Below are 288,358 nucleotides of genomic sequence, written 5' to 3' on the forward strand. Positions count from 1 at the left end.
CATTACTTTTCCAGTTATATGTTTCCATATGTGATTACTGGATAAGATATAATATAGATCATTTAGTAAAATAATTTAGAAAATTCCTAAATAAATTATATTTGATTAAAAACACAATAAAACAGTAATATTGTGAAATATTATTACAATTTAAAACCCTATATTTTAATATATTTTAAGATGTAACTTATTGTATTCCTGTGATGACAAAGTTGAATTTATTTTAAGCAGCCATTTTTCCAAGTCAAGTCAAGTCACCTTTATTTCTATAGCGCTTTATACAAAACACGTTGTTTTTAAAGCAGTTTTACTGTGATGAACAGGAAGATAATGATGCAAACAGAATTCAATTCTGAAGTTAAGTATCTCTAAAAAGACAACAGTCAGTTCAACGTTGATTCGGTTCAGTTCAATAACTCTGCAAACTTCATCAAATATCAAAGAAGTTCAATTCATCTGTAAAGCAGCTCTGGAGAAAGTATTGATGTCATCATCCAGCTCATTTCAGTTCTCATCCAATAGTGTCAGTACAGTCAAATCCCTAATATTGCTGAATATTAGGCCTAAGTGTCCCCAACCAAGCAAGCCAGTGGCAGAGAACCCAAACTCAATCAGTGACAGAAATGGAGAAAAAACCCTTGGGAGAAACCAGGCTCATGGGGCCAGTCCTCCACTGGCCAAACGAACGAACGAACACAGAGTTATTATGATTCAAGGCTGCATTACGAGTGAGACTGTGGTTTGATATCATTCAGAATATTTCAACCATTTCCTGCTTGAAAATTGGGATTCTTCACGCCGGCATATGGAGGAAGGGGAAGTTGAAGCTGGCCATAGGGCTTCTGTGCAGAGGAATTGGTCCTCAATGTCTTTGCCGAAGACTCCAGTCTTCAGTGTCACATGATCCTTCAGAAATCATTCTACAGCCATGGTCAAAAGTAGGGCCGGCGCCACAAGGCAATTTGTCCCCCCTCCACCCCCGAAACTGGGTTGATTTAACCTTTTGAGTAGTACGATCACACCAGTGTGACTATTAAAATCAAATGTGCTTTTCATATATGACTTAACTTGACTTGACTTGATATATCACAAACTATTCAGTGTTTTCAGCAGGGTTTTTTTTTTTTTTTTTTGAGATTTCAGATATTTAAATAGACATTTAAATGAAGTACTATATAAAAACCGGGATTTATAGTTTGTTAAATTCAAATTACATACACTGATGTCTATGGAAGCTGCAATATTAATCCTTTCATTTATAATTAAGCGTTTTATTCACATCAGACACACATTGTGTATGAAACAATAACGTTTATTCTTCTCCCAGTTCACCAGCCACTTACTTTTATGTATTTATGGAAAAATGCATGAATTTACGTGATGTAAATCCAACAGATCCTCTAAATTGCAAGTGGTGCTCACTGCAGAGTCAAATGACGTCCAGCTCTGCCTCTCTGGACAGATAACGGTCGCCTTAAAAAAAACTCACGCTGGGGGTTCAGCTAGAATATAGAGCCCCTATAGATACACCCTAGATAGACCGACCGAGAGGGCCCATGTAGCCTCTGACGGGAGCAGCTCACAGCGTTGGGTGAGTGGGTCATATCAGCCGACGGCAGGGTGAAAGAAATTTGAAACGCCTGGCCAGGAGAGCTCTCACGGCATCTGAGGGGTGATCAAGACTCATGGTATCTGACGGGTAAGCCTCGTTGGACGGAGAAGAGAAAAAAGATGGACACAGACTGGGAGGGCTCTTGCAGCATCCGACGGGAGATCAAGACTCACGACATCGGACGGGTAAGCCTCGCAGGATGGAGAAAGAGAAAAGATAGAATTATTTTTAGGGTTTTTTTGCCGTTTGATGGGCTTTTTTGATGTGGAACCGGTCGGTTCTGATGTAGCTTTGGAAAGCGTCTGAAGACCATCTTCCGAGAGCTTGGATCTGCTGCTGGGAGAGGCATTTTTGGGCTGCTGAGGTTGCTGCCCCGATGCGGAAAGAGTGGCTGGAAAAAGGTGTTTTTGGAACCAAAAGCGTGTGACGGGTTTGTTGGAGTCATCTATGAAAGGAGGTTCGAAAGGAGATTTAGCCTGAGAGGTTCTAAGTTGAAGGGACGCAAGGACAGTTTGGTATGGTTGACGAGAGATTGAAAATATAGATAAAATAGCCTTTTTTTAGCTTGGTCTGTCTTGCTTTGTTTGATCAAGTATGAGGTTGTTTCGCAATGGGGTGGGGTGGATTTTTGGGTTGAATTTGAAGGTGATAGCGATTTCTGAGCATTTAAGAAAACCAAAAAAGTCTAAAATAAACATGGTGTCGAGTGTACGAGTGGTATTGAGGGGCTGGTAACCTGTGCGAAGGGTATGAATCACTGATCTATATAATAACTGAATAGCTCATGACGTCATAAACAGTGAAGCCACCGCGCTGCCATATTGGTATTCCCTAGTGAGCTCACGCTTTCAATAGGAAAGTTTATGATTTGACTGAGAAAACATTGCCTAACGAGACACCGTTTTTAAATCTAAAGTCTGCCTGTACATTCTTACAATGCAAACTAAGCATTTAAATGGGTATTTGTTTAAAGTTGGAAATATTTCCAGCTTATTAAAAATGGCATTGATACTGCGGAGAGGAGCTTGGAGAGTGTCTGTCTAGGCTAACAGCAGGTGGCAGTAATAAAGTGTTTTATTTTGTGATTTGCCCTTTGAATGAAGAAGAAGAAGCAGCTTACCTCCTCTTTAAAATACGTGTTTAAAATATAATATTTAAGTGTCCAGTGTTTGTTATTCACTTATGGGACTTTTTAGATCAGTGGTATAGCTAGTTAAAACCCCAAAACATTAACTAAAACGGCAATTTCTTTGCGTACCTCAGCACGTTTTACTAATTTGTTCCCTCGTTTTACTATATTGTGGCCACGTTGTGGTAATTAGTTAAATCAAAATGAGGGAGGGAATTAGTTCAATCTGTCCACGATTTATTAAAACAAGGGAACAAATAAGTCGTCGTAACAACAAATTATGATATTGTTATAAAAACAAATTGATCATTAGAATACCTAAATTACTTTGCTTGTAAAAGAGTTTTTTCCTCAGTCAGTTGAAGGGATGGTACAATGTGTGCACATGATCAGGATGACATGGCACCAGCTCTGTCAGAAAAAACAATGGCAATGCAGATACTTTTCCTAACATTACAGTAGACTGGTTGTAAAACTGCAGTGCTTTATATAGTAAAAATTTACTTAGACTTGTTTGTTTTTGACCTTTTAAAAATAGATTATTTTTAAATGGATATAACTACATTTAAAATAGAGAGAGAGAGAGAGAGAGAGAGAGAGAGAGAGAGAGAGAGAGAGAGAGAGAGAGAGAGAGAGACATGGTCAAGGTTTAAAATTAAAGGTTTAATTGTTTTTAATTTTCTGTGAATTCATGCAGGCAAGGATTGCTGGAAATTGAAACTTCTTTATCTTACTGATTTTTGTGCAGAACAAACTTGCCCAGAGTTTTGCGCAACCGTTTGCTGTGTGATGCAGCAGATGTTTCCTTTGCAAGGAAGTGGAGCCTGATGTTGGTGTGGCTGTCTGCGATGTACTTAATGTGGAGGAAAATATGATTGTTGTATGGTTCTAGGTTGAACATGTGTGCCTCAAGTTCTTTAAATGCAGAGCCACCATGGAGTTCCAGAACCTGTGTGGATAGCCTGGTTTTAAATTTGCTGTCCAATTCTGAGATGTTCCTTGTGAGTAAGTGCTGTTGAATACACCTCTCAGCTGTTCTGCAGATTTTTAGGACACTGTCTGATGGTCTGATAAGTCCACCTCGGGACTTCATGTTGATGAGGGTGTGTCCAAACTCATCTTGGAAAGAGCTCTCTACACTGAGTCCTGATTAACAGGTAGGGCAGTGAATCTTCTTTGTAGCTGTTCTGACTACGAAGCCAGCTATGTATCCGACAACACCCTCTTTAAACATGGACAGACTGGGAAGGCTTGCGGTGATATTTGTTTCCGTGTTCTCTTCTGCTTCAGGTTGCATGTCGCTTCGCCGAAATGACAACATATCAGAAGGTGTTGCCTCCAGTACCACTGTGCTGTCCAGTGGAGAGCAGTTGCCACTGGCTTTGATGGCATGTCTCACTCCCATTCTTTTGAATGCTGACTTGAACTGCCTCGCTGTGGGATTGTTGTTGCATCCATTAGCTGAGCGAATGGCAGCGAAAAACAACTCAAGGTGGTCCTGGATAAGTTTGTAGGTCAGTAGATATTTTAACTGCGATGTCGGTGGTCTCACATACATGTCATATAATTGTTTAAAACTTTTTATTGCCACCAGGAAGCCAATGAAGGCAGTTTTCTTGCCTGTTTCAACAAGGGGTCGTCCATTAATGCCTGGCTCTTTCAATCCACTAATGTAATTGTAAGCTTCCATTAAGAAGGCAATGTTGGTGTTTTCATTAACAGGCCTCGGGGGACTTTTAAATCCCCTGGCGATAGGATTTCTGGAATTCATCAGATCAAAAAGGCGGTCGAATGTCTCCAGGAATTTACATGTTGGCTCACAGCCAGCAAACTGGGGGAGCTGCAGGTGTCGCTCGCAGAACCGGAGGGCATCTGCCACACTGGCGCGTAGGGTCTGTGCAGCAAGGTTTACCTTCATTTTTTGACTTTGCCAATCTATATGAGCTGATCTCAGTTTGTTGCCTAGATGTAGCCCTTCATCCTTTTGCAGTCGGTGTAAAGACTTGATGTATTCCCATTTTATGCTCTTTCCAAAAGGATCTACAATAATGCCACAGGACCCCAAGGTGTTGCGCACCAGCTTTAGCATATGACAGACATCTAAGATGGCATGGATGCTTCTGTGACTGTGTGATGGATCTGGGAAACTGGGGTTCAGGTTTGTGAAATGCAAGTCTGCTCCAAGGTCCTTGAGCATGAAAAAATGTGTTGATGGAGCATCACACGTCAGGGATACCACCCTCACTCCCACATCTGACAATTTATGGATGCATTGCCGCACCAGAGTAGCCCTCTCTGACCTCGTCATTCCATGTGTTAAAAATATGCCACTGGAGCTTTCCAGTGGTCATGGATGCAGGCAGCCATCAATACAAGTACCTCTGTTGCCATTGGTATGCCTTAATTTGTTATTTTTGTGCCAATGTCTACATAACCAGTCATTATTTTGCCATCCCATTCAATGTGCTTCATAATGGACATTTCATCCATCATTAGTGCACAGAGCGTCTCCTGTCCCTTGGCCTGTGCTGCTGATGATTTAGCTTGGAGAGAGGTTAGTACCTCTTCACTGAATCCAGGATCTCCTCCAGTGCTGTTGTACCACCTTCTTATTGTTGATGGGTGAGGTAAACCCAAGTTGAAGGTCTCCCTGACATGCTTGTAGGCCTTAGCTGAATAGAATTGCAGTGTAAGTACAAATGACTTAAGGACTGGGTGGTATTTTGTGTTACCACATGTTTCTCTCTTCAGGATTTCTAATGGCACATCAGAACAGTTTTCAAGCATGAATGCTCCAATAACTGCGATTCCCTGAGAGACTGAATGATATTCTGTAGGTTTGAAAAAAAAATTGTGCTTCTCCTGATTTATTTCTTTAGTTTTATTGTACATTCTGGATTTCTTTTTGTGATATTTGATTGTTTTAATTGCTTTAATCAGCCTTCTGGTGAGGGTCTTTGGACTGGTAAAGCAGTAGCTGTGCTCATTTGTTGTGGGAGCCTGAAGAGGATTATCAGTTGTGGTGTCAGAGGTGTCCTCACTGCTGTCCAACACTGCCTGTGTGTCCCTTAATACAGGGGCCTCTCTGTTGGTCTGTTCCTAGAAAACAAGGTTTGTGTTCCTCTTATATTAGAATTTATATTGACAATAAGCTTTCTAATCTACTTTACTAAGCAATTATCTGTCTACCTTTTGCAGATGTGGAGGGAAACTGAATATTGATGGTACAGCATCTGAGAAAAGCCTCACTGTCTGTCCTGTCCTATCAAAACATAGGCGGGAGTGAGCAGATGGCCTGAAGTTTTGCCTCCTGAGCTTTACAACCCATTCTCTCCTCCTGACAGGATCTTTTGGAAATCTACAAAGTTGGACACAAACAGCCAAATAAAGTTTTTATTTACACAACATTAAGCACATGGTTTGACAGTTTTTGAACATCACTTGATTAGAGCTGTTAAACTTCAAATGGCAGATAAACAATTTTAACAGTCAAATAAAACAATGAAAGATTTGTCACTGAATAAAAAATTCTTGCATATGTGTAAGCTACTTAAAATATAGCTCTTTCTGATTGTGTTTTATAGATCAGTAGTTTGTTCAAATAAAGTGTTTGATTAGTTAGCAAGTACATGTTCAGGAAATGCATAATACAAATTGTATGGGTCAGTGCAAGTAACGGTAAACGGACTCTGCACGAAGCTCTTTTGAAGCTGTCAAATGGTGTCGCTATTGGACACTTAATTGTGATTATTGCTGCTCTGAGGTTTCTTATAGGCTACTGTTGACTGTTGCTTTTTTTTTGAAGAAGAAGAATCATTACTCTTGCCGGAGAAACCAACATGGGAATAGCGACAATTGTGCATATAAATTACTACTTATAGGGCTTGAATTACAACCTGTGGGCAGTTTTTCTACATCATTTTGTGAACGTCGTTTTACACTTGTATGCTGCACAGCGGGTCATCTTAAAAGTGCCGTCGGAGCTACCAATCTCTGTATAACTGCCGTTGGAGCCCTCTGCTGGTAGGGAATCGTAAGATGGCCGCTTGAACACTTCCGGTGGCTTCACTGCCTCCTGGCAGTTTATAACGTCATGAGCTATCCAGTCATTAAATAGATCAGTGGTATGAATATGTCTAGCGTTATGGGTTGTCTGGTGTCAGGGCGGATGGACTGGGATAGTAGAATCCCTTTGATCATGTTTGTGAATTATTTATCTCTGGGGAGGGAGCGCCGTAAATCAATTTGTGGAAAAATTGGACGCCGCTCATGTAACCTTTGATGGACCCGACTTGGAGGCCCTTAACACTGTTCAGAAGATAAATGAGGTGGTTGAAAGGAGAGAAAAATCGTGAAACTACATGTTATATAAGAAGTGGAATGCTTTGAAACATCTCCATGCTGTCACATAGGATTGGAGGGTTCTGGGGGAGACTGCTTGGAGGATGGTGTCGAGTGATGCGTCGAGAAGGGGTTTTAATGGGTGGGTTACGGGAATATCAGTTCTGATTCTGAATAGTGAGGTACTGGATTTGGGAATTGGTCAGCCTCTGGAGCCACCATCCTGAATTTCTGCCAGGATCTGTGCTCGGACAGGGTTAGATGGGATGGGCATCGGTGTTGCTGTGAAGAGAGAGTATTGTGTATTGCAGGAGAGAGCTGAAAGGGACATAAGCCGGGGCTGCGATTGTTGGCAGTAAACCTGCATAGGCTCGCTAGGAGGTGCAGCTGGAGTGGCTGATGGCATGAATGGAGAGGATTGCAGCGGTGATGCTTTCAGTTGGCATGCAGTAATGCATTGGGCTACACGAATGGATCACTGAATCAGATAATCTAGTCCCATAGCGTCATGTTGGGTGTTCATGTTTTCATTGTTTTCAACAATAATACTGTACCTTTAGCGCTCACCTCACATATTATGAAGACGTTTGAGAGACAGGTCCTCTCTTACATCAAGGCTAGCATGTCAACTCAAATGGATCCACTGTAGTTTGCATATCAGCCCAACATGGGTGTAGATGATGCCATCATTTACATGCTACAGAGGATACATGCACACCTGGACACTCCTGATGCATCTGTGAGGTTCACATTCTTTGACTTCTCAAGCACCTTCAATACAATCCAGCCTCGTCTGCTGTGTGAGAAGATGAGGAGAAGTATATCCTGCATACCACAGTATGTGCGTCTGCAGAATAGTGTCTCCAATACTATCCTAAGTAATACGGGGACGTCACAAGGAACCGTTCTGGCCCTGTTTCTGTTACCATCTACGGTTGGTTGTTGTCGGCCTAATTAAGGGAGGAGAGGAGGAGGAATACAGGAGAACAATTAAGGACTTTGTGGTCCGGAATGCAGAATCCCTGACAACTTTCAAAAGACAGCTGAAAACCCATCTCTTCCGTGAGCACTTAACCTCATTAAAAAAATAGCTTATGCTACTCTGAACAATGCCTGAACTTCGTATTTTGAGCACTTCTTGCGTTGTTTCTTGCCTCTTCACGATGACTTGCTTAATGAAGTCCTAATTTGTAAGTCGCTTTGGACAAAAGTGTCTGCTAAATGCCTAAATGTAAAATGTAAATGTCTGGAGCGACCACAACCATCTGCACTTTAACATCTCAAAAACCATGGAGATGGTTGTGGATTTTTGGAGGAAGAGAAAACAATCAATTCCGATCAGCACCCGGTGCATCGAGGTGGAGATGGTATCCGGCCACAGATACCTTGGTGTGTAGCTCAACAACAACCTGGACTGGAACAGCCACATGAGGGGCTTTCGCACCGGATAGTTCTAGGAACTAGCCACCAGGATGGTTCCCCAAGAACATTTTCCTGGTTGAATTCGCACCGCCAGTAGGAACTCTGAAGTGACGTAAGCCGTGCTTGTTGTTGTGACTTTTATTTTGACGGCGCGGCGATCCTTTATTTCACGGTGCGGAGAATGCCAGAGCCTTAGAACACAGTGCTCGTGTTCATTAGTTTACGATCTGTCAAACAGTCCTGTCTAATACGTTATTAGATAAAACGGTTATAGAAAGACAGTATATGAAAAGGTATTAGCATATGCCATGTGGTTGATGTCCAGTGTTGCTAGCTAAGCAGAAATACATAATAATGTTTCTCTTGGTCCACACAAAAGTTGTGTTGAATTTTCTCCTCAGTGTAAAGGTTAAGAGGACCATCTATCAGTAATTATAATTATATAGGCTTTAATGTGTGTTTACACAGCCTTTTTTTTTTTTTAAATGGCGGGTGCTGGTGCGTGCGTTCGGCCAATCAGCGTACACTAACGTCACGGATAGTTCCTATAGTGCTGAAGTAGTAGGAGTACTCTGAAGTAGGAGCTAAATTAGTTCCTCCAAAAGGAGTTCCTAGAACTAAAATCGTCCACGAAACCACAAACAGAGTCCACAAACTTATTAAAGGAGAACTCGGCAACTCTAGCGAACTCTAGTCACTTCTTCGCTGATTTTTCCCTTTGTTGTCGCATGTTTTCCCCACGAGCTCCGCCTACAGCTGTGGGGGGGTGTATATTTCACAACACGGTCGTAAAAAACTCACTTGCAGCGGCCTCCTCCCCCTCTCTACCGCTGCTCATGTGCGTTTGTTTTGATCGGAGCAAGCCAACTGTATCGTGTGGAGCTATGTCTACCGAGGTGGGTAATCTGGTAATACATCATACATGCGTGTGTGTTTATGTCGAATTGCCGTAAAGCAATTCGTGTTTCGCGCTCGTTCTCGCTTCTCACGAGACTTCCAATTTCTATCTTGCCGGGACGGTAGTCCACAAGTTGCAAGGTTGGTTTTCCACCTGGGAATGCTGGGGGGAGCGGGGAAAGTCACCAATATCACCAGAACAGGTTGTTTAACCATCCAAATGAATTCTAGACAGTTTTATTAAGTTAAAAAAGTTACCAAGTTCTCCTTTAAGAAGGCTGGCTTTTCTGTAGGGACTGAATTCGACATGGCCCAGCTGGTGAGAATGAACTCAAAGCTGAGATCGATAATGAACAATTCCTCACATCCACTCCACGCTCTTGGGGTGATTATCAGCAGCACCTTCATTCATGACTGATCGCACCAAAGTAGCAGGAAGGTCTTTCTATCGGCGGCTATCAGATTGTTCAATGTGTTGTGATGATAACGAATCATCACTGGTACTGTAGGCTATCTATAGTTCATATAGTATCATCATTTGCACTTTTTTTTTATCTTAGTACGTAGTACGTATAGCGCTCATTTCTTATTTCCTGTTCATTTGTATATAATATTTTTAAATGTTTTATATTGTAGATCGTACAGATTCGGAACTTGTTTGTTATGTGTGGTGCTGTGTTTTTGTGTGTTGAAGCTGCAGTGACAATGCAATTTCCTGTAAAGGATCAATAAAGAATTAACAATGTTTTGTGCGTATATACATCACAATTAAACTCAAAGTATAAAGAATGATAACAATGACCAGATGACATATTATTCCTTATAAGGCAACACTTTATAATAAATATACAGTAAAAAAGTATTTACAAAATAATTTGCAAACTATTAGTTTATAGTTAATTAATAGCTTATAGTTGATACATTAATAGACTATACAAACATTGGGCCTTATCATGTGCATAAAGTGTTACCCAATATAATTTATGTCCCTTTTTAGACACATGGTGGCAATATACTCCACATCAGAGATGCAGAGTTGCAGACAGTTGTGTTGGACCAATACATTAAATAAAAAGACCAGCAGGTATGAAATGATATGAGGCAGTTCTTATGACACTGAGATATACTCACGCCCAGGGAATATTTATCAGCCAACGGTAGACACTCTCGCAACACAAGATTCAAAAGGTTTCCTTTCTTTCTTAACCAATATGTAAATTCTGCTGCAATATAGCAACACCAAAGTGAACTTCCCCAGCAGCGATGGCAATATGGTATCTGTTCTTCTTTCAGTTTATGTTATAAATATCTGTGCTTCATAAGCATTGCCTTAAATGGCTTCAGGAGATGCTGACAGGTTTGAACAAGATTCTGACTGAAATGGAGAAAGTGAGACAAATGCTGGAGTAAAGTGGGAGCAAGGAATTCAGGTTCGGAAAAAAAAAGTCTCTGTTCCAGTATTTCTAAGCTGTAAAAAAGTTATATGATCAATCAATTATTACAATATGTGTTTATGTCGCTTTAACGCTTTAATTTCGCAATTTTCAACTTTTTTTAGTTAGAAGATTCAACTAATTTTTTTAAAAGTCAGTTTAATGTCATTTGAGTTTAAATGACTTAAACATCCAAGTTGATTGTACTTACAAATGTAAGGCAGGATTTTTTTTTTTTTTTTTTTTTACAGTGTGGAGCTCATAAATTAATCTGTGCACTACAAAGATAAGTGGATAGATAGATAGATAGATAGATAGATAGATAGATAGATATATAGATAGATAGATAGATAGATAGATATGGGATTTACAGTGGGAAAATATGTGAACTGAACTATGAAATCCTCACATCGCAGTGACATCATCGCTCTTGACCATCCAACCAATCACGTCCTTATCCTGTCGCATACAAAGCGTTCACAGCCCGCTCCGGAATCCCGCGACACCATTGGCCGAAAGACATGCCAATCACAGGATTATCCGCTTCATGGTAGGTTGGTACAGACGCGTTTAGAAACGCCCAAGCAGGAGTCCGCAATTACCGCGTTTTGTTTTATCATCACCCTACAGACGAACATTATGACGTCGTCATGAGAAGCGCACGGGTATTCCGTGGATTCCCTTGATAGACAGATCGCTTCAAATATTTTAAGATTTTTTTTTCTCCAGCAGCGGCTTTGTTGAAGAGATGCACTTGTGATTTTTGTCAGACTGCATCCGTTTCCGACTACAGCTATGTAGTTTCCACTTCTATGCCTTTTATTATTAGTTAAAGTTGCGGTTAAGTTGCATCTGCATTGCATTCCTCTCTTGTCCTGGACTGAGGAACTGGAGTAAGAATGGGATTGCCTGCGTTAGAGTTCAGCGACTGCTATTTGGACAGCCCGCAATTCCGAGAGAGGCTGAAGTCTCATGAAATGGAATTAGAGAAGACCAATAAGTTCATCAAGGAGCTGATAAAGGATGGGAAAGCTTTAATTCAAGCCCTGAAAAGTAAGATGTGTTTGCTTTGCTTATGAATGTTGGGGGCATGTACTTTGTTTAATCTGTAACAGATTGCTTATTACACAAGACAAGGAAACAATTTTCCATTAATATGAGTAAGTGATTGTTTTATGTCAAGACATAGTAGAGAGTTTGACATTTGTAAAACTACCTTTAAGTGTGTTTCTTTTGAATAATCATGAATTATTATCACATCCAGTTGCCCCAAAAAGTCACACTTAAAAATGTCTGAATGTCATTTAGCCTACATTAAACAAAATAGCAAACTAAAGGAAAAATTCCCAGGGCTATTTTTTTGTTGTTGCAATTATTTTAATTACAATTAAGTCATTTCCCTTCAGGTTTACACGGGTGTTCTTGCAGAATACTAGCAGAATTCATTAACTTTGAACAGGTTCAACTAACATTTCAGAAGTGCATCACACAGTCGCAGTGACCCACAGATACACACACCACTCCAGAAATTTCCACTCCACTCCCCATTACCTTTCAAAACAAACACACCAGTCTGACCTAGCAGAACAAGTGCTTACTAGAACTTACATCCAGTCCTAGCAGAATTAATACCAAACCGGCTCTCTGTGTTGACCCAAGAGACATGTCCTAAGAAGTAAGGTGTTGAATACAATACCGAGGCGTGTCACAGCTCCCAAGTTTGACAGCTTCAAATTCCTCAGGGTTTGTCATATAAAGTTGTATAGCTGGAAAAGCCTCCCCTTTGATGTGGTTTCTAATATTGGAATCATCAGTTTTAATGTCATTTGTCAGGGCAAGTCCTGAATAATCCCTGAAAATGAAGATGTTTGCTTGTTAAGTTTCTCTTGCTTCTCTATTACACTTTTTGCTGTTATACAAAATGTATGAATGACAAAATGTATGAGATTTCCACCAATTTGCCTAACATAAAATAATTACAACAAGTCACTGTGTTGGATTTCACACGAGACCAACCCCTCCAGTCCTCTTTATCCATTGCTGATGTTTTGCTCCGCTCAATAGCTTATGCGATGTGTGACCTGTCATGAGAGAGACTTGCTTCATAAATACTTAACACACTAACTTGTTATTTTGTGTCAACATAGAGCTTCTTCCCACAGTCTGAGACCTGAAATCATGTTTAATACCCCCCACGAACAATAATTACAGGTCTTGTACTCCACACAGATGTATTTTTGATATCCTAATTGTCATTAAAAGACAGAGAATGAGTTGAGGTAGGTTCAAAGGTTATAAGCATATGTTCTCAGCAACTCATGTTTTGGCAACACCCAAATTATGGCACGAGGAAGGACTGTTTTATAGGGGAAGCATGTCATTTTTTTGACATGCATGGTGTAGGGTAACAGTAATTGCTACGGTATTGTTATTTGTCTAGCTATTGTTTTTCCACTAGGATATTTTGGTCTTTATGGGTCAGATCCTATCTTCAATATAAGGATATGGGATTTAAATACAATTGCGAACCAAGTCTCTCTTTTTTAAACATAAAGTTAATGTGTATACCAATATCACTGCAGTCACATTACTTCTGAATGATTCTGGCTTGTTAAGTTGTGAATTGGAGTTTAATCACTATTGTTTGGTTGCTATGTCCAAAGGATAGACAATTCACACTTTTTGTAACTTTGTTACTCATTATTTCACAATGCCTGAATTCCCTATCGGTCTACCCTTCCTCTTTTTTTCTTCTTTTTTTTTACTTATGTAAACGTGTGTACGAGATTGCCTTGCTTTACTCATTTGTGATTTGCGTTGACTTTTCTCCTCCTGTCCTGAGGGCTGATCACCTCTGAACCTGTCGAACCGTGCGAATGGCTGCTCTATGTCACTCTCTCAGTTGGGCTTGATCTATGAGCCCAGATCTGCAGTACGGTTTGAGCTGTGACTGATTCACAGAAATCAGGACACCGTGACCTTCAATGGGCCTGTGCATTGCTGCAACACACTTTTTAGCATGAGAATGCAGCTTTTTCCTGGAATCATTTTTATGTTTTTTGTTGGTTTTTTGGAGTGACTAACATAATGTTGTGGTTCATGGATTGTTGGAAAGTCAGGGTGCAAATTTACTGAGGGGTCTGACCCCCCTAAATAATGTTTGAAGGAGTTATAAATAAAATCAAATACCCTGCAGTCAACAATTTTATCCCTTAAAACTCATCTTTGAGTAATCAAAATGACATATTTAAACGTTTTTTTCTTTACTGTAAAAATAATTTCTTCGTGCCTTAAAGGGATAGTTTGCCTAAAAATGAAAACTCTGATTACATTAATTACATGAATGAACATTAATTACTCATTCTCATGTCGTTCCAAACCCTTAAGACTTTATTCATCTTCGGAACACAAATGAAGATATTTTGAATGAAATCGGAGAGATTTCTGCCCTTCATTTTGACAGCTATACGCGATTATCACTTTGACGCTTCAAAAAGTTCAAAAAGATATCTTAAAACTAATCCATATAAATTGAGTGATTTAGTCTAATTTTTCTGAAGAGACTCGATCGATCACTTCATATGATGATCAGATTTAATTTAGGCTTTTATTCACATATAAAAAATCATTAACTGGAAGCTCAAGCATGTTCTCTTGACATGTGAGAACCAATGAGGTTCATTCTTGTGTTACGCAGCACGTTTGAGCTTCAGCAAGATCCAATGAGGTTCATTCTTGTGTTACGCAGCACGTTTGGGCATCAGCAAGAACCAATGAGGTTCATTCTCGTGTTACGCAGCACGTTTGAGCTTCAGCAAGAACCAATGAGGTTCATTCTCGTGTTACGCAGCACGTTTGAGCTTCAGCAAGATCCAATGAGGTTCATTCTTGTGTTACGCAGCACGTTTGAGCTTCTGCAAGAACCAATGAGGTTCATTCTTGTGTTACGCAGCACGTTTGAGCTTCTGCAAGAACCAATGAGGTTCATTATTGTGTTACGCAGCACGTTTGAGCTTCTGCAAGAACCAATGAGGTTCATTATTGTGTTACGCAGCACGTTTGAGCTTCTGCAAGAACCAATGAGGTTCATTATTGTGTTACGCAGCACGTTTGAGCTTCTGCAAGAACCAATGAGGTTCATTCTTGTGTTACGCAGCACGTTTGAGCTTCTGCAAGAACCAATGAGGTTCATTATTGTGTTACGCAGCACGTTTGAGCTTCTGCAAGAACCAATGAGGTTCATTCTTGTGTTACGCAGCACGTTTGAGCTTCTGCAAGATCCAATGAGGTTCATTCTCGCGTTACGCAGCACGTTTGAGCTTCAGCAAGAACCAATGAGGTTCATTCTTGTGTTACGCAGCACGTTTGAGCTTCAGCAAGAACCAATGAGGTTCATTCTTGTGTTACGCAGCACGTTTGAGCTTCTGCAAGATCCAATGAGGTTCATTCTCGCGTTACGCAGCACGTTTGAGCTTCAGCAAGAACCAATGAGGTTCATTCTTGTGTTACGCAGCACGTTTGAGCTTCAGCAAGATCCAATGAGGTTCATTCTCGCGTTACGCAGCACGTTTGAGCTTCAGCAAGAACCAATGAGGTTCATTCTTGTGTTATGCAGCACGTTTGAGCATTGTAGAACATTTAACATATATCATTTAACATATCTGAAATCCTAGCCCAGTTTCAGTTAAATTTAGGTTTGTCTAAATTAAAAGAAACAAGTTTTTAAAACTCAAAACAACAAAACAATTGAGATTACTTAAAATGTGTCAGTTTTGTGAACTCAAAAGAAGAGGAAAGTTCTAAATACTCATAAAAGTTCATTTGATTGAACTAATTTGTTTAATTTAAGTTAACTCGACTCAAACCAATTCATTATTTTGAGCATTAGGGTTTATAGTAATTGGTATGATTAGCCTTTGGCTCGACTACATTATCAAACAGCTAATAATGTGTTACTCAAACCATGTTCCCGTTCGCCATCTCCGAGTCAGAGAGCTGCCTTCTAAAAATCAGCATCTTTAGAAATAATGATAGGAAAAGCTCCGGCCCGCAAGTTGACGGGATTGGTTACAAATTTGTCACGGATGGGGAGAGGGGCGCTTTTGAGACTGCCTATGGTATACTGCAGTTTTAATGAGAAAATACTGCACATGTTTTGTCTTAAAGCATATTACATTACCACACATACATATAACAACATTAAAAACTTGATTTTCACCACAGGGGGCCTTTAGAAAGTTGAGTTCACACACTGCAGAGTGTTTCACAGGTTATGAACGGAAAGAGAACATGCTCCCAATGGATGAGGCTGTTTTCACACTGCACAGCTGTGAATGGGGAAAAGATACATTCGGTAGTGCTAAGTGAGGGCACATCCACACATTAATGCATGAGAGGAGAACAAAGAAACAGCGTGTGTGTTTTGCTTGGTTTGTGCTGTGTGAGGAGAGGGCTGGAGGGGAAATTAGGGCAGCCTCCGCTTGATAATTATTGTCGCTCTATAATCTCAGCCCTCTGTGTCTCGAGGCAACCTACTGTATCTGGCGTAGCTTCAGTCTGTCGCTTTGAGCATGAGTAAAGCAGGATTATCGTTTGTAGGATTATCACATATCCTCTTTAATAAAGAAACTCTGATATACTGTGAGATTGTAATTGCATGAGGTGTGCTCTTAAACCCAGGATTACTATCAATCAATAAATCAAGTGTCTTTGATGGAGGCTCTCTATTACTATAGTAAGTGATGGTGTTGCCTCCAGATGTATTAATAATGTATGGTTGGCATGTTCCCTCTCTTAAATTAATTTGTCCTCTGGCTGGTAATTGGAATACATAGCCAGTTGCCTTAAAGTATTATTACTGGAGAAATACTGTATATTATGAAATATAAGTTTGTAGCATGATTATTACTATTGCTCATATTAGGTCATATCGCTAAACATAAGTTTTAAACTTTTTTTTTTTTTTTTGTTACTCGTCATCCTGTGCCGTCCATCTATATTTGATATATTTTCATTCACATTTTCTTCAGTAAAGAAGATATATCGGATCCACATAAGTTATAGGCTGATAATAGATGGTTGATATTGGATTTACATGCTCATTTCTATATTTTTACATTTAGATTACAATTGCTGTCATCTAACACTCACATAAAGTTAATCTTTAAAAACACCTGCAATGTAATTGCTCTTTTAAATATAATCTCTTGCTCGTGTCAAAATGAAAATACATTTATATTTTTAATTTCAATTTTTCATACTGTTCATTATAATGTTGGGATTCCTAAATTCACTTGTAGTTAGGCCTATTTTAAATGAATTATTTTAGTTTTTAGTGTTTTATTTTTAGAAAAACACAGTATTGAATTTTAATATTGTCCATTCATTGTTTATTGGCCACAGCATGAAAATAATTATTGCCTTGTCCTATTGGCCAGAATTTTAACATTCGGTGCATCCTCAGAAAATATATAATTTTTTACTTCAAGTGTTATAAGCTTGTGTTGGTCTTTAGGTTTATAATAAAAAGTTTGAGGTTAAAGGGAAAAAAAGCAAGGGGAATCATTATGACCTTGTTGGGTTCATTTTAGACCATCATGCAGTGGAAAAGGGTATAGAGCACTACAGTTTTCAACATCCTCTTTCCAGGCAGGAAAAATAAACCATTCAAGACTCTTTAAGAATGTTCCAGGTTTTAAATGTGTGTGTGTTTTTTTTATATATGCTGTTGCTAAAGCTTAACTTGTATTGAAGCAGCAGCATTCCTGAATGTTTAAGGCCTGCTTCTTGGATGCAGAATTTAGCCTATAATCATTTTATTTTCTGTAGAGTAAAAAAATAAAACTGCTGCTCACAGCTTCTTTGAAGTGTCAAGAGGCATAACATTTGTGGAGAAGGGGCAATATATTGACTCATGGCTACTTGTTTGTGGTTTTAGGCCGTCTGCTCTGGGATATGCTGTGAAGTACAAGGCCTTTAGGTAATGGGCTGTGTTTCAGGAACGCTCCACACTTTTGATGCATTGGTCTTTGCGCACACATTCTCACTGGCTAAGACTTCCTGTTTAGTTCAGTGCTCCACAATTGAGTGGCCACTTTGACCAAAACATCCTTCATGAATTCACAGCATGTGTCACAATCTCTCCATGCTACAAATTGAGCAACCAATCTTGTCATCTCTGTCAGCCTCAACTGGGTCAAGTTTTAATTTGTACATTTTAACATTTAATTTTTTCTGCCTTACAAAATGAAATAGATCACACAAGCATAAAACAAAATCTTTTGTTATTTACTCACTCTCTTGTTGTTCCAGGCAGAAACCCAACCTGACTTTCTTTGTTCTGTCAAACACAAAAGGAGATATTTGGCAGAATGTTTAAGCTGTTAAAGGGATAGTTCACCCTGAAATGAACATTAAGCCATCATTTACTCACCCTGGTGTTGTTTTAATGCAGTATGTACGGTGGCCCAGTAGTGCACAACACAACGAAATTTAAAAAGCAAACATAAGTTCACAGCACAACGAAATTAAGCCACAACACAACGGAAATGAGCCACAACACAACGGAAAATCTACAACACAGCGGAAAATCTACAACACAACGAAATAAAGACGCAACACAACGGAAATGCTCCCGACCACTAGAGGGCTCTCGGAGCGCGATAAAGTTAGTTTTCCTTGCCATTGTTCATTAGAGAGTCAGCAGTCTATAAAAATATATCAACACCACGATTAGTTTTAACAGTATGTAGCTAACCATTGTATATCGACATTTATAAATTCAAAATCACCTACGTGCATTATAGCTGCATATTTATACTCTAGAATACTTTGACGCGCTACCACAGCGCATGATCCCTGAGGGAACGTCTGCCAATTCCTCCAAGTTGTTAAAACGTATAATTTGTATTAATTAAAATTACTTTTAACATTCAAAAACAACACATGTTCAAAATCCAAAGCTTGATTGTATTTGATAGTAGACTGATTTAATACAGGTGACTTTTTTCCAACACCCTTCATGTATTTACAGTAAACAATTATTTTTTTTAGGAAATTTCTGTAAAAGTTTTTTTTTCTTTTATCATGTTTCAAAGGTTGTAGTTCCTATTAACCAGACTGACTTACAACAGGTGAAATTGTGCCAATAGCTCCCTGTATGCACAGTACTTTTTTATACAAACATTAGGCCTAAATTATTTTTTTTGTATTTTTTTCATGTCACAAAGCTTGTGGTTCCTAGTGACCAGACTGACTTATTACAGGGGGAATTATCCCAATACCTTCCTATTTCACCAAATGGTTTATATTTTTATTTATCAAATTATATTATAATAAATTACACGTTTTAACCACTTGGTGGAATTGCCAGACGTTCCCTTATGGATCATGCGCTGTGGTAGCGCGTCCAAGCATTCTCGAGTATAAATACGGAGCTATAATTCATGTAGGTTATTTTGAAGTAATATTTTATGTCGATATACACTGTTAAAACTAATCGTGGTATTGATATATTAAGACTGCTGACTCTATAGAACAATGGCTAGGAAAACTAACTTTACCGGGCTCTGAGAGCCCTCTAGTGGTCGGGAGCATTTCCGTTGTGTTGTGGCTTTATTTCGTTGTGTTGTAGATTTTCCGTTGTGTTGTGGCTTGTTTCCGTTGTGTTGTGGCTTGTTTCCGTTGTGTTGTGGATTAATTTCGTTGTGTTGTGGCTTAATTTCGTTGTCTTGTGGCTTAATTTCGTTGTGTTGTGAACTTATGTTTGCTTTTTAAATTTCGTTGTGTTGTGCACTACTGGGCCACTGTAAGTATGCCATGGCGCTAATAGAGTCTCACAAATGTACAGTTGAGCGCAAAAGACCAAGGTCAGGATTTCTGTTAAATAGTACATTCGATTTTGGTTTGTTTTTCACTAAACCCTATCATATACCCACAGAACACTTGAAATATTGGGATAAAAAATAAATAAAAAAAAAACCTTGATGCTGCTCGCTATTCGCTGCTATTATATGGACGAGTACAAGCGGGAGATTTTTTAAATATTCTCCTTTTGTGATCTGAAAAAAAAAGAAGGGCATACGGCATCAGAACAACCCCAGGGTGTTTCTTAGAGGTTGAATTCATATCAAAATCTGCCAAACTTCCAATACTACTTCTGAATAGGATGTCTACTTCATAAATTGTATGAAAATTGTGGAAATAATGGTTCAGATCACTCAAACCACATATGGAAATGGAGGCGCCCTTATATGGGCAGTAATGGAGTCTGGTTGTCACCTAGTGAAAAAGTTTGGTACTGCGCCCAAACAAAATCTTACTGAAAGCTCATTTTTTGAGATATCAACCTAAAATTTGTTCAGATATTTGGCTTAGATTTTTTTGCAGTTTTAGAGTCCAACATGTTTTGAAAATATATATTTTATATACATATGAATAATACATTTTTTTACATTGTACATTCATTCATAAGCTCAAACTTATTCACTTTCTTAATTTATGTACACTTAAGGGGTTAAACCTTTGACAAAATCACACCAGAACATTTAAGTCTGAGTTGATTACAAATATTCAAATTTATAGTTTGCATATAAACACTGATGTCTACAGTAGCATTTACCTTTTGAAAATAACTTAGCGCTTCAAATAACGATTGTATTGATCACATTGTCAATGTCAATGTGATCAAAACATTGTCACATTCAGCCATTAAGTCACTGAATCATTCGTTCAAGAGATTCGTTCAAAAATGCTGATTCATTCAATAATGAAACAAGTGAAGTATTTATGAGTGTCATTGAATCATTCCTCCAATCCATTTTTTAAAAGTAATTCATTCTAAATAATTTAACCTTTTTAAATAAACTGCAGCAAATAATATTTTGTCAGAACCTTTAGTAAATTACATGTTATTTAGTTGTCTGTTCAGAATCATGGGAGTATCGTGCAGCAAACTCTATTTAAAAAAAAAATATATATTCTCAGTTTATCCAGAATTGTGCAGCTCTAACACATCTTATAACTCTGCTTATGCTCTTCATTATAATTTTTAATAAAGAGCAGCTTCAACATTCTTCAAAATTGATTCATTAAAGAAAGACCACCATACAGGTTTATAACAATATGAGAGTGGGTAAAGGATGACCGAATGTTTTTTTTTTTTTTTTTTTTTAACTAATCCTGTAATGTCGAAACAGAACCACCTCAAAAGTAAAACGATGCAGGAGCTCTAGATTTCTTGTCATGAACCTGACCTGTGGACTTGGATGAACTTTTGCTTGAACATGACCTGTGTTGACTCAGGCTTCGGCAGGTTTCATTGGTGAGCTTTGCCAGGGCTTTTTAATTAGAGAGCCACAGCAGTCAGGGCTTGAGGAACCATGTGTGGTTTGGAAGCCAGCTCAGCCTGTGTGAGATTTTGTGTGCGTGTGCCACATCTTAAGTTCTGTTACACATTAAATTGATCTTATTTTAACATTCTCCTGGTGTACCATAAAAGTTAATGAGTGGAGGGCAGAGAGAGGACACAGGAGATGTTTTCTTGGATTGCTTCATGACTGTGTCCTCATTGCTTTCCAGCTGGTTGTGAAATGCATTTAGGTACTGTACCTGCACAGGAAATTATTCCAGCAGTTCAGTGAGTTTAAAGGAATAAAAGAGCCAAAATAAACTTTTGAAGCCTTTATATTGGATATTCCTTTAAGAAAAAAAAAAAAAAACATTCTCATATTCTACTATAGAATTGTAGTACTGCTAATATAATAGTAATACTAAAACTTGAATTAGAACATGGATAGTCCCGGTCCTTGATTCTGAACCTTGTGATATGGACCTAAGGGTCTGGAATAAATAATGAATTAATAATAATACAAATAATAAGCACTGTGAAGCCAGAGTTTACAGTGAATTTAGTTGTGGGGCTTCTTGGGGCTTATTGCTTTATTAATCACATTTTTATTTTTAAAGCAACAATCAAATAAAAAAACAAAAAACTATAAGGCAGTTTTTACATCAACTTTTCAAATTATGTTTCCAAATTATGTTAAAGTCCCCCTGTGGTGTAAAATCCAGCTTTTAATGTTGTTTATGTCTATGTGGTGTTTTTAATGTGCTTTAAGACAAACCATGTGCAAATTCATAAGTCGACACCATTGCTGAGTATTTTCTCCTTAAACCTGCAGTGAACCAAAGACAGTCTCAAAAACATGCTTTAAAATCGCTGGTGTTTCTTACGTCACAAACGACCTTGTAACCAATCAGGTCAACGTGTGATCGTCAGCGAGTGGATCTCTGAGCTGGTGTGAGTGAGTGGAGGCGGGGCTCATTTGCATATTCATAGAACCGCGTATATTAAATGAGCTAAAGGTGTAGAGTTACATTCAAGCAATTTTAAGGCATGAAGAAATTGTTTTTTCAAGGAAATAACGTTTAAATATGTAATGTTGATGATCAAAGATGAGTTTTAAGGGATAAGATTATTGACTACAGGGGGACTTTAAAATACATTAAACAATGAAGACAAAAGGTTCAAAATACAATGCATATGTAATATATTGTGCACAAAATTATCAAAATGCTCCTCTCTAGAGTTATTTTTTTCTAACCAATTAACAAGCTTTGGACATTGAATGGCTTTCTTGAGGTAAATGTAATGTTGCGTCACTGTTTATTGATGCTCTATTGATGTCTTTCCACGGTTGAAACAGTGATTGAGCGTTTTAGAGTTGTACTGCTTTTTGCTTTTTTATCTTCTGAAGTTCATTCATGTTTATTGTTTGTGCTATAACTATAGGTTCACTTTGTGCTCCGTGCTGCCACTTAATCGGAGTCAAAAACAGCGATCTATCACACCAAATTAAGGAGTGCCAAAACCACATTTATTGTTTGAATTTCATTATAAAATTGACAGAATTTGAAAGATCAAACTTCGTTTCATATCAAAAGTAGCAAAGCACAAAGCTTATTGTGATTATTGGATGGTGACATGTTTACCTGTTGTAGCTTAGGGTATGTTTACACGTCAATGATGTACTAAAAACAGAAGATTTTTTACTTTGCATTTTTGTGCGTTCAGACGACAACGTTGTCAAAACGATCCTCATTCACACGGATCCACAAAATGACTAAAAACGTATTATGCTGCCAAGCCAGTAGTTGGCGATGCTACTTTGTAGTAAAAACACTATGCGCCTGAGTTTTGAACACATAATATGCATGACGTCACCGTTTTCTCAAATTTGCGAGGTTGTAGTTTACATGGAGACGAAAATGGTATCGTTTTCAAAAACTTGCACTTTGAAATCAGTTTTCAAAAGACGGACACTAACACAGTCAAAATGTGCCATAGAGCGGTGCAGGGATGACGCTTCTTCAAAGTTCGTGTTTTTGGTATGGGTGTGTGTACTTTATGTTGTAGAACAAAACTTCAAAGTATCATCAAGTTATGTTTACCACAGCACAGACCCTATTTTAGTCATAAATTGAAAACCCCCATTATAAAACCCCATAGGATAATCTCGAAGGAACCAGCGGCGAATTACTTTTCCGGGTTCTGACGCCATCTCTGCACAACTCTATAGGAGAAGCGCAATTAAACGTTTGACTGGCTTTCACAGACAAACAAATGTCACGTCATCCAAGATATTCATGTCTTTCTTTCTTCATTCGAAAAGAAATTAAGGTTTTTGAGGAAAACATGCCAGGATTTTTCAACGGTTATCAACGTCCAAATCAAAATTCAAAAGTCTAATTCAACCCGAAGGTCCAAATTGCAGTTTCAATGCAGCTTCAAAGGCTCTACACGATCCCAGCCGAGGGATAAGAGAAACAGAAAAGAGAAAAGATCGGGATTTTCCCAAAAAAATAACATTTATATACTTTTTAACCACACATTACGTAATCACGCTGAAATGTCACGCGTCACAAGTGTTTACAAAGCGAACGTGCAAAGACTAAGTCAAACGCCTTTTACAAAATATAAAATAATTAATAAAAGGTAAAACAACGATGTTGGACGATTTAGAAGTTCGAGGAGAAAATGAGATTGAGTTTTTCGCCTTACCCTACATTTTTGTGTTGAATTGTAGCATTGACCGCGTGACCTTTCCAACGTGATTATGTAATGCGTGAAGTCATGGATGTGCAAGACGAGCATTGGTTAAAAGTAGGGCTGTCAAACGATTAATCGCGATTAATCGCATCCAAAATAAAAGTTTGTGTTTACATAATATATGTGTGTGTATGGAGTATAATTATTTTCTATATATAAATACACACACATGCATATATATATATATAAGAAAATGTGTTATTTATATATAAAATATTTATATATAATATAAATTATATATAATATAAATATATATATACACAGTATATACATGCAAATATTTCTTAAATATATACATGCATGTGTGTGTATTTATATATAGAAAATAATTATACACCGTACACACACATGTATTATGTAAAAACAAACTTTTATTTTGGATGCGATTAATCGCGATTAATCGTTTGACAGCCCTAGTTAAAAGGTATATAAATGTTTTTGCTTTTTTTAGAAAATGACCCTTATTCCTCGGCTGGGATCGTGTAGAGCATTCGAAGCTGCATTGAAACTGCAATTTGGACCTTCAACCCGTTGGTTCCCGTTGAACTCCAATACATGGAAAAAAATCCTGCAATGTTTCCCTCAAAAATCTTAATTTCTTTTCGACTGAAGAAACAAAGTCATGAATATCTTGGATGACGTGGGGGTGAATAAATGATCAGGAAAATTGAATTCTTAACTAATCCTTAAACAAAAAATGGGATAAAACACATTTGCTGATACAGACAATATTTTAGCTGGCTTCTACATGTCTTTGAGCTCTTTTATTGTGACTCGTGTTTCACAGGACTAATACTTGATGTGCTGGTAAAGCGTTTTGAGGTCATGACATAGTATTTTTCAAAGAAAGGGTGAAAATAAGTCTTTATTTGATAATCTGCCCTGTAATCATAATTTGTTTTGAAAAGGAATAAAAGTTGTTTCCGTTTTGCTGCCTCTAGTGTTCATCTGAAAACTGCAGTGAATTGTATAGGTACGTCTTTGGAGTTCTGCAAACATGTTGGTAGAGGCTTGCTTTTCCAATGGACCTGGGTTGAGGAGAAGAGTGTTGAAAATAAGCTTACCTCAATGAACAGTTTACCAACAAAATGGAAATTCAAACCCAAGTTTTGGCCTCAAGCGGTACATATAATTCCATTCCATGAACTCTGACTTGTCTGACGATGAGTAACCACAGTAACTAATAGCATGGTATCATTATACCACAGGCTCTGTTTAAAATAACAAGTGTCCAAATGGTTAAATGTTCTCTTATATGTAGAAGTGCAGCAAGGCGTAGAACTTAAATTCAGTTGGCCGAAGCACTTCTGTGTTTTGCTCACAGCTAATTGCAACCCGCCGCACTTGGGCTTCATTAGCGTGTTGCTGAGACTTGCTGTAGGTGTCACGTTCAGCATTTTCCAGTATTTGCTGTCTCATTGGTGAGGAAAGCAAAACGCAGGTGTTTTTTTGACATGTAATTCAGACAGATGTTGTTAATAATGATTTTTCCCCATCATTGTGCCAAATATTGCCTGACTGCTCCACAGTCAGGCCTTTCACTGTCTGTTATACAGTAAAAACCTCTCTTTGGCTTGGTGACGGCACAGGAACAAAGTGGAAGTGGGCGTTCAGGCATGAGACAGTACTGATATTGCTAAGAACACAGGCCTTTGTTCCATCTGACAATCCCAGAAAATGCTGTAAGCGCTTTGGAATTTCGAAACGGATCTCTCTGAATTCTGCGTAACTGATGGATTTAGAGATGAACATTACTGTTTGTTCTGTGATTTTTGCCTGCATAATATGTATATTCTTTCTCTTACTCATCAGTAACGTGATCCACAGTCACTGTCCCAAATTCCTCTTTTCTAAAGCTGTCAAATGTGTGGGCTTTGGGTAAAGTCCCCTTGGGTTATTTAACTCTCTCTGTGTCTTTCTGAATGCTGACTATTGTGGCTCGAGGCTGCTCTCTCATGTCCTAACTCGATGAGTGTAGAACCAGTGAGTCCCCAGGAGGAGCGCAGTAAGACAATGGGCCAGTGTTAGCAGGGCCTGGCTGGGCCGGACAGAACCGTTGAGGTCCAGATTGCTTGGAGATGAGGCAGGAACTTGAAATGTCCTGCCAGTGATCGATTGGTGATTAAGTTCTTCTCATTAAATTTTCCAATGAATGCTTGATTTTGCTGCTTTAGGTTACAGTTTACACTTTAAACCAAAGACTGCAGGCTCAACCGCTAAAGTTAAATCTGAAAAGCTGCTGATGTTAGGAAGAACCGTTTCAGACAGGCTCTAAAATTATTAATTAGAGAGAAAAAAAAAGCACTGTTTTCAAGTAGTTTATTGTCCTCAACTTTTGATAGGTGCCTGAAATTAGGACATTTAAGTAGCTTTTATAAACGTGCCTTAGGAAAAAAAAAACAAAAAAACATTACTGGTGTGCATCTTAAGAAAAATCAATGGCATTGACATATGAAACAATGAACCAATCAGAAAGTGACACAAGGAACAAAGAACCAATGAAAACAAGACACATGAACAGGGGAAGCACATGACAGGGTCACATGATGGGGTCAAGGAAATCACATGACAAACCTGGAACGTGACACTGGGAAAACTTCAAAATAAAAGACATGGACATGAAACAAAACTAAAAAAACAGACATGACACATACTAAAGCACATGTAAAGTACTTGAGGTAACACTTTATTTTACAGTGTATTTGTTTCATATGTTACATGTACTTACATTGTAATAACAGCAAATTATGCATAATTACATGCAATTAATCAACCAGATCCTATCCCTTGCCTAACCCTATAGTAAGTACATGTTGTTAATTACTATTTAACTATTACTATTTAAATATATAGCCTAATTACACTGTAACAATGACACCTTAAAATAAAGTGTAACTGTACTTGATATTACATTTAAAGGCAACATTTTAAATATATTAAACTGTGACTTCATCATTACAATTGTGTAATTACAAATATACAAATACATGACAGACAAGTTTCAATAGAAATTACGTTTAAAATATAAAAAAAAAAAAAAAAAAAAAAAAGAAGTTTTTAACAGGTGCATTTAAAGATATACTTCAGTCTATAATAAAGTGTCCAAAAACATTACATTTAGTTTGTGCTTAAATATATTCTTTCTAAATATATTCTTTCTGTAATAAGTACTCTTTTTTTAATATGCTAACATGTACTTCATCACAAGGGTTCTCCTAGTCCCAGGTAAAAATGAATCCCATTTTCTAGTGAGGGAATTGATGATTTGCTGGACTGAGGCAGTGTGAAAGGAATTGACTCTGCAGGTCCTTCTGTGAGGGAAACGGATGAATAATTAACCAGGATCGTTGACTGGGCTGCAGAGAGTCTGTCATCGGCTCTTATCTTCTCTTACAGACTTTTACTGGCCGGGCCATCAGTTTTAACAAATACGCTGTGTCAGCAAGCAGTCACAAGGGGCGGCGATCAGATACCTGATCCCTTTCAGCCACAACGCAACTCTCATTACTGTACAGACTAAAAGAATTCTTGTATAGAATGTGAATTCATAGGGGAAGGGGAGCTTTTCTTGCTCAGAATCATGAGATTGAAGCTAGTGAATAGATTAATTGACTACATAATGTAGGATGCACTTAGCTGAAATGGACATAATATATATATACATTTTCAAGGGTAAAAGTAGTAATTGTATTGAATGTGCAATAGTAGTGTACGTCAAATCATATGAGAATATTTTTGAAGAAAAAAAATCTGTACTTGCATATAATATAATATTAATGAAATAAAAGGCCACTTAAGTGTAATGAAAGACAGAACAATTTAATGACCGAGTTTCTTAACTCACTTGAGTAGAATTGTAAAAAGTGCACTTTGTAATAATGTCAAATTAAGTTTTACTTTAAAGTACATTATAAATCATTTTTTAAAGAAGTACACTTATTTTGATGTGTTGACAGTGACATGTGTTGACACATACTAAAGTAATGTAAAGTACTTAATTAGAAATTACATTTTTAGAAATTCTATTTTACACTTTAACCATATTTCAAAGACAATATAATTATGAAATTGCATTTAATGTACTTATTTGAGTTATATAAAAAAAAGCACTCTTAAAGGGTTAGTTCACCCAAAAATAAAAAGTATCCCATAATTTACTCACCCTCAAGCTATCCTAGATGTATATGAGTTTCTTCTTTCAGCCAAACACAATCGGAGTTATATTAAAAAATATCCTGGCGCTTCCAAGCTGCCGCTACATCCTACGTCATGCGTCGGGTCAGAGGTCACGTGATTCGTGACTACTGTTACCGAAAGCCAGTGATTATAGTTTATAAAGTTATAAATATGGATATTTTTCTTACAAATGCCCATCACTTCGCTTCAGAAGGCCTTTATAACCCCCTGGAGCCGTATGGATTACTTTTATGATGGATGGATGCACTTTTTTGGACATCAAAATCTAGGGTAGCATTCACTTCCATTATAATAGAAGAAAGTCTGAAAAGAAGCTGAAAGAAGAAACTCATATACATCTAGGATAGCTTGAGGGTCAGTAAATTATGGGTTAATTTTTAGGTGAACTAACCCTTTAATTGAATGCTAATCGCATTTAATATAAACTTAAACTAGAATACATTTAGCCTAATTGTAAATAGCTTTCAATGATGTGTCCGAAAACATATTTTTTTATTATATTATTTCATAATATGTGAAGACTTCAGATGCAAAAGCCTCTAAGTGCCATCTGAAATTTTCTTCTAGAATGATCATTTTTATCAAGCTTGCATGTTTATGTTCAGTTATTTCACTTAAATGGCAATGAAAATGACCTATTAATTGTCAGTAAAGTGAAATTACTGAACTTAAATATACAAGCTTGATAAAAATGCTCATTTTAGAAGGAAATTTTACATGGCACTTAGAGGCTTTTGCATCTGAACTCTTCATGTACTCTTTTTTAAAAGTATGCTAAAGTGTACTTCTTTTTCCACAAGGGAAGATTATACCACACTTGTTTTTAAAGAATTTCATTTTTAATTAGGCTTTTTTCCTTCATTATCTTATCAGGGCAGCTAGTGTCACCCTGACATTTGGCTAAAAAGAGACTTCAAATAATTATGTGCATTAATGATCCACCTTGCTTTTTTAACGTCGCTCTAATGTAAAGGCAGAAATGATAGATGGGTCCCCCCCCCCACCACATGATCTCGGTGGTCTCTGGAGGAGGAAGGGCTAATGGCTGTGGACTGTGAGCAGGGATGGCTCTCCGCATGCCAACTCAAACAAACCACAACACACTGGCAATGAGAGGCATGCTCCGGGACCGTTTCCCTCTCGTACAGCTCCAAAAATAACCCCTGCTGACAGTTTTTAATCTCCACACAACCCCCTCTAGGCTCTAGGGGTTCGAGGAATACTGTTGGCCAGAGAGATTTCTAAAATTCAAGCCTTGTGCTTGTTTTTCAAAGAAACTGTGAAATCTGGGAGCGATTTGTAGACCAGCACAGAGTGATCTGGTGATTAGCACCTGTGCATGGATCCAAAACCTCAGCAGCCAAGACCTTGCTTAAGCTCAGTATTGACAGAGCTTTTCTTGATGCATAACCTTATTAAACAGTTTACAAGATGAGATGCATTCAATTCAAAATGAGTCAATTCACAGTATATATATAAAAAAAAAAAAAAAAAAGATATCCAAGGCCAGTGCATTGTATAAAAAATGTCAATCTTCCATGTATTATTGTCTCATAAACTTCATGGGATCATATGATTTTTGCCTTATATAATTTCAATGTGAATACAATGAACAAAGGTTCATATTATATTGACTTAGCCTACATGAGTTTGGGGAAGGACTACCTGATTGTTTGACTAATGTCAAGGATAAGTATTTGTGAGACACGTTTAAAACAAGTTTACTGACATCATTTAGTGGCACAGAAGTTACACTGTAAAAAGTGACAACCTGCAGGAGAGAGCTTTTCTACATGATCTAACCCATAAAAATGAGTTTTATTGAAACAGGGTGGATTCAGTGATGTTAAAGGGATAGTTCACACAAAAATGAAAATTAGCCCATGATTTACTCACCCTGAAGCCATCCTAGGTGTATATGACATTCTTCCATGACAAGTCCATTCAAGTGCATCTATCCATGATAAAAGTGTCCCAAACGGCCCCGGGGGACAGGGGCGATTCCAGGATTTTATAAATGGGGGGGCACAGGGGGGACCAAGAACCAGTGAGGGGGGGCCCATGGGAAATCAGAAAATTCAACTGGAAAAACTTCTCCTAAAGTAGAACAGTCTTTTTTTTTTCAATTAATGATTATGCAGTCTTTACTTACATACATCATTGTTTATTCTTTCAAGCAGATATATTTATTTATATGAATTAAATATAATTAATCTTTATTAAAGCTATTATTAAATAGCAGTGAATGCTTTTATCTTTTTATTTTGTTGTTTGAACAATATTAAGTGTACAGAAGGCATTAGGTTTATTACGCACTGTCACTTTAAGACCGAGTGTGCAGATCCAATTGCACTGCTAATGCACATCCGATATTCTCACAACTGTACGTTCTGTAAAGACATAACCGACTGTGTTTACGTGAATACTCTCAAAAACGGACATGTTGTGTGTATTTGTCCATTCAGACGCGAAAGAGAGCTCAATTCAGTCCTTTGCGCGCAGCGCGCGTAGCTGTCTATGTGCAGGGCTGCACTCTTCGGGTCGCGCGCGCGCGTGTGTGTGTTCGTACACAGAAAAACACACCGAATAAAGCTCTCTTTCGTCACTCTTATTCAGATCTGTCCATATGTCTGCCCTTCTCTTTCTCCCAGACGTTTACATTTTTGAACGATTTGTGAGACATGCAGCATCAAGCGCATTCCAACTCGTGTGCCGCTGGGTAGATCAGCACGTTACAATTCAAATGTGCGCATCTAACGTACCACAAACGCAAATCAGTTCTGACTGGATCTCTTCCCCAATCCCTCCCTAACATTTTCGTCTATTTTTTATTCGTTGACGAAAATGTCAATACATTTTCGTCATAGTTGTCGTCATTTAAAACTGTTTTTGATATAGTTATCGTCTCGTGTTCGTCTGTGAAAAAATGGCGTTGACGAAAATAATGGCGAACATTTTTCGTCAACGAAATTAACAATATAATATACTGTGATTGAATGTGTATACCATAAACAGTGACATGTCGAGGTGTCTCTCTCCTGACTCCTGTTTGAAAAACGCGGACCAGAGATTCTGCTCCTGCGAATCGCAAATCAAGCAGTGATTGACAGCGCTCTGATCCAATGGCGTTGGGCATTGTCATGTTGACAGTAAATCTAGCCCAATGATGTTGGGGGGGCACCAGGGGGGGCCAATCATATTCTAGGGGGGGCCGGTGCCACCCCGTGCCCCCCCTCTAGACACGCCCCTGGCATCAAGCGCATTCCAACTCGTGTGCCGCTGGGTAGATCAGCACGTTACAATTCAAATGTGCGCATCTAACGTACCACAAACGCAAATCAGTTCTGACTGGATCTCTTCCCCAATCCCTCCCTAACATTTTCGTCTATTTTTTATTCGTTGACGAAAATGTCAATACATTTTCGTCATAGTTGTCGTCATTTAAAACTGTTTTTGATATAGTTATCGTCTCGTGTTCGTCTGTGAAAAAATGGCGTTGACGAAAATAATGGCGAACATTTTTCGTCAACGAAATTAACAATATAATATACTGTGATTGAATGTGTATACCATAAACAGTGACATGTCGAGGTGTCTCTCTCCTGACTCCTGTTTGAAAAACGCGGACCAGAGATTCTGCTCCTGCGAATCGCAAATCAAGCAGTGATTGACAGCGCTCTGATCCAATGGCGTTGGGCATTGTCATGTTGACAGTAAATCTAGCCCAATGATGTTGGGGGGGCACCAGGGGGGGCCAATCATATTCTAGGGGGGGCCGGTGCCACCCCGTGCCCCCCCTCTAGACACGCCCCTGCCGGGGGATAATAAAGGCCCACTGATGCGAAGCGATGCATTCTTGTAAGAAAAATGTCCGTATTTAAAACTTTATCGACTAAAACCCTAGTGAAAAAAAGTATACTTTATTGTATTTGAAATATATTCCCTTTTTCAATAGTACATTGCAAATAACAAAAATTGTAATATCTTTAAAAGTGTATTAGCATCATGCTTTTACCTATTTTCACAATACAACTTTTAACACACTTTAAAATAATTTTACTTTATACTTTTATTTTCTAAAAATATATTTGAGAAAAATATACTTCACTGAAAAAAATGATTTGTTGAATTTAATAATTTTTTTTTATGGTAAGTGGTTGCACACAATTGATTTTAGCTACATTTAAACAAATGCATTAATTTGAACTTAATCAATTTTAGTTAAACTCAATGCATTTGGTTAAATGTAGCTAAAATCAATTGTGTGCAACCACTTACCATAACATTTTTTATTAAATTCAACAAATCTTTTTTTTTTCAGTGTTGAAGTGAAAATTCATTTTATTTTTTAAAAGTGTATTTATTTGCACTTTATTAAAAATATATTTTAGGTATATTTGAACTGTGTGCCGGAAATGATCATTGCATACAAGTATACTTTCAAAATACATTATAGTATACAATAGTATTTTGTACACTAGTACACAAAAGTACACTAAATACACTTAAATGTATGCGTTACTACAATTTAATTACAACTATAATATATTTAGTACAAAATTAGTTGTTTCAAATTAGCACATTTCACGTTAACTGATCATTAACACACTTGAAGTATACTGATATTTAGTCTGGCTGCAAGTATACTTAGCTTCTTTTTTTTTTTTTTACCAGGGAATAACTAGCTTCCGGCAGATGGCCGTACGCAAGTCGACTTACGCTAAAAGAGTAACGCTTGACGATGTATGACGTAGAATGTAGGAGTAGCATAAGCTTTGACGCCTCTCGCGGTTCAAACAAACAGGGCTGGGCAACCGTGTTCGTCATTACATTGTGCGTAATCGATGCGTACAGCCGTCTGTTGGAAGCTAGTTATTTTAGTTGATAAAGTTTTAAATATGGATATTATTCTTACATGAACGCATCGCTTCACTTCAGAAACCGCCAGAGTCATGAGGAGCACTTTTATCATGGATGGATGCGCTTTGATGGACTTCCAAAGACATACAGCCATTCACTGGCATTATAAAGCTTGGAAGAGCCAGGACATTTTTTTATATAACTCTGATTGTATTCGTCTGAAAGAAGAATGTCATAAGGGAAGAATGTCTAGGATGGCTTCATGGTGAGTAAATCAAATTATTTTTTGGGTGAACTATCCCTTTCATTTTTTTGACTTAAATAAAAACAGTCAATATAGATGTTACCAATTTTAGGTTACCTTTTTTTTTTTTTTTCAGTCACTTCAAGCACCTTTAAATGCACAGTAGCCAAAAACAGACTAACGGTCACGTGTGTAAAATGATTTTGGAAAATATGTCAATTTTAGGCACAAAAACGTTATTAACAATATATATACAGTATTAATATTATATTGTACAGTATAACAGTATAATTTAACAACATAAGTCTGCAGTTTCTACAGTTTTCTTTTTCTTAAGTTTGAATATCTCAATATAAAAATTAAGTATATTCATTATTTTGCTCTATAGCAAACATAATGATGGCCAATTATTTTTTAAAAAGTATCATTATTCTAACGTTTAGAGATGCTGCAGTCTACACTTTTCTTTTGCTTCATTTTAATAGCTCAGTATATAAAAAAAGTATATTCGTTTATTTGCTGCACTGTGAATTATTTGACAGTACATTCAGGCAACTAGTTACATTACTTTCACAGTAAGTTACTGTATCATTTTTACAGTAAATAATTGTAAAATGACCGCTGGCTGTATACTGTGACCTCACAGTAGTGATTCCATTGTATTACCGTGATTTAGCAGTATGCTCCTGTAGAATTTCTGTTTTTAACTGTGAAGTTACGGTTAATGCCATCAGATTACTGTGATTTAGCAGTATGCTGCTATAGAGTGTGTAAACTATAAAAGTAATGCAACTCAGTAGCCAGTAATGTGCTGTTAATTTACACTTCAAAACTATTGTAAAATACTGTAGAATTTTACAACAAACGTTTTTATCTGTTAACCCATCAATAACCTATAACATTTGAAAAGATATGTTAAATTCAAATAAACACAAAAACATGGTCAATTTTGTATTGCGGATTTATAATTATTGCCCAATCTTTTTATTATTATTCTAAAGTATTGAGAGATGCTTTCTAAAGCAATTTGGGACTCCATTGAGGCATGAAGACTACAGCTGACCTACTAAAGCCTGTCTTCATTCATTATGTCATAAATTGGCTTATTTGACCTGGAACAGAGAATGGTAAAAGTAGAAAAGAGCATAGATGCTTTTTGAAAAAGGCCAGTTATTTCCTTCATGAGACAGCAGCCTTTCCTGAAGGAGCCAGTGAAGTTACTGAAGCATGTGAGTTTGCTCTTCCGGCCTATTATTCCTGTGAATCCTGGAGTGCCAACAACAGCACATCACCAAGAGGATACAGTCCGTTTAGCTTTGAACTTGAGCACTTAGTCAGAAATTACTGTTTGTTCACGTGTATATAAATATAAATGGAGAAGTGTGGAGTATTGCAGTGATCTCAGAAAGGGGAAGAAGCAACTTAAAAGAGTTTCTATAGCTTCTAGTAGCTATTTGTTCAGTAACCTGACAGAAACTCAGCTGTTTCAAAATAGCATGCCGCAGAAACCAGCTGTTTTTTTTTTTCTAGTGAAGTAGTGGTGTAGCTGGATAAAATGTTGCAAATGTATGAAAACGCCACATATTAACTTGTCTCAAACCTGGTTTAGTTAAACGGCCATAGAGTCATCTGTATGACAGATAAAAAATAAGCTGCATTCTCGTCTTCTGCAGTGTTTTAGCTTAAGTATTATTTTGCTGCTCACCGTGTTTCTGCTACTGTTGTTATTAAAATAACCGCGTCGTCTTCAGCTCTTAATGCGCCGCTCTATATTTTTAGCGAGGGTGGGTGTTCTAAGCAATGCACACGGAGCAGAAAGGAGCTTGAATTAAGCACTTTTGACTCTATATAAAAATATTATAGATATAGCTCAGAAAGACCATTACCATAAACAACCCTGAGTGCTTGTGGTGTGAACGGCTCCGTTGTTTTGACGCGCTGCTCACTTTAATCTAATGGAATTGCAACGACGTTCTGGCGTTCTGTTGCGCATGCGCGACTTTAACTGCTACTTCGGGAGAACAGCTGATTTGCCGTTGTCGTTAATACGTGACAGATTAGATAAGTAAATGTTATATTTTATAGTTATGGGGTATTTTAATTGTATCTGTATATAATTTAATGCCAAAAGCAACCATTTTCTTTTTTTCCCCATATTTTGTCAAACAATTAAATGATCCATTATGCTGTCCTCTTTATTGTTGCTTTGTGATTTTTGCATTCTTTGGTTACGGCAGTTAACAGTTTACTTCCGGTCGCCGTTGCCGTTCCATCAGCAGCTGTTGCTTATCATCAGGGTTCTCAAGTTTTATCAAAAGCTTGGAGTGAGATCACATGCGGTTAGGGGAGGAGCCCTAATGGACGAGCTAGATGTTAGACGAGCTTTCTTCCAACTTACCTTCTCCTTCACGACGTGTGTTCGCGCGATGTTGATGGTTACCTAGTAACGAACGTACGGTGGCCGAGAATGTTCTGTCAACTTCCGTGTGTTCGCGCATCTATGTTGCCTAGTAACAAACACAATCTGGCCGAGATACGTGCTGGCGGCAGGAAACTTCACTTTATGTGCCTGCGCCTCGTATACAACGTTATATATAAAGCTTGCAGGACAACTTGGTTGGCATTGCCTTTTCAGCGTGAGAAATACACGGTGTGGCGTGTGAACTGGTTGAATTGCGTGTGTCTCACGGCCAATGCGTGAGACTTGAGAACCCTGCTTATCATGTCCTGCGGTCCGGATGGAACTGTAGACTGTAAAAAAAATATGGACGTAGTGTCCGTGATGTCACCCATAGGTTCTAAAGAGCATTTTTGAAGGCCAAAGTGGGCGGAGCCGGGCATCGCCATCTTGGTTGGCAGCGAGTCACTCCCGGATAAATGAAAATGGGCAAAAAGGCGGGATTAGCTGAGGTGACGTGACGCTAACAGACAAACGGCTAGTAGTGACAGCAGCGGCAATCCGGCAAAATTCACCCCCCCACACAGTTTTCATGAAGGGAAAAATTAGCTATATAGACCAAAACCACTTTTAGTACCAGGCTGTAAACACATTTTTTTCTGCTGTAAAGTTGGGCATTTTAACATGGGGGGGTATATGAGATTGGCTCTCTTTTGCAGCCTGTCTCTAGCGGCCAATCGATGAATTGCAGTTTAAGTCACTTCTATGTTGGTTTCAAGAGAGAGACGGCTATAGACGGCTAAGGTTGCCGCTTGGATGGAATCCAAGACGCCATTTGACTAACACTGATATAGGCTGTTGTAGGTGGTTGCTAGGGCATTGCCTTGCAGTTGCTAAGGTGGATGCTTACTGGCTCAAATCAAAATAGCCCACCATGAAGTCTTTATGAAAATCTAAGATTAATTAATTAATAAAAGAACGCTTGGAAAAGTAAAAGCATGCCTCTCCATTTTATAAGTTACTTGTAATTTACTATAGTTGTACTACAAGTAGCTTGGCAACAGTTTCAAAGCAGTTTCCCCAGGTCTCATATAGTCTTTCATTGCATTCTCCTCAAATTGACAGACATTTGGGTTTCATGAAACCCTCGTCCTTCACGGTTGGGGTGTCTGCTGTCTGTTTGGTACAGGCACCTTCCTCAAACCCTTCTGCCTCGTCCAGATAACAGCGATCACCCGCCGCCTGCTTACTAACTAGCAATCCATGCCAGCACGTCCGTTGGACAGCACCAAGAGTGGCAGGTGTTTATTTTACATTCTGACCGATGAAAAAGCAGCTTATGCGAGCATACATTCGGCCCCCGATAAACACAATTAAACACACTCTCTGCAAGAAGTGCTTGAACAGCACAAAAGCACACAAACACGAGTGAGCGCAAAAGCTCATGCATGTAGGCTTAAAGTTATCCATCATGGCTTGCCATAATAATGGGATTTCCCTGCTGACCTAGAATCCTCTTCCTGGCGAGCAGAAGCGGAGATCCCAACCAACCCGCCAGCACACACTCGTCTCGGGACGTGTGCTGCCCTCCCTTTCTCCTGCAAGCATAACACGCGCACATGTTCAGCATGTTGGCATGCCGATCTCATGAATAATATGAATGATTAATTTCTACTTGGGGAAAGCAAGCGATGCTGGAAGAAGTTCTCAGAGGATCAAAGTGAATATTGATTATCCACTCCAGATTTTTTGCATCCGACTTCTCCTTAGAGTCTAATTTGCAGTTGTATCAATTGAAAGACTACAGAAAGGGCCTGAGTGATCATTAACATAAACACTGTTTTCAAATTAATTAAAAATAACAAGCCAAACAATTACTTGCATTAAACTGTAAACATGTAAAAGTCAACATGAAATCAAAAGTTCCCTATTTTCTTGGGTTCTTCGGTCATTTTGAAAAACATTTTGGTTTCTTAGAATTTGTTACTTCATTGGAATAGTGTGAAACTTGGTAAAGGTTTGGGCACTTGCTATGTGAAAACACACACACACACACACACACACACACACACACACACACACACACACACACACACACACATACACAAAATCATGATTCGAAAAGGTTAAATGGTCCTGAACAAAAGAACATTTTCAAAAATGACCGCATCTAGTAGAAACGTTTAGTACTGCATCCCTTTTGAGATATCAACCTCAAATTTGGAACACAACTTGTTTAGATTCATGTATTTGATTTTCTGACAGTTTTAGAGTAAAACATGTTTTGGAAAATATATATATCATATAATTTTTAATATAATATTACATTTTAATATAAAATTGACCACAGTTTAAGTTGGAAATTTCATTTTCAGGTCTATGCTTAAAAAGTGAATAAATGTATTATAACTACAAACTATCAGAAATTTTTCAGCATATAAATGATATAATTTGCATATTTGCGCACAGTTTGAGGCTCTGAATAAAACTGAGTTTTTTTTTTCTCTCTCCTTGGGTATGATCTCCATATTCTCCTATATCATACTATATGAGCCATCGAAACATGGTGTATCAAATATGATACAAACACATGCAAACTTTTTCTTTTTTAACAATTTTATCTAAAGGTTCAATAAACTGTTAAAAAAATATTTATATTTATTCCTAATATTTCATATGTCAGACTTAACTTATTATGTTGACAGAGTAATTGTTAAATGGATAAACTAAAGAATGACATAACAGTGAATGATGTTAACACATGTTATTCCAATATTACCTAAAAGTATATCATCATATGCATTCAAAAAGGTGTAAAAGGTTACTTTTCCACAGTGCATTCATTGTTGACATGTAACGCCAACTACTAACCTACAGTACTCCATGCACATTTATGTGGAGCTCCTTTTCCCGAAGATTCGTCACAGTTTCCCCATTCATAATGGGAGCTGACGGAAAGAGGTCATGGAGTCACCCCGGTAACCTGTCAGCCGGAATAACGGATGCAGTTCTTTCAGGTCAAGTGTCATATAGATACAGCTAAAGCTGTGAGCCAGGTGCAGGAATGCTGTTTACACCCAATAATTTTATTGGATTAAATGACTCGTTTTAAATAGTTCATAATGACTCTTTTGTATTCCAGCTGGGCCAGAATACTGTCCTTCCCTATACTGCCAGACTATAATGAGGTTAAAGCACCGTTAGTTAGCAACATATGATGAGATTACACGCCTGCAGAAGCATAACTGATCTATATCACGTGTCATAGAAATTATACGATGGTTCATTTAGCACTTCATTCAACATTTCTCGACTGGGAAAACCAGCAGATTGCATGTTTGTTTGTTTGTATTATTTGTTTAAATCATTTAAGATATTTACTTGAATCCTACATTAGATATTTACCCATAAAGGTCTCCGGCCTTGTTGACTTAAATTGTCATTTTGTATTTTCCAATATAACTACAAGATGCATTACATAATTAAAGGGATAGTTCACCCAAACATTTTAATTCTGTCATTAATTACTCACCCTCATGTCGTTCCAAACCCATAAGACTTTTGTTCATCTTTGGAACACAAATTTTAATTAAATCTGAGAGATTTCAGTCCTTCCATTGACAGCTACGCAACTACCACTTTGACGCTTCAAAGGGTTCATAAAGAGGTCGTAAAACTAATCCATATGAATTGAGCGGTTTAGTCCACATGCGACTGCGAGAACCAATGAGGTTCATTCTCTTGTGTTACGTAGCACATCTGAGCTTTCGCAAGAACAAGTGAGGTTTGTTCTTGCGTGTCAAAGCAAGTACAATTGAGCTTCTGTTTATTTTTGCTGATCAATGTTTATATGTAAATAAAAGCCTAAATTAAATATGTTTATCATATAAAGCGATCATGTCTCTTCAGAAAATATGGAATTCATAACGATTGGTTTTAAGATTTTCTAATGAACTTTTTAAAGCGTCAAAGTGGTATTTGCGTAGCTGTCAATGGGGGGACAGATATCTTCATTTATGTTCCGAAGATGAACAAAAGTCTTACGGGTTTGAAACGACATGAGTGTGAGTAATTATTAATGATAGAATTTTCATTTTTGGGTGAACTATCCTCCCTTCATGCCCTCATTCTTAAGTTTTATTGTTCTGTGATGTTACATTCCCACAAGGCAAATTCCCCATGAACAGAATAGTCTAGTGGTTCAATTATCATTCTCCTGACAAAAACTTTTGCTATGTGTGATCAATCTTCGAGTGTGTGCTATATGTGAGAATGGTGCTTAACAACACTGTTGCCAACTATAGCTTTTAGAAACTGTAACTGTACCCTATGAATTAAACGTTGTACAATAGACGTTAATGATACCTAAAATCATGCAGCTTTTGGAGGAAAAGGTGTGAAATATCTACAAAACAATAAAAATTGGTAAACTTAAGCCCCTTTCACACAGAGATTCCGGAAAATACACGGATAATGTGTCCCGGGATTTGTCCCGGGATCGTTTGATTTTGGTTCATTCACACTGCCAGTGATTTTCCAGAATCTGAGTGCGTTCACACACATCCCGTAAAGATCCCGTAAAGACACGTGACGTCAGGATGTGATAACTCCTCTTCGTCATTTCTACCTGAAGACGAGTCCATACTCCCCAGTAACGGCACTGGGTTTGCCGAGTGGCTCGTTCCCCATATGCTGTAGCCTAGGTTGTAGAAAGGCCGCACATGCGTCTTCACTACGACACACCCCTTACGGCATTGGTCCTGGCTTTTGTTCACACAGTTTCAGGACTGATCTCGGCAATGTTACTAGGTCCCCATCCCTGCATCGATCCCGGCATCAATCCCGGGACGTGTTTGCGTTCACACAGAAGGCACTCTAGCAATTTTATGGCAATTTCCCAGTATCAACGCGCTGCGTGAAAGGGGCTTTACATTGAAGGAACAATACAGAGACCAGAATATCAAAGCGTTTTGACTTCTGACTACAAAACATTCAGCCAAAACACCCTAGAAACCACCCTAAATACCTTAGCATCGTGGCAACTTGTGCACAGGCATGTACCTAATGTACTGACATATATTACATATGAATATTACATATATATATATGACATATATATGGTAAACTAAAAAAAAAAGTGATTTCTATTTAAACGTGTATGCAATGTATTAAAATATATTTGTAATTACACATTTGTAATGATGAAGTAACAATTTAATATCTTTAAACATAAAAGCGAATAACACACTACAGTTCAAATTAGTATGCAGTGCACTTAAATAAGTGTACTTATTTTAACTTTTAATTTGACAATATTACAAAGTGCACTTTTTAAAAGTGTACTTAAGTGTGTTAAACATTGTGATGAAAGTGTACTGTCTTTAAGTACATTTAAGATAACTTGTATTTCATTAATATTATATTATCTGCAAGTGCAGTTTTTTTTTATTTACTTTAAAAATTTGAAGTACACTAAAAGTGCACATTCGATACAATTAAGTGAACTTTTTTCACAAGGGTTAAGATCATTTTATATAAACTTGAACATCTCTAAGGATTTTACTTTGGGTAAACCATAAGCAACAGTGCTGTCATGCTGTTTTGAGCACTTTATGGTTTTCCTGTTGCAGACCAGCATTCAGTTTCATTGTTGCAGGGTGTTAAAAATGGCAGAAATCAACACAGCCCGAAGTGAGGGGGAGCGTGCTGCGCAATCATACAGAACTTAGAAATGATTTCATTTAATTTTTTCAGTGTGACCTCCAAACCACTTTTATCTCTCTGGGTGCTGTGTCAGCATCAACCATGGCAAAAGCCTGAATCCCTAAAGTAGGATTCCGTCAGAGGGGGGAAACAAGGGAGAAAGAAATCTTCCTGACTTTGTTGGGAACCTCTTTGTCGGGGTTGCTAGGAGACTGGAGCTATGTGGCCGAACACTGCAGCGAGAACAGGATGGGGAGGGTGGAGGATAGATATGGGACAGGCCGAAGGACAGAAGAATAAAAAGAATAAAAAGATGGGGGAAGGCTTAAAAGAAGAGACTCCATTGAGTCAAACTCCTTATTTATTTGTTTTTGCATATTCACACTAAGGAAAGTCCTTTTAATGGCTCTTAAATGTCTTTGCTTCTAAAGACTAGACATGAATGCTTGAAGCATTAGGCTTCTGAGCCTTAGAAATGGCTCCAGTCTTAAAGTATGCTGTATGTACTTGCATGATATTAATGAAATACAAGGACGTTTAAGTGTACTTAAATACAGTACATAGGTATGACTATGTTTCTAATCACACTTAAGTGCACTTTAGAAAAGTGCATTTTAAATTGTTGTTTTAATAATCTTTTGTTCTGCTTTAAAGCAGGACCCTTATTTTAATGTGCTGACTAACATACTAAAACACATGAAAAGTACTTGATTATAATTTCAACTGTAGTGTTTTTCGATATTACATTTAAAGTTTATTTACACTCATTGGCCACTTTATTAGGTACACCTTGCTAGTACAGGGTTGGACCCAGGTTTCCCTTCTGAACTACCTTAATTCTTCGTGGCACCAGATTCAACAAGGTGCTGGAATCATTCCTCAGAGATTTTGAACATTGAATATTGACATGATCGCATCACGCAGTTGGTATTGATTTATCAGCTGTACATTCATGAAGCGAATATCCCGTTACAACACATCCCAAATGTGCTCTATTGGATTGAGATCGGATGACTGTGGAGGCCATTTGAGGAAAATGATGTTCAAGAAAGCAGTTTGAGATGATTTGAGCTTTGTGACATGGTGCGTTACCCTGCTGGAAGTAGCCATCAGAAGATGGGTGGTCACAAAGTGATGGACATGATCAGCAACAATACTCAGGTCGGCTGTGGAGTTTAAATGATGCGCAATTGTTACTAAGTGGCCCAAAGGGTACCAAGAAAATATCCCACCATTACTCCATTGTTTATGACATATTCCGACCCTACCATCTGAACGTTGCAGCAGAAATCAGACCAGGCATTGTTTTTCCAGTCTTGTACTTTCCAATGTTGGTGAGCCTGTGCGAAATGTAGTCTCAGTTTCCTCTTCTTAGCTGACAGGAGTGGCATCATTGTGTCTTCTGCTGCTGTAGCCCATCTGCTTGATGGTTGGATGTGTTTTGCATTCAGAGATGCTCTTCTGCAGACCTCGGTTGTAACGAGTGCTTATTTGAGTTACTGTTGCCTCTCAATCAGCTCGAACCAGTCTGGCCATTTTCCTCTGACCTCTGGCATCAAGAAGGCATTTTCACTCACAGAACTGCCGCTCACTGGATATTTTCACCTTTTCAGACCATTCTTGGAATAACTTCTGAACTAATACTTAATTGAAGCTCCTTTTGATTTTATTACAACTCTCAATCTGTTTGGATAGGAGTCTATCAGTTTGGTACATCTTGACTTATTGACTTGACTTTGTGGGAACATTTTCCCACTCTTTTTTTTGCAAAAACATTCCAGATCTTCTAAACTGTGAGGGCATCTCATGTCCTCTTCAGGTCCCCCCACAGATTGTCTATAGATTCAGGTCTGGGCTCTGGCTGGGCTATTCTAAAACGTTAATCTTTCTTTGTTGAAGCAATTCTTCTGTTGATTTAGATGTGTGTTTTGGATCATTGTCATGCTGAAAGGTGAAAACTCTATTCATCATGAGCTATTCATGATTCCCCCCGCCTTGACTGAAGCCCAAGTTCCAGTTGAAGAAAAGCATCCCCAAAACATGATGCTTCACCACCATGCTTCACCTTGGGTATATTGTTCTTTTGATATTGATAAATAAATAAATAAACACTTCAGCTTTAAAACTGTTTTTTGTGTGTGTAAAAGTCCATGGCAGTCATGGTAACAGTTAATGGGTTAGGTGATATTTTAACCTGTTCAATGTTGTTCACCAATACAATTTGCTTTCATTTTTTCATGCACACACAAACACACCTGCTCACTGCTTTTCATGCTGACACTTGCTGGTTGAATGAAAAGCAGCTTTAGCCGAGACAAAGGGTGTGTATCCAGCACATGTTCGACTGCTCTCTTTTGTACACCGCCAACGGATCCATGTCACGAGATCCCTCCTGTTAACCTATCCAGCACAACATGTAATGTTGTCTGCGTCCTCACTTATCACACTTTGAATACACAAAGCAACTACATGTTTTATATACTGTTTTGTTTTGATTCTTTATACTAATACGAAGAGCACAATTGCTGAATGTGGCCTTTGAGGTTGACACATTCTCTTTATCATACACATTTTTCCCATAAGTTCACTATGTTGAGACTGTTTTGTTTACTAGCCTTTACCTTTAAGACTAATAAATGTAAATGGTGGCTGTTATGATTGGCTAACTTATTTGAATGTGCAATGTGGTGCAGTTCATCAGTGGCTGAATTCTGAATAGCAATTGATTTATTAATGTGAACAGATGTTTGTTAATGTTCATGGTTCTAATGTCATAAAATGAATATTTTTGCAACTTAGTTCTAATAAACAGTCATTTTTGGCTTTATGATTATCATTTTGGAGTAACGACCGATATATAGACAATCGAGTTCTTTTATTCAAAAGAGCAAGAAAATCCTGTTTTTCGTGATATGCCGACTTTAATCTTGATCTTTGTTCCTTGTTTTGTCCATGCTTTTCACACCTCTCATCTCACAATTCTTTAAGCGACCAATTGACTATGTTTATACAAGTACAAGTATTTAACAGGATATTGAGAGGTATTGAGAGTGTTGGGGTGACATGTTCATTGTGTGGTCTGATGTTTATTTATTTACTTTTTTTGTTTCTGTGTTGATTTACTTTTTGGCCTTCAGGAAGCAGCTGCTGTACATAAACTGACATACTGCCCGCGTGCAATCCGGTGGGCCAATGTTTGGGTCTAAAAATCTCCAGCCATATTGATCCAACGCATATGACAAAACTTTACTTTGAAATGAGTAAGGGTTACTTATCAAATAGTAATGAGGTGGCAATGAATGTATTTTTTTTGGATTTTCCCCCTCTGGTAGCTTAACATGCAGAGAAAATTACAAGTAAGGCATTCATTGGCTGATTCCCCAGAAGTGTAAACTCGCTGGTGCTCTGTTTGAACATCCCAACCAGCCTGACGCAGCAAAATTGTCTTGAGCAGTGGCATGAGTTTGGAGCAGGTTTATCTGCCTGGAGGCAGGGGAGTGTTCAAGAAATCATTGAAAGTGGTTCAGAAATGACATGATTACATTTTAAAATTAGGAAGAGAAAAACTGGCAAATCAAATATAAATATTATGTGCTAGATATACATACTCATGGCTACAGAAAAAGTATAATGGATTTTTTTTGCATTTGACCATAATCAAAAAAGACATACTACAGTCATTTTTGACATAGATGAAGGTGGAGCCAGAGGAATGGAGGGTCAGAGTGACACCGTAGGCTTAGAAGACCAGTGTGGAGCCGGAGGATTAGAGGACCGAGGTGAAGCCGGTGGGAATGAGGACATGGAGGAGCTGGAGGGGATAAGGGCCCAAGTGCAGCCAAAGGCCCAGAAGTCCATGGTGGAGCCAGGGGGGCAACAGACCAAAGAGAGACAGTGGTACAAGGGAGACCAGTGGAACCAGAGGAAAGACAGACTACGGTGGAACCAAGGGATCAACAAGCAACGGTTGAGCTGCAGGATCGGAGGGCCGAGGAAAAATCATGGGCTCAGAGCGTCAAGGTGGAGCAGAAGGGTCAGATCTGTTTCCAGTTCCACAACTCCCAAGGCCATGGTGGCTGAGAAGAACTGGTAGAGCAGAAGGATGAGGAGGAGCCAGGGAACTGGATGGAACCAGGGAGTTCACATGGCTGGCAGAACCAGTGGAGGAGGAAGGGCCAAATTAGGACCAGCAATCCCATTATAGAGTCTAACAAGCCGGATGGGACCAGCAGAGGAGGACAACTTTAGGGGTGGTTTTCAGGGTAGGAACTAACTCCTGGTAGGACAGGTCAATGAGCACTGGCTCCAGGACAGACATGGCAGCTGGCTGAAGGTCCATGACACGTGTGGGCACTCAGGGTCTCAAATTCTCCTCCTCACCTACTGTGAAAGGGGATCCATATTGAAGGAATACCCAGTCACGAAAGATTCCTTGAGGACTATCCTTGGGCAGTCGTGCCTTTGTTGGTGGTTTGATTCTAGCACAAAAAAACACACACAGAGGCAATCACCGGGGTAGTCAACGATGTCATGCATGTGGTCCTCGTGGGAACAATCCCCCTGGGTGAGGAGGAGGATTTGTACCACTGCTAGATCCATTTTGGTTGGTTATTCTGTCACAAGTAGGCAAGAACAGTTGAGGCGAGGAATGCGGTCTTTAAAGGGGTCATGAATTGAGAAATGAAAGTTTCCTTGATCTTTTGACATGTAAGAGGTACTATAGAAATGTCCTGCAAGTTTCAGAATTCAAAACTTCCTCGTTAGTAACAGCTTTTATAAAAGCCAAGCTCCTAAAATGATGTAATACTGCAAAAAAAAAGACGCAAACACAGGATTAATGGAAAATTTGATTATTTCCGCTAATCCGCTCCGTTTTTCCACGCTCACTCCCCAGCATCACTCAGTCTGTGCTCTCTGGAGAGTGGATATGATGGTTACAGAATGTCGTCCCATTGACAGGTAGATTACATATTACAATCCACATTACAGACAGTGGTTGATCCGCGGAATTAGTAATCTGGTAGTTGTTTTTGTATTTCTGTCTGTAATGTTTGTCTCCTGGTCTTCTAATATTGCTAACAACTTGTGCAGAATATCCACATGGAAGATAATTAGAATTCTTGTCTAATAAAATTATTTTACCCAATCTGATCTATAAATAACACCAAATTTGTTGTTGTCGGCACACTTTGTAGACAAAAAAACAACAACAAAAAAAACAATGCCTTCACAAAAAAGAAGACAGAGAGAGAAAGAGAAAGAGAAAGTGTAAGAGCGAAGGGAGGCTGCTAAAGCCCGTTCAACATTGCATACATGGATTCAAAGCTCCAGCATGTCAGTGGGTAAATCATATAAAATATTTAGCAGAAAGTTGTAAGGTATATTTCCCATTATAATCAATTGTCTTAGTTGATACTAGTAATCTATTACATACATCATATTTATAATATTTTATTAAGACCATATCAATAGAATACATGATACATGATACATGAATACTAAAAAAGGTAATATACTATACATTTTCAAAAATGAGAAGTATCTTAGCAAAGTACAGTATATAATATAGATTTATGCTGTATAATGTTAAATTAATTGTCTCATACTTCCATTCAAGATGAGGCAGAGGCAGACTCGGAGAGTGAGGGAGAGCCCACTGACTGAGCATCAGCCAAATCAGACACTGGCTGACAGTAAAGGAATATGCTAGAGTGTGATAAGAAGAAAGATAAACATTGAATTATTTGAATGGAAGAGTAATTCCAACAACATAAATTGAATTAGCACTAAGCCTAATTGTATTTACAATATGATTTTTAAAAGGTTTGTTATTCATTTTCTATATTAAGATCCTTCTGCCTCAGTCAACTCAGGAGTCAAGAGTAATAATTTAAATATGTATTTTTTAGAAAATGCAATACTGTATTTATCACCTTGTAAATGTCATGCCAACCACTATTTCATGTGTAGACAGTACATTTGCAGAACATCTCTCCACAGAGAGTAAAGCAAGAGGGCAAAAGAATGACACAGAACCAATATGACCAAAGACAAACCAGAGACAGCGTTTGCTACAGGGCAACTTGCTCTTGCTTTGCTAATTGTGATAATAATATCCTTGTGTATAATTTTGACTTGTTTGATGTTTTGATCATATGCATATGCTAATGACTCTGCCTTATTACTGCCTTCTGAATATTATCTTATTACTGCCTTCTGGACAGTCATAATCTCTCCACTGAGTGCTCCGTGCTGATTACAGTTCCTCTTCAGTCGTTCAGTCGACGCCATGTCGAGACCGACGAATAGGAATCTCTCTAGAGAGGCCAATCTACTTCGAGTGTACGAGCAATTAATGAGCAGCAATTCAACTTTCAACTGTATCAATTTCAATTCAATTTCAACTTTCAATTCAACTGCATCGCATCTTCAACTTTTCGCTTCGGAGCCGAGTGGTTCGTTTGTTCTGTCTCTAATGCAAGCAGTGTTATCTAAAAGAGCCAGTTCTCAAGGAAGTTTCTCCTCATTTGTGTTGGTGTGATGATGCTATACAGTGGTGATCGAGTCCTCTCGCGTGTGTGTATGTGCGTTCAGTGAGCGCTAAAAAGCTGTTATTACAGCTGGTAAGAGCTGCACCTTCAATGAGAGGCCATTGTGGAGGCCATCCTCACTGGCGGCCACGATCACTGTCTCGCATGCCTGGGAAACATGTGAGACCGTGTTCATGGGTGGTTCATGTTTTCGCATGGGAACATGACCACGTCGGCATGCGGCTCGACTCTTCTTTTTCCGGAAAGCTCTGTTATTGGGTTCCGCAGCGTTCTCCTTCCTAACAGAAAGGGCACGCTTTCCCAGTGTTATCCATTAATCTCACTGTATGGGTTATCACGGAACAACAGTGACAGATATTCTCTGTGTAAGCCCTCTCCTATCGTCCTTCCAGGTAGGGCTGTCGCGATAACCGCAATATTGTAGTACCGCGCTACTGACAAGCCAACCGCAGAGGAATGCAAGTAACCGCAGCAACCGCGATATTCACGTGTTTTCTTTTTTCATAAGGCAATACCCTTCTTGTTTTGAACTTTGTGCATGTGTATTGAATGTTAAATAAGTTAATAATGATAACGAGACTGTTTTTATCATGGTGATTTGTACAGAGGCTTCGTGGATTTGCACTTAAGCCTAAACTGGCATGAGAGTGATCGACTGAGCGCTGCGATTACCTGCGTCTCTCTTTGAGGTCAAGTCAAATAGATTCGTGAAAAGGTTGCTGTGTCCAAGGAAAGCAAAATATGTCGTGTCATCCTTTTAACGTTTAAGGGCATTTACCATGAATGGCATCAGCGACAGCGCTGGTCAGCATTCCACAGCGCGAAAAGCCGCGGGAAACAAAAATCAGAGAGTCACGCATTGAATCGCATCAGCTTCAGCGTTACCCATGCGACGGATTGCTTGTCTGCTGAGCCTTGAAAAGTGGAGCTCAAAGTTAAAAATAATTAACACCTTGTTTTATTACTATCTTTTAATGAATCAGCGTTTTTGAACGTGTTCGTTGAATGAACGGTTATAATGACTCATTCAAAGACAGTCTGTTCCCACTGTAACTGCGCGCAGAGTGACAGCCTTTCAATGCGCAGAGACGCTGTTTAGTTTCGGTTACATTGGTTACTGAAAATGTACTCGTTTTTGTGCATGCTGACCACATCGTAACACTTATTTATATCGCAACAAATAAATATAAATAAATCAAACATAAATAAATAAATGGCGATAAAACCGCATATCGCGCCATTGAGCCACTCAAAATTACCGCAAGGGAAAATCCTTCACCGCGACAGCAATACTTCCAGGCAAGATGGGGCAAGAGGCTTGCACAGGGCGCTGGATGGGGTCAGCAGCTGTGGCCCTTTGGTAGGGATTCCTAGTCGTTGGTCTCGACGTGGCGTCAACTGAAGAGGAATGTCTCGGTTACATATGGTAACCCTCGTTCCCTGAATGAGGGAACGGAGACGCCACGTCCTGTCTCCACATCTGATGCACCCCGCTGGTGCAGCCAGGTCACCGGCTCGGCTCCTCAGCGAAAACCTGAAGATACGATGCACCTGCTGCTCTTCATATGTGCGTGCCGCAATGCAGCGCAGCTGATGCAATTATCGCATGCCAATGTGCATTGGCTCGGTTTAGTTACACTCGAAGTAGATTGGCCTCTGTAGCGAGATTCCTATTTGTCGGTCTCGACGTGGTGTCTCCGTTCCCTCCATCAGGGAACGAGGGTTACCATATGTGACCGAGACGTTTCAATTTAATACCACACATTATTAATGCAATTTTTTCCAATGAGCAATTTTCCATTTTAGCACTGACCTCACTCAAAGTCCCTTTAAGACAAGTCAAGTCAAGTCAAGTCAAGTCAACTTTATTTATATAGCGCTTTTCACAATGCAGATTGTATCAAAGCAGCTTCACAGTATTAAATAAAATAGTACATCAGTGTTTGTTTCTAGTGTAAAACGTCCACGTTTGGTAATGCTGATCAATAGTATTGTTGATTGATTAATTAAATTAAGTATCCCCAACTGAGCAAGCCAAAGGCAACAGTGGCAAGGAACCAAAAAACTCCATCAGGTGACAAGTCATTCCACTCGGCGGCCATCTTTGGAACGCCTCCTATCTCTTTGAATGGGGAACCGTTAAATTCTCCAAAACTGTTCGCCAAGCTTTCAGGTTGGATCAAGCTTATGCGCAGTGTCTGACTGTTTCTATAGGAATCGGAGCTTCTAACGGAAGCTGCAGTGATGTGATGACTTAACCAATCGCGATTCGCTCTTATTTAGAAGGCGGGAGTTATTCCGCCCTATTGAGCGTTGCACTTTTCCCCATTCAAAACAATAAGAGAGACGAGTATTATGTTATTCTATAGTCTTTGCCTCACTTTCTGCACGGACTGATACTACTTTTGAGATTTCTACATTTCTAGTGTAATTGTGTAGCATAATATTACTTATGGATGATTATGAGTTATGAAAAAATATTACTCATTCTTTTGTCTCATGTGTTCACAGCTCACTTGATCAGTGAGTAAATCAGAAAAGGGGTACAAAGGTATTTTCTTAAAGTTTTGTTATTCCTCGTTTATGAATAACTGCACTACCAGGTGAGCTACAAAATAGCCATATTTTGCACTTCACATGCTAAAAAACCAAACATATATATTATAGCAAACCCTGAAGAAACAACTATGCAATGTAGGGTAATGTTGGAGGCAGACAGACCAACAAAATAAGTTGTTTAGCAGTTGTTGACATCTCTTACCAAAATAGTGTTGGTTTGAGTCTATTTGTGGGACAGGCCCTTTAGTGAGTTTGTTGCAGTGATTCATGTGTATTTGCTGACATTGCAGGGATTAAGTATCCGGTTGTAACTCACTTCCTACCCTATTATTCATTTCCTTTTCCTGTGGCATACCACTGTCCTCCTCTCTGAAGGACGTGTGCATCAGTGTCGGAAATCCACTTTCATGGTCCATTGGTACTCCATCAAAATCCACTTCCTGTATGAATGTTACTACAGCAGAGAAAACACAAGATTTAATTCATTGGTATTTACATTTTCTGAGAATTTCACTGACATTTTTCAGTTTTTTTTTTTTTTTTGCCTTGAGGGCTGCAAATGGAGGAAATGAATTCCAGCGTCCGTTTCAGGAAGGTTAACAAGTCATTTCATGCTCATTGAGTTGCTAACACTGCTGTAACTGTACTTCTGCTGCAAGCGTCAGTCAGCACAGCGGCCACACAAATCCCACATGGCTGAAGCTTTCATCTTATCTTGCTGACTAAACTAAATGAGCAGAAATTGTAGTGCTCTGAAATTGACCCAAAAACAACAAGCGTCAATTCCACAGAGGTCAATTCGAGGATGTAGAGTGAAACTGCAGGCCTTCATTCTTTGAGCAACTGCTCATCTGTCTCCTTCGTGTTTGTTTACTGTGTTGTCGACAAAGGTGTTGATTTTCAAAATGCATAATTGTCCTGGTTTCAAAAAGATATCTCCTTTTGTGTGCTAAAACCATAAAAAATACAAAATATAAAACTGTATAAACTTTATGTGCACACTGAGTGGTGAAAGCTGTCAAGAAACATCAATATTTCATCCCAAAATCAAAAGAAAAATCCCCTTAATTCTCAATAGCCTTATGTAAAATAATGGCCCAGATGTTTCTAGTTGACATTCACCTTAGAGTATCAGTTAAATTGCAAAGTTACTAAACAATTGTTGTTGCAACAATTGTTGTTCATCTTGTGCAGTCGTTTTTTGTTTGTTTGTAGATTTGACATTGATCCTTAACAGTGTGATCTATCGCAATGGCATCATTTTAAGTATGACTTAATGTTTATTTCTCTTTTGTTTATGCAAATGAAAAACATGTTTGGTCTGCAACAACCCTGTTATGGTCCATTTGTCAGAATGTGTTTGTTTTGTTATGAATGAATGAACTTGAATACATATCTGCATCTTCTTCAAATTATATCTTAGGCTAATTGATTTGCTCCTATAAGTGTTCCAAGTAAAATATCTCACTGGACATTATAATGTATGTGTGTATGTGTCCAACAGTGATGTGGCTGTGTTTTGCTGAGTAGACTTTGGCTTCTGACTAGCTCTCACTGTGTGGCCCAGTACAGCTCCCTGCTGGTAAAGTGCTGTGTGTAATGGAAGCTCTGCCGTTTGGACCATCTGGAGAGATGTGTCTTCCAGGTCTTCACTGGCCTCCATTACCAAGGCCTTTATCAGATATACTGCTCTAGATTTGACTTTTCTTTCCTCTATGAGTATCAGAAAGAATGCAAATAGGTGGAAACAAAATTACCCACAGACTTGGTTATTGTTTATTTATGAAAAGATGTATTTAACTTGGCTGCCAAGTTAAGTATTTTTTAAGTCTTCTGTATTCATACAATAGCTTACAACATTTACATTATTCATTGATAATTTCCACTGTAGCTCTCAATTCAAATGAGAACGCTTGGGAAAAAGAATGTGCTTAATTGTTTTGAATGTAGCCTACACGTGTAATGTAGCCTACTTCAAATCTTAAAATGCATATTTAATAAATCTGTACTTGCAATCAGATAATATAGTATTATTGCAAGTTCATCATTACAAATACAAATATATTTAAATACATGACGTACAAATTTCAGTAGAAATTATGTAAGCAAATTATGTTTTAGTTTATCATAGACATAGACAAAAGAAGTATTTATGAAATTACTGTACATATAAAGGTCCTACTAACTTATAAAACTTAATAAAAACACTCTTAAGTTAAACTAACTGCATTGATATATTTGCATATAATTTTATACAATAATACATTTTTATTTAATTGTAAATAACATGCAGTTCGTTTTCGAAAACATTGCATTAATTTCTCACTTTCTCCGTAATAAGTAGTCTTTTTAAACCAATAACAATAACACATTGTGTAGTGTTACAACATGTAGACAGATCTCCCTCAGAAAGTTTGTGATTTTTAGGTTAGCATCTAGTTTCTGTATACATAACACACATATACATGTTTAACAGGGCAAGTGGGTTGTACAAAGTGACTGCTAAGTGTCTTCCGTAATGGTCTTGAGAAACAAATGACACTCCTTCACTTGGCTGAGGCTGAGTTATGTGCTCCTGGACCTCAACCAATGGCTCTGTTCATGACATCTTTCTGTTAGCATTCCAAAACACTTCCAGATTACGATGCAGACAGTTGCATTGCAGAAATTTTGGGTAGCATGAGAAACATTGTATGTTGGGAAGAAACTGCAGTTCACTAAGCTTCAAGATACTCATGATTTCATGTATTTAAACCACAAGATACCCATTTGATAAAGGAGCTACAGAAGCTGCACTACTAGCAGAAAGCTATCTACACTGAATCTAGTCTAGCGTAGCCAGACCTTCTGCCGTTAGTCTGACAGTTTGTTTTGTTCTGCATCATGTTTAGGAGCGTGAAAATGTAAAGTTGATGTCCCTACGATAACAGACCGGCTTGCATCTACTAAGATTACTGCAACAATGGTGCCTCAAACTTCCCATACTTGTGAAAATCCAGCATTGAGTTGATCCTGATAAGCGCTCATTGTCACAGTTGACACACACGACTTCCCAAAAATCCTGTAGAATTCAACCAATCAGATGACCAATCCCAAAGTGTTTCCCATTTTGCATTCCTTACGCATCAGACGTTCAGCCAACTGTCCGTGGGCATCACGTCTGAGGGGCTGTTTGTACGACGCCGTTTTCAACTAAAAACATCAACTTTTTATGTGTTTTGGCCGTTCATTTACACGGCAAAGCCGTTTTTGGTGCTTCAAAGTGCGAGTTTTTGAAAACGGTCTCTGTGTAAACAACAAAAACGTGAGTCTCTGAAGACGATGACATCATGCACATGTGTATTAAGTGTTTAGTGTTTCATCGCCATCTAATGGTCTGGCAGCAGAATACAGCGTTTTTTAGTCGTTTTCGCGGGTCCGTGTGAATGGGGATCGTTTTGACACTGGTGTCGTCTGTACAAAAAAAACTCAAAGGAAAAACTTCTCAGTTTTAACCATATCGTTGTCGTGTAAACGTACCCTGAGACCACACTGAAGCTAATTAATCGTGGGCAAAACAAACATTTGCACCTCCAGACACTACGGGAGAGAGATTCTAGGAAAGCGAGTAGATTCAGTTTTACATCTGTGGCATGTAGCAATGTAGGATTTTTCCATAAAAAGTTCTTACTTTTTATGCAGTCATTCATGCTGCTTAAAAATGTAGGTACTTTTGTACTGTTTTAGTTTTTAGTTTTGTACTGTTGTTGGTTTTAGTTAGAAACCTTAAGCTCATCTGTAAGTCTTTGTATGATTTATTTATCTCATTTGAGAGATTAAAAAAATGCACATGTTCAGGAACATCCGAAATAGTTGATGAAGGATTTGGGAGGGCCAATCCTCCCTCACATAAATGGGAGCTCCCTGCAGACAGCAGCTGGTATCCGTTCCACACCACCAGCGATCTGTCTCATCCCAGTGCAGGAAACTTTCGAAACAAGGCCAGATTACAACATTTTAAGTGTTTCCATTTTCTCACTTCACTGTCACTGTGGACATGTTCACACTTCAGGTTTTGGGGGTGGCAACCACATTCAAATGCATGTTATTGCTTTTGTTTTAAAAATTATTTTAGAATTTTTATGCAATTAAAAACCATTTTATTGTATTTTGAATACATTATAAGATAAAATGCTATTCATATGTACATTGAACTTGAATACAGCTCTGCTGTGATGAACATTTCTGAATTATATTTTATTTTAATAGTTTAGGGGAGTGTAAAGTCAGAAATGGCTGGGTTGCACAAGTGTGCTGATATATTTCAGTAAAAAAGCCACATTAAAAGAAAATAATTGTTTGAATAATTGTAGAAAAGCATTGTTTGGAGTAAACTATTATTATTATTTCTTAGGGGAAAAAAAAAAGTTTTTTTAAAGGGATAGTTCAGATAAAAATGTAAATTCTGTCATTTACTCACCCTCAAGTTGTTCCAAACCTGTATACATTTATTTTCTTCAGCTAAACACAAAAGAAGTAGCCTGGGAAAACCCAGATAACTTCCGGCAAATTCAGATTTGCTCGAGAAGTAGTCTGGCAAAGAGCTCATTCAAGCCCATTTCCATGGCCTAGAAATCGCGGCACCAATCAGAAACGTTGAGGCGGGCTTTACACGATGACGATCGCTCTGATTGGTTTTAGGTCTATCCAATTGCGCCCAGAGGCATTTGAGCGACCTCCGTTCAACTTTTAAATGCATTATTATATTCAAATTGCAAACACATGAGGACAGTCTCCATGAAAGACCCACTGGCAGATGAACGTGCTACTACATTTCTCTCCGAAACGGTAGGAAATTAAATGAGATTTAATAGAGGATTTTAACTGTGACACGATGATTGACAGGGCAGTTTAAGTGACAGGATGCACGCGACAGATCCGTCCGATAAAGATGATGAAGTAGTATGTCCCAAAGCTTGCCTACTTTTTTGCTACACATTCAAAAGTAAATACCTTTTCTTCACAAAAAGAGTACATACTTTTATGGCGTAGTGTAACTTAGGCGAATTGGGACGCAGCATATGGCTTTACACGATGCAGATCGCTCTGATTGGTTTTAGGTCTATCCAACTGCGCCCAGAGGCATTTGAGCGACGTCCGTTGGTGACGCCCCTTTGGAAATGATTTGTCTATGGAGCTTTGCCAGACCATAACTCAGTTACTACTGAGAATGGTCTGGTTTTAACCAGGCTACTAAAGAAGATATTTTGAAGAATGTCGGTAACCAAACAGTTGAACATTGACTTCCATAGTACTTTTTCCCCCCCTCCAAACTTTGGAAGTCAATGGGGTCCATCAATTGTTTGTTTTTTCCTCAAAACATCGTCTTTTGTGTTCAGCAGAAGAAAATACATTTATACAGGTTTGGAACGACTGGAGGGCGAGTAAATGATGACCGAATTTCAATTTATGGGTGAACTATCCCTTTAAAATATTTGAAAAACTTTTATGTGGTGTGACCAAAAGAAGCCATGTGGTGAACATGAAAATATGTAGGAAAAAAACTGAAAAAGGTTTCATTAAGAGGACTAAGAAGTCTCTTGTGAAAATTTTTATGACATGGCATGGTTAGTTTAGATTGAAAATGCCTCTAAAACGTAGAGGAAATTTGCAGTGCAAGCAAGCAGCATGTTAACTAAAGTTTCCGGGTGCACTGAGACTTCAGCGTCAGCAGCATTCCACTGGAGCCTTTGGAAACGAAAAATGCTGCATCTTTTTATTTGATTTCCTGTCTTGTTGGCTTGTATTTGCGAGTGTTTGTGCGTACATACACAACTGTACGTGTGCATTCTTTCCGGGCGCTTGGACGGCACCATTGTGTCGCTGGGCAGGGGGCAGGAAGGCAGGGCACACTGGAGGAGACAAATTGTGGGGAATTCTGTGTTCTTGGAGGACATGTGGAGGAAAAAGCTTGTGGATGTCAATAGAAGCTGATTATTTTTAGCGCCGGTTGCTACTTAACAATTCATTCTTGGATTCCCGAGTGCTAAAATAACTGTTCGTAGATACCAAGTGGAAGATTGTTGGAAAGTAGCGTTGTCACTTTACCTAAATATCAGCAGTCGATCCCAATACTAAAATGTAATTATTATTGATGCCAAAGCAAAAACGACTATGCTTTTGAATATACCCATGAGATGTCATAACTTCACTGGTAATTGGTGTGAATTTTGTTATTAGAGATTCATGCAGATTTAACAATTTTACAGTTTTGTTCATGCATTTTAAAACGTCTTGTAAACTTGTAGCCTTGTAAGCCAGAGTCGTATTTCTTTCCGTGAAAAACTGGGTCAATTTGTTTCACAAGATGTAAATGTATGTCCTAAAGAATTTGTATGCTGGCAAACTTCCAACTGAGTTGATCATTATTACGTATGTCATCTGTATTTGAGAGAGTGTACACACAGGGAATTAAGTTTGCCCAAAATGTGCTTTTGATTTTGACACTTTGAGTCATATACAGAATGTTTGGCTCATATCGCTGTGAGTGATCCATTCTTTTGAAAAGAGCTGCCAAGCCAAATCCTTTAGTGGAGTCTATGAATTTTACAAGTTTATTTATTTATTTATTTATTTATTATTTTTATTGGCTTGGAACCACAAGCAAGTTGTACATTTTCAAAACTTTTAGTATTAATCTGATAATAGTAATTAAAATGTACTTTTATTTTGTCAAACATTTCAGCATATTTTCAATTGTTTCAAAAGTATCCTTTCCACTTCATATAATATTTTTAATCTATATTAGCTTTTCATTAACAGCAACTGTCTTCCATTATGTTAATGCTATCAATCCATCATGTTAAAGCAGTGTCTTATCTAGTATGACTCACTAACAGTTAGTCAAGGGGAAACCAGTCTTACTTTTCGGTATCAGATAAGGCCAATCTACGTTTTCATGTAACTGATTTTAAAAAGTTATGAATGCTTTTAAAGCAAAAAAAAAAGAAAAGATTTTGTAGGTGATGAACTTGTAAGGTTTATGCAACCGGCAGCAGTTTAATACATTTGTCTATCATTTAATCCAAGTGATCTTAATGATTCATTTGGACCATCTATAGATTTCTATACTGTAGATATGATTCTATATAACTGGTTTGCACTTTCCAAAAGATAACCAAATATAATCAATTATTGTTTAAGTATATGTGATTTACCTCAAATGATAACTAAAAAGTGTTACAGAGGTTGACATCTAGCTTCTAGCTTCTAGCTTTTTCTTTTGTTTGCTATTTTGAAGAAGAATTTTTCCATAGTTATGACAATCTAAAACCAAGGGGCCTGTCTTCGATTTATAAGCTGATCTCAGCAGCCAAATTCTCATTCCATGACAAACAGTATTTATTTTTAGGGTCTTTTGGGCTCATTCTGTCTCTTCTTAGCTTTCTTTCTTGGACATTTTCCCCTTGTAGTCTCTTTTTCTAATTCCCTCACAGAACTCTCACTCACTCATGTCAGTCTTATGTCTTGAAAGACCCAGACAGCACAAAGTTTCCGAAGTCAAGTACATGTTTCTCGGTTTCTGACTGACAATTTGTGGTTTTGTCACCTCGAGTTATTCTTGTCTCGTATTCTTTTAACACATCTCTTTATCACATCTTTTGCAGATTTGTCCACAGCAAAGAGAAAGTTTGCAGAGTCGCTGAACGAGTTTAAATTCCAGTGCATTGGTGATGCAGAAACAGATGATGAGATATGCATTGGTAAGATCACAACATTGCTTCTTCTGAATGTTTGTTGTTTAGGTCAGTGTAATGAAGAAAAAAAAAACAACTTCAGCATGAAACCAAAGTATCATTAGCATTATACTTCAGTTTTAAACCCCAAAACTTGTTTCAATGTACTGTATGCTATCATTCATAGAACATTTGTAGAAAGCATATGTGATCTATGAACTCAACCTTAAAAGCACCAGCTTCATCATTGTTTCTCTAAAGAGAATCGGTTGAGCACAAATTGATCCATGGCCATCTGATTCCACTCCAGTTCTTACACAATATATTCATTACAAGCTTTTAACTCAAATAGACAGATTTTACTGAGTGCCATCCACATGACCATTTCATTCAGCCACGATTAAACCAAGCTCAACTTTTATGTATTTGCCATAATTTCACTTGACGGTGTGGCATCAAAGACTTAAGTGTTGGAACCTGTGGGAATTTTTGTGGCTTTCTGTAAGTCCTGGCACCTTACATGGAAACTTGCTGAAATCCTGCTTGGCTGAATCTGAAGAAGGAACAAGTATGGACTTGCCTTTCTTCTGATCTCATCTTCAATTGCAGCCTTGCAGTCCTGCAGTCTCTTACTTTCTGTTGACATTGTTCTTTATGAATTTGAACATTAAAACCATAGGCCACAGCAGAGCCCACTTTATTATATCTGGACTCTGGAGTTTTCTTAGTAAATGCATCCAGTGCATGTCTGAGGTTGAGTATCTTGAGAGATTTGATGAGTTAGCAGGCTTTAGTTTCGATATACTAGAGCCAAGCAATGAAAGGCAAGCATCAGTATTACTTCTGCCCATAGTTAGACATACATGTTTGCTGCAGACATGAATGTCATAATGCACCCGTTCTATATGGAGGTGTTTTACTAGTTTTATAACAATTTGATGTTTTTGCCTGGTGGACAATAAAACAGGCAAAACAAGAAAGAAAAGAAAAATCAACCAGACCTAATCAGTATCTAGGGACCAAAATATAATTTAGTGTTTTTTTTTGTTTTTTTTTGGCTTAGCATAGCAGCATGCAAATACCACCCTAAAACCTTAGTTACGCCCTGGCAACAGTCCACAACTTGCGAAAAAGAAGTGCACTTTATTGTATCGAATGTGCAAATAGTGTACTTTGAATCTTTTTCATATTAAAAGTTTGACTTTAAAGTACATTTTAAATCGTTATGTTCGTACACTTATTTTGATGTCTTGACTAACATACTAAAGCACATGCAAAGTAGCGGAGTATGATTTTAACTGTATTTGATATTACATTTATAGTTAATAGATTTTACATGTGCTAAATTGCTATGTCATCATTATAAATGTATAATTACAATATATTTAGATGCATGACATTAAGTATATTTTATTTGACCATAAATGTCTGTACATTCGGCTGTACACTTTAAAAGAAGTACTTAAATCCTTCTTAAGTGGGTAAAAAAGCACTCTCAAGCTACTAATTGCATTTAATATAAATGTAAATGATACATTTTCATTTAAATGCAAATGACAAGCATTTTGCAAGTTTCTGAAAACATTACATTCAGTTCACAATTAAACTTATTTTAAAGTATATATATTTCTGTAATAAGTACTTTAGCATTATGTTTTGCATGGGCAAGTACCTTACATTTTCTTCAGAAAGTTGTATTTGTATTTATTATTATTATTATTATTATTATTTTTGTTTTATTTTTTATTTTTGACCATCGGCACAGATACAAACATTTGGTTAATTTCAGGGAAAAAAAAAATTATCATTTTTTTTCTTTTTTTTTTTTTTTCTTTTGTCTTTTCAGAAATGTTGGTATTTGGCCACTGGTATTTTGTAAGAGCACTGAACACATGGTAGATCTGTGTTGTCACCTTCTCATGGTTGTCACACAGACACAAGACTGAACACAAACCTGATGTCCTAGTTTCTGTGGTGAATTATAAAATGACAAATGTCTGACTTCAGTGCTTGTAGATGCAAATTAGCATAATATGGCTAAGATGCTGTGTGTGTGTGTGGTCACCAGTCTCATATTTTTTCTTTCAAAGCTAAATCGCTACAGGAGTTTGCTGGAGTCTTACAGAACCTGGAAGATGAGAGGACACGAATGGTGAGCTGGTTTCTTCATCATCATCAGCTTCATTATCATTATGCTTATCACTAATATTTTAAAGGAATAGTTCATTCAAAAATGAAAATTACCCCCATGTCGTTCCAAACCAGTTCCGTTCAATAAAGAACGTTGGACAGTATGATTATATATATATATATAGAGAGAGAGAGAGAGAGAGAGAGAGAGAGAGAGAGAGAGAGAGAGAGAGAGAGAGAGAGAGATTCTGCTATAACGTTTATACCATGGTGCTACTGACAAAATCGGACACGAAGCAGATAAACAACTACTTTGTACCTTGCTGACTGTCACATTGTAGGTAGCTTTCACCCTTGACCTTGACGCACAACGTAATGACGGCAATTGACGCCTCTTGCGCCTCGTTCGTCATTATGTTGTGCGTCAGGTCAAGGGTTAGTCTTTCGCCGTAAATCGATGTGTACGGCCGTCTGCCGGAACCGGAAGCTAGTTATTTTAGTTGATAAAGTTTTAAATATGGATATTTTTCTTACACGAACACATCACTTCACTTCAGAAGACCTTTATTAACCCCCCAGAGCCACGAGGAGCACTTTTATCATGGATGGATGTGTTTTGATGGACTTCCAAAGACATACAGCCATTCACTGGCATTATAAAGCTTGGAAGAGCCAGGACATTTTTTAATATAACTCTGATTGTATTCGTCTGAAAGAAGAATGTCATATACACCTAGGATGACTTCACCCAGGCTTATTCATCCCACTTTTGGTGTAAAAGAGACTTCTTTGGCTGGATCCCAATTGGCACATTTCATGTGGCCTTAAATTGTGCGTAAATTATTATTTTTTTCGTTAGTAAAAAAAACAAAACAAGCAATTGACTAAAATTAATTACTAAAACAAACTATATGGCCATATAAGAACTGTGCTTTACCTGATGAAAATGATTGAGTGTGCATTTTCAGGCATATCACGTGATGATGTCATGATGGTGTGTAAATGTTGACTGAAATGTCAGTAATGAAAGGAACTCTGCGACTTGTGTCTCTTCAGATTGAAAATGCCAATGATGTGTTGATCTTGCCGCTGGAGCGCTTCAGGAAGGAGCAGATTGCAGCTGCAAAGGTGAGAGTAGAAGTTCCTGTTCAAACCACTTTATGCTGTGATGGTGTTCATAGGCTTATTGTGTTTCTGAACTCCCGCCATCACGTAACAGTTTAGTTATCAATGCCATTGAAGAAGTACCCTCTTCAAATACTTCAAGTACTACTGTTTGATCATTGATGTTACAGAGTCAACACGTGGAGATTCCATGTGGGCCGAGCAAATACAGCTCAAAGAGTTTCTAAGAAACGGCCTTAACGTTTTAAACAGCACTGCCATCTGTTGGTTATGTTGTGTAAGCACTTATTATAGTGTTCATGATGATTAATTAACATAATTTGACACATATAACAGGTTGTGCATTTCTCTTAAAAAAAAAAAAAAAATCCCTTAAAATTTAATGCCAAACTGTGTTGAAAGTACATTTATCAGAATACAAATGGAATACATTTAGGGCATAGTATAATTAGGCAAATTGGGACGCATCTATGGTTATTTTTGTCACTGTTTTGCCTATGTTTCTAATCTAGTTCATTAGTTGTCATGGTTTCTGATTAGTTACACACCTGTTTCTGTTGATCATTCCCTCTTTGTATTTAAGTTGAAGTTCCCTTCAGTTCTCTCAGTTTTGTGTTCTGCTTTAATGGTTTGTGAAGTGTTTTACGCAAGACTATTTCATTGTTCATGTGTCACTCTCTTGTGTATTTACTACACGCTCACCAGTGACAAAAGCATGAGTATTAAAACATAATGATTTAAAATGTACTTTAAGTAAACCTTTTAATTTTATACTATTAGAGAGTGCACTTTTTTCAAAAGATTTAGTCATGAAATTACTCTTTAAGCACTCTTTAGTGGTCTTTTATTTCAACAATTTTGTATAAAACTTTACTTTAAATATTTGAAGCACTCTACAAGTTCACAATCGTTACAAATTACGCGCACTTCTTTTTCACAAGGGTTAGGAGAACAGAGATATTTAGGTTATCTGTCTAATCACAGTCAAGAGACAATCGAAACAGCTTGAGAACTTCAGCGTCCACCCCAAACGCGCTACATGATATAGTTTAATTAAAGTGAATGCATGCACTTAAAACAGAAACAACTTAACTGCTTTCAAAATGTAAAATATATTCAATTTAAAATGAATATACATGTACACATACATGCAAGTCTCCTCATATAGGCTAACTTTATAGCTGTTGTCTGTTTGAGTTGACTCAAGAGTTTGCATTTTTATCCCATAGGAGGCCAAAAAGAAATATGATAAAGAGACAGAGAAGTATTGTACAGTGTTGGAGAAACATCTCAGCCTGTCTGCCAAGAAGAAGGAAGCACACCTTCATGAAGTATGTACTGCTCTCAATGCCAATCTATGTATACTGAAATGACCTTTTTGCATGCTCTTAAGGGACTAAAAGCTACAAACCCCCAATTTGATTTCATGTGGATTTGTTCAGTTGTGTATTCTGTCTGATTTTCTAAACACATTTCCCCACAGGCGGATAACCAGGTGGACCACGTGAGGCAGCACTTCTATGAGGTCTCGCTGGAATATGTCTTCAAAGTGCAGGAAGTTCAGGAACGAAAAATGTTTGATTTTGTGGAGCCGGTAAAACTTCTTCTCATTTTATTGCAGTGGTTCTTCAAAAATGCAATATTACTGCCAAAAACATGGTTCCCATCCCAGCAAACATTTGGACGTTTAATGACCATTGGAAAATACGTCCCTCCGGCACGTCCCGTCATGGTTGAAAAATAGTTCCAAAATGAAAGTTGAACGGACGTCTTTGACATTATCTGTTCTGTGTTACATATTTTTACCGATTTATGCCGTCCTACCGCGACTATTTATGGCCAGGGACACGACGTTGCCGTCGGACCAATGTTTGCTGGGATGGTTCTGTCTGGTACTTTTTTCTTAGTAAAGCTCTTATAATTTTGACTGAAATTAAATTTGCTTAATATAATTGCAGTTATACATCTTTAAATTATATTGTATTTCCTCTTCACGACAGCTGCTTTCCTCTTTGTTGTTGTGTGTAGTTGCTGGCTTTTCTACAGGGTCTATTTACATATTATCATCATGGGTACGAACTGGCCAAAGACTTCAACCATTTCAAGACAGACCTCACTATCAGCATTCAAAATGTGAGTCCATTTCTTACAACAGACCCTCACAGATGTTGATATTACACATTTAAAAAAAAAAAAAAGTAGAATTAGTTTGGTTTATAGCCTTAGTGCATTAAAGGGATAGTTCACCCAAAAATGAAAATTCTGTCATTAATTACTCACCCTCATGTCGTTCCAAACCTGTAAGACTTTTATTCATCTACGGATAGGGCTGTCAAACGATTAATCGCGATTAATTGCATCCAAAATAAAAGTTTGTTTTTACATAATACATGTGTGTGTGTACGGTGTATAATTATTTTCTATATATAAATACACACACATGCATGTATATATTTAAGAAATATTTGCATGTATATACTGTGTATATATATTTATATTATATATAATTTATATTATATATAAATATTTTATATATAAATAACACATTTTCTTAAATATATATATGCATGTGTGTGTATTTATATATAGAAAATAATTATACTCCGTACACAGACATAAATTATGTAAACACAAACTTTTATTTTGGATGCGATTAATCGCGATTAATCGTTTGACAGCCCTATCTACGGAACACAAATGAAGATATATTTAATGAAATCTGAGAGATTTCCATCCCTCCATTGACAGCTACGCAACTACTACTTTGACGCTTCAAAAAGTTTATAACGAGATCGTAAAACTAATCCATATGAATTGAGCGCTTTAGTCCAAATTTTCAACATTTGAACAGATTGTATTTAGGCTTTTATTCACATATAAACATTGATCAACTCACTCATCAGTTGTGGTAAACGGAAGCTCAAGCATGTTTGCTTGACATGTGAGAACCAATGAGGTTCATTCTCATGTTACGCATCACGTGTGAGCTTCTGCAAGAACCAATGAGGTTCATTCTCATGTTACGCATCACGTGTGAGCTTCTGCAAGAACCAATGAGGTTCATTCTCGTGTTACGCATCTCGTTTGAGCTTCTGCAAGAACCAATGAGGTTCATTCTCGTGTTACGCATCACATTTGAGCTTCTGCAAGAACCAATGAGGTTCATTCTCGTGTTACGCATCACATTTGAGCTTCTGCAAGAACCAATGAGGTTCATTCTCGTGTTACGCATCACATTTGAGCTTCTGCAAGAACCAATGAGGTTCATTCTTGTGTTACGCAGCACGTTTGAGCTTCTGCAAGAACCAATGAGGTTCATTCTCGTGTTACGCAGCACGTTTGAGCTTCTGCAAGAACCAATGAGGTTCATTCTCGTGTTACGCATCACGTTTGAGCTTCTGTAAGAACCAATGAGGTTCATTCTCGTGTTACGCATCTCGTTTGAGCTTCTGCAAGAACCAATGAGGTTCATTCTCGTGTTACGCATCACATTTGAGCTTCTGCAAGAACCAATGAGGTTCATTCTCGTGTTACGCATCACGTTTGAGCTTCTGCAAGAACCAATGAGGTTCATTCTCGTGTTACGCATCACGTGTGAGCTTCTGCAAGAACCAATGAGGTTCATTCTCGTGTTACGCATCACGTTTGAGCTTCTGTAAGAACCAATGAGGTTCATTCTCGTGTTACGCATCACGTTTGAGCTTCTGCAAGAACCAATGAGGTTCATTCTCGTGTTACGCATCACGTTTGAGCTTCTGCAAGAACCAATGAGGTTCATTCTCGTGTTACGCATCACGTTTGAGCTTCTGCAAGAACCAATGAGGTTCATTCTCACGTTACACAGCACGTTTGAGCTTCTGTAAGAACCAATGAGGTTCATTCTTGTTACGCATCACGTGTGAGCTTCTGCAAGAACCAATGAGGTTCATTCTCGTGTTACGCATCACGTGTGAGCTTCTGCAAGAACCAATGAGGTTCATTCTTGTGTTACGCATCACGTGTGAGCTTCTGCAAGAACCAATGAGGTTCATTCTCGCGTTATGCATCACGTTTGAGCTTCTGCAAGAACCAATGAGGTTAATTCTCGTGTTACGCATCACGTTTGAGCTTCTGCAAGAACCAATGAGGTTCATTCTCGTGTTACGCATCACGTGTGAGCTTCTGCAAGAACCAATGAGGTTCATTCTCGCGTTCCGCAGCACGTTTGAGCTTCTGCAAGAACCAATGAGGTTCATTCTCGCGTTACGCAGCACGTTTGAGCTTCTGCAAGAACCAATGAGGTTCATTCTCGCGTTACGCAGCACGTTTGAGCTTTTGTAAGAACCAATGAGGTTCATTCTCGTGTTACGCATCACGTGTGAGCTTCTGCAAGAACCAATGAGGTTCATTCTCGTGTTACGCAGCACGTTTGAGCTTCTGCAAGAACCAATGAGGTTCATTCTCGTGTTACGCATCACGTGTGAGATTCTGCAAGAACCAATGAGGTTCATTCTCGTGTTACGCATCACGTGTGAGCTTCTGCAAGAACCAATGAGGTTCATTCTTGCGTTACGCAGCACGTTTGAGCTTTTGTAAGAACCAATGAGGTTCATTCTCGTGTTACGCATCACGTTTGAGCTTCTGCAAGAACCAATGAGGTTCATTCTCGTGTTACGCATCACGTGTGAGCTTCTGCAAGAACCAATGAGGTTCATTCTCGTGTTACGCATCACGTTTGAGCTTCTGCAAGAACCAATGAGGTTCATTCTCGTGTTACGCATCACGTTTGAGCTTCTTCAAGAACCAATGAGGTTCATTCTCGTGTTACGCATCACGTTTGAGCTTCCGCAAGAACCAATGAGGTTCATTCTCGTGTTACGCATCACGTTTGAGCTTCTGTAAGAACCAATGAGGTTCATTCTCGTGTTACGCATCACGTTTGAGCTTCTGCAAGAACCAATGAGGTTCATTCTCGTGTTACGCATCACGTGTGAGCTTCTGCAAGAACCAATGAGGTTCATTCTCGTGTTACGCATCACGTTTGAGCTTCTGCAAGAACCAATGAGGTTCATTCTCGTGTTACGCATCACGTTTGAGCTTCTGCAAGAACCAATGAGGTTCATTCTCGTGTTACGCATCACGTTTGAGCTTCTGTAAGAACCAATGAGGTTCATTCTCGAGTTACGCAGCACGTTTGAGTTTCAGCAGGAACCAATGAGGTTCATTCTTGTCTTACGCATCACGTGTGAGCTTCTGCAAGAACCAATGAGGTTCATTCTCGTGTTACGCATCACGTGTGAGCTTCTGCAAGAACCAATGAGGTTCATTCTCGTGTTACGCATCACGTGTGAGCTTCTGCAAGAACCAATGAGGTTCATTCTCGTGTTACGCATCACGTTTGAGCTTCTGCAAGAACCAATGAGGTTCATTCTCGTGTTATGCATCACGTTTGAGCTTCTTCAAGAACCAATGAGGTTCATTCTCGTGTTACGCATCACGTTTGAGCTTCTGCAAGAACCATTGAGGTTCATTCTCGTGTTACGCATCACGTTTGAGCTTCCGCAAGAACCAATGAGGTTCATTCTCGTGTTACGCATCACGTTTGAGCTTCTGCAAGAACCAATGAGGTTCATTCTCGTGTTACGCATCACGTTTGAGCTTCTGCAAGAACCAATGAGGTTCATTCTCGTGTTACGCATCACGTTTGAGTTTCAGCAAGAACCAATGAGGTTCATTCTTGTCTTACGCATCACGTGTGAGCTTCTGCAAGAACCAATGAGGTTCATTCTCGTGTTACGCATCACGTGTGAGCTTCTGCAAGAACCAATGAGGTTCATTCTCGTGTTACGCATCACGTGTGAGCTTCTGCAAGAACCAATGAGGTTCATTCTCGTGTTACGCATCACGTGTGAGCTTCTGCAAGAACCAATGAGGTTCATTCTTGTGTTACGCATCACGTTTGAGCTTCTGTAAGAACCAATGAGGTTCATTCTTGTGTTACGCAGCACGTTTGAGCTTCTGCAAGAACCAATGAGGTTCATTCTCGTGTTACGCATCACGTGTGAGCTTTTGCAAGAACCAATGAGGTTCATTCTCGTGTTACGCATCACGTGTGAGCTTCTGCAAGAACCAATGAGGTTCATTCTCGTGTTACGCATCACGTTTGAGCTTCTGTAAGAACCAATGAGGTTCATTCTCGTGTTACGCATCACGTGTGAGCTTCTGCAAGAACCAATGAGGTTCATTCTCGTGTTACGCATCACGTTTGAGCTTCTGTAAGAACCAATGAGGTTCATTCTCGTGTTACGCATCACGTTTGAGCTTCTGTAAGAACCAATGAGGTTCATTCTCGTGTTACACAGCACGTTTGAGTTTCAGCAAGAACCAATGAGGTTCATTCTTGTCTTACGCAGCACGTTTGAGCTTCTGTAAGAACCAATGAGGTTCATTCTCGTGTTACGCAGCACGTTTGAGTTTCAGCAAGAACCAATGAGGTTCATTCTTGTCTTACGCAGCACGTTTGAGCTTCTGTAAGAACCAATGAGGTTCATTCTTGTGTTACGCAGCACGTTTGAGCTTCTGCAAGAACCAATGAGGTTCATTCTCGTGTTACGCATCATGTTTGAGCTTCTGCAAGAACCAATGAGGTTCATTCTCGTGTTACGCAGCACATTTGAGCTTCAGCAAGAGGTTCATTCTCGTGCGTTAAGCAGGTTTGGATGAGTTTCTGTTTATGTTCGCTGATCAATGTTTATATTTTAATAAAAGCCTAAATTCAATCTGTTCATCATATAATGCGATAGAGTCTCTTCAGAAAATTTGAACTAAAGCACTCATATGGATTAGGTTTACGATCTCCTTAAAATTGTTTTGGAGTATCAAAGTGTTAGTTGCGTAGCTGTCAGTGGAGGGACAGAAAGCTCTCATATCTTCATTTGTGTTCCGAAGATGAACGAAAGTCTTACGGGTTCACCATGAGAGTGAGTAATTAATGATGGAATTTTCATTTTTGGGTGAACCATCCCTTTAATAATTTGCAACTGAGAATCATCACCATGTCATATTCTGTTAAGTCCATTGGGATGAGTGTATGTTCACTGGACAGGATGTCAACTTGACTCCTGACCCCTGATGGGAGCAGTCAATGTCCTTTTGCCAAATATAAATGACAACTATGATACAACTGGCCACTTCACAATGAGCCTGGTCAGATATGTGTTATATTTAAGCAGTAGAGTAGTTTAATGTAAGAATTTTGGATTTTTAATGTAAGAACAAGCATTCTTGAATCTTCATACAGTATCTGTTGAAGCATTCACCTTCTTAAATTGTCTTTGTGGTCTTTCAGACTCGGAACCGGTTTGATAGTACACGTTCAGAGGTGGAATGTTTGATGAAGAAGATGAAGGAAAACCCACACGAACACAAGAGCATGAGTACACACACAATGCAGGGATATCTGTTTGTGCAGGAGAAACGTAAGTTGAAAAGTGTGGAGCTTCTCTCTTATTTCTAAGACACAACTGATCACACTGACTTGTGGCCTCTGTAGAAGTTTTCTTTATAATTGTGTTCCATTTCCAATTACTTATTAACTACACTACCAACAATACTAAATGGCGACCCAATATTCAGAAAAGTTTGCATGGACACAGAAATTGTGGCAAAACAGCTCTACCATGAAGCATTGCGAATGGCGTCATTGAACATCATTGATCTCCCTGCATTCTCAAACTACTTGTATATTTGTATATGTAGTATCTAAAATGTATTGTATTTATCACTGACTCTAAGTCAGTTGTTTTATATTATAGGCAACTGTTGTTATTTTATATGAGGATTCCCTATTCACAGAGTTTTGTTGCAACCCAGGCTTTTGTTGCAACCAAAATATGTGTCTGTGGTGTCATTTTTGCAAAGATATTACATTGTTTTTTGGTTCGTGGCAGTTTCAAAGTGAAAGCTTCCGAAACATATAAATGTAACTGTGCCAACATTTTATTAGATTGAAATGAAGTGTGCAGTGAGTGGTAATGCTTTGTCACGTAATAAAGTGCTTTGGGAAGTTTGCTTGTGTCTGTCTAAAAGCGAAGTGGAACACACTAGGGTTATTTTAGCATAATTTATATTCTATTATAGCAGTGGTTTTCATTCCTGGTCCTGGGGACCCTCTGCTCTGGATATTTTAGCAGCGTCCGAAAGCTTAAAGATGCTTCCTTCTGAGGACTCATTCCAACCCTAGTGAAAAAAACCTTTACCCAAATATATTTAAAATACATTTATTTCATTCTAAGTATACTACAAATCCATTAACATATTTACTGACATATTGCTTAAGACTTGTGATATAAATATCATTAAACATTATTAGGAGTATTTCTTTATTGCACAGTGCACATTTCTTGATATTAAGCCTTAAAATGTGTTTAATATCACTATTAGTAAGGATAGTGTGATCTCTGTATAATGTCGGTCTTTAAATGCAGGATATATAAAGTGTACCTAAAGTATATTGGTAAAACTTCCATTTCCTGTCTCCTTATATCCCTTCATCTGATCGATTTTTTGAAGGCAGCATAGTTGTATCTTTCGCTGCCTTAGATATCCACAATCCTGTGCTTTCCATTCTGTGACAGTTGAGCTAGAAAAAGAAAGATGGCATCTGAAAGTTGCAGATGGTGGTCAGTTTGTGTGTAAATGTATGTTTTTGACCAATGTTTTCCACTTTTGATGTCATTTCTAGTGAGAAATGTCTATTGTAGTGAATTGATATTCGAGTTTATTTGCTCTATTTAGAATCTCCATAGAGTTCCTATAGAGTGGCAATTATCACAAAATGCAGATTAATGTATTTTGTTTTCCACAAGAGGTCAGCAGAGACACACAATGACTGAATGCGAGATCTAATATGATGTTTTCATTAGAATTGGACTGGAATGATGTCTTTTCTTTTTTTGTGAAATAATGTAAAAAGCAAGAATTTAGAGGTAAATAAAATAAAAATCACACACATAAATATAAAAGATAATATTTTAGCATTATAGACTGTTAATAAGATTTCTGGACAAGAAAAAAAAAGTAGTGTAATAAGTGTCCGGGTCATTTTGACCCCCGAGGAGATGTTTTGTTACACTCCGGGGAGGAGAGCTTTGTGATCCACCGTACTGTATCTTGTGGTCTAACTGTACTTTGCTCATGTGGCTCTCTGCTTTGCACCAAATCAGGTTCCTTCGTGTCCACATGGGTGAAGTACTACTGCTCCTATCACCGAGAGCCCAAACGCATGACCTTGATGCCGTTCGATCAGAAGTCTGGGGGCAAAATTGTAAGTTCTCTCTCTCTCTCTCTCTCTCTCTCTCTCTCTCTCTCTCTCTCTCTCTCTCTCTCTCTCTCTCTCTCTCTCTCTCTCACTCACTCACTCACTCACTCACTCACACACACACACACACACACACACACACACACTCTCTCTCTCTCACATACAAACTCTCTCGCACCCTTTCACTCAGCAGCATGTGTAACCTTTGGAATGGAGAGTGGATTCTGGCACAGGCCACGTGCTTGTACCCCTGCTGGCACTGACACGACTCTTATCCTGCACAGAAAGCTGTGTATCGCATGGTTGAGCTGGCACTAGTGTCTGTACCTGGCTCTGTGCCCGTCCCACTCTCCACAGCCACACACACACACAGGGTCAATAGCACGAATCTCACTCCAGGGACTGCACGCGGCCTGATTACATTCTGACCACTTACAACCAAGCTAAACACACAAGCGTGCCAACCGCAAGAGAAAAGCAAACAGAAAATGTGTTTTATTATGATTATAAATTCAATTCAGAATCAAATTGTTTCTTTGTTTGTATGGTTTATGTTATTGCAGAATTAAAAAATTGCTTTCGATTCTTGAGTTGGAATTTGAATTGCTGTCACCCACTGGAGTTACAAGTGGAATGGCAGGAAGAGCAATTTACCGAATTGTAATTTTAAACTATTCAACAACAGAGGAATTGCATGAGTCCAACACGTATAGCTGCACAATTAATCGTTAAAACATAACGACCTCGTTTCTATCACCCACGTGACCTCGTTCCTTAACTATAGCTGTGTGAAAAATAATTAAAATGATCACAGAAGTACGGGGATAAAAGTTTATAGATTGGATATAAACACTGATTTCTACAGCAGAGATCAAAATAGAGTGACTCACCCTCTGAAAATATCTTTTATTTTCTGTTAAAAAATGTATTTGTCATTGAATCATTCATTCAAAAGATTCATTAAAAAATGATGATTCTTCGAGTAATGAAACAAGTGAAGTATTAATGAGTGAGTCATTGAATATTTTTTTCAAATTAATTCTTTCATGCTAACCGTGTTGAGCTATATAACAATGATTCATTTTCTGACGATAAACGTATCCGAACAGTTGCTCACTTAATAAAACACATAATATATTAAAGCGTCTTTGGTGTTTCCGAAGAGGGTAATGCGGATATCACTGACAGGCCGTTACACTGGTTAAAATAGCTGATTTCTCTGGATGTAAACACTGTTAGAAACATTTGGGTTAATGGAAGTACAACAAAATATATAACATTGTTCTAGTGCTGTAACATGCAGTTACTTTTTTTAAAAGTTTTATTCTATTTTAATTCTACTTTTCTCTAAAATCAAATTTGAATTAGAATCATGTTTGCGGTCTCGGTTCAATACAGCTCAAATTCAGTACACATTACAGAGGCTTGTGTTGCCTCCTCAATTAAATTATATTAAATATTCCTATATATATTCCAGGATTTTTTTCTAGTTTTTTAAACCTAATGTTTCACATCTGCGAAACCAGTTGACTGCCTGTCCGCTCATCTTCAACATATTTGGCATGATATTTTAGTGAGCTATATATGGATAATATTAATGAAAAATGTGTCAAATCTGGCAAAAAACTAAACAAAAAAACATATTTTGAATTAAACATGCAATGTGATGAGTTAAAAATATTACTTTACACAGACAAAGGTTGATAAGCAGAGGTTTTACTAAGGTGGTTACTAGGGAGTTGCTAGGTGTTCTGTGGCTGCTTACTGGTCCAAGTCAAGTATTTTCGTAATAAAAATTGTAAGTGTTATCAATTCCAGTAGTGATAGCACACTGCAGCTCAACAAGGCACACAATATGATAATTCATGTTTGCAGCACAAACGGTGTGGTTGAATTATGGACCAATAAATACTTCAGGTTAAGGGTTCAAATACTAATGCTTCCCATAGGAAACATTATTAAATAACCTAGAATATCCCTAAATGTGCACTTAAAGTCTTGCACACTTATTGTAGACTAGACTGCAGAGTGTCCCATTTGTCATTTTTAGTTTCAGATGAGTGCTAACATGAGCTCAGTTTGTTTAGTCTGCAATCGTTACGCTAGCTTTACCTTAACACCTTTTCTGGTATGAGAAGAGAGAAAGAAAACTAGAGAGAAGTCACTCAGTAGAGTGGATTGATAGAGACAATTAGACTCTGTAAGTGGAGAGGTCACTGAAAAAAGAGAATGCCAGCGCTCTGGTAATGAACTCCAGAGGCATGTGTGTAATGTGTTGTTAGTCGGTAAAGGAGTTGTGAAGTGTTGAAATAAAAATAGCCCACTGCATTTGAACACCCATTCCTTGGCCAGACTTTGCAAGAAGATATGGAGTAACCTGACACTTTATCACACATTTATATAATCATTTATGTGATGACAGTGTAGTCTGTAAATATAGAACATCTGGTCACATTTTCCCTTCAGCTGTCCAGGCTCACGTAAAAAATCAGTCAAATAGTGAGAATTTGGTGCCTATATTCATGCTTATGTTTCTCTTTCAGGGAGATGAGGAAAGCTTTACGCTCAAATCTTGCACCAGAAGGAAAACAGACTCCATTGAGAAGAGGTTCTGCTTTGACATTGAAGCCGTGGACCGGTGAGTTGACGTCCCGCATACCCGCCACCAGATGGCGCTTTAGTCCACATAACAATCCAGCAGGAGTCACACTTCCTGGCTGCTACTCAGGAAAGGGGGTGGAGATTTTAACTAGGTCTGCCAGGCATGAAAAGAGTACACTGCAGATAGCTTCAACCTGTCATAACTGTTGCTGTAACTAGGAATGGAGAGGGAAAGTGGCCATCTCATGGGTTGAGGGAAGGAGAAAGCAGGCGAATACTTTATACTTTAGGCCAAAATGTCCTCAGCCCTCCTCAGAATGATGCAATGTTGGACTGTTAGGTAGTAGCCCACACCACGCTTTGCACACTGCAAACATTTTGTTTTTTTTTGATACGTTAGTCTTGTTTCCCAGCAAAATTGTGTCAGATAATAAGATTTATTTCCATAGAATATATATCTTGAATTAAATCAGTTTTTCTTTCCCCACTAAGATTCAAGTATACCTTATTATATTTGCGTTTAAAGGCACAATATGTAATATTGACAGCTAGCGGTTGAAATGGGTAATGCAGTTCAAATTAAAAATATTTGAGATAGTTGTTGTTTTCCCCGCCTCCTCCTCAGACTCGACGCTTGCGCAACAGGAACGAGCGCAATTGACAATGGAAAGCGACGAGCCTGTATATTTACCTGGATTTTAATGTGTTTTAATATGTCTCTGGTCATAGAGCGGTAACACTCTACAATAAGGTTTCATTAGTTAACATTAGTTAACTACTTTAGTTAACATTAACTAAGAATGGACTGCACTTCTACAGCTTTTAATAATCTTGGTTAATGCTAATTTCAAAATAAAAATTTCTATTTGTTAACATTAGTTAATGCCCTGTGAACTAACATGAACAAACAATGATTATTAACTAACATTAAACATAAAACTGGGTCCAACCCTTGCAAAGTATACCTAATAAAATGGCCAGTGAGTTTATGTCTGAATTCACTAGTTTTTCTTACTGTGGCCATTAAGTAAGCAAAGAATTTCACACACAGTCTGCACATGAATGTTACAGTAATGCCTTTTCCGTTTATGTTACCTAATGATTCAGCACAGTGTCAATGTGTCATGATGAACATGATTTCCAGTTTTCCATCTTCTCTTTCACACACTGACTGCTATTCTCAGATGGAGGAAAAAGAAAATGTTATTTCTATAGCAACCGATGTAGCGGATCACGGATATTGACAACATTGTCTGGACAAACGGATCCGATTTCAGGATTTGCAAAATAAGAGTATGAACAGTCCTTTGACAGTCCAATCAGTGCTTTGATAAATAGCTATAGATAGATATAACTACGGAAGCGTGTGCGCTCGCGTTTTAGGTGTTTGCTGAGGAGCCGAGCACCGGCCGTTCAGCGGTGGTACAGCAACTGTGGCGACGGGACGTAACCTCTCCGTTCCCTCCTTCAGGGAACGAGGGTTACATACATAATCGAGACGTTCCCTTTCAGTCACATCTTGGGACTCAGCCGTGAAGCCAGTGCTGAGGCGGCCTCATATGAAGCAATCCGAGCGGCTGCAGATGCCATATGCCCCAGGAGCCTCTGAAAAAGTTTCAGTGGGGCCACTGTCATGCTCTTGAGTGAATTCAAGCAGTTCAACACCGACCGAGCACGTTCCTCTGTGAGGTGCGCTGTCTGGTTGACCGAGTCCAATTCCACAACGAGAAAAGAGATCCTCTGCACGGGGGAGAGTTTGCTCTTCTCCCAGTTAACCCGAAGTCTCAACTGGCTGAGGTGACTGAGCACCAGGTCCCTGTGTTCGCACAACTGCTCTTGTGACTGGGACAGTATGAGCCAGTCGTCGAGGTAGTTGAGGACGCGAACGCCGTGTTCTCTCATGGGAACAAGGGCTGCCTCCACGACCTTCGTGAAGACGTGAGGTGACAGCAACATCCCGAAGGGGAGAACTTTGTACTGATATGCCCGAGCCTTGAACGCAAAGTGAAGGATGCGTTTCTGCGCTAAAATTTTTAATGGGAGCTTGTGAAGGGCCCAACTCAAACCCGACTGAGGGGCAGCTCACGATGGCATGGCAGCACTTCACAGCAGGCTTTTGATTGCCCGAAAAGGCCACCTTGTGAGAGGGGAGAATCGAGAAAGCGCACTTTGTCGACATCTCGCACCCCTACAAGGTTTAGCCAGGGAACACTTCTGGACCACCAAGGCGGACATCGTCCGGCCGAGGGCCTCTGCTGCGACTATCACGGTCAGTCATCATGCGCAGTTCCTGCATCAACCGGCGGCTCGCCGGCACACGACGTGGTGAGGAGTGGGAGGTCCACAGGGATTTTGCCCAGCTTTCCGGAGAAAGAAGAGTCACGGTCATGCGAAAATATGAACCACCCATAGACGCCGTCTCAGCATGCTTGTGGCAAGGCATGTGAGACAGCGACCGTGGCCGTCAGATAAGGACAGGAACGAATGTATCCAGAAATGCACGGGTGAAATAACATCTTTAAAAAGACGCGGTGCAACACCCGTGTTTGCTCTTTTAGGGAAAAAAGCTCTGAAGCGCACAGGGGAAACGGCCGCAGAACAGCTTGCAGGAATTGGTGCAAGGAAAGCTCTTTTAGGGTGTCATTGAAACAGCAGGAAATGCTCTTGAAGATTGCGACCACCTCTGTAGCGCCGTCACACCAACACTGGTAAGCAGAGCTTCTTCCTGACTCGTGGTAAATCACTCGAACAAATGATTGCATCGCAACAACACAAGTGCTCGGCTCCGAAGTGAAAGGCTGAAATGCGAGCACACCCGCTTCCGTATTTATGCGCGCTGCGGGCGCAGCTTGCGAATCTAATATCGTATGGCAGTGTGCATTGGCTCGTTTAGTTTACACTCGAAGGTGATTGGGCTCTCAGGCGAGATCCCAATTCGTCAGTCGTTCTGACGTAATGTTGAACAAGATTGACTGAAAGGGAACCACAGACTTTCACATGTGCTGGTCACTCTCTGACTTTTATTTCTGAAGAAATATGGCTGTACCTAGCATACAAGTAAAAGCCAGTGTACTGTGCCGTGTGTTGGAAAACCTCTTAATATTTCAGTATGGCAGCTCCATCAGTAAATCAGTAGCACACACTCACACACCATTAACCCATGTGACAACTGAAGGTTAGGCAATGTCGGGTCAGGCAGAGTGATGGTAATAGAACTGGGCTTTTTAAATGAGTTTGTGGATAGAAGCCACTGATAGATTTACAATGTGTTAGTGCACTGGTGGGGTGGAAAACAATGACATTTTGTGTATGTAATGTTCATTTTTTTATTGGCTAAGCCAACATATGGTAAGGTGTTTGGATAGTGTTTTTGTGGGTTTGCAATCAGAAAAACAGGAGTATTTTGTAAAATTGCAGTGTGATTTTATAAAATATACAGTACTTGTGAATAGTTAATGGGTGTTTCTTCAACTATGAATGCTTTTGCCGTTGTTAAAAAAAATACACTTTAGCATACGTTTAAAAAGTTTATTACAGAAATAATATACTTTAAAAGAATATACTTGTGCCTTTTTGACCCTTTTACTGTAAGTAGGACTTAAGTACATATTTATATGCAATATAATACTTATGGATAGTGTACTGTCAAATGTACTGACAAGCATTTAAAACTTGTATGTCATGTATTTAAATATATTTGTAATTTCAATGTTGCAGTTATAATTTAGTACATTAAAATGTATTTACTTTAAAAGGTGCATTAAGTGATTTCTGAGAAACGCTGTTGAAAATTTAAATCAACATTTAAACAAATAATTTTGCCAGTGTTTGCTTGATGTCTGTTCTGTGTGCTCAAAAATATTGTGTTTGTACTTTGTACATAGTCCTGGCTGTGTAAACAGGAGAAAAAAAACGATCCACGGATCACGAAAGCACTCTTGCAAGCAACACAGAGGTTGCTTTGTTTCTGCTCAATATGAGATTAACATTGGTTTTTGCTATGTTTCACAGAACCAAGATATTCTGTTGTATGCTGTCGTAGTTGTTGAATCGCAGCTGATTCATCCACACTTGCGCCAGCTGTCTGAAGTGGTTAGTCATTGTCTATGTTACATATCGTACAATGATGGGAGGGGTGTATTTCTTTTAGGTAGTCTTTGGGTGTCGATTTGTGTTTCTCAGAAATCGCTTACTGCACCTTTACCGCTGGCCACATTGAGTTCTCGTTTGCACTTGAACGGACAAAAACACACAAAAGAATGCCAAAATGCCCGCTTTGTCGAGTGTCCTCGTAAGCACAGTCTTAAATTAGTTAAATAAAGTCTTAAATGATCGTAAAGAGTTGTCAGGTCCGCGTCATATGCGGCAGGTCTTTTAAGTAGTGGAGCGGCTAAGTGATATAATCGTTCAGTTTATGATACAAGCGTGAAAATTGGCATGAGCATTCTCCATGGGTCACTTGACAAGAAAATTGTCCGAGCCACTTGAAATTTCAAGATTTTTCATTTTTCAAGATGGCCGACACCTTAGTGGAGCAGTTAAGTGATATAGTGGTTTATTTGGTGATACAAGCATGAAAATTGGCATGAGCAGTCTCTGTGGGTCACTTGGCAATAAGCCACCCACAGCTACTTGAAATTTCAAGATGGCGGCCATCTTTCAAGATGGCCACCACTTTAGTGGAGCAATTAGGCCTGAAATTTCAAGTAGCTGTAGGTGGCTTATTGTCAAGTGACCCACAGAGACTGCTCATGCCAATTTGCATGCTTGTATCACCAAATAAATCACTATATCACTTAATTGCTCCACTAAGGCGTCGGCCATCTTGAAAAATGGCCACCATCTTGAAATTTCAAGTGGCTCGGACAATTTTCTTGTCAAGTGACCCATGGAGACTGCTCATGCCAATTTTCATTTTGCTTGTATCATAAACTGAACGATTCTGCCAAACATAAGCACTTAGCCGCTCCACTAAAGTGACAGCAGCCTAATAAACCTGCAGCTGTGATGTCTGTCATTTATGTAAATCAAAGAACAAAAGACAAAGAGAAAATCACTCACTGCTCTTGACTGAATAACTTTTGTAGCTTTAAGGCTTAATCTATTTTTAAATGATAATTTATGCAGTGAAGATTGTGTTTGATAACTTTAAATTATTATTCTACATTTGGAGATTAACTGTGAAATTATTACAATATAGAAATATATTAAACTTTATTGTTAGGTGTGATTAATCGCTATTACAGAAAAATGTGCAATTAATTAGTACACTTTTTTTATCGCATGCATCAGAGGTGTGTGTGTGTGTGTGTGTGTGTGTGTGCATGCATGTAGACTGTACCCCTGTGACAAAATGTCCCCTCAAAGATGACAATATCCGGAATATTTGTCCTTGTGCGGAAATTCTTTGGTCCCCATGAGGATATCGGCTTGTAAATCTTACTAAATTCAGACATTTTTCTGTGATTGTTTAGGGATAAGGGATAGAATATACAGTTTGTACAGTATAAAAATCATTATGTCGATGGAAAGTCCCCATAAAACATGAAAACCCAACGTGTGTGTGTGTGTGTGTGTGCGCATGTACCCTACCTGTGGACATGTGTGCATGTTTCATGTTTCAGGCCTGGCGTGATCACCATGCAGGCGCTGTCAGAAGAAGACCGCAGACTCTGGATGGAAGCCATGGACGGAAGAGAACCGGTACTTTATCTGAAAGATCATAAATTTGTTTCGCTTTCAAATCTGATAGCCTTCATCTTAAGACTCTTTCACATGCTTGGCACTGCTGTGCATCAGATAAAGTGAATTCTCATTTTGAATGCATATTCATGAGACTCATTGCGCCTCATAAATATGCATGTTAAGGCCTTTAGCCTGTGTTCTTTTTTTTGATCTAAATTCCCATACATTGGTTTAGTTAAACATTTGCTTCATAATTGAATCTGCAATATATTGTAGGATGTTTTAGGCTCTGTCTTATAATCTAGTGAGCTGTCTTGCTTGTCTGCTGCCTACATACTACATATTTTTAAGGACAGCATGCTAACTTGATTAGAACCAGAATCAGTGACTGATGAAACACTCTTTAGGCAACATCTCAAATAGTGCTTATCACATAAAAAATAAACAACGCACAGGACCAAACCCTTCGACAGTTGATTTTAATAGTTAGCTCTTAGCATGCTACTTAGCTAATCAGCATACAAATTCATAGACCGCACAAATATTTGGTAAAATTGTTTACCATTTTAATTATTATCAAATATTATTTGGTTTTGAATTAATTATACATTTATAATCCATTTTTCAGTTGTCCGCCATGCCTATGAAGGCAGCTCACTAGGTTTTGAAACAGATAACGTGCTAGCATGCTGAATGACTCTTTCAGTATGGTGAAGCCTGATTTCAAAAGCACTAAACAAAGAGATTATACATGTAAAATAGTGCAAATGAGGCGTCTGCATTGTGTGCTATGACGGCTTGACTGGTAAAACAAAATTGTACTTGTTAAGTAGGAGATGATTTTTTGTGTTAACAGCCACAATCTTAACCACAATGTCTTCTCACAGGTGTACACCCTCAATCGGGATAGCCAGAATGAAGCCAGTAAGTATGGCACCAGTTCAGTCATCTCAATTTGAAAAGAATCACAGAATTGCACACTCTTATCATGTCATTTTCATGAACATTTGTATGTTTTATATTACTGTTTTTTACCATGAACTTGTTCTGATGTTTTCTTTGTCCCAATGTACTTTCTATTCAAGTGGCCCAATTAGATGTCATCGGCTTCAACATTGTCACAAAATTCATCTATGCCGTAGAAACCAGAGGTACACCTCATATTGTTTTGTTCAGAAATAAAGGTCAGATGGTGACCAGCACATGATTAAAGCTACGTCCGAAATCACATACTCTCTTGAGTAGGTACTTATTTTGAATAAGTAATTACTTCACGACCGCTAAAAAAGTATGTTCTATATATAGTACGATTGAGTGTAGTATGTGCCATGATGTCATTATCATGTGACCTACCAGCGTCAGTTACATCGCGTCACTGCCATTCATAAATCCTCTCCTGTGGCCTCATGGGATAGTATAGTGTCCTTCGTATACACTCTTCAGGATCTCACTGGAAGTAGTAGGTCATCCGGGGACTTTTCGCCTACTCTTTTATGAGTACTGTGAATTCGGACTTACTTAAGTATGCGATTTCAGATGCAGCCTATGTCTGACAACCTTTGGTTTCCTATAACAGGTATCGACGAACAGGGACTATACAGGATCGTTGGCGTCAACTCCAGAGTGCAGAAACTACTCGGCCTGGCCATGGGTGAGAATCAGCGTCCTTCGGCTGGTCATTTTGCTTTAGTGAATTTAGGAGATTAAAATTAAATGAATTTCAGCCATAAATGTCACCTATACAATTTCTCAGCCTTAAAATTGTTTCAAGTAACATATTAGAGCCTTTTCACACGTACAGTCTTTACTGTTAAATTAACATGAAGCGATTATGTGGAAACAGGATCTTTTCATAAAAAACGGTTAATCAGTTCTGGCAATTTTCTGGTATGAGAAGTTGTATCATAAACCAAAATGCTCTGTTGGAGCTGTTTACAGTAAGATGTAAACATGCGCTAGACAGACGTCTGACCATCTCGAGACCCTGCCTTCTTGTCCATTCATGAGCAAACATGACACTCTCTAAAGACTTGTTCTCAGCAAGATCTTCCAGCAATGCCAAGAGTGCCATCCTCAAAACAAGCTCAAAAGCAATACATTCTTTATGTAGACAATGACATTACAGACGTCTGATTAGCCTGCTGTACATATGTGTATCTGCATCTATATCCAGATACCTATATATATACAGTATATATATATATATATATATATATATATATATATATATACAGTATATATATATATATATATATATATATATATATATATATATATATATATATGAAGAGTTCAGATGCAAAAGCCTCTAAGTGCCATCTGAAATTTTCTTCTAGAATGATAATTTTTATCAAGCTTGAATATTTAAGTTCAGTAATTTCACTTAAATGGCAATGAAAATTACCTATTAATTGTCATTTAAGTGAAATTACTGAACTTAAATATACGAGCTTGATAAAAATTATCATCCTATAAGAAAATTTCAGATGGCACTTAGAGGCTTTTGGATCTGAACTCTTCATATATATATTACTGGTTAACATTGCTATTTTTTAATGTTTTTAAAAAAAGTCTCTTCTGCTAATCAAGCCTGCATTTATTTGATTAAAAAAACAGGGAAAAAAAACAACAATAATATAGTGAAAAATTATTACAATTTAAAATAATGTTTTTCTATTTAACATACTTTAAAATATGATTTATTTCTGTGATGCAAAGCTGAATTTTTCATCAGCCATTACTCCAGTCTTCAGTGTCACATGATCCTTCAGAAATCATTCTAATATGCTGGTTTTACATTTAGTTATTATCAATGTTGGAAACATTGCTGCTTAATGTTTTTTTATAACCTGTGATACTTTTTTCAGGATTCTTTGATGAATAAAAACAAAAAAAAGACCAGCATTTATTTAAAATAGAAATCTTTTGTAACAAAATACACTACCATTTCAAACGTTTAGGGTCAGTAATTTCTTTTCTTTCTTTTTTGAAAGACATCAGTAATTTTATTCAGCAAGGATGTGTTCAACTGATAAAAAGTGATAGTAAAGATTTATATTGTTAGAAACAAATTCGTTCATACACACGTTTAGTGAATGAGACCGAATGTTGTCAAATTAGACAGTTAGTGAAACTAAATAGATACCATTGACCTATCTAGTTTTATTGCAACGCTCACTTGTAGTTTTTATACAGCTGTGTTTAATTGTAAAGTGAGGGGTCTAGTTGTCACGTTGCGTCATTGATTTACACTGTAAACTGCTCGTTGATTATAATGGAATGTATCTAGGTTTGCCACATTCCTCTCTTGCAGTGCAGACAGATTTATTGATTACAGTGTGTCATGCATTGCTCTTGTACAGACAGATATGTTGACTACAGCAACGATGATCTTTTTTTGTGGAGTTGGATCGTTTGCATGGTAGACATTTTCTTTTCTCAGTTCATCTTGTCAAATCAATTGAAAATTAGGATCATTTAAATCCTAACCAGCGTTTAATACCTTGACCTTGTTCTTTGCTACCATGGCAAAAATCCATGTTCAAGTCCCTCTCATATTACAGTATTCTTACTGTACTTTCAAAGCACATCTGCCTCATTTGTGTATAAAGCTTCTCTTTGCAAGGAAGTGTAACTCTGGTTGGTAATTCCGTACAAATGTTGAGCAGAGGTAACCATAAGATACTGTAATCCCTCCTCTAGACCCCAAAACCTGTGCCGATGTGGAGCTGGACAGCACAGAATGGGAGATCAAGACCATCACCAGTGCAATAAAGCACTACCTCAGGTACCAACCGTCCCACTCACACATGACCATGACCATCAATCCAGTTATAACAGTCAATGCAACACCTGGCTTTGACTAGCCCATGCAGTATTTCAAAAGTTAGCTTGACCGCTAAAGCAAGCATCATTTCTACAAATCCTTCATTTCTATACACCTTTATTTATATAGCGCTTTATCCAATACAGATTGTTTCAAAGCAGCTTTACAGTGATAATAGGAAATGAATGCAACAGAGATTGTTTTGGCTGTACAGCAGCTCTAGAAGAAAGTCAATGTCCAGTTTAAGTACATTTTTGATTGATTCATTTCTGTTGTAAATATCATTAGTTATTAACTTAGCTTACACGACAGCGTTTTCAACGGAAAACAGAAAACTTTTAATGCGTTCTGGCCGTTCAGTTACACGACAACGCCGTTTTGGTGGCCTGAGAACGCAATCTTTGAAATATGTTTTTTGAAAGCGATCCTGTTATCATCTCCGTGTGAACTTCAAAAACGTGAATCTGTGAAAACGGTGCCGGCATGCACATGCGTATTACGCGTTTAGTCTATACCAAGACAGCAACATAGTGTCGGCCCAGATCCGGCCCACATCTGGTACGCGTTGAATCCACATGTACCAGATGTGGCCCAGATCTGGGCCGACTGAATGCGTATGTGCGCGGGCGTATAGTCTTTCTTTACAAAGTGACATCGCCAATTACTTGTCTGGATTTCATAATACAGCGTTTCTAGTCGTTTTCCGCAGATCCGTGAGAATGGGAATCATTTTGATAACGTTTTCATCTGTCATCCGTGAAAAAAAAAAAAAACTATTAACTTAGCAACCATGCAAAACACCCTGGAAAATACAAAACAATCTAGAAAATACACTCAACATGAACAAGTACATCTAATATAAATTAATACATTATTAGCTTACTGTGTGATTTGTATGTACATTTCTGAAATACTTAAAGGTATAGCAGAGGATTTTCCCGAATTTTAGAAAAGAACCGCCCTCTCCACTTTTTGAAAAAATGCACATGCGCAACACTCTACCTGCTCCCGAGAGGGAACGCCTATTAAACGTATGCACAAGCTAATCATAGCTTACATTAACTTTTACTAGCAGTGATTTTAAATGGATTTCTCCAAATAGCATGCCAAACTTTACCTGTCAAGTAGAAACTTCGCGAATGAGGCATCAGTGGGAAGCCCAACCTGTGTTTTGAGCGCACGCTATCGTGTGAATCGTGTGCACGAGCACGTACGACGGCCTTACGCAAACATATCACCAGAATGATTGACACTTAGGAGGACCAATAGTCTTGATGATCCACCCGGAAAAAGAAAATCCTCCGCTATACCTTTAACTTGGACACATTAGCATCTGATAACAGATCACTCGAAATTGACATGCATTTTCTGTAAAGCTGCTTTGAATTAATATGTATTATGAAAAGCGCTATACAAATACATGTGAATTGAATTCAATTGAATCTGCAAGTAGTTTAAAAAAAAAAACATTTAAGATTTGAAGTACACTACAAGTTTTCACCACACACTTTTTCACAAGGGGGATCACAGGGAACCCATTTGTTCATGACACCGGCCTGGCAACCACACACAACATGCTAAGCACTGTGGCAATTACCACTCACATTTGTGTTAGAAAATGTAAAAAAAAACATAGTCAATAATGTTGTAAGCTTAAGATGTTTTCTAACAAACCGTCTGATCATTCATATTATTCAACAGCATTGCTAATACACTACAAATTAACCTCCAGTCTAAAAATATTAGTGAATAAGTAGTATACAACTTTAAAACCGGTCAAGGAAGACCTTCATGGCTTCAAACGCTCTCCGTTTATTCTTTCTGGACGCCATGATTCCTTTTGTCTTTGAGTCTTTGAGTCCTTTATTTGTCTGTTTGGTCTGTTATCTAATCACTAATCTTCTCTCTTCTTCTCTCTATCAGGATGCTGCCGGGCCCTCTCATGACATACCAGTACCAGAGGAACTTCATCAAAGCAGCCAGTGAGTCTCTCTCCATCTGTCTGGTTATTTCCACTGATCTAATTCGATTGTCTGATACTATTTGACTACAGTTCGACCGTTTAAAGAGTAGGAGTGCTCACGCTAGTAAGACTCGGCCCAAAGCAGGAAACCAGGGTGCAAAAAAATGAAAATGGATTCACAGCGTGGCGGCTGTTGTCTGAGACCTCAAGGGATGTTGTCCCTCCTCCAGATCTTCTTTTTGTAGACCATAAACTTTCATTTTCACACTGCAAAAAAGAACTTATACTTTAGCTTTAAGCACAAACTTTTACATTTTGTTGGATTTTTGCTTTATTTTCTTGATCAGTATTTTGTGTCTGAGGAAATACGACTTGTTTTCGGACATTATATTCTTGTCTTAAGCATAAATATACAACATTTAGTGAAGTTTATTCTTAAAAAATACATACTTTTTTTTTTTTACATAATATAACATAATATAACACATTTATAATTAAATATTGTAATACTGTTTTATAAATAAATAAAGCTGTGGCTAATTTCCTATAAAGCAATGAAGGTTGAGCTACAGAAATATACTTAAATATACCTCTCTCTCTCGATCGATTATTAGTATACCATGGCAGTCAGACTTATTAATATTTGAGTGATCTTCAGTCAGAAATTTCACACTTCAACTTCATTCAATTTGATATTTGCTTAAAACAACAGTTTGCTAAAATGATCCCAATTACTTTGTAAAAGGTTAAAATGGTTCATTAATTTCAAGCATTTTTTGTAAGTACTGCGGGAATATGATTATAAATATATGAAATATTAAAGTATATATTCTATGAAAATAATTTTGAATGTACTTTTGCAAGTAAATTTATCTAGCTTTAAGGATGTTTGAATATTTTGTTCAGGAAAACAAGAAAAGAAAAAAACTGATTAACAAGATGATTTTTCCCCCCATTGGATCTCATGCTATCTTCATTTGATCTCGTTTTACTCTCTATCATTGTTTCCGTTTTTGTTTCTGTTTGTCTATTTTTCTCTCTGCTTTCTTTCCCACCCCTTCAGGGTGACGTTTGGCCCTTGTCCTCATATGAACTCGGCTTTTTCAGAGTGCTCCACTCCTCCCTTTCTGCCTTTCAAATTCTCTCTTTTTTCCACCCCTCCCCTCGTTCATTCCTGTCTATGCAAGCCGTTTATGTGATAAAGAGCAAGGTACCATCTGGAGTTTGCCCCTCATCAGAGAGAGAGATGGGAATATGGGAGTGAGAGACGTCGTGAATGTGTGTGTAACTGGAGAAGACTAAATCAAGAGAGACGAGAAAGTGTGAAAATGTTTGTGTGCCGTCTAGTGGTTCAGTTTCTGTTCAACACAATGAAATACATGTCTGGTCTGGTTATGTGATATCTTTATATAACCGGGACTTGCAGTTTAATATTTGCAGGAGGAAATTTGCTTTATCTGTATTTTTTTGTGTAAAAAAAGTTTGCTAAAATGATTCAAATAAATTCTTTTAATATTAACTAATTAAAATCATTTTTAACTATAATGGGGAAGGAAGAAATAATCATAGATATATTTCTTTTAATGCTTTTTTCCAACAAATAGCAGTACATGGGTAACTTTTATATTACATCAGAACATATCACATGCTTAACAATACAATATAAATGACAAAAAAAGAACAAAATAATTATAGATATACGGTATTAAATATTAAAATGTACAAGTTCTGAAAACAGATTTTTTTTTTTTTTATACTATTTAATATATAAATAAAGCTGGCATTGTTTGTTCGAATCCAGGTTGCAGCATTTTTTTTTAACGCAATGAATGTGAGGCTACAGAAATATAATAATCCACAATATATTTTTCTCCCTTGTTACGTCATCTATATACTCTTGTTACTGGGGATTATTAGGATATCAAGGCAGCCGGTTAGATTACTCTAATATTTCAGTGACCTTTAAGAGCCGCTTCTGGTGGCTTATCCTTGCCCTTAAACACTGCTGCAGCCGTCACGCGCACTAGGTGGCACAGTTTCTGTGCTTTTACATCTAGACACACACACACACACACACACACACACACACAGGAGCATTAATATCATTTTAATTGGAATAATGTGTCTGTGTTGGTGCAGACTGTGTCAGTGGGGAACGGGATCTTTTGTTCAGTTTGCAACAGCAGCAACAGATGCAGATTTTCAGCCCTGAAGTCTGTCAGTGAATGTTGAAATATACATCAAGACTTGCACGGCCGAAGCCAAAGAGCATACAACAGTACAACGCCTACAGTTCATGCGGAACAAAAGGAAATGTGCTTGTTTTCCTTTGCAACCCCTCACTCTCTCGCTTCCTCTTTTATCCGTCTTCCTAGAACTGGACAATCCCGAGGCGAGGGTGGCAGAGATCCACTCCATAGTGCACCGTCTCCCAGAGAAGAACCGCCAGATGCTGGAACTTCTCATGAAACACTTGGCCAAGTGAGTTTTGGGGTTGACGCCCCTTTTTATACGGCGTTACAAATCCAACAGAGCCAAAGACCTTAGAGGATTGCCATTGTATAAAAACCTCAAGCATGCTGATGGCAATAAAGACCTCAACTTCCCCTTTGTGTTTGTCCAGCTGAAAAGAGCGGCTTGTTTTCCTCCACCTGTCCTTTCCTCAGTCTCCTTCCCTCCTGTACCCGGCTCCGTTTTCTTTTGTGCGAGTCTAATTTGACACCCTGACTGCCGAGCTCTGCAGAGCCGTTTCTCACTAACGCTGGCAGATTTTTGCAGAACACTTCTAAGCGATAATCCTTTTTAAAAGATCGGACAGATTCATAATCCGTAACAATTTTGGGATTGAGAATTTGAATATACCCAATTGATTTATTTGCATAGCCTTTATTCGCTGGAATGGCTGGCATTGAATGCTGTCCTCGTCGGTTGGAAATGATCTTGTCATGTGGAATTTTAATAAATCTCTTCACCTGAGAATACCAGTGAACACAGTAGCCAGTGTGCATAGGAGTCTTTTTTTTTTTTTTAGCTTGGTTTCTGTTTACCCTAAATCATCATTTACAGACTTTAGAGTTTGCTCATCAAATTCACACACACACACACACACACACACACACACACACACACACACACACTCACACACACACTCAGTTTCGCTATCTTTGTGGGGACTCTCCATAGGCGTAATGGTTTTTAAACTGTACAAACTATCTTCTATCCCCTTACACTAAACCTACCCGTCACACACAACTTTCTGCATTTTACATTTTCAAAAAAACACAATTTAGTATGTTTATTAATACATTTTCATTGTCGGGACCGCTGGCTGATCCCCACAATGTAGGTGATCTTAGGTTTTACTATCCTTGTGGGGACATTTGGCACAATGTAATATAAACCTGTACACACACACACACACACACACACACACACACACACTCACTCACACACACACACACACACACACACACACACACACACACACACACACACACACACACACACACACACACACACACACACACACACACACACACACTCACACACACTCACACACACTACAGCTGTTTGATTGATTTGTACAATCAATAGAAAAACCAAGCAAAACACCCATATTACTTTACCAAACTATTTCAAATTTAGTAATAATTGTGTAACTACTAGGAGAACCGTTATTTTGTATCCGCTTTAGAAGAACGTTAACATGCTTTAATGTTCAAAAAACTAATTTTCACACTCCATACATTATTGCAGGTCCTCTATTCCCAGTCTGTCTGAAATGCGCTAATGTCTACAAAGCCCTTATTTCTGAAAATAATCTTACTGTGTGTGTGTGTGTGTGTGTGTGTGTGTGTGTGTGTGTGTGTGTGTGTGTGTGTGTGTGTGTGCGTGCGTGTTATAGTAAATATAGTAAATTTATAACATAAATTTGATGTTAATGAATGCATAATATATTACAGCAAGTTTTAAAAAGACAGCAACATTTACTCATGTGCTGTTTTTTAGAAGGAAAATGATCCCATTATAAGAATAAAAGAGTACATTTTGAGTCAATAATTTTTTTTTATTATTTAAATGACGGCATGAAATTATTTTATATTATTTCCATAATTAATTTTTGTTGATTTTGTTTAGTTAATGCAGCCCTATTTTTGTTACACTGCATATAAAGCTAAATATAGAGAAAAGCACTAAACTATAATAAGGAATAAATGACTGAATGAGATATGTTACTCTCTCACCAGAGTGGCCAGTCACCACCAGCAGAATCTGATGACAGTCGCTAACCTCGGCGTAGTGTTCGGCCCTACACTTCTGAGGCCTCAGGAAGAGACCGTAGCAGCGATCATGGACATCAAGTTCCAGAACATTGTGGTAGAAATCCTGATCGAGAACCATGAACGGGTATGTTTTTTATTCCCAGCTAACAATTTTGAGTTCCCAGAACGTTCTGGAAACGTTAACGTTCTCTGTTGGTTAGCCAGGAAAGTTTTCTTCACGTAAATATAACGTTCCCCTAACCTTCCCAGTAAGTTCTCCAAACGGTCCCAGTAGGTTTTCCTAACCTCTTTACTCTGATATCATTTACCCTGCTGTACGTCAGTAATCATCCAGCACTGCTGTGTCCCATGATGTAGTATAAGCGGCATAGGATGGATGGATGGATGGACATCAGTAATCAGTATAGCCTACTACTGTCTTGTTTTGATCTATTGTTTAACCAATAGGAATAATCCAAGCACATAAATCATTATATAGAGGATTAAATAAGATTTTGTAAAGATGAGATGTAGTCACAATTGCGAGAAATACAATTTCTGTCAATTTTGACTTTATGACACGCAATTGCGAGTTTATATTTTGCAATCCTGACATCTTTTCTCAGAGTTGTGAGTTATAAAGTCCATTTCTAAAGGAAAAAAAAACTCTGTACTGAAGGACTTTTTTCCTCAGAATTGCGAAGAATCTCCCAATTGTGTGTTATAAAGTCAAAATTGCGAGATATAAACATGCATTTCTGAGAAAAAAAGTCAGAATTGCGAGTTTATATCTCACAATTCTTTATAACACGCAAATGCAACATTATATCACGCAATTCTAAGATAAAAAGTCAGAATTGCAAGATATAAACTCGCAATTGTGAGAAAAAAAGTCAGAATTGTGAGATAAAAAGTCGCAATTACCTTTTTTATTTATTTTTTTATTCTGAGTCGGAAACAAGCTTCCATAATTATTTTACTTCAAATAGGATAACATTACATCATTTCTTACCACTGGATTGAGCAGTTTAGCTGGACATACTTTTTTTTTTTTTGGTCAGTAAACATGATTTTCTCTTCAATTAGACGTGTTAAATCTCTCTGATATCTCTATTTACTCTCGTATGTATGTATGTATGTATGTTAATTATAAGTAATTATTCAATAAAGAGATCGATAAACATGTTAGTCAGAATTGCGAGTTTATATCTCGCGAGCCACCGTCAGTAAAACGAAATGACCGTTAATTTTTTAATTACTCAAGTTGGTGTGGCTTTCTGTGAAAGACAAACGGCTTAATATTTTTAGCTATGAAATTGGATTTATCTGATCATTATAATGCGTTTGACTGATCTAATTTCTACTCTTTATTAAAAGCTGTATTCAACTAATTTCATTTCATGTAATTCTGCAAAATATAGTTTATGGTTATGAAAAATGACACATTTCTGCATTAGAATAATCTCTGTATTGGTCATCTCACAAGTTTACATAGTTATGAAAATAAAACATAAATAACCTGCAAGGAACCTTCTCTTTAGAACCTCCCTGCTACGTTCTGGGAGTTACAAAAAAACATACAGAGCACGTTGCTAGAACGTTATTTGGTTCCAAAAAACATACAAATGGGAACCAAATGGGAACGTTGGGGGAACGTTCTGTGTTTACTGGGTTGCTTGAGCTAGCTGACCAGAATAGCCAGTCATTTACTATGAAACTTGGGTTAAGCATGTTTCTTTCTTTTGAACCTTTGGTGATGATCTCCACAGCTAATGATTTAAATGGCTCATTAGATTGTTTTTATCAATTTGTCACCGTATTCACCCTAAAGGTGCTCACACCAAAGTGTGAAAGAAGGATGTAATTCTTCTGTTAAAGGAGGCGACACTGATTCAGCAGTGAGACCCTTTTTAAGGGGCACACTCAGACCATGTTTGCTGTAACAGGTAACTTCAAAGCCAACAGGAGCTTAAGCGTAAATCAGCTTAGAGTAGTTGCCATGGCAACATGCAAATCGGCTCATGGCTGATTCCTCAAGATGACCCCACAGTCACATGACATAGAGCCACTCCCCCCTGCCTGAAGAGGTGAAGTGGCCAGGGTAAGTTTTAAGATCAAGGCTGTCACCACGTCCTGTGCATTTAACCTTCCCATGTCTCGTCCCCATAAAGACATGGCACGTGCTTTTTGTTACTCTGTGAATGAGGTTAACCTGTAATGAATCCTGCAAGCATTGTAGGCTACCTATCCTATATCTGTCAGCATATATACACAGTTATGTACAGCAGGAAACAAACAGTAAACTGACTGTAACATAAACCTGATCCTCAAAAAGCTTTTCATTTACAAACACGTAATAGACTCTTTGCATACAAACTTGTGACCTTCATTCATTTTGTGTCTCAAGAGAAAGGGATTTTTTCTCAGCATTCTTAATAGCATAGTTCACCAAAGAAATTATATTTTGGCATCTTCTACTCAATCTTATGTTGTTCCACAGTCATTTGACCCCCTCATATGAAATTTTACAGAATGCCCAAACTGTTCTTTTTCCTTGTATGCATTCACTGAGACCAGAATAAAATGTAAAATCCCTCTGTCTATTTTCTTAATGCATTTTTTTGGTTCATTTGTTCGATTAAAAAACATATTTAGTTATTTAGTGTGCTTAAAGGGATAGTTCACGCCAACACCATGTCCTAACCAGATGCAACGCCGCGACACGTGATAAAAAGTATCTTTTTCATGTTAATCAGAGTTTTTGTCCCAACTAGCCACGACGTCGACACGAGATGATTCTATTTTAGAAACGGTTTCTATTTCTCTGTGACATCGCGGCTAAAACAACAACACAAAGTATGATAATCGCAGATACTGTTTATGTGCTTTCTTTAATGTTACAGTTTTTCCTCAATCGATCTGACACATTTCTCCAAACTCAGGTCACTGTTCTCAAAACAGTTAACACAGTAATCTAAACACGTACATTTTCCTTCATTTCATGTACATTACAAATCACATGCATCACACTGTGCACAAAATTCTCAAATGTTTTCACAGTAGTTCATACAGCCAACCAAACTTTAATATATCAGGAAAAAACAATTGCAGCTTTTTTAACTGGTTTTACAAAAATCACAGTCATTTGTGCACCATTTTTCCAAACACACACACACAAAAAACTCTTATTTGTTAAATTCTCAGTTGTACTTGGAATGTTCTCAATTAGCCCCAAATAAATATCTGCTGAGTTAGTGCTAAGTTATGTATCTGCACACAACACAGTGCAAATTTCCTAATTGTTTACATAGCTATCTCAATTACAAAAACTATAAAAAGGGAAAGGAAAAACAACAACAAAAAAAAAGAAAATTGGGAAAAGGACGAGGTGTAAAGCCGCGTTTCCACCGAAATTACCCAGAACAATTTGTCCGGGGAACTTTTTGTCCCCCAGACCTGTTGCTGTCTGCGTTTCCATCGTGGTCTAAAGTACTGTGAAGATTAGTCCGGTGACGTAGGACTGCTCTCTACTTTACAGTTCCCGCTGGATTTCATCCTCTGAATTTAAGCTTTATAAAGCCTGAACCTCGTCGTCTGCCCATCGGTCATATTTTTTAAACTCCATTGTTGATTCGAATAGCAAACAACTCTTACTGCACGCACCGCAACTGTCTTCTAAAACCACACCGGAAAGTTCCTGAACTTTGAAAAAGTACTACCTCGTGAGCAGGGACTTTCTGAGGGGGAAATTTTAACCAGGACTTCATTTAGACCCTTGTTCCTGTGGTCAAAACACACCAAATTACCACCCCAAAGTCCCTAGTGTCTGGGGAAAGTTCCTGCGGTGGAAATGGTGCTTAAGGTGAGAGGTTTTGGAGAGGATAGAGAAAGGGTAATATTGAGAGGGAGAGGAACAGTGGAAGAGGTAGGAAGAGATGAGGGGAATAGAGCAAGAAGAGTTGAGGATGTAGGAAGAGGGAGAAGAGATGGTAGAGTGGAAGGCAATGGTTTTAGTAGAAGGAGCAAGAGAAGAACATATAAGAAGACATGTACTGAGAGGAAGGGGAGAGCAAGGTGTAATAGGAGGGAGGAGAGGTAGAAGGATAGGATACAGACAGGTTTCAAATGAAATCAGAGCCAACCTAATTGACCATGATATAAATTATGGTCTTTCCTTGAGAGAAGCTGGAAAAGAGTTCAGCCCAATATAAACATTGTGCCACCGTCTTGGACGGTGAGAGCGGCGAGGAGAGTTGAAGTCAGGTCAACTTTAAACAATCTCTGTTACCTTAAATTATACGCTTATCTCTGTAAAGCTGCTTTGAAACAATCTACATTGTTATAAGCGCTATATAAATGAAGACGACTGACGTTATGGTAATGAGCTATGACGCGGTTCGGCGGCAACCAATCAGAAAGTAGAAGTCCTCCGCTTGAGAGGATTCCAGAGAGAGCAAGTAAACTTTGTTTCCGACCACATTAGTTCCCAAGCAAAATGGAGGAGAGGTTGATCATGTGAATTTGATAAGAAGATGTGCAACACTATTTATAGGCAACATTTTCGTGCTAGAACGCTTGTTTTTCAGCGGGAATTCAATGAATTTGCTCAAATCAACACCGAACAATTGCATTAAGGTTACAGTCAACCTGTAACGTAGGCTGCACACAAATTAATGTTAATTAAAGACCAAATTTGCGTCAAAATGCTTGTTTGCTTTGCGGCCCCTTTAAATAAAGTTTGCAAAACCAAGCATTCGATCTACGTCAGAGCGTCCAGGAATCTTTCTTTGGCGTGGTTGGCAGGGCAGCGAACGCGAATTTTGACGTACTCGCCGGCGGCGGTGTGAACACAGAGTAAGGCTTTTTTGAAATTCAATGAAATACACTTTCCGCAGGGTGATCAGGAACAAATTGAGCGAAATTGTGTGACCCGTGAAAATATAGCCTATGCTGTGATGTTGATGAAATTCTTTGACCAGATGTAAATGAGAGGCAAGATCTGTAAAGTTCATTGATTCAATTATTGCAGTGCATTTATTTATTTACTTATTTATTTTATTTTATTTTTTGGGGGCGAAAGCTCATTGTTATACAACTAAACTCGTCATTGAAGAAATTTGAATAACATGATTAAAGAACATGAAAAACATATATATATATATATTAGGGCTGTCAAAAGATTAATCGCGATTAATCGCATCCAAAATAAAAGTTTGTGTTTACATAATATGTGTGTACTGTGTATAATTATTTTGTATATATAAATACACACACATGCATGTATATATTTAAGAAATATTTGCATACATATACTGTATATATATTTATATAGTTTATATTATATATAAATATAATTTTTTTTATATATAAATAACACATTTTTCTTAAATATATACATGCATGTGTGTGTATTTATATATACAAATTTAATTATACACAGTACACACACATATATTATTAAAAACAAACTTTTATTTTGGATGCGATTAATCGCGATTAATCTTTTGACAGCCCTAATATATATATATTTGTGTATCTACAGCATTAACAGCAAGCCAAAGAGGGCAAGGTTTCAACTGAACTATGCATATTCATTTTATGCAATTATGTTATGTTCTTGCTTCATCAATGCAACAAGTCAAGTCTAGTCACATTTATTTATATAGCGCTTTTTAAAATACAGATTGTTTCAAAGCAGCTTTACAGAGATAACAGGAAAATAATGCAAAATTTTGTTTCCAGGAGAAAATAGAGTTACAGTCCAGCTTAAGTAGGTTCAGTGATGTTTCATTTTTGTTTTTAAAAAAATTATTAATTTAGTTAATTTATATATATATAGCCGCTCTGGAGTAAACCGTGATGTCATCGTCCAGCTCAGTTCAGTCCTTGTATAATAGTGTCAAGACAGGCAGATCAATATCATTGTTGAATATTAAATTAAATGTTAAATTTAATGTCAATAATTTAATTCACGTTCTTAAATGAGCGAGGTTTTCTAGAATATTTCAACTGCTCATGGTATGATGCATTTTAGTGATGGCCAAATGGCACTTTAAACTCAGTCAGATCTATAAAATTAGTATTCATATTTACAAGTTATTATATACATAATTATATACATTATATACATAATCATGATGATATATTAAACTCCCCGTAATTCTCTCCTTGACAGCACAAAATTTAATTTATATAAACTTTTCATCCACAGTTATTGCCTTTCTTTGTTAATGTCATTACTATCAAACTTTTTAATTGCATAGAGGTATAAGGTATATTCTCCCAGGATCAGTAGCAGCATTTCAGTCTGTTCTATTTTTGTGCAGACACTCATCCCATCATTGTGGCTCTCTGACATCTTTATGCTGATTTGAATTTCCTCTCGGCTCTGCAGATTTTCAAAGACATGCCAGTGTCTGGAGGAGGGCAGGGCAACACCCAGCTCAACCTGCCCAGGCGGAGAAGTGCAGACAGCAAGGCCCCGTCCTGCAGTGAGAGACCCCTCACGCTTTTCCCCACACCCACATTCTCAGAGAAAGACAAAGGTACGTGCTTTCTTTAAAATATAAAAAATTATAGTTCTTTAGAACTAAAAATAATGCTAGAATGCATGACTCTGTACATGACCTTCATGTCTCTGTAGCCAGTTCTATTACATCCCGGTCAACACGCCTCCATATGGGTCAGCCTTGCTAGAGGGCAAGCTGTCAGGAGATCGTATTTCAAATTAAACATGCTCCACCTGAGCAAAATTAGGACTGTCAAATTAAAATTCGAATTTCGAATATTATTTCAAAAACATGAAAACCCAACAACAACACTTACATCATCATCATCATCATTGCATATCGTGCACCACTGATAAGGCTGCCTGTCTAACTGAACTTATGCCTTTTAAATTGAAATATAATTCAAATATTAGTCATATTTAAGTATGAAATTTAGAGGATCTTTCAGATTCTGAGCTGGATAAAGATACTTCCCAGGCCTCAGATCCAGCACCTCTTGATCCATCAGATAAAGCTGTGATTTCTAGGCCAGCAGAGCGAGCTCAAGTGCCGGTTTTGGCAGTACCAACGACATCTGCTTTTGTTAGAGGTTCCCATCGTCAGAAATCCGAAGGGCTGAAGAGCTACAGTCTTCCTGGAAGGCACCACTAGCGCTAACGCCTTACCCAAAACACAGTTAGTTAATGTGTCGGGGCCGGATAGCTGTGGCCTTGCCGCAGTGCCTCTGGTGGGACCTACATTTGGTATGTTGGCTGGAGCAACCGCAGGAGCACATAGAGACAAAATCATCCAGACAAGTGCAGCAGGGCTGTGGATGTTCAGCTGTGTAAAGCTTATCAGGCATCAGCTTTAGCGGCAAGGCTTTCAGGCACAAGTTTCCAGTCCATGGCTTCAGTGTTCCTAGCACGCCGCCAGGTTTGGTTATCAGAAGCAAATGTTTCTGACCAGGATTGTGCAACAGTGGTGGCTGCCCCAGTTGTACCAGGGGAGGTTTTTGGCCCATCATCAGGAGCAGCCCTGGAACAGGCACGGAAAGCAAGGGAGTTAACTTATGCAGTGCGACAGATGGGGCAAATGGGACTGTTTTTGGCAACAGGAGGCTGGGGTCGTTCAACCTCATCTGTCCAAGACTGGGGAGGTTCACAGCGTACTTTGACCCAGAGTTCCTTGGCAAACCGGAGGAGGGACAATCACCACTCTTTTTGCCAGCAGCAGCCAACAAAGCAGCTAGAAATGCAACTGTTAGGATCCCTGGGTACTCAATACCCTAAGATGGAACCAAGCCACCAGATTACCAGGGTATTGTTCCAACAGTCTAAAATGGAAATGCGGAGTGCAAATCTCTCTCGACAGAGATCTCAACACGGAAAAGAGCAATGACACTCCTGCCCTCAGAGTCAGTAGGGCAGGGGTTTTATTTCTTACTACTTTCTAATTTCAAAGAAGGATGAAGACTGGCGTTCCATCTTTAATCTGAAACGGTTCAATTGGTCTTTAAAACGTCTACCTTTTCGACTGTTGAACCTGTCAACCCTCTTTACGAGCATAAGACAAGGGGGACTGGTTCACTACAGTGGAATTCTGTGATACATTTGTTCACATTCCCATCCACAGAGATCACAGAAAGTACCTCTGTTTTTTCTTTCAAGACAGCTTGTAAGAACTTTGCTTTTGAACTGTCTCTGGCTCCTCAAATTTTTACCAAGTACATGGATGCAGCACTCATTCCTCTCCGTTGGCAGGGAATTTACATCATAAATTACTTGGACGATTGGCTGATATGTGCCTAAACCAAACAAGCGAGGAGCGACACAAAAGACTAGGCTTGATGTTGAACGAATAGAAGAGCTGGCTTACTCCATGCAGAATACTATCACATCTGGGCTTAGCTCTGGACTCAATGACCATGAGAGCCTGTCTTTCCATCTGGAATAACTACCCAGTTAGAGGCAGCAGGTAGGCCTCTTGGGCAGGAGTTCATATAAACCTGCTGGAAATTGAGGCTGTGTATCAAGCCTTGATGCATTTTCTCCCGGACCCGGGGAGAAAACATGTCATTGTGCGCACAGACAGTTCCACAGTGCTGTACTACATAAACCTGTACCACATAACCACTAATTCTCAATCTCTTCATGGCAAGGCCTGAGAGCTCCTCTTATGGGTGCATACAAAATGGTATTTTCCCCTACATCCCTACATTTACCCTACATCTTCCAGTGGTGGGCAATGTGGCAGCTGACCTCCTACCCAGGAGAATAGCAGCTGCACCCAGAGATTGTGCAAGTCATTTGGGCTCAATTCATAAGGGCTCAGATGGATCTCTTTGCCTCTTAGAAGACTACTAACTGTCCCCTACGGTACTCAATGGTGGGACAGAAGGGGACACTGAAGGGCAGCACTAAATAAAAAAATAAATAAAAATAAAAAATCTTTAAACAAAACAAGGAAAATGTACACATCTTTATCCTGTTCCTGTTTAAAAACGTTTTTACCCCCTGGCTTTTAATGCATTGTTTCTCCTTCTGGAGCATCAGTGAATGTTTGCAGCTTTTGTAATAGTTGAGTATGAGTCCCTCAGTTGACCTCAGTGTGAAAAGATGGATCTCAAATTCATACAGTCACTACTGGAAAGGGTTCAAATAGGGCTGCACAATATATAGAAATGATCGAAATATTGCAAATGTATATATCGTGATATGAATATCGCAATGCCTTGCAATAACTGTGGTCATGAGCAAACGACAAAGAGAAAATCACTTACTGCTCTTGGCTGAATAACTTTTGTAGCTTTAATAAGCATCAGTGTATATTTAATTCATACAGTGAAAACTAAGCAGTGTTTTATTTTTACATTTGATTATTCAGTTTCTGTTGTTAAATAAACCTAATGTAGGATAACCTGAAACCCTAAACCCCGTGGTTTATACTGATGTTAAAATATGTAAAATATGATGTTCTTTTATTAACTATTAACTTCTTATGCTACAGTAAAACACTGCTGTTCACTTTCAGAAGTTGTAGGGATGTGTTCTTGTTACAAAAATAATGTGAAACACGTATGTAGGTTATATAATTTTAAATATTTTAAAGATCATTTAAGTTTATTTTACACACTTTAAGCATTATCATATCGCTTATCGAATATCACATTATTTAATGAGTTATCGCATATCGCATTTTTCTTCAATATCGTGCAGCCCTAGGTTCAAATATGCAAAAGATTATACGTCCGCGATAATTAATGCGACGATACATCCGCGATAATTAATGCGATATGGCTCAGCTTGTCAGTTAACTACGGCTCTGTGTAGTAAATGCCGCTCCATCTGAAAGCAGGTGATGGAGATTTACTACTAATCAAGGTACCGGCTTTACTGACGAGATGCGCCTAACAATGTCATGCGATATATCGCCCAGCCCTAGTTCGAGGTCTTTTGGGAAATTGTTGTGCTATAAATGACAATGGAATCAATTATTGAAATAGTTTCGGGTTTCAAGTTGGCACACCTACAGTATGACCAGACACCAACCTGTTCGCAATTACTAAAAAATGCTGCCAACCCCTTCTGGGCATGTGACGAATGAACTAGTCCACAAATATTAGATTCCATTTAGTTATTGTCTAAAGACATGAGTCACTAGAAGTGTAACTTGAATTGCTTATTGAAATACAAACCACATAAAAAATGCAAACCACTAGATCCCGCCTGGCCATGTTTTAGCCACAGGCTGGAGTAATTATATTAGCATACCATTAACTTTTCATTAGGATAACAACATTTTTGCTTTTCCATCAGCAGTGGAGAAGAGGAACAGTGTGGTTGTAAACTCCAGTGCAGACTCAGTAAATTGCAACAGCACACACAACTGGACTCGACTCAACAGCCTGCCCACTGGAGACGGAGATCATGATGGGCTTCAACTGGCCAAACCGAGTCAGCCTAATTCACTGTAAGTGTACAGTACATGCTTTAAAGCAAAAGTGTGTTAAATACTGTCTCCCATTCTCCTGGTTGGCTCTGTTTATTTGAGCATCCCATCCAGCCCAACAGAACAATACTGGCCAAACCAATGCCATGAGTTTGTTCAACCAACAGCAGGTAGTATTCAGTATTAGAGTATTCAAGAAACTTATTTAAAAACCATCGTTTTCAATCATCAAACCAAGCAGCTTTTTGTTGGTCAGTGCTTGTGACCAACTTGAAAATCTGTGTGTGGAACTATTTCGCCCTTACACAAAACTCCAGATCATGCAGATTCCTATTGGAATGACTGGATTTTGATAAACTAATTCATAATTGGTTTTCAGATGGCTTTGCCAGTGTAGACTAAAATAATATGCAATTTCTCCACACACATACACATTCTGTTTATCAGCATCATTATTCCAATATCAAGGGCAATAATTGACAATAATGATTTTTGTCATAATATTGCTTGTAATGAGTTTTTTTGTATTATTATTATTATTATTATTTATATACTTTATGTAGGATATTTAAAATTACATTATGCAATTGCTGTGAAAATACATTTATGCCACCTTTGAGCAGCATTGAACAGTCTATGTCAAGAAACATGCCATGACAGATGAGGCTTCTGTGTTATTTTGGCAATGCAAAAGCAAAATAGCTTTGAATTATTGGAATTAATTTACTAAATTGTAATATTTTACATAAAAAAACAACACAGAGGCATAAGATAACTATAAGGTAATTTATATATATATATATATATATATAAATAATAATAATAACTTAACAAAGTTAAAAAAGTCCCAGAAAATTACTTTTATAGGGCAAATATTGACCCTTAGGCCCTGTGTCCACCAAAGCATTTTTTCACGTGGCTGGCTTATTTTTCCAATTGTTTTTAATGGGAGCGCCGCGTTTTTTAAAATGCCAGGAGGGTAAAGAGGCGCTGAGTACTGCGTTTTCAGCTGGCTAAACGTGCTTTGGTGGACACGTGGCCTTAATGCAAAAGTTCATTTCTGACTCTGGTACATGTGACCACACCTTTAGTCAGGGTTTCTTGCACCAAAAAGTTGTCAGAATCTAGATTTACTTGACCATTTTCTCTCTGACCCGTACTGCACCTTTAAGACTTCTTTATGTAAATGACACAACTTCTTCCCATATGCAATGAGGTGCAGCAAAAATGTCGATGTTCAAAGCATAATTGAGATGTATTTTCTAAGTAGATTTGCCGCAAGATGCAGGCCGGACTTGAACCTTTGTCGCACACACAGCGAATGTGTTAACTGCTTTGCTGTTGGTTCAATGTTAGAGCATATCTACAAAATAGATAAAACATAGATCTTTTACTTCCAAAGTAAAAAAAAAAAAATCCTGAATCCTGTTTTCCATGATACATCCCCTTCAAAGCAAACATATACCCTCTCACATGGGCTGTAGTAATGATTTTCCCTGTAACCTTTCCAATCTCCTACAGCCCTTTTCCACTGTGTGCACTTTGTAAGGCACACTGTTTGAAGTATGCATCTCACTGTCTCTGGTTGGCCATGGGTCGGTAATGGATTTTTGAACCACTATCTTGGGCCCATTTTGATAGCTCTTTGCTGTGCACAGCTATGGCATGAGATGAGGGTAGTTTTTTTAATGCTGCTGCTCTGCAGCATAAGCAGATACGGAGCAGAAATATAAAAAGTCCCCATGTTCTCAAGATCTTGATCTCAGTGAAACACACTTATTGCTTTGCTTTTTTTGGAAACCGATTAGAAATATAAATGCAAGCAATTTTCACAAAAATTGTACTCTGCTGACTGTGTAGTTTAGTCAGCCTAAACTTTTTGAAAAATGTTTTATGTTGTTAGTGGTGTTTGATAAGGCAAGCATTTCTACATGCGTTGTACATACGTTGGATAACATAAGTTTGGTGTGTATCTTATAATGCACTGTTTGTGCTACAGATATGAATATATCAAGCCAAGTCACCTCTATTCATATAGCACTTTATACAAAACAGATTGTTTCAAAGCAGCTTTACAGTGATAACAGGAAAATGATGATGATATTGGCTGTTGTTCAGCTGAAGTCAGTTCAGTGTTGATTCAGTTCCATTGTAAAGATCATCAATTATTAAAGCAGTTCTGCAAAAATCTAATGTCGTTTTCCAGCTCAGTTCAGTTCTCACACAACAGCGTCAGTACAGTCAGATCAATAATATTTTTGAATATTAAGTGTCCCCAACTAAGCAAGCCAGAGGCCACAGTGGCGAGGAACCCAAACTCCATCGGGTGACAATGGAGAAAAAAAGCCCCGGGAGAAACCAGGCTCAATCAGGGGATCAGTTTGGATGTGACTATGATTCAGGCTGCATCACAAGTCAGAATTCAGAGCAGGATTGATAGCATTCAAATATTCATCCAAGTTCTTTAGCCTCAAAATCGATTTCTCAAATTCATGTGCCTTGTTGGAGAAAGGTTTGTCATTGCTTACTAGTGATTATTATTATTATTATTTATTTTTGTTGTGTTGTTTGCCTGGTGGATATAAGACAGGTAAAGAAATCCCCTTGATTAACATTGAAAGAGGGTTTCAAGCCATAACTAGAGACCAGAATATCATATGACCAGAAACTCGTACTTAAGAGTCTTGAGAACAGTGTGTTCAAAGATCACTTCCATTATTCATTGCTATCAGGATGTGAAGAGAGTTTCCAGAATAACAGTAAGTGTTTATAAAAAAAAATGCCTACCCTAACATTAAATTATTATTATTTGTTATTGTTGTTGTTTTCTATGGAAGCTTGTTTCCGCCACTGAATAATAAATAAATAATAATAATTGTGACTTTTTATCTCACAATTGCGAGTTTACATCTCGCAATTCTGACTTTATTTCTCAGAATTGCGAGATATAAAGTCAGAATTGCGTGAAATAAAGTCGAAAAAAAGACACTTTTTTTTTTTTTTTTTTTTTACCACAGAATAGTTTATATCTCACAATTCTGACTTTATAACACGCAATTGCGACTTTATATCATGCAATTCTGACTTTATATCTCCCATTTGCGACTTCATTTCTCAGAATTGCGACTTTATATCTCGCAATTGCAACTTTATTTCTCAGAATTGCGACTTTATTTCTCACAATTCTGACTTCATATCTCGCAATTCTGAGAAAAAAAGTCACAATTCTGACTTGATATATGAGAAAAAAAGTCAGAATTGTGAGATAAAAAGTCGCAATTATTATTATTTATTATTCAGTGGCGGAAACAAGCTTCCATAGTTTTCACATATATTGTATTAATATGTTTTGAATTTGGTTGTTGGCTGTTATATTTCTTAATTTCTGCAAATCATCTATTATCTAGAAGCATATATAGAGGGTATTGTCCCTGTCATATAAACAATACAAATAAAATAAATTAAAATAGAGACATCAGAGAGCAACCACCCAGAACATCCTAACAACCACTGCAGTAGCAATGCCCTAGAAACCACTCAAACACCCTAGCAACATCATAATAATAATACATTCGCAAATACAAGAACATAATAACAGCGCCCTTGCTACCATCATCTGTTTTAACTGTTTGAATTAGTATGTGGAATGGAACAATGATTTATCTCCATGTTTGCTATGAAGTAGACAGCATCTTACATTTAGGAGATCTTTACTGTTTGCACATAGTTTTTAGTTTTAGCTTTTGTTTCAGGGTCAAAAGGGTAGATTGTTTTATCAGACTGAACAATGTTTTGATACAATCTGTGATTCATTTCATTACCTTACATTGGCTACAGTCTTTGCTTGCTTTGAGGTTTTTATTATGTGAACGGAAATTATGGAACCCAGCACAGCCCTCAGATTCTCTCAATTTCCTGCCAACATATTTACTGTTGAGAAAGGCATGACTGCCAAGGTCTTGCCTTTAACCGGTGTTCCCCAAGATTCTGTCCTCGACCCTTTCCCAATCTCCCACTCCCAGTAGGAGATCACACTCTTAAGTTTCACGTCATAAACAATTGTTTTATTCCTGTGAAATATACTCACACAGATAGCCAGATTAGTGTGAAGAAGCTTACATCCAGTGATTCTCGCCCTTCAGACATTTTCATTGAATATTGCCATATAAATATTTCCCTCATACTGTACACAAAGTCATCTTCCTCGGGGTGGAATGGTTTAGTGTCGTAGATCAAGCATGAAAATAGGAATATATTCAAAATTTACTCATGAAACACACATTGCAATCGAATGATTCACATACGAATCACGATTCTATCTTCTGCAATTCGCAGAAGTTTGCCAGTCATATGTGTAAAGATTGCAGTTAGCTTTGACATTTGTTTTATAATGTTGGATAGAGACAACATAGTGTCGGCCCAGATCTGGCCCAAATCTGGAACGCGTTGAATCCACATGTACTGTACCAGATGTGGCCCAGATCTGGGCCGACACTATGTTGCTGTCTGGGTATGCACATATCGAATCAAAATTTGATTCAAAATCGAGAAGCCATGTCTGCTTATTTTAAAGCAACTTCCAAATCTGCCACGTTTAACAGAGCAAGCTCCAAACTCTAGTATTTCCCAGTACCAAAGCGCTGCACAAGCCAAAAACATGCACAAGAACATGCATAAGTAGAAGTAAACAGAGAACGTCTCGGTTACGTATGTAACCCTCGTTCCCTGAGTAGGGAACGGAGACATTACGTCGGATGACGACGAATGGGGTTTCGCTTAGAAAGCCTATCACCTTCGAGTATATATAACGAGCCAATGGCAATGAAATGCCATGGGTCTGCGGAATTTGCATAGCGTAACTCCGCCCCACCCTGGGGGTATATAAGGAAGTGCGCTGGCAACATGCAGATATGTCTTCGCTGACCGAGACGTTCCCTTTCGTGGTCACTCCGAGTTACGTCGGATGACGACGAATGGGGTTCCGAGTGTAATCACGCCACCTCGACTGTTTTCCAGTGCCCTGCGTAAGTCTGAGCTCCCTGTCGTGAGACTGGCACAGACGAAGGACTCCTACTTAACACAGGAATACCAAGGTACACTGGGAAGCATATATCAGTGGAAATATGCAATCATGCCCAACCCGAAGGGGGGGACTTGGAATACACATATGACCCCGGGGGGCTGCATATGGAGTATCACTGGGGTGTCCAGCCGCAGGTGGAATATTTCAACCCCAGGGGTGGCAAGGTGGCTTGCCAAGGGAAAGACACATGCTCAGAGAGGCTTACAGTGGAATACACATGTGGGGGTCGCCCAGAGGGGGAACCATGCACATGGAAGCACCTAGCCAAGCGCGAAAGCTGCCGGTGGCATAACTCTGGCGTTGACGTCAACAGTGCTGGAGGAACTCAGGGCTTATTAGGCTCACCTGAGGAGAATATCGCACGTATCCCGTCCGTGGAGAGGAATGGCGAGCAAGCGAAGACACCTGAGCAGAATCTAGTACCGGCTAGTTGAAGCGAGTACATGAGAAGAAACTGGCTCCACTCGGAGATTGTAGAATCTCGCGAATGTGTTAGGTGTCGCCCAGCCTGCAGCTCTGCAGATGTCTGTTAGCGAGGCGCCATGCGCTAGAGCCCAAGAGGAGGCCACACTCAGAGTGGAGTGAGCCTTCACACCAAGGGGGCATGGTCAACCTTGCTGCTGGTAAGCCAAAGCAATGGCGTCCACTATCCAGTGAGACAACCTTTGCTTGGAGAGAGCCTTTCCCTTCAGTTTCCCACCATAACAGACAAAGAGCTGGTCTGAGGTCCTGAAACACTGCGTTCTGTCGACGTAAGCACGGAGTGCGCGTACTGGACAGAGCAGTGCCAAGGCTGGGTCTGCCTCCTCCAAGGGCAGCGCTTGCAGGTTCACCACCTGGTCTCGAAAGGGAGTGGTAGGAACCTTGGGCACATATCCAGGCCGGGGTCTCAGGATCACGTGAGAGTTAGCCGGCCCGAATTCCAGGCACACTTCGTCAACTGAAAATGCCTGCAGGTCCCCTACCCTCTTGATGGAGGCCAATGCAACCAGGAGCGCTGTCTTAATTGACAGGAACTTAAGCTCCACTGATTGCAGAGGCTCAAAGGGAGCACTCTGCAGGGCAGTTAAAACCACTGAGGGGTCCCAAGAGGGAACGAGAGGAGGGCGAGGAGGATTCTCAGGAACGCTCCTCTCAGGAACCTGATGATCAGGTCGTGCTTTCCCAGAGACTTACCATCAACTGCGTCGTGATGTGCGGCAATGGCGGCAACATACACTTTCAGGGTGGAGGGAGACAGCCTACGCTCCAACCCTTCTTGTAGGAAGGAAAGCACGACACTGATCGGGCATTTTGTGGGTTCTTGATGTTTAGAAGAACACCAGTTGATGAAGAGGTTCCACTTCAATGCATAGGCATGTCTCGTGGACGATGCTCTAGTGGAAGTGATAGTAGCCACCACCGCTGGTGGTAGGGTACTCAAACCTACCTCGTCCCGTCCAGGAGCCACACGTGGAGGTTCCAAAGATCGGGACGAGGGTGCCACAAGGTGCCCCGTCCCTGAGAAAGAAGGTCCTTCCTCAGAGGGATTGGCCAGGGAGGTGCTGTCGCGAGGAGTTCTGGGAACCAGGTGCGGTTGGGCCAATACGGGGCAACCAAAATGACCTGCTCCTGGTCCTCCCTGATCTTGCGCAAGGTCTGCGCAAGAAGGCTCACTGGGGGAAACGCATACTTGCGGAGGCCCCGCGGCCAGCTGTGCACCAGTGCATCCGTGCCGAGCGTGCCCTCGGTCAGGGAATAAAACAGGTCGCAGTGGGACGAGTCGTGGGAGGCAAACAGGTCTACCTGTGCGTCCCCGAACTGATCGCAAATCAGCTGAACCGTCTGGGGATGGAGTCTCCATTCTCCAGCGAGAGGCCGAAGCCGAGACAGCTCGTCGGCCGCCTGGTTCAGGTCTCCCGGGATATAAATGGCTCGAAGCGACTTCAGATGCTTCTGACTCCATATGAGGAGGTGGCGGGCGAGTTGTGACATACGGCGGGAGCGCAGACCACCTTGACGGTTGATGTACGCTACAGTCGCGGTATTGTCTGATCGGACTAGTACGTGTTGACCCCTGAGCAACGCACGGAAGCGGTGCAGGGCAAGACGTACAGCCAACAACTCGAGGCAATTGACATGCCAAAGGCGCTGGGGTCCTGTCCAGGAGCCCGTGGCAGCATGTCCATTGCACATGGCGCCCCAACCCATGGTGGAGGCATCTGTTGATACCACAACATGCCTGGAAACTCGTTCCAAGGGAACTCCGGCCCGAAGAAAACTGAGGCTCGACCACGGGGTGAAGGTCTGACGGCAGGTCGGAGTCACTGGAACTCGGAGCGTGCCGTGATGCCATGCCCACCTCGGGACTCGATCGCGAAGCCAAAGCTGAAGCGGTCTCATATGAAGCAATCCGAGCGGCGTGACTGCGGCTGCGGATGCCATATGCCCCAGGAGCCTCTGAAATAGTTTCAGTGGAACCGCACACTTGCCCTCGAACTGACGAAGGCAAGTCAGCAGTGACTGCGCGCGCTCGCTCGTAAGCTGTGCGCACATGGCGACCGTGTCGATTTCCATACCGAGAAAAGAGATCCTCTGCACGGGGCAGAGTTTGCTCTTCTCCCGGTTGACCCAAAGGCCCAGACGAGCTAGGTGCCGGAGCACTAGGTCCCTGTGTTCGCAAACCTGGTCTCGAGAGTGAGCTAGGATCAGCCAGTCGTCGAGATAGTTCAGGATGCGAACTCCGTGTTCCCGAAGAGGAACAAGGGTTGCCTCGACGACCTTCGTGAAGACGCGAGGAGACAGGGCTAGCCCGAAAGGGAGAACTGCGTACTGGTATGCCTGCCCCTCGAAAGCAAACCGTAGGAATGGTCTGTGTCGAGGAAGAATGGAGACATGGAAGTAGGCATCCTTCAGGTCGATCGCTGCAAATCAATCCTGCGGCCGTATGCATTCGAAAATGCGTTTGGCCGTGAGCATCTTGAACGGCATCCTGTGAAAGGAGCGGTTCAAGACGCGCAAATCCAGGATCGGTCGTAATCCACCGGATTTCTTCGGTACAATGAAGTAGGGGCTGTAGAAGCCGGACTTCATTTCGACTGGAGGGACAGTCTAGATCGCACCCTTCTCCAGTAAGGTAGCGACCTCCGCTCTCATGACAGGGGCATTGCCACCGACCATAGTGAAGCGGACTCCCCTGAAGCGGGGAGGAGACCGCGCGAACTGAATCGCGTAGCCGAGCCTGATGGTCCTCGCGACCCAGCGGGACAGCCTGGGAAGCTCTAACCAGGCTTCCAGGAACTGTACCAGCGGGGTCATGCGGACCACAGACGTACCCTCGGTGGTGCAGCGAAGCGGAATGACCGGCCCAGGCGTGGGTGGCATAGCGGCCATAGCGGCATCCCAGCCAGAGGAGGCCAGGGGAGGACCAGCGTCCCACGTGGGTGTGCTCTGGCAGGGGGCTGGCGACAGAGGGGGATGAGAGAGGCGAGGCTCGTGAGCGGCGCACACTGTCATCCGAGAGCTCTGTGTGCTCAGAGATGGGAGAGTGAGTTCTTTCTTTAACCACAATTGGGTGCTGCCCGTCGAGGGACGAGCAGCGGGAGTGGGAAAACCAAGGATTCTCCCCCGGCCCTCCACCGGGGGAAGGAGCGGCCCTGCTACCGTCTCCTGAAAAGAACTCAGTGCCATCTCTGAGCAGCCCGTCTCAGGAGCGCCGCTTTGCCTGGCGTTTAGCGGGGCACGGGGCGGGAGAGGGCTGTGGCGCCTTCCTGCGGCGTCCTCCACGACGCGACCCAGATGGAGGCTGCTGCTGGGGCCGTGCAGGAGGGGCGGGAGCCGCAGGAGGGCGCCCTCGGCGGCGAGCAGACTGAGGCACCTGTGCGGACGGCTGGGTGGAGGCAGCAGCGGGCCGTCGGGGTAGGACATGCTTGAGAGCCTCAGTCTGCTTCTGGGCGGTCGAGAATTGCTGGGCAAAGTCCTCGACCGCCCCGCTGAAGAGGCCAGCCTGGGATATGGGGGTGTCGAGGAAACGGGTTCGCTCGGCCTCTCGCATATCGGCCAGGTTAAGCCACAGATGTCTTTCCTGGACCACGCAAGTGGACATCACCTGACCCAGGGAGCGTGCGGTCACCTTCGTCGCTCGGAGAGCAAGGTCGGTGGCGGCACGCAGCTCGTCAAAGAGCCCTGGGTCAGTCCTCCCCTCGTGCATGTCACGCAACATCTGGGCCTGGTAGACCTGGAGTGTTGCCATGGCATGCAGTGAGGAGGCCGCCAGCCCCGCAGCTCTATAGGCCTTCGCCACAAGGGTGGAGGAGAACCTACAGGCTTTGGAGGGGTGCTTAGGGTCGCCACGGGAAGAAGCACTCTGGGGACACAATTGCATGGCCACAGAGCGTTCAACCTGGGGAACCCCAGTGTACCCTTTGGCAGCCGCCTGATCGAGAGGAGGCAAGGCGGAGGAGGTTGCCGAGCGATCACGGGAAGACATGACCTCCTCATGCACATCCGGGAAGAAAGGCATTGGGGTTGGGCGCTGACGAGGATCAGCGGCCGCGCCCAAAAACCAATCATCCAGCCGCGAGCGCACCGGACCAGGTGGCGGGGACCACTCAAGACCGATGGCCGCGGCTGCCCGGGAAAGTATGGCCGTCATCTCGGGATCAGACTCGGGCAATGCTGGAACACCCGAAGGTGGCAGCACAGCCGAATCGTCACTTCCCAAGGACTCCTGCCCACCTTGTGATGCAGCGATCGACATCACATCTTCCTCTGGAGCGCCGAATGAGACCCGCGGCAAGTCAGAGGACTGTACAGCAGGCTCATTCGGAACACTCACGGGTTGCACAGTGCTAGAGGGAGGTGTGGAGCGTGGAATAGTCGGCGCTTTGTTCCACACCGTAACCCTCAGGTCACCCTGGCCGCCAGCCGAAGTACCAGCTCTCGTGGAGCTCGTAGATCAGGGTGCGGATGAGGGGACTCTACCATGAACCGCAACCGTGCGATGGGCATGTTCCCGCAGTGGGAACATGACTCATCCACAAACACTGCCTTAGCGTGCTCAATACCCAGACACACAAGACAGCGATTGTGCCCATCAGAGTCAGAAATGAATAGACCGCAACCAGAAGTGCACGGGCTAGGCATCTTTAAAAAGACGTGCCGCGTGCAAGCTCTTTTAGAAAGGAGATTTCTCCGCAAATGTTGAAGCGACCAGGGAGAGAACACACAAACACTGGCAAATCACTGCACAGATAAGCAGGGAATGTGCACTCGCTGGAACTCGCTGTCACACCAACACTTGGAGAGAGGCTCATCTCGAAGAGAAAGAGAGATGAATCTCAGGATTGGCTGTGGAGTGAAGTACATCAACTTGGCTCCGAAGCGAAAACATATCTGCATGTTGCCAGCGCACTTCCTTATATACCCCCAGGGTGGGGCGGAGTTACGCTATGCAAATTCCGCAGACCCATGGTATTTCATTGCCATTGGCTCGTTTTATATACTCGAAGGTGATAGGCTTTCTAAGCGAAACCCCATTCGTCGTCATCCGACGTAACTCGGAATGACTATGAAAGGGAACTGAGTATCAAATGTGAATGCATAATTAATAAGCATGTATAATTTAGATTTTATTTATCTAATGTGTGAATTCTGGGCATTCGGCATTAGCAAGTGCTAATGCTTTTTTTTTTTTTTTTTGATATTTCACTATGACTCAGTTTGATAGGAAAATAATAAAGCCAGTTGCAACAAGTGAGTGATAGCATTGTACATCCCTCACTGATAAGAAGTTTCATTATGAGATCAGTTATGTGGATAGCAGGAACGTTTTGTCCGTAGAGGCATCTGAGGTGATGCTTTTTCAAATAAGTGTGTAAGACAGAAAAAAGACACCAAAGACATGTTACAAAATATTAGATCAAATAGTGTGTGTTTAAAATAATTTCTATTCAGCAACACTAACAATAATGTTTCAGGGGGAGGCAGCAACTCTCGTGACTCCCTTGAGCTCACTGTGTTCTCACTGAGCTCCTGAAGCATGGCGTGAATGTGAGAAGAGTAACTGCAAAATGTAGGTAAAAAAAAGTTATGTGATTGAATGCTGATTACCCTGTCAATGATGTAATGCCTTTCTATCATCGTAGCTGCCGGTACACAAATTGGCCTAAATGAGTCAAACTGGTTGAAATGTACAGACTAATAATGTACTGCCATCAAAATGTCATGACGATTCATAACTTTTTTGGGGGGAAAATGGGTGACTTATTCATATGAATTCGTAGAATCTCATTCATACGTTTCCGCCCCAGTGACATATAACTGTTTCCAGTAAGATCGAGTTGTTACTGCAGATTTGTTGACAGATGACCTGAAAACAAGGTGACTAATAAAAATAATGGCCAAAAAACAGTAGTAACAAAATCCACACAAAATATGCTTTTTACAATTTTATTGTTGTTGTTATAAAAAAAATGCTGATGAGACGTTGAAGTGACCTGTTTGTAATAAATAGTATATTAATATGAACACTATAGTAAATAGTACACTGTATGAAACAAACACAAATTTATATTATACAAAAACAGATTTAAACACTTTGAATTCTCATTTTCAGAAGTATTAATAGGATAGATAGTTTATATAGTTGTTCCCATTGTTTTTATAACTCAACTGTTTTAGAGGAACAGATTGAAGGTTAACTAACTTAACCAACTTTAGATTATTAGATTAAAATAAAATAAAATTATGACTTACTGCTGTGCAATCCAGAGACACTGAGCAAAATAGGATGATGACAGTATGACATTTAAATATTTTCATGGATTTAGGAGGAAAAGTCCTGCTTTTGTAACATGGAAATCTGTTTGTTTTGTAGTCATTGAAGGTTAATCCAGATAAGCGTCCATGATATCATGAGATTAATAGTCACAGCACTGCTGTCTGGTTCAGGTATTTCCTACGTTGAATGGAGAAACCAACCCCTCAAGGATAGTAATACCAGAAATAATTTATCTTGTGTGGATATTTTTCATCCATATGATGAAATGAAGCTTATAAATAATACTGAATTATTATTATTATTATTATTATTATTATTATAATTATGAAAATGCAGAAGGTTTACTGTAGTGGGTTTAGGGCAGTGGTTCCCAAACTTTTTAGAGTGGAGTACCCCCTGAGGCATTTCCCATCCTTCTGCGTACCCCTTCTCTTTCACTTAGACTGCAGATTTCCATTAAGAGACAATATTTGCCCCCTTAAACTGTTTTTCAGGTGCATTTTTTACCTATATAAAGGCAACGTTTTTGTAACCCTATTAAATATATGTGTCATGTTTTATGTCAAATTCTTACAGTTCCATTCATTTAATTGATGTAATAAAAAAAATTAAACAAAATCAATCATTTCAATCTAATTAAATCAGTATCAACAAAAGCCATCTTTGCACTGCAGTGGCATAAGCTGCATCTAGATGTATTTCCACACTGTTTAATGCTGCTCAGAGGTGGCATTAATGTGGTTACAATGGCATAAATAATGTTATGAGATATTTTAAATAAAAAATAATAAATAGAGAAATGTGAAATTGTGATAAAAACAAAGTGATACTTTTAAATATTAAACTAAAACCACCAGTAGGTGGCAGTAAGTCACTGTCTTAATGAGTGCGTCATTGAATCATTCATTCAGTAATGAAGCAAGTGGCTGTATTTATGAATGGGTCATTGAATCATTGTCTCTGCTAATTTGTTGAAAGTTGCAGATTTTTACCTGAATTACATGACAAGTACATGAATTACCTGTAGCAGATCTATACAGGTGGAGCTGGGGAAGGTTTCTGAAAGCACACTGCATTGCTAAGGCAAATGCTACCCATGTATTTGAAAGTTAAGCACGCAAGCTCATTGGCAGATCTATATTTGTTCTTTATGCTAGTAAGAGCTGAAACTCCACTTTTACAAAGATACATAGTCAAGAATGGTTGTAATGTAGGGTGATTTGCTAAGGCAGCAGACTCTGCATTAGGAGTTGCACAGACTAGTCGACTTTAATGCTCTGCCATGACGCTTTAAGCTTGACGTCGACTAGTCGCTGATCATGGCCTATAGGGGGCGCAACAGGATAAGAAATCTTTGAAGTTTTTGAAGTTCCAACAGTTGAAATGACAAATAACTGCATACTCTGCGCTCCACAATATATGTTTGATTATATCTGGCTGCTCAAAGGTTCAGCTCAAGGTTCAGGCCTATTTGTTCGTTAATGACGTCATCAGTGACTAGTTGACGTCGAGTTGACTTTAAAAGTCATTAAAAGACATACGTTTATTTATTTATTTATTTATTTATTTATTTATTTTATCTGAAGTTGTTCAACCCCTACTCTGCATGCAACCTATCATATGCACTCTTCTTTTGTTTTGACCACAAAAGATGAGGTAATTTGATTGTATGTCATGTATTTAAACTTTTACTGCACTACCATTTTCCTGTTTTTACACTAGAGGTGGAATTTTGCCAGTTAGAAATACATGCTCTGTTTTAATGTTATTTTAAGGTGGGGTAGAATTAAATGTACGGCAAAACTCAGCATTTTGTTTGCGCACCCCCTCTGTCACCTCAAGAACACCCAAGGGGTACGCATACCCTAGTTTGTGAACCACTGGGTTAGGGGATATTATATACAGTTTGTACAGTATAAAAATCATTATGTTTTTGGTAAGTCCCCATAACACAGGAGATGTGTGTGCGCTCGTGATCGGTGGTAAAGGCCTATACAGTATATCAGCTGTGAGGATCAGTGGTCCAAAGCCACAAGATTGAGATGAATGCTGTCATCTATATATAGACATATATATTAATTGTGGCTGTGTGCTGATATACCCATCTCAAAGTCCCCAGAGCACCCGGCAGGCTGTAAATCAATGGTGGCCTGAGATTGATGAACTACTTGAGAAAAGGTGTTATCAGTTGAATTACGTTGGCCGAGGAAGCCAATGTCACATTCTAGAAAATGAAAGTGGCGCCTTGAATGCAAAGGCCAAGTGTATGCAATTATCTACAACAGTGGCGTCAAACTCAGCTCCTGGAGGGCCACAGTCCTTCAGAGTTTGTTCTAACTCTGCTCCAACACACATACCTGTGTTTTTTTAATAAGCCTGGGAAGGACTTGTAAGACTTGAGAAATTCGAAAATTCCTGGTTGAGGAACGACCACTCCCCGAGAAGACAAAGCACGTTTCTGGAAATTAACATTTGAACTTTCTCTTGCGAAATGACCATCCCCATCTGAGACGCACCACACCAAGCAGTTCACACCTCACCCTTACAGACGACTCATTACCCATCCCAGTTTTTAAGAGTTTAGAGATATCTTGCTTACAGAGGAGGGTGGGTCTCTCATGCAAATGGCATCCTGCTCTCAAAAGGTGTAAACTCTGGAAACTGTGATTAATGCAAATTCCCATTGTTAGCACATGTTTAGGTTTCTGTCGTGGTCTGAATATATGGAGAAATGTCTCAAGAGGCTCAGGGTGGTTTGTAATGAGATCAGCCCGTGATGCTGAATGTCTTTCAGACACCCAGCATTATGTATCCTATTTTCCTGAGTCAGGTATGCATCTTTTACTCTTTACCTCAGAGCATTTGATGTTATGTATTGATCATCTTTGAACTGATTCTGTAATTGGCATGATACATTTACCTGACTAATAAAAAATTGTTTCATTTGATTTTATTCTGACTTATTCTGAAATTTGTAACTTTAGTAGATTACGTTGCATCCATTGTTACCGCAAAGCTGTGTCCAGGGTTAAGTGCATAGATCTCAGGTTAGATGGAGCATGGGGCACATCAGGTGGGATTCTAGATTTCTGACAAACTGCTTGACTTTAAATAAGTTGTTATGCAATTGCATTATAGGGGCTAGATAAAAATACTATTGAGGTAATAATAGCAAGCATTGGTAATGTACTAGCCATAACCTCTGATTATTGTTTGGGCTTTAAGTTGTCATATAGGCGACTGTAGGGGGCTAAATGGGTACCTTTTAACAATAGCAAGTGTGCATTGTTAAATTGCTTTAGGCATAACCTCTGGTTATCGATCAGACTGACGAGTTTGTGATCGTGGGCCCACATACAAGTGAACGGCCGGTGCGAGAACCCTGTGCGACTTTGGCACCTGAATGAACATGTACAATAAGAGTAAAGAGTTAAATAGAATATTCAAATGTGTAGATAAACTATTATATAAATGACCAATAGCCAATTGGCATTCCAACCTAAATTCGAGGTCGTGATAAAATGGAGTCAGATAAAAGTTTAATTGGAATTTGCTGAAAAGACAGTAACACGCAGAAACCTTCACCCGCTTATCGGAAACTCGTTGGACCGATTGGGCAGGCCTTACAGACTTTATTAGCTGGATCAGGTGTGTTAAGATCAAGGTTAAAGCCCTGCTCCAGGAACTCGATTGCAAAACATCTGACTAGGGTTGGGTACCGTTCACATTTTAACGGTACCGGTACCTGAAATTCAGTGCCGGTACCCAATGGTATCCAAACCCAAAGGTTGCCATTGTCTGTGATGCTTGAATATTAATAAAAACAACCATTTTAGTAACGAAAAAAAAGAAAATGATATGTTCAATTTCTATTAAATGTTTTGTTTTCCACACATTCTGTGTTGTGAATTTTCTAGTAATCAAATGAAGACATAAAACATAAATTTAATTGATCTTTTATATGAAATTAAACTTTTTTGTCAAACAACATGCGGCATAACTGAGCTTTATACGGTTAAAATTACAACATAGAAGAAAAAGTGTGATTATTCCTTAAATAATACATTTTTGATAATTTATTATTATTAGTGTTAGTATTATTATTAAATTGAGCTATCTAAATTCTACTGTACAACAGTAATATATTATCAAGTTAAACCGAACTATTATTTTTATGGGTTGTGGCTTTGAGTTTCCGTGTGTTAATGATATAACGATAGTTTTTCTTAAATGAAACTGTAAAATGCTGATGAACTTCAGTGACTCTCAGAGCGGCTCTGGAAATGCATTCATGTTCTCATGTAGTGAGACTGCAGAGGCTGAAAAACACAGCGAGCGTGCTTCAGTGTGTGTGTGGTAAATGAAACCACGCATCTGCGCCACTCATTCACACAGAGACACGCATGATATAACGCGTGACATGCAGGATTCGTATTTAAATAGTCTTACTCTCGTGCCCAGATGCGTTCTCGGGTACCTGAATTTGGCACTGATTGATTTCATTTGAATCGGTACTCGGTAGTACCGACGTAATTCCGTCGGTGCCATTAAAAGTACAGAGTTTGGTACCCAACCCTACATCTGACCTGTATCGGGTTTAGGACCAAATATGGAAGTGGCCCAAATCAGAATAAAAAAGTATAGATTACATGTGGTTTGATTTGAAAAAAAAAAAATTTCAAAATCAGATTTGAGTCACATATGAGCAAAAAAATTGGACCACTTTTGCCTGCAGTGTGAACATAGTCGAAACACATCTGGGGCCATATTCACAAAACATCTTAAGGCTAAAAGGAGCTCCTAAATATGTGAAAACGTAGGGGTAGTCAAGATAACTCCTAAGTCACTAAGACCAAATCACAAACAATCCTAAAATGGCTGTTGGCCTTCTCTTAAATGCAATAAATATTTAGATTTTTTGAGATTTTAATCGGCGATGACATAATATAAACGTTCATTCATGTACAGGCAAAATGCATTGAATGATGGAGAATAAAACATTGCGGTCAAGTTGAAAATAATGTCCGATCGTCGGCACCGATAGCCTTGTTGGGCACCTCGGGTGACCCGAGTTCGAGTTCTGGCTCATGGACCTTTCCTGATCCTGTCCTCCCCCTTTCTCTCTCCCACTTCACTTCTTGTCATAATAAAAAGGCAAAAACGGCAAGAATACATCTTTAAAAATAAATAAGTATATCAATTATAAAGAAAATGATGTCCGATTACCTGTGGAAGTCGTTTCATGAGTTCACAACTTACAATCGAATAGAGTAAAAGAGTAAAATAGGCATATTTGGCATGCTGTCCGACGGGATTAGGCTCTGAGCTCGGAATTTAGCCCAAACCCAGAGTACTCCCCCATTTCCCAGCCGTGAGTGAGGAGTTGGGGTGGCAGAGAGATGCAGAACACTGTCGAGATAACTAGGTGAATCAGCTGTGTGTATATACAGTATGTGCCAGTGCCTCTTATAATATAGCTTCTGGCAGTGGGCCAAACACACTTTGTCATGTTGAGCAGATTTGTTGGATCATTCTCAGTAGAGAGATGATTAGATTTATCATGATTTACATTTTTATTACTTTATAACATCCGGCGATGTCACCAGATTCGCATGGTACTTACAGATCAATGTTCCAACGATAGGTATGTGTCATTAACAATACATTTCATGTCAATACGTAGAAGTAGTTTCTGAGATAATGACCAATTTCATCTTTGGCAACTTCATTAGCAAGGATGCATTAAATTGATCGAAAGTGACAGTAAAGACATTTACAGTGTTACAAAATATGTATTTCTATTTCAAATAAACGCTGTTGTTTTGAACTGTCATGTCACTAAAAATGGATCCACTAATATTTATTTAAATATTAATTATTTGAAAGGAAATGCCCATGCCAACATAAAACACATTTTCTTCTTTTTTTTTCTTCTTTTTTTAAAGCAAATTCCTTTGGTTTCATCCTTCTGCTGGAGAATATAGTCCTCTGAAAGTTTTAAGGCTTCATAGGTTCTGCACAGTGATACAAAAAGTAGCTAGATAAAGAGATAGTTAGCGTTGTAGCGGAATATCACGTTTTAACATGGTTAAAACACTCTATTGACCAATGAGCACCGGAACTTTCCATTGTTTAAACATGTAATACAGAATGGTAGGGACTAAATGTGACAGCATAATGTATTTTCACTGAGTGAGAGTCCATTAACACTGCTAATGTATGGACATTTAGATTATTAAAGTTAACTCGCCACTTGAGGTCACACTGTTCCCATGACAACCCCACTATCTACTGTGAGTAGACGCTCATCAGTTTAGTGATGAGTGCGATGGATGCTAGGCTACAAATTCCACATTGTCCAATAAGCAGCTTTATATGCTCCCCTGCAAATAAAAAACTGATTATGATGATATCCACTAACTTATGTATCACTTGAGATTGTATTTTACCGTGGATTGTTTTGGACACATGGACATATATGTGATTGAATTAGCAACAGAGGATTCATTCTGCAGCAACAATGTATCAACTACTTAGTAGCAACCACCCATGATAGCTTAACATCATTGTCTGATGTGCTCAATTATAAGTCTAACTTTATATTAGGTGTCTTTAACTACTATGTAATGTAATGTTAGGTACAATGCACTTCTTGTGTTCATGATGCTGCCATTGAGATGGGTACGGGTAAGGTCAGGGACAGGTTTGGTGCTATGGTTATGTTTAAGGGTGGGTTAAAGGAAGGGTCAACAGATAATGAAATAAATTACAGTTGTAATTACATTTTTTAAAGATAAGTACAATGCATAGAACATGTATGCACACAATATGTGCATTGTATCAAATGTTTCAATTAATCAATTAAATGTTATCACATTGTAGTTAAAGTGAGACTGTATGTCCATAAATGTTTACAATGGAGGATAAAAAAGGTTGCTTCTGTCGTGCCGAATGTTTCCGACGTGTAAGAACAGTCCATACAGCCGGTTTCCCTCTGCTCAAAGGTGAATTGTGTGGTTTCTGTGCCACTAATGTCACCAAACGGAACTGGAAAAATAATGAATGTTTTAGGTCATGCAGGTTTCTCATCTTACATTGGTTGGACAAACAGATAGTTCCGTCCCAAACTCATGCTGTTGGTTGAGCCACTGTTGGAGGTCAGAATGGCTCCTCAATATTTAGGAAGGCCCGAGGCCCGAGGCCAGTGGGAGAGAGTTTCAGGCCAGTTGATGGAACTGCTATATCTTACAGATTTTGATCATGAACATTACACTTAAACTACTTTTGATTGTTATTAAACTTGTCAGCTATGCAACATGATCTAACTGAATAACATACTGTATATTAGGGTGGTCCTTATTTTTTAAGTATCCAATTGTCATGCTCTTAACCCTTCAAATTGTTCCTTTATATAAGAAAATACAGCATGCCAATTTTTATGGCAGTAACATAATAATTACTGGTAGCTCAATAGCTTTAAACTTTCTGAGATTTTGATGATTTTCGTAAAAACAGATCATTTGATTTGGTATTGTACCTGGCTAGTAAAAATCCAAAAAAATCTCCATAAAAGCATCTAATGCACCATATATTCCTAAATATGTATTTTAGATACATATCTCAGTTTACTTATTGTAGAAACTAAATCCAAATGAATCTATCCATGACCCGGTTTAGCAGATTTACCTTTCCAATACATTTTTCTATTGATGATCACCTTGGTTATTGTTTGAGTTTAGAACACATTTTTTGGTTTAAAAAATGACATTACGTTCCTTGAAATTGACGCGGAACTTTGGCCGAATCAAGCAAATTATCAGGAGCACAGGCAACCATGCAATGAAAGTAGTCAATGATCACGCCGAGAGAGGAGTGGCTCTGATTCAAGAATACAATGGCTATCTCACACACTCTGAAGAACAACTGCAGTTTCTCCTTCATGTGGTGGAAGATCACCGACGGATCTATCCAGACTGCAAAAAGTCAACACTGGCTGCTGAGCATCAGAAATGAGGGATTGTTGAAAACGTTGTGCTTTTTTGAGATTGTTGTCATTGTTGTCATGTCAGTGTTGCTCTGATTTCAATAAAATGTATTTCATTTGCAGCAACTTTTAATATTACTTGCATATCACAATAACGCCGCACAGCTTAACATAGGCAATCTTCCACAGGATTGAGCTACCTCTAAATATCATTTTTTTTGTCAACATTTTTGCATATTTCTAATTTTGAAGTTAAAAGGAACAGTTTAAAAGGTTAAGACACTAACATTTTGCACACAAAAAAAAAATTGGACTTTATAAGGACCACCCTACTGTATATGAGATTTAATCAAAGCTTGAAGAATGATTTGAGATCATCTAGCAGCAGTAAGAATGGGTTAAAATTACAAACCAATCACTATTGTTTTGACATGTATGCCATTATCATGTTTTTTTCCTGCAATTGTTGGACATTTTTTATTTTAAATAATATATATATATTTCTAATACAGAGTGAAAACTGTATAAAATAAATATTTGTAAATAATTAAAAATATATATTGTAAATAATAAATATACAGATAAAGTAAATATACTTAAATATTGTAAATATACTTTTAAAGTAAAAAAAAAAGCAATAATAATAATAATAATATGTGAAAATGTTGGCAGAGCAAGTAGAACTCAGAAGTACTTGCCTGACCTTGCAATGAGCGAAACCCTTTTAGCCCTTTTGCTATATAGCACCACTTAAAAATAATAATAATAAAATATATATATATTTTTTTTTTGCATATTTATATTCATGCATATTAAGCTAAGATAGCAAAAATTATTTTAACTTTTTTTTTCCCTGTAATTTACAGTCAAAATCCAAAGGTTCGCAGCAGTATGTCAACAAGGTAAGTTGATCAAATTTTGGCAGCCAGCATTGAAGTATTTTTTGACAATTTTGAGAGAGAGAGAGAGAGAGAGAGAGAGAGAGAGAGAGAGAGAGAGAGAGAGAGAGAGAGAGAGAGAGAGAGAGAGAGAGAGAGAGAGAGAGAGAGAGAGAGAGAGAGAGAGAGAGAGAGAGAGAGAGAGAGAGAGAGAGAGAGAGCCCCCATTCATTATGCTACATTAACAAATTATCACTAATGTTTTTCCTCAGCATGTTTTACTCAGGAACAGTTCCACTAAATATGAAAATTCAGTCATCATTTACTCACCAAACCAGCATCTGTGTGACTTTCTTTGTTCAGTAAAAAAAAAACAAATTAAGATATTTTGGCAAAATATTTACGCTGCTACAGTATTTGTATGCAATAAAAAACATACAGTAACAAAGGGCTGTTCTTTCTGGTGTTTCACTGTGTGCATTTGTTGCACAAAGATAAAACATATTTTGTGTTCACACATTGGAAAGACATGTTGCGTAAATGATGACACAATTGTCATTTTTTGCTGAATTGTTACAGTATAATTGAATCAGCTGTGGGATACTCACAGCCGAAGTTCAAACTCTCAAGCATGTTTTACTGTTTATGTCTATTTCTTTATGCCGACTTCCTCTTAAAGTCTCTTGTGAAAGTTCTAAACATCTGCTATACAGCTGTAACATAAACGCTGGTGCTGGGATGCGTGTGTGTGTGTTTGTCACAGCCCAGCTTCACCCAGTCCCACTTCACCGCGCTCCCCCTCGTGGCCGATGTTCTCTGCCCCCTCCAGCCCCCAGCTGGCCTCCAGCCCCTCCAGCGAATCCTCCCCCCTCAGGTGTGTGTCCTGCTCTGGCATGCTTAGACCACTATCTATAGCGGTTTTCTAATTGTCAGTGTTAAGCTTCAGCTTTGAAAATTCACACCTTTCCCTTCAAGTCTGAGCGTATACACAAACTCCACTGTTATTATTTTAGTTATTTTACAATATTAGAATAGTTATGTTACAATATTAGTTTTTAGTGCTATATTTTATTTTTTATTTAGAAAAAGACAGAATCAAATTTTAAAAACCATTTATCGGTTATTAGCTATAACATGAAAATAATTATTAACATCAGCCCATATTTTCATATAGGGGCATCCCTATTATATAATGTTGCACAGAATGATTACTGCATTTTTGTCCTATAGTATTTACTGTACATAAATGAGTACACCTCCTCTGAAAGTTAATAAAGTCAGCAATTATTCTTTATGTAGAAGACATATTAGGGTCCCTTGAAGATAAAGTGTTCCAGCAAATCTGCTTGATCAGATTTTATTATCAAAGGGATACAATGTGTTGCAAAAATGAGTACACCGTCCTAAGAGTTACAAAATAAAAAAAAATAAAGATTTTCTTTTGCAAGTTAAAAGCAATTTTTTATCAACGTGAGTATGTTGAACCAAAATATTTTAATACAAGCAGTTTCTCAACAATTAAAAGTGTTATATAGACTGTTGAATCCATTTGGGATAGAATTGTCAATTTTTTTGATTTCTTTTCACAAAAGAGGACAATAGTACAAGAGGATTTCCAAAGCACGTTCGAAAATAGTTAAAGAAACAGAAACTGGACTTAAAAAAGAATGGACTTGTGACAAAGTCCCTGAAGCAATCATGGCTTCCCCTCAAGCTTTAATTTTGTTGATGAGTGATTTTTTGCTAAGAAAAGAGCTGGAGAAATGCCAGCAAGTGTCACAGAGCCGACAAGAGCTGTGAGAAGAGTGATGCAATGTGCAGAAGTGAAATGCATTGTTTCCCTTTCGAGGGAACTCAATGCTGCGTAAGAATGTTGATGCTATGGGAACGCTTCTGCTACTTCAGCCGGAAGTACGTTCTGTGGTTTCTTTCAGACTGAGTGAGGCCCCGGTGTTGGCTATATCAGAGTAGGCTATATCCCGAAGAAAAAAAAAAAGAAAAAAAAAAACCAGTCTCGCTTTATTAGACTCCCTTCAGAGAGACTGGGGGTTGAGGTGATCACAGCCGAAGCCTTCCCAGAGGCAGACAGATCTGAGGACTGTCATCCTCTCGAAGGAAGGCTTCAGGCAAGAAGTCCTGACATCAGGCGGCTCAGGGTATTGAGGACAGGCTCCTCCGAAGTGGCCCACTCCAGGGTTAAGTGTGCCCATTTTTTCTCAGTGCCCTCGGGAGACCGGTCTGCCAACCACCCCACTTCTGGTGTCCTGGGGCGCAGCGGTCTCCAGCAAGCTTCTTGCCCAGTCTTTGCCCGGGTATGTTGTGAAACTGGGGTGATATCACCCTCTGGGGAGGGTATTGGGAAAGTATTTTCGGTCGTTCTGTACCGGTTTCAGGGTACCCGGCATATTACCAGAGGTCAGTCTCGAGAGGCTAATACCCTTAGTAGACTATCCGACAGCATGGAGACTTCTGCCAAATGTCTTATTGGGTTATGCAAATTGTAGAAAAGGAAACCACTTTTCTAGGGGTGATTTGGGATGTGGGATGCATACTATGCAGGCACATCTGTCTCCTGCTCTTATCGAGTCAACACTTACAGCCGTAGACAAAATCAGGCTAGGCCAAGCTGTTAACGACAGACACTTTCCTCATGGGCTGGGTTGCGGTCCTAGATGGCCGCTCAATTCAGGGTCTGTGGAGAGGTCTTCATCTTTCATCAAACATAAATAGCTTGGAGATGATGACCGTATTTCTATACTTCCTCCCAGATCTCAGATGCTACCATGTCCTTGTCCATTCAAGCAACATCAGTAGTCTCATACACAAATCACCTGTAAGGTCTGCGTTTGCACACTCTCTATGCAGATTGCCGCAACAGATCCTCCTCTGGGCCCAGGGCAAGCTGATCTCGGTGAGGGCAGTTTACATCCCATGGCACCTAAATCAAGGACTCCACCCAGAAAAAGGTTCAGCCAGGTAGAAATGAACTTGTTCTCATCAGAAGAAATGGCACACTGTCTGCCCTGGTTCTCCCTCTCGCGAATCCAGCTCTGTTGGGGTTGGATGGCATGTTTCAGACTTGGCTGAGGCTATGTCTGTACTCATTTCCCCCAATCGATCTGCTCCCGGGAGTTCTAGAGTGGTTTTGCAGGACGGGGTTCGTCTGTTAATAGTAGCCCCATTCTGGCTGTCCCAAGTTTGGTTCATGGACCTGATGTCTCTCCTGGACGGCTCTCCATGGGAGATTCCCGTCAGGAGGGATCTTCTGTCTCAAGTAGGAGGCAATATTTATCACCACAGTCTGGAAACATGGAATCTGTGGGTTTGGCCCCTGAGGGGGATCAACTCTTGGAACTCTGGTCTCTCACACGAGGTTGTGGAGACCATCCTTAACTCTAGAGCTCCCTCCAGGAGGAAACTTTATGCATTTAAGTGATGACTCTTCACTTTATGGTGCAGAGAGCATCATTTGGACACAGTCAACTGCCCGGTTGGTTCAGTGCTGGAGTTAACACCCTTGACATTGAAGGTGTACGTGGCGGCCATTGCTGTTTACCACACCTGTTGGAGTTGAGTCTTTGGAGAGACAAATTAGTGTCTCATTTCCTACATTGTACTGTACGGCTGAGGCCTGCATGTTATGCAAGAGTTCCGGCCTGGGACTTGGCCGTAGTACTATGGCACCCTTTGAGCCTTTAGAGTCAGCTGCAGAGAAATTTGTGACTCTTAAGATGGCATTCTTTCTTGCAATTACCTTGTTTAAAGGAGTAGGAGATCTGCAGACCCTGTCTGTTGCCTCCTCCTGCTTAAGGCCCCGATATACTCAAGGCAAAGTTCTTTTACGTTATTCGTTTTTAGGTAAAATTAAGGTCGAAATACGTGAGCAGCGATAGACAGTTAACGAACATCTGACACTGCCCACACTGCTGAGAGCAATGGTTAGATGAATGTAAATATGTGTTGTGCTCTTTCCTCTCTGTAACATATTAAATGCACAACAAAAGAGAAAACATCAAGCTTTTTTTTTTTAATAACGCATAAGAAAATAATCTGATCATAGAAACGTGGATATGTTTGCACAAGCTCTGCAATTCAGCACTCTAGTAAAGTCATGTTACGTTTATATATAGTACTTTATAAAATAGATGACTTAAAATCCAGTAGCTTTATTTTCTACAATAAAGCAGCTCCTCCAGCGTGTTCATGTTTTTTCTCACGGACATCTGATCGCAACAGACTTGTGAGGAGAAATAAATGAACTGGAAAAGATTATCGTGGTGTCAGTCTCCACAGGGAAGTTCAGTGATAGTAAAGTTCTTATATAGGGATGAATGTGGAGGAGTTGTGCCTAATCAAAAGTGTCATGAATTCACACACCATTGTGTGATGTAACTCAAAATCTAGAACCTAACCCTAACCTAACCTGTAGTTCAAAATGCAACTCTCTCCTTATTCCTTGCATTGGTGGGCACTTTTTCAACATGACAATGACTCAATACATACTCCCAAGGTGAAAATCCCAGTAGTGAAGTGAAGTGAAGGCCAAGTATGGTAATCCATACTCAGAATTTGTCCTCTGCATCAAACATCAGGTCACTCCTTCACGAGTTCAACAGAATAGATGTAACAATTTGTCATAAACTTGTACACTCAATGCCAAGGGTCAGAGAAGTATACTTAGTTATGGAGGACATACTACATACTAGAATACTACACAATTGTTGAATTTAATCAAGGATGTACTTATTTTTGCAACCCTTAATTTATGCACAATGCTCCTTTTCTTATTTAACAGATATTAATGATCTTATTTAACAGATATTAATGATCTTTTTTTTTTTTTTTTTAAGTATTGTACCTGTCAAAAGTTTGGAAACATTAAAATCTTTTTTATATTTTTGAAAGAAGTCTCTTCTGCTCACCAAGTCTGTATTTATTTAATCAAAAATACAGTAAACACAGTAATATTCTGAAATATTATTACAATTTAATAACGACGACAGATGCTGGCGGCACCATGACTTTAGTGCTATTAGACTAGAGCTAAGCTTTTTTTTACTTCGTAGATCATAGGGTTCTTTTATCTCGGCTGGAACTTTAGATTAGGATCTCAGGTACGGTACTCAAATGGTTCCAGTCTTTCTTATCTAACAAGTTTTTCTGTTAGGTTAGGCACTCATTCATCTTCTTCGACTCACCTCAATTGTGGGGTACCCCAGGGATCGATTCTGGCACCCCTACTATTCTCATTGTACATGCTACCCCTAGGATCAATTATGAGTAGATTTGGTGTGTCGTACCACTGTTATGCGGATGACACCCTACTCTGCATACCTATAAAACAAAGATAACTCTGCATATAAGAGATTACAAGACTTGTAGTCTTCATGAAGTCAAGCTGTGGCTCACTAACAATTTCATGTTGCTTAATGGTGATAAAACTCAAATGATCCGATTTGGTCCAAATGAGCTCTCTGACAGAAATTCTATCGATCTAGGCACCCTCACACCACACCTTACCTCCGACGTTAAAAACTTAGGATTTTATCTTAAATTGTCTTAAATTGAACAAACAAATCAATGCCACAAGTCAGCGTCAGTTTTTACCACATACGGCGGTTAGCCAAAGTCAAACCATTTTTAAACAGGGATAGCTTTGAAACCGATATTCACGTACGCTTTTATTTCAACACGACTCAACTACTGTAACTCATATGTCGGGTTACCTCTCTTTTCCATCTTTCGTCTCCAAATGGTCCAAAACGAGATCACATCACCCCAATCCTACATTATCTGGATTGGTTACCAGTCCGATACAGAATTGATTTTAAAATGTTATTTTTCGTTTATAAATCTCTCAGCAACCAAGCCCCAAATACCTTTCTGACTTAATTGTCACTCATAACCCATTCAGATCACTTAGATCAAGAGATGAACATCTCTTGTCTGTTCCACAATCTCGCTTACAACGCAGGGGAGATCGAGCTTTTGCAGTGGTCGGCCCTAAGCTGTGGAACAACCTACCACTACATGTGAAAACAGCTTCCACATTAGCTGAATTTAAATCTCTTTTCTCCTGTGCTTTTAATTACCGTAACTTTTATTTTGTTTCTTGCTTCTTGTTTCTTTGTTTTCTTTATTCTTGGCTTTTTTTTTCTCTCTTACTTCCTGTACAGAACTTTGGCCAAACAAGGTTGATTTTAAATGTGCTGATTTGATTTGAAAATAATTTTAATAATTTAAAATTTTAATAAATATTTTTATTTTTTTATTCCTGTGATCAAAAGCTGAATTTTCAGCATCATTACTCCAGTCTTCAGTGTCACATGATCCTTCAGAAATCATTCTAATATGATTTGATACTCAAGAAACATTTATTAATATTTTTATAATTATCATCAATTTTGAAAACTGTTTTTGCTGCTTAACATATTTGTGAATTTGTGACATTCAAACATCTGTAGTAAGATTAAAAAAAGAGAAGTTAATAATTCTATTCATCAAGGATGCATTCAATTGATCAAAGGTGACAGTAACAAACATTTATAATGATACAAAATATTTATTTTAATAAATGCTTTAATACATTTAATAAATCAGTTTAATAAATACAAATAAATGCTGTTTATTGAACTTTGTATTCATCAAAGAATCCTGAAAAAAGTATCAGCATATCCACAAAAATGTTAAGCAACAACTCTTTTCAACATTGATAATAATAACAATAATAATACATGTTTCTTGAGCAGCAAAGCAGTATATTACAATGATTTCTGAAGGATCATGTGACACTGAAGACTGGAGTAATGATGCTGAAAATTCTGTTTTGCCATCAGAATAATAAATTATATTTAAAAAAAATTCTATTCTTTTAATTTCGAACAATGTTTCCCAATATTTGTAATAAATAATATTACTGGTTTTACTGTATTTTTAATTAAATAAATGCAGCCGTAGTGAGCATAAGAGACTTTTTTTCAAAATATATATCAAAAAATGTTTCTAAACTTTTTACAATTTCTGTATATGTTTAATAAATTTCAGTGTTGTCATCTCTCCATGAGTTGTAATAGTGATCAAGAAAATTTTTAAATATCTTTACATTTCAGTCCTGTACATGGCATCCCAAGGTACTTCAAAGATTAAAATGGTCCTTTAAAACATGTAAAATAATAATAATAATAATAATAATAATATAACATTGCCATGTCAACATTATGAACAACCCATAATAATATCATGGTACTTTATTTTTTATATATATATAGCCCCCTTAAATGTGCATACATTTGGAGCTATTTTAGCTTGAAGTCTGCAAACTTAATAATGCCTTTGAATTGTCTTCATGTATTTTTCTGAGCAGATACTGATATCATGCATTTAATTCAACTGAAATGTTGGAATTCATTAACAGCCCTAACAAATGTTCTTTTCTTTTCCAGTACTCCGCTCCGAAAAGCACGTGCACTATACGCCTGCAAGGCTGAACATGACTCGGAGCTGTCCTTTATCGCAGGGACCATATTCGACAATGGTACGTCTCCATTTTTAAACCTCAGTATCTGTACTATATTTGGTTAGTTAGGAAGGTTTGAGCCTTGAGCGTTGGCGTTGGAGCAGCAAATCGATATATCTGCTTTGTTCCACCTCCTGCCCCTCAACAGGTATCAGAGATCGGACCTTCCACGGTTTGACATTTGACACCGTGGAGCAGTAGATTAGATTAGTGTTCAGTGAAACCTCAGGCGTGCTCTACTGCAAGATTCAATAGAGGCTTCAAAATTCTCCAGATTATTTTTTTGGGGGATAGTTAACTTCTATTAGAACTCAGGGATTTTTGGTGGTAAGCAACAGATGCCGCACATAGAGCTTAACTTGAATCTGGAACACTTATTCCTTTGGCCCTGTGGAAATAAGAGGATAACTAGAGGATAAAGTTGTCAATGCGACCCAAAAACAATCTTCTTTTTGCATCTTTGTCTCATAGTTCATCGGTCAAGAGAACCAGGCTGGCTGGAGGGAACCTTGGATGGGAAGACGGGGTTAATCCCGGAGAACTACGTGGAGTTCGTTTAGACGCTTTTGGTTGGAGTCTTTGGCGAGGCAAAAGAACTGGACTTTGACAGAAAAGCCACATTAGCATGCCTGAGCGTGTCTGTCCAATGTTATGGGTTTTTGGCAACTGTGGCATTTCACTAGCGCATCATTGTCCCACATATCCCACAGTGCACTGCAGCTGTTTAAAAAAGGGAACGGGGAAGACGGAAAAAACCCTGGGACCAAATTGTTGCTGCCGCTTCGGCCACAATCAAGAAACTCTTCCTTAGATTTTCAAACAGGGCTTATCATGAATTATTTTTTTTTATTTTTTTTTAAATATAAATATGTGAGCACTTCCTGGTTCTCCATGATGTAATATGTGTGCTGTTTCTATGCAGTCTGGGGCTTTTTGAATGTGTTTTGTGTCTTTCAGGTCCTCGTAACTGTTTTGTTTAGAACTACTAAGAGATAACTGTTAATTACGGGGGGGAGAACTATTGCACTCTTTTGTATATCAGGAAGCAATTAAAAAAAAAAAATTAGAATTAAATTTTTTCTCCTTTCTTAGCATGTAAGTGGAAAAGCGTAAATTATTTCTTAATGTGAATTAACGTCATGTAAACCACTCTTATTTAAGCAATATCTCTGATGAGATTTGTGTTCTTTTGGAGTGTATTAACATTGTAAATAAGTGACAATTGATAAGGTATAATTTTTTTTTGTAAAATGTGAATGATATATATTTTTATTGTAGCACACTAACTTAATTTTTTTGATAGCCCAATTGATCTTTTTACATTTAAAAAAAATTAAATAAAAATCGTGTACAATTTTATGAGCCTTAATATTCTTTCGAATATTGAATAAATAAAAATATGGTTCAGTTGTTTTGATTTTTTTCTGTTCAATAAATCTTCATTTAAATACAAATTGATGTCGATTTTTATTTTATTTTTGTTAGAAATTGCTTGGTTTAATCGGAATGCAATTGGTTCAAAAGAAATATTGTACAGGTCTTTTTTGTTGTTGTTTTTTTCTGAAGTTTGCGGACCAGACATGGGATTGAGAAGAAAATAAACCAGCATGTCCAAGTGTAGATTTGTGTCAAAATACAATGGGGAAAAATAGCAAATTAGCACACACAGACACACTCCTCTGAACACATTTTATCCAACATTTAATCAAATATGTGTAATGATCGACATTGACTACAGGAGAGGTGTAATACACAAATCATACAAAACAATTTTTCAAACAAACAGACATTGGATTACTTTTACATATAACTGAAATGCAAAAAAAAAAAAAAAAAAAAAAAAAGACTTTAATGAAAGCCATATACCAGTGAAATATGATTTGCCCTTAACCTTTAAAGATAGTATTTGCATGATTTTTTTTTTTTTTTTTACAAAATATACTATGTCAAGCCAGTATTAGGGTAGTGCAAATTCTCAGGCTCTGATACATTACTTTTACACACAGCTTTATTTATATATATATATATATATATATATATATATATATATATATATATGTATTTTTTATTTATTTTTTACTAGTTAATTTTACAGCATTATGTATGAGACCAAAGCCTAAATCTTTATAAAAGAAATAGAAAAGGATAAAATAAAGTACTAGAGTTGGGTAGTAAGTGCTACTGTAAAATGTAACTGCTTTAAATATTTCTTTTTCTCTCTCTCTCTCTCTCTCTCTCTCTCTCTCTCTCTTTTTTATTATTATTATTTTTTTTAAATCTGTTGCTTTGGTCACTCTGTTGCACTATACAAGCTATACTCGCAACCCCTGACTTCTAACTTTAAGCTGTCATTCTTTAAAACAGTGATTACTCATATATTCCCTATAGATTTATAGAATTTACATTTACATATAACATCTGCAATACAGTTCTTGACACAAAAAAGATAGCAATACAACTTTATGTATTAAAATTTTGTTGTAAAATGATGTGTATATCAAAGTGTATCTGTGTAATTCTATTTTTCGTTTTAGTTACTTTTAAAAAATGATCAATGATTACCAAACAAAAAAAATATTTTTTAGACACTTCAGCTTTTTTCGGAATTCATACAACCTCTGGTTTATGGCTCACAAACTCCCTTTGCAAGGCCTATTGTGAAACAATTAGAAAATGCGTCATCTCACAAACCTAGCGAGGAATTTGTAAAAAAATAGTCTCGTAAAATACGCTAAAATATGTGATTGGGATTTTTACCGCGTACATTTGGATTTGATGTCGTCATAATGAAGCTGTTGGAAATGAGCCTTAAACAAACAGTAACACACTCGGGATTCTGTGACATACGCCAGGTGACGACAATCGGCTGCATTACTGGAAATGAACCTTTAACCCTCTGCTCGCCATGAGAGTTTTAATACTGCACATGGCCATAGTGGCTAAATAAATGGCTGGATCTGGTCAAATGACCAAATCTAGTTGTGTTATTTTAAAATAACATTGTTAGTTCAATCTTTGAATGTTCAGTTGTCTTATACACTCAAACAATGGGAATTCCAGAAATGTGCAGGATACTCAAGTGCAACATGTATCTTAAAAAAAGGAAATATTTCACCCAAAAATTTCAATTCTGTCACTATTTACTCACCTTCGTGGCGTTCCGACCCCGTGTGTTTCGAAGAATCTTCACACGGCACTTCTCAATACAACAGTTCATAGAGACAGAAAAATAACAGCATGAGTTTGGAACAACATGTTGATGATAAATAAATAATGACAGACTAATAACCATTTTTCATTTTTGAGTGAATTATTCCTCTCGGCTAGTAATGAAGCTTAGCCGGTGCAGACACCCTAAAGCGGAGTAACACACGTAACAGCGGGCGAACACACAGGCGAGAACAACAAATGTTCCTTTTGTTCTGATGTTACCAAAAAGTGGGTCAAAGCTTGTGGGCCTCATGTGGGTTACCAGATTCAGAAAATGCAGAGAATATTCCACAAACATTTCAATTAAAATGGTTTCCAAGGATGACAGAAAATTAAATGCGTGAACAAATAATCCGACGCTTAAAAAAACGCACAAACATTCCCACAAAGACATGAACAGACCACAAGTCGAGAGGAGGGGAATGCTGGGATATACTAATCTGAATATGGCCAGAATGGACAGGAATTTGACAAAATAACCCTGAATTATCCACTGATTCCAGGACTTACCAAGTGCTGATGGTCATTTATTTTACATGAACCTGAGCTAATAATTAACATAAAACTAAATTAATTTAATAATCAATTGTCAATGTAATATGCTTAAATTTCAGTTAGATAAAAAGTTCACCCAAAGAAAAAGACTTAGCACTTTGTCAGTGCTATTTTAGTATAATTGAGATACTATTATGTATTTCCAAGTTTTTTTCTTATTTAAAATATCAACAACAACAAAAAAATTCTCACCCTCATGTTAACTGCTTATTTCTGTGGAACATTTTTTTATAATGGAACCGACAAAGATTCATGAATTGATGAATTCATGAATGATTCATCGAAGTGGTGCATCTTCAGTGAATAAAGACCTGAAACGCACAACATGAGTGGTATATGAGCCACTCTAACAATACATTTAGGGCGCTTTAGTGTATTTTTGAAGCTTGAAAGCTCCAGACACCATTCATTGCAGCTGAATTGAAAACCGCGACCAGGAAATTATTTCGAATTTCTCCTTTTGTGTTCCATGGAGTAAAGAAAGGCATTCAAGTTTGGAACAACACGAGGGCGAGTAAACGGTGGAAGAATTTTCATTTTTGGGTGAACTATTTAAAAGAAAAACAAAGAAACAACTTAGTATTTGCTGCCAGTAATGGAACAGATCTTGATTTGAGTTGAATTATCATATGGCATTTCCACGGTGCTGCATACATACTTGTTTTGGAACTTCAATGAGATTGAAAAACAAAAAAACATGTTTCATGGGCTGCTTCATACTTTTGAGCACCTCAGAGGACCGTTAAGCTGTCACCCTACAGAGAACCATCGAGGCAGGCTAAGACAAGAAAACAGACGTGACGTGACGAATGGGAGTCGTCGACATAAAGTGTGTATGCCAAGTCATTGCGTTAGCCTGAGAAATGTCTGAAATTGATTCGCAAAGCGCAAAAAAGGCACATTTCCCTTTTTTTGATATACCTTTGTAAACATTTCAGCAGTGTACATGCAAAAAAAGAGAAAATATCACTAAAATACGTCTTTCTGAAAGTCATATTCCGTCTGCTCCGAGTACATGACTCTGCTTTGTCCTCTGTCCTGCTCCACAAACATTTGTGAAGAGCGAACTTCACCTCTCTCCTCTGAGAATCAAGCAGAAAATTCATTCAGGATGTTTGGGGGCAATCGGGCAGGTTGGACTGGCGCTGGTAAGGGAAGGGTGGCGTTAAGGCATTGTTATGATCTAAGGCAGTCATTTCTGATGGAACAGAAGAGGCTTGACACTCCCGTCTTTAAATTTTGGTAGCTGATGGCTGATGATCTCTGCCAACATCTCAGGAAACTCCACGCTCAGCGATTTATTCACAAACATGTAGAAACAGAAGTCGAGGAGCCCCTCCACCATCTGTGGACAGAAGTAGCATTTCAGTAGGGCTTTTACAAACAACGCAACCGCAGGACAGCATGTGTCCACAAAAATATGTTGTTTTGAATGTTTTATTATTGCTTCTTTGATGCTTCTTGATCAAATCAAGTCATGTGGTGCAACCGACATTGCATTAAACATTAAATAGTAGCATAGGGAGGACAACTGCAGACCCTCATGACTGTCTGTCAAGGTCAATAAGTCTAATCAATTTTATATGATATTTTTATTAATGTTTTGGTTTGTTTAGGTAGTAAAACGTCATGTGGTACAACCTCCGAGTTAATTCATCTAATTCATAATATGTGTAAAAATACTAAAGAATAAAAATAATGACTAAAGTGTATACATTCACAAGTAGTGGTTGAACGATGTATCGCCAAGGCTGATGACAAGTTTTTCTGTTGGGCCGTTACGTGTCGTAAGCGGGACTTTTATTTTGATAGCACTGAGAACCGTCTTCTGTGGTTTACTGTCTTTGTTGAACAGTTCTGTCTAATAATAAAAAGGCAAACACTATAATCTTTTTTAAAGTATTCTTGGCATTCAGTTTCCCCGGAGGCGCATTGCTTGTCGGTTGAGTCATGTAAGGTGGTGTTCAAATTTCAGATAATCACAGCACTGTTGTTTTGTTCCTGAATGAATCAGCGATCTTCGGGAACATCTGAAAGTTGCAGACAGGTGTGTTTGAGCAGTGCCAGAACTAAACTCTGTAGGAAGGAAGCTCTCTAAGGACACGGTTGGGCTTTAAAAGATTATTCACCTCAGAATTAAAATTTCCCGATAATTTACTCAACCCCACGTCATCTAAAATGTTCATGTCTTTCTTTCTTCATTCGAAAAGAAATTAAGGGTTTTGTGGAAAACATTCCAGGATTTTTCTCCATATTGATACTTTGCAGTCACGTGACTACCACGGATACCTGGCGGGCAACAAACGGGTATTTTCAACGTTGAGTCCTGTAGTTCCAGGTCTTTCTAGTAGCTATCAAGTCTGTTAGCGAGCTAGCTGCATATGGACTAGGATTAACTCCAAGGTAGCTAAATTGTGTAAAGCAGACAAGTTTTTTAAAGATAATCGAGCAGTAATAATTCCTCCGTAAATAATCTAGCTCTACTGTTGGGTCATCTCTGGTTCTCATTGAAAATCATAGATATCGCAAACCTCAAAACAACCTATCACACACTTCTGTAATTGTTAGTAAAAGACGACAGCTGTTACTGTACGTTCACACCGCCACCGGCGAGAGCGTCAAAGTGCCCGGAAATCATTCATTTTCAATGAATTTTGCCGCTCTCGCTGGAGGCGGTGTGAACGTAACGTTACAGTTAGCCTAGCTTAGATTCATAACACAAACAGCTGACTCGCCGAACCAGCTGGTGAATACTGGAGGTGTTGATTGACGAAACTACAGTAACTTAAAGACACGATTAATTACATTATCATACACCCATTGTATTCAAACAAATGTTGAAATTACCTTTGATGATAATTTGCACAGATGTGTAGCCTACTGTGAAGGTTGCTTATCTCATCTGCGGTTAGTGCATCTAATTGCACAACAACTATCTGGCATGGTAAAACTGGCGACCCTTGATTAGTTTACTGGGTTTCGTTGCTGGAGAACGACGTTCTTGCCCGCCAGCCAGTACTTGTGACGTCACGTGCAAAGTATCAATAGTGGACTACGAGACAATGGGAACCAACGGTTTGGAGGTCCAAATTGCAGTTTCAATGCAGCTTCAAAGAGCTCTACACGATCCCAGCCGAGGAAAAAGGGTCTTATCTAGCCAAACCATCGGCCATTTTCTTAAAAAAATAAACATTTATATACTTTTTAACCACAAATGCTCGTCTTGCACTAGCACAGCGATTCACCACGCATTACGTAATCACATTTAAAGGTCACGTGTGTTCCGGTTCAAAAAGGTAGGCTAGGGCGAAAAACTATGAAAATCGTCCGACATCTTTGTTTTACCTTTTATTTTATTTATTTTTTATTTTTTTGTAAAGGGCGTTTGACTTAGTCTTTGCACATTTGCTTTGTGAACATTAGGTCGGTACTTCTGCCTATGTCACACGTGACCTTTCAACGTGATTACGTAAAGTGTGGCGCATCACAGCTAGAGCAAGACGAGCATTTGTGGTTAAAAAGTATATAAATGTTTGGTTTTTTTTAGAAAATGATCGATGGTTTGGCTAGCTAAGACTCTTATTCCTCAGCTGGGATCGTGTAGAGCTCTTTGAAGCTGCACTGAAACTGCAATTTGGACCTTCAAACCGTTGGACCCCATTGAAGTCCACTACAGGATCATATCAGCTAGAAATACCAAGGGTTCACTCTAAGCATGGTGAATCTGCTTTTAGCTATTATGCCAGCCGCAGCTGGAACCAGCTTCCAGAGGAGATCAGATGTGCTCCTACTGTAGTCACTTTCAAATCCAGACTCAAAACACATCTGTTTAGCTGTGCATTTAATGAATGAGCACTGTGCCACTGCTCGTCCGACTATCTGTACTGTACTGTATTTTATTTTTTATTTTTCTAAACTGTTTTAATTATTCTTATTTCTTTTTATTATTTTAATTTCTTCTATGTAAAGCACTTTGAATTGCCATTGTGTATGAAATGTGCTATATAAATAAACTTGCCTTGCCTTGCCTTACATGGAGAACAATCCTGGAATGTTTTCCTCAAAAACCTTGAAAGAAAGACATGAACATCTTGGATGATGTGGGGGTGATTAAACTTGTGTTTTCTCGAGCTGATACGGGGGCGTTCACAAGTTTGCATGGATTGCCTCAGTCATTTGCGTTTGAATAGCGCGCGCTCTCCGTGGGCGGAGTCATATTAAAAATAATTCGATGAGATGAGAACGACTGACATCTCACTCTTTTCTTACAGATTACATGAACTGAGAATATTTGTTTTTTTATATAAATTACTTCATTTAAAAGAAGAGAATTCAAGCTTCATGCCTGTGTGTCTGTATGTCTGTTTGACTGAGTATTCGCTGAGTTATGGTTCATTTTCGGACGCGTTTCAGAATGGACTACACTGACAGAGAGAAGGCAGAACTCGCTTCGTGTTTATTTTTCTTTATTTGGCAAAAAGCACAACGCTTTGTTTTTATTGTGAGTATACACAAAAATAATACACATTTAACAGAATCGATTGATGTATGAAACTCCTATGGAAAATCAAAGTCAACAGAGTATTTATGAGTCTCTTTTACACTGATAAAAAAAAAAGCGAGCTGGTATCGCCGGCGATACCGCCGACCCCAGGGGGATAAAGGATCAGGAATTTTTTATTCTGAAGTGAACTAATCCTCTAATGCAGTGTGTGCAATAAGCAGAGGTGGGAGCAAATCACACGTGTTCAAGTCTCAAGTAATTCTCAAGTCACAGTGCAGACAAACCAAGCGAGTCAAGTCGAGTCCTGCTAAGAGTCAAGTCAAGTCAAGTCACAGTACCAAACAAGAAACAAGCAGCCTAGAGTTTATATTGGCCACGACGTGCTTCCTTAATTTTACATTTATACCCTAATATTAATAATAATTTATAATTATAAATGTATCAAGTCCTTAAATTTGCGACTCGAGTCCCCCACCTCTAGCAATAAGTATGTAGGCCAAACATTTGCAATGTGCTGACCACATGGTTCCATACGTGCATGAAGCGTTTCTGGCCTAGCATGTTTTTCTCTCTTGTACACGCAATAATACCGTCAGTGCCAATAATGTATCTTGTTTGTGTTTGCTGATTGTAAGAGATGCCCGCTTACCTCCTGCATGGTGTCCAAGAGCTTGGTGAGCTGGTAGAACCTCTGCCAGTTCTGGCTGGAGTTCTCCTCTCGTTTAACAATGGCTTTTCCCAGCTCCTTGATGTACGACATGCGGATTTCATCAAACACAGCTTGGCTTTTAAGGCCATCCTTTGGTACTGTGAAAACAGATGGGGTCAGGATTAGACGTTAACATTACATTATTGCCTTTTAATCAGGAAAATAGTCCAAGGAGTAGCAAAGTCTGTAAGTCATTATGTCATTAAAGAATCAGAATTAAACAAATGCCAACACTAAGACTCAGGAAAGCTCATTTCACAGATAGGAACATATTAACCATGTCAGAATTGCCCTCCTGACTTAAAATCTGCACATCAATCTTCACGTTATATGTATATACAGTACACCTTTCTGCTGAGACACACCATAAAGTTTATTGCAACGGTCCTACCGGCTCACATACAACCCAAAGGAAAGTATGCAAAGCCGAGTCCCTGAGGCGTTCAGATCAATGGCGTATCAGCCAGGGATTTGAGGCCTAAGGATGCTGGATTCCAGCCCAGGCAAACACAAACGAACCTATGCAAAACGCAGAAGACGTTGATAGTCTTGGTGGAATTACATCCTGATCTCTAATAAGATAAGACAGCAGGACTTCAACATAGAGAGATCTGAGGCTCATCGGAAAGTACGACATCAGGATATTTACTGAATTTTAGGTAGTATAAACTATTGCCAACTATGTTTAAAATGGTACTGAATGTAAAACAGAATGCAAGCATGCAAAGTATTCCTTCTACATTGTTCTCATATAACATTACTATGTGCATGTTCAATTCAGCAATTGGTGTCCAGTTATCATCTGGGTTATTTTGCTAAATCTATTTTCATATTTAGCAAAATTCATATTTCAGATTTTTCATATCAACGAAAAAATATAGCGGGATAACCTGGCTTCTCTCGAGACTCCCCTACTAGTTCACCGTTAATGATATGATAAAGCCCGCCGGCACATTGACGTGATTGGTTACAAGGTAGTATGTGACGTAAGAAACACGGGCGATTTCAAACCTTTAGATCTTTAGTTCTCTGCAGTTTTAAAGAAAGAATACTCAGCAATGTTGTTTGACTTTATGAATTTACACATGGTTTGTCTTAAAGCATATTAAAAACACCACATAGACATACAAACAACATTAAAAACTTGATTTTCACCACAATACTCACCGTTTCAAAGGTATATCCACAAGACATAAACAATATGTCTGTTAATAGGACCTCACAAACCTCTCCTGTGTAAAGTTATATAAAATTGTACAACTTTGTTTGCAGAATGAACTGCCATAAACCCTAAAACGACTGTAAATACGATGGGGATCATGAAGTGTATTTTTTATTTTGTTTCCTGAGGACACGTTGTTAGTAGGAGTTTTACATCAAAAACTGTCAATTTAGAAACAAAACTAAAATGTTGTACCCTGATTTTAGCCCTTTGATTTGAGCAACATTGTTCCATATGAAATAAGTATTACATGTGAAGCTCGTTTGAAAACTTGCCGAGATTAACTAATCATGGAAAGTCTTGATTACAGAATTATATTTAAATAAATATAATCTAAATAAAAGCTTGCAGCTCTAGGCATTTTAGCCAATCACAGTCATGTCTATTAAGCACACAACCGAGCTCACTAGTATTACTTGACTTTACTTAACTTTCACAAATACTTTAATCATAAAACTAACACACAATGGAAGCACGATGTAAATATCAGATATTCATTGATCAGTGTAGACAGTGTCATTGATCATAACCGGAGTTTTGGAAAGGGAGCCTTACTTCTTCACGGTGAAAGCCCTGCACAATTCATTTACATATAGCAACTCGTTATTTATTGTTTGTTGCATATTTGTTTGTTTTTAGTTGTCTATAGACCTAATAAAGTTACTATTTTTGAAATGTTATTGAAACATTTTATTTTATATTATAATAATATTATTTTTTAAATAACATATATCTTTTTTTTAATGTGGCTCTTTTGGAAAAAAGCATAAACCAAAAAAAATAGACCCAACCCCTGGTGTAGGCAGTCTTGTGCTGATGCATTCGTTTCTATTACATGATAAAAAAAAAAAAAAGTAGAAAACGAGTCATTGTGGCAGCTTGGTTTCAATAAAAACTGTTTTTGGACTAACAAGGAAGTTTTAAATTCTAAAATTTGTATAGTACAATGACCTCTTAGATGTGAAAAGATCAGGGAAAATTTGATTTCTCAACTCATGATAAATGAAAATGAGGAACCAGTCGAAAATGTATTCTTGTAGTAATCAACATTATGTCACAAATGCTGTCACTTATGCTTGTCTTGAACTCAGAATATTCACTTATAATTTTGTATCGAAAATGTTTCAACATTTGTCTGTCCAGTAAAATAATAAGTCAACAAAGGCTGTTAAAAGTGCACTTACTCTCAATTTATTTTATAACTAAAATTTATGGACATAACACTTAATTTAACAATGTAATGATGTTCAATTATTTGTTTATTATTATTATTATTAATATTATTATTAATTAACAGTTTATCAAGTCAAAGAAATGACATTATATCCAATTTGTGTTATTATGCACTATATAGTAAGCAATTATATACATATTTTAAATGAATATCATCTGTGTGTACTTGGTTTAACTATTAACTGATAGTTGATAGAGACCTGATTTCAATGGAGGAGATCGGGTCATTTGTCAACAAAATGGAAAGTCGAGAGCATTGCATTGTGGGACACAGTATTCCATGCAGTAACACACTGAACACTGCACTGGGAAGGAGAGGTCCAACTCTGCTAGATGAAATATGTCTCTGTGGTACATATGATACATATGTCATTTTCATTGAGTAGCTCCATCCACCTATTTTTATGCGCATTTTGGGATATCACATAAAAAAAAAAAAACTCTGAATGGAAACACAAAAATATGCATAAAAAACGTATGCGCAAAATTGAGTCGCATAAACTTTTTACCCGTTAAGACAATATCCGATGAACTACGACGGAAACACATTTACCGAATAAATTTCTTGATGCACATCAAAAAAGACATGTGACATTGCAATGGGACGCATAACTGTCTTACAAGACCGCACTCCCAAACACCAGGCTTCTACCTCAGAAAGCAAAATAACTTTATTGCGTTTCGTCATTTATTATATACGAAATTACATACAGTAGCTTCTCCTACTGCAGCAACTTCCATTTTTCTTAGTAATATTTAGTGCCAGTTTATCAGAAAGTGACGATTTTGTTCTTTTCGGCTCACTGGATGGAAACGGTGCATTATTTGCAAATGTTTTATGCAAAATTCTGATTTTGCCCACAAGTTAAATTTGCAACTTTGGATGGAAACAAAGCTAATGTAGAAATGGTTAAATAAAACCAGAGAAATGACTTCATGAATAAAAGCCATTTCGTTAAGAAACAATAAAAGTGCATCCTGATGTTTGCTTTTTCTAACATTCCGGGATTATAATAAAAAAAAAAAAAAATTGAAATATTTTATAAAAAATATTTTTATAGACAACCTGTTGAAACTCAATTACTAGAGTTTATCCAAGGTATTACATTAACAAACATATGCACCAATAAATAATATACTGGTTACACTTTTACATTTTAAGGTGGTGTTGTAACAGTGTAATTATACAAATAAGTACATACTCTATAGTTAGACGTAAGGTTAGGGTTTGGTTTAGGGTTAGTTGTTTGCTATTATGCATAATTTACTGTTATTACTATAGTACTGCATGTACATGTAAGATGTGTAACAAAGACACTGTAAAATAGTGTCACCAAATAACCAATATACTATGGAAAATCTGCATAGGACAGTAATACATTGGCCTCCAAATCTATTTGGACGCTGAAGTCACATGAAAGCATTAATTCACCTCACACAGGCATCCTAGGAAAGTATCCACAGGTGTATTCCTTCACATTAATTATGAACATGTTCCACCGTTGTCTGATAAAGTGTCCAAATACATAAATTATGCATTGTTTTATAATTTGAAACCACAAAATTGTGAAATATGTGCTTTCTTTAAAATAAATACTTGACATTCATGCATTTTTCAGTATGACTTTTTGAGGTCACTGTAAGTGCGATATACATGTGAATTGTGATGACTGCTGGTACAGTACCTGTGCTGAGGAGGAGAAGCACCTTCATGCACAGATACTCGTCGTAGGACACCTGCAGCCGGACCAGCTCACTGGCAATCTTCAGCATCTGGTTACACTGGTCACCCATGTAGGGCAGTTTCATCCTCTCCCTTTAACACACACACACATATTTATATTCTACATGCATTTCACAGCACCAAAGAGAGATAGAGAAAGAGAAAGCCAAATATCATGGCAGACAAAAGAAACGGTTCAACCATGACAACTTGAAATGGTTTTAGCATGATAATGAATAATACAATGTTAATGTGTTTGGTCTTGGCGAACTAGACCTTCTCCGCTGCTGCTGCTGCACAAGTATGAACTTGCTTCTGCTAATAGATACACAGACACACTGTTGTGAACATGTAAGATATGCTGCTGCTGCATAAATAGACATCAATAAATCCCGTAGCAGATCTAGGCAGGTGGAGCTGGGGAAGGTGAAGGGTTTTACCCTACAGCAAACACTGACCCAGACTATTTAAATGTCGGGAAAGCAATCTCATTGGCTGCAGGATCAGCCGAGACAGCCATGCGGTAATGATGTGATTGATTTCATGTAAAGGACAAACAGCCTGCGCCATCTAGAGTTTTATGACTGAACTAGATATTTATTCTAACATCCGATAATTTTCTCTTTGACATGGACATAAAGCAGCATGCCGATGAAATTATTACAGGTTTAATTGGATTATATATTGACAGAAAAGAATATGCGATATAATGTGCAATTCCCAAACTGACAAATGCAACACGTAGGATTTGCATTTCCTAGTCAAATGTTTCAATACCCAGAAGCTCTCATTTCTGATTCCATGCAATACATGAGTGAATAATATAAATAAAACATCTTGTGTAATTCATGAAATGCATTCTTTACTTTGTTTTGTATTTTTAAGACATTTACGAAAGCAACACATTTGGAATAGACGATATTCCACTGAAAATGCATTTTTTCTTTTTTTTACATTATAATGTTGAACAATTTATTTTTTTAATATTATTCACTTTTAAAAGTTTTTGTACATGTTATTTTAGAAATGCAAATTGTATTATACATGCAATAAAGCTCCTAGGCTGCCACAATAAGCATGTCTGAGAAAGAAGTAGTTGACGATTTGCTAACTTTTGCGAAGTTCAATGGATTGAATCTTCACACACCATGTTCCATGTCCAATTAAATTTACATTTTCGTCCTTCTAGGACCAGAGGTAACATCTCAAAAGTCAGCGCACAGCCCTGCTTTGCTCATTATTCAGATATCAGACCTAGATTTTCATTAAGAATAATCCAAAAGAAACACTTACGTTGAAATATAGCCCATATAAAACTTACAAGACAGGTCTAGGGTTTTTCATCATTAAACAAAAGTTTTAAAGTCCGTTTAAAAAGACAAAAAAAGAAAAGTCTGATAACCGATAGAGAAAGATAATTGACTTATGGTGCCAGTGTAAGTCTGGAAGTTTGAAAATGGTGTTGAAAACCACATAACTTGTCATGGTAACACAATCTGTGTTGAAAACCAATCATTTAAAGCCAAAACATTCCAACTGTGGGTAGTAAAGGTGGGCTCACTCATTGATGACGAGGTCTGGAGCGAAACACAGCATGCCTCCATCACACTGCTGGTAGGATCTCCAGCCCAAGCTGAAGGACATGAGGAAGAGCCAGGAGCACTGCAACAGTGTCATCTGGTCATCCAAGTGCAGGTTTCTGAAGCCTGAATATGACAGGGATGTTAACTCTATAGGAAGTATACACTCTTAAAAACACCATAACCAACTCAAAAACAGTTTTCATGACATAAAGAACATTCTTTGCTGATTGAGCCTGGTTTTTCCCAAGGTTTTTTTTTTCTCCATTCTGTCTCCTGATGGAGTTTTGGTTCATTGCCACTGTTGCCTTGGCTTTTGGCTTGCTTAGTTGGGGACATTTAATATTCAACAATATTATTGATCTGCCTTACTTAGGGTGGACGATGACGCAATTTTCTTCTAGAAACAAACTTTGTTGTATTATTTCCCTGTTATCACTGTGAAGCTGCTTTGATACAATCTGTATTGTAAAAAGCGCTATATAAATAAACATGACATGACTTGACTTGAACCAAAAAGCTGCAAAGAATCATCGAAGGGCCTTGTTTCAAAATGTAAAATGGTTTGAATTACACTTTGTTTTTGAGACTCAGCCTGTACAATATTATACGATCGCTCTTGCTTCAGATCTCTCTGACGCAACTTCATAATGACATCTGTTTGTTCTGATTTTGACATGATTTTGATGTCACTAAAATCGAAACCAAATCTTCTTTCCTGACATCAAAACCCTCCAAAGACACTGGGCTTTATTCATGAAACTGGAGCAGAACAAATTTGTGTAAATTGTTCATGAAACCATTGTTACATAAAATGTCAGATTCAATTGAATGAAATAATCATTAGGGCCAGATATGCACATCACACAAGGAAACAGAGAGAAATCTTTATCTTTGAACTTCCACATGTGCGTCATGTTTTCAAGTCGTGGGCTAATGGATAGAGACTGGAAACTCGAAGGTTGCGGGTTTGATTCTCGATACTGGCAGGAAATGATGAGGTGTTCTTGAGCAAGGCATCAAACCCCCAATCGCTCCCCGGGTGCCGCAGTGAATGGCTTCACTTGACCTTCACATCATGTCACTTAAAAAATAATGACTTGTGTTGTCAGAATGCTAAAATGGCTATAGTATAATGTTTTCTTCTATTTGTCTCTTTAAAGGGAATGTACAGCTCGAAATGAGTTTGCTCAATCATGTGGTTCTTTTGTAATCCTCTTCCACAAGCATTTTTGCCCAGTAAGCCCATGACACACTGCCACAGCAGAGAATATCATGTGCTTCTTTTCTCACGCTTTTGGTTGGTGATGAGTTTCTAGTAGCTCATTAATTTGAAAATAAGTTAAAGTAAAATAGTGCTGTCAAATCGATTAATCACATCTAACATAATAGTTTGTATAATAAAATACATGTGTGACGTAAATATATATATAACACTTACTAACACTTTTTAGGTTAGATGCGATTAATCGATTTGACAGCACTAGTTCTGACATGATATAAGGTATGGATAATTCCGAGGGCTCACCAGGAAGGGCTTTGGCCCACTTGACTGCAGAGACGACTTGGCGGCCGCCCAAGCGGTTAAGTGTCGTCATGAGGCGGGTGGAGGAGTCCGGGATGGTGCTGTCGTAGCCCGAGTAAATGATCTCCGGCTCAATGGCTTTGAGCAGGGACAGCATGGTGGGCACCAGCTGGGGCATGGCCTTGGGCACCAGCGAGCACATGTGCTCTTCGGGCAGAGTGGGCGCCTGCTCACTTGAGGACGAATGTCCCCGCAACCGCATTAGTTTCTTGTTTTTTCGAGCTGAAATAAAAGAGAGAAATGTGAATATTAATGACTCAATGAAGACATTGATATTTCATTTGAATGTTTAATATGGCTAGGCATTGACACAAATTTCATGATTCGATTCGATTTCAAATTTCCTCAAAGAAAAAAAAAAAAACTCTCAACTAATGATGTAAACTATACAGGGAACCCCAGTTGGTACATCACTATATTATTAAAGTAATACACTATATTATTATTATAAAAAACAATGTTTTTAATGACATTATGTTTCTACTCATATACTTTTTTTAAATATAAACATTTAAATGGTGGCTGCCATAAAAACATGAAGGATTTATTCAAACACACATTAAATATTGAAGAACAGGTTAAGTAAAAATACCATGAATATGCAATATGATGCATATATTGAGCAAAATTCATATTAAAGAGGTGTGTGAACTTGCAAGTACGATGTCAGGCACTGTAATTTGCTCTGGCCTCCTTCCTGTTCGCAGGAGTGATGAGATAGTTAGTAGATTGTGTTCACTGAATCGCTGGCTGTCTGAGTGGTGTCCGCGTAATAATATAGAATTCATAGACAATAGGAAAAGTTTTTGGGGCAAACCTGACCTGTTGAAAAGAGATGGTATTCATCCCTCCTGGGATGGTGCTGCTCTTCTCTCTAGTAATATGGCTCATAGTCTTAGAGCTCAAACATGACAAATTGGGCACCAGGTCAGGAAGCAGACAGACTGGCTAAACCGACCGTCTGCTAGCGGCCTCGCGTCACCAAGGTCAGATAAATCCTATCACATAGAGCCTCTTTCACCTAGCTATCATCATATAGAGACTGTGTCTGTTCCCCGAATTTGGAAATCCAAAAAACGTTTAAACCCATCTAAGGTTAAAAATTTAATTTATGTTCAACAAATAAAAAACAGCTATAATACAGATGAGCAAATGCTAAAGCTTGGGTTGCTGAATATTTGATCGCTTACTTCAAAAGCACTCATTGTTAATGATATTATTTCAGATAATAACCTAGATGTGCTGTGTTTGACAGAAACCTGGCTAAAACCAAACGATTACATTACTTTAAATGAGTCCACCCCGCAAGATTACTGTTATAAACATAAACCTCGTCTTAAACGCAAAGGGGGTGGTGTTGCTGCAATTTATAGTAATATTTTCAAAACCACTAAGAAATCAAGTTTTAAATATAATTCTTTTGAAGTGTTAGTGCTTAATGTAAAAATATATAGTATAAATGATAAATCACGTTTGAGATTTGTGCTGGCTACTGTATACAGGCCACCAGGGCACCAGAAAGATTTTATCAAAGAATTTGCGGACTTTCTATCAGAGTTAGTATTGGCTGCAGATAAAGTACTAATTGTTGGTGATTTTAATATACACATCGATAATGAAAAAGATGCATTGGGTTTGGCATTTAAAGACATTGTAAACTCAATTGGAGTTAGACAACACGTGTCAGGACCTACTCATCGTCGTATTGATACTCTAGATCTAATATTATCACATGGAATAGATGTTGATGCCGTTGAAATTCTGCAGCAGAGCGATGACATCTCATATCATTATCTAGTCTCGTGTAAATTACATTTAGCCAAGGCTGCAAGGCCGACTCCGTGTTTCAAATATGTTAGACCTATCACTTCTGCCACCAAAGATTGCTTTATTAATAATCTTCCTGATCAGTTTCATCATCTTAGCATCCCGGATAGCTTAGAAGAACTTGATATTGCAACAGAAACTTTTAACTCTCTCTTTTCCAGCACTTTAGACACAGTTGCTCCTTTGCGCTTAAAGATTAAAGAAAATAATCCAATGCCGTGGTACAACGAGCACACTCAGGCCCTTAAGAGAGCAGCCAGAAAAATGGAACGCAACTGGAAGAAAACAAAACTAGAGGTATTTCGCATTTCATGGAAAGAGAGCTCGATTGCATACAGAGAGGCTTTAAAAGCTGCTAGATCTGCTTATTTTTCAACCCTATTAGAAGAAAATAAACATAATCCTAGGTATTTATTTGAAACAGTGGCTAAACTAACGAAAAATAAAGCTTCAAACACAGAAGTTTCCAAGCAGCACAGCAGTAATGACTTTATGAACTTCTTCACTTATAAGATTGATAATATCAGGGACAGAATTATAACTATGCAACCGTCTACTACAGTATCGCATCATGCAGTGCATTGTAGTCTCCCTGAGGAAAAATTTGATTAATTCGTTGCTATAGGAGAGGAAGAATTTACTAAACTCGTTAAATCATCTAAATCGACAACATGTATGTTAGACCCTATACCGACTAAGCTACTGAAAGAGATGCTTCCAGAGGTCATAGATCCTCTTCTTAATATCATTAATTCGTCTTTGTCTCTAGGATACGTACCAAAAAACTTTAAGCTGGCTATGATTAAACCGCTTGTTAAAAAAACGCAACTTGATCCTACAGAATTAGTCAATTACAGGCCGATCTCAAATCTACCTTTTCTGTCAAAGATACTAGAAAAAGCAGTATCCTCACAACTGTGTTCCTTTTTAGAAAGAAATGATATCTGCGAGGATTTCCAGTCCAGATTTAGACCGTACCATAGTACAGAGACAGCTCTCATCAGAGTCACAAATGATTTGCTCTTATCATCCGATCGTGGTTGTATCTCTCTATTAGCGTTACTCGATCTTAGTGCTGCATTTGACACTATCGACCACAACATTCTTTTAAATAGACTAGAAAACTATGTTGGCATTAGTGGAATTGCACTAGCATGGTTTAAATCATACTTATCTGACCATTATCAATTTGTAGCAGTAAATGAAGAGATGTCTCATCGATCACAAGTTCAGTATGGCGTACCACAAGGCTCAGTACTAGGACCGCTGCTATTCACTCTGTACATGCTACCATTAGGAGATATCATTAGGAAACATGGAATTAGCTTCCACTGTTATGCCGACGATACACAGCTCTATATTTCTTCAAAACCTAACGAAACTTACCAATTCACTAAATTAACAGAATGCATAGCTGATATAAAAAATTGGATGACTCGTAATTTCCTACTTCTAAATTCTGAAAAAAAGAGATTCTAATTATTGGACAAAAAACTTCCTCACGTAATAACCTAGAATACCATCTAACACTTGATGGCTGCTCTGTTAAGTCTTCGTCGTCGGTAAGGAACCTGGGTGTGCTCTTTGATACCAATCTTTCATTTGAAAGTCACGTGTCTAGTATCTGTAAAACCGCATTTTTCCATCTTAAAAATATATTTAAATTACGTCATATGCTCTCATTGACAAATGCGGAAAAGTTAGTTCATGCGTTCATGACCTCAAGGCTAGATTATTGCAATGCTCTACTGGGTGGTTGCCCTGCACGCTTAATAAACAAATTACAGCTGGTCCAAAACGCAGCAGCTCGAGTTCTTACCAGAACCAGGAAGTATGACCATATTAGCCCGGTTCTGTCAACACTGCACTGGCTCCCTATTAAACATCGCATCAATTTTAAAATATTGCTGATTACTTAGAAAGCACTAAATGGTTTAGCTCCGCAGTACTTGAGCGAGCTCTTAACGCATTATAGTCCGTCACGTCTATTGCGATCTCAAAATTCCGGCCAGTTGATAATACCTAGAACAGGGGTCGGCAAATAACTTTGGCCGCGGGCCAATATTTTTTTTAGCCAGTAGGTGGCGGGCCAGCTACACGGAGTAGGGATACAAATTAAACCGCTTAAAATACACTCTGTATTCACCCGCTTTATATCCCGACCTGACGGGTCCGCAAAATTTAGATCTCATTTCCAGAATCTCACATTCAAATGTCTCTAACGGAAAGAGAGAGATTAAGTAGCCTATAACAATTATAAATGCTATACAAAAATTGTGTTCGTGTCAATATAAATATTATTTTAACATTGTACTGACAGCAGAGAAAAAAATGTCACAGAAAAAAAAAATGAAATATAAATAACAAATAAATATCAAATCACTCAAGCAACATAAATGAAAACCATATAGCCCAACTGACAAATGAAGAAGGCTATTTTCTGCCAAACTATTTCAAACATCCTTGCATTTCATCCTTGTGAAAAATATCCAAGTTCCAACCGTGTCGGATACGGGTGCGGGTCGGATCGGACACGGGGGAAACACGGGTTTAAAACAATCACATTCAAACGTAAAAATATATGCATATTTTTAGGAACACGTCTACAAAAATATGCCTGTATTTCAAGTTTATAAAATAATTTAAAATCCACATCAGTTTGTGCCCACGCGCCACGACCTCCCAGGATCTATAACGCTAGGTTACTTTCACTTTTAAAAATTCATAATAACCGCGCGCGCGATCTGCATTTGTCGAGATGGATGCATGGTGAGGAGTTGAAGAAAAGAATAGCTAGTGGAGATTGTAAAGTTGTCGACAATAGTCATCAAAAATCAAGTCCGTGTGTGGGAGAAATTTGGAGTTAGGCTGTCTGAAGAAAATATTGTGAAAGGCTTTGCTACATGCATTTTCGTGTTGGATAGCCGCAAATGTGGAACTTCATAGCAGGAAGCACGCAGATAACTCTGGTAACAAAGCAGTTCTATCGAACAGTATTTTTCAAATTTAACACTGTTAAGTAGGCTAGCCTACGTGTGGTGTGCAGCGCGTGTTTGAACCCAAAATTGTCAGATGTAGGCGCGCGGCCACGGCTTTTCTCAAGTAGTGGAAGAGTTTTGTGCAGCATTTAGTGAAAATATTTTTTAATCAGGTAATACATATTATTTATCAGTGTGTTATACCCGAATAAATAATAATGAAAAAAAGTTCAAAAGTCGGACTAAGTCGGAGTAAGCGAATGAGACTTAGGCTACAGGAGAGCATGATTGCTATTCACACCCTTATTAAAATGGCTGTAATAATCTGTTACCACAATAGTACTTGATATGTTTAAAATGATTTAATTGGTATATGTCTGCTAGGTGTTAAATTAAAATTCAACATTAAAATTCGTCTAAACCTGTTATTCATTTTTTTCTATTTTTGATCTGAGCGCACAATCAGAAAATCGGAAAACGAGTCGTTATTCGTTTTTTCATTTTAGTTCAGGAAATAAATAATGGAAAAACAAGTAGTTTTTCTTTTTTTTTTTTTTTTAATAAAAAAAAAACACGATTGATCGAATGATACGCGGTGCCAATTTGTAAACCGTTATTGTAAAAAAAAAAAAAAGGCTGATTTAAAAAAAAAAAAAAAAAAAACGGACTTCCAAAATAATCCGGCGGGCCAGAAAATATTGCTGGCGGGCCAGTTTTGGCCCGCGGGCCGCCTATTGCCGACCCCTGACCTAGAATATCAAAATCGACTGCTGGCGGTAGATCCTTTTCCTATTTAGCACCAAAACTTTGGAACAATCTTCCTAACATTGTCCGGGAAGCAGACACACTCTGTCAGTTCAAAGCTAGACTAAAGACACATCTTTTTGACATAGCTTTCACATAATACATTATAGACTTCTATAATTCAATGTTAGGCTGCATAGATTAGGTCAGCTGGAACCGGGAACACTTCCCATAAATCCTGATGTACTCGTTACATCATAAGAAGAATGGCATCTACGCTAATTTTAGTGTCTTTGTTTATCCCGAGGTCTTCCCGCAGCCTGCCGGATCCAGGCCGTATCCAGATCTGACGAAGGACCTTCGCCTGGACCCGATGACAACGCAGTGCTGAAGTGCCAACTAGTCTCTCCCTATGGAGGATCCCTTTACCACTCTACAGATAAAGCGTCGTCGGGAAAACTCAATTTGCGTGTCTACCCCGAATTGATAAAATAAAATAAAATACAATTCTTAATCAAAACTATAAGGAAACACCAGTAATTTGTTTAGGCTTGGTTTGTAGGGAATTACAAACCTGCACACATTCAAACGCACATAACTATAGAACCAATTCTTAATGCGCATATGAACGCCATCAGCGTTTCTCACAGGTTCGCGTTTAAAGTCTGTGTAGAGAGAATGGTGTCGTCTTGGCGGCCCCTAATTTAATAACAAATGATCGTTGCGACGGAAGCGAATCAATCAAAACTAACTTTAGCTGGAAAATAACTTTATTAAAGAACCGCTATAAAGCCAAAACAATTTTACCTTAAATTATACGTTTATCTCTGTAAAGCTGCTTTGAAACAATCTACATTGTTAAAAGCGCTATATAAATGAAGATGACTTGACTTGACTTGACTTGACAAAATGCTCCTCTTTATGTTAATTTTTCTACCTGATTAATTTTTAAGTTTTTGGGACACTGAATGGCTTTCCTGAGGTAAATGTGATGACATTCGGTGCATTCACTCCATGTTGTAATTACCGTAGCTATTCTGAACTGTAAAAAGTGCTTGTAGAACTTGTAATTACAATGTGTAAACTCGTAATTTTCTGAGAGCTATGAATTGTGCCACGTGGCCGCTGTACCACCTGACCACTGCAGATTTAAGATGTGTTTGCCTTGAGGCGGCGCTGTGCAGACCGAACGATGTAAGACATCAAAGTAAGCTTTATTTACGGTAATTACGACATGTAGTGAACGCATCAAAAGCTGTTTTATTGATGACTTTACGCGATTGAAACACTGATTGCGCGATTACATGAGACACAGATTTCATGTCTCAACATTTATAAAGTTGTACTGTATCTTTTAACATACCTTTTGTTGTTCATTCATGTTATAATTCAATGTTAGGCTGCATACAGTAGATTAGCTGGAACCGGGAACACTTCCCATAAATCCTGATGTACTCGTTACATCATAAGAAGAATGGCGTCTATGTTAATATTAGTCTCTCTGTTTATCCCGAGGTGTACCGCAGTCTGCCGGATCCAGGGCGTATCCAGATCTGATGAAGGACCTGCGCCTGGACCCGATGACAACGCAGTGCTGAAATGTCAACCAGTCCCTCCCCTGTGAAGGCCTCCTTCCCTTCCTTTCCCTTTGTACAGATAAAGCGTTGTCGGGATAATTCCGGTTCGCGTGGCTACGCGGAAGCGATAAAAATTCTGTATTATAAATTTTAAGGCCAGACAAGTAGTTTGTTGAGGGTTGGTTTGTGGGGAAGGACTACACGCCTGCTCACATATATTCAAACATGCATACCTATAGACCGTGTTAGCGGTCCCTAAGTTAATAACTAATGATCGTTGCGACAGAAGTGAATCAATCAAAACTAACTTTAGCTGGACAATAACTTTATCCTAGACCTGCTATAAAGCCAAAACAAAAAGTGCTATATAAATGAAGATATCTTGACTTGACATGTTCTTTTTTTGTTGTTGGTGTAACTAGTAGTAAAGTGGAAGATATGATCTGTTCACGTGAAACAGTGAAAAATTGTTTTGCCAAAATTGTTTGAATTTCACAATAAAAATGACAGAATTTGAAAGCTGAGACTTTGTTTTATACCAAAAGTAACATAGCACAAACCTTATTGCGATTTATTTGATTGGAAGCGATACAAAGAGCACCGTCCTTCGGATGAGACGTTAAACCGAGGTCCTGACTCTCTGTGGTCATTAAAAATCCCAGGATGTCCTTCGAAAAAGAGTAGGGGTGTAACCCCGGCATCCTGGCCAAATTTGCCCCTTGGCCTCTGTCCATCATGGCCTCCTAATCATCCCCATATACTGACTGGCTTCATCTCTGTCTCCTCTCCACCAGTAAGCTGGTGTGTGGTGGGCGTTCTGGCGCAATATGACTGCCGTCGCATCATCCAAGTGGATGCTGCACATTGGTGGTGGTTGAGGAGATTCCCCCATCTATGTAAAGCGCTTTGAGGTCTCAGAAAAAGTGCTATATAAATGTAACAAATTATATTATTATTGTTCATTCATGAACTGAAAACAACACAGACTGAAAGATCGATTCTTGGGATTTAAGTGCAGACACTTACATGACTAAATAGACTTTTATCTTTTATCTTGATACAGCCTTTGGGAAATTCATTCTCATATCTTCTGTTGCTGTTCAGGTTTTGTAAATGATTCAATGACAAGGATCTCAAAGATGAATAACAAAGAAATCTAGTTTAAACCTTAGTGTTCATTTAAGGTTTCAGCATTTACTAAAACATTTTTAAAATCAAAAGTTGTATCCAATAACATTATTTATACTACGGGGCTGTTGAATGCTTGAATCTGATTGGTTGATGAACGTTCTAAGGTGTGCAATTATTTTCAAGGAAATTTCAAATTTCAAAAGGTCTTTACAGCTGACAACAGCAAAAAACAACAACAACAAAAAAAAACACAACACTGACCAAATAAATAAATATAGTAAACAATAGGATAAAAACGTCAAATTATGTCCATGTTTTTTTTTTTTTGCCACAAAATCACGTTTTACTATGTAAGGAAAGCATACTCTCTTTCTCCCACTCTCTCTCCCACTCAAACACACACACATACAGTACGCACACACTCGCACAGAAAGGTGTTGTCAGAGCTGCTCTGACGATTTTAGCAGTAAAATAGTTTAACAACTTAAAAGCTACATGATATTTCTCATTGGCAAGGTAATACCGGTGCTGTTCGTGGAGCAGATGAACGTACAGTTTCGCTTTTAATATGACACCGTTGAAAGACACACAGACTCTGGTGATTCACATACACTTAATCTCTTTCTCTCTCCCTATAACTGTATTAATAACTGCAATAGACTGCTATCAGTGGCTGAAATGTCGAAATCTCTGAAAAGCCAGTAAACTCTTCTCTGTTGCTTTGTTCAAAAAGGCAACTATCTGAGGAATCATTTGTTGTTAAAAAAAAGGTGGTAATGAGGTAACGTCAAACAATGTTCAATGTTTGTTGAATATCAGCGTTGTCTACTTTTGCAGCATTATTGTTTTCAATTAGTCAGAACAAAAGAGGAAGACAGTTACCTGCACAAAAGATGTCATTTTCAGATACTCTTTTCATGTTAAGTCTTTTCTTTTAGGAGGGAATGGATTTTGACGTTGCTAATGAAATCCGTTCTGATAAAATGACTGATTGCAACCACAGGTAAATAAAGAAATAAAAATGAGAATAACAATGATAAAAACCTCTGCACAAACTGTCCTTTGAACATATTGGACCAAACAAATACTATTATAATTTGATTTACACTTAGAACATATTCATTACAGAAAATGTGTATTCAAGTTAATTGTATGGATTTTTTTGTATTTTTATTTAAATAGACCTGAACAACCAAGAGCAGAAGCCCTCTTCAAAGCTAATTAAAATGAACAAATCCAGATTCTAATGTTCTATATTAAAGACAATGTTCTCAAGTGACAATGGCAACAGAGTAAGAATTAGCATGTGCTTTTTAGTCATTATTGTGAATTCTGAGATCCTATATGAAGGAATATTCCAGTGAATCTTTCAAATTTTAGCACAGACTATATGAATGGAGCTTAATGCGGAGACACACACACCTTTGTGTTTTGATGTGCGAACGCCTCTTAAAGGTTTTCTCTCATAAAATCGCTGTTGTTGATTGTGAGCTTACCATCAAGCACAATGTCATTTTGTCCCACTTTCTAAATGTTCTGCCATAAATGTTTCTATGGCAACTAAAAGCCTCTCTGGTACAACCCCAGATTTAGTTAGCAGCTACTGCATCAAGGTTTTTTTTTTCTCCTGTTTGGTGCTTCACGCAAATAAATCATCCATAATTTTAAAGGCTTGCACAGAGATGGATGAATCCTGTCCAATATCTGTGAAGTACATCAGCACGCTGTCAATGAGGCACTGCTGCCTTCTTAAAGCTTTCTGGCCATTTTACAACTTCCTTCATCTTCTGCGCATGAAAGAAAAATCTGCACAAACAGTCTTTGCCCTCACCGTGTTTTCACCACCTACCACCAAGACACCAAGGACGTGCACTGGAAAAAATGCGTATACGTCTAAAAGAAATACTGGAACTGGATTATTTGATGACATTTTATTCAGTTGACATTTCTCGATCACTGATGTGAAAAGTGTACCATATTAAAATTGAGTTTTTCCCTTCAAAGCCGTTCGATCGAAATCTATAATTTTTGGGAAACTCCTCACAAATGTCACTCCTAGTTACTTGCTGCTTTGCGCTCTTGTGCTGTGGCATATAAAAGGTCATATAAATCACTCAAGTGAGCCACATGACAACCGCTCATCAGTCCATCAGAGCATCCTCACCTTCCAGATTCATGCCGGCCTGAAGACACTTGCGGAAGCGGCATGCCGGGCAGTTTTTCCTCCTTATCTTGTCGATAATGCAATCATTTCTTCCCGCGCAGAGATAGTTGTGCTGCCCTGCAAAAAAAGATTTACAATTACAATGAGCGCCTCTGATGTTTGGGGTTATAGCATCACCCCCCATCCCCCCCCCCACAAAAAAAACCCAGATAGACTTTGCAGTAAAGTGACAACTGAATCCATAGTTCTGTAGATTGAATCGATTGAAAAGTGACAAACTGATTAAGTGTCATAAAAATAAAGGTAATAGTAAAACTAACTGAAGGAGCTTTCGCACCGAAGGAACCTTTTCATAGTTTCTAGAACTACTGGCAGTTTTCGGGCGTGTTCGCACCGCAGGAACTGTGAACGATTTTAGTTCTAGGAACTCCTTTTGGATGAACTAATTTAGCTCCTACTTCAGTAGGAGCTAAATTAGTTCCTCCAAAAGGAGTTTCTAGAACTAAAATCGTAATAACAGTAATCGTAATAACAGATGTTCTTCCCGGTGGCAAAAGCCGAAGCGTTCCTATGGCAAGGCTAGTAAATTGCTTGGAAGGGAAGTAGCCTAATCTACATGTCAACAGGTAAGTTGATTCAAAAACAGACGTGGTGGAAATTCAGACATAGTTAACATGATCATCGAGGGACTGATTAACTAATTCAGGAGATACTGTAGCAATAAATTAAATGCCTAACCTTGGTCATAGTAGATGTAGCGCTAGTCTACTACCGTACATTTTAAATGAGCCTCAGCCTACCATTGAGTAGTTATTTATTTTAGTGACTGTTGCTGTTTGACTTACAATATGTTAGGCTATGGTAGATGGTCTATTTCCCTGTTATCTAACTAAAAAAGTTTTCCGTTTTCGTTTTCTGTTGCTCGGATCGGATGGCGAGTATATGACGTGAGCTTTTGTCGGTGAAATGGATAGCGCGGTGTAGCCTAGCGCAACTCAGCTAGGCATTCACTCAAACTAAACTCGTGGTGATGATGAAACCAATGTGGTACACACATCAATCCTCCATCAGCAGTAGCCTACAACTATGTTTTGCTTTTCTTATTTCTTCCATTGACATTTGATCATTAGCCTACATGACACTAGAAGTTCTGTCTCTTCCTTGTATAATACTAATACTTCAGGCAGTGACTGGCAATGAGTCTGATCTTCAAAAGAGACCTTAAGTTTACTAATATTAGTCTTGAATTTCCCCAGCTGAAGATAATTATGCTCTGCTATGATTTTGTAGATGGACAGTTTTGAGAATACACGGAGCAGAGGTGAAGAGCAAGCAGGGTTGGCAGCAGAAAGGTAATCGTTGGATGAATCATATAATTTAGGGGATCATTAAGATTTCCTCTTAGCAGTTTTAATATTGGTTGTTTGCACAGTCTTGCTATCTTCTCTGTAGCACTACTTTTGACGACGTACATTCGTTTTAACCTCCTTCCTTTTTCTGAAGGAAATCGATAAAACCCAACAACCTTTTGCTGTATATCTGGCGGCACAACCCCAAACACAACACGTTTTCGTCATCGTTTCAACTTTGATCAACAACAATGTTTTTAACTATGTAATTGTTTACAGTAGCCGGCTTGATCTCTTCAGTTGGTCAGTAGAAGCCGCTCGCGTTCTGCCACCCGGAAGTATCTTGGTGCCTATTGTTTACAAACATTCTGAAATGCCGTATAGACCTTATGCGCCAGAGAAACGAGGGCGCCGCCATCTTTAGAATATTGTATTTGGACTTCCGTTTTTGCGGTCACTCTGTATATGTTTATGGCATTGCTGTCTAGGAGTAATTAGCTTTTGAAGTGGATTTACTTAATGTAAAGGTAACGAAAGTTATCATGAGGATTAATATTTAAAGCAGATGTCTAAACAAATGCCAGTAGACCGGGAAGATTTTAAAACGAGCCATTCATTCATAAATATTCAAGATTGCTGTGAAAATACAGACCGGAAGTCAAAAGACAACGAGCGGTGCGCTGAAAAGGGGCGGGGCTACATAAGGTATATAGGAACTATCCGTGGCGTTAGTGTACGCTGATTGGCCGAACGCACGCGAAACACTGGCACAAGTAATTTTTAAAAAAAGGCTGTGTAAACATACAGATTATAGCCTACTGTATATATTTACTCCAGAAACTAGCTCTACGAACATGGAAAACATATTCATATAGTGATAACTATAACATATAGTGATAGATGGTCCTCTTAACCTTTTTTCCTATGAAGAAAACCCAACGCAACTTTAAGGGGACCAAGCAAAACATGATTATATTTCTGCTTAGTTAGCAACACTGGACATCAACCACACGGCATATGTTAATACCTTTTCATATACTGTCTTTCTATGTATAACCGTTCTATTTATTAACGTATTAGACAGGACTGTTAGACAGATCATAAATTAATGAACACGGAGAATGCGAGCACTGTGAGCTCAGGCTGGCGTTCTCAGCGCCATCAAAATAAAGGTCCGCCGTGCTATAAAAATAAAAGTCACAACAGCAAGCACGGCTTACGTCACTTCAGAGTTCCTACTGGCGGTGCGAATCATCCTGGTGGCTAGTTCCTAGAACTAAGTTCCTAGAACTATCCGGTGCGAAAGACCCTCATAGATACGGTTAAATGCAGTGCTGACATTGACAATCAAATATGAGTATGTAACACTGTGAATAACAATGAAATGATAAAGATATTCTGCATAACATTTCCATTTGTGTTTCATGAAAATAATAAAAAATAATACAATTCTTCTTAAAGAAATAATACAGGTTTGGATGACCTGAAGGTGTCGATGACACAATAAAAGTGTTATGAAACAATGTTTAGTTTTGGTTGAAGCATCCCTGTAAAAAGCCATTCCAGCACATACTGTACACATTATGAGAACATAACGGTCGCATCTTTATTCATTTCTACAAACTTCTGAAAGCTTTAAGTCAGACACGCTTGGAATTATTACAGACTTGTAAGCCAAAACAGATGAATAATCAAACGCCACCTCTACCAATCTACTGCCAAGCACTCAGCCAAAGACCTTTGAGGATCCCTCCATTTGGTGTGGAGAACATGCCATCCAACAGTCTGTAGAGACCCAACTTACAGAACTGTTCATTTTGAAGCATTTCAAAGCATTCAATTGCCAAGTATATGCTGCAGTTTAAAAACAGTTTATTTGTCTCTTTGTTCTATTTCTCTGTAACTATAACATTGCAGAGAGGTTGTTGTGTGACAATCTAATAAGAAGCTATACAGAATGTTCTCCAATTGTTATTTTTTACATTATATTTAATAATGTATAGTGTTCTGCTGTTTATTTACTGTCTATTTGTATCTGTACTATATGATGTTATATATATTATGTTTGACGCTGTGTTTGTGTACAACGACCAAAACATTTTGAGAACCATGCATGCAACTGCATTCAAGTAGTGACAATTGTATTTCCATTACATCTGCATTGAAAAGATTGAGAAAACATATCTATTTATTATAAAACATATCTATATTGAGATAATATATCTTCGATTAAGCATATGGATTCACTTCATGTCCAGTGTGCCCACAAACTCTGCATTAGAATAGTCTCAACTCCTTCCTGTCTGATGCTGCTTTGACAGTGGCCAGTAACTAGATTACACCTTAATTAACCTGACTATATTATACTTTACATCCATCGCCAACATAGCTTTTCCCCTGATAAATACAGATTGGAAATACATTACTGTCTGCCTTCCAACTAAATAGATTTTCCTGGGGTTGAAGCAAAGTCAAGGAAAAGTGATCAAAAGACAATTTAGCTTTATCCTCATTTCCCAGAACACTGCTTGACACTCCACGTCCTCTTTTCATTAACTGTTCAAATAAAACAATAATGTCTCAAACATGTTTAGCAGGCTTGAAGCACTCTGACTCAAATGTCTTCCCATTAGTCATAGTAAAGACACATCAACAAAACCGATCAATGCAAATGCACTCATACAACAACTCAGAGGCACTAACTGTGATGCAGGCAAAATCAAGTCAAGTGCAAACTATGATGATTATCAGAATGCAAACTAGTGACTAATAACTAGTGCGGTTAACATGTCTGTGAGCAGGGTCAGAAATCAACTTGGGTTGAATAACAAAATGTCCTAAATAAATATTTACTGTATCAGAGGCAAGTGCTGTTCTAGCTAATATAAAGTGTTTTTTTAAAACCTTTTAAAAATCCAAACAAAGAAAACACTCATAAAACTTAACACAGAGGTTAGAAGATTGATGTAATCAAACACATGTGCCCGCCAATTATTTCAAATCTATATTTTAACAGTGTTCATTGTGTTAGGATATCTTGTGCATTATTGTCAGCTACCTGAATGCAATGCTGAATTGATTTGATAACTGAGCCATAATAATAACCACTACTGAGAATTCATTTACATTGATGTAATTGTTTGACATAATTGGAGAACACGTTTTTGTGTTTTTATTTGGTTAGAATGAAAAATATAAGATAAAAGTAAAAAAAAAATGCCCCACTCCAGTTTTAATAAACAAGTCCAGCTAACAATTAATTTCTGACAGTGCATGTAGGTGATTTCTTTTCCCGCTCCAAGGATTGAGCTTGATTGTACCAGTGTTACTACTATGAATTATTAGACAAAAGCATTTTAGCACAGGTGCATTGTGGGGCGACTGTTAGCAAAAGCATTATTTAAAGTGAATTTATTTACCATCTGTGTTTTGTCGCGCTCTCCATCCTTCACCATTGCCAGAGCAACCGAAGAAATCAGGGAAGAAAAACAAAAATAACAGATATAAATGTTTCAAGTGCTGAAAACACAGCTCAGTTCATGCTGACACTTTGACAACAAATGACGTTGGTTAGCGGAAGTTACTCATTTCAGTTTAGCAATAACTATGAATTTTACAATATGAAGAATCCTCTATGCAGGACACAGTAGTGTTAATTTTGGCAGCCATTTTTGAATTAGTCTTAAGCCCGGGACACACCAACCGGGTCGGCCATCGGGCAGTTTTTGTGCGTTGAAATTGGTCCTTGGCGGCTTTTTTCCGGCTGATTCGACATGTTGAATCGGCGTCGGGCCGTCGGTGAGAGAGAGAACTCTGATTGGCTGTTCAGCTTAGTGAACGAGTCAGAGCACGAGAATAATAGCGAAACAGCGAGCAAAGAAGTCAAACCGGTACAGAAGGCTGTTCTAATGTTACATCATCTTACCTGAGTGTTCCTTGGCGAATATTTCAATATCAACATGAGAGGAGTGGAATAAAGAAAGTGTTTAGCAGAATTGATATTCAAAACGGTAAGCACGCACTGCTTTGTTTATAGTTTGTGTATCTGCAGCCTGCAGCGTCGGTTTCCCTTGTTGAATGACAAATATAGATGAATATATCTGCAGAAATAGACAGTTGTCTCATTTACACGCAGGCGCAGAACGCACATTCTAGTTGACAGTCGGCTGTAGTTCTCTCGGTGTGTTCAAGTGCAGCTCTTTTCCCCCGACAAAGGCGATGCGAGGCGACAACGCAGGCTTTCATCTGCGCTAGTTCTTTGGTGTCGGTTTGGTGTGTCCCAGGCTTTAGTCTTCATCTTCAGATGAAAATGGTCTTAGTCACATTTTAGTCATTATGTCTTTCATAGTTTTAGTCTAGTTTTTTTTTTTTTTTTTTACGAAAAGTCATTGCATTTTTTGTGAACTTTTAGTTAGGCTATTACTTTTTGTCAAACTGCAGTTACCGACATTAATTTTGGTAGCTATTTTATATGTAGTCTTCATTAAAAATGTCATTATAATTTTTCTCTCAAGGCCAATTCAATTAAGCTTATGAGAAATTAGAATCAAGGTAACAGGCTGTATTGACATTGCACTCTTTAGCATAATTACATTTATACATTTGGCAGACGCTTTTAGCCAAAGCGACTTATATTGCATTTCAAGGTACACATTAACATTCTTATCAGTTCTTGCTTTCCCTGGAAAACAAACCCATGACCTTGGCATTGCAAGCGCCAACGCTCTACTGTTTGAGGCCATCATCAGGTGTCTGGAGAGCGTCAACCCCCAATCAGACTACAGCAAGACCTAGACCCCAGCCCACCACCACCCAGCACCATGGAGATTTCGTGATGAATGAGACAGATGAATGAGCCAGAGCCAAATGAAGTGAGGACACCTCTGTCCATCACCCTGGAGCCAGACTCCCCAGAGAGAGTCTGACCAGGGGTGTGAGCCAGCGACATCTGTGGCAGGGGGAAACCTGGTGGAATTGGACAAAGGCTGATAGATTGGGACACTGAGGTACTGCCTCCCACTCTGAATCATTTGTTTCTTCATCAGCATCACTGGTTCAAGCCCGCATTGAAATTGCATCGTCGACCTTTATGGACCTTGAAATATCATCATTGATCCCATCCAGCTTCCCTCTCTCACCCTCATCGCAGAGCTCAGTCAGTCCTCCAGCTCCGCCTCTGCTGGATGCCAGCAGCCCTTCATCGTCCCCTGTGATGCCTTGTGCTGTTGTGAAGCCTCAGGTCGTGTAATCACCAGTTTCGGCGAAGCGAGAGGATCCCTCGGCTCCACCTCAGGCCTCTGATCCCCTCGCGCCGTCGACCTTTCGGCTCCTCCAATCCCTGGGCTCCACCAGAGACCCTCGGCCTTACGGCTCCACCGGGTTCCCTCGTCCCACTGTCTCCACCTTGGTCATTTGTCACGTTGCCTGTGCCATCGACTAACAAGCCTTCCGCTGCGCTCTGTCTCTCCACCCCTACGGCTTCAAGTAGGTTCCTCCTTCCCCCTGCCTTGATCACACCGGCTCCGCCTCAGTCCTTGGGCACTCTGGCTTCATCTCAAATGCTCGTCACTGCAACTGCACTTTGGTCTCCAGTGCCAGCGGTGTCACTCAAGTCCATCAGCTCTCCGTCTGCACCATGGGATCCCCTGACATCGGTTCCATCTCCGTCGGGCGTTCCACGGATGTCATCAGCCACGATGTAAACTTGCAACTCCTCCCTCCTGCGACTCCGCCGTGGGCTGTCAATCCCTGCAGTGCTCTGGGTCTCTACCACCTGCCAACTCCATCCATCATCACCATCATGGATACTTCCACCATTACCGCCTTCAGGATCTTGTCTGCCTGCTCTTACCATCCCTTCACCATCTCCTCTAACCATCCCTTTGCCATCACCTCGCCCTCCACCTAAGCCGCCGCCTTCTCCAAGACACGGCGCAATACCCAATGGTATCTTTTTTCTGTACTTTAGGCATGTTTACCTCAATAAATGTAAATAAACTGTAAGTCATTTATAGATGTGTTTTTGACATTATGCCAGATCTGCCTTAGTCACTGTCTACCATTGTCTGTGATGCTAGCATACTGTAATATTTACCTATATAAGTTTATTCCAAAGATAGTTTCTGTTATTTTAATTAGTTTTTAATCACACTGATGTAATTTAAAAGTTTTTTTTATTTTTTTTTATATAAGTTTGGTTTTAGTTAATTATAAAAATGGGAGTGTGATGTCATCACTGGTTTGCGTTTTTGAAGTTTGCGCAGAAAGAACTTAAAGAGTTTTCTGATAAAATGGTGTTGTGTTAGCGGCCCCTGAGTTAATAACTAATGATCGTTGCGACGGAAGTGAATCAATCAAACTAACTTTAGCTGGACACTAACTTTATTCTAGAGCTGCTATAAAGCCAAAACACTTTACTTTAATTTCCTATTATCAATGTAGAGCTGCTTTGGAACAATCTACATTGCTAAAAGCGCTATATAAATGAAGATGACTTGACTTGACTCATGATTGACAGCTGAGATTGACATGTTCTCTGAGCGAAGTAGTCACTGAGGCACCAACGCACTTTTATTGGGGAGATTGGAGCTTTACCTTTATTTTCTACATTTCCATATTTCACATCAACAGATGGGTTGTTCTGCAGTAAACTGTACCTAACTGATTCTGCGGGAGTGTGGGCGGTTGATACCGAGGCTCCACTTCACGCTCACTACTGCGCAGACTTGGGTTCCGAATCAGCACAATATGTCAGCGCCAAATTAGGACATTGGTGGTCAATCTTCCATCTTTTTTTAGTCTATGATTCAGATGCAAATACTTTTCTAATTTAAGTTTTTTTTCTTTAGGATTATGGGTGATGTAGTTCTCCATTGTTTTTTTTTTGTTGTTGTTGTTTTAATGCAACTGAAATGACTTGTGTACATAGCTTCTACAGAAACACCATCTCTTCAACCTCTGGGTACATGGAAGGTCTGTTCTGAAAGGTTTATAAGTAATCTAATTTGTGGAGAAAATTAATATTTTATTTTTGGAACTCTATTTTGTGCTCTCAGAGAATGGAGTAGATATTGTAGTGAATATTATGCAGGTGCCCTGTAGTTCAGTATTCGGATGGAGCATGTGTTTAAACAGGAGGGTATTTTGTCAGGTAGCCAAGAACACATGCTTTATTGCTGCATGCTCTTTTTCTAGACACATTCTGTGTTACAACTCTAAAGAAATATCTCATCTCAAGGTAACACCTCCACAGGAAACCACACTTTGACAATGTTTGACATTTTTTTTTTCTTTCTGTGATTAATTGAGGCAAATCTGATCATCTGTCTACTGAGGTTTACAGAAACTCTGACTGATGGAGTAGATCACACAGAAATTGCTCAAAGGATATAGATCAAGGTCGTGCTCAGTACACAGTGTAGGTGTCTCTATTAGGAAAAAAAGCAGTGGTTCAGAAGTCTTAGCAAATGAGAAATATTTCAGATTCTCCACTGTTTCTAGGTCACTAATTCTGACACTGACCATGTGAACTACATTGTACTTAAGGTCAGATGTCCCTGCTTTCATTAAAGCACCGAGAAAAAAAATGCCCTTGTGAACCTTCTCAAACCATGCAAAATGACATTAGATTCCACTTGTGGAATTATTTATTTCTCCCAACTTTTGTTCCCTAATGTTTTTAGACTTTTGAGCTACTTTCAAACACAAGCTGGAAATGGCTACTTATGACCACATATTGAGTGATTTACAAAAGGATCACAATAATAAATCCACACCTTGTAATATCAGAATTAATGCACAAATATTAAATGCACACTCACCGGACAATATAAAATAATATCATTAATGATTGTATTATTTAACTTTCATTAAATAATACATAAAATAAATGCTCATTTAATTTCAGCAACTGTCTGTGCAACTCATTTGCTACGTACTATTTTTGATGTATTGCCTATGTAAACTAGAGGTTAGGGCATTAAAGATCAAAGAGCCTTGTGCTATAAATTAAAATTTTGTGCACATTCCAAAAATAAATCACACTTTTAACATATAGATGGTCTAACAGACATGGACTAAAATCATCAAAACTCAATTTTGAGTGTCCATATGCCGTCATTTTATCAGGCATTGCACGCTATTCAAAATGTATTCAACAGGAAAACCTGATTATATGCAATTAATTTGTTGTTCACTGTATAATAAAATGAGAATCAACGCATTTATCAGCCCAGTGCCGTCAAAAAGGAAGATGAAGTATTAAGTAAGTCCTGCAGGCTCACCCTCTACGGCTCTTTTGAAGAAAACTTTGCAGCTGCCACAGGTGAGCACACCATAATGACATCCAGAGGCCTCATCTGAGCACACCAAGCAGATCTTATGGCTGTTTCCACTGGGCTTGACTGATCTGGACGGATTGGAACTGCTCACTTCAGGCCTGGCCAAAGAGAAAAAAAGAATACAAAAAAAAAAAATAGTTTAAGGCATTTCAAATGAAATTCAATAGCTCTTCTAATACAATCAACAAAATACCCATATTTCACATTGGACATTAAGTGGCCACCTAACAAAGTCATTCATATTGAGTTTAATGTAGCCTGCTATTACCAAGTCACAAATGAATTTGCAACAAAAGAAACAAGAAATTCGATTGTACGGAGCGTACACATAAAAAACGCAAGTTTACTAAGAAAGCGCAGCACAAGCTCAAAACAGATTTAATTTCAGGCCGATCTCAATCACGGTTACTACACAGAGCTGGGAGATCTAGTGAGAAGCATTCAAACTCAGTGCAGAATTCTCTGGTATAAACCATAGATAGATAACTATCTAAACAGCTAAAATAAACAGCGCTGACGTGGAAATCGGGAGAAACGTGTAATGAGCGAAACAAACAAATAATCGTTCAGTCCACAAATAATCGACATTCACAATGGATTTAATGTAGTAACATTCACTGTAACCATGGTATTGTGGCAGAAATATTATTTTCAAGGTTTGTACAACCTTTAGAGACTTCAAATTCAAATATTATCCAATTTCTAAATATTATCCAATTTAGGCTAAATGTTATTTTAATGTGATGACCAAAAAAGTATTTGTTCATCCTTCAAAGATTGCCCCAAAGATAAATAAAGGTTTTAAGATGTAGGAAAACAAACACTTTTATTTAAAAAAAAAAAAAAAAACTAGGAGGAGCAATTATTGGCTTATTAGCCAGAATACATATATTTTTTTTGCACAAATTTTGCTTTTGGATTTATATTTAGACATTAGGAAAGTCATTATTATAAAACATCAAGTCATCGAGAAATATTTTACTGTAAATTGTGGCAATTTTTTGTACTGAAGTATGAAGTAGAAAAAACTTTTCTTTAAATTGCAACTGAATTACACAAAGCAAGAGCTCTCCTTTTATAATGACTGAAGCTGTCGGTCAGTTCAGTATGATACTATAGAAAAACAATGGTTAGGCTAATTAGGTTTTTGCACATTTCTGTTGTTCATAAAAGTTAATTTTATCTGCATCTCAACTCAAGCTCAGTGCTTTGTGTTAAATGTGCATTTCCAAGACAAACATGTAATATTATTAGTAACTGCACTTATTAAATTCAATTACTTTTATGATTAAAAATGTTTTTAAAAAAGGTGCTGGTGCCACCATCTGTAGAAACCTAGTTGCACCCTCTCAAATGTTAGTCTGAAGCCCTGGGCATGTTGTATCCTAGCTAAGAAGGGCATGATTGAACTGGAAGGAACATGAACCTGACAACATGTAAAACCCTTAAGTGACAAAAGAAGGTAAATTTAAAATCAGTTATATCATAATCTTCAATTTAATTCAAATAATGGTGTAGCAGTTTTAGTCAAACGTGGTACAAAAAAACAACAAAATAATGTAGACATTGTGGACTAATCTTTCCAAATCTAGAAACACAGATATACAGTAAGGAATTGTATTAACTCCATCAAACAAAACATATTGAAAAGATTATATGGCTTTGACAAATCCAGCAACTATTTGTGGATTTGTTCTCCTAACTTTTGTGTCCTGACAGCATAAGGGGCTGTTCACCCAGAGCCCTGTGTACCCTGACTTGACCAGCTCATGCCATTTTAAGTCTGGAACACCTAGACAACTTTTAGCCAAATTTCTACCTGGATTTACAGTCTGGATAAGTCGACGCTAGTTGCCAAAAGTCAGAAGATTTCACAGGAGGAAAAAAAAAAAAAATAGCTTCAAACTTTGATTCCAGGACATCAGATATTTTTGATATTTTGAGCCAATTTTAGAAAATATTTGTTGTTTTCATTTGTCATGCATCTCCTAGCAACGATGCGCGTTTGTCCCATGATGTGAGCTAATATGTTGTAACGGAAGTTTGCATTCTCTGAGCTGTTTTTTATTTATTTATTTATTTTATATATATATATCTATATTGATAATCTATTCTCTCAATAAATGGATGTTGTTTTTGAGTTCTAAGCGAAAAAAGGCAATAAAAAAAAAATACATACATATATATATATATATATATATATATATATATATATATATATAAATAAATAAAACCGTTGAAATAGGGTTTTTAGATTTCATCGGGGCCCTAAAATAAAAATTGTGTTAAAAATTGTTTTGATAAATTGTTGCTAAATTATAGAAATGTCATGATTTCATGATTATTGATTACTGAAATTTAATTTAAACATTAAAACACAAACCAGTAAAATTAAAATAAAACTGATTTCATAGGGCCCCTGTTAAGTGTATGATGCCCAGTGTTTTCCTCTGTAACCATTTACAAAGTCGGCAAGTGTATGATGCCTTGTGTTTTCAGATCTGTTCTATTCCAGCGTTCAACATGACCCATCTGAGGGTTAACACCATTAATTATCTGGCAGGAGATGCTCAGGACAGCTAATAATCATTGGTGGAATAGTGCCACTGATCATCAACAACTGTTAGAGCAATTTCACTCTCCCGATAGAGCTTCATTTGTGCTGGTTTACCGCTTTGATGATCTGCTTTTTGGTATTACAAATCCCTGACACCTTCTCAAGTAACCAGAACTGTCTGGCAGGTTGGCCAACCTAATATGGCAAGCGGCCATATTTAGCTCCCATCTGCATGAACACATTAAGCTGTATGTCAGCTGATTGACAGGCTATTCAGAGCAGAGAAATACATTGTTGTATAGTAATAACTTCACACCCATTTAAAAACGACACCAATTGCTATAAGGGTTTCAGGTTTCAGAATAATGTAATACCAGGCCCCATGTTTAGCTCACAAGAACGCTTGTATTCTCAAGCCCAACAAGTCTGACCTTAAGTTAGGTCTGCGGGTAGACTAGAGGGGTCACTAGAAAGATGATACCGCTCATAAACCAGTGAGGCAACTCTTTCATGGCAGCCAAAATCACTCACGCTATACTGCAACTCAGTTCAACTGACAAGTAGAATGAGTAATCATTTCCTTTAAACGCTTTTCTCCCTTCGAGTTACAAATGCTTATCAATTAGGCGACTGTGGCAAATGATTTTTTGATGAGATTCAAAGATTTTGGAAGCATCTATTTCCATATACCAGCAGTCTTCAATTAGAGTTACAAGAGGTCCAGGCGCAGCACTCATTTCCCAGCAAACATGTGTATGGCTATGATGCGCATTTCAGAAGTATTTATTGCATGTTTCCAAATTGGCAGAAATAGTAAGAAAAATATTAAACCCTAAAAAAGTCATACAATAAATCTTAAAGGCCCAAGAGTTTCAAATTAAAATATCACTAGATCAATGTTACATATTTTGTTGACTTGTGTACTCATATTATCCCAAATGTTTCCAACAGTGTTTAAATCCAGAGAAATCAGCTATTGTGTAACGCCCGTGTCATTGCATCGCCTGTCAATGTCATATCCGTGCTACGCCGGTTTTACTTCTGTAGAAACCACGGAAAGTCGCTTTAATATATTATGTTTTATTAGACAGGTGAGCAACTGTTTGGACTTTTATTGACAATAATAGTTAATGTGTGTTAAATATGTTAAAAAAGCTATGTTAATAAATAGTCTGTGAATGTCTTGTTTTCTTGATTTACCACGAGTAACGTGTTTGTACCTCAGAGACAACACTATTTTGTCAAGTGGCTAAAACAGCATAATCAGAAAGATCTAGTTTCAAGTGTCAAGTTTATTTGTCATATGCACAAGATGTCACTGACAGTTTGAACACTGAAACGCTTGTTGTGAGGCTCAGGCATTCTACAGCAGTAAATACAAATACAGATACAAACAAAAAGAGTAAATGTGCAATATGCGATTTTTTCAAACTGGTTCATGTTTAAAGCACTAGAGTATATTAAATATGGCCATAAAAACTTGAAACGCGCATGCTCCGGTCCGTAAATGATCTATATGATCCGCGTTTCAAGCGTTGTTAAAGGGGGGGTGAATTGCTGTTTCATGCATACTGAGTTTTTTACACTGTTAAAGAGTTGGATTCCCATGCTAAACATGGACAAAGTTTCAAAAGTTAAGTTGTACGTTTGAAGGAGTATTTTTGTTCCAAAAATACTCCTTCCAGTTTGTCACAAGTTTCGGAAAGTTTTTTTCGAGTATGGCTCTGTCTTACGTAAGATAGAGCGGAATTTCCTTACATGGGTCCTAAGGGCACTTCTCCGCGGCCGCGCGCGCACTCGCAGACCAGAGAGAGAAGAGAGCGAAAGCAGTACGTTACCTCAAAGCGCTATGCTCGGCTTTTAGGGAAGTCAATGTCACCAAAGAAGTGGGTTTTTGGTTGGCAGGGCAAGACAACCCTGCACAGATTCCCAAAGAACCCAGCGTTAAGGGAATAGTGGATGGAGTTTGTTTTTTCGAAGCATCAACGGAGGTTGTGCACGACTCTTTGTTCCCTGCATTTCGACGATGATTGTTTTATTAACAAAGCCCAGATCGACTTATTTGCAGATCGTCTAATGCTTAAGGATCGAGCAGTCACGGTGAGTAAACTACTTAAAATGTCTCTCTGTGTTGTTGTTAGATCAGTTAGCACAGCTATAGCACACCGCCCACACGGCCCGCCCCCAGCCGCTCGTTTTTTTCCGGAAAGACTCGGTACAGCCAATCTTTAACTTATAAATATAATAAGACTAAAGACGTTTTGGAGATATGAAGGATGCAATACTACTCTATAGGTACTCAAGATTAACAGGAGATTGAGTGAAAATGAGCATTTCACCCCCCCTTTAAACTCATCGGGGCTTACACCTAGAAACCGCTCATTCGCGCTCTGCATGTTGTTTGAATTACCTGCTGTAATGCGATCTCATGCGTAATACACTTTTACTGTCTATGGTAATACAGCGTTAAAAGAGTTACAGTAGATTGGGTTGAAAGAGTTCATTCTCATGAATAAATGCAGAGATTAGCTCAGAACCGGCAGCCAATCACACACTCCGAAAGCATGCTTCTACCTCACGTGACGTTGCTTCGACTTTGCTTTTCAACCAAGAAAAAAAATGCAAAAATAACCAAATGTGCAGCCTGTACATATCTGTTCACATCTCAAAAAAAGTGACCCATGTGTTTCAAGAGTTTTTTTTTTTTTATTATTAACCAGAAAAACAGGTACTAAAAACAAAAGGTTATATTATGAAAACGCCACCACCATAACTACCACTTTATGCACACTACTAATATTATTTGCTCATATTTTAAACAAAGCTATGTCAGCAGTAACATAAAATAATAAACAAGGACTAATTGTAATAAACAAGGACCAACGAATGCGCTTACGGTGGACGTTTTGGCACTGATGCAAGACTTTGATCTAATTGCTTTTCAATCAAGTTCCAAATAAAAAGAGAAAAGAATAAAACTGGATTAGATTAATTACTTTTCATTCGCAAATTATTTAATTCACTGGATTATAGTAACCAAAACATGGTGTAAGATTACTTAATCAGGATTGAATATCTTCTTTTTTTTTTTTTTAAGATAAATAAATTCAGATTTGGGTTAATCCACCCATATGTATTTATATTAATAATATTATAATTTTTCAACAGCAGAATACATTCTGTATAAGGAACAGCTGTGATTAGGCCATAGTTTAGTACTTCATTTATAAACGGCATGCGTTTGTCTGTCATTTTCTACATTGTGCAGTATATTTTTGCTGGATTGCAGGCGGTAATATTGTGCTGAGGCATAATCGAGCCTCTAATACTGAGAGTTACAGTCAAACGCTGCCAAATCCAGCGTGTGCCTGCAGGGTTTGTTGGTTTTTCTGGGATGTCGATTTGAGCTCCATCCAGCAGGTGGTGTGTGACCGTCTCTCTTCTTCTTGATACGTTTCCTTCTACTCTCTGCTTGCACAACAGCCCTTTGAGAATCTGAGACCTTCTCGGCACAAACACACACAGCTCCACATCATGAGAATGTAGTTCACTGACCTGAGCGATTAGTCGCCGCCTACTTGTTTGCAGGCCGAGAAGAAAAAATATATGATCATAACCTAGTACTGAGCTACCTAAACACTTTTAATGTGAACTACTGAAGTGTTTTGGCACCACTGATGGTGAAATAAATGCAAAGTCACTTGTGCCTCCGTAAAGCTCTGAATCATTTTCCAGACTGAAATGCTTCATTGCGTTCTAATAGTAAGGCTCTGAGGGCTGAAAGTAGGCCACTATGTGTCGAATTTAAGAAAATCAAGTGTAAACACTTAAAACTAGTTCAGTTCATTTGTAGCAGTGTAAATTATGTATTTATTTTGTAGTTTTCTGTGGTGGAAATGACCAAGATTGAAACGTTTTCAGAGAAAATGCTAATTTTATAGCTAACATTTTATGTAGCTGTCAAAAAATGTAAATGAAATAATGTTTTCACACTTTTTGAAAAAAAAGTACAGCTTGATTAGGAATGATATAGAATAAGATGTTCTGCTATCAATTAATATTTACCTTGATTTTTGTTTTCTTTCATTTCATATCAAGAATGCTAATAACTGTTGCCTTCTTGGTAAATATTGCAACTTACCATTTTCATGTCGAATTCAATAGACTTGATCATGGGATTGTATATCAATATATAGTGATCTAATAACTTTATCAGGGCTTGGTATTGACACAGATTTCACAAATCGGTTCGATTCGGATTCACAAGCTCTTGATTCGTTTTGATTCCAATTTTAAATGTATTTGTTTCGATAAAGATTTGTTTGGATAGTTTTTCTTAAGGAAAACATTCTTTCAACTAATCTCTTAACTAACTACATTACTATAATAATAAAGGTTCAAATGAACAACGGTCCAAATCCAATTTCTATTTATTTTTAGACATAATAATTGACATTAAAATAAAAACAGTTGCATACAAACATTTAAATTGCACATTTGGGATCTATTAATTTTTTTTTTTTTTTCATGATGTAGTCATGTTTCTATTCCAATTTGTTGTTGATCAAATGCGACTAAGTATTTAATAATCTATGGTATACCTTAAAGTTGAAAGATATGATGGTACTTATACAATGAAGATTGTATACTATATAGTTTATAGCATGGTCATTAAACAAATAAAATGTCACCAAGCAAAATGTTGATGCTGATTTAGTCGTAATTATGAACTATTACTATTCGAGTCTATTTGAGTCTTTAAAATTCAAGTGTTAGAGTATAATGTGCAACTCTAAACAATATGATTATGTACTGATTCAAGGATCATCATTCATGTCTATAACTATTTGAGAATAATCTTATCTTTTGTTTGTGTCCATTAAGAGGATATGATTCTTGTCATGAATATCTGACCCTCAGTCAGTTAAAGACAAATGCAAACTATTCACCCAAATGCTAGAGTAACGGGGTTGTATTACGTGTGATCCCCAGTTCGTAAACAAGGCGCTCCCTTCTCCTTCACTATTTATTTTTGGGAGATGATTCTTGCAGCAAGAGATCCAAAAGATACTCTTCTCCCAGAACCAAGTACACACTAGCAGCGATACAGCCGCGCACACACACTCCTCGGTGACCTGAGACATCCAGAGATCGGTACACATCGTCCCAGGCTAAACATGTACCAAAACTACCAAATGATTATTTGCGAAATTGGATCCGACATGTGGCATGCAGTTGCTGGATTCACAGATTCGCTTCTCCTCTCAAACACAATGCTCTGAAGTATTAGACACAAGTAGGAGGCATGTGTTTAATAAATTATAGTCACATTAGCCTTTTGCCTGAGGCAAAGTGTCTGATCCAAGCAATCTCTTAACCAACCAATTTTGCTAAATCAATAGAACATTTAACAACTATTACACCCAGAAATTCAATTCCAAAACATCAATTACAATTTGAGAGTCATTCTGCAGGACCCCTTTATCTTCATTCTCGAAAGCAAGTCCTTGAATATTGCGGGTAAGTGAAAAATAAAATATGCTAACAATACAAATGAGAAACGGAGGAGCTGTTATCGCCAAGAATGCTCGTCCAACAGGAAAGGCAAGTTTCATAACAGTCATGTTGCTACACAAAATTCCTGATACGTCCCATTAATCACAGCTCCATTGGCTGTAAAGTGCAAAGATGCAGTGCGAGCATTTCGCATTTGCAAGTGGAAATGTGTGCAAAAGTGGAATATTATTGGGCAGACCTATGACACCCCGATCAAAACACATGAATTTATCTAGTACGATTAGAATAAAAAGCTCCCTAATTCTGTTGCGTTTTTAAGGCAATGTGTCAACATTTTCATGGTTTGACTCTACAGCCCTGATATCTGCGAGGTTTGAAAAGTCTTTTTTCCTAAAACTCGCACTGTAAAGATGTGAACCTTGTGGGCCACACTGTAAAAAATACAGCTGAATTACGGTTATTTTAATTAACAGCTGAGTTCGGTCCGGACCAAAAAATGAACCAAAAAACATTTAGTCCTAGTCCGCTTAGCGTTCAGATTAGCATTTTTAACACAGAATCTACAGATGCCGAACCTAAAGGAAAAGGGATACGTTCACAACCTGATTGGTCGGCTTTTATGACGTATTGCCTATTTTGAGACGGAACTTACCGAACATCCAAAACAATGCTGTGTTCTAGGATAAATGCGCTCGTTGTATGTGCGTAGCTACGTATGATGGTATTTTGACCAGCTGAGAACTCGTGAACGGCTTATAAAATGTGTGAAGGAGTCAAAACAGCGGCAGGAATCGCTCCGTCACACACAAACAAAGATCTACTGCGAGGAGACGTGGTTCTGACGCCTGTACCGAACTGTGATGGGCAACATCGCAACTATGGCGTCCTTTTTAGGGTTTCATCTTCCTGTTTTGGGTTCGTTTACATGTCTTTGGTCCATGTTGCGTTCATATTTCATTCTAACTGATCCTGGGTCGTTTGGAAACAGAACGAGACCCATCTTTTCAGGGGTCTCGGTACGCTTCTTTGGTGCGCACCAGGGTTCGGATGGCAGTGTTCACACTTATTCAAATGAACTGCACCAATAGAGCAATCGACCAGGGTCCGTTTTAATCTAACCACACATGCCAAGTGTGAACACATCCTAAAAGAGTAATGTACTGTAGAAAACAATGCATTCTGGGCAATATTCTGCACGGTAAGTAACTCCTTTTAATTTAAAGCCCACTTTCAACACTAATATACTGTATTTATGAATTACGGTTTTGTACTGTAGTATGCAATGCATTGTGGGCAAGTGCATTTGAACTTTGCAGCGAAGAGCACATTCTTTTAAAACTTGATTGGTGACTGTTCTGAGCTGAAAAGTGGAAGAACTGAAACTGAAAAAGTGACGGCTGAAACGAACTTGGCACTTATGGCACTTGTGGCAAATCCCATAAGAGAGAACTTGAAAACTGACTTAAGTGAGGACTGCATGTTCTTTTAAAACCGCAGGGTTTTGTCTGAGTGTTTTCTTTCACATCCAAATCACCCGAACGGTGACTGATGAGCTGGAACTGAACAAGGCGGAATAGTGCTTGAGAGTGATTATAACTGAGTTATTATAAACGTATTGAACTGAGAGGGAAAAATCCTGAAACCTGAATTCAGTGTCGATTCACTAAAATACTAGCCTGGCAAGCCAGACCTACATCAAGATTTTAGGTCTGGCAACTCACCATAGACGCGGCTCAATCCGAGGGGCGGGATAAACGGTTGTCTTTCAAATTCACTCTGCACGCAATAGGACAGCGCTTCAACCAACCAGAGCGTTTTCCCAACAGCGGAGCTAACGTTAGTTGATAGATTCAACTTTTGCCATATCTGGCCAGCAAAACTACGAACACATCTTCCTTTTTTAAGAATGACTTAAGTGCCGTTCTTTGCTCTTTTCTCAAAGAAAAACTTAACTCCAAGTCCTCCAGAGTCGCGGACAAAGCCGATTCGAAAGACTGTTCTCCAGCAGCAGCCGCCATTCTTTGTTTTCAAGTAGCAGGGAACCGTCGCAACTCTGTCGTCATTATGTTAAGCCCGCCCCGCCTACTCTATACACGATGTGATTGGCCTGACCCAATTTAGGTTTTTGCAGCTCAAAAGTCAATGGAGAGTTGCTAGACTACCCTGGCTGCAAAATACATTTTGCTGCCGCTAGGGTGCGTCTAGATTTATAGGCTACTAAAATACATAATTTAATCCCAGCTTTCAGGGATTATAACAGTTTTACAGATTGTGTATTTCTTGGTGGCCCACGGAATATTTCAAATTGACCCTCGGAAATTAAAATCATCAAAAATGTTGTACTTGCATTCCACAACGAACCTCACATGTCCGTGACACTAAATAAGAAATTATCACAAAATTGCAAAAAAAAAATTAAAATAAAAAATCCTAGGTTAAAGCTGCAGTCGGCAAGTCTGGCAGATTGAGTGGATTTAGCCAAAATTTTGAATGTTTACAACTCTCATGCCCCTCCCCCACTACCAACGAGCACCCGCCCATCGTCAGTGCGTGTGTACCTGATTTTCTGTGAACGCGTCCGTCTCTTCAGCATCGATCAACACCATGGACTCGGAGGTAGGCTGCCCTGGCTAATCTATCCATAGATAGCAATAACCGAGGAATTGGAAGCTTGTTAGTAGATTTTCTCTCTGCCATCACGCTTCGTACAATCTTCAGGCGAACTTTAGGCATGTCGTGTGCATGTGATATTGTAATGTGCGCGTCTGCGCGAGGGAGGGGGGATCTGTGGCGTGTGCACGAACTGTGATTGACAGTCAGATCTCACACCCCCCTGCGCTGATTGGACCCGATGAGACGGGAGCGGTGGATTTTTGCAAAACAAATAACACGCTCCAGGTGGAGTTAGAAGCTCGGGTTTTTTTCTAAAACCACCTTATTTATGTTGTTCTGTCGGATTATAGTGTCAATTTCACTGAATTTGATCAAAAAAATGTTGCAGACGGCAGCTTTAACCAAAATTAAATTTAAATTGCTGTTTTATATCAATACATAGAGGTCAAATGATAATGGATATTGCTAATACAACACAAATATATTTTTAAAAAGGTAATTATTGTGATTATTTTGAATGTGTTATGCAATGTTCTTAGTTTTCCTTTACTGTGATGGGGCAGTCCAGAGAGAAGCTACAAGAGTTTAGGGAACACTTTATTTTAAGGTGACGTAGTTACACGTTACTACATACTATAGTAATAGCAATAAATTATGCATAATTACAAGTAATTAACCCTGAACGAAAACCTATCCCTAACCGTAACTCTACAGTAAGCACATGTAGTTGATTAATTTTACTCAGTGTTTATCTGAGTAAGAATAATTATGTAACCTTAAAATAAAGTGTAATCGAGTTTATGTAGAATTAAATGCCAAACATCATTTATTATGTAACTAAAATACCAATAATAACCAGAAAAATAAAATAAAAAAGTGCATAACACTTGACTTAAATTCACCAGGGCTCTTATTTTGAAATTTCTATGCTTTACTTCCAGCTGCTCATTCAAAAAGATGCACTTGATTCAAAAGACAACCATCTACAACATATTCAAATGTGAACACCATACAACATTATCATAATTAATCAACAGTAGATCATAAAAGTGTGGTATCCACTGACTGCAAATTGGTCTGAAGCTGCAAGTGTGTTAAATGTGCAACATTGTGGCATTTTTACTTGGTAACATTTATTTTATTAAATCATAGTCTTTTAAAGTTTAATGATTACATTCAAGACCTGGCTGAATCACTATCCATCCATCCATTCATCTATCCATCCATCCATTTTTCACATTGCTTGCGTATACCCTGTATATCCTACAGTTCTTCAATGTTTTTGTTTGTTTTCAATGTGCCTGCATTTGTATATTGTGACACAATAATATTGCAGTCTTAAAAACAAATGAACTCTGCCTTTAAAAATGGTCATGAATGCTCCTAAACAAAAACGTAAAGCCCTGGGTACAATGTTCACTGTAGTGTAGCCGATGTCACATCCATATCACGTGTGTCCTGGTAGAGGGAAGGGCCTAACATTTGACTTACCCTGAGGAGAAGACATCAGCTCTTTGGCCCTTTGAGTGAAAAGAGTTCTCACGGGTCTCACTGAAAGAGTGTTTCGGAGAGACTACAGAGCCCTGCCCTCTCTTCCTCCCTTTACTTTCGCTCCAGCTCTGAGGTGCTTATATAAACTAACACTATGGCTGGACTTGCAAAGCTTGAGCTGAGCCAATCCTGCTACACATGAAAAATAAAAAGGAGGTCACATGGATCATGGGATTATCCAATTTATCCACCCACAGAAAGTCAGACACACACATGTAGAATTTTCTTTCATCTCTCTTTGCACTCTTATGGTAATTGTTTTTTTTCTTGGGCAAGGGACCATAGTGCCATAAATGGTGCTTCAGTCAACTTCCAGTAATGTAATGTACTGATTTAACAAATAATACAGTTCTGGACTGGAAATGAAACCACTGTTATGAATATTTGAGGAAATAGTTCATCCACAATAAAAAATGTACTATATATCCTCATGTTGTTTCAATCCTTTATGCTGTTACTTTTTCAGTGGAACACAAAAGGAGGATTTTAAAAGTTATTTTCCATAAAACAACGATAAAAACAACTTTGTGCATCAAAAACACATTTTAAAAAATAAAATAAAAAATGAGCTTAAACGTCAATTAATTTGCGACAGCTGAATGTAACTTTTTTGACAAGCCAAACATGTCAGTCTCTGAGTAACATGTAATTTATTTAAGCCAAGAAATAAACTTCATTCTGTAAAATAAGTATAATGAACTAAGCAAAAAACATTCAGAACGTCTCCAGCGCATTTTATAATTAGCCAAAAATCCAACATAGTTCCCCTCACTTTCCGAGAAGAAGGGCAAAATGGCGGCCTGAGCAGCTTCAGAGACGATAACGTGCGTAATATATAACCTGAGCATAATTTGTTCTTCACTCGCTGAAACCGAATGGGAATGATCAAGGAACTGAGTGAAACACTTCACACTGCACGCTAAAGGGAATAAACAGTAATCCAATTGAAAAACTTTGCTGTGTTAGTGAATATCATTCAACGTGTTTGTTTTGACGGACTTTTTTTTATGCACAAACTACGCATTCTCATTCCGGATTTGAATATTTTCAATAATTTTCAATTCTTGACTGATTTTATTTTCATAATTTTGGCAATGATGAACTGGTAAATGAGTGATCTTGAGACGAGTCCCTGTAGTCGTCCAATTTGACTCTCATATGCTCATGTAATATATATATAATACATTTTACAGGTGGTCTTTATAAAATGTAGTTTGATCACTATGTTCTCAGTTAGATAAAATGTTGTTTGATTTTCCAATAAAATATGATAAATATTTTACATGATTTGTTACATTTAATTACCCCTTAGCAGATTTAATCTGTTATTTAATAAAAATACAGCTGTTCATTGATTTCAAAAATGTATTAGTACTTGTTCAAGTATTGTTCATTGTTAGTTCATGTTAACCAATATAGTTAACAAATGTTAACAACGAGAAGAACCATATTGTGAAATGTTACCAATTAAATATAATTGATCGAATGAGCAGCATTAGATGATGGAAAAGATATTCAATGTAAAAATAAGGGAAATGAGAATGCACAAATACACATACAATACTGTTCAGTAGATATACAATATTGACTGATACAATACATTAATAACTCTAATTCCGGACGATAATCAAAATGTACATTTCTGCATTGGCAGATGCTTTATCCAAAGTGACTTACTTTGCATTTAAGCAAGGTAGGTATATCAGTACATGAATTCCCTGTGAATCGAACCCATGACCTTGCCGTTGCAAGCCACATGCTCTACTGTTTGAGGTAGATATAATACCAATATATCACGCTTCAGTAGTGTAGCTAGCTGAACAAATTCCCAATAATAGCAGCCAATACAGAACTCTCAAGAGAAAATAACTTCTACTTCCGCTCATGTTGATGTTTGCATGTTTTATGTTCATTCTCTTTGGCAAATAAAGCGTGATTAGCCAAACTCGCCATGCTTCTCATTACCACTAATTTCCACATAGGCTGCCAACAGAACAAAGAGTTCTCATGCTGGAAAAAGAATGGCTGCTATTGCAGCTAAACATGACACCATTTGTCATTCATTACAGCACAGTGTAACCTAATAACAGCTGTGCATTACCTTCACTGTTTTATACACTGTAAAAAAATCCAATTTGCAAATTGTTAGCTCAGTTTATAATTCGAAGTCAAGTGGACCCATTTTTGAACACAGTGTTGAGTCTTATAAAAAAGATTATGTTGCGAAAACTCAATATTTTAATTTCTTGGTTTGACTGTTAACTGTTCCTGTCATTGGGCATACTGTATGCAGTCTGTTGTCAGTCCTTCAACCACGCTGGCGAAGGGACTGGATTTCATCTGGTTGAGGTAAGTTTTCTTCAAGTATTATTATTGAAAATAAGCTAAATAAATTGCACACCTAGATTGTAAAGTTATGTTCCAAAAAGACTAAACTCATTCTAAAGCACGTGGTTATATTTTCAAATTGCTAGTTAGCAATCTTCATAGTTCAATCACCTGCTAAAATCTGAAGGGTATGTATAAAAACATATGGTTAGAGTGTCAATTAATACAATAAAATATATATGTGTTAATTTCGTTCATCAATGTTCGTCCTTTTTGATTGTGTCATGCTGTACGGTGCAGAAATCGTGTTCATGATCAGTTTTTGATCATGATCAGAAAATGAGATATCTTTGCGCTTTATTGTTTAATTTAAACATTAAAGCGATTTTAATCCATTCAAGCCCAAGAAGAAGTGAAACAGCTCAACTCAATTCTCACGCGCTATCATCACCGAATCGACTTCTCTTCTGCGTCTCCTTGAATGGACACATACACACTAAAGTATCTCAAAACACCTGTCTCGACAAGTATCCTAGTAAACAAAGTCGGTTATGCCTTAAGTGAATGTAAACAGTTGAGAAAGAAAACGGATATACTGGATTCATGCATTCGATTTTAAAGTGACAGCAGCCTATAAATACCTATTGCTTTCTTTATCATTAATGTAACTCAAACAACAAAACACAGCTTTCACAAATATTAATCTATATTTGTGACCCTGGATTACAAAACCAGTCACAAGTCGCACGGTTATATATTTGTGGCAATAGCCAATAATACATTGTATGGGTCAAAATTATCGATTTTTCTTTTATGCCAAAAATCATTAGGATATTAAGTAAAGATCATGTTCCATGAAGATATTTTGTAAATTTCCTACCGTAAAACATTTATTTTTGTGAGTGAATGCAGCACAATCGTGAACATAAATGGACAACTTTAAAGGTGATTTTCTCAATGTTTAGATTTATGCGCATCCTCAGATTCCAGATATTCAAATAGTTGTATCTCGGCCAAATAGTGCCCTATCATAACAAACCATACATCAATGGAAAGCTTATTTAATCAACTTTCAGATGATATATAAAGCTTAATTTAAAAAAAATACCCATATGACTGGTTTTGCGGTCCAGGGTCACATTTAATTAAGCACTTTTTGGTTAAGTATATATGGCCTTTGACCTGAGCATCCTTAGTCTGTGTTTCTCTATACATTTAAATGTTGAAAAATGGCCATTACATAAAATATTTCTATTACACTAGGAAAGCCCCTTATACTTGGGAGCGCCACATATGAGGGGTTTCTCCCTCCTATCTGCTTCAAGGTCTTGATAAATTGTGGCATTTCTTTGTTGTTTAGAATCCATTATTCCTGTAATTCATTAAAGTCAAGTGAACAGTATGTAATAAAATAAGAGCAACTAGGCTACACAAATTACAAGCATAGATGAATACAATATGATAAAGTTACAAAGAATGTAAGGTCTAACAGTATTCAGGTACAGAAATGTAATAATGACATGTAAAATAGCACTATTGTGTTCAGTGTATTAACACAGTAGAACTAACAGTCATATGACTAGCTCAATTAGTCAATTACAGGCCGATCTCGAATCTACCTTTTCTGTCAAAGATAATAGAAAAGGCAGTATCTTCACAACTATGTTCCTTTCTAGAAAGAAATGATATCTGCGAGGATTTCCAGTCAGGATTTAGACCATACCATAGTACTGAGACTGCTCTCGTTAGAGTAACAAATGATTTGCTCTTATCATCCGATCGTGGTTGTGTCTCTCTATTAGTGTTACTCGATCTTAGTGCTGCATTTGACACCATTGACCACAACATTCTTTTAAATAGACTAGAAAACTATGTTGGAATTAGTGGAAATGCACTAGCATGGTTTAAATCATACTTATCTGACCGTTATCAGTTTGTAGCAGTAAATGAAGAGATGTCTCATCGATCACAAGTTCAGTATGGCGTACCACAAGGCTCAGTACTAGGACCGCTGCTGTTCACTCTGTACATGCTACCATTAGGAGATATCATTAGGAAACATGGAATTAGCTTCCACTGTTATGCCGACGATACTCAGCTCTATATTTCTTCAAAACCTAACGAAACTTACCAATTCACTAAATTAACAGAATGCATAGCTGATATAAAAAATTGGATGACTCGTAATTTCCTACTTCTAAATTCTGAAAAAACAGAGATTCTAATTATTGGACAAAAAACTTCCTCACGTAATAACCTAGAATACTGTCTAACACTTGATGGCTGCTCTGTTAAGTCCTTGTCGTCGGTTAGGAACCTGGGTGTGCTCTTTGATACCAATCTTTCATTTGAAAGTCACGTGTCTAGTATCTGTAAAACCGCATTTTTCCATCTTAAAAATATATCTAAATTACGTCATATGCTCTCATTGACAAATGCGGAACAATTAGTTCATGCGTTCATGACCTCAAGGCTAGATTATTGCAATGCTCTACTGGGTGGTTGCCCTGCACGCTTAATAAACAAATTACAGCTGGTTCAAAACGCAGCAGCTCGAGTTCTTACCAGAACCAGGAAGTATGACCATATTAGCCCGGTTCTGTCAAAACTGCACTGGCTCCCTATTAAACATTGCATCAATTTTAAAATATTGCTGATTACTTACAAAGCACTAAATGGTTTAGCTCCGCAGTACTTGAGCGAGCTCTTAAAGCTCCAGTATGTGACTTTGGTATTTGACCACAAGAGGGCGCAGTTTCCAACAATAACAAAGGCGAAGCTTGATGACGCTATGAAGGAGGTGACGATGGGAGATGTCGTTTTTAATGCGTTTTCACCATCTAGCGATATATCTACATGGAATTAATGAATCATGATCACGGATGAGGTAATTTATTCGTTTTTGTATTACCTGTATGTCTGATCGTATTATTTTATGTCATCATAATTAATGAACTGCAAGGACCGTGAAATGTTATGCTATATTATCCCGTTACAACATACAGCTATTTGTCAAATGATTTGTTTGGTTAATGTTGTGCAGTTTTACGTTTTTATGGTTAATGCCGTGTTGTTTAACGTGTTCAAACCAATATCTAAAAGTAAATTTGAACGAACATTTGCAAGTAATGACTAAATATATATTTTTAACATCATATCCGATTGTATTTAATTGTACTGCCATAATCTCGGTCACCACACGTGATAAAAAGCCTTACCAAAGTACAAAGAGCAATATAACTTTGTTTATAAGTGCTATTATTGACAGTTGCATGTCTTACCTGTCTCAATACACTCGCGAGAGCAGAGTCTTTGTCAAGTCCAAGATTGACGCGCAGCTCTCTCCATCTCGAAAACGCCTGGCCGATATTTATCCAGGTTTTATTCCTTCGTTTGTCACACAGTCTGCGTGTATCAGAATATGGACGCTTTCGTTTTGTTGGCACTTCAATACTCGCCAAAGAGTAATCGTGATCCATAACAGCTATAACCATACAGTCTATGGCTATAACGCTTTAACCACCACTTCCGCATTTGACCATGTGATATTCCGGTGTGGTGGGTCATATTTTTTATTTTATTCTTTTTTTTTTATTCTTTGTCAGACGTCTTTATTGTTTATTGTGATAAGAAAAAAACCTCAATAAAGTTGTTGTAAAAAAAAAAAAAAAAAAAATCCGGTGTGGTGGAATATCCTATCACATGGTCCACACCGGAAAAAGGATTGCGTCACTGAGGCGCGACATTTCTTTTCCGGGACGGCCAGTTATTTAAAATCGGAATTTCTCTGAAATAAAAAATCTTTGGAGACTTTTGAGATATTGTAAGTACACAACTGGAGGAAATATATCACCCTGTGCAAGTTATTTTTGGAAATTTTATTACAAAATTCCTACATATTGGAGCTTTAACGCATTATACTCCTTCACGTCTACTGCGATCTCAAAATTCCGGCCAGTTGATAATACCTAGAATATCTAAATCGTCTGCTGGCGGTAGATCCTTCTCCTATTTAGCACCAAAACTTTGGAACAGTCTTCCTACCATTGTCCGGGAAGCAGACACACTCTGTCAGTTCAAAGCTAGACTAAAGACACATCTCTTTGACATAGCGTTCACATAATACATTATAGACTTCTATAATTCAATATTAGGCTGCATAGATTAGGTCAGCTGGAACCGGGAACACTTCCCATAAATCCTGATGTACTTGTTACATTATGAGAAGAATGGCATCTACGCTAATTTTAGTGTCTTTGTTTATCCCGAGGTTTTCCCGCAGCCTGCCTGATCCAGGCCGTTTCCAGATCTGATGAAGGACCTTCGCCTGGACCGATGACAACGCAGTGCTGAAGTGCCAACTAGTCTCTCCCTATGGAGGATCCCTTTCCCACTCTACAGATAAAGCGTCGTCGGGAAAAATCAATTAGCGTATCTACCCCGAATTGATCAAATAAAATAAAATTCTGAATCAAAACTATAAGGAAACACCAGTAATTTGTTTAGGCTTGGTTTTTAGGGAATTCCAAACCTGCACACATATATTCAAATGCACATAACTATAGAACCAATTCTTAATGCGCATCTGAACGCCATCAGCGTTTCTCACAGTTTCGCGTATAAAGTCTGTGTAGAGAGAATGGTGTCGTCTTAGTGGCCCCTAATTTAATAACAAATGATCGTTGTGACAGAAGCGAATCAATCAAAACTAACTTTAGCTGGAAAATAACTTTATTAAAGAACCGCTATAAAGCCAAAACAATCTTACGTTAAATTATACATTTATCTCTGTAAAGCTGCTTTGAGACAATCTACATTGTTAAAAGCGCTATATAAATGAAGATGACTTGACTTGACTCAGATCATTACAAACCAATCACCAGAACAAATCACAGTGAAGAAGACTTGAGTGACATAGTTTCTACTCAACTGTATGATTTAAATGTACATGTATCTTTCTATTCAGGAGACTCACTTGGTTGTTGTGGCCAGTGATCTCCCGGCCGTGAATAAAACTTCATTTCTACAAAGAGCAACTTGGGAGTCGTGTCAGGTTAGGTATATGCTGCGCAGCGGAAAAACAGATTCTATGCTCAAAAGACAACAAAAGAACATCTATGTGTGATTGAGGTAGTAATAGAAGTACTAAAGATTCTATGCTCAAAAGACCACCGCAGAGACAGTGATAGTGTTGGAAGACTATAGAGCCGCCCTCGGGGTGAGGCTGCTGTAATACTCTGAGTTAGTATTAATGATCCTGTGTCGGACCAGCGTACACCTGAGAAGGACAGTGAGAGTGGATAGATGCTAAAGACCTGTGTGCTCATGTGTGATTGAGGTAGTGATTAGGGCTGGGTATTGACACAAATTTCACAATTCGATTCGATTTCGATTCACAAGCTTGCAATTCGATTCGATTTCGATTACGATTCGATTCAATATCGATTATTTTGGATATCAGGTACAATACATTGCGAATTTTCTCAAGGAAAACAAATCTCTTAACTATTATTGTAACTGGGAGTCAGTTGTAGCCTATAGGCTTCATTAGCCTACTATAATATTGAAGGTAAAAATGAACTGATTTGTTTACAAACACTTAAAATACACTTTTATTTATTTTTATAATAATAAAGTTATATGAAATTATATAAAAATTTAAATGGTGGCTGTCATAAAAAACTTAAATATTGAAGAACATTAAACATTATAATGAATATGTAATATGGAACATATATTTAACAAAATGCTCCTCTAGAGTTAATTTTTCTAGCTGACTAACGAGTTTATGGTCACTGGATAGGCCTATATGGTTTTTCTGAGGTAAATGTGATGTTACATGACATTGTTTACTAACGTCTTTCCACGGTTGAAACAGTGATTGAGCGATTCCATGAGACATGATACGGACTTCGATAAGTTGTACTCTATCTTTTAACACACTTTCAGATGCTCATTCATGTTTATTTCGCGCTGTAACTGGAAGAAGATCACGTGCGCTCCGTGCTGCTGCTTCTCTTGAGCTGAGCGGCGCCAGAGCGATCTCACGCCACAGCGCCAAAACGTTAATTATGTGTTCCATCAACTGAAAACAGGATGACTAGGCTAATCGATTCTTGGGATTTAAGAATCGATATCGTTTCGTAAAAATGAGAATCGATTAAAATCGAGAAATCGATATTTTTTGCCCAGCCCTAGTAGTGATAGTAGCTTCTTGACGGGACGTCGTCACCTTACTTCAGGGAAGTATTGTATTGTATTGTATTGTAAGTATTCAGGTAATTCAGGGAATTACCTCGAGATACTGTAGTTATTATTTTTAACAACTGCAAGTAAACTTGCATCATTGCTCCTTTATATGCAGATAATTTTGCATGTTTCAAAAAGTGCAACTCATGAGAGAGATATTAAGTTGGATGAGTGATACCTTTTCGCTGTCTAGGTAAACAGCAAAACAATAAATCAGGGATATTTTAAGAAAATACGAAAGCCACACTGGTGAGTGAATGGCAGAGGAGCTTGATGAACGGATATCAGCTGAAGTGATAAAAACAAATCCTGTTTTTACAGCCACTACAAAGGGTACACTCAACAGATTATAAAAGGAATGCTTATTTTAAAGAGCATTTTTAATTGATCCCGTGGAGTAGAATTTTGATAGGCTACACCAAAATACCTCTGTGTATTGAGAAATGTTAAAGTGTTACTCAACAGAGCATATGTCTTGGAAAGAGCTGTTTTTGTTAAGGAGGAGTTACCAGAAATGAACACATCTACTCGTAGTAGGCAGTATTAAAAGGAAAACCAACTTTTAGGTGTTCAAAGTGATTGCATTGCAGTGGGTCTCTACATTGATGATTTTGAGGTTTGCAATCCCCTGTGCACTTAGAAAAATATTCACAAGATCACAGCTGTTTATTGGGTATTCCTAAATTTGCCAGCCAAATTCCAATCTACACCCCAAAAAACGTATTTTACTAAGAATAAGAAGTCATGCAAAAAAATAAAAAAATAAATTATATATATATATATATATATATATATATATATATATATATATATCCCTTTTCTTATTCGATTCACTGTTAAAAGACATGAAAGACCTGGAGCAGCAAGTTGTGTTTGTTGAAGTCTTGAATGCACATCTTAGAGGAATTGAGTATTGTGTATGTACTGGTAATCTTGGGGCTCACAGTCTCACTGGTTTTCAATAAACCTTTTAAGTTGAGAACCTGTGTAGAATTTGCAAAGTCAGCACAGATGAAATACAGACACATGTTTTCAGCTTTGAACTGTTGAACAGCACAACTCCATTACAGATTAACTGAGAAACCACCATGAGCTTCAGAGCAGACTTGATGTAAAAAAGTATTGAAAAACAAGTCCTTTCCTTACAATGACTCTGAGCAAGCAGACCCCAAGTAATTTCCCAGTCCAGCTTTTCAAAGAAAACCATAGGTGGAAATGGGCATGAGAATTGGGCATTGCTACACTTATTACCTTTAATGATTGGTAACCTTGTACCCAATTCTGAGCCTGCTTGGGAAATTTTTATGGACTTGAGAGACATAGTGGAGTTGTCAGTCAGAAGCTCGACAGCTCCTCAAAGACAGACACATTCCAAAAAATTGTGACCAAAACACCACTATGTGAAGCACTATCCGCACGTATTCACTGCTTTGGGCCATTAAAGGAACACTATGCAGTTTCCGTTTTCTCAAACAGCGACCCCTAGAGTCGCTGTGGAGTACTTGTATTTAACGTTACTGTCGTCTCTGCACTCTTCCGACCACGCTTTCTTCGTTTTCTTCGTCGACTCTGCCATGATTCACATCTGAAATGCGTGCTAGTGTCTTCCATAGAGGCTAATCCTTTGTTGTTGATGTATGCGACGTTGTGCCGTAAAGCAAGTCATGATTCTCACGAGATTTGTCGCGGCGCCACCTCGAAAAACTTGCATTGCTGGTTTTACCGTTCACTTGTGAGTTTTTTTAAACATTAATCAACTTGTGTACACTTAATTCTTACTGTTAAAGGGTTAGTTCACCCAAAAATAAAAATTCTGTCATTAATTACTCAACCTCATGTCGTTCCAAACCCGCAAGACATTAATTTATCTTCAGAACGCAAAAGATATTTTTGATAAAATCCGAGAGCTTTCTGACTTTTTGGACTTTACCTTTCTTTTAGTGTGTAATGGAGGTATTTGCAAATGCAATCGATCTGCAAAGTTACAAAGCACAAAGTCCATGTCAAAGTTATATGATCTCTGCCTGAAACACCTGCCTGAAACCCCTAATTTGTAGTTCCTAACATTGTTTCCATCACTTGTCTGCCAATATGTAACACTTTTGCGTAATATACTGTACAACTAAACTGGCTTTTATATTTCTGTGTATTTAGAGAGAGATACAAAATAAAAATATACCACTGTGAAATGTCCTGCACAAGTTGTTCTTGTGAAGGTGGTTCGGTTCAGCTTGTTCTTTTTGACTGTCATTATAGGACAAAGGCTCAAACTGATACGGCAAAACTGATGCCATAGTTAGGGTTAAAGGTAAAATGGTGGCATCTTTGTCAAGCTAAGTCCCATGCTTCTGGTTGGATATAACATGCATATAATTTGTTCTTTGTTTTTCTGTGTCTTTCAGACCTCCAATGTGCTTGCTCGTAGAAAGGCTACAGCTCGTAAAGGTCTACCTTTGTTTATGAGGGAAAAGTCAGGAAACTTCTTGAAGACTTGCCTGAGATATAGACTCTTACCTGCGATCCTTCACTAGATCCTGTCAGGAGATAACAGTTTTGTCTGTTATCTGAAACTAATCAACTAACTCATCAGCCAAGAGACGGGGGAAAGAGTAGAAACCAGAAGACAAAAAGTGATGGCAAAAATGTATTGAATAGGCCTAATCTTTGTCTGATTTCAGCTGACAGCACAAATTCAACAAGTGTTATACCAAAGCAAAGACAACGGAAAAGTACTGCTTCACAAAACTGTCCAGAAACTCTTGAATGTTGTTTACTTTAGCATGTTTGTTGCATGAATGTACCAAATGTAATACACCAAATTCCATCACTGTAAAAAAATTCTAACTTCCCTAACTCAAAATTTTCTAGTGACTGGTCACATCTAAATTTTTCAATTGTCCCAAGTGAAATTCTGTAAATTATAAAATTAAATTTACAGAATTTCACTTGGGCCAATTGAAAAATTTAGATGTGACCAGTCACTAGAAAATTTTGAGTTAGGGAGGTTAGAAATTTTTTACAGTGTGCAACGAGTGTAACATCCGAGTGTTTTCGAACTTTGAAGACTTGTTTATTGCTGCAGCACTTTATGATTGTTACTCTAGCAATTTTGTTACTCGACTTTCAAAAGTAACTTGTAACTTGTAACTTTTGTTACTTTTTTGTATTTCATCTTGATGATAGGAGCATCACAGAACATCACATTCAAATTTCTGTACCTCATGCTGACAGAAAATGTGCCATTTTGCAGAATCGTCAATAAACATTTTCTGGAATGATGGTATTGTATTTAAAGTATGGTTTGTAATCCCTGCATTTGCGATTCTTACTGTCAGGGCCATACAAGAATCTGGGTGATATATGCCTTCAGGATGAACTTCAGGCCTATATTTGTGCTTACTAATTTCTTAAAGTTCATCTATTAAATTTTCAAAAAACTCATGACTAGTTAAATGTACTTACTGAGGAAGGTATACTTAAAGGGATAGTTTACACAAACATGAAAATTCTGTCATCATTTATTCTCCCTCATGTTGTTCTAAACCTGTATGAATTGCTGTCTTCTGCTGAACACAAAAGAACCAAACATATGATGGGCCCCACCGACTTTCATAGAATAGAAAAAAATATATACTATGGAAGTCAATGTTAGGTTACCAAACTTCAAAAAATGTTCTTTTGTGTTCAGCAGAGGAAAGGAATTCATACGAAGCAATTCATACGAAGCCGATTTTTATATTTTTTGGTGAACTATCCCTTAAACTGATACCAATAGTTTCAGAGATCTTTTAAAAATTATTTGGTACAACTTTAACCACTGAAGTTGAGTAAACTCAAAAACGCTTTGCAGCTAGTTACTTTAAGTTAACACAACTTTTTATTTATTTTTTATATAGCCTAAGTTTCATATATGTTTCCATTAGATCTCCACACCCCTTGATCTAGAATATAAAAGAATTTAAATGCAGTGGGCATGACAACAATCCCACAGTGTCCCTTTTGTGCATCCAGTTTGGGTCTGGAACACTGAAGAATGAGCTTTCTGTTTCCTTCACAGCATTTATGTTCAAGAATATCATTTGGACTCATTACGGAGTACCATCTGACCTTGCATTTGCTAAACTATTTTAGACCTACCATGGACACATCAATCTCTTCAAGCAATGGCTGCATGGTGTCCTTTGTATATGTAATGCGATGTGAAAAATCTTTGGTCTACATTAAGTGAACAGACATGATCTCATTAAAGTGAATCATACTGTATCCATCCCCTGTGTTAACCACACATGGTGCACAGAAAGAAAAAGAAGCAGTTTCTGCACTGAGAAAAAATAAATAAAAAATCTAATTTTCACTCGAAAACTGCTAGTAAATTTCACAAATACAAAGAAACAATGCAAAGTGTTGCATTGAATTAAAAATGGAATTTTGAAGTAGAAAGAGTAAAAAGGGCCTTGTAAATATATTAGGATAATCTTTCATGAGTTCGCACTTAAATATAATCAGGTATAGTATAAAATAAGCATAGTTGGCGTGCTGTCTGGAGAGAGGGCTCAGCTCTCTGAATTCAGCCCGAACCCATTTGTTGTACACACAACTTTGAAAAATCTTTTTTTGTGTGTGTGCAAATAAAAACGCAGACAAGATTTCATGTTTCTGACTTGCTAGCTGACTCGCTAAAGGCTCTACCACTCTTTTTTTTTCTCATTTGTGATAATGAGTGATATTAACTTTAGACAAAGGAAAAAAATGGCATACAAGTAGACAACCTTAGGAAAAGCTTGTGACAATTTGACAGTTAATATGGTTTATTTAATCCATGGTGCCATTTCTGAGTGCCATATTTAAATCTTTATCTGAAAAATACACTTAAAATTGCATTCTTATAAAATATTGTGCCAAAAATAAGCAGTACATTTCTTTGAAAAATATATATATTGTTGTTTTCAATATAGTAGTGAAAAAAAAACTATAACAAAATGTATTTAAAATACATTTATTTCATACTAAGTATACTACAAATCCATTAAAATATCACTTGAGACGTATTGAAATATTATAATTCATAATATTACAAAGTATTTATTTATTGCACAATGCATATTAAGCTTAAAATGTGTTTTGATATCACTATTAGTAAGGATAGTATGATCACTGTGTAATATCAGTCTTTAAAAGCAAGATACTTAAAGTGTACCTAAAGTATATTTGCAATGGTTCCATTTTAGCACAATCAAATATTGATACTTTTAAAAAGTATATTTTTAGTTGAACCTCAGCACTAATTTTGAATAACTAAAGTACATTAAGTACAAAATTAGTTGTTCCAATTTAGCAGACTTTAAGTATATCAATTTAGTATAGCAAAAATACAATTGCAGGATATTTATTTTATATACATAAACATGTAAATGTATTAGTAGCATACTTAGCATAAAATAAATGTATTTCAAATCCTTTTTTTGGTATATATATTTTTTTTTTTTTTTTTTTTTTTTCGCAATGGGTTAAAAAACTATGCTTTACACATTTTAAACACAGAATATTTACTGCATTTTTATAGCCAAGCAACATGTTGAATACAGCAGTGGGCTAGTGCTTACGTCATCATTAGCCTGTCACTGCATTACACCGCTATCACTATAGAAAGTCCACAGTTCCATGTGAGTCATCACTCTTTTAGCACATGTGTAGAATCATGTTAGAAAGATAAAATGAATGAACAGTTCGAGATAAACAAACTGTTGACAGCTAAGGCTTCTTTGCAAAATGGCTTCGGCTTCCATTTTAGAGTCTTGACAGACACAAACATCTGCAGTACGACACGAGGCAGGCCAAGGGCAGCGCGACGGGCCAGTCGACAGCTAGTCGTGACGGAATTTTACCTCCCAAACACCTTTCTGAAACCTCAAGGTTATTCAAGTAAAACAGAGCTCCTAAACACGACAGTTTTCTCACATTCCCCAAAAAATGCAAGCTCTGGCATTTTCAAGGACATTTCTGTGGGTTGTGGTGACAGTTTGCAGGGTTAATGCTCAAATGATGCTGCTTTTCAGTCCCACAGGGCAGCAATAAAAGAATTCATGGATTGGGTGCAAAGAAGCCAATTCGATTAACACCTGACACGTCCTCACAGTTAAAGCAGACAGATGGCTAGGGAGTCAGTGGACGCTACCATTTCCTTGTCCGTTTTATGCGATTAGCCTTCATTTAGAACATTACAGCTATAGCGAAGCTAATGGGAACACATTGTTTGTACACATTTGACATTAAAGCAGCCAGGCTCAGACTTCTGTTCGCTTTTATTCCTCCACATTTCGGAGATTTCCGTAAGCTGTTGGTTTCTGGCTTGGAAAAATAAAAGAAAGTAAATGCTTTGGTGCTCTTCAGATCCTAGCTTAAGAACAAATCAATGTTCAAAGCTTTCAATCTAGGTTAGGTCAACAAAGGGGGGTGGGGGGGGGAAGGGCATAAACACTTTTTCAGAGAATAGTCATGTTAGTAAACAATTCAAGATAAATACTAATCTGAACAGCAAATTGTGAAGAAAAACGAGTGAAGAAAAAAAAAGAAAATTATTTCGAAAAACCAAGCACATATTTAGATAATATTCTTGTTTATTGAATATTTCACTATAATGCTAAAACTCATAGTACAATTGAAAGTGTGCTATTCCAAACATAATTCAAACATTCCATCTGCTAGTGGTTTAGCAAACAGCCGATGCTAGAGTGTGTTTCCTGTACAACAACATAACTCACCGATTAACCACCGCAGTCACGGCATTGTAGAGAAAGGAACTAGTTAGTCATGACTGTTTCCTAAAACCCTAGTAACACGCTCTCACCACTGTTGTGTGAACCACATTGATTCAACATTACAGGTTTGGTGTTAATGACATCATGTGAAAGGTTGTGGAGAAAGAACTTCTGCTAATGAATCATATCAAGCCGCAATTAATGTCCAATCATTAAAGTTCATTCCACTAACAACAGTAGGGGTGGGAATCTCTAGGCACCTCACGATTCGATTCGATTTCGATTCAGAGGGTAACGATTATCGATTATTAATTTTTTTATTTATTTTTTACTTACTTGGTACTTTTAAAGCAAAGTATTTATGATGACCCATAACGAACTTACTTCCAATACTTCCTATAATAATTTTATTAATAAAACAAATGGAAGTGATTTGGCAAGTCAACTAAGGTTACATTTGCCAGCATATGTCCCAACATTGCAAAGAACCAACAGGAAAATAAATGTGTGCCTGTACTAGCAGCGTACTTGTAGTAAATTAATACAAACTTCAGCATATTCTGAATCTCTAGCATTTAATAATAGACTTCTAACCAACATCCTCTTGTTATTTCCAATGAGCAATATAATCCTTCAGACAAAAAAACATTTTGCTGTAGCAAAATCACAAACAGTTTCCGTTCAAAAATATAGAATGATGTACCAGCAGCTCTCATATAATGCTTGTGGACTTATGCATATTCTGAATAATTAGTAACATACAAAGCTGCTCTTATACACAACAAAATAATAAAGAGTAATGACTTGAAATGTTTGCTGTATACCACAATCAAAAACAGCTTAAAAAAAGTGAATGAACATCTGCAGAGAGCACAGTCAAAATGTAACTTTTTGTGACTGGCATTGCACATATTGCAGGGCAGTATAACAGATCGGTTTACAGTATATTGATGTGAAAACTAAACAATACAGAAAGCAGCTATCATACAAAAAATACTAAATACTGAGTAGCCTCCTATGGACAAGTGTTGCAAATTAGCAGTTTTTGCTATAACACTAAAAACAATGTATCTGGTTTGCCCAATGCTGTTGTTATGTCCATATCAAATAAAAAAATTTTTTAAAAAATTAAAAATAAAAATAGGTAACAATGAAATTGCCAATTTTCCATACGTTAGCTTTTAACGAAGAGGGTGCCGTTCGAATTTGGCGCTCAGCCATCATGCGTCTGTTATGCGCGCGACTCTGTTATGTGCACGCCAGACATAGATATCATGATATCTATGACGCCAGACGCCACAGACTGTCCGCGCACTGCACGTCCGCTTCAGAGTTCCGCCTTTTGCGTTCCGTCAATATTACGTTTTTAGAAAGAAAAGAAAAACATTTTTTTTTTAGAAAATCGATTTTTTTGACATTTGTGAATCGATTCAGAATCGTCCACGTCCGCATCGCGATGCATCTAAGAATCGATTTTTCCCCCACCCCTAAACAACAAAGCAGTTCATAAAAAAAAAAAATAAAAAAAAATAATCAGTCAGTGAAAGCAAATAAGATATTTGAAAACAACGAGCATGACGGGAATACGTGAGTTTTCTTGTCTGTAATATAATTATATTTTTATTAAAAAATATTATAATTTTATTAGTGAAGCTTGATTTTTTTTTTTGTCATACTTTATTTTATAGCATAAAATTGATATTTTTCCTATAGTCAGTTTGATTACTTTTCAGATTGGGTGTAGTAAAGCCAAAAACATAATATCAGTCTGGTAACAAAACCTTCAAAGCACAGAGCAGGATATATGCCAACACAATTGTGGAAATAAAATTAAAAGTGCTGCCTGTATATAATTTTTTTGACTGTACTAACGCATAAAAATACCATATGCTTACAGATATTTGGGAAACATGGCAGGCTCACATACTTGTTTCTCCTAAAAACAATCCTACAGCCAGTTATTCTACTTTGAAATGTGTGTTCCGTGTCGGAATGTCTATTTTTGTTTTAGTCAAATTTATCCCAAAGTATTTCGACCCCCCGGGGTTTCAAAGTTGGCAGCAAAAAGCGAATTGCAGCCATGAAAGCCAGCAACAAACTGGGTCAGAGATTGCAGATTCTACAAGACATAAAAAGCAATGGCATCCATCTAAAAAGCTCTATTTATTGGAGCATACGCGGATAAATCAACTCATCAACTTACATTGTAAGTCTCCTCACCTTCTATTGTCAATTGTGTTGCGTGAGCGTCGAGTCTGAGGAGGAGAGGGCTGGAGAAACAACAGTTCCCATTTCAACCGCTAGCTGTCAACATTACAGACTACAACATTAAACATGGCTTAGTTATGCAATGTCATGTACTTTATTCTGCTTTCATGTTCAAGGCCTTTTTGTTGAACTTTTTAAAGCACTTCTGAATCACAATAAAAGCATTACTTGAGCAAATGGCGCAACGCACAACAATCCCCTCGATCTACAGAAATTGAAAACAAAAAAATAACCCTTAGTACTCTAACCTTCATATTGGAGCTGGACAAGCATCTGCTCTTTCTTGAAAGACACAAATGAAAAAGGTTCTTTACCACCATTTGTCTTTTCCTCGTTAGCATTTGCCTGCTGTAAACAAGCCGAGCACCATCAGTCCCGAGCAGTCCACCTGGCAGGCCCTCAGGAAGGGCAGTAAAACGCAGGAAGTCTATGTCCTCAGATGGAAGCATTTACACACCTGTGATCAACATGTGTTTGTAAAGGCACAACAACATGCTGATAAAGCTCAAAAATCTATTAATGGGATATTGCAACATTCCACCTCTGTGAAACATTTCAAATGTGAAGACTTTGATCTAACAATCACGAAAAGGATTTCTAAGTGACAGGTCAGTACAAGAGGAAATAGAAAAGAGGTCACCCCTGTGGAGGATGCATCACTCTTCATGTGTGCATGGCATGCTTTACTTCCACCCACCCGAGAGGCGGCACGCTCAAACGAAACAGCCGAAAGGAAGGAAAAACTGAGTCAAAGCTTCTGCTGGAACAAGCATGCAGAACAGTTACTATAAATTTACTTTGCCAAAAGAGTATTGTAATCAGGCGCATGCCAACAAAGCAATTTCAGTTTCAGTTTATTTCTCATATTTCTTCCTCCTTGTTATGGCAGTTAGCCTAACTCCCCAGTGGATAACGTTGTGGTTTTAAACAGTTAGTTCACTCAAAAATCTGTCGTTTCAAACCCGTAAGACTGACGCTTATCTTTCAAACACAAATCAACCCTCTACACACTGACTTTTGACAAACACATGCACGTATGTATTACACATTCTAAATTAAATCAGCTTCTCTTCACAAAATGACAGATTTTTATATGTGATAACATTCAACATAATAACTAGGGCTGCCCCCGACTAAAGATTTTCCTAGTCGACTGTCAGTCGTTCATTTAAATGGAACCTATTAGGACCCTTTTCACAAGATGTAAAACAAGTCTCTGATGTCCCCAGAATACGTCTGTGAAATTTCAGCTCAAAATACCCCACAGATCATTTGTTATAGCTTGTCAAATTTGCCCCATTTTGGGTGTGAGCAAAATCAAGCTGTTTTTGTGTGTCCCTTTAAAGATGAACTGAACTGGAATTTTAAGTAAAGGTGATATAACAGATGTATTTCATTTATTCTCATTGGTACAATTATTAAAGTGGCAGAATTTGTTAAAATTGTTGTTGTTGTTACACGGGCGCCGCCATGTTGGATTTCAACATTTGGCTACGTCACTGGCATGGTAAGCTTCTCCGTTGCTAACCAACACTAGCAGAGCAGCCATAGCATGCAGCCCCTGGATTTCGCATTTTTTAGCGACAAACTATTTAGAGAGTTGTACTTTTTTCAATACAACAGGTTCACTAGTGAGGGTTAAACCTGAGGCCATTCCGTCAATGTTAAACTTTTCAGGCTATAGTACAGGGCAGACCGATAGACCAATGGCAAGTTCTAACACCACCGATGCTATCTATGTTACCGCAGAGACAGGGCGCTGAAACGCTCACGTCAGGCAGAGGGCAGATAAGTATGTTAACTGTTATCATGCTAGCAAGTTACTAAGCAAAGGGCTGGATTTTGTCATACACAAAACATGTACATATTCACTTAAACGCACATATAACGTGTAACGTTAGGCTTTATAGCGTTCAACAAAACTGAGACTGACACACTCAGCATTAGTTGAAATTGAATCACAAAACCAAGCTAGATACCAAATGATCCAACCTAGGGAGAGAGCTAGCAGCTAAACACGTTGGAAGCACTTTTGTCAAACTCCACAAGCTAGCCACCACTCCGACCATATAAACTGTATAAATCATGACTCGTCTCCGACGATATTACAGATCGATAATAATGCGTTTACTAGCTGCTAATTAAACCACAGCAGGTCTGTAAACACATTACAATGTCCCCCTCTACTCACCCTGAAGCTAGCTGATGTTCATCATCTCAGGGAACATTGTTGATGCAGAGGGAGTTCAAGGTTTTTTGTTTTGTTTTTGTTTTTATCCATTTGCTATACATTCCATTCTGAATAAACAAACAACGCAGTTTACCACTACTAAACCTACCCATGCGTATCATATGCAAGTAAAAACTCATTTTGGCGTATAAATTGCACGATAAACACAATGCGTGCTATAGAGATGCATCGGCAATTGATCGGGTTGAGATAATAATTAATAAATGCACGCACAATTATCTGTTAACTTGATAAATGTTGCAGATATGTTTTACTATGCACAAACAAATGCCTTTCAACTTATGTGTGCAAAATTCAGAATTAAATTAATGTGCAGCAATTTGTACAAATAGAGAGTCTGTAGGTTTTAGCCATTAAATAAGCTCATTTAGTTTCATATTTGTTAAAATATTATGTTTTTTTTTTTTTCATCTATGTTGAATATAAAAAAGTGAACAGGAGGAGTAAGATAGGATGCGCAATATATCGAGAGATATGGACCATCATTAAGTTTTGTTTTGTAGAAAGCCTTTCTTTAAAGTGAATTTCGTTTTGTATAAATTGTATCTTAATTTTAATATTTTTTTCATCAACAAATTGCCTGTATTTAATAAATAAGCAGCAAATATAGCAGACAATATAATCATGGAGGCGCCCGCGCGGTCACTTGCATTGCACGTGAACTGGAGCGCATCTCATCATAAATTAACCGAAACGCAGTGTATGCCTTACAGACATGAGAAATATAGAAAGCTTGAAATGTCTTTAAACGAAGCAATTCAAAACGAAAAGAAATAGGCTACTCTCTGATTATGTAATCCATGATGTGAATTTCTCTCTGTAGACGCGTTCGCTACGGAAATGGCGATCGTCAACTTCATCTTTGCAGCCGACACTGTTTATTAATAAAAATCAATGCACGCGCGTCACCGGATTTACAAATGCACATCTTGCTTGTTGCACGCACACATATTATGTACATATTACGAAATAACGAGATATTATGTTGAAATAATTAATTATTAATTATCATTATTAATAATAATAAATCTGTAAGAATATTTGATTGAATGCTGAATGTTGTGCTTGTTCAATTGAATAAAATTAATACTTTTAATTGTGATAATTAAAATAATTGAATATTAAATATTAAGTGGCCTATGTTTGCTCATTTATTAATACTATTTATATATAATATATCTAGCACCCCCTCAGCACCTGCGTTAAAAAATCCTCTGGTGCCGCCCCTGGTTATAACGGCCCACGTATTAAAAAATGGTCGGGTTTAAATCGGGCTCGGGTTCATAATTACAGTTAATGTGTCGGGCCGGGCGTGTGGAGGTAGTCAGATACCCATGCCATTAAAATGACTCATTTTCGTCTGTATATAGGACCTGCAGCTGCAGCTGCCTATATACCTTCGCAGGTCCTACCATTCCAGTGACGTCATCGGTGTTGCTTAAAAAAAGAGCTATATTGATATTTTTAATTCAAATTTTTAGTGTAATTTATTTTTAATTGTCATAAACAACACGTTATCAACGTTGATTCTTTCAGTTCAGTACATCTTTAAATGGAAATGAGCTGCTGCTCCCAGCTCCCTTTAGCCTTTACAGCTCGTGCTTTGGATACTCCGGCAACAACAAAACTAGAGAATCTCACGTAGCCAAAATGTTAGAAATTGTAAGTAGCTGAGTTCAGACTTACATGTTCGAACCAGAGTCGGACACTGATGGAGACACTCAGGAAGAAGTTACAACTTTTAGAATGCAACTGGACGTTTCTGAATGGTTAGTGGGCACACTTATGTAGTTGAGTTGATTCAACTCAACTCATCGACTAGCATACACCATGTTAATTAAAACATATTTTAGAAATAGCTTCGTTTGTGAACTGAACTGCGTAAAATTATTTGCACCTAATTTATAACATATATAGCCTAACATGTAGTGCATCAATTCTATCTAGTAAGATCCTTGCTTTCACACTCTTCACATGTGTGAGCGTGCGAGTCTATGGTGTGTCAGAGAACGCTGAGAATCACAGCAGTCTGTGGTCCAATTTAGTGTATTTCCATTTTATTTATATTTAGAATGGTTCTAAATTAGCCTATGCATTCGTTCTTGTCAAACGCTCAGTGTTTCAGTGTGTAGGCGAACTAAAGAGGCCAGAGCACACAACACAGTGAAAATATATCAATGCTAAACTTATTATTCTCTAACTCAATCACTTACGAAAGAAATCTAATGGTTTATTAGCCTATAACTAATAACGTTCATTATTTAGTCACCTGGAGTGAAATCCTAGTCACATATGTGATCGCTTTAATCGCAATGTAGAGATTTGTATCTCTCCATTGAAAGTGAATTCCAGCAAAATGTTTTACTTTAAAACATTTATAAAGATATCAGTAATCCCTTTGAATCACGCTGTTTAATCCAAGTCTTCTGAAGATACAAGATCACTCTATATGAGAACATATTTAATTTAGGCTTTTATACACATATAAACTCTGATCAATGCACATACATAACATTAAACAAGGTCAATGGCATTTGAATCATTTTTGCTTGACGCATCGTAGGAGTTGCATGGAACCCTTTTACGCTACTGCAACTCGAAACCCTCCATTGGGACAAATTGCATGGAAAAGAGCGACGACTCTTGTGTTCCACACAAGCAATAAAGTCATGTGGGTGTGAAAAGACATGATAAGGGTGTATAAATTATGAAAGGATAAAAATAGAGCAAACTAACCTTTTGACCTGACACTTCAAATAACGATCGCATCGATTACATCGTTACGCCACCAGGTATCGACAATTTGTCATTGAATCATTCATTCAAGAGACTCGTTCAAAAGCACTGATTCTTCCAGTAATGATTCAAGAGAAGTATTTGAGTGAGTCATTGAATCATTCATTCAAATTGTTTTTTCAGATTAATTAAACATTTTAAATAGACTGCAGCATTTAACATTTTGTCAGAACCTTTAGTAAATGACATTATATTTTGTTTAGTTGTCTGTTGAAAATCACGGGAGAACTGTGATATGTTTGAAACAAACAAACAAAAAAAAATGCACGATATTGGATGTTTGATACCATTTGCTGTAATCCTGAATAAAAGCGTCAGTGAGCGTCATCTTCTGTTTTGTCATCAGCAAGAGATTACAACACGTTTAATTTTATTTTAACACTGCACTTTATTTGCCACAGCTACATGTAACTCGCATATGTTTCACATTGTTGGCAAATGTTTCAACTATGTAATAAGATATTTCTCAACATCGGAACGCAAGTTTTCAAAACAATTCCACACATGTAATGGCAGGGACTCTAAAAATTATTTTAATATGCAAAACTGTTACCCAATCATTTCAGTGGGCATTTACTTCCAAATCTTGAATGCAGAACACCCATCAAAACAGTGTTTGAAAGACAGGTTCCAAAACAGGATAGAAAATAGACTAGCTTATTACTTCTAAATTAGGATGTTTTTGAAATAAAAATCTTGGACCTCAGAGAATATTATTTAAAAAAAAAAAAAAAAAAAAAAAAAAAAAAAAAAAAGTTCCAAGACCCCTTTATTGAAGATCATTGAAACCCTCAACAGGAAGAGGAATCAACAAGAAATAATCTCAACCATGAAATACTTAAAAAAAATAATGCAAGACTTTCCAGCTTGCACACAACGGCATTTCAGAAGATGTGATGTAATGTTTTTGACATTGCATAACATTTGACATGTAGTCATGTCATGAAGTTGATTTGCCTCCTATACAGCAAAAAAAAAAAAAAAAAAAAAAAAAGTTTGCACATTTGCGCATATAGAAATGTCCCATTTCATAACTAACCAACACAGATGTAGAAGGTGATGCACGTCAAAACTGAGTGCAAGTCTGCATGTTTGTAAACGGTCTGCGGTCTTGTGTGTTACATTCAAAGCAGCCTTTTGATTATGATTTCTGATAAATGGGGTGATTGCATTTTGCAGACTGCCTCGCTTAGGGAAACTCAATTAACTGATCTCTCTTCAATTTGTGTCTGAGAAACAGTAAAGAGGTGGAAAGGGCCTAAGAGAACAGGATACCAACAGTGATAAAGTGGAAACGTACGTGGGGTTTCCCCCACTGAGGGCTCAGTAGAGGTGAGAGGTGAAAAAATATGCGTGGTGCAAAGCATTACATACCAGATACCTGAACTCAACAGATGCAGGAGACAGCAAACAGTTGCCAAATGGAATTAAAATTTCACACATATTCATTCATTTATTTCATCAAAACAAAATGAAACATCTTTTTTATCATTTCTCAATTTAACCCTCTGGTATTGTTCATTTGAGAGTCACACTTGTTTTTTTACAGTCAAAAGTGACCTAACACCTGACACTTTTTTCTTTTCTGTAAAATCAATGTAATACTGTCACGGTTCACACAGGGAACAGACGAGATGGTAAGTTTAAAATGTTTATTAGCAGAATGGATCGGACACAGCGTGAAAGGTGAGTAAACAGGAAGTAGAAAATCAGATGAAGCTTAACTGAATGGTAACCAAGTCTCTCTCTCTTTCTTATCCAGATGAAGATGATGAAGTTTCTGATGACGGAATGAAGACTGGCTGAAGAGGATCGGGATCAACGGTGAGTATGCAGGTAGGTAAAGTCTTGTAGGAAGGGAGTCTGTGTGTCTTGTATTAACGTGTATAGACGTGACCAGACGAAGAGTGAAGGGAGAGTGCTGAATATATAGGGCTTGTTAACGAGGGAGTGCAGGTGATGATGATGGCTGAATGAGTGCAGGTGTGCAGGTGTGCCAAGGAGGATGATGGGAAGTGTAGTGCACACACAGATGAGGAAGACGACGGTGAATGTGACAAATACATTGATTATATTACCGGTACATACGTTACATACATGACATGTATTGTCAATGTAATATATTATTTAGTATTTATAATTTTATGTCACTATTTAATATGCGTGCAATAATTATGATCAATATCAATATTTTCCCATTGAAAAAAAAATTAAAGCTGTGTTTCATGTTAAAATATTGACAAGAATATATACAATATTAATATTATAATATAAGAGTCTTCTGGCTCAATTTAGCCATTGTTACAGCCACACCAATTCATTTGTGTGTGTATAATAATGTTGTGTGTGTGTGTGTCTGAGAGTATGTGTAAGCGAGCGTGTGTTTGAGTGAGTGTGTCTGTTTTGTACTCTTGATGTTTTCCTTTCTTGCTGTGTTTTTTTTTTTTTTTTTTTTTACTGTTATCTTGGCTGAATTATTTCACGCATTTGTAAAAAACTTGCTTTGTGTTACAGTCACACCAGTTCATTTATGTTTGGGGATAGGTGGAGTGTGTCCATTTTGCAGTCTTGATATTTTAGTGTGTCACCCCTTCACTGAAGTGGGTTTTTTTCTGCGTTGTGATTTGTAGATTGTACCAAAAAAAAAAAAAAAAAAAAAAAAAGCTATCTTTTTTCATATTTTCAATAATTTCATATGGCAGTCATTTTTGACCATAACCAACACAAGTGTGACTATTTTTGTTATGACCATTTAGCTTTTCGAATCAAGTCCACACCATTCAGATGAAGTGGCAATTCAAAAAAAAAAAAAAAAAAAAAAAAAAAAAAGATTTTTGGTCTAAAATTACCAAGAAACACTAGCCAGGCTAACGTCAGACCTCTTTCTCATTGAGACGTGGTCTGGGAACCACGTTCATTTTCTCGTATTTGAGGCGTGGTTTACGAATGCCCAGAGCCGTTTATTGGGCGCTACGAATGTCTATCAAATGCGCCTGTACGTAGCTCATAGCCAATCGTTTCAATTATACCAGATGACGTATGTAGAGCGACAGAAATTCGACGAGGAAGTTGAAATTCGACGAAATAAACTTGCGTTCTAAATTACTTAGAACACTATCTAAGGCTGCATCGAAAGGTAACTTCGCGTCTGATGCCATGTTGGATCCATAGATATAAACAAACTGCTTTGGTGTGTCGCATAGACGTCGTCATCATCTTGCTGCTCCCTCCCTGTTCTGTGATTGGTTCCTTTTTGAGGGGAAAATCTGGTCCATGGTGTCCAGGCTGCCTAGCAACGTGAATAAAATCGCGCTGCGCTCAAGGCAACACGGGGAAACCCAGGCTAAAGAAACACCAGGGTTAAGCTGATTTTAATCCTTTTTATCCTTCCTTTATTTGTCAAACCAGATGGGGAGAATGTTTGAGGAAACCTGTATTTTTGCAGTTCTGTTTGGTGACACTAGTTGCACAGAAATTACAAACTTAACCTCTAAGAAAAGTTGGGAAATTACCCTGAAATAGAAAAAGCAAGAACTGAAAATGAAAGTCTAAATTAAGCAAACGTAAGAATAGCAAACCTTGAACTAGTGATAAATAATAAAAATAAAATAAAAATCACATAATGTGCATTTCAGTTCACTGTCTCACCATTTCAATGCAGTATATCTGTGTGTTTCAAAAAACATAGGAGTAGAAAAATCAAAGACAAGACAAACTGCAGCAGCTCCATTATCAAACTGAAGAGTGTCACGCATACGCTAGATGCTTATCGTGGTGTGAAACACACTGAGGTGGTAGTGTGGCATTCATGGGAGATTCACACCAGCTAGAGTGATGACCACATAAAAGTCGAGAACAGACAGGAAGTCAGAGGTAAACATGAACGTTCACAAGACCTTGAGCTTCACCATGGCAACCAATGCATCAGTGGAGAGACCTGCATTAAAACAAAGTCCTTTTAGGCAAGTCGTGCCACTCGGCCGCCATCTTGGCAACGCCTCCGGGCAGCTATTTTGGACTAACAAGACCAGGCTCCTATCTAAATGAATGGGCAGAGAGTCAGAACTGCACTTTCACTGGTCACCGGGACATAAAAACTGCATGTATAGAAACAGCAGTAAAATATGATAAAAATCGCTGAAAAAGTTTGATGACTTTGCCCAAAATAAGGTTTAAAACGCCTTTTTCCCCACAGGTTATACTTTTACTACGCATGCGCAAGGGTTCACGTTCACGACACCAACTTCATTTACGTCTCTATCCAGAATGCCGGTGTTGTGCCAAGCACTTAAACAATTATATGTATTTAAATGTCTGAAACCTAAAATAAACATGTGGTTAAAACACTGAACAGTTGTGATAGAGCCTATGACAAGCGCTGAGCGCGTCCGTCTTTGGCTCAGCGCGAAAGCACAGGTTGAATATGGCAGTTATGTCACGTCACTGTACATTCGCTCCTTAGTGGTCAGCTGCTGACTGTTAAAAGCAGATGATTGGCTTTCCAGCTGGAGGGGCGGGACATGTGCATACAACCGCCATCTTTGTCGTTACGGGTTTTCCTTATATAGTTGTATTGAGGATTGAGGAAGTGGCATGTCTCTTACATAAATTGTCTCTGATTAAAATCAATAACTGGCGCTCTTACATGTATAGTCCTACGGCTCTTAGATCTGTTTTCAGCTATTCAAATGTGATTGTTTTTCTTATTTTCTTAATTTGCAATTTGTCTTGTTTTTCTTTCAGTATTTTTATTTTTTTTTAATAACCTTTAAAGAAGACAGATTTACTTGAGGCAACAGTTCTGTAAAATAATACTTTATATCATGAATATATCTTAGGATTTTTATGTTTATTTTTTTTGATTTCCTTGTTGAAAAATAGTTTCTAAGCAAAAACTTTATTAATTGTATGCTTTAAACAAGAACAAATCAAGCAAAGTGGTATAATAATAATAAAAATATATAAAAGCCCTACTTGTATAACATTACACATTTTTGTTTCTCAATTGCTTCCTGTTTTAATGAGGTTTAGATATTTTAAATAAAAAACAAGACAGAAAAAAGCTGATTACAAAAAGATTTTTCTTTGCAGTGCAATAGAATTGTATAATTGTATAATTTGTGCTATTATAATTAAAACAATAATAATAGTATTTTCATCACACTAGACCAAGGGAAATCCGCTTTGTTGTTTTTTAAGCAAGGCAACTGTTAAGAACATATTACTTTTCTCTTTTCAGTCAGAGATGTACTTTCTATGATGCAGGTAATCTAGTTTCTACTTTTGATCCAAAAGAGGAAAACTAATTTTGCAGAGAAAAACTCATTTAGTTAGTCTCATTTAGTGTTGAAAAAAACAAAGCTAAGTGGAGGCTAAATGTTGCTCTTCGCAGTCAGAGGTCAAGGACGCGACCGAGATGTTCATGAAAATCACTGCAGCGGTGCAAAATTGACCAGGACATTGACAATAATTACATGTGAAAGAGGCCACACAATAAGCAGAGGCCCGAAAGACAAATGGACAGAGAGCAAGAGCAATAACACTCCGTATGAAAGAGATAGATTTCATTAGTTGCTTATGAAGAGATGCTTCTGCAGTTGAATCATTTATTATTTCAAATATACATTCAATCGCTGTTCTGCTTCACATGGACCCTGGTTATGTGTTCCTAACCAAGTAGATAGTAAAGATTTTTCAACCAGTATAAATCTGTGTGTAAGGTTGTGAAAAAAACTAAATATTCCAATCACTTGAAAAATCCCTGTGAAAGGAAGGCATATCTTTATAATAATGTGTCATCCACTGCTAAGCCCCGCCTCCTTAGTTACTGTTGCCATCTCTGTGACGCTTTCCTTCTGTTGCTCTGCTTCTAGCAAACATGGAGAGGCAGAGTCAAGATTCAGTGAATGACCTTTGCCTTTATTAAATACCATATGGATAAACCCTGCAGTTTTATCTAGTAAATGCACACAGATGCCAACAGAGCTTAAAGTGCCTTGGAAGGTCATACTTGGAAGGTCATATTCAGAACGTGAAATTAGGGAAAAGAAATGCCTAACAGAGAAGGTAAATGCTTATGTTTGAGTTGTTTTTTTTGTGTGTGTGTTTATTAATAAAAAACAATGCCTATCAGATCAATTATTATGATTATCCTTATTATTATTAATAGTAGTTGTTGTTTCATACTGGACCACTTTTCATGAAAGAAAGTGTTTAATTTTTATTTTAATTAACACCTCTTTAGTGTTTGATCTTCCAATCCAATCCAAAGGATAGTAAACTTTCACAACTATATCCTGCTGTACATATCCTGACGTAGAGCAGAGGACACAGCTTGTGTGTATACAACAAACACCCATAATTCAATGAATTTTCAGTGAAAAGTGCTTAAGTGCGGATGAGATTTCCACAGGATTCAAGTACTTCATTCCGCCGAGCGCAGTTACTCGGCACCCGAGAGCAAATCCATCTCGAGCCTCTGGAAAACTCAAAACAAACAGAGAGAGGGGAGGAATTCTCTGAGCTTGAGGGCGAAGTTGCAACTTTAGTCCAGCTGGCTCTGAGCCCACATACAGTACAGCTCGACTCCTCCTCCAATCATATCGAGGAAACCAGGCCAAGGACTCCCACTTGAAGAGCAGAGCGAGAACGCAGGTCTTAAAGGAATAGTTCACAAAGAAATGAAACTTAATCCAAACCCACGTGACTTTATCTTCCTCTTTTGTGGAATACAAGAGGTGAATTTTTAAAGAATATTCTGGCTACTCTTTTTACCACCAGAAACACCATAGCTTACCCGATCAGCAATGTTCCCACTAATTTTTTTCTTGCTGAGTAAAACTTTTCTATATTGGGCAAACATTTTAGCCACCAGAGCAAAAACATGTTTTATACCTGAGCTCTACAGCGCACACTCACACCATGAGTGTGGTGGTTACATCATGCAGTTGTAACGTTTAACTTTAATGTGCTATGTTCTATTTAAAATGTTCTATTTGATTTGGCCCTTCATCACTTAGTGATATTAAATCATATTTTTTTGACAAGCAGTTAATTACTAAATGAAGCACATTTACCAAGAAATTCTATAATAATAAAAAAAAAACATAAAAAAAAAGAACATTTAAATTATTTTAATATAATATGACATAATACAATATAATATATATATTTTTATATATATATATAAAAAAAAAAGCAATTACAATGAGTTGTTTGGGACAATCATGAAGTGTTTTTGTATGGTCAATTGTTGGCAACAGACCACATTATTATTATATATATATATATATATATATATATATATATATATATACAGGGCCTGAAGTTAACTTTTTTGACCACCCGCCACAGTGACTTTTTACCAGCCAGTTTTTTTTTTTTTTTTTTTTTTGCCTCATAAAAGGTGAAAAAAAAAGGAACTGCACAAACATTTGTTCTTTAACTTGTAAGAATACACATTTAAGTGCTGTCAAGTTATTAACGAGATCCATACAAGTAATAATAACTCTTAGAATACAGATATAGACCGAGTGCAGCTCGTAGGCTATGTAAACAAATCACACGCGGCTGTGTTGATCGCTGGGCAGCTGTTACAGCGTTCAGGAACCGTTATGTTGCGTTCACACCGGAGGCGAATAGCGCGTCAGGCGCGAATTTAGACGCATATTCGCGTTTGGTGCGTATGGCTGACTTCGTTTAAATGTCAAATAACAACAGTTAAAAAAAAAAAAACGCAAAGACCCAGCCGCTTTAGTTACTGTTGCTATGTCCGACAAGCTACACCGAGCTCACGCCAAACCATGATCTCACGCAATGAAAAACACATCGCGCAGCAGAGACACTGACAACACGCTGACAGACAAGACAGTCCTGGTTACTTTTGATTTTAAACAAAGAATCAACGTTAAAATTTGGTCATTTTTAAAGAAATTTAGACAATACCGTTTTGTGGCTCTGTAATGTATCTTGACAGATCGCTGCGGTGCCTCAAGTTAAAGCTGCTTGTGAACCGATCATCTCTTCCTTCTAGTTAATTTATAGCATAAAATAAACATGAATGAACATAAGAAGGAATGAAGTTTTAACTGCGGAAAGATGTCAGTAGGTCTACTCAGTACACTCCGTTTTTTCAAGTTCAAATCCTCCAACGTTGAACTCTCCTGACTGCTTTGTCGGACAAAAAAAAATTCGGCGGATTATGATTGGCCAGATCGCCGTCAATCAAACTCCCCGCGAAGGGTCGATTCTCATTGGCTACCTGCCAATGTGGCAGGTAGATTGACAGTGTTACCCGCCAATTGCAGAATTCACCCGCATTTGGCGTGTGGTCGGGTGTTAATTTCAGGCCCTGTATATATATATATATATATATATATATATATATATATATATATATATATATATATATATATATATATATATATATATATATGTATGTGGTCTGACCAAATACCAGAGGTGTTGGTGTAACCACCACACTCATGGTGTGAGTGTGCGCTGTACAGCTCAGGTATGTATATATATATATATATATATATATATATATATATATATATATATATATATATATATATAGTTTATTAACAGTTTCAATGCTTCAATGCTATTCAATATTATATTAATTATAATATGAAAGCAACCTTAAGCATTTAAACAGATCTACTAGCTAAATATGTTCAAAAAACGTGGACATGTGAATTGTTCTATAGTTACCTAAAACTAAAACCAATCCCTGAAACCCACACACAACTCTATAACTGAGGTATTTTGAGTGGTAGGTCTGTAATTGTAAATGTCGCAGAGTTTTGTTGCTGTGCTGTGGTTATTTCCACCACTTAATAAAGCCACTCTTCTTTAAAACATGATTTTACATGTCTTTGCGTTTCGCATTGCCTCTGGTATTTGGTCAGCATTAAAGTTAGTAAATCAACTGATTTGGCTGACTGCCGCTCACATTCAGTAATTCTCTTTCTATGAATCCTGTAATATTCATCGGTTTAACTCTATAGTGACACTAAAGGTGATGATACACAGGGCAACTTTTTAAGCAATTGTTGCTTGGGCACTTTCCCACTTTCCCAATGGGCAATACATTTCTATCAGGATAATTTAGATCGGTCGTGGGCCCTGTGTCTCATCTGGTTGCCCGTTGACGGCAACATTGCCCAGCAACATTGCTCAAAAAGTTGCCCTGTGTATCATCCCCTTAAACACGGCACTAACTAGAATTTAATGCTGTTGTTGGTTATTTAAAATATCGAATGAATGAACGATCTGACTCATTTATTTAATTATAACTAAGCTCAGCACTTCACCTTTTTTTTTTTTTTTTTTTTTTTTTTTAAATCGCAATAGTATCATATCCTGCCTTAAGTATCATGATAGTATCGTGGGGCATCTGGCGATAAATTCCCAGCCCTAATATATATATATATATATATATATGATACCCTCGATTAAACAAACAAAATGACACTTTGACAGTAACCGATTCATTGTGCAGAAATTACGATGAACTGAGACGAATGATAGCTTTTTAGTGATTATATAAGGAGTGCTCTTTGCATGCTAGGGTATAAATAATCCATTTAGAATTTAAATAAAAATGTGTTTTTCATAATGCTAAGAGGAACAATGGAGAGGTACAAGCTGCAAAGTTTCAGAAGTGACATCTACATATAAATGTGGGATTCACTCTCTTGCTATTCTTGTCATAGTGCTGCTCAGAAGCCATTGCGTGATATCATAGATTGCACAATGCATTTGCAAAAAATTAAGCACATGTTGTGCAAGTGGCCTACTATTCTTTACTGAATAAGTAGTGCATTGAACAAATGGGGTGAGAAAGACAAAAAAAGGATGTGTGTTTGTTGGTGGCGCCAAAGTCTCCCATATTCCACTGCTCAGAAAACTACGATTTCCCTTTGTCATGTTCTACTGTACAATAAGCTTTTTAGAACACTTTGCATCAAATAATCTGTTCCTAGAAATAAGCTTTGCAGAAAAGTATTGTCCCACTAAGCCATAATACAAGCTTTTCAGATTCACACAGGATACATGTTTATTAAATAAAAACTGAAGCTAATGTTTCTGGAGAAAACCAAATAATAATAAATCTGTTTTAACCATATGCACAACAGTGTTTTGAAATATCAAGCAAGCAGTCAACTCCTTTTAAATTAAGATACACTGTTAAGTATGTATCATCATATGTTAGAGCTGTACAATTCTGGATAAATTGAGAATCACGATTTAAAAAAATAGAGATCGCGATTCTCCCATGATTCTGGAAAGACAACTAAACAAAATAATTCATTTAAATTATTATTTATTTATTTTATTTTTTTTATCGTTTTGAATGAATGATTCAATGACTCACTCATAAAGACTTCACTTGTTTCCTTACTGGATGAATCAGCATTTTTGAACGAATCTCTTGGACGAACAAATACCTTTTTAACAGTCATTTGTCGCCACCTACTGGTGTAATGATGTAATGATACAATCTTTATTTGAAGCGTAAAGTTACTGATTCTCTATTTTAAAAAAAAGGTACAAAGCTGTCACTGGGGCAGTACCCTATAAGGTACAAAAGCTAAAAGGTACTGATATGTACCTTTAAGGTACTATTGTGTACCATTTGGGGTAAATAATGTACAGAGATGTACCTTTTTTGCTTTTGTACCTTAGGGTACTGCCCCAATGACGGCTTTGAACCTTTTCTTCTGAGAGTGTACCGTAGACCCGTAGATCAGTGTTTATATCCAGACTATTAACTTTTATCCCAGTACACAGAAATTATGGTTGAAAAGACTGTCTGTGACGCTGTTTCATACCTATAAAACTTCTCTCTCTGGCTCAGAGGCAGCGCAAACACATATTTGAATGTGCTATGTTTGTACTTGTCAAAGGTTTAATAGACACTGGCGAATCATTGACATTTAGGAATAAGATTGCGTAGGTGTTTGAATCGAGATCGCAATATATGTGTATAAAAAATTAAATAGTGTATCAATAATTGTTTAAATGCACTCATCTAAAGACAGACTGAAATGGCCAAAAATAATAATAATAATAATAATAATAAATAAATAAATAATCACCAGAATTTAATACAAAATAAAAACCCTGTGACCAGTACTAAAAAAAAAAAAATGTAGGTCGTAAAATATGGTGGGCATTTCACAGAGTACATACATTAACGAGTATTGAATAAAGAATGATATGTCTGAAAGGACTTGTTTTTCCCCTGATCAGTTACACAGACACTTTTACAAACTTTATCATATATTCAAGTTGAGGTGCTCATGCAACCCTGCAAGTTTGAATCTGGCTCATTTTCTGATCCCTTTCCCCCATAATTAATGTCACCTCTCCACATAGCTTCTATCCAACAGAAATAAAAAAGTAAAATAATAATAATAAAATAACTGAACTGCACTACTGTCGACAGAGAACATTGCTTGCAAAATATATGTTTCTGAACTTTCACTTGCAAAGAAAATTAATACCAAAACCAAAAGCAGAAAAAAGTTTGAGTGGGCTGCTTGAAGGTGTAAAGTCGCAACTTCAGAAGAAACACCAATTATTCACCGTTCGCCTGACTCATGCATTCTGCACTTGGTCAGTGTTCAGTGGAACAAGTCTCATTTTCAAGCAGAAATATTCTTCAGTTCGTAGAAACACAAGCAAACACTCTTCTGTCATTCTATGACATGCAGAATCATTACTGAGAATTAGTCAATAATAAAACGAGAAACTATTAAAACGCATTTTACTGAATATTATAGGTATATCAAATAAAATTAACAAGGGACACGCAACAATGAGAATTTCAAAAATGTGCTAAAATAAATTCTAGGTGTAAGACATGAATACAGCAAGAGACACTAGAAGCTATTTATAAATGATAAACCTTCAGAATTATCAAATACTGGCACTGGCACAAGGAATGCAGATAACTGAGTTAGAAATCCCATGGGTTGTCCTGGAGGGCTCTGATCTACGAATGCACCCTCTAGAAGTGAAATGAAGAGTGTCAGTGGGGGTTTGTTGCGACATGTGACTACGCTCAACACAGAGCCCTTCATTCATTTTTCTGTCAATAAATTGATTTAAAAATATTTTGTCTTAGTTTCCACTATTGGTAAATGAAAACATTGATATTGGTAGACCTGGAATGTAAACCCTATGATACTCTATAGGGTTTATAACCCCGTCAAGTTTGATTCATTACTATCAGATGCAGAGATATCATTTACACTGATCCATTCCTAGATATTAATTTACTAGAATCCCAGCAGCTAAAAACTAGGCTACTGTTTGACTCCTTCCCAGAAGACCTAGACTGTCTTTGACCTTTCCAGAGAACTTCCATCTGGGGAAAATTAATATCCAAATGAAACGCTTTGTTGCTGTATCATCCACTGTCAACGTGAAGGGAAGCAACAAACTTGCCGGTATGTTGCCCACAGGAAAGAGAGCAGAATAGACCGGTATGGACAAGATATTTCTTTCTGCTGAAGTATGAGAGAGAGCTACTAGAATCAAGGCCTGCCGTTGGAAATTCCATTGATTCTCAGATTAGAAAACAAGTTGAAACAAACCTAAGAAAAGAGATGTTGGTATTAAAGATTATCACAGGTGTGATTTAGGAAACGGCTAAAGTTAACAAAACTAAGTCTAAGTCAAACATTACTCACTGGCACGGTTTAAAGAGATTACCGTTTTAAACATTAGACCAAGTTTTCTAGCTACACTGCAAATGTACGGTTATTATTATGACTGTTTCTGAAGACTTTTGTAACCTTTAAAGCCACTTATGCACTCCAAAAAAAAAATGGTAAAATGACTTTTGTCAGATATACACATTTAAAACGTACTAGGGCAGCCAAAAGGGATGAACATCTTGTTTAATTTGTTTTACTTAAATATTACTAATGTTCAGTTTTTTTTTTTTTTCAAAGCGATGAAAGCTGTAAAGAGTCTGTAAAGAAAAGTGTGTAATACTTAAACGTTAAAAACAAATGAACGTAACAATTATAAACAAAACAGCATTGTGTTTTTAGGCACAATATAAAGCAAAAGAACCTGACTGCTCACAAAAGTGCATAGAAGCCTGTTCGTATTCTATAAAATCTCCAACAGACAGTGTTATGTATTATGTAGACATGAAAACTGTCAGCAGTTTTGACATCGACACTCCAGAAATCAAAGTGCCACACAGCACTTTTTAAGGGGCGGTTCACACAGAATGCATTTTTGCTTTTAAAAATGTGAAAGGCAGGGCAGCGGAATGAGGGGAAAAGGTCTCAAGACATGTTTAACTCTAAAAACACACAGCTCAAGCGCAAGACTCACAGTGGTTCATGTTTCCAAAGAACAATGCAGTCATGATACATTGAATTGAACTGGATAGGCTAAAACAAAACATTCAAACGTAACCATGAAACCAACATGTCTTTGTTAATAACTGGTACGTCTGCCCGCCACACAACCTAACATTTAGCATTTGAATGTGATTTAAAAAATAAAAATAAAAATAAAAATAAAAATAAATCACAAATATTCAAAATTGTACTTTGACAGTCATAAAGTGTAGAGACTTCCTCTTCCAAGGAAGATGGACCAAAAATATTGCTGACTCATCTTGACTCCAGGGAAGAAAAATTTATTTTGTCCCACTAATACCAAGTGCCAAATTACATGAATGTGATGTAAACTAAAGGCTATTGGCTTTTTAAACTGTACAAGCTGTATCAGTACTTTTAGCACACTATTGTCCACACTGACTCATATTGACTCGTATCTTCATATCGCAGTCCTGACAAAGATGACAGAAAATGTACTTGCAAAACACGAGACCAGTTGTGGTTTACACCAAACATATGATGTTTTTGACCTGAATGGTGAATCAGTGAATGGTGAGATATTTTGATAAATAAAATGATTCTGCCAGAAGAATAGGCAAGGCAAGTTTATTTATATAGCACATTTCATACACAATGGTAATTCAAAGTGCTATACATAGAAATAGCATTAAAACATTAACTTAGCATTAACTTGACTTTACTATGTCCGTTCCATCTGTATCATCTCAGTGAGCTAAGGTGAATTTAGTGTTTTCTGACGTTTAAGTGTGGATGAGAAACTTTTTGAAACAAATGTATAGGCCTATTGAGTTGAAAAGTAGAACTTCACTGTGTGAAAAACTTGATCAACAGTTGGCCCACCTCTTAACTGACCTGTCACACTGAATGAGAATTTATTAAATGTTTGATTTATCATCACTTTTCAGTAGCAAAACACATTCCTGACCTCCAGCAAAACAAACCTGCACGACTGGTAAAATTCTCCGAAGCAAACTCGTCAAAAATACAGCAAAAATGTCTACAAGATCAACAAATTAAGACTTAATGACTAAAAATAACTAACTAATACCTAAAAAAGTAAAAATGTTCTTAAAAACAAAAATTGTCTTGGTGGGTTCTTACGTAACATGATTGACATCTTTTTAAAAAATGATTAAAAACATAGACTTAGGCTACATTTCTTGAACAAAATACTAGTGCTCGCAAGGCACTGAAAGAATAGTTTTAGTTTTTTGCTCTGTGTAAATTAGGGATGGGCATTTTTCAAAAATATTGCATTCGAATATTCGGGCTCATAAAAATCAAATATTCGAATATTCGTTTATTTAAACGACGTTTAACGAAAAATACGTTATTTTTTAAGTAGGGCTGTCAAACGATTAATCGCGATTAATCGCATCCAAAATAAAAGTTTGTGTTTACATAATATATGTGTGTGTATGGAGTATAATTATAAATACACACACATGCATATATATTTAAGAAAAATGTGTTATTTATATATAAAATATTTATATATAATATAAATTATATATAATATAAATATATATACAGTACCAGTCAAAAGTTTGGAAACATTACTATTTTTAATATTTTTGAAATTTTCTGCATCAAGCCTGCAGTTAAAAAAACAAAAAAACAAACAAAAAAACAGTAATATTATGAAATATTATTACAATTTAAAATAATGGTTCTCTTTTTTAATATACTTTAAAATGTAATTTAGTTTTGTGATGCAAAGTTGAATTTTCATCAGCAAGTACTCCAGTCTTTGGTGTCTTATGATCCTTCAGAAATCATTCTAATATGATGATTTATGATCAATGTTGGAAACAGTTGTGCTGCTTAATATTTTTTTTATAACCTGAGATACTTTTTTCAGGATTATTTGATGAATAAAAAGTTAAAAAGAACTATTTATTTAGAATAGAAATCTTTTGTAACAATATACACTACCGTTCAAAAGTTTGGGAACAATAACTTTTTTTTTTAAAGAAATTAGTACTTTAATTCAACAAGGATGCGTTAAATTGATAAAAGGTGATGGTAACGATTTATATTGTTAGAAATGTTTTTATTTTGAATAAATGCTGTTAACGTTTTACTCAATGAATCCTGAAAAAAGTATTCCAAAAAAATATATTAAACAGCACAACTGTTTCCATCATTGATAATAACTGAGTATCAAATCATCATATTAGAATGATTTCTGAAGGATCATAAGACACCAAAGACTGGAGTACTTGCTGATGAAAATTCAGCTTTGCATCACAAAAATAAATTACATTTTAAAATATATTTAAAAAGAGAACCATTATTTTAAATTGTAATATTTCATAATATTCCTGTTTTTTTTTTTTTGTTTTTTTTTTTTTAACTGCAGGCTTGATGAGCATAAGAGACTTCTTTCAAAAACATTAAAAATAGTAATGTTTCCAAACTTTTGACTGGTACTGTATACACAGTATATACATGCAAATATTTCTTAAATATATACATGCATGTGTGTGCATTTATATATAGAAAATATTTATACACCGTACACACACATATATTATGTAAAAACAAACTTTTATTTTGGATGCGATTAATCGTTTGACAGCCCTATTTTTAAGTTTACATTTTTTGAAGTTTTTGTCACCATTTCTGAACAAGCTTACGATTAGGCAATATACACAACAAGCTTACAGTAGCCTGTGTTAAAGTTTTCGTTTAGTTGAAAACATTAAATAGTATGTGTGAACAAAAAAATCGTACAGAACGTACACATGCACTACAGTCAGCATATGATTATCGTGTTTATATTGTTTCACGTTATGCTGAGAAAAACAATAATATCCTCATGCTCGAGTGAGAAAACGCGCGTTGCTGTTTCAGAGACAAAGTTAACGGTGTTCTAAGCGAAGTTTCTAATAGCACTTTGCGTTTTCTGTTTTTAAACCCGTCTCCCTCAACGAAACTTAAAGGAAATATATGTCTCAAAATAATTTTGCTATCAGATAAGTTATCATCTCGGATCACTCGGGGTACAGCTGTGTTTACCGCCAGTGATGGACAGCTGTCTGTCCTCAGTCGACTGCTGTTTGGATTTCATGTGATTTCTCATTGTGGTGATGATATTATAACTCAGATTCATTCATTACTTTGATCAAAAGCAATTCCATTTCGTAAGATCATTTTCATTATTTTCAAGTAATTCCAAACTTCGCGAGGCAGACGATGACATTATGTGATCAAATACAAACTTGTTAACACACTCCACAGCGCGTTTAATTATAACTGCGAGTTAGTGCTTGGGATTTATCATGGATTCACAGCATTTACGGCCAGCAAAGCAACGTAGTAAAATTCAAATAGTATTTTATTTTTCGATTAATAATTACAGATTGAATATTCGATAATTCGAATAATAACAATTCAGCACACAAACTGGCGTAAGAAAGAAGATCAATCGTAATTCAGTTTGCAAATATTATAATGCAGGCATCACTGCTGGTTATGTTTTAAATGCATTTAATCTGTGAACGTCAGGGAGATTTTCAGACTTTAATCTTGTGAAACGTCTTCATAAGAACAAAGTCTATGAAAAGCAACAGCAAAATAGCACACCTAAGGAGTCTGTCTGTTTAAACTGAAATTGCAGTGATTTACTCTAACTATGAAGCAAAAATATCTAAGATGTGTCCATAAAAAAAAAAAATGAGTCAAGTGAGACTAACACTGATACGTTTCCCCTAACAGAACTACACAGTTCAAGCTGGTTTAGTGGCAGAATCTTGTTGACCCAGATCTCTCTAATTTGGCTTTCCTAAGTAGACCGCCAGATTAACATTCAGGACGGCCAATGGGAAAAGTGTTAAGGTTTTTCTTGCACAGTGGATCAAGTTGGATGGGAAAAAGTAAGTCCCCTTTTCACGCTTTACCTTGACAGATCAATAAACCAATCGTTATTAAACGTACAGATCAGAAACGTGAACAAAAGCATAACCAGGAGGTCATAAAAAGTCCCTTTCTTTTAGGATCTGCCAGAGCGTATACATTTACATCTAATTAGAAGGGTTGGCCATACTATTCATTTTGTCAATTTCATATTTACTCAGGTAATTTTAAGACATAATGACTTATAGCTTCTGGTCCTCTCCACGCTCACCGAAAAACAATATCACAAACTCCAGCAACAGCAATAGAGCGGAAGTGTTCCACTCGATGATTTTATTGAAGCTTTAAGCCTCCTGAAACGAGAAGAGGTGTGCGTGTGCCGTCCTGGGCCGAAGAGAGCTCCACGAGGCCCGTGTGTTTGCTTTGGACAGGCACCGCACCAATACAGATACGCACTCATGGGCTCCTGGGAGAAGAAGCCGACCAGCGCTTGCTCTGTTCAAACTAATTAAAGCTGCAAACAACAGCTTTATCAAATATCATGCAGATATGAGAAGTTTTGTAGACAGTTTTTCAAAGAATACTACCAGGCAAATGAGTCTGGCAGACAGAGAATCACTCCACATTGCCATCACTCTTGTCTGGTCATGATTTAATTCATCATTTTATTGAAATGACACCCACAAAATGCTATTTTTAGCCAGTGTATATTCACCATAAAAACTTCAAAAATGTTTGGACTTAGGAAAATTGTATTCATTTTCATACCATTTCCATGTCTGGAAATCACAATTTTAAAATCCCCCCCATAAGTTTTCCATGTCTGCAAAATGCAAACTGGAGTTTGTCAATATGACCCATAGGGCAGGATTTCCCATAAAAGCCATAACTTTCCAGCTGATTAAATCTCTTACATCTCAGCATTACTACAAAATGTATAGCCTACTCACTACAGAAAAGATCTGGTTATTTTCCCTATCTTTCTCAGGCCTGGAAATCACAATTTGAAAAATTTCCATAAGTTCCATGAGCGTAGGAAAACCTCGTGTTAAAACAGGCAGATATGCAAAATGATGTGCACAACCTCAGCCTCATTTCATTTTAGATCTAGCCTAATTATTCACTATTTATCCATATCATCGTTCATAATCATAAAGCTGCCTTTTAAAGTCAATCCTACCTGCTGAATGGATAGGTGGACGCTAGTACTGTCTCATTGGCTCTCTGCATCCCAGATGAATCTCCATATCCATTTCCTCTAGCCCAGCCGTCACTTAAGCCGGGTGAGTGAGCAAACAGGCCGAACAGAGGTTTCTGATCGGGTAAACTCGCAGCTGAGGCGGTGTTGCCTCCATAGTGGTATCCCGGGCTGCCCATATCTCCCAATGCGCTGGGCCCACCGTGAGACCCACCCATCCCTGACATCTGACAGTAGCTCCGCCTCTCACTTTCCTGTTTGATGACACCCGGTGTGCAAAGCTGGATAAAGTCTGTCTCTTTCTCCGTCTTTATGACCGGCATGTTGACATTGGCTTCCACCATCTGCTGCCGTTTCCCTGTGCCGTTCACATTTGTACACGCTGCACTGTTGCCAGTGACAACAGGGCTGGTATCCTTCAGCAAGTTGCTTTCTGCCAGCAGGGCATCATCCACTGCCAGCGAGGAGAGAAAGGCAGTCTCGTCCGTAACGTAGAACTCATTCAGGTCAGTGAGTGAGTCAGGCAAGTCCAGATCTTTTAGGATGTCCATGGTGTTGTCTCCAATAACCCTCTCATGACCAGCCATTTCCTTCTCCATTTGGCCATAGGGTGGAAAGTCCAGCCTATCTTTCTCCGTGGGGGAAAGTTCCTCCACTTTCACTTTAAAAGTGTCCAGAGCCTGGATGTCAGAGTCACGATTTAAGTCTGCAATGCTCTCGTCCAAGAGTGAAAAGTTCTCCCCAATGTTGAGACTAAGGTGCTCTTTTGCCTTTTGCTGGTCCTGCATTCTGAAGGGTTTAAATACTTTGGCATCTGGTTCTTGTATGTCACGTTCCATTAAGGATGGATCTACCATAGACAGGCTTCTTTGAACGACACTACCGCTCAGTCCGTTTGAGAAATCTTTTGATGTATTTAAAGCGGGCGCACTGACGCCAATTTCCGGAACAAGGCCTCTCTCAATACATTCCACAAAAGTTAAATTATCAGCATCGTCACTGCTGCGTTTCAGTCCACGATCCATATCTCAATCCTGTTGTATAGACAGAAAGAAGAAAAGGACAAACCTCAGTTAATATTATAAAAAGTTACAATATGTTTACATATAAAATAGAGCAGGAATTGTTAATAAATTATAGGCTAGTACTTATGTTTGCATAAAGCTGGTGTAAACTAAACTAAGTTTTGCACCAAGGCCTCGGACATTATTTGATTATGCATTTATTCAGAAAATATAACAGATTCATACTTTGAATCGTACGTTCCACTCAGAATGAAACTATATTATATGAAACAACATTTCTATGCATATTCTGCCACAAAAGCTCTCTTGAGGTCATATAACGAATTGGTTTAATGCAGATTTTAAAGACATTTCAGCTAAAACAACCATTCAAGTTGTTTTGACCCTCGTACGAGTAATTTCTCCTGACAACTTATTTGAATCAACAGTCTGCATAACAGCAGTAATACATTTTGCAGTTTCATAAAACTACCGCAAACCATTTAAACTCATCCCACAAAATGGAGCTTGATGAGGCGATTGTTTGCTCAGATAATGAAGGCTTCAGGCACGTAGAGACATTAAAACTCATACAAATCCTCCAAATGCATTAGTCGATGCACCGCAGTGCTGCCACCTGTCAGTCGACCTTAGCTACTGCATCCAAAATGAACTTCAGTCTGACAAACCGCTTTAGTGTACATTAAAGCTTGCTAAACATACATAACTGTCAAACAGAATGCCAATACTAAATTGCTTAACGAGAATTAAAAACAATTATAAGGATATGGTTTAAACGTAAAAAAGGCCTGGAGTGGCCAAATGACGCAAATTTCCAAGGTAGCAAGAGAAGCTTTGAAACATATAGGCTATATATAGGAGCTATAAGAGCAGCTATATGGGTTGTTGTTCGAAATTTCAACCATTAAAGCAAGAAAAATATGCAGATGGTATGTAAATTTAAATAAAAATGCACTCTGCATTCACTACGCATGGAAAGCAAATGACCCCAAGTACATAAGACAGACTTACCTTTAACAGATTTATGACGAAAAATGCATTTCTATAGAAGTCCGAAGCTGTCCCTGCGTTTAGGTGGCGTTCACAATAGTTTCTCGTTTAACTTCCCGCATGGTCAATAGATTTAACAGGACGCGCTGCAGCTTCGACACTATTTCAACAGCAGCGAGTCGCAAAAACAACTAAATGCGCCGTTATGACGACGACGCACACAAGTCGTGTCACAAATTAAACTTACAGTAGCCGCGCTTTGAATACTCGTTGTTGTTGTTCGTCTTTTGAGGTCGAGCGGGGGAATCGCCAGCATTACATAAGCAGCTTGTCAAACTCCCGACAGCCCGTGATCTACCCGTCAAAAAGCTTCTGCTAGCTTCAAAACGGTAAACGCCCCTCCAACACACACAAAACTCCAGTACAAGTTACCCTTCAGCCATTCGAATACAAATCACAATAAAAGCTTAATAAAATCCGCGCCGAGTCGACAAACGAGCTGATGCTAATGTCAAAAGTGTCACCGAACATACAAATGCCGCCGCTTCAGACAGTTGGATGCGGTCAAAACAGAAACGCTGTGTGAACACTGGCGTATGTCATTCCCTCGATGTCATTTTAAACCGACGACACCGTATACAGACTGTCAACCGCGGATAAAAAGCATATTTGAACTAAATAATTTGATTAGACGGGGTCGACTGCGCGTTAGCTAATGCACATTAGCAGTCGCGAGAGCTGAGCGAGCGCTGCAACTTTCGTACATCATAACGCAACTTTTGCATGCGCCTCACAACGAACTGAACAAACTCTGTACACAAAAATCTCTTGACAGATATATGCGTGGAACAAACGACGGTGAGCAGAAGACTGTGAGAGAGAAAAGCATTCAGGGTGGCGCAGTTCAGTCCGTAAATAAAGGGGCAAAGGGCATGCATCCACGGGATAAAACTGAAATACAAGCGAATTGAGGAAAAAAATATGGTTATACCGTCTCTATCTTGGGATTAAACGAGTAACAGCTGTCCAGTATTGCACTGTGTCCGCTTAATAGTCCACATCTGCTCAATAAAGATAATTGAAAAATGTGAGACATAGACTGTTGAGTAAAGAGAAAGCGACATGCGCACAAGGGCTTAGTTTAATGTCAATATTCGTATTCACTCGCGTGTAAAATATTGCATGTTGAATGCGATGCAGGCTATTATAATAAATTATTCAGTTCAATAAATGTGCGACTGCAAAGGTTTTGAAATAGCCTATATGTTGACAGAAACAGTATTACAGTTTATGTAAAGTTCCCAGATTGCTGAAGTAGGATATGGTATATGGTATGTGGGGGTGGGGGTGGGGGAGAAGAATAACATCCGTAGTTCACAACTTTTTGCTTCAGGATTCAGATTTTAGATTGGACAACTGATGAATGTACCAAAGTGTCCTAAAATTAAATTACAATGCAATTTTCTTTAAAATAACAGGTTAAAAATGATCAATTTGGAAAATGCACAAAACACCAGCAGTGTGGTTTACTAATAGGTTACTTTGCTAAGTACTGTATACATAGCCTATTAGCTAAATTAGCCGGCCAAGTGAGAGATGGTTTTATTAGTCTTACTGGATGCAAAACAACACAAAATTAAACAAAAGGCATTTTCTTCAATTTATTGTCATTAAGCCCATTTATTTAGCTTAAATATGCCTGAGTATATAGTTAATTGTGTTTTATTTAAGCAGTGTTTGAAAAGACAAACTTGGAGATAAAATGGGCTAACATGGTGTGCAGCATATAGCTCAATATATTGCTTGAAATAAATCAACAACCAATTTGTTCTGCGCTTCTCGTCTGGTGTGTGACCCTCTTAAAGAGGACAAAGTAGTGTCTGTACTCAGTGGCGCAAAAAGTGTATGCGCTATATGCGGCGCATAGGGGCGCGCAGCACCAGGGGGGCGCCAAAGCGATGGTCTTTTTTTTTTTTTTTTTTATCTATACGTAGACTGTTGTGCGTTTCTAAATAATTTCTGCATTTCCTCAATGTTATATAACTTTTTAGAGGACTAACAGGCTAGAGTAGGATATTCATAAGATTCCATCATATAATTTTGACATAGAGAGAGGGGGGGGGGGGGGGGGGGATAATATCGCGAGCAGGCGGGGGCGCCGTGAGCGCTGAGCGAGCACGTACGAGTCGAAAAAGATGGATAAAGCAAAAAAGCTGTCGGGACTAAAAATAGAAAAAGATAGAGGGAAAAGGAGATGGCATGTCAATTGATGCGCCAGCAGCTAAATAAGTGGATGGTCAAAGGCAACCGGTAGGATTTAAAGTGTGACGTCCACGCATGTAGGCTAGGAGATTCCCGGTGGGCCGACGTGCTTTTTGGGCTGATACATCTATATGGCGTCATTTTTTAGTCAAATGTTATGAGCGTGTAAGACATGCTCACGAGCACATTATGTTATTTCACACGCGCAAAAATGAACCTTCAGCTGGCATGATAAAAGTACTCGCGCACAAATTCAACAACCGAGAGGTGTACAGGTAGCTGCGAGCGAGCGCCTGGCATACTGTCATAGGTTAACTCTGCTTGTACAGTGGAATCCTGCTCGCGCGCAGCGGGCTTTTGCTCGCGGAATGCTGTTTTGCTCGCGCAGTGGATTTCTGCTCGCTCAGCTGATTTCTGCTCCCTCGAGTCTACACGACTTTTGACAATTTGGGGGCGGAAACCAAGGAGGGCACTGACCCTATTATGATTGGTCACTTTCATCATGGAAAATCTTGGGAAATCCTAACCCCGCCCACCTTCTGACGCAGCGCGCGTCACTCAGCTCGCTCTGCTACTCCGGTTATCTCTGTGTATATTTTAGGCAACGAAATATGTTATAAAACACCACACTATCTCTTTTCGTTTTCATTTAAAGAAATCTTAAACATTATAGCCACACATGTGGTTCAGGCAACGCGTATTGATTATATTCACTGCACATAACGTTTGCCTATTTATAACAAAACGAAATATAAAACACAAACCTGCCTCTTTTCGTTTTAAATATACACAGAGATAACCGGAGTAGCAGAGCGAGCTGAGTGACACGCGCTGCGTCAGAAGGTGGGCGGGGTTAGGATTTCCCAAGATTTTCCATGATGAAAGTGACCAATCATAAGAGGGTCAGTGCCCTCCTTGGTTTCCGCCCCCAAATTGTCAAAAGTCGTGTAGACTCGACTTGGGGGGGCACCAAAATTGTTGCTGCATACACCTCTGACACTGGGTAGTTGCGCCCCTGTCTGTACTGTTCCTGCAGTAGATGCTGTGTATTTTGTGCATAGTAAGCACATTTTCTGTAGTGGATGATCTTCTACAGAATATCTGTCAAAATGAGCAGTTTACAACAGAGCGTAATGCATGGAATAATGTAACCCACATTGCAATGTTCTCCCTTGACCCTTCATTTCTTGAACTTCCGGTTCATCCATCACACAGGGAATGGAGGATCATGTCAAGAGCATTGCATTGTGGTTTTACAGTATTCTATGCTGTTGCACTCTTATTGTAAACTGCAATGTAGTGTTGTAGGTAGGGCTGGGCGATATATCGCATGAGATTGTTATGCGCATCTCGTCAGTAAAGCCGGTTCCTTGATTAGTAGTAAATCGCCATCACCTGCTTTCAGATGGAGCGGCATTTACAACACAGTGCCGTAGTTAACTGACAAGCTGAGCCATTAATGCGATATGGCTCAGCTTGTCAGTTAACTACGGCACTGTGTTGTAAATGCCGCTCCATCTGAAAGCAGGTGATGGCGATTTACTACTAATCAAGGAACCGGCTTTACTGACGAGATGCGCATAACAATCTCATGCGATATATCGCCCAGCCCTAGTTGTAGGTCATTTGAATATTTGTGTATATGTTATTCCGAACATAGCTAGTGTAGAGAATTCCGTTATTAGCACTTTTCCAGCACACGTCAATTTATCCATTACAAAATTTCACATTTACTTACCCTTAAAAGTTTTATGAATCTCACAGAATTCAACAGCCGTACTGTTGCTTGGCTAACAATGAGTCTCCTGTTATTTTATACTTTGACTGCATCTGAAAACTCAAGATGTTAGGTCTGGTAACTCACCATTGGCACGGCTCAATCTGAGGGGCGGGATATACGGTTGTCTTTCAAATTCCCTCTGCACGCAATAGGACAGCGCTACAACCAACCAGAGCGTTTTCCCAACAGCGGAGCTAGTTGATTAAACTTTTGTCATATCTGGTCGGCAAAACTATGAACACATCTTCCTTTTTTAAGAATGACTTAAGTGTCGTTCTTTGTTCTTTTCTCAAAGAACAGCTTAACTCCAAGTCCTCCAGAGTCGCGGCCAAAGCCGATTCGAAAGACCGCTGTTCGCCAGCAGCAGCCGCCATTCTTTGTTTTCAAGTAGCAGGGAACCGTCGCAACTCTGTCGTCATTATGTTAAGCCCGCCCCGGCTACTCTATACACGATGTGATTGGCCTGACTAGAGTTTTTTTTTTCCAGCTCGAAAGTCAACGGAGAGTTGCTAGACTACACTGGCTGCAAAATAAATTTTGCTGCCGCTAGGGTGCGTCTAGATTTCTAGGCTATCTGAAAACCTCCTGAGCTCCAGATTATCATTGTCATGTTGAATTTTATGTAAGCAGTCTACATGTAGCAAGGAATTTTACACGTTCATCTCTTTCCTGACAGATGGGCTACATCAGACCCCACATACTATAAAAGGTATACAATGCTGGAGTAAAGAAGGCAGAGTCTAATGTAGAGAAAATGGGAAGGGAAGCATGAAGCTGAAGAGACGGGGTAGATTCACTCCCCCATGCAAACAAGTTCATTATGGGGTGTGGCGTGGGCATGTGGATGTTTAATTATGCCGGTGGAGAGAAAAAGCATACAAACCATCTCCAGGGGCCAACTAGAAGAAATCACACTGTTCTTTGACTCTGTGCAGTAGCACCAGGGAGCACAGAGCCTCCAGATTATTGTGCGAGACATGGTCATTAGTGATCCAACGACACCCTTCTCTAACTCCAATCATGGGTCATTAAAAACACAGCCACTTCAGAAATTCTGCAAATTGTGTTAGGTTTGGGGAGGCAGCTATTCAATAATTGCAAAATGGTCTTCAGTTGAGGACGATGGTGTGCTGGATGAAAGATATCTGAAGAATAGTTCACCCAAAAGTGAACAATGTGACAGAAATACAACCGTCCTTGTATCGTAATGAATAAAAAGCTTAATTAAAAAGAATTCTCAAAAAAAAACTTAAAGTTTGGCACAATCTTAATGACAAGGCCTTTATGACAAGGCTAGTGTAACGTAGTTAGCTTGATAATGAAGCAGACAAAGACGATGTTAAAGTGAACCCAAGTGCAGTTTATTTATCCAAGGACGTGAAACAAACCATGAATAGAATTCAAAACACAAAAACAAAACATAATCATGAGCAACTTTAAACTTGATTTGAAACAATAACCTGATCTGTGGAAAATGGAACATCAAACGTTCTTCAATGCACGACAAGGACATGTGGCAAACATGAGGGCTTAAATACAAGACAATGGGTATTCACATGACATAAACAACCAATGGCAAAACAGATCTGGTAACAAGATAAGACAATAAACCAATGAAAACATGACACATGAGCAAGACGGGAATCACATGACATGAACAGGAAACACACGACTATGACTAATTTCAAAAGGCTTGTTCGAATTAAAGTGGACTGCTCCGAATGCTGTTGAATCGCTCTCGCAGTAGTTTGTCATAAAACGATCGGTCTGTGCAGCGCCGTTTCAAGTCGTACAAGCCTAAAATAAGATGTGTCAAAATCAAGTGACTCCCTGGTAATTGTGAATGAATCATTTATGATGTTTGTAAAAAAAAAAAATAAAGATAATAACCACTGGTGCAGTTGATGGAAACTAAGTAAACTTAACTGGCAGATCCTCACCAGTGAGTAAATAGATCACAGGTGATTAGTGAATGATAACTAGGTGAATGGTTGTCAATAGTTAGTAATCCACAATGGAAGGAGGACAATAAAGGCAGAGAGTAGTCAACCACAGGTGTAACCTATGGGCGATCACTTACTTACACACTAATCAACCACTGGAGGTGAGTAACACTTCAGTGAAGGTCAGTAAAGTTAAAGATTCCTTTTAGAGACTTGACAATGTTAAAGTGCAGAGTGCAGGGCTCTTCCCACTGGTCGCACTGGTCATCCTTTTTTTATATCAATCATAAAGACCTTGCATGTTGATGAATCGGTCTCTTAATTTGTATGCTGGTTTTGCATTGATGTTAATATTGACATTGACTAAAAGCTTGATATTTGCAAAATATAATATTTGAATCTGAACAATGTTTCCAACAAGCATACATTTAAAAGAAAACATTACTAAAATATTACAGCAGCTCCATGATTTTTTTTTTTTTTTTTTCCAGCCAGTCTGCACATTTTAGACCAAGGCCAGCCATGGCGTTCATGGTTGCAGCATAAATGCCTTAAATGAAGCCAGTACATATCATGAAATATGTTTTATCATTAGAATTATATTTTATGATTTGGACATTTTATATTACATTTTAAACCCACCATACACACTTTACATTTAACTTATCTGCATTTATAGTTTAACACTGTAATCTCCTTTTGGGGATAAATAAATTACCCCACTATATGTAGACTATGTGTCTGTCTATCTATCTGGTTTTAAATCTATCTAACATTAATGTTTAAAACATTAAAAAGCTAACATCATCATTATCATTATATGGAAACCCCTTACCTTCTGCACGTGTGTGTTCAACCTCAGTATGACCAACTAGAATATTTGAAGGTCTTCCATTGGAAAAGACACGAGCGTAGACAATCTCGCATTCTCTGGTGGAGACGTCTGTTTCACCATATATCATAAATGATTGAATGAATCATTTAATTATTTCAGCGGCTGTCCATGATTACACCGATTATCTGGGCGCAGGCCACGCCATTGGCATAGGTCAGGTTTACATGTTAAATTTCAAATTTTGTAAATGGTAGTTCTTCTTTTGCTAAGTTGTAGGCCGTGTTGAATTTTAAAATCATTTCACTTTCCACTGCTGACTGATTACTGTCATCTTCCCATTGGAAGGAAGTGGAGAGTGGCTCAGAACTTCGGGTGATGCACTGGTCTCTGCAGGTTTTGTGTTTTCTACTGTCATTGTGCAACTTTATAGATTCCAGCTTAAACTGCATTGACCCGGTTGCAAGTTTTGAGTTGCCTGCAATGACTGGGCCACATTGATTGCAGTAATTACACAGCATGGCATTCCCATTGTACCACAACCACTGGTACTGTGTTAGCCATCGCTGTCTCAGTCTCCCTGCTGGCACCTGTACCTTCACCTTCGTGATCTCTTGATGGTCCTTCCTCTGTCTCCTCTCTCCTCACTCTGACTACTAAAATAACCTGCTATAGACCGCTTCAAATTTGTGCTTTAACACTGGTGTACATTTAACACTGGTGTACATTTAACACTGGTGTACATAGCCTAGCTGATGAACGCACAGTCGTGGAAAGTGGAGGTAGGGAGGGTCGAATCAAACCTGATTGGTTAATGGAGTACATGTGCCAACCAGGTACCAAAACAACCTGAACATTATATGCACATGCACCAATGCGACCGTGTAAAATTTTAACTCGCACATTATCAAAAAATTATTCGCGTTTTAACGTTTAAACCATCTAAAGCCCTGGAGTGAAGAAAAAGTGGACACCTGACACCATGGACGATCCGTCCACACTGAACTGGGTGGTTTGAATCTTTTTAAATGTTCTAAACTCTTGAGCAACATGGGGCTTAGGGGCTCTAGGGGCTTATTTTAGCTGTGAGCCATGATTTCCTTTACCTCACAGTCATTCTGGCCACCATGCAAACATGCTCAGAAGCTTCCTAGTGCAATTGTTTTCTTAGAGATGTGGTTGCCATTTTTTTCCAATGAGTTAAACTCTTGCACTAGCGGAAATAAATAAATAAAGAAGCCCTGAAGAACATGCAAGTAGCTCCCACAGTTGCTTGCTTTCCATCACTGTCTTATAAAAACACCAGCTAGAGGGTGTTAAAACTGCATCACTATTTGGAACCGTGTGGTTTTTTTTGCTTTGGCTCATCTAGCAAGCTTTCTACAGCGGCAGCTGTTAAGCATGAATATGATCTCTCTGACAGGGAGGCATTCCCCCAAAATGCCAAGAACTCCACTGACCCAAATAATCAAGCTACCCGCCTGGGTAGTTAATATCCTGTATTGAGAACCTGTCATAACACTGTAACATGCATCATGTCCTGTCATCCACTGCCCGTCTATTTTGTCAAGAATAACAAAAGTTAGAGTAACTGTATTTTAACAGAGCTCGAAATTAACTTTTTTACTTGGTAGCACTGGTGCTCCCAACTTCAAAAATTTAGGAGCACCCGCCAAATTTGGCGTTTTGCTCTGCCAGTAGAGCGGAACGACCGGCAGCATCCTGGCGATTAAAAGCCTTAATAATCGAACCTGATGAACCTGATTTGTTTGCCACACACTTGTCCCTGCATTTTTTGTGCTTGGCACTCAGTGTTTAACCAAGCTCTCGCGCTAAAAATATATTGATTCAGTTGCGAACGCTGTGTTACCTGCAAACTCTGTCCCACAGGCTTTACAGTGAACGCAATGCATTGAACCATCAGCATAGCGGAGCCACTCGGTGGATCCGCATTAACCACATCACCAACTGACTTTAGGTGATGGCTTACAAAAGAAATCTGTCAGCGTCACAGGGTTTTTCCTGGGTCAAAATTGGTCTTCGGTGGTGACCGACGGACACTGTCATCCTTTATTGCCCTCTTTTATTTTTTTTTTAAGATGTGATTTTACCACTGGATTTCATAGCTTTGTACAATAAAATCCTTCTTTGCTTAGACCTAATAATTATTTTGGTATATAATCATATCAATATCAAAAAGTAGAATAAAAAGTTTATTTTAACTAATAGTCTAATTTTCTACCATATACAATTGAATACAATTAGCAGCTAGCTAACTACAACTTCGTTTGCATTTTTTTTTTTTTTTTTTTTTTCTGGTTTCACCTCACTCCAGTCTAAACTAAAAGGTTTTTTTTTTTTGGTAAGTTTTCTACACATTGTCATATTAACCTGAAAAGACTGTAGTTTATTAAGGTTAAATCTTGCTAACCACTTGCTACGCTGGTAAGCACACTTACATTCTCATTTTAAGAGGTGTTCTGAGTAAATGTGGTTTGATTTGTTAAGGGACCGTTCGGTATTTATGGAATGAATGAGGAAAAAAGGGGAGGGTCATGTCTTTTTATTCTTTGTTGAGGGGAGGGTCATCCAACTTTTTTTAGTCTAGGGGGAGGGTTAATGAAATGTTTACCCGGCAAAGCTTTAAAGCACGAGCAAATAATGAACTTTTGTGATTGCAAATAAGTGCAGTGTCCTGTGAGTGTAACTCTACCGCTGCATTAACATGTGATGTGAATGTACGTCGAGTTTTACAGTATTGGGACTGAGGCGCCAGAACTGCAGCTGATAGAATGTGTGCTGTAGCATGATACTACCATATTTTAGTTTCCATGCTTATTGTGTTTCCACAACAATGTTAGTGAGTAAATCTACTGAAATGGCCACCATAACAGTGGAGTGTGATGTGTAAGATGAGAAAGCAGAGGTTAAGTCGTTTGTCATGGTTGTAAAAAAAAACATCTGAACATCTTTGCCAAGCGCAAACCAGAAGTAAGCAATAAATTATCAGGGCTTTTTTTTTTTTGGACTTTTTTCACAATAATTTTGGAGGGTCATAGAAAAATGTATTGCTGGCGAAGGGAGGTTCAAGTCTATTTTGACTATAGATCTCAAAACTTTTCCGGTAGCCCCTTAAATAAAAAACGAGCAGTCCCTAACATTAGTTAATGTATTAGACTAAAGGAGTCATTAGTTTGAATCGGATGTGTCATTTGCGGACGTGTACGCATTGTGTGATTATCCCGGCAGTTTAGGACATCGTGTCAACACAGAAAACATTTCATCACTGGATAGGTTTTTTTGTTTATTGAAAGTGTGGTTTATGTCAGCTGAATGTGCGGAGTGCTTTTCAGAGAAGATAAGGCAATGTTTTTTTAACACAATTCACACCCCGCGGTAATTCAGGAAAAAAAATCTCCGAATGCTCCATCACGTGAAACTTCAGTCTTCCGACATTTTACCGTCGTGTCAATTCTTAATTGATTTTGATTAAAGGGGTGGTTGATTATGATTTCACTTTTCTAACTTTAGTTAGTGTGTAATGTTGCTGTTTGAGCATAAACAACATCCGCAAAGTTACAACGCTCAAAGTTCAAAGCAAAGGGAGATATTTGCTTTTAAAGAAATTGCTTTTTAAGGACTACAAACGGCTGGTTGGGACTACACGGCATTCCTCCCGGGTTAGTGACATCACCAACCCTAGAATTTACATAAACCCCACCCCCGGGAACACGATTTATAGATTATCAAGACAGAATATGCTAATCAATGACTAGAAGATAACACAAAAGCTACATAAATTCATCAACTAACCATTCAGAAATGTCCAGTTGCATTCTACATGTTGTCACTTCTTCTTGAGTCTTATCTCTCCATCATTGTCTGAATCCGATTTGAACATAAAAGGCTAAAAGTTTTAGAAAAAGTTTTAGAAATTTTCAGTGCATGTCAGTGTGAGTGCAAGCTGTTGAAGCTCCGCCCTCTGTGCTGGGAGCAGCAACTCATTTGCATTTAAAGGAACAGACACAAAATGGTGTGTTTTTGCTCACCCTCAAAAAGTGACAACTTTAATATGCTATATAAAAATATCTGGGGGGTATTTTGAGCTAAAACTTCACATACACACTCTGGGTACATCAAAGACTTATTTTACATCTTTTGAAAAGGGCATTATACCACCCCTTTAATATGCACAAGGGAGGGAGAGCAAGACAGTTTGAAGGTGTGAGTGCGCGTGCGACCGGCTCTCTCTCTCTCTGCTCATTCTTTCACTCGCAGCTGTCAGTTATCTATCACTCACTGATCAAATAAGGCTTTGGCCGGCAAAAAAATGTCAATGCAGGAAAAACCTGGTTTCATCTTCTCTTTTATTCAGCCTTTTAAATTTCGCGCGGTAGTCAGCTCCCTGTCACGTGACAACGGAGCGCAGTGAAAGGGAGTGGGTGTGATTGACAGCTAATATTAACCAATCTAAAATCTGCTTTAACGTTAAGAACGTAAGGATGAAGTTTGATTGGTTATGTAACGTTGGATAGAATAATGGTCCGGCCACCGCGTATCAGCGCACATAAGGTAGACACAGTATGGCAAGCCGTTTTAACATTTAATCCTTAAAACCTACTAGTCTCTATTTCATGCTACTAGTACTTATTTTTTAGATACTAGTATCTATTCCATTAAGTACTAGTATTATTCATTAGCTACTAGTGCTTATTCTTTAGGTACTAGTGCCTATCCTTTAGGGTAACACTTTATTTTACGGTGCCCTTGATACAGAGTAATTACTTAATTAATTACTTAGTAATAGACTTTGTAATAACATGTAACAAAATGTACTTAACATGTAACTAAGTTATGGAACAGCCTGTACTTACAGATTGTAATTACGCATATGTAATATGCAGCTACTGTTACACATGTGTAACAAGCCGAGTCTGTTACATACGTGTTACGGACTTGGTACACTGTAATTATGTAAGAAAGTACTTAGTATAACACAATGTAACAACAAGTACTTAAATATGTTAGGCTACTAAGGTCTGCAGTTACACATGGTAAATGTGTATGTTCTGTAGCATTACTTGTATGTAACATAAAATAAAGTGTATCAAGATTGTACTTAAGTGCACTTCCTGTGTATCTACATATGTTATCCATCTGAATTAACCCACTAGTTCATAACTTAAATACATGCATTAGCTTCCTAATTACATTGCAATTACAAAATATTACACAGGTATAAGCTACGTAAAATAAAGTGTATCAAGAATGTACTTAAGTGTACTTTGTGTATACATACCTTATCCATCTCTGCCTTACTTTGATTTAACTCACTAGTTCACAGCTTAAATGCATGCAGTAGCTTCTTAATTACATTGCAATTACATTGCAATTACACAGGTATAAGCTACGTAAAATAAAGTGTATCAAGAATGTACTTAAGTGTACTTTGTGTATACATACCTTATCCATCTCTGCCTTAGTTTGATTTTACTCACTAGTTTACAGCTTAAATGCATGCAGTAGTTTCCTAATTACATTGTAATTACATAATATTACACAGGCATGAGCTACGTAAAATAAAGTGTATCAAGAATGTACTTAAGTGTACTTTGTGTATACATACCTTATCTTTCTCTGCCTTAGTTTGATTTAACTCACTAGTTCACAGCTTAAATGCATGCAGTAGTTTCCTAATTACATTGTAATTACATAATATTACACAGGGATGAGCTACGTAAAATAAAGTGTATCAAGAATGTACTTAAGTGTACTTCATGTGTATCTATAAACCTTATCCAACTCGGCTTGTTACACATGTGTAACAGTAGCTGCCTATTACATGTATGTAATTACAATCTGTAAGTACAGGCTGTTCCATAACTTAGTTACATGTTAAGTACATTTTGTTACATGTTATTACAACGTCTATTACTAAGTACCTAACTAAGTAATTACTCTGTATCAAGGGCACCGTAAAATAAAGTGTTACCTTCTTTAGCTACTAGTGCTTATTCTTTAGGTACTAGTGCCTATTCATTAGATACTAGTACCTTTTTAAAAGATACTAGCTATTCATTAGATTCTAGTGACTTTTATATTGGTACCAGTATTAATTTTATTAGATACTAGTGCTTATTCATAGTACTTATTCATTAGATTCTAGTGCCTATTAAATCGGTACGAGTACGTATTTATTATATATAGTACTTATTCATTAGTTACTAGTACTTATTCATTAGATTCTAGTGCCTATTAAATCGGTACTAGTACGTATTTATTATATATAGTACTTATTCATTAGTTACTGGTACTTATTCATTAGATACTAGTACTTATTTCAATAGTGACTAGTAACTATTATTTTATTACAAATTATTATTTTTGCCATTGACTTCTATGGGCATCTGTCATTCAGATATCAGTTATTCAGTTCTGACTAGTGTGTATTCCAATTGTGACTAGTACGTATATATTAGATACTAGTAGTTATTCATTAGGTACTAGTACTTTTTTAGATAATAGTATCTATTACTAGATACTAGTATTTATTCAATAAATACTAGTACTAAGTCATTAGATACTAGTACCTATTAAATAGATACTAGTACCTATTAAATAGCTACTAGTACTTATTCAATAGCTACTAGTACATATTCATTAGATGCTAGTACTTATTCATTAGATGCTAGTACTTATTCATTAGATGCTAGTACTTATTCATTAGATGCTAGTACTTATTCATTAGATGCTAGTACTTATTCATTAGATGCTAGTACTTATTCATTAGATGCTAGTAATTATTCAATAGACACTAGTACTTATTCAATAGATACTAGTACTTATTCATTAGATGCTAGTAATTATTCACTAGACACTAGTACTTATTCATTAGATACTAGTACTTATTCAATAGATACTAGTACTTATTCAGTATATACTAGTACTTATTCATTAGATGCTAGTAATTATTCATTAGATACTAGTACTTATTCAATATATAGTACTTATTTATTAGACACTAGTATCTTTTGTAATTGTTACTAGTAACTATTCTTATTTTACTAGTCACAACTGCTTTTTTACTCGTCTTATGTTATGACTAGTCAGAATGGCCACTGGAGAGTTCAATTAAAAATCTTACTAGTAAAATAAAAAATCTTACTTTTAACGAATAAATACTTGTATCTAATAAATAGGTAGTATCTATTGAATAAGTACTAGTAGCTAAATAATTAGTACAAGTATCTAATGAATAGGTACTAGTAACTAATAAATAAGTACTAGTACCAATTTAATAGGCACTAGAATCTAATGAATAAGTATAGTGTCTTTTTAATAGGTACTTGTATCTAATAAATAAGAACTAGTATCTATGAATAAGTACTAGTATCTTTAAAAAGGTACTAGTACCTAAAGAATAAGCACTAGTATCTAATGAATAGGCAGTAGTAGCTAATGAATAATACTAGTTCTTAATGGCAGTGTTGGGCAAGCTACTTGGAAAATGTACATTAAATGAAGTTTCACTACACTGAAGCTACCACCCTGGAAAATGTAGCAAGCTAAGCTACAGGAACATGGCAAAAGTAGTTCACTACATCTAAGCTATTTTTTAAAATTACATTTTTATATTGAACCAACTTCATTCCAAATCAATGCTATCTCAGTGATCAATAAAACTGTAAGTCAAACAGATAGGCAAGCATAATTGTTCAGTTCAATTGTTTATTCAACAACTGTTCCAAACCAATTTGGCAACAAAAACAAACAAACAAAAAACGTGATCCACATGATAACAAAACCAGGCGTCGAGAGTGTGTGTGTATTCATCTGTATGTGTACGCAGTGGCGCAAAAAGTGGGTATGCGCTATATGCGGCACAGCACCAGGGGGGCGCCAAAGCGATGGTAATTTTTTTTTTTTTTTTAAATCTATATGTAACTGCTGTTGTGCGTTTCTAAATAATTTCTGCATTTCCTTAAATGTTATATAACTTTTTAGAGGACTAACAGGCTAGAGTAGGATATTCATAAGATTCCATCATAGAATTTTGACATAGAAAGGGGGGGATAATATCGCGAGCGGGTGGGGGCACCGTGAGCGCTGAGCGAGCAGGTACGAGTCGAAAAAGATGGATAAAGCAAAAAAGCTGTCGGGACTAAAAATAGAAAAAGAAAGAGGGAAAAAGAGATGACATGTCAATTGATGCGCCAGCAGCTAAATTGGGTGCCAAAATTGTTGCTGCATACCCCTCTGACACTGGGTAGTTCCGCCCCTGTGTGTACGTATGCATATGCACATGTGTTTGCCTGGGTATGCACAATTTAGACTTGGGCACATTTGCAGGACTAACTGTAAGTTAATTTAAAACTCAACTCAGCTCAAACCACAGTAGCAAAAGAATTAAGACCTCCTCCAAACAACATGGCAAAAAAACAAAAAACACATGTCCTCTAAATCAGGGGTTCCCAAACTTTTCCATGACAAGGCCCCCCAAATACCACTAGGTTCTGGCCAAGGCCCCCCTTTTGCAGGATGTGTTACTGAACCCATCGACAATACTATGGCAAATGTAGAAATAAATAAATAAAACGTCTAGGTGAACATCAGATTATGTGATAATGTTTGATACCAGCCAATCAGAAAGATTATAGAGATGCACCGATTACAATTTTCTAGGCCGATTCCGATTTTTCATTGAGTTTGACCTGCCGATACAGCCGATACAGCCGATTTCATTTTTTTAACCACTTTACAGCACACACAAATATTTATTTTCTATATATATATATATATATATATATATATATATATATATATATATATATATATATATTTATATACACATTATAAAACACCACTTTTACCCAAACTGATTAATAAAAACAAGTTTAAATGGGTACATTTTCTATAAATATTTTTGAGTCTTTCTGTTTTCTGACATAGCCTACTCTAGTTCTTGTTAAAACACACTATACATGCAAATTATGTGCATTTTAGGTACTTTTAGTGTGAAATCATATTTATTTTGTCCATCAAAAGTGTGCTTTCACTTTAATTAAGCGTGAGCAGCGCAGCAAAAATAGACTCGGCGCCGAAACCCTCAGCTTCACAACTGCTCACGCGACGCTCCAGCTTGACGCTCACGCACTGCTCCTTCTCGCGGTGTGAATGCACTCATAAAACATGCACGCCAAAAACAATTCGCTCTGCTCGCGTTTGCGGCCTGAAACGGCCGTAATTCAAAAGGTTTCCTACATGTGCGTTCCGTGTGCACGTGTGATGCTGATGTTGCGCGATGTTAATCATGCGGCACCCGAGTTGAGCTTGTGCTTCAGAAAATGTAGCTTCAGCTTGTGTGGACGCTACCGCACTACTTGGTCAACAAAAGAGCTTCGCTAGTGAAAAGCTATTTGATTCAGAAAACAGCGATGCTACCACCACGCTATTGAGAAATGTAGTTAAGCTAGTAACGTCACTACTTGTAGCGACGCTACTGCCCAACACTGCTTAATGGAATAGATACTAGTATCTAAAAAATAAGTACTAGTAGCATGAAAATAGAGACTAGTAGGTTTTAAGGATTAAATGTTAAAACGGCTTGCCATACTACAGTAATTAGTAATGTGCAGTAATTTGCGAACGTTTTGTAGAGAAATGAAAACAGGTCACACCACAACCATTATTTGCACTCGCACAAATGCTACCAAATATATTTTTAGGTCGCACAGATTAAATTTCAGGAGCATATGCGACCAAAATGGTCGCAATTTCGAGGCTTGTTTAAGTACCTGTGCGAGTGTAGGCCAAATGAAAAGAGCTCAGCAAATTGCTTAGCAATTGTTAAGCAAGATTAACACATGTAGACATGTTTGGTTATGCTTTGTAACTATGTAATTAAAATGGATGTGTTTCTACATGTAGCATGATGATTCGAAGTCCCTGGTGGTGTCTATGCTTTCAGATAAATGAATCAGGTTGACTCACAAACCCACTTTGCAAGCACAAAAGCAGTGCAACACAACACATTTTGATGAGCAGATCAATACAAGAAAAAAAATGAGGACTGCAGAATGTGGTTTCCTTCTTCCTTGTGCAGAATTTTTCTGCACTGTAAGATCTCTTTCTAATATATACAATATGCCCATATACTTGCAACATAAAAATTATGGGTAAAAAGTTATGTGTATATGGGATGTTGTATATGGGGGGGGGGGGGCTTGTGAACGCAGATTTTACATTAGACATCAAGAGGCAACCCAAAACAATGCGGCCCGGCTTGTGTAATCTTGTGCATATCTTGTGCAGTTTTGTTCATGGCATGTCACCTAACCTGTCCATGTTGGCATCTACCTAAAGGCATGTTCACAGCATGGACGATAACTGTAACAATAAAAATATAGTTTTAAAAAATAATTCTAAATAAAGAAAAAAAATATCAGAGTCTACACCACAACTATAACGACAACAGCACAGAGAAAAGATATTTGTTGGAATCACTTTCGGAACTATTTATTTCTTGTTGATGAACGATAAAAACATTGATAGCATTTAAAGTGACAGACGACAAAACTGCAGTGCCTACTTAGAATAAACAGAACGATAATATTGTTATCGAGTTAGCATCCTTGGTGTGAACGGGCCATAATTCAGCTAGCTTCTAGCAAGTGATGGATGTACAGTATTTACTAGTTTAATTGGATGCACAGCCTATATGTTATCTGTGTTACTAATGTTGTCAGCATTGTGGGTTTTTTTGTTGTTTTTTTGCAGCATAATTGGACACCAGACGTCAGTGGATGGGTTTATCTATGATAAAAGAAATATTAAACTGTGTAAGTTTGCCCTTTTCATTTATCTCCCATATACACACAATGCCAAAAGGGGCAAAGTGGAGAAAAATTCAAGCAAATAAAATTACTTTACAAAGATTTACCAACGTGACAATAACATATACCAGATAAAAGAAATAAAGCAGTCTTTTGTGTGAGTTTTCCCTTTTCATTTCTGTAAAATAAATATCATGTGCAATGTAATAATCAGCATGTGCTTCAAGTTTGCTGACAAGAAAATGAATAATACTCTAAAACATGTGAAAACATGAAGAAAATCACTCATAATTGAAAATAACATCATCAACATAAACAAACTGAAAGAAAAATTTATATAAAAATTATTTTTAAAGCTAAGATTAAACTAGATATATTAGAGCTTAATATATGCCTACCTCTCCCATACAGACATGGTGTCAAAAGGGAAGGGAGGAGCCAAGGCAGGAAATTATTAAGATTACCACATTGCAGTCAGAAAATTAAAGGGGAAGACACGTGCATATACTGACAGCACAATAGGTATATATTGAACATTTTGTGTAATTCTACAAATATGAAATATGTTTAAAACTACATACTTTCCATACATGTTTCCTTTCACACGTGTGGAAATGTTTTACTGATGATTCTGTGGACAACATAAACAGAAGATGCTTTTGCCTCAGAGAATACAATGCCATGTCTTGTGGAGACTGGAGAGCAAACTATTTTTCAACAGTCTTCATGGATTGTACTTCACTGTCAAGGTGGATCTCCTTGGCAAACTTGTCCTGCATCCCGTTGTGCATATCCATCCTAAATAGTAAGAGATTATACAATAAGTGTGTCCCAAAGCATCGTATATTGATAAGAGTATGCCAAAAGTCATCATTTAACCTGATTTTATATATATATATATATATATATATATATATATATATATATATATATACAGTATATATATATATATATATATATATATATATATATATATATATATATATACAGTATATATATATATACAGTACTGTGCAAAAGTGTTAGGCATGTTAATAGGGGTATCATCGTCGCCGTATTTGGGTCCACCAGACCCTTCGGAGGCGAACCCAGTTTGGCGAGTTTCACCATTTGCTCCAGGAGCTGCGCCTGGATAACGGCCGCTATCAGCGGTGCTTCCGCCTGTCTCGCGCCCAGTTTAATGACCTGTTGTCCCGCGTCGGAGCGAGGATCACCCTCGCCCTCACCCACATAATCTGCAATTTATTTTTGTATTGATGATAAATGGAGCCAGCCTCCAAAAGTAATTAACCTGTCCTGTGTTTTTTTTTTTTTTTTCTCACACAACACTGTCCAGACACATACACTAAAGTATATTGGTTGTTTTTACATTAGAATAATAATGTTTCATATAATCTGGATTTAGATATGGAATAAATAGTATTCAATACAAAATGAATATGTCTCGTATGTTGAAATCAAGTTTTTATGTGATAAAAGATTTACTTTGTTTTTACTTCACCACGTGACAGCAGCAAGCAGGCTCCTGATTGGTTAACGCGGCGCGAATTGACGCAGTTCAGAAGTTCAGATTTTTCAACTCGGGCGGGAGACGCGAATTCGTGTCAAACGCGTGAATGCACAAAAAGTACTACATAAAATCATTCACGCGTAACGCGCTTAAGGCGGCAGACGCTCAATTCCGAATGAGGCGTATTCGCGTCTACCACACCGCGCTCTACGCCTCAAGAATTTTTTACGCGCGTAACGCATCTTTGCATTGACTTAACATTGAAATCACTCGCGTCTGACGTGCTAGTCGCCATTATGGTGCGTTCACACCGGACGCGAATAGCGTGTCAGGCGCGAGTGATTTCAATGTTAAGTCAATGCAAAGACGCATTACGCGTGTAAAAAATTCCTGCGCCGCGAATGAGGCGTAGAGCGCGGCACGGTAGACTCGAATACGCCTCATTCGCGCGTCAAGTTCGTGCGAATGGCGCGAATTGAGCGTCTGCCGCAAATTATTTTATGTAGTGCTTTTTGTGCATTCACGCGTTTGACGCGAATTCGTGTCTGCTGCCCGAGTTGAAAAATCTGAATTTCTGAACTGCGTCAATTCACGCCGCGTTAACCAATCAGGAGCCTGCTTGCTGCTGTCACATGGTGAAGTGACAGTTTTTAATGTTATTTTATGTTTGGCCTCAATAAATTATTTTGTAATATGACTAAAATGCTTGGTGTGGTTCTAATGCACAACAAAGCAAATCTTTCACATAAAAACTCGATTTCAATATACACTCACCTAAAGGATTATTAGGAACACCTGTTCAATTTCTCATTAATGCAATTATCTAATCAACCAATCACATGGCAGTTGCTTCAATGCATTTAGGGGTGTGGTCCTGGTCAAGACAATCTCCTGAACTCCAAGCTGAATGTCAGAATGGGAAAGAAAGGTGATTTAAGCAATTTTGAGCGTGGCATGGTTGTTGGTGCCAGACGGGCCAGTCTGAGTATTTCACAATCTGCTCAGTTACTGGGATTTTCACGCACAACCATTTCTAGGGTTTACAAAGAATGGTGTGAAAAGGGAAAAACATCCAGTATGCGGCAGTCCTGTGGGCGAAAATGCCTTGTTGATGCTAGAGGTCAGAGGAGAATGGGCCCACTGATTCAAGCTGATAGAAGAGCAACTTTGACTGAAATAACCACTCGTTACAACCGAGGTATGCAGCAAAGCATTTGTGAAGCCACAACACGCACAACCTTGAGGCGGATGGGCTACAACAGCAGAAGACCCCACCGGGTACCACTCATCTCCACTACAAATAGGAAAAAGAGGCTACAATTTGCACGAGCTCACCAAAATTGGACAGTTGAAGACTGGAAAAATGTTGCCTGGTCTGATGAGTCTCGATTTCTGTTGAGATATTCAGATGGTAGAGTCAGAATTTGGCGTAAACAGAATGAGAACATGGATCCATCATGCCTTGTTACCACTGTGCAGGCTGGTGGTGGTGGTGTAATGGTGTGGGGGATGTTTTCTTGGCACACTTTAGGCCCCTTAGTGCCAATTGGGCATCATTTAAATGCCACGGCCTACCTGAGCATTGTTTCTGACCATGTCCATCCCTTTATGACCACCATGTACCCATCCTCTGATGGCTACTTCCAGCAGGATAATGCACCATGTCACAAAGCTCGAATCATTTCAAATTGGTTTCTTGAACATGACAATGAGTTCACTGTACTAAAATGGCCCCCACAGTCACCAGATCTCAACCCAATAGAGCATCTTTGGGATGTGGTGGAACGGGAGCTTCGTGCCCTGGATGTGCATCCCACAAATCTCCATCAACTGCAAGATGCTATCCTATCAATATGGGCCAACATTTCTAAAGAATGCTTTCTGCACCTTGTTAAATCAATGCCACGTATAATTAAGGCAGTTCTGAAGGCGAAAGGGGGTCAAACACAGTATTAGTATGGTGTTCCTAATAATCCTTTAGGTGAATGTATGAGAGATACTCATTTTGTATTGAATGCTATTTATTCCATATCTATTATAGATTATATGAAACATTATTATTCTAATGTAAAGACAACAAACACAATTTAGTGTATAAAAACAAAACAAAAAATCACAGGACAGGTTTCACTTTTGGAGGCTGGCTCCATTTATTATCAAAACAAAAATAAATGACAGATTAGGTGGGTGCGGGCGAGGGTGAACCTCGCCCCGGGCTGTAGAGTGCGGGCTCGTCAGGCAGCGACCACTCGAGGCCGAGGCCTTATACGGCCTACGCTGTCCTCGTCAGCGTCCTCACCGTTAGGTCCACCAAACCTAGCTCCTGGAGCAAATTGTGAAACTCCTGAAACCCTCCGGAGGGTCTGGTGGACCCGAGTACAGCGACGATGTCCCCTACGCAGCTGTTTCTGCTCTCCAGAGCATATACGAGCGGTGACTCTCTCGATTAATGCTAATGCTAATGCTCGATAAACATCTAAAAAAGATGGCCGCCAACGGGTTTCGAAACTTTCGCCTACGGATTTCGCCTCTGACGCGCGTAAATTTCGCTTCAAACTTTTGTTTTTACGCGCGTCAATTTCGCTCTTGACGCGCGAATTAACACAAAGTGGTCAAGCGTATAACTAGACGCGGCAGGCGCGAATTTGACGCGCTATTCGCGTCCGGTGTGAATGCACAGTAAGACTTTTGCACAGTACTATATATACATATATCTTTTTTTTTTACGTTATATTTCTGTTATATTTAATCTGAAACTACAATAAGGACTTTTATAAAGATCCGTTTGGCCATTAACTTTTAAATGCATCATAATGCAAACATGCTCACGACTGGCAGATCAATGTGCAACTTCTTTTCTCTCCAATATGGTCAGAAATTAAATGAATATATTTTAACTGTCAAAGCATCTGTTAAAAGACTCAATTTAATGACGAAGCTTGTCTACTCTTTTGCTACACACTCAAAAGTATGTACTTTTTCTTCACAAAAAGAGTACATGCTTTTTAGAGCATAGTATAAGTAGGAGAACTGTGACGCAGCAGAAGTATCATCTGAAGCTTTCACTCTCCTCTCTATCTGATTATGTGGTTTGTGCTTCAGCACTGCTTCATGGATGAATCTGTGATAACCACATCAGAGCAGATCTGTCATTGTACGTCAACAAGTAACATAACTGATTTTGTTCTGAACAAAACAAGGTCATAGTTTAGTTGCAGTTTTGTAGGTTTATTGGTGGCACTTTATTTTACAGTATGTGCACTTACAGTGCATAAGAAAGGACTGAGGAATATAAGGTAACTACATGGGTTAAGTTTAGGTGTAGGTTCTGGGTTAGAACCTAGTTATTGTCAAATGCAGGTTGAAGCAGGGAAGGATGCAGGATCTACTTGCAGCAGCTTTTATTTAAACAAATTCAAAACTAGACAAATACAGAATCAGGCTAGGGAACAGAACCAAACATAACACAAACGACAGACAAGGAACAGACTAAAACACAGGGCTTAAATACACAGAGAACAGATCAGGGAAACGAGACACAGCTGGGACAAATTAACTCAATGACTACTTAACAAGACAACAGGTGACAGGGATAACATCAATGAAACACGTGGACAAACTGGGTGTGCCCACAGGCAAACACAACATGAACACAGACACTAAATGTGACAGAATGCCACCCTCCCGGAAGGCGTGTCCTCACGCCGCAAGGACTTCACAGGAGTAGGAGAATGGGCGTCCTAGAGGCCAAGGAGGCCGAGGCCTAACGGGACAGGAGGCCTCCAGGGCAACGCCGACAGTTCAGGTGGCCAGGGAGGCGCCGACAGTTCAGGGGGCCAGGGCGGAGACGACCCTTTGGGCGGCCATGGCGGAGCAGACAGTTCAGGGAACCATTGAGGTGTGGCCTCCATGGCCCCATCAAAGGACCCACTGCTAAAAAAAATTTTTTAGCAAGAAAAAAATTTCTTGGGGGCAGCTATGGGGTTATGGGTTGGAACAGACACCGGTTCAGGAACAGAGACCGCCTCAGGAACAGAGACCGGCTCAAGTGTGTACACAGCCCACACACACCACATGGCTGTGGCCATAATAGCCAGTGTATCAGTCACTGAGGGCTCAGTTTCAGGCGTGGCGGTGGCCATCTCTGCTGAGGGCTCAGGTTCAGGCGTGGCGGCGGCCATCTCTGCTGAGGGTTCAGGTTCAGGCGTGGCGGCGGCCATCTCTGCTGAGGGTTCAGGTTCAGGCGTGGCGGCGGCCATCTCTGCTGAGGGCTCAGGTTCAGGCGTGGCGGTGGCCATCTCTGCTGAGGGCTCAGGTTCAGGCGTGGCGGTGGCCATCTCTGCTGAGGGCTCAGGTTCAGGCGTGGCGGCGGCCATCTCTGCTGAGGGTTCAGGTTCAGGCGTGGCGGCGGCCATCTCTGCTGAGGGCTCAGGTTCAGGCGTGGCGGTGGCCATCTCTGCTGAGGGCTCAGGTTCAGGCGTGGCGGCAGGCGTGAACAGTCTCTGGCTCAGCAGACATGACATGAACAGTCTATGGCTCAGCATTCGTGAGGAAGAAGAATCAGGAGTGGCCGCCTACTTGGCTGGAGATTCCCCTTTAATGCTGCTAGATCCATAAGTGGTCTGTCGTTCTGTCACAAATGCAGGTTGAAGCAGGGAAGGATGCAGGATCTACTTGCAGCAGCTTTTATTTAAACAAACTCAAAACTAAACAAATACAGACTCAGGCTAGGGAAGAGGACTCAGGAACAGAACAACTAAACATAACACAACAACGACAGACAAGGAATAGATTAAAACACAGGGCTTAAATACACAGAGAACAGATGAGGGAAACGAGACACAGCTGGGACAAATTAACTCATTGACTAATTACCAAGACAACAGGTGACAGGGATAACATCAATGAAACACATGGACAAACTGGGTGTGCCACAGGCAAACACAACATGAACACAGACACTAAACGTGACAGTTATTACCCAAATTATTGTAATTACCATAACAGTATGTACATGGGGGAACAGGACTGTAAAATAAAGTGTTACCGTTTTATTAATCGTTTTTAATCAAAACTATTTAAAATTATTATTTTCTTTGAAGTTCACAAAGTCACCTTGAACCGGAAGTTGCAAACGACTTTTCTCCAGTGTTGTGACGTATTTCCAAGTGAAACGAAATATTGAACAGAGGGCAGGGTTTTACTTTAGTGCTCTTCCTCTCCATCTCTGCTCATAGCAGAGGGGGGGGGGGGGGCTGACAATATTTAGACCACAATGCTTCTGAACAAAGTGCTGTAACCACAAACACACTGTTTGAAGATGAGAAACTTATCGATGTTTCTTTGAGGACTCTATTGTTGGCAGTAGCAATCTAAGGTACACAAAGTTCTTGTCGTGCTAATTTAGTATGTTCTTTTTTGCTTACTCAGCCCTAAATTACATTAGCATTTCTCTCTGTATCCAAGATGAGAGAATCTTGTAGCTACACAGAATGATGCATCTTAGATTATTAAAAGCAACCCAGCCAGGCCAAAATGAGGCAGCACTCCAACCAAGCATTAAAGGGGGGGGTGAAATGCTATTTCATGCATACTGAGTTTTTTATACTGTTAAAGAGTTGGATTCCCATGCTAAACATGGACAAAGTTTCAAAAATTAAATTGTACGTTTGAAGGAGTATTTCTGTGCCAAAAATTGTCCTTCCGGTTTGTCACAAGTTTCGGAAAGTTTTTTTCGAGTATGGGTATGTGTGACGTCAGATGTAACGGAATTTCCTTATATGGGTCCTAAGGGCACTTCTCCGGTAAGATCGCGGGCGCGCGCGCACTCGTAGACCAGAGCAAGAGAGCGAAAGCAGTTCGCCATCAAAGCGCCCTGCCCGGCTTTTGGGTTTTTGGTTGCCAGGGCAAGACAACCCTGCACAGATTCCCAAAGAACCCAGCGTTAAGGCACCAGTGGATGGAGTTTGTTTTTCCTGAGCATAAACGGAGTTGTGTAGACTGTTTGTTCCCTGCATTTCGACGATGATTGTTTTATAAACAAAGCCCAGATCGACGGATTTGCAGATCGTCTAATGCTTAAGGATCGAGCAGTCACAATGATAAAGGTTCGGTGAGTAAAACTGCTTCTATTGTCTCTGTGTGTTGTTACTAGCTCGGCGCGTTAGCACAGCTTTAGCTTCGCCCACAGGGCCCGCCTCCAGCCGCTCGTTTTTTTCCGGAAAGACTCGGTACAGCCTATCTTTCTTTTATAAATATAATAAAACTAAAGACTTTTTGGAGATATGAAGGATGCAATACTACTCTATAGGTACTCAAGATTAACAGGAGATTGAGTGAAAATGAGCATTTCACCCCCCCTTTAAGATGCTGTAAAAAACTGTAGATTAGCAGTTTTAGGTTATATATGTTAGTGTTTGTTAAATTCCCCCTGTAGTCAATAATTGTATCCCTTAAAACTCATCTTTGATCATCAAAATGACATATTTAAACGTTTTAAAAAATTCTTCATGCCTTAAAATAGTTAAAATGTAACTCTACACCCTTGTCTCATTTAGTATACGCGGTTCTATGAATATGCAAATGAGCCCCGCCTCCACTCACTCACAGCAGCTCAGAGATCCACTCGTTGACGATCACACGTTGACCTGATTGGTTACAAGGTAGTTTGTGACATCAGAAACACCAGCGATTTTAAACCACGTTGTTGAGGGAGACTGTCTTTGGTTCACTGCAGTTTTAAGAAGAAAATACTCAGCAATGGTGTTGACTTATGTATTTGTACATGGTTTGTTATGGTTTGTCTTAAAGTATATTAAAAACACCACATAGACATATAAACAACATTAAAAGCTGGATTTAATAAATAAAGACCTTCTGAAGCGAAGCGATGCGTTTGTGTAAGAAAAATATCCATATTTTAAACTTTATCAACTATAATAATTAGCTTCTGGCAGACGGCCGTACGCAAGTCGACTTACACTAAAGAGTAACACTTGAAATTGACGTACAACATAATGACGAACGCGGTTGCCCAGCCCTGTTTGAACCGCGAGAGGCGTCAAAGCTTACGCTACTCCTACATCCTACGTCATACATCGTCAAGTGTTACTCTTTTGGCGTAGGCCAACTTGCGTACGGCCATCTGCCAGAAGCTAGTTATTTTAGTCGATAGAGTTTTAAATATGGATATTTTTCTTACACGAACACATTGCTTCACTTCAGAAGGTCTTTGTTAACCCCCAGAGCCATTTCGAGCACTTTTATCATGGATGGATAGGGTTAAAATATACCCATTGACTCCCATTATAAGGTTTGGAAGAGCCAGGACATTTTTTAATATAACTCCGATTATATTCGTCTGAAAGATGAATGTCATATGCACGTAGGATGGCTTCAGGGTGAGTAAATCATGGGCTAATTTTCATTTTTGGGTGAACTATCCCTTCAAGTGTTTTACTGTAGTTAGTTAAAATTTAGGCAAAATATCGATTTGGGATCTTCCATAAAGGTATTTTAAATAATTATATAAAAAAAATGATAAATGTACTTTTCAAGGTACTTTATTCAAGTATTATGAATTATTAATTCAGAAATATAATTACTTAGCTTTCTGGTGAGTCGTACCACATTGTACAACCTAAACTAATCTTTCATAAAAAGGTAAAATTATCTGATATTTTAGAAACCTTCATACACAGTGATGAGAATCTGTGGGGATCCTCTCTATGACATAATTTTCTATTTTATGTTTTTTTTTTTTTTTTTTTTTTTTAACTACATGATTTTGATTTGGAAAGCTTTGGTGAAGCTTTTCAAATATTAAAGGTGCAATAGGTGATTCTCTACAGAAGCATTTTTTTTTATATGTTGGTTGAAAGTCTCATATCCTGATAGCAATCATGTTACGCGGTGTAAATATATGTTTTATATCATCTATCGGAGGCATAGGACCATAAAATGTTCATTCAATCATTGCTTTCGGTCCAAATCAAATGAAAGCATGTGTTCCCTGTCAGTCAACATGTGTTGGCATACCTCTGCGCAGCCTGTTCACACAGACATTCACGTACGCTGTGCAGACAAAGCTACATTTACATTTAGTCATTTAGCAGACGCTTTTGTCTAAAGCAGGGTTTCTCAAACTCGGTCCTGGGGGTCCACTGTCCTGCACAGTTTAGCTCCAACCCTGATCAAACACACCTAGCTGTGAGTTTCTAGTGATCCTGAAGACATTGATTAGCTTGCTCAGGTGTGTTTGATCAGGGTTGGAGCTAAACTGTGCAGGACAGTGGCCCTCCAGGACCGAGTTTGAGAAACCCTGGTCTAAAGCGACTTACAAATTAGGACTAAATTAAGCGAGTCATCGTGAAGAGGCAAAAACAACGCAAGAAGTGCTCAAAATACTAAGTTCAGGCATTGTTCAGAGTAGCATAAGCCCGATAAGGGAGGATTAAAGGAAAAAGGAAAGAATTTTTTATTTTTTTTATGAGGTTAAGTGCTCACGGAAGAGATGGGTTTTCAGCTGTCTTTTGAATGTTGTCAGGGATTCTGCATTCCGGATGAGGGTGGGGAGAGCATTCCACCAGCATGGAACCGTGAATGAGAATGTTCTGGAAAGTTCTGGAAATGTTCTGGAATTTGATTTTGTGGCTTTCCAGATGCAAAGCTACAATTGGCAGGCAAACAGTTGTTTATGTTCGTTACTGTACTGTTACTCACTGTACTGTAAAGTTTTCTCACCAATGACACATGAGGTAATCCAATAATGTTGTCTCTGGTCGTCTCGCTTCTAGTGTTTGTGCTTTCATGTGTTTTGGAGGAGGCATGACTTTGGACGGCGATTTGCAGGGATGGTGGGATCATTTGCTTTCAATGCTAGCAGGCTAAAGTTAGCATTTCCCAGATCACCTATTGCACCTTTAATAAGCAGTTTTGTTAAATAGTATTTTAATAAGATTAAAAGATTATGCCAAACTATTTATTTAGATTTCCTGAATATTTTATTTCATCATAATGATATCAGGACAGTTGTATCACCTTGGCATTTTGACTTTATGTCCCAGAAAATATTCAAATGAATCTTAATACCAAAAAATGAGTGCCATATTCTTAGGCCAAATTAACAAGTACAGATTTCATGTCTAAGTCAATATAATACATGAAATCACATGTAAATCCACAGTCCTAATCATTTCATGTCTCATATGAAAGAACACTATGCAGTAAAGGTTAGAACATGCTGCTCTCCTAGATAGTGACCCTAGTAGTTCATTTGAGAGTCAGTGTGACATTTTCATTATGTATTCAGGGAGCTTGTGAGTTTTTGCCAGTTGATACTACGTCTGAATGATTGTGGGAGGGAGGCTATTCTCTATGAGTGTATGGAGATATGACTCAGCCGGGGAGGGTGGGAGGAGAAAGAGGTAGGCACACTATAATAGGCACATAAGCGTTTAGTGAACAGCAGGCTAACAGGATGGCAACCTTCTACATGTGTGGAATAGTTTTACTTCAGTGTGATTGAGATTCTATTGAAAACATAAGCAGAATATGTTTTTGCCTCAGATAAGACAATGCCACCTCTTGTGGAGAATAAACTATAATTTTTCAACAATCTTCCTGGATTGTACATCACTGTCAAGGTGGAACTCCTTGGCTGGTGCCCCACAAACAAAGCATCATCTGACACATTCACATTAAAGCTGCAGTTTGGAACATTTGCCTCTCTATCGTATCTGTTTGAAACATAAAAAGTTATTTTTATTGTATGTGGGTAGTGCTTCGGCACTGCTCCTCTTCGTGGATGAATGAGTGATCACCTAATCAGAGAAGATCTGCCATTGTATGTCAACATGACAATAAGAAGGCATATTAGGCATATATCTGAAAAAAAAAAATCATCTGAACGTAACATAACTCCCATGTTTGTTCTGTTCAATGAAAATGTTTTAAAATAAATCATGTTACTGACGTTTAGATCTAATGATTGCTAAGTCAGATCAGTTCACACATTGCAAATTAGCTAGCAACCTATTGAACAACTAAAATGTCTTACCTGTTCAGCAGAAAAAAGCCATATCTATGCCCAATTTTGGAGCTGCGTCATCTCAAATTCTGAAACTTATTGTGCTCCAAATCAAGTCCAAGGACTGGTTTGTTACAATAGAAGGTGCTTACTTTTTTAGCCAGCAGCCATATCACCCTGTAGCCCGAGACTGGTTTCCCACTGAAGCTAAGCTGGGCTGGGCCTGGTTAGTACCTGGACTGAAGACCTCCTCAGAAAACTAGGTTGCTGCTGGAAGAGGTGTTAGTGAGGCCAGCAGGGGGTGCTCACCCTGTGGTCTGTGTGGGCCCTAACGCCCCAGTATAGTGATGGGGACACTATACTGTCAACGAGCACCATCCTTCGGATGAGAGACGTTAAACCGAGGTCCTGACTCTCTGTGGTCATTAAAAATCCCAGGATGTCCTTCTAAAAACAGTAGGGGTGTAACCCCAGCATCCTGGCCAAATTTGCTCCTTGGCCTCTGTCCATCATGGCCTCCTAATCATCCCCATATACTGATTGGCTTCATCACACTGTCTCCTCTCCACCAGTAAGCTGGTGTGTGGCGGGCGGGCGTTCTGGCGCAATATGACTGCCGTCGCATTATCCAAGTGGATGCTGCACATTGGTGGTGGTTGAGGAGATTCCCCCCTTCCATATGGAAAGCGCTTTGAGTACCCAGAAAAGTGCTATATAAATGTAACAAATTATTATTATTATTATTATTATTACTTTCACAATCCATCCTTCCTCAACACAGGAAGTTCCTTGGGTTCGCTTTTGGGGGCAAAGTTTACCAATATTAGGTTCTTCCTTTCGGTCTAGCCTTATCACCTCACACATTCACAAAGTGCATGTATGCAGCTCTGGCTCTTTTACGATTCCAAAGCATTTGTGTGCTCAGTTACTTTTGCAACTGATTTATTCTAGCTCAGTCTGGGCACATGAGGTGCTTAGAGTTAAGACTAAACTCTAAAAAGATTGCAAGTTTTTTTTTACTTAAACCTCTTAAGACCACCTGGGTACATCTATTTCTCTCAACCTCATCTCTATTGTAGAGGTGGAGGATTGGCTGTAGTTTGCCGTGAGAGTATTAAAATATCTAAGATTGAGTTTCATGATGTTGCATCTTTTGAATACCTTGCGTTGAAAATGACTGGCCAAACATCACTGGCTGTAATCTTAATTTACCGACCTCCAAAATGTCATTCTGATTTCTTCTCTGAGATTAGTGAGTTACTTACTCTTGTCTGTGCTAGTTATTAATCTGCTATTGTGCTTGGTGATTTTAATATACATAAAAACACTGTACAACGCAGAGAATTGTGTTGTACAGTGAGTAAATAAACTTCAGTTTTAGTTTTCCAATATCAATATCACCTATGACGAAAATGCTCACCAAAGGCCACGGAGGCTGTCACAGATCTCGCCTCTTCCACCTGGCTCTGCCAGCCCCAATGTGGACTCTAGCTCCATTGGCTCCACCATGGTCTTTTGTTCCATCTATCCCACTGTGGTCTCCAGCTCTTCCATGGTCTTTTACTTTTCCGGTCCCACTGTGGTTTTCAGCTCCGCTGTGGTCTTCTCCTTTGCCGGTTTTACTGTGATCTTCAGATCCACCATGGTCTCCAACTCCACCATGGTCTTTTGCTCCACCAGTCCCACTGTGGTCTTCAGATCCACCATGGTCTTTTGCTTCTCCAGTCCCACTGTGATCTTCAGATCCACCATGGTCTTTTGCTCCACCAGTCCCACTGTGGTCTCCAGCTCCACCATGGTCTTTTGCTTCTCCAGTCCCACTGTGATCTTCAGATGCACCATGGTCTTTTGCTCCACCAGTCCCACTGTGATCTTCAGATCCACCATGGTCTTTTGCTCCACCAGTCCCACTGTGGTCTCCAGCTCCACCATGGTCTTTTGCTTCTCCAGTCCCACTGTGATCTTCAGATCCACCATGGTATTTTGCTCCACCAGTCCCACTGTGATCTTCAGATCCACCATGGTCTTTTGCTCCACCAGTCCCACTGTGGTCTCCAGCTCCACCATGGTCTTTTGCTTCTCCAGTCCCAATGTGGTCTCCAGCTCCACCATGGTCTTTTGCTTCTCCAGTCCCACTGTGGTCTTCAGATCCACCATGGTCTCCAGCTCCACAGTGGTCTTCTCCTTAGCCGGTTTCACTGTGGTCTTCAGCTCCACAGTGGTCTTTTGCTTCTCCAGTCCCACTGTGGTCTCAATAATAACTATAATACTTAATTTAATTCATATTGCTGTTAAAATTCTGCATTCTGTTAGCATCCTGTTCTAATTCAACAATACATTTTTAAGGCATTATTAATTCACTTTAACAGTTTAGTCATGCATTAGAAATGCATGTTATTGTTTTGTTTTTGTTTTATTTCTAACTAGCATGAATAATAGAATCTCAGGGTCACTCTTTGCTTTTCTGATTCTAGTGATTTTGTTTGTCTTCAGAATGAGAAAAAAAGTCTTAATCATTGTGAATTGGATCCTTCAACCTTGACCATAAAATATGACTGAGGTCAATATACCATCACAATGAAGTTTATGATGGAAACTGAATCATCTGAGAAATCCAGGAGACCCTAGGAGAGTTTTAACCTTTCAAAATGTCCTTGCTTAAAGGGTTAGTTCACCCAAAAATGGCATTTCTGTCATTAATTATTCACCATCATGTCGTTCCGAACTCGTAAGACCTTTGTTCATCTTTGGAATACAAATTAAGATTTAATTTTTTGATGAAATCCGAGTGCTTTATGATCCCCCTATAGACAGCAACATCATAAACACTTTCACGGCCCAAAAAGGTGGTAAAGGCATCTTTAAATTAGTCCATGTAACTACAGTGTTCAAACCTTAATGTTATGAAGTGACAAGAATACTTTTTGTGCGAAAAAAAACAAAAACAGTAGCTCCTCACTGCAGTACACTGCGTGTTCCAGGGGGCGGAGCTGGATCTCCTCCCACTGCATTTTGATTGGAGTTTTGCCACAAGACATACTTACTCCTGTTGTTGCTCTACTGTTTCCATTGAGTCGTAACTAAAGTAAGTTATTATTTTGACGGAAAAACAAACTTGCTGAAAATAAACTTTATTTAATAACGTTTTAAATGGTTAGTTACAAACATTGCAGTTTTTATATTGTGTGAATGTGTTCCTATAATTACGTACAGTTTACTCGCGTTTTCGCAGTTTCCCCTATTAAATCCAGTGGCTCTTTTGCCACTTAGTCCCGCTGAGGGGGTCACGTTCCAGCGGGAAAGTGACGTCAATGCATACCCTCTATACATGAATGACCGTGAAACTATGGGTTAGCCAAAACTGTGGTATCATGTGATCAAAATCACACGACCTCTCAAATGTCCAGTCATATATGAGAGTGGAGCAATCATCAAACAGGAAGTACCTTGTGTGAACCACCCAAAGGTCAGTGACAGAGTTTTGACAATTGACTGATTTTAAGTAGTATAAATTAATTCTAAAGAAAACAATCCTGCTACTTTTTGGCCTAATGTGCTTATGAAATGTTTGTCCATCAAAAAAAAAAGTATTACTTTGTATGTATAAACTATATAGTTTATATTTCTATCAATGTGTGAGTGTGCGTGTGTGTGTGTGTGTGTGTGTGTGTGTCTTAAAATGAAGAAAAAAAATAGCTCTGAATTTAAAAACTTTATTTCAATGCATGTAATGATTAATTAAAATAAATTTATTTCAGATCACATTGGTAAAGGGAGAAATTGTTAGATGCAGACAAAGAGGCAGAATCAGGGAAAGGATAAGAGAAAGAAACTAAATCAGTGGAGGCAGGACAAGATGAAAGGAGCCATAGAGGACGAGTATAGGCAGATTGTTGAGGATGGTGGGGTCCCTCAGCTGAGACTGTTGTTCAGGGCATGGCATGTCCCTAAATCTACTCTCCAGTGCAGGATAAAAGACAATGACCACTTTCACCATACAATAGGAAGAAAACCACTGATTAACAGGGAGGATGAAGCTGAACTGGTGCATGTTATAGGCCTATGATAATATGTGCTTAATGTCTTTATAATAAATGCATCAAAACTATCATATTGTATTATTTGTCTGATGAGGTTCAATTATCCATGTTTCATCCATAAATAACCAAGTTAATTACTAACTTAAGAAGATTCTACATTAATCAAGGTGATGTGGGCCTTTTATCATAGATTTTTCACCAGATCCAATGGGGGCGCTTCGCGCCCACTGCGTCACGTCCTGCCGAAACGGGCGTGGCCTGGGCCTATAAATACAGCTCGACAGGCTGGTAATCTGACTTTTCATCTCTTCAGCGGAGCTCACGCATCGCTGGATCCTGAGAGAAAGAAGCGGCGCCGTCAGAGAAAGCCTTTCAGCGGGACGAGCCTTGCATCCGCCTTCAGTCGCCGTTCCTGCTGCGCTATCCGGCGCATTATATCCTTTTCACTGCTAGTGTGTGTTCGCCACCGCGACTCACACTCCCTCTCTAAAAGAGCCGAGCGTCTTTTTTAAGATGTCTCATAACCCCTGTGGCTCGTGCAGAGCCCCACTCAGCGACGGGGACCGCCATGTCATCTGCGTTTCCTGCCTGGGTGAGGATCATGCAGCTCTCACGCTTGCTGACAGTGGATGCCCTCACTGCGAGCTATTGCCCATGGTGACTCTGAGGACTTGCCTGGCTTCCTTCACCGAGACTGCACCTCCACCCGCTGCGGTGCCGCGCCGTAAAAAGCGCCGTGCTCAGCGGGTCCCGGAACCTCCTCCAACCGACAGAAGCTCGCCGGTTCGCCCGCCAGCTTCGCCGCCTGCTTCACCTGAGTCTCTCTCTCCCGGACAGCGGCCGCCGCTTCCGTCATGGATGACATCTGTAGAGGAGGACAGCTGCTCTATCCTGGCGTCGGGCAGTGAGGATTGGTCGAGCTCTGCGGATCTCGCCCCTTCTGCTCGCGAGCCTTCCGGGAAAAGGGCTAGCATCGAAGCAGAGCTGACGCGTCTGCTCACGCAGGCCGTGGAGAGCCTCGACCTCGAGTGGTCGGCGCCCGCGGAGCCTGCGCACAACCGGCTGGATGGTTTTTTCCTGCAAGGGGACCGCGTTTCGCCGCCTTCAAGACCCGCACCGTTTCTTCCTGAGCTTCATGAAGAACTCGCTAAGTCTTGGAAACACCCCCTTCTCAGCCAGGATGCGTACCTCTGCCTCGGCAGCATCCTCCGTGGTGGACGGTGCTAAAGGCAGAGGATACCATCCTCTTCCTCTGGTGGAAGAAGCTGTAGCAGCCCTCTGCTGGACGGCGCGCCAAGACGGCGCTACCACCCAAAGCTTGCCACACGACTTCAGCCATGCACAGTCGCGCTTACACCGCCGCTGGACAGGCTGCATCGGTGTTGCACACAATGGCCTCCCTGCAGATCTTCCAAGCCGACCTTCTCCGCAAACTGGATGAGGAAGGACCGGAAGCTATCAGCTTGCCGGATTTAAGGAGCGCCACAGATCTTGCACTCCGCGCCACTAAGTCCGCTGCACAGGCCATAGGGCGGAACATGGCCTCTCTCACCGTTGCTGAGAGACATTTATGGTTGACGCTCTCTGAGATGCCGGACTCGGAGCGTGCCGCGTTCCTCGACGCCCCCATCTCTTCTGCCGGCCTCTTTGGATCGTCCGTCAAAGATTTCGCGGACAGATTCGCTGAGGTGCAGAACGTCACAGGCCATGAAACATTTTCTGCCGAAGCGCTCCAGCTCCGCAACAGACCGCTCTAAACAGCCGTCTGCTCGAAGCTCCCAGCCGCAGCCGCAGCCCGCCGCCGCCTCACAGCGTCGACAGGCCCGAGACCCGAGACCGCGCTCTCGCTTTGCCGGCCGCCGCCCCCCGCGTGGGCCCCGGCCAAAGATTGAGATAAAGCCTGAGGCCTCAAGGTCTTCCTAGCCCGCCTAGGAAAACGACGGTGTTCCCGCTGCGGCCAGACTTTCACCAAAACTTCTCGCTCGTTCAGTTCCAGAAAATGCGACTGTTCCAGTGTATTCTGCAGTAAACAAGCCGGTACCACGGCCCGCTTGCCTGCACACAAACGCCGTTTTTACGGCGACCCAGATGAATCTCTCAAAGAGTGTATTTCCTGGTATTCCGGCCACGGCCGATGGTGTTATGAGTGTAGTAAAAATGCCCACTGCCCAGTGCTCATTCCTACACACAAGCACAGCCCGCCCCACAGGGCTCGCACACATAAAATCAACTCATGTCGATTGTGCATTAAATGTAGTGAATGTGCCCACGACCCAGTGCCCACAAACACTACACACTGCATGTCTCACGGTTTCTGTAAAAGCACATACAGTCAGCTCAAGCCGACGGTGTTTTCAGTGCAGTAAATGTGCCCGCTGTCCCGCGCCCACATTCACTCACAGACATGACAAGCCCCACGGGTTTCCCCCCGTATCAGAATGGGTGCTGAACATTATAAAAATAGGCTATTCGCTACAGTTCGCTCGACGCCCCCGCCGTTGCGCGGCGCGAATCGAAACTACAGTAGAAAAGGAAGTAGCACATCTACTTCGAACCGAAATTGCGCAACTGTTGAACAAAGGGGCCATAGAGCCTTTATCTCAAGCTCCGAGCGAAGGGGGTCTATACAGCAGATATTTTCTGGTACCGAAAAAAGACGGGGGTCTCAGACCCATTCTAGATCTAAGACAGCTGAACAAAGCGCTTTCGAAACGCCGGTTCAGAATGCTCACAACCAGGAAAATCCTCGTGCAAATTCGCCAAGGGGACTGGTTTATGTCAATAGATCTGAAGGACGCGTATTTCCAAATACAAATAGCGTCACATCACAGGCAATTTTTGAGATTCGCCTTCGACGGCCAGGCATATCAATACACAGTCCTACCATTTGGCCTGTCCCTAGCACCCCGTACATTCACGATGTGCATGGATGCGGTGCTCACACCCCTGAAACTTCGGGGAATGCGAGTTTTGAACTACTTGGACGATTGGCTGGTTCTAGCTCAGTCACACTCAGAGCTCATAGAACACAGGACCATATTACTCGAACATCTCGAGAATCTGGGTCTCAAAGTCAATTGGGCGAAAAGTTCACTGTCTCCCAGTCAGAGAATATCTTTTCTGGGCACAGAACTGAGACTCGCTGTCAATGACAGCACAGCTATTGCCACAGCGCAGACTGGATATTCAGCGCATGACGGAAACCTCTATAGTCCCGCTCAGAAAGTTTCAAAGGATGCTGGGTCTCATGGCCTCAGCATCATCAGTACTCCAGTTGGGTCTGCTTCGCATGCGCCCACTGCACTTCTGGCTGAAAGCGCGAGTACTGCGCCGAGCGTGGACCTCCGGTCTTTCTCGCCTCAAGGTCGATCAGAAATGCGTCTCAGCTCTGAAACCTTCGAAAGCGATTGACTGGTACCAGTCAGGTGTAAGCCTGGGGACTTCCTCGAGTGTGAAGGTGGTGTCTACGGACGCCTCCACCTCGGGATGGGGAGCGCTGCTCGAGGGCAGACCGTTCTTCGGCCAGTGGTCAGAACGGGAAAAGCTTCTACACATATACTGCTTGGAAATGATGGCAGTCGACAACGCGCTGAGGAGCTTTTGTCCCCAGATAAAAGGACACCACGTCTTGGTCCGTTCGGACAGACTGTCCAGGAACAATGTTCCGGCAGGAGAATGTCTCTACACCCACAGACAGTCCAACTGCTGTGGAAGACATTCGGCAGAGCATAGGTAGACCTTTTTTGCGTCTCAGGAAAACGCTCACTGTCCAGAGTTTTTCTCCAAGAGCAGGGATGCGCTGGCCCATGTCTGGCCCCGCTGCCCGCTCTATGCTTTTCCCCCCGTCACGGTCCTACCTCAGGTATTAGAGCAGATCAGGGAAAACGGATGCTCAGTGCTACTAGTGGCTCCGTTCTGGAAGAACCAGGCTTGGTTCCCGGTTCTGATGCAGCTGACAAGCACTGCCCCATGGCCGATACCAGTGAGGAGGGACCTCCTCTCTCAGGCCAAGGGCTCGATCTGGCATCCTCGCCCGGAGCTTTGGTCCCTACATGCGTGGGCCATCAACGGGTACCCGCTAACCTCCCGGTGGGAGTGTTAAACACGATCATGCAGGCTAGGGCCCCCTCTACGAGACGGCTCTATTCCTCAAAATGGTCTGTGTTCTCTAGCTGGTGCACAGCCCGTGGCATATCACCCCCAAATTGTGGGGTGACAGAGGTTCTCTCCTTCCTGCAAGAGCTACTGGATAAGGGCAGAACCCCATCCACGCTCAAGGTTTATGTGGCGGCCATAGCAGCGTTTACTAAACCGACGCTTGGCCAGTCACTTGGAAGGAACGATCTGGTCATTCACTTCCTTAGAGGAGCTAAGAGGTTAAATCCTTCCAGACCTCCCTCAGTTCCCATGTGGGACCTTTCTACGGTCTTGGAAGCCATGAAAGGTGCCCCATTCGAGCCAATCCAATCAATAGATATCAAACACTTGTCTTTCAAGAAAGTGTTTCTTCTGGCTCTCGCTTCAGTAAAGCGTATAGGGGACTTACAAGCGCTCTCAGTGAGCGCGACATGTATGGAGTTTGGGCCAAATGACTCGAAAGTCATACTCAAACCGAGGCACGGGTATGTTCCTAAATCCCTCAACACACCGTTTAGGGATCAGGTGATTTCCCTGTCGGCCCTGCCGGTCTCTAATGAGGAGAAGGACGCGAGCTTCCTTTGCCCGGTCAGGGCATTAAGGGCTTATGTGTCTCGCTCGACTGTCTTCAGACAGACAGAGCAGCTCTTTGTCTCGTTCAACGGACGTTCTAAGGGACTAGCCGTGTCGAAACAGAGCCTATCCAGATGGATAGTTGATGCTATAGCGCTGTCTGCAGTGCCCGTTAGGTGTCAGAGCGCACTCCACAAGAGGCATGGCCTCGTCGTGGGCTTGGTCTAGTGGGATTGCCTTGCAAGATATCTGTATGGCGGCAGGCTGGGCCTCCCGTCTACATTTATAAGGTTTTATAACCTAGAGGTTCCCGCCTTGCAGGCTAAGCTGCTTTCGGTCTAATGCCCTGATGCTATCGGCCCAGAGAACTGAAACTGCTTGAGCGACGCTCGCTGATCGATCATGCAACACTATGGGCAGTGTGTAAGACCCATAATATTCATCAGACCAGGCCGAGTTTTTTGCCCTGGCTGTGTGGAACACTATCGATATAATTGCTCCCTATAGGATGCTATTTATTACAGGAATGATGCTATTCTAGCCTCTCTTCCTGGACTCTCTGCAAGTCCCTGATGATCATGTACTATATGAGCTTGGGACTTTGGTATTGGATCTCAGCATGCACAGCGTTTTACACTGTGTTCCCCATAGTGTAAGATATTACGCAGTACGAGAGAACCTCTCGTAAGAGAACGTACTCGGTTACTAACGTAACCTCGGTACTGCGTATCTTTTTGCTTCTCAAGATACTTTATTAATGATTCTCCAGCAAAGTATTTATTTACTGCACCACTACTACTATGACCAGCGGAGACGCATTATTTACATACGCCAAATTCTAACATCGCCAACTAATTCTAATTCTGACCTCGTCAACTACTGGCCTGGCCTACATAATACAGCATTTTGTGTCGTTTTCACAGAACGTGACACCTTTCAAAAGTGCAAATAATTTATTTTTGTTCACCTCAAAATGATGGACATCATTTACTCACCCTCAAGTTGTTCAAAAACTGTATGAATTTCTTTCTCCTGCTGAACACACATAAGAAATTTTGAAGTCGGTAATCAAACAGTTGATGGACATTGACTTTTATAGTATTTTTTTCCCCATACTAGAAGTTAATAGGGCCCATCAACTGTTTGGTTACTCATATGACATGTAAACGCACACTTAAATTTAAAGGGTAATCTACTATTTTATTTCACCCTTGACACTGGTCAGTAATCCACTACCAGTGTCAAAACACTGATGCTTTGCTGTGTGCATTTCTAGTGTTACTCTAACCTCTATGCTTGCTGGTACTGTAAAACTTCCATTTACACATGGACTGGATGACAACCAGTGCCTGGGGATTTTGGAGAGGAAATTGGAGGGAACCACTAGCTGACACACACAGACAGGATACCACAACCAGTTACACATTCAGAACAGATCACACACACAAATGTTATCTTTACTAGAAATATGACTGTTAGTGAAATATTCTTGGTCTTTCATAACAGATCGATGAGGATCTGAAGCACTGTGAATGGCAAATGTTGGTTCTGAATAGCACGCAAATACACAAAAGGCCTCATGAATATCTTGAGGACAATATCAGCTTCTTTTGAGAAAATCTACAGTATACATAGCCATAAGGACTGTCCTCTTCCTCAGATGCTGCCATGGCAACCCTATGCATTTCTCTGAAAACCAGAAAAAAATTAATGTGTTCAACTTTTACTATCTTTCACGCATACAGCCTCATTTAGTTTAATGTGCTTGTCTGCCAAGTCTTAGTCATTCATTCATTCATTCATTCATTCATTCATTCTGGCACGTCTATCACATTTCATATCAAATTAGAAAAGTTTACATTTTGGAAGTCATAAGACTATCATATCTACTGTCTGCTTTCAGTGATTTACATGAACATAAAAAGTAAATTCATGACAATGGGTTTGTTCCCTTTCGTTCAGTCACTACAAGTTACATCAGTAACTTCAGGGTCTGCGGGCTTTTCTCTCCTCTCTAAAAGAGCTGGACGTGGCACGTCTTTTTAAAGATGTCTCACCTGTGTATTTCTGGGTGCGGTAGACAGGTTTTGCCTTCTGATGGGCACGATCACTGCCTGGCGTGTTTGGGCATTAATCACGCTCTGGCAGCATTCGTGGATGAGTCATGTTCTCATTGTGGGAACATGACCATCGCAATGTTGCGATCGAGACTCAATGACCTCCGTAGAGTTAGAGTCCCCTCCGCCACACCCCAATCTATTCCCTCCACGAGAGGGGTGTAATGATATTAGCTCAAAGGGGAAATATTAATAATAATCCACAATTACCAATTATGATTAATTATTAATATTTGGATCAGTTAATTAGATTAACTTTGAGGTAAGCTAAATTAATATTACAATCAATTAATCAGTTCCAACGAACTCTTTGATTATTCATTTATTCTAAGAAAAGTGTATCTTTCATGGTCACTGAAAAATAATTATTCCTTAACATGTACAGCACTTACATGTCGATTGCTCCTGTCTGCCTCTCTGCCTGCTGTGAGTTTGTTTGCTTCGGTGATGTAAACTCCGTCTTAGCCTCGTATTTCTTTGTTTTGAACCATCATTTACTACAATTTGTAGTTGTTTATACTAAATACTATACTTATACTAAATACAGCTTACCCAACATCTCAGATTGACATCGCTAGCTTCCGTTACTACTAGCACCACATGCTAATTCGCTACTGCTAGCCTGTTAACGCGCCACCCGTGCGCTCAGCTATTTTATTTATTTATTTTTCTCTCGCGCGCTCGCGCCTTTGAGTTAATAAAAGCTCAGGTAAGTAATAATCAGTCAACAAACACGGTGAGTAATGTCTTGTCCTGTTATTGTCACCTGCACTTCATGTCACATGTTTAGCATAGGCTTCTCTGTTGGCAATGTAGGATTTATATGTGATAAATGCAAGGAGTCAGTTAGGCTGACAGAGAAGATTTCAGAATTAGAGACACGCATCCAAACCTTAATTGAGGATAGTAAGAGTGCTAGAGCTTTAGATACTATTTTGGATGCGCCTAGCGTGAACTCTTTACATGGTGCGGTTCCAGCTGAAGTAGTGCCTGAGCAGCCGGGCAAATGGTTGACGGTGAGGGATCGCTCTAGTCGCGGATCAAAAAACCACTCTTCCGTTCCGATTACCATAACAAATCGATTTGCCCCGCTCAGTGAAACACCCACTGAGAATTCTGTTGATTGTGCCCTAGTAATTGGTGATTCGATCACACGGAACGTGAAAATAGAGACACCAGCGAACATAGTCACATGTTTGCCGGGAGCCAGAGCGCCTGACATCAAAGCAAATTTAAAAGTGCTGGCTAATGCTAATCGTAAATTCTCTAAGATCATTATTCATGTCGGCACTAATGATGTTCGACTCCGCCAGTCGGAGATCACCAAAATTAATATTAAAGAGGTGTGTCAACTTGCAAGTACGATGTCAGGCACTGTAATCTGCTCTGGCCCCCTTCCTGTTCGCAGGAGTGATGAGATAGTTAGTAGATTGTGTTCACTGAATCGCTGGCTGTCTGAGTGGTGTCCGTGTAATAATATAGAATTCATAGACAATTGGAAAAGTTTTTGGGGCAAACCTGACCTGTTGAAAAGATTCTGTTACGAAGTGGAGGACGCAGTAAGATCCATTTGCAGCTTTATTTAGAGTGGTCAGACAGGCAGGGTTAAACAACAGCAGACAGAACAACGGAGAGAACACAGAGCAGATCGGGGTCACAGGCAGAAGTCAGGGCAGGCAGCAAAAGGCAAAGTCCAATTAACAATCCGGGTAAAGGCAGGCAGAGAACAATCAGGAGTCGAGATACACAATCCCAGGTCAGTAAACGAGAACAGCAAACACAGGAATAAACGCTCAGAAATTGTACGCCGGGGCAATGCAATACTTCGCAGAGAAGTGGAGTGTGGCAGTGGCTTTTATGTGTGTGTGAATGAGGTGCAGGTGTGCGTGTAATCAGTGCAGTGCAGGTGTATGAAATAATCAGTCCAGGAAGATGCAGGATGGGAATTGTAGTCTGTGAGTGAATATGAGTCCAGTGTGGAGTGCCCTCTGGTGGCTCTCAAGGGCACTCTGGCTGGTGACCGTTACAGATATGGTATTCATCCCTCCTGGGATGGTGCTGCTCTTCTCTCTAGTAATATGGCTCATAGTCTTAGAGCTCAAACATGACAAATTGGGCACCAGGTCAGGAAGCAGACAGACTGACTAAACCAACCGTCTGCTAGCGGCCTCGCGTCACCAAGGTCAGATAAATCCTATCACATAGAGCCTCTTTCACCTAGCTATCATCATATAGAGACTGTGTCTGTTCCCCGAATTTGGAAATCCAAAAAATGTTTAAACCCATCTAAGGTTAAAAATTTAATTGATGTTCAACAAATAAAAAACAGCTATAATACAGATGAGCAAATGCTAAAGCTTGGGTTGCTGAATATTTGATCGCTTACTTCAAAAGCACTCATTGTTAATGATATGATTTCAGATAATAACCTAGATGTGCTGTGTTTGACAGAAACCTGGCTAAAACCAAACGATTACATTACTTTAAATGAGTCCACCCCGCAAGATTACTGTTATAAACATGAACCTCGTCTTAAACGCAACCCCCCCCCCCCCCCCCCCCCACCCACCCACATTCAATTCTTTTACTTAAATGAAAGGTTAGAATTTTGCAAATTTTTTGAATGAAAGCTCAAAAGGATAAACAATGCAGATTTATTTTTTACAGCCAGTTTTGATCATATTTACCAGGGGTGCCATTAATTGTGGAGGGCACTGTACATTCATACATACATACATACATACATACATACATACATGCATAGGTAAAATGGTGAGTGATGTGGAACCGGAAGCAGGAAATAGAAAAGATCTATTTAGAATAGAATAGAATAGAATAGAATAGAATAGAATAGAATAGAATAGAATGAGGCATTTATATAGCGCTTTCATATGTACTACTGTACACCCAAAGCGCTTTACAATCATATCAGGGGATCTCTCCTCAACCACCACCAGTGTGTAGCATCCACTTGGATGATCCGACTATAGCATCCACTTGGATGATGCGACTATATTTAACTATGAAAAGAACCATCAGCTGATCATTTTCAGAGCACCTCATTAAATTGATACTTGCATGGATACAATTCTTGAAGTGGTTGAAAATTGAGTTCGTTGATGGGTCCATGACAGTGATGCGCGGGTCAATGTATAAACAAACCGCACCCGACCGACGTTTTCAACTAACCCGCCCGCAACTCGGACCGCAAAAAACGAAAAAGAAAATATTGTACCCGACCCGCTTCCTGACCCGCATTTTTTTAAAAGTAGCTATAATGCTCATCGTAGCGTCTTAATATAACTTAATATTCTAATTTTGTCAAGAATTATAAAAAATCGTCAATATAAGCTCATAATTTGTACTAAAATAGTCTAAATGTTTAGTTTTAAAAACAATTTTAAAAAGCTGGCTATGTCTATTTTGATGTTTCTGCGCAAGTTCAGCAGACAGTGAGGTTCGGGTTTGTTCCGATCAGAGCTCGTGAGCGGAGAGCGCATTTCTGAATATTCCGCTCCGCTCATGGTCGCTCGCCCAACCCAGATGGCCTGCTGGTTCGAAAATATGTGGAATAAGGGCTGCCTCCGACTATTTTTTTTTTTTGTCGACTAGTTGTTCATTTAAGCCATTCGTGGACAAATCGCCCCTTTATATTAAATTAATTACTTAAAGGCTAGCCTACAGGAATAAGCGTAATGACCGCACGCTTAAAGCTTGCCACAAAGAACCGGTTAAAGTAATGATTATGAATGTGTCTAAATTAGCAAGGAGACATTTAATTGTTTAGTAATAAACTGGTGTTTTCTGTGTCGCTGCAAAGATGAAGTTGACAATGTGGAGATTGCGGACTCGCCATGAACGCCAGAGAGAAATGCACATTTCATATGGATTAGCCTACATAATCAGAGAGTATAGCCTATTTATTTTGGTTTGAATATTTTCATTTAAAAGTAGACATTTCAAGCTTTCTGTAATATATAGCCTATATTTATCAAATCTGTGAGGCACAAGTTGAGTTTCGGCGCCCTCCAGTTCACATGCAGTGATCGCGTACCGGCGCCTTATTTTGTCTGCTATATATTTGCTTCTTATTTAATAAATACGGGCAATTGATTGATAAAACATTGATCAAAATTAAGATACAATTTATACAAAACGAAAATCTTTTAAAAAGAGTTTTCTATAAAACAAAACTTAATGAAGTCGTCAAAATCATGTTTTACCAAAAACAGCGCCGTTGCTAGGAGGGCGCCAGCGCCTCTGCCTCTCAGCGCCTCTGCCTCACGAGTGGATGATAGCCCTGAAGACGCCTAGCAATGATATACCTTTAGAAGTTATCGCAGCGCGCTAAGAGACAATGTTATCGGAAAATGCAGCCCAGGTATATGCATAATGGAGATTCCAAAGCTCTCTTCTTTGGTCAGAACCATGGAGAGCGATCGCGGATTTACTTTTACAATGCAACACAATATTTAAAGAGCATCAAGCTATTAAAATCTATATTATGTATACGCACAGATAATATAACAGTTGGCTATATTAGTCAATATTTTTTTTATTAGGTTAAGCAGTGATTGGATAACGTTTTTTTATTTTATTTTTATTTAACGTTTTTAATTTAAGGCCCACCCACAATTGGTCTGGCTTATCCAAAACTGGAATCCTGGCGCCGTGCCTGGTTGGTCGTGCCAGTTTTGTGGTTATCAAATGTGTAAATAGCATCGCAAGAAGTAGCCTACACATGACAAAGCCAGCACTTTGGTCATCATCTTTCATTATTTCGGCAAATGTCTCCCACACTTTGCTCTTTCTATTTGTGTATTTGCGGAGCTTCCACTCCCCAGTCTTCACCTTTTCTCTTGCCGCCTCCATCTCTACCTGCAGACTGAGCTCGTGCGTCATCTTCGCGCCCGTTATTCAGCCAATAAAGTGTAAATTAAATTTAAAACGTATTCATAGAAAATTGTGTCTAGAACTATATCAATTACAAAGGTTTAATTGGCATCTTTATTTCAAACGACCGCGACCCGAATATCATTAAAAATATTTTTGGATGACTCGTAACCGCGGGTAACCGCGGGTGACCGCAGGCACCCGCTCATTTCGGATCAACCCGCGCATCACTGGTCCATGAGTGTCAAAAGTCACTGTACAAGTTGCAGTCGTTTTCTTCTCTGCTGGGTGGAGAAGATATGATGCACGTGCATGGTGGTTTCAGGCACGTGGCTGTTGTGAGTCGAAGCCTGCTGCCCTGGCCTGCTGAGAGCACGCTGGACGGCACGGCATCCTGAAGTGCCGAGAATGCCAAGAGTTGACCGTTGCCCGTTCAGTGATGGTAAGTTTGCAGTTTTCTGGGTTGAAAACAAGGCAGTCCCTTTCGGGAGCATGAAAGCATGGCCAACGGTGCCCACGGCCTGCTGGGCCCTGGGGCCCCAGTGTGTGTGTGTGTGTGTGTGTGTGTGGGGGGGGGGGGGGGGGACAGCAGAAGCAGTGTTGTGGCTGGATGAGAAGAGCTAAGACCGCTAAGGTGGTCACTGTGGGCTGTCTCTAATAAAGCCTGAGAATGGCCACACCTCTCTGGGTTTGCTTGACCAATGAAAAGGGTGGACTTTCTGGCGGGAGTTTCCTCTGTGGAGAAGATTTATGACGCTATGTTCTAAGCATGCTCATTTGCAATGGCACGCTGGATTGGTTTCTGAAGACAAAACTAAGAAAGATTCTTGTAATACTAATATGTTGCACAGCTATCGGCATATCATGTACACAATCATTTAGATCTTCAAAGTACCAATTTATAGAGACCAAACATGGTATGCATGGGGTTACGTTGGCTGTGGTTTCTATAATAAGATATATAGTATCAAAGAAATAATAGTATTAACAGATAATAGTATTACAAGACACAACCCAAGACAGTAAATCATTAACAAAATGTTCTGGAATGCATGTTAATTTCATGTTAATCAGTTCATCGATAAATGAATGCAGGAGAGTCTGTTCTAATATCTATGGGTCTTGCAGCAGAGGCTCTGTCCACATTGCTAAAAGTCATAAAACTCCTTATCTGATCGTTGCCGGGGTAACTGAGATCTTCTTGCCCTGTTTGGGGGATGGGGCCTCAGATTCCCAGAGTGAGTTCTAAATATCAGTTGTTAAGCTCTAACAAATACTTGTGTCTGACTTGTCTCAGTCGTTACAGGGGATACTTTGGCTGGTGGCCAGGGTGATCTGAGGGTCACGGTGTGGAACAAAGCCCCGACGATTCTTCATCAGACCACACCCCCCTCTTGCACATTGCAACCCGCGAGGTTGCTGGATGAGGTCGCGGGCCCGTCTTCAGATGCACCCCGCGTTTCATTTGGCGCTCCAGAAGACGACACCATGTCTATCGCCGCATTCACTCTCGAGAGCAGGTTTGTGAACACAGGGACCTGGTGCTCCGGCACCTCAAGGGCAAGAGTGCCATGGCATGTCAATTGCCTCAATTTGCTGGCAGTATGTTTGGCTCTGCACTGTTTTTGAATGTTGCTCAAGGATCAACATGTACTAGTCCGTTTAGACAGCACGGCGACAGGTCAACCGACAAGGTGGTCTGCACTCCTGCCGTATGTCGCCACTCGCCCGCCATCTCCTCTTATGGAGTCAGAAGCATCTGAGGTTGTTTCGAGCCATTTACATTCTGGGAGAGCTGAATCGTGCAGCCGATGAGCTCTCATGATTTCGGCCACTTTCAACACTTTTGCGAGATTCTATAATCTCCGGGTAGAGCCAGTGTCCTCTCATGTACTCACTTCCACTAGCCAGTAAGTTGAACCTGCTCGGTGTCATCACTTGCTGCGCCATTCCACTCCACGGACTGGATACGTGCGCTATTTTGCTCAGATGAGTTCTTCTTAGACCCTGAGTTCCTCCTGCACTGTCGATGCCGTCACCAGAGTGCATGCCCGGTTGGTCAGCCCTCGTGATTGGCTAGGTGCTTCCACACCCGCTGGGGCAACCCCCACATGTGTGTTTCCACGGTAAGTCTCCACCGAGCATGTGTCGTTCCCTTGGCAAGACCTCTTGCCATCTCGAGGTTGAAACATTCCACCCTGCGGGCTGGATGCCTCTTAGTTTTTCCATATACATCCCGTACTCGGGTCATATGCGTATTCTAAGTCCTCCTTAGGGGTAGGCGCTGTGTTACATATTCCACCTGGGATATGCCACCCAGTGTACCTTGGTATTCTTGCATTAAGCCTAGTCCATCGTCCGTGCTAGTCTCAGGACAGGGAGCTCAGACTTACGCAGAGCACTGGAAGACAGCTGCTGTGGCGTGTTTGAATTGGGACCCCCATTTCGCTATTCACTGACGTAACTCGTAGTGACTGAACGCCACATCCGCTGTACCCGCTGGAACAGCCGGGAGTTCAGTCTCGGCTCCTCAGCATAACATAATGCAAGATTGCCGTGCTGCTCCTTTTATACCCACGCGGTGGGGCGGAGTTGCGCTGTGCAAATACCGCAAACCCATGGCATGCCATTGGCTTGTTTTCTAGTACTCGAAGGTGATAGGCTTCTTAGCGAAACCCCCATTTCGTCACTCACTGACGTAACGTCTCCGTTCCCTCCTAACAGAGGCGTTTCCAATTGTATGTTGATGTATTTCCTATTCAGTTATAAGTTCAAGTGCTAGGAGTTACTGTACAAAATTCTGGGAGCTTACAGACATAAAGGAAGACAGAAAATGATACATACTGTATATCCTACCTTTATGGGTGCTTTTGTATATCTTTGATTATTTGGTCATTTCTTTTATATATATATATACATACAATGACAACTGTTTATATTTAAGCCACAATGCATATCATGACCATGCTGTCTTGAGAAACATAATTACATCCATGAGGTTTTTCTGAAAGCTTCAGTGTAAAAGATCTCGGATTTTTACTCAATAAAATACAAGATGAAGGCTGTTTCTCTAAAACCTGAATATAACCCAAATATGCCATGAAATTTTTAATATTAATTTTAATATTAATTAAATTTAAAATATGGTGGATTTTCATAACCTTTAAGTGGTTTTGTATCCTGGAAGGAATCGTGGTAAGTAAATAGCACAGAACTTTTTGTTTAGTGATGTTTGTCTTAGCAAATACCACTACTGATTCAGAATTAGTATTAAAAATGTACTAGCCTATATGAATACTAATGAATATAACAGCAGGAGTGTTAGTAAGAAATAAAAAAAATATATTTAAAAAAGATCTGATTTTGATAAAGCATTAATCATTTAGTCTGAGAAGTATGTAGTAAGTATACCGGGAAAAAAACGAAAAGGAAAAAAAAACCTCTGCAGTCAGACCACCAGTACACATGAGTCACACCTATGGTTTTAATGATATCATTTTTACCCCAGAGATGTGTATAACCATAATGACTGACAGATGTAGTCATTTCTAGTAAACAAAGTCAGAACCTGGCAAGACATGATCTGGAAAGATGCAGTCATGCTCAGAGGGACGATGCAATAGATAGCCAAGACAGATATAAATTATAAACATAAGTTAAAAGATAAAACAGAAACATTCATTTAATATGATTGTACAAATTACATCTAAATTTGCTTACTTGGTCATTGTAATCATGACTATTGAAGTATAATTGATGAATTATTATTTAAAATGTTTAAAATATATAAAATATATATAATTTTATACTTTTTATATATAATAAAGTATTAGCTCTATAATCATATAAATTAAAAATAGAATCTCAAGATGTCATATAATATTACATACTAAATATTTAATGCATTCATAAAAGTAGACCTATGCATTTTTTACACTGGCTTTTAGGTTAAAACATATCCAGTATAACAGGAACAGGCTTCATCTTAAATGACTGCACAAAACAAATTATAGGATTACTTTTTTTAAAAATCCCTTAATCTGTTTTCATGATCAAATCTTAAGTAATGTAACAAAATTAGTATATGTATTGTAAAATTAATTTTAGAGCTTAAATTATGCTTTTAAGAAACAATTATATGCTTCATTGCATTTATAGTGGCTTTATGGAGGCTTAAGCAACACTATTGAATTTGGTCATCATGAACCTTCTTAACCGTCTTATCTTTGTGTCTAAAACACAGGCATTTCATTACCTTTGTTCTTGGTCTCCTAATAGAATTCTTGTTTATTTGTCGAGGCAATTTGATGCTGTTATTACAGACTATTAGGAAGAGGCCATTTTAATTAGCTATTAGAATGCTCTGTGAATGATGTTCCCTTACCCACTCTCAGATGGACGCAGCTGTTCACCATGCCTTGTTCATATCAACAATTTTCTCTTATTTAAACAGCGCTGCTTACATGTGGCTGGACACTGAGAGACCATATAAGTGGACACAACCAAATATTAACAGATGTGAAGACAAGGGGGGTAAGGAGCTGCATTAAACCTTCATTAAGGAAAGCAACCCGTACATGGGGGTGAACTTTTCTCAAAAATTAGGCTGGAAATAAAAATATGGAGAATTATCACTTGGTTTTAATTTCTGATAGATGTGTGTTTCACCATATATTAACAGGGAGCAGTAAACGAAACACTTTTGGTAAACAAATTCAGCACTATTTTGGAAAGATATGAAACCATAAGGTAAAGAAGGTGGAAAAACCTGTATCCAAAAAGAGATAAAGAGGAAGAAGATGAAAATTTATGCTATAAAAAGAAACAAAAACACAAACACGCATTCAAATAATTTACTGGGAAGGCTGTCAATTGTACACAAAAAATAAAATAAAATTTCATAAAGGTTTGGAATGACATGAACATTCTGTCATGTACTCACCTTTATTTTTGGGTAAACTACCCTTTTAAGCATTTAAAAGAAATAAATGAGATAAATCTTATTTGAGTTGTTTCTTTCCTCTTGGCTCTAATGCCACAAACGGCAGATGAACGGAGACACTGTGGTGTGTTTTACATGCTGTATCTTATGATCTATCTGTCACAGACACAAGCAGGTTTTTCTTCTCTGACACTGAGGACATTTATGACATCATGTGATGTACGTCATTTAACTTGAAGGATACTGATCCGACTCCCCACAGCATCAAAATGGTCAGTCCTCAGAAAACAGCGTAAGCACATGAGTGTAGACTGTTATTTATGACTATTATGTCTACTGTTAGGCACATATTACTGATTTGATTTGTTATGTCAGGAAAAAATGTGGTCACACTTTAGTTTAGGGTTCAATTCTCACTATTAACTAACTATTGACTATGACTTTTGCCTCATTAAACTCCTAATTATTGCTTGTTAATAGTAAGGTAATTGTTAAGTTTAAGTATGGGGTACGATTAGGGATGTAGATTAAGGTTATGCAGAATAAGGCATTAAAGGTACAATATGTAAGATTTTTGTAATAAAATATCCAAAAATCACTTGCACACTGTGATATACATTTCCTGCAGTTGTGTACCCAAAAGTTCCCAAAGATTTTTACATTTTAAATAATGGCTCATCCCAGGTCATTGTTCGCTCGTACTGCCATAGTAACCATGGTGACAGACGTGGACAACTGGGTTACGTCTAGCGGCACGCTCACGCTGTTGTTGTTTCGTTCAAACATTATGGACCATGGCAAGCAGACTTTGGGACAAAAGGAGAACTAAAATGAGGATCAATATTAGCGTGGCGTTTTCGAGATGCCGAGAGCTCGACGTCCGCGACTAACTTTGACTTGACAGAGACGCCGCTCTTGCATGTACTTTATTAGACAGGTGAGCAAATGTACATAAAACTAATCAATGTTATATCAACATGATGAAATGTTAGAATATGATCAGTATGTTATTCTAATGTTGATCTAGCTTACTGCTAGTCTCATATAGCCAACAAACTAACACATTATAACTTTCATAGTGTAGACCAAGTGAAACAGTGTTGCGTTACCTCACAAGTTTCATTCGTCTAATACACTGACCTGTGGGAGTAGTAATTCAGCACTTGCGGGTAGTTCGGTAGAATGAAATGTCCTCATTCCTTTAATATCCGCGGGACTTGCGTTTGGCGCTGATATCTGTCTCCCATTAGCACTCGCACCTTGCTTCATACCACAGTCATGTTAATAAACATGAATGTTTTCACTCATCCATAAACATTATTAGATGCATCAGCATGACGACAAGTTCCATAATTCCTCTTATGCGTCATCAACCTCCGCCTGTTATTGTAAGAGGTTAGCGACCCCTAGTGGTGAAAAAAATACATACTGTAGCTTTAATATGTGCTCAATAAGTACTAACAACCTAGTAATAGGCATGCTAATAAGCAACTAGTTAATAGTGAGAATTGGACCCTAAACTAAAGTTATTATACATTTAATAATCAACATGTTTAAATGTTTCAGGGAAGTTAGACTTATCTGTCTATTTACACATAATAAGCAACATTTTAAGCATAAAAACGTTCCCTTTAAAGATGGAGTTCCTCTACCTGTCACATTGTGGTTGAAAGGAAGAAGAGTACAGAGATTTGAATTTAATTACCAGTGGAACTTTATTTCCAGACACACGGAGCCGGCAGAGGAGAAGAGCACGGTGGAGCCTGAGGGATGGAGACACAGGGCCTGTTCAAATACACACACTTGCAGTACTGGCCACTTGAGAGCGTGTGCACTCAACAGGAAGTAAGTCCCAGGTCTTACAAACGCCAAAGGTCAGTGCCCTTAAACCCACACAAACTCAAACTTTTCTTTCGAATCACAAGCAACTCAGGAGCACAGGGAAACTCTGAGAACATAAACCAGCACTAGCTACTCATACGAGATCAGACACGCGGGAACTCAAACACAGATCTATAACAAGACACAGGTGGGACTTAATCAGTAACTAAAATCAAACAAGGTGTCCAACCTCAAGGTGTCGTACCGAAATTATTTTCCTAGCTTCCTAGTTAAAAACTGGACATGAAATCTCATGTCGTATTTACTACTGGGAAGCTCGGGAATCATTTTGATACCCAAGTTCCCGAGATGGGGCCATGAACTTTAAACAGGGAGGAGGGGAGAACGATTGTTTTCCACAACAGCTACATCGCCTTGTCTTGTCGCCAGCATATTTACATATATACTGCATGAATAATAATTTGAAGCGTATTGTATGTTTTATACTCTGAGAAAATAGCCTGTGTTTCACCGAAATTCCAGAATTGTCAGTAAGCGAGGTGATTTTTTTTTTATATGGTTGTCAAATAAGCCTGGTGTCCTCCATGATTCCTGTTCTTTCCGACAGCAAAGCACTTGAATGCGACGAATACCCTAATCATGACTTTAGAAGGGGGAAGTAGGACATTTCCCACAAAACGTGAGGGCAGCATCAGTCTCAGTTTTATTTATTTTTTATCTAGACAGTGGTCACCAAAACCATCTGATTACCAACAATCTTCAAAATATCTAATTTTGAGTTCTGCAGAAGATAGAAAGTCATACAGGTTTGAAAGGATGAGTAAATGATGACAGAATTTGTGAACTATATCTTTAAGGCAACAGAATGATATTTTCAGATCTGATGAAGAATAATTTAATTGTGAAACGCTCAAAATACATATATGATAAGGATGTAATTTAAAATAATTTAGGAGGTAAATTGAACCTCTGGTTAATCTTCATTATGAAAATTGTCATGATTTTTAAATGCAGGCAAATCGCACACACACAAACAAAATGTAGCAGGATAATCTTTGACCTGTATGAATAAAGAATGCTTTACAAAATCCAAACTTATTACTGAATTTGAATATCTAGAATTGTCATCTCACTTTCTAGTCATTAGATTAGGCAATTTTTTGTACGCGTGTTTATTATTAGCGCACCTTTTGTGGTTATATCTCAATAACATATAATCAATATATTCAAATTTTAATGTCAAAATTCATTTTATGAAGTGATCTGAAAACAATTTAATGAGCTTTTGTCATGCTTTATGGCAACATCTGTTTTAATGGCCTCGCATCCACTTAGCCTCAGGTGTTCGCTATCAAATTCATATATGTTGGGATTTCCAGACCTCTCCCCCTCTTCTCATTATGGTTCTTCAAACTATCGCCTTCTTTATCTTCTCAAAAGTGGACATTCAGCTTCTCTTCTCTTCTCTTCTCTTCTCTTCTCTTCTCTTCTCTTCTCTTCTCTTCTCTTCTCTTCTCTTCTCAATTTAATCTTTACTGACTCATTAAACACACATATCGCTTTAAAATTCAATTTCTGGGTAAAATACACAGTTGGTGTTTGAAGCGCACTAAATTAGCATAATATCCACCCATGACTTTCAACTACGTGAATTAACAGAATGAACTAATAAATGGATGAGTCTGATTAAGGCCATGTTTGCAATGTGATGCCGGTTAATTCTACTTTGTCGAGCAGGTGTGGTCCCAATGTAGCGTATGTGTATCAAGCATTGTTGAACCAACCGTGTTGAATTTTTAACAATGTGCGAGGGGTCCCTCTGCATTCCTACAGTTTTCCTCTTTTCTTTCTTTCTCAGCAGGGAGCGCGTTGGCCCTGTATCGTGCAGGTTAGCATCCTTGCCTGGGCAGGCAGGGCAACCATGTGTGACAGAGGGCCACTCATTAAATAATGTAGAATGGAGAGTTCATCTAAGGCGCTGTCATAGCACGTTACATAGATGAGTGCTTTGTGGACTATACTGCTTCCATACCACATTCCCCCATGCCAACAGAGCTCCAATTACTTCCAGTTTTGTTCAGAAAAAAAGAGGACAGCCAATATTTGCTACATTTAACAGAATATTCTTGTCAATGAAACACTCTCTCCACTCTTATTCTCATTACAGTAATTTGAAAAACTAATATATCTTTTTTTTTTTTTTTTGTAAAGTAAATATGAATCAGGGTGTCAATGTCTTGTTAGCTTTTGTTCATAAAAATTGTATTACAGTAATTTTAACTACAATTCAGTAAAACATCACTGTGTCACAATAATGAGAATCTAATTAAAATCTTCATGAAGAATGAAAAGAAATGAAAAAACTCTAAATAAGACCTAGTTTTCTTTATATAATGTAATTTCTTATTAATTAAACGTTAAATATAATATAACTTATTTTAAAATTATGTGATTATATTTAAATACTTTTTAATATTTCAATTCTTTACTGATTTGCATCTACATTGAAGAGTTCTGTGTTTGTGGTTTGACTCCATTTAGTATTTCATTTCATTGGAATGAGAGAAGGTTTGATTGTTGAATAGTAGATCAAATGGATATCCCAGATAAAATGCTAACCATAAAGCAACGCTTCAAACATTCATAAGACAAGTTTCATATCATCAAGTCTGTCAAGAGGCCTACAGCAACATTTAAAGAGTTCCAGCTCTTTCTGGCAAGTCTCATGTACTTTAACACATTTATGCCTTTATAAATCTGTAAAATCATAATTTATTCGTGTTTTCAGAGATACTGGGTATAAAGCATTTAATCTGCATTGCTAACTGAATGTAGCAATGTTAACTGAACTTTAAATGTGTAGATTACGAGTATACTAAAATGTTAGTGAAGTGCCTTTCGATGCTTCTGAAATGTCAAACACTATGTGGCACATTTGCATCAGCTGGAAATAGTCTTAAAGGAGTTCACCTTCTGTGGCCCAAAACATACTACGCAAGTAAGTGAATACAAACCCCTGTGGCTACATTTTGTGCATATAGTTCACATTTAATTATTTGGCAGATGCTTTCATCCAAAGCAATAACTGCATTCAAGGTATATACATATATATATATATATATATATATATATACCTTGAATGCAGTTATTGGTTTGGATGAAAGCATCTGCCAAATAATTAATACTGTTAATATCTGCCAGATAATACCATTATTCCCATGATTTGATTTCCATGAAATGCATAAAATGAAAAAAAAAAAAAAATATATATATATATATATATATATACTGTATATTTATTTATTTATTTTATTTATTTTATTTTTTTCATTTTATGCATTCCATGGAAATCAAATCATGGGGATAACGGTATTGCTAAAAGCTCTATACACTATGATTTCTCAGCATTGCCACAAGGGGTGCTATAACATAAATTAGTATAAATTTGAGCTATGTTTACACTGGCACAAAAAAAATCTGATTTCTTACATCTGACACAGATTGAAATTTGTTGCACATGTGTAAACACAAAAATCTGCTCGGGATCCTATTTTTTCGCATCCGTTCTGAACACTTCTAAAAGAGGTTTGAAATCATATACATATTCGATATCTAGAAATTCGACCTCCATCTAAACGCGTATATCCTATTCCCCTTGGAACTCCAAACCACCACAAGGCTTTTTAATGTCCTATTACTTGCCTGTATTTGTCACGATTATGTTCTGTTTAGTTAGTTCCTGTCCTGTCTGTATGAGTTCTCTTTGTCCAGCTGTTCCTGTTTAGTTCCCTCATGTACTGTCTGTGTATACTCCCTGTTCTGTTCAGTCCTTTGTCGGTTATTGTCTCGTATAATGTGTAGTACTACTCATGGGTTTCCAGTAAAGTCTATGTTTAAGTGTCGTCGGTTATTTGTATTACTTAAACCTCGACAAAAGGTTACAGTATTTGTGCACACTAAAACTCGCCGTTTTTCTTTTTTTCTTTTTACCGAGTTGGACAATTTCTAGTTAAGAAATTGTGCACACACAGAAACATTTATGAGTATAGAAACTGGTTTTCAACCTTTTTACAATAAAATCGCTTCGCTACTGAAAGCTACAGGCTATTTCTCAGCAATGAGGTAATAACTTTGCATTTTTTGTATATAAACTAACAAGCTTCACTATTACATGTAGAAGTAAACAGGCAATTCACACTCACAATCTCTCTATCAACTCTAAGGGAAGTTGAAACATTACCAGTAAATTACTGGTATGCGCTGTGTGAACACGGAATGAAGATTACCAGTATTTTGCACGTACGAACGCGCTGACGTAAGTAATTTGGGCCAATCAGAAGCCGTTGAAAGAGCAACGGCTCTGACTGGGCCATTCATAAAATCATGCCGCAGATTACGCGTTAACACAGCACTTTACAAATTTCTTCATATTGGAGTGATACAGAAACTAAAGCACTTCTCCTCGTCCTAGCGGATTAATTTAAGAGATTTGTCAACAACTTAGAGGAACAGTTAGCGATACTGTCATGTATTATAAAATAACTAGCCTTCTTCAGAAACAAGTCATAAACTTCCGGTTAATGACATCATCACTGAGTTTACCGGTATTTTGAAACTGATGTGTGAATGGTCTGTTACTGGTAAAAAGCCAGAACGCTGTTGCTTGTGTGAACAGCACATTTTTGAATTTACAGGTAAATTCGTTCTGTCAATTTTACGGTAATTTACTGGGATTGCTGTGTGAAAGTTCGTTTCAGTTCGACAGAAACCTTTCTGTTACAAACCACAAATAACTCGATGATTTAATTAGTATTAAATTGGATGAAACAGCCTCAACATTCCCAACAAGACTGATGAGGAAAGCAGGAGAAACACTGAGGCATGAACGAAATTAGAAGACTTTAAATCCCCTAATCACCCTTACAAACATTTACCATGAATGTACTGTAGTAATTTACCATGGTTGGGCAGAAATGTGCAATATTTATATTGAATACTATGTAGTAATAAATAAATATAGTAAATATATATACTATAATATTATATAGTATAATAGTAAATATAGTGATTTATATTGCATTAGTTTTATTAGGTGGGTAGAAGAATATATAATTAATGCTTGTTATGAAATTATGTCAGTTTCTTTGTAAAGGTGCGTATAGTTTTTAACTTGTGTTTAGGCATTTTTTATACAGTGGGAGCAAGTAGCCTGTGGTTAACAAGTCTCACTGTTAGAATATTTTAATTTAAGCATAACAATTATAAATAAAATAATAATTATTTCTCACCAACAGCTATAAGTTTGTATAAATAATTTATTTGTTCTAAGGAAAATAGTTGTACACAGCTGTAATTAAGTTTTTTATTTATTATGGTTTTATATATTTGCAAACTGTTGGGTACCACATTTCCAAGTAAATACCACACTTTTTTAGGGTTACTTTAACTTATTTATTGAAACTGTTATGTTTCAATAAATAAGCTAACCCCCCAAACCAACCCACCGGCCCACCTCAACTTTTCGATTTGACAATGCGGCCCTTGAATGAAACTAATTGAATAGCCCTGGCGTAGTGTAACTTAGGGACGCATCGTATGGCTTTCCACGATGAAGATCGCTCTGATTGGTTTTAGGTCTATCCAATTGTGCCCAGAGGCATTTGAGCGACGCCCGTTGGTGACGCCCCTTTGGAAATGAGTTATTAATGAAGCTTTGCCAGACCATAACTCAGTTACTACTTAGAATGGTCTGGTTTTAACCAGACTAGCAGCCTTATGTAAGGCTAGTCTTCTCTTTTAACTGTCAGGGTGGGGTAAGAGTTTGAAGATAATCTTGCTGAGCAGGTTATTTAAAGTTAATAGCTAAGCGGAAAAAATAACTTATTATTTTTAATGTATCAATCACGTGTCTGTAAAAGTTGAGCATGAGTAGTGTTTCATAGACAAGAAGAAAAAAATGAAACGAGATGAGGTATGAGACAATGATGAACAAAGCAGGGTTTTTTTTTTTTTTCTGAAATGCCTCTTTGGTATTGTCTGAACAAGCATTTAACGACAATGATGCTATAATTAATGTAGTGACGATTGATCTGCAACTCATGCAAAGATCAGGTCTGTAGATAATTATCTATCTGGTGTGTTTTGTTACTGAAAGTACCCTCTCACAAGCCAGCACATGTCCCTGCGATTACCCTCACCTCTGAAATGGTATCGTTACCATCTATCATATCCCATTTCAAAGGAAATATTTAAAGGAAGAGTTCACCCAAAGAGAGATATAAACTCGCAATTGCAAGAAAAAAGTCAGAATTGTGAAATAAAAATGTTATAGGTTTAAATGTTACCCTATGTAAAATGTTATAGGTTTAAATATAATTTCATGCTGTAACTGTAGGGCTAACACATCACGCCCCATATGAACTGCAAATGTGAATACTGTATTATGTAGACCTATTGTTTACATCAAATTCATGATTTAATAGTAGGGTAATCATCGCAGGTTTCATTAGTCCAGTCTGTCCGTTTAATGGCTTGCAACCATAAACGTCTGTTTAGCTTCAAATGGCATCTTCAACCACAGTATTCTGTAAAAATGAAGACCATCTTTTTATTGCATTCCGATTCTGATATCCAAAGGCACAACAAGACATTGTTTCTCTTATTCAGTGGATTTTTCACATTGTCCTCCACTTGTTTCCACTGTTTTTCTGCCACCAAAATGATGCAACTGTGATGTATGGAAGCTTGTTTCCGCCACTGAATAATAAATAAATAATAATTATGCGACTTAAATAATAATAATTGCGATCTCACAATTCTGACTTTTTTTCTCACAATTGCGAGATATCAAGTCAGAATTGTGAGAAATAAAGTCGCAATTCTGAGAAATAAAGTCGCAATTGCGAGATATAAAGTCGCAATTGGGAGATATAAAGTCGCAATTCTGAGAAATAAAGTCGCAATTGCGAGATATAAAGTCGCAATTCTGAGAAATAAAGTCGCAATTGGGAGATATAAAGTCAGAATTGTGAGATATAAACTATTCTGAGGTAAAAAAAAAAAAAAAAAAAAAAATCTGTCTTTTTCCCCTGAGAATTGGACTTTATATCTCACAATTGTGAGTTATATTTCACAATTCTGAGAAAAGATGTCAGAATTGCGAGATATAAACTCGCAATTATGTGTTATAAAGTCAGAATTGTGTGATATAAAGTCGCAATTGCGAGAAAAAAAGTCAGAATTCTGACTTTATAACACGCAATTCTGACTTTATATCTCGCAATTCTGACTTTATAACACGCAATTGCGACTTTATTTCACGCAACTCTGACTTTATATCTCGCAATTCTGACTTTATAACACGCAATTGCGACTTTATTTCACGCAATTCTGACTTTATATCTCGCAATTCTGACTTTATAACACGCAATTGCGACTTTATTTCACGCAATTCTGACTTTATATCTCGCAATTCTGAGAAATAAAGTCAGATTTGCGAGATGTAAACTCGCAATTGTGAGATAAAAAGTCGCAATTATCTTTATTTTTAATTTATTTTGTGGCGGAAACAAGCTTCCATAGTGATGTCTGCTCCCAAATGGTTTATTTTTGTTTAGCATTTTTGCATTTAATAAAGTCAGAATTCAGAATTGGAGAGCATATTTCATAATACAATTGCACTTTTTAACAGACCAGTGAAAATGCACAATAAACAAAACAAATGATATATATCATTATATATGATATATATATATATATATATATATATATATATATATATATATATATATATATATATATATATATATATATATACATATATATATGTGTGTGTGGTCTTATATAGTCTGCGATAGTCTTTTCCTCCCTATTGTGATGTATATCCAAGTGAAACAGGCCCTGTCCCAAATGGCACACTAAAAGATCACTTGCGGACTTGCCAGTCGAAAATATAAACAAGGCTGTAAAATGGCGTCTGTTAAGTCCACAAGTCTGTAGGGTGTCCCATTTGTCATTTTAGGTTTCCGAAGGGTGCTTACAAGCGCCCCCTTTGCGACTGATATGCACCCTCAATGTGTGCTCTTGCCCAGCCGCACTGAAGCGAGCACCGTGGCAGTACTTCAACCCAACAGTCAAAGCGCCATTACGTCACAAAAGTGTGGACTTGGAAGAAGATCACGAGGGCTTAGGGTTTCATTTGGGAAGGGGCCATAACTTCTTGAACAAGAAAAAAATGTAGGGTGGGACATGATTGGATGTTGTGGTTTACTATTGGTTGATCTCATGTGAGTGGCAGGTTGACTTTTGATGCATTTAAAAAGATTAAGACTTTAAAGATTACAAGGGTACATGAATAGAAAAACAAAACAATGATGTGCACAGATAAAAAATGTAAAATAAACTATGCAAACACCAGCAAACTAAGAAAACATCTTCATTAGTTGACAACACGTGCTGCAAATACTCACAATGCAACCAAATAAAGAAACACACTGCACTCACAATGCAACCAAATAAAGAAACACACTGCAAATTCTCACAATGCAACCAAATAAAGAAACACACTGCACTCACAATGCAACCAAATAAAGAAACACACTGCACTCACAATGCAACCAAATAAAGAAACACACTGCAAATACTCACAATGCAACCAAATAAAGAAACACACTGCAAATACTCACAATGCAACCAAATAAAGAAACACACTGCAAATACTCACAATGCAACCAAATAAAGAAACACACTGCACTCACAATGCAACCAAATAAAGAAACACACTGCAAATACTCACAATGCAACCAAATAAAGAAACACACTGCACTCACAATGCAACCAAATAAAGAAACACACTGCAAATACTCACAATGCAACCAAATAAAGAAACACACTGCACTCACAATGCAACCAAATAAAGAAACACACTGCAAATACTCACAATGCAACCAAATAAAGAAACACACTGCACTCACAATGCAACCAAATAAAGAAACACACTGCACTCACAATGCAACCAAATAAAGAAACACACTGCACTCACAATGCAACCAAATAAAGAAACACACTGCACTCACAATGCAACCAAATAAAGAAACACACTGCAAATACTCACAATGCAACCAAATAAAGAAACACACTGCACTCACAATGCAACCAAATACAGAAACACACTGCACTCACAATGCAACCAAATACAGAAACACGATGCGAATACTCACAATGCAACCAAATAAAGAAACATGCTGCAAATACACAACTCAACCAAATACAGAAACGCACTGCAAATACTCACAACGTAACCAAATAAAGAAACACGCTGCAAATACACATCTCAACCAAATACAGAAACAAGCTGCAAATACTCACAATGCAACCAAATAAAGAAACACACTGCACTCACAATGCAACCAAATAAAGAAACACACTGCAAATACTCACAATGCAACCAAATAAAGAAACACACTGCACTCACAATGCAACCAAATAAAGAAACACACTGCAAATACTCACAATGCAACCAAATAAAGAAACACACTGCACTCACAATGCAACCAAATAAAGAAACACACTGCAAATACTCACAATGCAACCAAATAAAGAAACACACTGCACTCACAATGCAACCAAATACAGAAACACACTGCACTCACAATGCAACCAAATACAGAAACACGATGCGAATACTCACAATGCAACCAAATAAAGAAACACACTGCACTCACAATGCAACCAAATAAAGAAACACACTGCACTCACAATGCAACCAAATAAAGAAACACACTGCAAATACTCACAATGCAACCAAATAAAGAAACACACTGCACTCACAATGCAACCAAATACAGAAACACACTGCACTCACAATGCAACCAAATACAGAAACACGATGCGAATACTCACAATGCAACCAAATAAAGAAACACACTGCACTCACAATGCAACCAAATAAAGAAACACACTGCAAATACTCACAATGCAACCAAATAAAGAAACACACTGCACTCACAATGCAACCAAATACAGAAACACACTGCACTCACAATGCAACCAAATACAGAAACACGATGCGAATACTCACAATGCAACCAAATAAAGAAACATGCTGCAAATACACAACTCAACCAAATACAGAAACGCACTGCAAATACTCACAACGTAACCAAATAAAGAAACACGCTGCAAATACACATCTCAACCAAATACAGAAACAAGCTGCAAATACTCACAATGCAACCAAATAAAGAAACACCCTGCACTCACAATGCAACCAAATAAAGAAACACACTGCAAATACTCACAATGCAACCAAATAAAGAAACACACTGCACTCACAATGCAACCAAATAAAGAAACACACTGCAAATACTCACAATGCAACCAAATAAAGAAACACACTGCACTCACAATGCAACCAAATAAAGAAACACACTGCAAATACTCACAATGCAACCAAATAAAGAAACACACTGCACTCACAATGCAACCAAATACAGAAACACACTGCACTCACAATGCAACCAAATACAGAAACACGATGCGAATACTCACAATGCAACCAAATAAAGAAACACACTGCACTCACAATGCAACCAAATAAAGAAACACACTGCACTCACAATGCAACCAAATAAAGAAACACACTGCAAATACTCACAATGCAACCAAATAAAGAAACACACTGCACTCACAATGCAACCAAATACAGAAACACACTGCACTCACAATGCAACCAAATACAGAAACACGATGCGAATACTCACAATGCAACCAAATAAAGAAACATGCTGCAAATACACAACTCAACCAAATACAGAAACGCACTGCAAATACTCACAACGTAACCAAATAAAGAAACACGCTGCAAATACACATCTCAACCAAATACAGAAACAAGCTGCAAATACTCACAATGCAACCAAATAAAGAAACACACTGCACTCACAATGCAACCAAATAAAGAAACACACTGCAAATACTCACAATGCAACCAAATAAAGAAACACACTGCACTCACAATGCAACCAAATAAAGAAACACACTGCAAATACTCACAATGCAACCAAATAAAGAAACACACTGCACTCACAATGCAACCAAATAAAGAAACACACTGCAAATACTCACAATGCAACCAAATAAAGAAACACACTGCACTCACAATGCAACCAAATACAGAAACACACTGCACTCACAATGCAACCAAATACAGAAACACGATGCGAATACTCACAATGCAACCAAATAAAGAAACACGCTGCAAATACACATCTCAACCAAATACAGAAACAAGCTGCAAATACTCAACGCACATACAATCAGGATGTACCATTCAGATCATCGACAAAATCACTTATGAGTAGACATTGTGCAATAAGCATGTCCCAGCCAGGTTAGTCACTTGTTGGCGTCTCTTTGAAGCTGTGCTATTTTTAGCGTGTTTTTGTATTCGATTGCATTTTGAGTATTTGCAGCACATGGTGATGTTTTTCTTAACTTCCTGGCGTTTTTTCTATTTGCATGTGTTTTCTTCAGTTGCAGCGCATTGAGCTCTCTCGGCCACCGTACAAATGTGCCACTGGTTTTCAGTAGTATTGCCAAATTCGAACGAGTGCTAAAAAGTTGGCTAATTCGTACGAATTCGTACGACCTCACTCATACAAATTTGTACGATTTGTCTAAACCCACGTGATGGGTAGGTTTAGGGGCGGGGTCAGGGGTAGGTGTAGGTCATTCGTATGAATTCATACGAATTTGGCAATTCGTACAATATGTACGATTTAGCAAAAATCGTACTAATTCATACGAGTGAGGTCGTATGAATTCGTACGAATTAGCCACCTCATAGAATTCGTACGAATTGCCGTGAGATCAGGCTGGTATTGCATAGGTTATTTTTACATTAAACATGCAACAGTTCTGATATGATTTATCTTTGTTTTTAAAAATTTTACATCACAAAAATCTGCTGTTTTAACAAGGGTATGTATTTATATCCACTGTATAAAACTGACAGTATAAGTATATATATTTTTTTTATTTAATTTAATTAGAATTAATGCTGAAATATGTGTAGGTGTAACACTGCAGGACTGAATAAATGAATGTGTAAACACAACCATTACAAACTGAATTAACTGTAGGAGGTAACAAGTTTTTACAAACCTAAAATTCTCTCATTTCCTTCTTGTTGGGTTGATTCTTGATTTGCAACATTTTCAAGGATTTCCAAGAAATTGCCCAATTAGAAATAGAAACAGTGAATCATTGCCATTACAAGTTTTGCTGGTTAGCATGACCCCATTAGACCATCCAGATAATTTCAAAATTATTCGGATGGAGAAACTGTCTCCATTGATGGCCAAAAGTAGACAAACTAAAACATTTTTGCAAGTAAAATATTTCTCTCTAATATTTTATAAAATTAGTGTAATTGTTTTATTAGTCACAAATTAGTTTATTGAGGGCTCTTAAAATCATGGACTTTTTATATTTCCACATCCACGTCCAACTTTTAATGTCTCACAACATATAAAATATTAAGGTTAGTGGTAGATCAAAATGTTTTTCATTGGCCGTAAAACTTTCTTAACTTATTACAATTGGTCCACCTTAAATTTTAACTGGACTATTTGGTTACATCCTTAATGAAAGGACATTTATTAAACCAAAATAAAAATAAAAAAAACACATTGGTTGAAAACAAGCTAGACAAATCAACCAAAAAATACACTCAATTAAAACATTTAAATCTTACCGTATTGTTCAATCAAATTGTCTATAATTATGCTAAACAAATATGATCCTTTAATGTGTTCACACAAAACAAACAAAAAGGTAATAGGTTAGGGCCTGAAATGACTTGTGGGGTATAGCCCTTGTGATTGATAATTTCCAATTATTTGTTATTTGCTAATTAGCAAATGGCTGTTACGCAAGGCTACTTACAGCAGATTCACTGCAAAAACAGTCCCTCTGGAGCAATCTTGGTTGGTTAAGTGCCTTGCTTATAGCACAATAATGACAGGGTTTGAATCTAGGACATTTTGCTAACAACATTAGTTAACAGGAGTGGCAAGGGGCGCAGTGCCTCCTCAAAAACTTATTAAACTTATGAAAAATATTCCACAGAACAAAAATAAAACAAAGCAAATTTTATGATATATGACATTAAAAAGTGTATTAAAAAGAGACCGGCGTTTAAAGTTATAGCAGGAGGCAGCGTCTCTCTTGCCTTCCCTGAGTTTATCATTTATCTCCCACGAAACTCACGGTACACTCCGCCCAGTGTACCGTGAGTTTGGTGGGAGATAAAGGAGAATAAATGGAGAAATGTCACGTGAGAGGAGGCAGCACTATGATTGGCTGTTCAAACAATAAATGATTTCTTATGATTTTAAATGTGTATTTAACGATCTCTAAGTAAAAGAGGTGCTAAAGTCTGATTTTGTGGTGGCTGTGCTTTCAAATTTAATTATTGATGAAGGATTTTAAAAGTCTGATAGTAATCAGTGTTGAGTACCAAACCCTGTCTGGTTAAATATTTGAAAATTAAGTTGAAAACATTCGTTAGAAATATAGTAAAGTGATCAAAAAGTAATCCGTTACATTGCTTTAATAAAGTAATTGAAATAGTTGCACTACTTACTCACTACACTAATTACATTTTAAAAAGGATAACTTATCTGTAACCTATTGCATTTCCAAAGTAACCTTCACAACACTAGATATCACCGCTTTATGTCATGTCAAACTCAGCTAGATGTACTGAGCTAACATGGACTTACAATAAACAGTTTTTATTTGCATGAACCAGTATTCATTTTAATATTTAAGAAAGCGAAGCAGCACAAAATAAACGTTTACGGCGCAAATCAGCACAATCAAAGCACAAACAAACGGGTCTGTTTTGGGTGAAATTGGAGCAGGTCGGGGGGCTGGTGACATCATCATATATAATTCAGTCTAATATTTAAAAAACTGACTGTTCATAAAAAAAGAGACCCGTTCATAAATACAGCCACTTGCTTTGTTACTGAATGAAAGAATGACTCGATGACTCACTCATAAAGACAGTGACTTACCGCCACCTACTGGCGATTTTAATGTAATATTTAAAAAGTCAATCTGTCGGAATCAAGTTTAAGATCAGGGAGAGAGGTTGCAGAGGACGACGGAGTTATAAACCCATGTTACACTCAGTGATCATGGGGAATGTCCAATCTTTGGTTAAAAAAAAGTGAATGAATTGACTTGTTCAATACGATCACCTTTATCGACAGAGCAGCTTACTGTGTTTCAAAGATGGGATACCAGAGTCCCATGTAAAAATAGAAGGATTCTTTCTCACTGCGTAGAGGACTCAGAGAGGACTGGTAAAAAAAATAATAAAAAAAACTGGGAGGAGGTGTATGCCTCTACGTGAATGATCAATGGTGTCATCCTGGTCATGTCACGGTGAAAAGGACAATTGGTGAAAAGGACAATTTGTGACCAGAACATTGAGCTGCTTTCGGTAAGTTGCCGACCTTATTTGCCCAGAGAGTTTTCTCATGTTATTGTACAAGTGGTCTACAGTCCTCCATTGGGAAATGGAAGGTTGGCCAAAGAAGCAATTTTGAGAGTATAACAGGGTCATCCAACATAGAACATTGAAGTAAAGAACCAAATTACAAAACAAAAGAAAGAAACAATTAAGATAACACTTGTGATGAGAAGCTGAATGATACATGAAATCAAAGTTTTTTAGCTTTTAGTATGAATATGTTAGCCTTAAGGTTATGAATAAGCTGGTGTGTTCCAAAGCAATTACAAAATTCGCATTTAGGAGATATAAGCATTCAAAACTTACAGTCTCTCACTTCTGCTAAAATGGATCAGGGATTTTTATGACATCACATCTTCTGTCCAATCAAATGCTCTCCAGAATCTAAAACTCCGCCTCCTAAATACCACCTGGCCAAAGCGACCGTTGACACGTCACGGAGCAATATGGGTTGGAGATGTGTGTAAAACGCTCAAGTTTTATCCCGTTTTCCAACTGTACGTTGGTTAAGAATGAAATGGCTAGAATTTATTCACACCTCTACTATTGAATCCAACGTATCATCTATCAAGTACGACTTGCAGTCTGTGAGGTAAACTAAACGCTATTGGCTATTTGAAATGGGGGAGGAGCCATTCAATATGTCCCTCCTTAGCTTCCTGTTTCAGTGGAAATTACGTCAACACATTATACAAAGCTGCGAGTTCCAAGGTACTTCAGTGGGCCTTTAATACATAAAAAAAAGAAAAGCATTGGCTACAGGTCCAACAAACCTTTTTTTCCATAGCCACCAAACCTTTGGGCCTCTCTTTATAGATGAGGCTCCTCCCCCCACATTAAAACAGTCCAATCACAACCCTCTGTCATTATAATAGTCTAAGTTTAACAGGGCAATTAGGACAATTGCCTCATCATTCTACAAACATTAATAAAACCATCTTCTTTAACATGCTCTATATCAACTATAAAAACCCACATGCATTTGAAAACACATGCATTCAATGCAATGACATTCTTAATAACTCAACTCCTCCCCCTCAGGACAATATATATATACCAGGCTTTCTGTTCGCGACCCGCTCCTATTAGAAAGCTCAGAGGAAAAGGTAAGACAAAGAAATTCACCATTATCACTTTGTGGAATTGTGGAATGTTGGACACTTCATGCACTCCACTGTCTCAGCTTTAATTATGTAGCGGAGGGGGAGGGGCTTACATACTCAAATGTTCAATGACAAAATAACCTTATAAAATTGATACATTACACGGTTAAGTACATAGTGTACTAAACTCTTCAATATCACATTGACCCTAAAGTGTGCATCTATCTCATTTGTTTTCACATAAGCAATCAGATTTATTACTCACATAACACCTTAGCTGGCCGACATGAACACAATGGATGGTGATCTCACTAAAGCAGCAGCTCATTGAGTTCTGAATCGACTTGGAGTCTGTGCAACGAGTGCAAAAATTAACTTAATGAAGAGCGGACGCATTAGGAAGTCACACTTAGTGCTCAAGTAACACTGATGCCTTGAATATTCATGTGTTGGCAGCTCACAGATTCATAATGCCTCGCGCCACTGAATACCAATAGCTGCATTTCCCGCCAAACGCAATATCTGCCTGTGCACGATCACACTCTAATCGTGCTCATTGAGTTCATTATTTTTGGTTCGTTCTCCTCACAGACATAACATCTGCCATTTTGAAAGGCACAAAGCAAGCCATATTTTTTCCTAAAACAAGTCACATAAGAGTTTAATATCTACCCAGAGGAAATTGGTATTGCTTAGATCAGGGTTTTTGAAACTTTTTGATGTCAACCCTGTTGAAAACAGAATAATAATAACAAAACCAGCTAAAACCAGCCTATTTTAGCACAGTTTGAGACATATCAGTTTTGAGAGATCTCTAAAGGAGTTTATGTTTAAGAGAAGCAGTCCAGCTGGAATAAAACACAAACAAAAACAGCTAAAACCAGCCTAAAATGGTTGGCTGGTCTTGGCCAGGCTGGGTTTCAGCCGGTTGGTAAGCTACTCTCCCAGCTTGACTATCTAAAGAAGTGCCCAAACCCTGCTAAACCAGCTATGACCAGGCTGGAAGACCAGCCAACCAGTTTAGGCTGTTTTCTCCAAGCGGGGATGATACTTACAATTAGAAGAAGTCTCCATTGGCTCTCATTATTCATTATTATAGGAGAAACAATTGAGATATTACAAAGATCTCATTTTCTTGTGTAGCTAATTAAACCATGGTAATAGCATTATTAAAAATAATAATGCAAAAGTCACAGCTGGATTAGACCTATATGTAAATCCAAATTTTGCACGACAACAACAGCACGGGAACAAGGTGTATTTTAAAAAGTAGCTTGATGATAGAGTTAGCATACATGCTCTCAGGGCTAATGCAGTAAACATAATGTTACATGAGAAAAAAAAAAGGCTAACACTTAATTTACTATTATATGTAGTCAAACTTATTCTTCTTTAAATTATTGAGCTAGAATTAGTATCTTCAAAGAGCATTAAGCTTTAAACGATAGCATGCTAATCAGTATAGTGTAATCGAAGACTGT

General features: G+C 38.5%; 2 protein-coding genes across 9 annotated transcripts; one reads left to right on the forward strand and one right to left on the reverse strand.

Moving 5' to 3' along the window:
* Window positions 1-11,338: 11,338 nt before the first annotated feature.
* Window positions 11,339-132,182, forward strand: LOC307144557 (rho GTPase-activating protein 26-like). 5 transcript variants are annotated; one of them, XM_079847008.1, is made up of 24 exons: window positions 11,339-11,887; window positions 58,101-58,196; window positions 60,260-60,321; window positions 61,356-61,427; window positions 62,654-62,755; window positions 62,908-63,018; window positions 63,453-63,557; window positions 68,752-68,881; window positions 70,628-70,728; window positions 73,266-73,360; window positions 78,948-79,026; window positions 79,896-79,932; window positions 80,094-80,159; window positions 80,585-80,659; window positions 82,711-82,795; window positions 84,758-84,816; window positions 87,173-87,278; window positions 89,045-89,204; window positions 95,454-95,604; window positions 99,366-99,519; window positions 120,192-120,227; window positions 120,967-121,077; window positions 127,646-127,737; window positions 128,191-132,182. In XM_079847008.1, exons 1-24 carry the CDS (start codon window positions 11,734-11,736, stop codon window positions 128,277-128,279), a joined length of 2,328 nt encoding a protein of 775 aa, XP_079703134.1. In that variant the 5' UTR covers window positions 11,339-11,733; the 3' UTR covers window positions 128,280-132,182. The 5 variants fall into 5 exon arrangements, with proteins under 5 accessions (XP_079703134.1, XP_079703135.1, XP_079703136.1 ...); XM_079847009.1 differs by having other exon boundaries at window positions 99,369-99,519; XM_079847010.1 differs by lacking the exon at window positions 120,967-121,077.
* Window positions 132,183-132,416: 234 nt separating this feature from the next.
* LOC307144558 (glucocorticoid receptor-like) lies at window positions 132,417-220,638 on the reverse strand. Of its 4 annotated transcripts, none has more exons than XM_079847013.1 (10): window positions 219,524-220,638; window positions 217,470-218,521; window positions 164,093-164,247; window positions 159,230-159,256; window positions 154,462-154,578; window positions 143,984-144,262; window positions 142,437-142,581; window positions 140,838-140,968; window positions 136,638-136,795; window positions 132,417-132,829 (listed from the first exon to the last, which is right to left on the reverse strand). In XM_079847013.1, exons 2-10 carry the CDS (start codon window positions 218,510-218,512, stop codon window positions 132,677-132,679), a joined length of 2,208 nt encoding a protein of 735 aa, XP_079703139.1. In that variant the 5' UTR covers window positions 218,513-218,521; window positions 219,524-220,638; the 3' UTR covers window positions 132,417-132,676. The 4 variants fall into 4 exon arrangements, with proteins under 4 accessions (XP_079703139.1, XP_079703140.1, XP_079703141.1 ...); XM_079847014.1 differs by having other exon boundaries at window positions 220,494-220,618; XM_079847015.1 differs by lacking the exon at window positions 159,230-159,256.
* Window positions 220,639-288,358: the final 67,720 nt, after the last annotated feature.

The sequence above is a fragment of the Squalius cephalus genome (assembly GCF_949319135.1).
Source record: "Squalius cephalus genome assembly, chromosome: 17".
In the NCBI taxonomy this organism is placed as follows: Eukaryota; Metazoa; Chordata; class Actinopteri; order Cypriniformes; family Leuciscidae; genus Squalius; species Squalius cephalus.

Excerpts from the sequence above, each read along its gene's own strand:
- LOC307144557 (XM_079847008.1), top strand. The coding sequence starts at position 11,734 with ATGGGATTGCCTGCGTTAGAGTTCAGCGACTGCTATTTGGACAGCCCG. Across the intron at positions 84,817-87,172 it reads GAACTTCATCAAAGCAGCCA|AACTGGACAATCCCGAGGCG; the intron begins GTGAGTCTCTCT and ends CCGTCTTCCTAG. Across the intron at positions 121,078-127,645 it reads AGCGAATCCTCCCCCCTCAG|TACTCCGCTCCGAAAAGCAC; the intron begins GTGTGTGTCCTG and ends TTTCTTTTCCAG.
- LOC307144558 (XM_079847013.1), bottom strand. The coding sequence starts at position 218,512 with ATGGATCGTGGACTGAAACGCAGCAGTGACGATGCTGATAATTTAACT. Across the intron at positions 159,257-164,092 it reads CTTCAAAAGAGCCGTAGAGG|GATGGAGAGCGCGACAAAAC; the intron begins GTGAGCCTGCAG and ends GCAATGGTGAAG. Across the intron at positions 154,579-159,229 it reads AGCGCGACAAAACACAGATG|GGCAGCACAACTATCTCTGC; the intron begins GTAAATAAATTC and ends CTTTTTTTGCAG.